This window comes from Musca autumnalis, unplaced genomic scaffold (genome assembly GCF_047663935.1).
Source record: "Musca autumnalis isolate F117 unplaced genomic scaffold, ASM4766393v1 scaffold_4, whole genome shotgun sequence".
NCBI classification, from domain to species: Eukaryota; Metazoa; Arthropoda; class Insecta; order Diptera; family Muscidae; genus Musca; species Musca autumnalis.
In genome coordinates this window covers 213,989,820-214,278,177 of record NW_027411977.1, presented here as the reverse complement: position 1 = coordinate 214,278,177, position 288,358 = coordinate 213,989,820, and the positions used below count along the sequence as shown (strand labels likewise).

At 35.5% G+C, this 288,358-nt stretch overlaps 6 protein-coding genes across 6 annotated transcripts; 3 read left to right on the top strand and 3 right to left on the bottom strand.

The window, feature by feature from the left end:
- Positions 1 to 48,906: 48,906 nt before the first annotated feature.
- On the top strand, positions 48,907 to 49,839 carry LOC141403229 (caspase-3-like). Its single transcript, XM_073985415.1, has one exon. It carries the CDS (start codon positions 48,907 to 48,909, stop codon positions 49,837 to 49,839), a length of 933 nt encoding a protein of 310 aa, XP_073841516.1.
- A 4,657-nt stretch (positions 49,840 to 54,496) lies between these two features.
- On the bottom strand, positions 54,497 to 58,500 carry LOC141400598 (uncharacterized). The gene is made up of 2 exons (XM_073979864.1): positions 58,385 to 58,500; positions 54,497 to 56,513 (listed from the first exon to the last, which is right to left on the bottom strand). Exons 1-2 carry the CDS (start codon positions 58,420 to 58,422, stop codon positions 54,821 to 54,823), a joined length of 1,731 nt encoding a protein of 576 aa, XP_073835965.1. The 5' UTR covers positions 58,423 to 58,500; the 3' UTR covers positions 54,497 to 54,820.
- Positions 58,501 to 68,254: 9,754 nt separating this feature from the next.
- Positions 68,255 to 69,187, top strand: LOC141403228 (caspase-3-like). Its single transcript, XM_073985414.1, has one exon. The coding sequence runs from the start codon at positions 68,255 to 68,257 to the stop codon at positions 69,185 to 69,187; it is 933 nt and encodes a 310-aa protein (XP_073841515.1).
- Positions 69,188 to 108,957: 39,770 nt separating this feature from the next.
- LOC141404401 (uncharacterized) lies at positions 108,958 to 248,421 on the top strand. The gene is made up of 4 exons (XM_073987981.1): positions 108,958 to 109,236; positions 247,644 to 247,755; positions 247,856 to 248,179; positions 248,251 to 248,421. Exons 2-4 carry the CDS (start codon positions 247,672 to 247,674, stop codon positions 248,410 to 248,412), a joined length of 570 nt encoding a protein of 189 aa, XP_073844082.1. The 5' UTR covers positions 108,958 to 109,236; positions 247,644 to 247,671; the 3' UTR covers positions 248,413 to 248,421.
- On the bottom strand, positions 225,991 to 226,688 carry LOC141403227 (uncharacterized). Its single transcript, XM_073985413.1, has 3 exons — positions 226,614 to 226,688; positions 226,221 to 226,544; positions 225,991 to 226,152 (listed from the first exon to the last, which is right to left on the bottom strand). Exons 1-3 carry the CDS (start codon positions 226,686 to 226,688, stop codon positions 225,991 to 225,993), a joined length of 561 nt encoding a protein of 186 aa, XP_073841514.1.
- A 3,327-nt stretch (positions 248,422 to 251,748) lies between the features above and the next one.
- LOC141403226 (uncharacterized) lies at positions 251,749 to 252,459 on the bottom strand. Its single transcript, XM_073985411.1, has 3 exons — positions 252,385 to 252,459; positions 251,983 to 252,312; positions 251,749 to 251,913 (listed from the first exon to the last, which is right to left on the bottom strand). Exons 1-3 carry the CDS (start codon positions 252,457 to 252,459, stop codon positions 251,749 to 251,751), a joined length of 570 nt encoding a protein of 189 aa, XP_073841512.1.
- Between the last annotated feature and the right edge of the window lie 35,899 nt (positions 252,460 to 288,358).

Sequence of the window (288,358 nt, the reverse complement as noted above, 5' to 3'; positions counted from 1 at the left end):
GACTTAGAATTTTACCCTGATCAAGAATATATATACTTTTTAGGGTCTCCGATGAATATTTCGATGTGTTACAAACGGAATGACAAATTTAATTAAACCCTCCATATTATGGTGGAGTATATAATAACATACTTGCGTTGCAACAACAAACACGATAACTTCAAATTGAGTATCCAATTTGACAGAAACTTAGTATTTCGTAAAATTTTTCGAAACATACAAAAAGTTTAAAGAAGGTATATATTGGACAAAACCTGTGGGTATCCACCTCACATTAGTTCAGCTTTGTCTCTTAATTGTAATTTAAGGGCTGTTCGAGGAAAATTTGTTAGTTCAAACTGTGACCAACTAAAGTTGGCACGATAATTATCGCGCCAGCTTATTAGCAGCAAAGCAGAGTTATTCTTGTTTCTTACTTTTAGAAATTCCTCAAGCAAGTAGTAGGATTTTTAAGCCTAGACTACAAGATACGTATTCCTATTCCTAATATTTGCTCTTGGCATAGCAATAACAAAATGTTCCCTTAAACACATTGCGAATATCTTAATCAATAAATATGCCTCGAGAATATCTCATTTTGAAATTAGTTATTTGAACAAAATTCATCTATTCTGATTACCCACATTCCTGTCACTTGAATGTAAATATTATACATATTTGTATTTGTTGTTGCTTCTGTCATCATCGCTGCCATAATTTTGCCGCAGGCAAATTTTAAGATAAACAATTAATGTTTAACTATTTACAAAACAAATAGACAGCGGCCAACAAAATAAGCATAAAAAATAATTGCGATTTGCTGGAATTGAATTGGAATTTCTATTTGTTATTTATTCTTCTAGTAGCGTTTAAAGTGCGTCCGACAGAGATAAAGGCGTTTACTAAGATTTCATTGCGGATTGTCAACGCGACTCAGTGCACCATGGGTTGAAAATACTTTATAGAACAAGAAAACAAATCAATCAATACTCCAAACGCGGGTTTGGAAGATGCTCTATATGTCCTATGAGCAGATCCATAATTTCAAAGGAAATATATACGCAGGGGGGGGGGGGGTTTCCGAATGATTTGTATGATGCATACATTGTTGGAAGTTAATGTAAGTTTGGAAAAAAATATTACGATTTGAAAAGTTTTGGACAAATCTGATACTATATTCTTAAGATTTCGAACTAATCTACAACTTGAACCGGCTCCGTCCACAAATATTCAGAAGTGAGATGGCAGTTCCAGTCCGCATGTAGACCATGAAAATCTGTCCTGATGTGCCTGGGAGAGGCAAGCCTATTCACCACACAGGTGGAGAAAAAAAGATCTAAAGAAGCACTTTCCTTTCAGAAAAGGTTTATAGAAGCACGCTTTCTTTCAGAAAAGGGTTATAGAAGCACCCTTCCTTTCAGAAAAGGGCTATAGAAGCACCCTTCCTTTCAGAAAAGGGTTATAGAAGCACCCTTCCTTTCAGAAAAGGGTTATAGAAGCACCCTTTCCTACAGAAAAGGTCTAAAGAATCACTCTTTCCTTCAGAAAAGGTCTACAGAAGCACCCTTTCAGAAAAGGTTTATGGAAGTACCCTTTCTTTCAGAAAAGGTCTATAGAAACACCCTTTCTTTTATAAAAGGTCTTTCAGGAAAGTTCTATGGACCTTCAAAAAAGGTCCGCAGAAGCACCCTTTCTTCCAGAAATGGTCTATAGAATCACCCTTTCCTTCAGAAAAAGTCCACAGAAGCACTCTTTCTTTCAGAAAAGGTCTATAGAACCACCCTTTCTTTCAGAAGGGGTCTATAGAAGCACGCTTTCCTTAAGAAAAGGTCTTTCCTTTAGAAAAGGTCTACAGAAAAGGTATACAGTAGCACTCTTTCTATCAGAAAAGGCCCACAGAAGCATCCTTTCTTTCAGGAAAGGTCTATAGATGCACCCCTTCTTTCAGGAAAGGTCTATAGAAGCACCCCTTCTTTCAGGAAAGGTCTATAGAAGCACCCCTTCTTTCAGGAAAGGTCTATAGAAGCACCCCTTCTTTCAGGAAAGGTCTATAGAAGCACCCCTTCTTTCAGGAAAGGTCTATAGAAGCACCCCTTCTTTCAGGAAAGGTCTATAGAAGCACCCCTTCTTTCAGGAAAGGTCTATAGAAGCACCCCTTCTTTCAGGAAAGGTCTATAGAAGCACCCCTTCTTTCAGGAAAGGTCTATAGAAGCACCCCTTCTTTCAGGAAAGGTCTATAGAAGCACCCCTTCTTTCAGGAAAGGTCTATAGAAGCACCCCTTCTTTCAGGAAAGGTCTATAGAAGCACCCCTTCTTTCAGGAAAGGTCTATAGAAGCACCCCTTCTTTCAGGAAAGGTCTATAGAAGCACCCCTTCTTTCAGGAAAGGTCTATAGAAGCACACCTTCTTTCAGGAAAGGTCTATAGAAGCACCCCTTCTTTCAGGAAAGGTCTATAGAAGCACCCCTTCTTTCAGGAAAGGTCTATAGAAGCACCCCTTCTTTCAGGAAAGGTCTATAGTAGCACCCTTCTTTCAGGAAAGGTCTATAGAAGCACCCCTTCTTTCAGCAAAGGTCTATAGAAGCACCCCTTCTTTCAGGAAAGGTCTATAGAAGCACCTCTTCTTTCAGGAAAGGTCTATAGAAGCACCCCTTCTTTCAGGAAAGGTCTATAGAAGCACCCCTTCTTTCAGGAAAGGTCTATAGAAGCACCCCTTCTTCCAGGAAAGGTCTATAGAAGCACCCCTTCTTTCAGGAAAGGTCTATAGAAGCACCCCTTCTTTCAGGAAAGGTCTATAGAAGCACCCCTTCTTTCAGAAGGGGTCTATAGAAGCACGCTTTCCTTAAGAAAAGGTCTTTCCTTTAGAAAAGGTCTACAGAAAAGGTATACAGTAGCACTCTTTCTATCAGAAAAGGCCCACAGAAGCACCCCTTCTTTCAGGAAAGGTCTATAGAAGCACCCCTTCTTTCAGGAAAGGTCTATAGAAGCACCCCTTCTTTCAGGAAAGGTCTATAGAAGCACCCCTTCTTTCAGGAAAGGTCTATAGAAGCACCCCTTCTTTCAGGAAAGGTCTATAGAAGCACCCCTTCTTTCAGGAAAGGTCTATAGAAGCACCCCTTCTTTCAGGAAAGGTCTATAGAAGCACCCCTTCTTTCAGGAAAGGTCTATAGAAGCACCCCTTCTTTCAGGAAAGGTCTATAGAAGCACCCCTTCTTTCAGGAAAGGTCTATAGAAGCACCCCTTCTTTCAGGAAAGGTCTATAGAAGCACCCCTTCTTTCAGGAAAGGTCTATAGAAGCACCCCTTCTTTCAGGAAAGGTCTATAGAAGCACCCCTTCTTTCAGGAAAGGTCTATAGAAGCACCCCTTCTTTCAGGAAAGGTCTATAGAAGCACCCCTTCTTTCAGGAAAGGTCTATAGAAGCACCCCTTCTTTCAGGAAAGGTCTATAGAAGCACCCCTTCTTTCAGGAAAGGTCTATAGAAGCACCCCTTCTTTCAGGAAAGGTCTATAGAAGCACCCCTTCTTTCAGGAAAGGTCTATAGAAGCACCCCTTCATTCAGGAAAGGTCTATAGAAGCACCCCTTCTTTCAGGAAAGGTCTATAGAAGCACCCCTTCTTTCAGGAAAGGTCTATAGAAGCACCCCTTCTTTCAGGAAAGGTCTATAGAAGCACCCCTTCTTTCAGGAAAGGTCTATAGAAGCACCACTTCTTTCAGGAAAGGTCTATAGAAGCACCCCTTCTTTGAGGAAAACTCAATAGAAGCACCCCTTCCTTCGGGAAAGGTCAATAGAAGCACCCTTTCTTTCAGGAAAGGTCTATAGAAGCACCCTTTCTTACAGAAAAGGACCAGAGAACCATCCTTTCTTTCAGAAAAGGTCTATAGAAGCACCCTTTCTTTCAGAAAAGGTCTATGGAAGCAGTGCTATGTTCATACAATAAGCTTAATTCCGAATTTCAGGATTCCAGATATATCCGATCACTCAAATCCAAATTTGGTACAATTTAGTACTATTCGTATCCAAAGTACGAATTTCTAAACCTACCTCTATCAACACTCCAACATCAATGTTAATTCCGAAGTTCACGATTCCAAATGTATCCTATCACTGAAATCCAAATTGTACCAAATTGTGTACTATTTAGTACTTTTCCTACCCATAACTACAAATTTCCAAAACTTTATCAATCCTACACTCCAACGAGTCCGAATTCGGGATTCCAGCTATATCCGTTCACCTAAATGCAAACTGTACCAAATTTGGTACCATTTAGTACTTTCGTACCCATGAGTACGGATTTCTACAACTACCTCAACAGTAATCTTAATTCCAAATTTCAGGATTACAGCTGGATTACGATCACCGTAATCCAAATTGTACCAAATTTAGTACCATTTAGTACTTTTTGTTCCCATAGGTCTGAATTTCCAAACCTACCTCTATCCAACACTCCAAAATTAATCTTAATTTCGAATTTCAGGATTCCATATGTATCCGATCACCCAAATCCAAATTGTACCAAATTTGGTACCATTTAGTACTTTTCGTTGCCATAAGTCCGAATTTCCAAAAGTATCCACTCCAAAAATTATGAGCTTAAACAAGTGAAAGCGGCGTTAAGTTCACCCATGCCGAACTTTTTGTACCCTCCACCACCAGTTGTCTTGAAGTAAAATGAAACAAATTAGTTGTCTATCGTTTATGACATTACTAAGCTATTCCGTCACGTTAAGGTTTATTCACAGGATAAGGAGAATATGCTGCTAACTGAAGAATATCAATTTCTTTTAAACGCAGTTTAATTCGAATGAGACTTAAATTTTTTATATCCATTCAAAATCCACGTTACAGTCATTCCAGTTGGTCGATGTGTAGACAAACTTAAAAACGCGGGGTACCTTCATATGGGGTATATACCAAATGATGAACCTGGATTGATGCGTCGAGGTTTTTTAACCAAATGAGAATCCGAAATGCCGAATTACTGATACTTTGAAAGACTTTACACAGGTCGGTATAGTTTACCTTCCAATCTGAGAAGCCGCTGTACAGCAATTACTGTTGGGAGGATCCATTATATGGGGATTATACCAAAATATAGATCTATGTCTTCAATATTTGTGGATAAGTTTTTTAACCACTAGAAACTTTAAATTGCAAATAAGTCTTAATTTGGTCGGAAAATGGAGTATAAGCCCTCCAAGTAGTGAGGTAATAAGTGAGGTACCGTGATATGGAGAAATTGTTTTGACCTCTGGAAATTTGTTGACCTTTGGAAACCTAAAATGTTGAATTACTGCTGTTTTTGTATAAAATAAAAATTGTCAATTTATGTCTGAATAGGTTTGTACTTTGCCGTCGTCGTTCAGTGCCGCACCAAGATAGCAAAAATGTTGAACTTGTTTGAGTGGTCCTGTTACAAAATTTACTTTTATTCAATTTAATTTTAAGTTTTACAATGTTAATTTTGTAAGGTGTTGTTTTTTTTTGTTGTTGTTTGGTTCCTGAGAGGTTGTTTCTTCTTTTTTTTTCCTTGATGGCAAATATCGTCGACAGTGGATGAGGGGCTAGCAGAGAGGGAACAATTCAGTGAATCAGACAGCCGGTAATCGTTGGAGGGCGAAGCGGTAAATTGCAGGGACACTGGTTACGGTGACGTAGGCAAGAATTTTGGTGGAGGGGAGGGAGACGACAAATATAATAACGGCATCTGGAATATTGGGTACGTGACGGCTATCTATGATCTCAGCGATCCACCTCGTTAGAAAATTTTACCAACTTGACAGAGTCACTCACAGCTGCAAAAAGAATTAATTAGTTTTATAATTAATAATTAATAATAATTAATTAATAATTAATTAATACTTTAATTGATTTTATTTCTAAAAGTTACCGCTCCTGTGTTCCGTTTACTTGTGTCGCAAAAATTCAACTCAACTCTTCCATCCAAATATTTTTCGCATTATCCGGCAAAAAGGGGCACACGTGCCCTTGATGAGAATAACAACAGAACAACCACCACTCAGTCTTCGTTCAGAAGTCAAAGAAGAAGGTTCTGTTGTCGGTTGTTTCAATGATTTTTAATTTTAGCAATGCATTAACGCAAGGGTAGGCCTTGTGACTCACAAGAGAGCCCATTTGCTCTAAGTGAGCGTAAATTTGTTATCGCTCACAGCCTGTGTAGATGCTAACACGTTGTGAACAACAACAAATTTTCGCTCATTGAGAGCACAAGGGAGATCCAAAAATTTTCTCTGCCTCACTCTGCATCAGCCAAGATCATGCATATACGTTAACGTGACTGCAACAACAACATATGTACTCTTTATTCTCATTTGTCGTGGTTTGGCAAATGAAAGACTCGCTCAGAGAGACTAATGTGCAAAATATTTTGAGCATCACCGCTCTGCATTAACCAATGGTGGGCAAATTGCGAGAGACTCATGTATTTTTTACACTTCTGTGTATGAGGCCGAGCATTTCTGCCCAACAGTGGCATTAACGCACACGCTGTTTGTGGAGAGAGCGAGAGAGAGTCGTATGCGTGAGACCACAAACAATGCGTTTGTATTAGTGCCGGATACTGATTTTTCGCTTGCCCTTTGTTTTTCCTCTTCATTTTAGTTTCAATTCCTTCACTCCTACTTGTAATTGTGCTCTTAATAATAAAACACTCAGGTAGCAAAACTCTCATTCGTATTTTTTTGGTTTGTACATTAGGGTTATGACTTTTTTTCAACCTCATATTCCTGTATCATATTGGGATGATTTTTTACATAAGATTACATAAAATCTTAATTTTAACGTGATTGAATAAAAAAAACCTCACGCACAAAATCATTTGAAAATTTTTATTTATGCATTTTTGACATTTTCTGGAGTCACTATAAGTAGATATTAAAAAATATATAAATAATAAAGTAAATAATAACTAATATAATTATACTAACATAACAAGGATCATAAAAGATCACAAAAGAAAGTTAAATATTCACATTGTCATTGGAGAGGATGAATATCAGTGGGTGGTTGTCCTTGTTACGACAGGAGTTACGTCTTGCATATTTTTGATCGCGCGCTCACAACACTGATTGCTTCGGGCAATGTTGATTGGAGATTCATCTTTTTTCCAATGAGTACTCAAGCATTTGAGAGGTTTTGGGTTGTCATTCAGAGCTGCAGATAGTTCTGTGAACAATTGACTACTGAACCAATGATCAGCCCATGAATAAGAAATAAATAAACAGATTCTATGCAACCTGCTCCGTGTTTCAGGCATCGGGTATACAAGCAAGTAGAGATAGAATGGCACGAGAGTTCCAGCGTGCATTGCAAATGTTTGGGATCTGCTTAAAATCTACAAAAGGAATCTCACTCTTCTCAGTGAAATGGCGGAAAACACGAGTAAGGTGGAAGAGAAACTTGTCGTCGTCTCTCCAGCCACCTGTTTCCTTAATCAAACTTGTACCATTACTGAAGGCTGTTTTCAATTGAGCATAGTTTTTCATCAAATCCTTCACAAAAAAGTAATCGATGTTTGGTGATGTTGTAGACGCATGGAGTTCATCGTCCATGACAACCCAAATAACTCGATCCAGCACATGGTGCTGGCAACTGATGAACTTGGGTGCGGTGTAACCTTTCGCTTCAAACATTTGCTGCAGTCGAACTACAACGCCTGTTTTTTGCCGCTATTCACGCTTGTTGTATCAGCAACAATCATCACAATTGATCCCCACAGGTTGAACTCCTCTAACATATTCTGGAGACCTTCTGGGATTGTTTTAGCTTTCCCATCTTTCAATTTGAGCGCAGTCTATCTAATTTGTTTAAATTCGTTCTTGAGGACCACTGCCTGATATTCATAGCTCTCAAGGTGTTTGCCGTCAAAATGTATGCTCCACTTATCCAGATAAAGGGTGTTTACCAAGTGGTTCTTCAACCGAGCAGCTTCCTTGCAGACATCCCTGTGAATTCCTGACTGACATGGGGTTGGGATTTCAATGCCTTCAGCGGAAAGCTGCCGGAACATCGTAGCTGCTTTATTGGACGAAATCTTTCCCATAATAATAAGGGTACCTTTCAGGGTTGTTTTATCCTTTTTATACCCTCCACCATATGGAGGGTATAATTAAATTTGTCATTCCGTTTGTAACACATCGAAATATTCGTCGGAGACCCTATAAAGTATATATATTATTGATCAGCATAAAATTCTATGTCGATTTGACCATGTCCGTCTGTCCGTCCGTCCGACCGTCTGTCTGTTGAAATCAAGATACAGCTCGCAATTTTAAAGATAGAGCGTCAAAATTTGGTACAGAAGTTTTTATTACTTGCAGGATGGTTGGTATTGAAAATGGGATATATCGGTCCACGTTTTGATATAGCCACCATACAACGGTACCTCCCGATTTTCGGTATTTTAAGGTTTTAGCTTCATTATCCTACCAAAATGGCTGAAATTTGGTACGTAGTCTTCCTTAGGGGTATAAAACTTTCTCCCAGAATTTTGTCGGTATCGATCCACACCATCATATAGCCCTCATAGAACGGTACCTCCCGATTTTCGATATTTTTAAGGTTTTAGCTTCATTATCCTACCAAAATGGCTGAAATTTGGTACGTAGTCTTCTGTAGGGATATAAAACTTGCTCCCAGAATTTTGTCGGTATCGGTCCACACCTTCATATAGCCCCCATAGAACGGTACCTCCCGATTTTCGGTATTTTTAAGGTTTTAGCTTCATTATCCTACCAAAATGGCTGAAATTTGGTACGAAGTCTACGTTGGTGGTATAAAACTTTCCCCCAGAACTTTGTCGGTATCGGTCCATGCCTTCATATAGCCCCCATAGAACGGTACCTCCCGATTTTCGGTATTTTAAACGTTGTGGCCTCAATATTCCACCGAAATGGCTGAAATTTGGTATTTAGACTTCGTTGGGGGTACTCAAACTTCCCCTTTAAATTTGTCGGTATAGGTCCACACCTTCATATAGCCCCCATGGAAAGATACCTCCCGATTTATCGTATTTTGAAGGTTGTGTCTTCAATATTCCACCAAAATGGCTGAAATTTCGATATAGCCCCCATAGAACGGTACCTACCGATTTTCGTAATACTGAGGATTGTGACGTCAATATCCAACCGAAATGGCTGAAATTCGTTATTTCGTCTTCCAAGAGTTATAAAATATTCCAGAAGAGTATTATCAGTATAGGTCCATGTCTTCCTATATCCCCATAGAAGCGTACTTCTTGATTTTCGGTATTTTTTACGTTTTAGCCACATTCTCTTACCGAAATATAGGCAATTTGGTATTTAGTCTTCTTTGAGCCTAAAAACTTATCGTCGCTATAGATTGACGTTTAGAATGATCGACGCATAGAATGGTGCCTCACATTGTTTTACCGAAATTGCTGAAATTTAGTATTAAGTGTTCTTCATACACCATAGGAAACTAATTATTCCATTTTACTTCAATACAACTTGTGGTGGAGGGTATAACAAGTTCGGCCCGGCCGAACTTAACGCCGTTCTTACTTGTTTTAAATGTCACCAGCACATTTCAGCTTTTTAAGTATATAGAAGAGATACTGTGCGGTTCAGTTGTATGTATGATACGTCAAAATGTGATCCTCAATGTAAAATTTGGAAAATTCAGCCTTTTTGATTGATTATTACGGCTAGAACCCTAAAAATACCGAATATTGGGCGGTACCGATTTATGGGGACAACATCAAAGGGTCGACCTACATTAATCGACAATTTTCGGGGGGAAGCGTACCGCAAGGAAAGATTTAGTGGCATTTCGGCCATTTCGTATTAATTATTTTATTTAAAACCTTCAAAATTCCGAAAATCGGGCGGTACAATTATATGGGGTCGCCATCAAAACGTGAACCCAATTCAAAAAATGTTTGCAAAAATGTTTTTTTAACACTAGGGAATACCGATAGCCAAATTACTGCCAATTTCATTGAAAGATGTGATCATGACCCCCAAAATGCCAGAAATCAGAGGGTACCGTTCTATGGGGACTATACCTAAAGTTGGACCTATGTTGAATTTTTTTTTTTGCTCCTTTTTATTTGTGTTGCTAAACTAGCCTTTACTGAAAATTTCCTATTGATATCTGCACAGAAAGTATTTTTGGCAGCTCTTCCCATACAAGATCGACCACAGTGCTATGTCGCGATTTCAAATAAACGGTGGCCAAATATAAAAGGAGTTGGCGTTGTCAGATGAATTTTGTTATAAATACTTATAGTTCACTGACAATGTCGAGGCTCAATCGGTCCATTCCTTTGGGTACTTCCCACACAAAATTTCGGTAAAGTTCAGTTTAGGGCCTGTTCAAGAATCGCTTTGATTTTTGCATCCATGGTGATCCCGACAGATTTTGTAGAAGCTTCTTATTCATCTGATATGGTTTCCATGTCCACATTTCTTCTTTCAAGAACCTACCATATTTCTTGCCACTTTACGGAATCGAAAGCCATCTCCAGATCTATTAAGCAGCAATGGGTTTCTTTGTTGTATTCAATGGTTTTTCTGTTATGTGTCTCATTGCAAAAATTTAGTCTTGAGTTCCCCAGAAACCACATTGCTCTTCTTCTAGCTGGTATTCGATTTCGGTTCTAAGTCTATTTGTTAAAATTCTGGAGTAGATTTTGGCAGCCACTGATAGAAGGGATATTCCTCTGTGATTCTGGCATAATTGATTATCTACCTGTTTGAATATGGGGTTGATTATGACTATCTGCCAGTCGTTGGGTACTGTCGTCCATGCTGCATTTATTATATCGAATATCATTTCTTCAGCTGTCTGACCCATGAATTTCAGTAGTTCCGGGGCTATTCCATCATGTCCTGTAGCCTTTCCCAGTTTCAGTTTTTGCAATGACTGGCTAAGTTCTTGCCGTGTTATTTGGTTTGCTTGTTTTTTCATCTTCTTGGGGAATTGGTACATGTCCTGTAACCGACGTGCTGTCCCCATTTAGCAACACGTTGAAATATTTTCGACATTCTTTTGGTCTTTTGAGGTTTTTTATGGTTCTATAAAAAGTTTTTGATTCTGATTGTAATTTTCTTTCCAAATCCGAATCATGGGAGGCATTTGGCTCCCATAATTCATAATTTGCCTCAAACTTCCTTTGCTGCTCCATCTATATAGTTTTGAAATTGGTCCACAGTGTGTCAACATTCTCATTTCTATTTGATGATCTAGACCGGTGGTGTTCAATATATTTTATTCATTAGTCTCTCAGAGCGAGTCTTTCCTTTGCTGAACCACGATAGATGAGAATAAAGAGAACATATTTTGTTGTTGCAGTTACGTTAACGTATATGGATGATCTTGGCTGATCTAGACTCACTCTCCTTTCTATTACTTTTCAGTGATATTCTTCTTGGATTTTAATTTTGATATTTTAATTTTAGTTCGCAGAATTCTTTATTGGGTTACCTCTGGACTCTCTATATATAAAATAAAATCATATAATCCATCAAGCGATATCATATTATGGAACGCTACGAATATATTTTTGAAATTAGTCCCGTTTCACATTATATTGGTTTCATTGAAAGTGTACCTCCTTAGATCGAGTTCCATACTAAAGTAATTTTATACATTTTTTGACCCTGTGAAAAGTCATTTTGTTTATATCTGTATTTAATTCTGATTAGGCCAGATACATATAGATATCTGCTGTGGAGAATCTCAATGACAAAATAATCTGTTAACAAATCGAAAAAATTATTTAATGATAATTTTTATACCCTCCACCATAGTACGGAGGGTATATTAAGTTTGTCATTCTGTTTGTAACACATCGAATTAATCATTTGCGACCCTATAAAGTATATATATTCTTGATCAGGATAAAATTCTAAGACGATCTAGCCATGTCCGTCTGTCCGTCTGTTGTAATCACTCTAGCGTCCGCAATAATTGAGATAGAGTGCTGAAATTTTGCACCCGAGGGTCTTTTTTCCATAGGCAGGTCGAGTTCGAAGATGGGCTATATCGGTCCACTTTTTGGTATAGCCCCCATATAACGGTACCCCCGGATTTGAGGTATTTTGACGTTCTTCGCCACATTTGCAGATCGAATTAGCTATAATTTGACACTTAGGGTTCCTAGTGATCAACAAACTTATATCTTAAAGGATATGGGCATAGGTCCATGTTTTGGTATAGTCCCCATATAACGGTACCTCCCGATTTTCGGTATTTTGAGAATTTTAGCCACAATTTTTAACCGAACTATCTGCAATTTGACATTTGAGGTTTTCAGTGGTCATGAAACATCTCCACCAAGCATCGTCAACATAGGTCCATGTTTTGGTATAGTCCCCATATAAAGGTACCTCCCGATTTTCGGTATTTTGAGAATTTTAGCCACAATTTTTAACCGAACTATCTGCAATTTGACATTTAAGGTTTTTAGTGGTCATGAAACATCTCCACGAAACATCGTCAACATAGATCCATGTTTTGGTATAGTCCCCATATAACGGTACCTCCCGATTTTCGGTATTTTGAGAATTTTAGCCACAATTTTTAACCGAACTATCTGCAATTTGACATTTGAGGTTTTTAGTGGTCATGAAACATCTCCACCAAGCATCGTCAACATAGGTCCATGTTTTGGTATAGTCCCCATATAAAGGTACCTCCCGATTTTCGGTATTTTGAGAATTTTAGCCACAATTTTTAACCGAACTATCTGCAATTTGACATTTAAGGTTTTTAGTGGTCATGAAACATCTCCACGAAACATCGTCAACATAGATCCATGTTTTGGTATAGCCTCAATATAACGGTACCTCCCGATTTTCGGTATTTTGAGAATTTTAGCTACAATTTTTAACAGAACTATCTGCAATTTGCCATTTGAGGTTCTCAGTGGTCATGAAATATCTCCACCAAGCATCGTCAACATAGGTCCATGTTTTGGTATAGCCCACATATAACGGTACCTCCCGATTTTCGGTATTTTGAGAATTTTAGCCACAATTTGTAACCGAAATATCTGCAATTTGACATTTGAGGTTCTCAGTGGTCATGAAACATCTCCACCAAACATCGTCAACATAGGTCCATGTTTTGGTATAGCCCCCATATAACGGTACCTCCCAATTTTCGGTATTTTGAGAATTTTAGCTACAGTTTTTAACCGAAATAGCTGCAATTTGACATTTAAGGTTTTTAGTGGTCATGAAACATCTCCACGAAACATCGTCAACATAGGTCCATGTTTTGGTATAGCCCACATATAACGGTACCTCCCGATTTTCGGTATTTTGAGAATTTTAGCCACAATTTGTAACCGAAATATCTGCAATTTGACATTTGAGGTTCTCAGTGGTCATGAAACATCTCCACCAAACATCGTCAACATAGGTCCATGTTTTGGTATAGCCCCCATATAACGGTACCTCCCAATTTTCGGTATTTTGAGAATTTTAGCTACAGTTTTTAACCGAAATAGCTGCAATTTGACATTTGAAGTTCTCAGTGGTCATAAACCATCTCCAACGGAACATCGTCAACATAGGTCCATGTTTTGGTATAGCCCCCACATAACGGTACCTCCCAATTTTCGGTATTTTGAGAATTTTAGCTACAGTTTTTAACCGAAATAGCTGCAATTTGACATTTGAAGTTCTCAGTGGTCATAAATCATCTTAAACGAAACATCGTCAACATAGGTCCATGTTTTGGTATAGCCCCCATATAACGGTACCTCCCGATTTTCGGTATTTTGAGAATTTTAGCTACAATTTTTAACCGAGCTAGCTGTAATTTGCCATTTGAGTTTCTCAGTGGTCATAAAACATCTTCAACGAAACATCGTCAACATAGGTCCATGTTTTGGTATAGCCCCCCCGCATAACGGTATCTCCCGATTTTCGGTATTTTGAGAATTTTAGCTGCAATTTTTAACCGAACTAGCTGTAATGATCGGTATTTTGAGAATTTTAGCTACAATTTTGTCTATTCAAAAATAATGGTCAATATAGGTCCATGTTTTGATATATACCTCCATATAACTGTACCTCCCGATTTTCGGGAATTTTCAGTGGTCACGAAATTTCGTCAACATGGGTCCATTTTTGTTTTGATGAAACTACCCTCAATTTGACTCTTGATGTTCCCTGCACCTATAAAACTTTTCCGCCAAAAAATTTAATGATAGGTTGACTCTTTGATATAGCCCCGTAAGTGGTACCTTTCACCTAGCTGAACACATTTTTTTAGATTAGATCAGATAACACTGTGCAACAAAATGGAGGTGAAAGCCTGGGGCACGGAAAATTCCTCTTGGGGAAGAAAGGCCTTGGTGAGTATATTATGAACCCCGAAGGACAGATCCGCCGTGAGTCGAACTTCGGTGTTATGGCGTGATGAAAGTTTTGTTAGAGACCCTGTGGGCCATCAGGAATTAGCGTTATATCTTTGTTCACTGTTGCTTAAGTGCTCTACAAAAACAACAAACAAAGATATAATGCTAATTCATGATGGCTTACAGGGTCTCTTGCAAACACTTCATCACGCCATAAAGCGGAAGTTCGAATCACGGCGTATCTGTCCTTCGGGGTTTTTAATATACACACACCAAGGGCTTTCATCTCCAAAAGGAATTATCTCTGTCCCAACATTTGTGTTCACAGTGTAATTTAAGCAATAGTGGTAGGCAGTAGGAGTCTAACCATTGTCGAAAAGTTGTTCCACCTAAAATTGTAAAAGGACCCTAATTATTCCATTTTAATTAAGACTATTTTATGGTGGAGGGTATAAAAAGTTCGGCCCGACCGAACTTAACGACTTTTTACTTTTTTTTATAAATTTTCTCATTGGAGTTGAAATGATCGATCGATTTTGCAAGTAACGATCCGAAACTTGCGACCTGTAGCGCGATTTCGAAAAAAATTGAAAAATGGGATGCATTACTGACTATTGCTATATCTTGGGTATTTGGCCACCTACGCCAATCTACTTTGTATCATTGTAAAGGTGGGATATTCTGCTTTCATAGTCAGGCTTTGCTTTTTGGAAGCTCCGCAACCAAAGCTGTGATATTCGTCATTATTATTAAAATCGAGATATCTTCGTTGTTCGAACATCTACGACAACTTACGTTACATCGTTTTAAGCTGATATTTTCTACTTTCCTTGTCAGGTTTTGCTTTTGATATACCTCTTAAAGAAACAGAGATATTGGCTTTGAAAAAATAATGTTGACTTTTTTCCAAATTAGTTTTTTGCCCATTCCGAAACCTGAATATTATCCGACCATCACCAACATCAATCTTCCCTTCCGGGACCCTCATCAACACCCAAAATTTGGTGACGATCCGATCAAAATTGCGACCTGTAGCGTGATTACAAGGTTTAGATGGACAGACGGACGGACACACATAGCCAGATCGACTCAGCTCGTTGCGACAATTATTTTGGTATATATAAGTATGGGTCTACGACCATTATTTCGATGCGTTACAAATATTTTGCCAGAACCAACTTATAATACCCTGCCCACATAAAGGTGTAGGGTATAAAAACTCGATTCCTTCAACGCATTTTTCCTATTTTTTTACATTAATACGATCACAGTTTCCGTTCAAATTATTCAAACCGTGCTAAAACAGTTGATTTTACAGAAATGTGTTCAAAACTTATGATATAGTACAAATGTTCGCGAGTTACAATACCCCATACTTCAAGTTCAACATATGTTAATATTCTACAATAAGGCCCACATGTATATTTATTATATATATTATTTACCCAATGTATATATAATTGTAAATATTTATTATCATAAAATAAATTATAAAAAACTGAAAAAGTCCTGTTTGTATTTTTATACCCTTCATTATAATATAAGGGATATATTGAGTTGATTTTTTTTTTGCCACTTGTAACTCATTGAAATAATCATTTGCGACCCACACATTTTTATCAGGGTCAAATTCTATGTCGAGCTATTAATTTGAATAACTAGTTATCATCTTCATCCAATTCCTTGCTAAAATATTTATTCATAAAATATTTCTGTAGGTTATTCAAGCGGGTCTTCGTTATTGTTCCACATATTTAAAGATCCAAGACCCTCAGAAAATACTTGTAAAAAATTCACCACCCTCAGAAATTTCTTCTAAAAAAATCACAACCCTTAGAAAATATTCTTAAAAAATCAACGACCCTCAGAAAATGTTTTTAAAAAATTCACGACCCTTAGAAAAAATGTTTAAAAAATCCAAGGTCATTAGAAAATACTTTAAAAAATCCACTATTAGAAAATATTCATAAAAATTGAAGAGCTTTAGAAAATATTCTTAAAATATTTTAAAAGAATCCACGTCCTTTCGAAAATATTCTTAAAAAATCTACTGGCCTGAGAAAATATTTTTTAAAAATCCACGACCCTTAGAAAATACTCTTAAAAATCTACGACCCTTAGAATATATTCTTAAAAATCTACGACCGTCAGAAAATGTTTTTAAAAACTCCGCGACTATTAGAAAATATTCTTGAAAGTACACGACCTTTAGAAAATAATCTTAAAATATTTTAAAAAAAATCCACGACCCTTACAAAATATTTTAAAAAAATCCACGACCCCTACAAAATATTTTAAAAAAATCCACGACCCTTACAAAATATTTTAAAAAAATCCACGATCCTTAGAAAATATTTTAAAAAATCCACGACACTTAGAAAATATTTAAAAAAATCCACGATCCTTAGAAAATATTTTAAAAAATCCACGACCCTTAGAAAATATTTTAAAAAAAATCCACGACCCTTAGCAAAAATTTAAAAAAAAAATCACGACCCTTAGAAAATATTTTGAGAAAATCCACGATCCTTAGAAAATGTTTTAAAAAAATCAACGACACTAGAAAATATTTTAAAAAATCCACGATCCTTAGAAAATGTTTTAAAAAAATCCAAGACCCTTAGAAAAAATTTAAAAAAAAATCCACGATCCTTAGAAAATATTTTAAAAAAATCCACGACCCTTAGAAAAAATTAAAAAAAAATCCACGACCCCTGGAAAAAATTTTTTTAAAAAAATCCACGACCCTTAAAAATATTTTAAAAAAATTCACGACCCTTAGAAAATATTTTAAAAAAATCCACGACCCTTAGAAAATATTTTAAAAAAATCCACGACCCTTAGAAAATATATTAATAAAATCCACGACCCTTAGAAAATATTTTAAAAAAATCCACGACCCTTAGAAAATATTTTAAAAAAATCCACGACCCTTAGAAAATATTTTAAAAAAACACCACGACCCTTAGAAAATATATTAATAAAATCCACGACCCTTAGAAAATATTTTAAAAAAATCCACGACCCTTAGAAAATACTTAAAAAAAGATCCAAGAACTTTAGAAAATATATTACAAAAAAAAAACCACGACCCTTAGAATAATTTTAAAAAGTCCACGAACCTTAGAAAATATTTTAAAAAATCCACGAACCGTAGAAAATATTTTAAAAAAAATGCACGACCCTTAGAAAAAATTAAAAAAAAAAACCCACGACCCTTACAAAATATTTAAAAAAATATCCGCGACCCTTAGAAAATGTTTTAAAAAAATCCACGACCCTTAGAAAATATTAAAAAAAATCCACGACCCTTAGAAAATATTTTAAAAAAATCCACGACCCTTAGAAAATATTTAAAAAAATCCACGACCCTTAGAAAATATTTAAAAAAAAATTCACGACCCTTAGAAAATATTTTACAAAAATCCACGACCCTTAGAAAATATTTTACAAAAATCCACGACCCTTAGAAAATATTTTAAACAAATCCACGACCCTTAGAAAATATTTAAAAAAAATCCACGACCCTTAGAAAATATTTAAAAAAAATCCACGACCCTTAGAAAATATTTTAATAAAATCCACGACCCTTAGAAGATATTTTAAAAAAATCAACGACCCTTAGAAAATATTTTAAAAAAATCCACGACCCTTAGAAAATATTTTAAAAAAATCAAAAAAAAAATTCAGAAAATCTTCCTTAAAATACCGTCAGAAAATATTTTAAAAAAATCCACGACCCTTAGAAAATATTTTAAAAAAATCCACGAACCTTAGAAAATATTTTAAAAAAATCCACCACCCTTAGAAAATATTTTTAAAAAAATCCACGACCCTTAGAAAATATTTAAAAAAATCCACGACCCTTAGAAAATATTTTGAAAAAATCCACGACCCTTAGAAAATATTTTAAAAAAATCCACGACCCTTAGAAAATATTTAAAAAAATTCACGACACTAAGAAAATATTTAAAAAAAAATCCACGATCCTTAGAAAATATTTTAAAAGAATCCAGGACCCTAAAAAAATATTTTAAAAAAATCCACGACCCTTAGCAAAAATTTTAAAAAAATCCACGACCCTTAGCAAAAATTTTAAAAAAATCCACGACCCTTAGAAAATATTTTAAAAAACTCCACGACCCTTAGAAAATACTTTAAAAAAATCCACGACCCTTAGAAAATATTTTAAAAAAATCCACGACCTTTAAAAAATATTTTAAAAAAATTCACGACCCTTAAAAAATATTTTAAAAAAATCCACGGCCCTTAGAAAATATTTTAAAAAAATCCACGACCCTTAGAAAATATTTTAAAAAAATCCACGACCCTTAGAAAATATTTTAAAAAATTCAGGACCATTAGAAAATATTTTAAAAAATTCACGACCGTTAGAAAATATTTTAAAAAAATCCACGACCCTTAGAAAATATTTTAAAAAAATCCACGACCCTTAGAAAATATTTTAAAAAAATCCACGACCCTTAGAAAATATATTACAAAAAAACCACAACCCTTCGAAAATATACATAAAATATCTACGACCCTCAATAAATATGTATTTTTAAAAAATCTACGACCTTAGAAAATAGTTTTAAAAAATCCACGACCCTTAGAAAATATTTTAAAAAAATCCACGACCCTTAGAAAACATTTTTAAAAAATCCACCTCTCCTTGAATATATTCTTAAATAATCCCCGACCCTTAGAACATATTTTTAAAGAATCCAAGGCCATTAGAAAATATTTTTAAAAAATCCACGACCCTTAGAAATTTTTTTAAAAAAATCCATGACTCTTAGCAAATATTCACGACCTTGAGAATCTTTTTTTATACCCTCCACCATAGTATGGAGGGTATATTAAGTTTGTCATTCTGTTTGTAACACATCGAACTAATCATTTGCGACCCTATAAAGTATATATATTCTTGATCAGGATAAAATTCTAAGACGATCTAGCCATGTCCGTCTGTCCGTCTGTCTGTCCGTCTGTTGTAATCACTCTAGCGTCCGCAATAATTGAGATAGAGTGCTGAAATTTTGCACCCGAGGGTTTTTTTCCATAGGCAGGTCAAGTTCGAAGATGGGCTATATCGGTACACTTTTTGGTATAGCCCCCATATAACGGTACCTCCGGATTTGAGGTATTTTGACGTTCTTCGCCACATTTGCAGATCGAATTAGCTATAATTTGACACTTAGGGTTCCTAGTGATCAACAAACTTATATCCCAAAGGATATGGGCATAGGTCCATGTTTTGGTATAGTCCCCATATAACGGTATCTCCCGATTTTCGGTATTTTGAGAATTTTAGCCACAATTTTTAACCGAACTATCTGCAATTTGACATTTAATGTTTTTAGTGGTCATGAAACATCTCCACGAAACATCGTCAACATAGATCCATGTTTTGGTATAGCCCCCATATAACGGTACCTCCCGATTTTCGGTATTTTGAGAATTTTAGCTACAATTTTTAACAGAACTAGCTGTAATTTGCCATTTGAGGTTCCCAGTGGTCATGAAATATCTCCACCAAGCATCGTCAACATAGGTCCATGTTTTGGTATAGCCCCCATATATCGGTACCTCCCGATTTTCGGTATTTTGAGAATTTTAGCCACAATTTGTAACCGAAATAGCTGCAATTTGACATTTGAAGTTCTCAGTGGTCATAAATCATCTCCAACGGAACATCGTCAACATAGGTCCATGTTTTGGTATAGCCCCCATATAACGGTACCTCCCAATTTCCGGTATTTTGAGAATTTTAGCTACAGTTTTTAACCGAAATAGCTGTAATTTGACATTTGAAGTTCTCAATGGTCATAAAACATCTTCAACGAAACATCGTCAACATAGGTCCATGTTTTGGTATAGCCCCCCGCATAACGGTATCTCCCGATTTTCGGTATTTTGAGAATTTTAGCTGCAATTTTTAACCGAAATAGCTGTAATTTGACATTTGAAGTTCTCAATGGTCATAAAACATCTTCAACGAAATATCGTCAACATAGGTCCATGTTTTGGTATAGCCCCCATATAACGGTACCTCCCAATTTTCGGTATTTTGAGAATTTTAGCTACAGTTTTTAACCGAAATAGCTGTAATTTGACATTTGAAGTTCTCAATGGTCATAAAACATCTTCAACGAAACATCGTCAACATAGGTCCATGTTTTGGTATAGCCCCCCGCATAACGGTATCTCCCGATTTTCGGTATTTTGAGAATTTTAGCTGCAATTTTTAACCGAAATAGCTGTAATTTGACATTTGAAGTTCTCAATGGTCATAAAACATCTTCAACGAAATATCGTCAACATAGGTCCATGTTTTGGTATAGCCCCCATATAACGGTACCTCCCAATTTTCGGTATTTTGAGAATTTTAGCTACAGTTTTTAACCGAAATAGCTGTAATTTGACATTTGAAGTTCTCAATGGTCATAAAACATCTTCAACGAAACATCGTCAACATAGGTACATGTTTTGGTATAGCCCCCCGCATAACGGTATCTCTATTTTCGGTATTTTGAGAATTTTAGCTACAATTTTGTCTATTCAAAAATAATCGTCAATATAGGTCCATGTTTTGGTATATCCCCCCATATAACTGTACCTCCCGATTTTCGGGAATCTTGAGTGGTCACGAAATTTCTTCACTAAAATTCGTCAACATGGGTCCATTTTTGAGGGTCTACATTGTTTTGATGAAACTACCCTCAATTTGACTCCTGAAGTTCCCTGCAGCTATAAAACTTTTCCGCCAAAAAATTTAAAGATAGGTTGACTCTTTGATATAGCCCTGTAGGTGGTACCTTTCACCTAGGTGAACACATTTTTTAGAGTAGATCAGATAACACTGTGCAACAAAATGGAGGTGAAAGTCTGGGGCACGGAAAATTCCTCTTGGGGAAGAAAGGCCTTGGTGAGTATATTATGAACCCCGAAGGACAGATCCGTCGTGAGTCGAACTTCCGCGTTATGGCGTGATGAAAGTTTTGTTAGAGACCCTGTGGCCCATCAGGAATTAGCGTTATATCTTTTTTTCACTGTTGCTTAAGTGCTCTACAAAAACAACAAACAAAGATATAATGCTAATTCATGATGGCTTACAGGGTCTCTTGCAAACACTTCATCACGCCATAAAGCGGAAGTTCGAATCACGGCGCATCTGCCCTTCGGGGTTTTTAATATACACACACCAAGGGCTTTCATCTCCAAAAGGAATTATCTCTGTCCCAACATTTGTGTTCACAGTGTAATTTAAGCAATAGTGGTAGGCAGTAGGAGTCTAACCATTGTCGAAAAGTTGTTCCACCTAAAATTGTAAAAGGACCCTAATTATTCCATTTTAATTAAGACTATTTTATGGTGGAGGGTATAAAAAGTTCGGCCCGGCCGAACTTAACGACTTTTTACTTGTTAAGTGTTCACGACCCTAAGAAAATTCTTTTAAAAAATCCACAACCCTCAGCAAATAGTTAGAAAATAGTCTTATAATATTCACGACTCTCACAAAATATTCTAAAAAAAGCAATGACCCTTAGCAAATATTCTTAAAATCGAAGACCCTCAGCAAATATTCTTAAAATAACTACGACCCTTTGGAAAAAAAAAACAAAATATTCTCTTACACCAAACCCAGCCAACATTTTTTGCCGAATTCTTTGCGAATTCGGTACAAAAGTTGTATGGACGTGTCTACCGAATTCGGAAAGAATTTTCTAAGAATGTTCTTACAAAATATTAGAGTTTTGCAACGAATTCGGTGCGAATTCGGAAAAAAATTCTGGAAAATTCAGTGGTAAATTTAGATTTTTTTAAGAAGAAATTCGGTCCGAAAACGGAAAAAATTCTGGAAAAATTCGAAAAAAAAAATTCAGTGGAAATTTTTGATTTTCTGATATTGACAAAACACACAACAAATCCCCCACTTAGAGAGCCAATTTCTTTTAATGATTTTCCCTGTTGTTATAATTTTTTTGATTAATATGCACGGTGCTCTTGAATCAAATTTAAATAGAAGGTGGTTACACCTGGGAAGTTCTTGGGGATTCTGAAACTACAATGTTCATAAATGAGAAAAATCAAAAAAACAAAAAAAAAAAATCGCCAGAGCGCTTTTTAAATAAATCGTGATTCAACTTGACTTTTGTAGGGGTTGTTTAGGTTTTCACGATCTTGCTTAGAAACCGCAAGTCCTATCAAAATGAAACTGAAGAAAATGTTGTAGCTATGAAAATTTTCTACTAGATTGATCTTTACGGTATTTTCGTAGGTTTTACCATTTTTGAGATGTTGAAGTTCAAATTGGGACAATGCACTGACTGTATCGCCACCCCTTACAAAACAATGTCATGAAGGGTGCGCCTTAACTGACTTTTAATGAAAACCGCTTACACAGGGGAAGTTTTTGTGAATTCTGAAACAGCAATGTTCATAGATGAGAAAAATCCAGAAACAACAAAAAATCGCTGTAGGGATTTTTAAATAAATCGCGGCCAAAATTCACATTTTTAGGTGTTTTTTTAGGTTTTCACGATTTTGCTTGGAAACCGCAAGTCCAATCAAAATGGAGCTAAAGAAAATGTTGTAGCTGTAAAAATTCTCTTTAGGATTGACGTTTATGATTTGTTCTCATGCTGTACCATTTTTGAGATAAAGAAGCTCAGTTTTCATTTTTAGGTTTTTTTTTGTTGGGGTTTCGCGATTTTTCTTGAATACGGCAAGTCTTATAGGTATGGGACCTGAGAAAATCTTATAGCTGTGAAAATTCTCTACAAGACTGGCTTATGTAATTTTTCCTTGGTTGTACCATTTTTTTAGATACATAAGTTTATGTTGGGAAATTGCAGTCATGACATTGTTTTATAAGGAGACGATACTGAATTGAATTGTCCCAATTTCAACTTCTATATCTCAAAAGTTGTAAAACCTACGAAAATATTATTAAGGCCAATCTTGTAGAGAATTTTGATAGCTACAACATTTTCTTTATTCCTATTTTGATGGGACTTGCGATTTCCAAGTAAAATCGCAAAAATCTAAACAACTCCTAAAAATGTCAACTTGAATCGCGATTTATTTAAAAAGCGCTCCGGCGATTTTTTTTTGTTTTTTGATTTTTCTTATCTATAAACATTGTAGTTTCAGAATCTGCAAAAACTTCCCGGGTGTAAGCACCTTCCATTTAAATTTGATTCAAGAGCACCGTGTATGTTGAAGCTATCAACACTAGCTTGAATTATTATATGTTGCATTTATATTAAAACAATTCAAAAATTGTATATGCGAATTGTATAAACAATCGAAAACAAAACCCTTAGAAAATCGACTAGAAATCAGAACCAATTCGTAACGAGATTCTTAAGGTTCTTCAGAAAATGTGCAGAGATTCTTAAAAAAAAAAGTTTTAGAAAATCGGTACAATTTCTAGAAAAATATTCGAGACAAATCTAAAAAATATTTAGAAAATCTCGGAAAAAATCGGAAATCAGAGCCATCGGAAAAAATTGTTAGCTGGGAAAGTAAGGCAAGCTATACTAATACACACTGCTTAGTTTGTGTTGGTTTCACTGACATCACCACTCTCTCTACCGACTGAGAGAAATTGTGTTTGCAATTTTGGAATTTTTAATATCTTCCAACCGTTCCGTCATTTTGATAAGTCTGTGGTTTTCAAAGAAAACTACTCAAGTCGAAAAATCTAAATTAACAGGAGGGCGAAAACAATTTTGGAGGTTGAATTATTTAGATTTAAATTATTATACCCTCCACCATAGTATGGAGGGTATATTAAGTTTGTCATTCTGTTTGTAACACATCGAACTAATCATTTGCGACCCTATAAAGTATATATATTCTTGATCAGGATAAAATTCTAAGACGATCTAGCCATGTCCGTCTGTCCATCTGTTGTAATCACTCTAGCGTCCGCAATAATTGAGATAGAGTGCTGAAATTTTGCACCCGAGGGTCTTTTTTCCATAGGCAAGTCAAGTTCGAAGACGGGCTATATCGGTCCACTCTTTGGTATAGCCCCCATATAACGGTACCTCCGGATTTGAGGTATTTTGACGTTCTTCGCCACATTTGCCGACCGAATAAGCTATAATTTGACACTTAGAGTTCCTAGTGATCAACAAACTTATATCCCAAAGGATATGGGCATAGGTCCATGTTTTGGTATAGCCCCCATATAACGGTACCTCCCGATTTTCGGTATTTTGAGAATTTTAGCCACAATTTGTAACCGAACTATCTGCAATTTGACATTTGAGTTTCTCAATGGTCATGAAACATCTCCACCAAACATCGTCAAAATAGGTTCATGTTTTGGTATGGCCCTCTTATAACCGTTCCTCCAGATTTTCGGTATTTTGAGAATTTTAGCTACAATTTTTAACCGAACTAGCTGTAATTTGCCATTTGAGGTTCTCAGTGGTCATGAAATATCTCCACCAAACATCGTCAACATAGGTCCATGGTTTGGTATAGCCCCCATATAACGGTACCTCCCGATTTTCGGTATTTTGAGAATTTTAGCCACAATTTGTAACCGAACTATCTGCAATTTGACATTTGAGTTTCTCAATGGTCATGAAACATCTCCACCAAACATCGTCAAAATAGGTTCATGGTTTGGTATGGCCCTCTTATAACCGTTCCTCCAGATTTTCGGTATTTTGAGAATTTTAGCTACAATTTTTAACCGAACTAGCTGTAATTTGCCATTTGAGGTTATCAGTGGTCATGAAATATCTCCACATAACATCGTCAACATAGGTCCATGTTTTAGTATAGCCTCCATATAACGGTACCTCCCGATTTTCGGTATTTTGAGAATTTTAGCCACAATTTGTAACCGAACTATCTGCAATTTGACATTTGAGGTTCTCAATGGTCATGAAACATCTCCACCAAACATCGTCAACATAGGTCCATGTTTTGGTATGGCCCCCATATAACGGTATATCCCGATTTTCAGTATTTTGAGAATTTTAGCTGCAATTTTTAACCGAACTAGTTGTAATGATCGGTATTTTGAGAATTTTAGCTACAATTTTGTCTATTCAAAAATAATTGTCAATATAGGTCCATGTTTTGGTACTAAAAGGGTTAACCTCGTTTAGATCTGTCAACAGGTTTCAACGACTGGCGAATGGCGCCAAAGCCTCCACCTTCCTTCATGTTATGATCGTTGACATTTACTTGTTCTCGTCTCTTCTATCTCTCGATACGAAGTCGCGCTTCCCCGCTATTGTGCAAACCAGGTAATCTGTCTTACCAACCCTTATTTATTATTATTATTAATAAACTCGGCCTTTGCCATTGTTAACTTTTTATACCCTCCACCATAAAATAGTCTTAATTAAAATGGAATAATTAGGGTCCTTTTACAATTTTAGGTGGAACAACTTTTCGACAATGGTTAGACCCCTACTGCCTCCCACTATTGCTTAAATTACACTGTGAACACAAATGTTGGGACAGGGATAATTCCTTTTGGAGATGAAAGCCCTTGGTGTGTGTATATTAAAAACCCCGAAGGACAGATGCGTCGTGATTCGAACTTCCGCGTTATGGCGTGATGAAGTTTTTGCAAGAGACCCTGTTAGCCATCAAGAATTAGCATTATATCTTTGTTTGTTGTTTTTGTAGAGCACTTAAGCAACAATGAACAAAGATATAACGCTAATTCCTAATGGCCCACAGGGTCTCTAACAAAAATTTCATCACGCCATAACGCGGAAGTTCGACTCACGGCGGATCTGTCCTTCGGGGTTCATAATATACTCACCAAGGCCTTTCTTCTCCAAGAGGAATTTTCCGTGCCCCAGACTTTCACCTCCATTTTGTTGCACAGTGTTATCTAATCTAATCTAAAAAATGTGTTCAGCTAGGTGAAAGGTACCACCTACGGGGCTATATCAAAGAGTCAATCGATCTTTAATTTTTTTGGCGGAAAAGTTTTATAGCTGCAGGGAACTTCAAGAGTCAAATTGAGGGTAGTTTCATCAAAACAATGTAGACCCTCAAAAATTGACCCATGTTGACGAATTTTAGTGAAGAAATTTCGTGACCACTGAAAATTCCCGAAAATCGGGAGGTGCAGTTATATAGGGGAATATACCAAAACATGGGCCTATATTGAGGATTATTTTTGAATAGACAAAATTGTAGCTAAAACTCTCAAAATACCGATCGTTACAGCTAGTTCGGTTAAAAATTGCAGCTAAAATTCTCAAAATACCGAAAATCGGGAGATACCGTTATATGGGGGCTATACCAAAACATGGACCTATGTTGACGATGTTTCGTTGGAGATGTTTTATGACCACTGAGAACCTCAAATGTCAAACTGCAGATATTTCGGTTACAAATTGTGGCTAAAATTCTCAAAATACCGAAAATCGGGAGGTACCGTTATATGGGGGCTATACTAAAATATGGACCTATGTTGACGATGTTCCGTTGGAGATGATTTATGACCACTGAGAACTTCAAATGTCAAATTGCAGCTATTTCGGTTAAAAACTGTAGCTAAAATTCTCAAAATACCGGAAATCGGGAGGTATCGTTATATGGGGGCTATACCAAAACATGGACCTATGTTGACGATGTTTCGTGGAGATGTTTCATGACCACTGAGAACCTCAAATGTCAAATTGCAGATAGTTCGGTTAAAAATTGTGGCTAAAATTCTCAAAATACCGAAAATCGGGAGGTACCGTTATATGGGGACTATACCAAAACATGGACTTATGCCCATATCGTTTGGGATATAAGTTTGTTGATCACTAGGAACTCTAAGTGCCAAATTATAGCTAATTCGGTCTGCAAATGTGGCGAAGAACGTCAAAATACCTCAAATCCGGAGGTACCGTTATATGGGGGCTATACCAAAAAGTGGACCGATATAGCCCATCTTCGAACTTGACCTGCCTATGGAAAAAAGACCCTCGGGTGCAAAATTTCAGCACTCTATCTCAATTATTGCGGACGCTAGAGTGATTACAACAGACGGACAGACGGACATGGCTAGATCGTCTTAGAATTTTATCCTGATCAAGAATGTATATACACTAGCGGTCATCTGAATAGGTTTGAATTTTTTTCTTTTTATATGTTAAGGTATCTTCTGATGTGTTTGTATTGCAGATCTATACTACTTACTTTTTGAGAGTCCTATACTATGCCAACATTCCCAAGAAAAAACTTGACGATGTTGCCATATTTTCGGAAAATATCCCAATTATAATAACAAATGTACAAAAAAGTGTCCAATTTTTGCGATCATCAGAATAGGTTTGAATCAAATAAAATTGAAAAATTGTACTACGCATGCAAATATTGCGCAGTTTTTTGGTACAGTTTAGTAAAATGGAACATTCTGATAAATCTTACAATAAAGTTGACCCGCTTTATTAGGAACGTGGGTTCAATTCTCAACCTGGAAAAGTTACCAAGAACTTTCAGATAAAATCAAGAAATATTCCAACAAAAACGTTTTATAAACCTGCTTTAAATGACTTTTTGATTTCTTTAGATCTCTTCTGAGCTTCGAAAATTGTCTGAAAGCAAATACGAAGTGTTGCCATATTATTATCATCGATAAGTTGGAAAGGTCATTGAAAATAGTTGGTATTTTAGTTCAAGTTTCATTTTTTAACTATCCTTGCAGTACAAATTTAAGTATTATCATGCTCACAAATCCACCATAGTTGACCACATGTATCATAAATGTTCGAAAATTGGTCTGGAAGAATGTTTCTTCGGCGACAATAAAGTAGAAAATTGTAAATCAAACTTAAGTCAAAGGGGCATGATATCGCCGACTTTTATAGTGCTGTATAACCTCAGTAGTCCATTCTTTTGGACTTATTCGTGTTTGTTTTATGACTAGTTACAAGAAAAAAGCTTTTTGACCTGACTATATAGGTATTACAGCACTATAAAAGTCGGCGATATCATGCCCCTTTGACTTAAGTTTGATTTACAATTTTCTACTTTATTGTCGCCGAAGAAACATTCTCCAGACCAATTTTCGAACATTTATGATACATGTGGTCAACTATGGTGGATTTGTGAGCATGATAATACTTAAATTTGTACTGCAAGGATAGTTAAAAAATGAAACTTGAACTAAAATACCAACTATTTTCAATGACCTTTCCAATTTATCGATCATAATAATATGGCAACACTTCGTATTTGCTTTCAGACAATTTTCGAAGCTCAGAAGAGATCTAAAGAAATCAAAAAGTCATTTAAAGCAGGTTTATAAAACGTTTTTGTTGGAATATTTCTTGATTTTATCTGAAAGTTCTTGGTAACTGTTCCAGGTTGAGAATTGAACCCACGTTCCTAATAAAGCGGGTCAACTTTGTTGTAAGATTTATCAGAATATTCCATTTTACTAAACTATACCAAAAAACTGCGCAATATTTGCATGCGTAGTACAATTTTTCAATTTTATTTGATTCAAACCTATTCTGATGATCGCAAAAATTGGACACTTTTTTGTACATTTTTTATTATAATTGGGATATTTTCCGAAAATATGGCAACATCGTCAAGTTTTTTCTTGGGAATGTTGGCATAGTATAGGACTCTCAAAAAGTAAGTAGTATAGATCTGCAATACAAACACATCAGAAGATACCTTAACACTTAAAAAGAAAAAAAATCAAACCTATTCAGATGACCGCTAGTGTACTTTATAGGGTCGCAAATGATTAGTTCGATGTGTTACAAACAGAATGACAAACTTAATATACCCTCCATACTATGGTGGAGGGTATAATAAATAATATTCTTAAAAAGAAATAAATATCGAAGAAACAAGTAAAAAAGAATCAGTCGGCTTTGCCGACAGAGATATAGCCTCAGCCTGTGTATATTGAAACTATTTTTTCCCAAAATACGTATGTATTTCGGTGGTTTTAAAACTTTTGGGCGTTTGAACCGACAAAAATGTTGATAAGGATTAAAGATTAAAAGTTTTGCGGAGGATATACTAAAAGGATTGGCTCGACATTGACCGTTATGGAAGTGGATCTCCAGCCAACACATATGGTGCCATAGGGGGTTTTTTACACCCTTCGGGCCGTTTTCTCAAGAAGTATGGACTTGCCCCTAAAAAAACTTTTACCATCGTAATTGAGGCAGCGAATGCAAGTTGCTTCAACAAAAATCAAAGTGATTCGAGAGCAGGTCTTAAAGTGAACTTATCCGAAATATTGTGTGGGAGGTACCGGATGGAGTTGACAAATATAGTCCATATTTGAACCCGATCTATATCTGGTAGATATATTAGGATGTGTAAAGTGTAGACCAATTCGGCCACTTCCTTCAAGAGTTACCGTACGAACAATTTTTCCGAACATTTTTGAACTTTTGTGGGGGAGGTACCTGAAGGAGTGGACCGATATGGCTTATCTTCAAACTTAAACTATGTTTGGACAAAATATTACTAAGACCATATTTTGGACCGAATCGGCAGATCCGTTCAAGAGTTATCTTGCGCTCCAACCACCTCACACGGTGTCATAGGGGTTTTTTGCAACTTTCGTGCTATTTTCTCAGGAAGTACGGACTTGCCCTTGATGAAACTTGTACCGTCGAATAGAGGGCAGTGAATACAAGTTGTTAAAACAAAAATCAAAGCGATTCGAGAGATGGCCCTAAACTGAACTTCTCCGAAATTTTGTATGGCAGGTATCCGACGGAGTGGACCTATTAAGACCATATTGGAACCTCATATTACTATGGTAGAAAGTTTACGCTATACAAAGTATGGACCAAATCGGTCACTCCCTTCAAGAGTAATCGTGCGCACAAGCTTTCCGAACATTTTCGAACTTTGTGGGGCAGGTACCGGAAGGAGTGGACCGATGTAGCTCATCTGCGAACTTATACTAAGTTTGGGCAAAATATTACGAAAGCCAAAATTTGAACCGAGTCGGTTCATCCGTTCGAGAGTTATCGTGCGCTCCAGCCAGCAGGACAGACAGACAGACGGACGGACATTGCTAGATCGACTCCAAGTTGTCTGAAACACATTTCGTCCAAACATACTTGGGGTCTAAAACCATTATTTCGATGAGGCACATTTTCGTCGTATCAAAGTGTATATACATACCCTCCTTAGCCTAAAGACTGAGGGTATAAAAATTGTGTGAAAACAACAATAATCACGTCGTTTATATTCTTTGTTGCCGTTTTACAACCCGTCGCGTACCCCGTCCCCCTCCGTCTGAATACAAATATTGTGTTGCCGACGGCAATTGAAAATAAAGAAAAAATCAAAATAATTGAAGAAAAGTGTATTTTTTTGGCTTTTCTGTTGAAAATAAAATATTGATGTGCGGTGTCATTTTAATGTGCATAAAATTCCCCATCGATTGATGTAATTGAAATTTTAAAATTGTTAAATTTTTTGCAAAATTGCATTTTTAATAATTAAAATATTATTCATAAATCACGCCCAAAAAATACACCCACTTTAATTGCATTGGTTTGTTTGTTTGTTCGTTCGTCCACTAGTGGTCAGTAATAGGTGTACCTACACACAAACGCCATAGAAAGCATACGGCTAATATCGTTGCCTAGTCGGTCAGCCACTTCCCAGCAAACCAAATGTCTGATGTCCGACACGTCTGAACAATTTCGGAAGCAAAGTCGTTCAGATTTCGTTCCGATTTCTAAACGATTTTTCGGAGAGGAAATAGTTCAGATTTTGTACCGATTTCGTTCCGATTTCGGAACGAATGTCGGAAAGAAATTTCCCTTCAGAATTTCCCAAGTCCGAATTTTGTTACGATGTCGGTACGATTGGTTTGCTGGGTTGATACGTATATACATACATAAGTTTGGTATTGTCTGTTGTGTTACAGGTGACCCTCGATATACGCAACGTAACATATTATACAGGCGACCCTCGGAAACGGAACCAACATAAAATATTAAAATTTTTTTAATTTTATTTTCGATTATTATTGAGTGATAATTGGGTGTTAGAAAACGATGCTTTTGAAAAAATTAATAACGCGTACACCCTACGATCGGTCAATACGACTTTTTTTAAATAAAAAAAGTGTTAAAATTGATATTTTCGTGCGGAATTTGCATTTATTTCGCGAACATTTTCGGTCGATTTTTTGAAACTTTTGGAGTTTGTGGATAACTTTTTGATCCTTTTGTTATTTCGTCGTATATCGTGCGAAGTAGAATCAGTTTAATTCTTGGTTTTTGAATACATTATAAGAGCAAATCGTGCTTTAGTCCTTCCCTTCTTGCTTGTTGTAGTACATATTTCGGGAAACTTGTTCAAAATGCCGTTCACCCCAATAGATATGTTCACTAGAACTTCGGATGCGGTCATCCAGTTTAATGCTCGTTTCAATACGATGCGTGATGAGCAGCTTGATATTCATGCGCTACAGTCTCATCTTAGTGCATTAGAAAAACTTTGGACACAAGCACAGGAAAAATTTGAAAGGTGCTGTGATTATATGATGTCGTCAGTAGAGACAACGAAAGAGGTTATCGATGCGGTCGATCAGAAGTACAATTCGTCATTTCAAATTTATGTCGACTGCCAGTCAGCAATTAATAGGAAACTAGGGCAATTTAAGAAATATCGTACCTCCTCCATTAATGGTAGTATTTGTGGTTCGGTTGCTTCGTTGATAGAAACGCCAGGAGAGAATTTAGCTAAGTCGCCTAAAGAAAACCCGCAAGCAACGCACAACGATTTGAGTTCTTCGACTCATGCTTCTCGCGAAAATCATTCGCAGATAGATACTCCGCTTTCCTCTATGGCGAGAAATAATAGTGCCAGTTTTAGGACTATGGATGAAGTTTCTCATTTGGATTGTGTCCACAACCTTGCCCTACCGCCGTGCGATACGGACATTTTTGAAGGCGATTTCCATTCGTGGCCAACCTTTAGGGATTTGTTTACGGCTATATATATTGTTAATGGTCGTCTTACCGACGTAGAAAAACTTTGTCATCTCGTTAGGAAGACTTCTGGTGAAGCTCGCGAGATTGTATCGAGGTTCCCCTTAATTAATCGTAGTTTCGAGCTCGCGTGGAAGGCACTAGTCGAAACTTATGATAATCCCCGGCTTCTGGTTCACAACCAATTGAAAGTTTTGTTCGATATTCCGGTCCTCTATAGTGAGACTAGTTCGGGATTAAAGTCGATCCAACGTGGTATCAATGGATGCCTATCGTCGATGTCCGTGTATGATGTCAATACGGAAAATTGGGATCCGATATTAGTATTTTTGTGTCTCCAGAGATTGCCAAAAATTTCTCTGACTCTTTGGGAGCAGAGTGTTAAAAACAAATCCTCTCTTTCGTCATGGAAAGACTTGGATGCCTTCCTCACTGAGCGAATTCGTACGCTCATGTGCCTTCATGATATGCGTGGTACAGATCAGTCTAAGCGGTCAAATAATAGTAAAGTTCAAGCGAATGATACCAGAGTTTCAGAGCCACCGCGTTCTCCCCGCGCTTCGAAAGGTTCAAATTGTATAATTTGTCAAAATCAGCGTCATAAATTGTATGACTGTCCCCGCTTTAAGAGTCTTAAACCCGCAGATCGGTACAAAGTGATGAAACGTCATCATCTTTGTATTAATTGTCTTAGGAACGATCATGAAGTAAAGAATTGTGATAGCAAACGTCGGTGTTCGAAGTGTAATAAGACCCACCATACTTTGTTGCATCGGGAGGATATTACATCGAATAATTCAACTCGAACTTCCACCGTGACTAGCCATGTCCCCCAAAATTCTAGTACTACTTCTTCGACTGTCTCCCCTAATTCGGAAAATTGCGCACCATCCACGTCCGCTGGTTGCTTGCCCCGACAAGTGTTTCACGCAGCGAAGAACAAAGCTGTACTTTTAGGTACCGCAATGGTGAATATTGTTCATCTAGGTGTTTCATACCCTGCTAGGGCGTTGATAGATCCTGCTTCAGAGTCCTCTTTTATTTCCGAGCGACTCCAAACTCGTTTGAAGCTTCCTGTTCGTTCTGCGAATGCTGTAATTTCAGGAGTTAGTTGTTCACTCTCGGCCGCTGCTAGTAAAGCTTGTCGTATTCAAATTAGCAGTCCCTTCGACCCTTCTCTGGAATTAGAAACCAACGTTTTAGTTTTGCGTACCATTTCAGGAAATCTCCCCTCTTTTACGGTTAATTCTGACTTAAGGTCGCAAATTCCCGATCTTCGCTTGGCAGATGTTAACCTTTTTGAATCTCGTCCTGTCGATTTGCTGTTAGGTGCTGATCTGTATCCCAAAATATTGCTAGATGGTTGTCGTTCCATTTTGTCTGGAGCACTACTGGCTCAAAATACTGTATTTGGCTGGCTTGTTACGGGTCCTGTCCCTGCAGCACAAGTTCGAACTTTTGCCACTACTGTTGAGGTAGCAGAGAAAGACAAAATCAACCAGACCCTTTTGAGATTCTGGGAAATCGAGGAGACACCCAAACGCAAAATATTATCCCCATCGGACCGTTTTTGTGAGGAGAATTACGTCCGAACTACTCGTAGGGACTCAGAGGGTAGGTATATTGTTACGCTGCCGATTAAATCTGAGATTAGCGCTATCGGGTACTTGGGAGAGTCCCGCACGAACGTCCTCAAACAATATTTTCGGAACGAGAATTCTTTAATGAAAAAGCCTGAAATAAAACTAGTTTACGACCAAGTATTATCGGAATATTTGGAACTTGACCACATGAGGCCGGTATCCGCAAATGCTTCAATGGATGTCCATTCGTGTTATCTACCCCATCACCCCGTGATAAACCTTGAAAAACCGACCACGAAACTTAGAGTAGTGTTTAATGCCTCAAATAAAACATCGAATGGGCAGAGTCTTAACGACATATTGCACGTTGGTCCAACGTTACAGCAAGATTTAGTTCTTTTGATCCTCCGTTGGTGTATCTTCAAATTCGTGTTTAACTCGGACATTACTCAAATGTATAGGCAATAACAATTGGTACCATTTCAAATCAGAAGATAACCCCGCGGATTTAGGAAGTCGTGGTTTGTCTCCGGTAGAATTGTCTGCCTTCCCCCTATGGTGGAACGGCCCTAGTTGGCTGGGTAAAACTAAATCGGAATTGTCTATTCGTCCGATTAGTACTGAAATGGAAATGCGCCCGGTTAAATGTCACTTCTCTTTTTTCCGTCGACATTTAAAGAGATTTTGGAAGATTTTTCTTGTTTGCGTAGAGCTCTTCACTTCATTGTATACGCGTTTAGATTCATTCGTCAAACGCATCCCCGGTATCGAAACCATTACTACTATCCTTCTACACGCATTTCTTCGTCAGATATTATTGACGCACGTAATTATTGTGCAATTACGGCTCAAAAATATATTTCGCCAACGATTATAAGAATTTGTTAGACAAGAAGCCGTTAGATAGTAAGAGTTTGTTGGCTTCTCTAAATCCTTTCGTAGATGACAATGGCGTCATGCGAATGAATGGTAGACTGGTATATTCGCCTACACTTGCACCTTCGGAACGTAATCCTATTATTGTCCCCTATAGCAGTGTCTTTTCTCTACGGTTGGTAGAATATATTCACCAAAAATGTGTTCATGGTGATATTCAGTTAATGATGCGTACTTTGAGATTGGAATATTGGATTCCTCGTATGAAAAATTTGGTTCGGTTGGTTGTTCGGCGTTGCAAAGTTTGCCTTTTGTTGAAGAAACGGGCTTGCAATCAACTCTTAATCGGCCTTTTACCAATACTGGCGTGGACTTCGCAGGTCCGTTTGATGTAAAATCTTAAAAGGCCTATGTATGCGTCTTTGTGTCTTTCTCTACAAAGGCAATTCATTTGGAAGCAGTGTCCGATTTGTCGACTGCTAATTTTATGGCTGCGTTACATAGATTTATTGCTCGACGTGGTTGTCCCCATTCCATTTTTTCGGATAATGGAACAAATTTTGTTTGAGCTTCGCGAGAACTTCAAAGGAATTTTAGAGATTTCCTCCGAAAAAGCGCTGACTCCGTCTCCTCGTCTTTATCAGACCAGGGTCTATCGTGGCATTTTGTACCTGCTGGTGCCCCTCATATGGGAGGGTTATGGGAAGCGGGAGTCAAGAGCTTCAAGTTACATTTTCGAAAACAATCTCGAAATTTAAAATTCACGTTTGAGGAATTAGCAACGATATTGGCTAGGATCGAAGCGTGCCTTAATTCGCGTCCTTTATGTCCACTGTCGGACAGTCCAGACGAAATAGTGGCACTAACGCCAGGTCATTTCTTGATTGGTGCCCCCTTGTTAGCCCCGCCTGAACCTCTCATCACAGAGCAACCATTAAGTCTAGTCAATCGGTTTAGGAAAGTTCAGGCCCTTGCCCACCAGTTTAGTTTGAGGTGGAAAGATGAATATGTCAAGCATTTGCATATGAGATATAAGTGGAAATTTCCACAACGAGAAATAGCGATAGACGATCTAGTTGTTGTTCGTCATGATCAGCTTCCGCCCACGTCGTGGAAATTAGGGCGTATCGAAAATGTTTTTCCGGGTTCCGACGGGCACGTTCGAGTCGCGGACGTTCGAACCGAAAACGGCGTTGTAAGGCGGCCCATTACAATTCCGATTTCCGGTATTTTGGAGGTTGTGGCCTCAATATTCCTCCGAAATGGCTGAATTTTAATATTTGGTATTCATTGTATCTTCCCACGCCGTTGTATCTTCCCCGCTTTGGGGATGTAAGTTACCTTTAGCTCTTTCCACAGATCTGGTACGCAGGAAAGAAACAAACAGGCCCTAAAGATCTCCTCCAGAATTTGGTATATCTGCGGTGCGGCAAAATGAAGCATCGCAGGAATTTCTACATCTGAACCAGGTGACTTATAGGGTTTGAATGTACTTACTGCCCACTTTATTTTGTTTCTCCTTACAACCTTACCAATGAGGCTCTCGTCCACTAACTCATGGACTTGGAAGTTGTCACATTCAATGTGAAGGTTACTGGCGTCCGTGCAGCCAGGGAAGTGGGTCTAAGCTAGAAGGTTTAGAGTCTCAAGACCTGAGTCTGTTCACGTGCCGTCCGGATTTTTGACACTACCAATGGATTTGGGGTCCTTCGAGAGTATCTTACGGAATCTGGCAGCGTCGTTTACCCCTTCTACAGACTCACAGAAACAAACCCATGACTTCTTTTCGGCGCGCTTGATTTCACTCTTGTATTTGTTGAAACTCGCTTTATACGATTCCCAGTCACTGTCAAGTTCCGTCGAGTGCGCCCTGTTGTACAGCTTTTTGGTGTTTTTCCGCAGTTCGCCAAGATCCTTGTTCCAGCACACCGGTTGGGATTTCTTCCCGGGATAAGCTAATGGACAGGCATCCTTATGGCAGCGAAGAAGGGTTTCTGTTAGGTTGGAAACCTTACTGTTAAGCTCAGCAACTGTTTCTATCCTTCCGGAGAGTGTCAATTGATGGTTCGTCAGATCAGTGAACCTGCCCCAGTCCGTCCTTCTCGGGTTCCTATAAGGATTTTGGCGGACTCCGTCGAAAGAGATTTCAAAGTATATCCTCATATGATCCGAAAAGGAGCATTTGTTGGATACCCTCCAGTTCTTGACGACAGCATCGTCTAAATTTGACAGGGTTATATCAATGACCTCCTCCCCTAAAATTGAAAATCGACTCACCTCTAGTGTTTGTATCTTTGCTGCCCCAGTGAAAATGGTGGGCGTTGGCGTCACATCCAAGGATTACGTTACAAACGCCCAGGTTCTCCTTTAGCAGCCTGTGTACCCCCTGATTTGGTGGATCAGGGTCCGTGCACCGTGCACATGTCTCCATTACTATAATTATATAGAAAGATTAGATTGAGGTTCTTCCTACCTACCACACAGGTCCTCACCTTGTCCCCTTCGGACGATGCGAAGACCTCTAAGTTGGCATTGTTCAGTCCAGAGACCTTATTTTTGTATATATAAGGTTCCTGGACTAGAACAGATGATGCAGATTAATCTGCAAAATGCGTAGCACCTGCCGCCTACCTACTCCTACTGATTTTCGCGAGGTGGAATCAGTCGGAACCGAACACATCCTGAACCAAAGTTCAGTTTTCCCTCACGAACCTTAAGGTACTTCTCTCCTGAGGAGTCTATCGCCATCTTAACATCCATCCCTTAATTCTCCTTACAAGGGGTTAGACCCATTACAGTCCAGTCCTTAGTAAGGAGACCTGGGTTCTGGAGCTCCAGCATCCTCAGCAGAAGATGCTTATCCACGGGAGGTGGAGGAAGCCATGCTGGGAATACCTTCCTAGATGGAATCTCCGCTATAGACACCGCAGCAATTTTTGCCCCCTCCCAAAGTTCGTCAAAGCCATTAACGAACTTCTTAAGGTACTCTTGCGAGCTCCTGTTGAGACATTAATTAACTTTAACTCCCTTATGAAGGAAGGCACCACCAAACTGGCGGTTACCCTGGTTCGCCTCAGTGGACACAATGGCTAAGCGAAGTCGAGTCTCGAAGAGTTAGATCGGTCGGGTTAGATCGGTCGATGATTGCAACTAGGAGCTCGTCATCGTTTGCCACCGTGGCCGTTTTGGCGTAGGGTTTCCTACGTCCTTGATCACGGGCCTTGGTAGCAGCTTTTCCTTAGGAGGTGTACGCCTTCTCAGTACTGGTGCTACTTCCCTTGGCTTTGCTAGCAAGGACACCAGCATAGGAGTCCGCCGTGTTGGCCGTCTTTGAGATCATCGTCTTCTTTGGCGAAGGCTGTGGGCCTTCTGAAGAGCGAACCCGCTTCACAGTCTTTGACTGCGAGGACTTGTTCGTCTTCTCCGAAGTCGATGGTGTCCCAGTCGATCCACCCGTCGTTACACCCGAGTGGCTTGCGCAGGTCTTAGACACCTTCTGTTCATCCGCTTTACCCTCGTCAGTTGGGGTAGGATCCGGATTTGGGACAGTCACCTTCTCCAGTTGACTACCCTAACGAGAGTCTTTTGGTGTCGGATTATGCCCCTTATCCTATTCCAGTCCTTTCTGGCTCGAGTTCGGCTTCGGAACAGCTTTAGGTTCCACCTTGCTGCCAGAAGCAGCAGGTTTCACCTCCACCTTTTTGCTTGTCACCGCAGTCTCTTTTGAGTCTTTGGCTGAAGCAGGGTTCGGGAGGAAGATTTTGTCCACCAAGAGCTCGCATCTGCGTGCATTTGGATAAGTTCTTTCGAACTTCCTGATGTACTTGAGCTTGCTCTTGATGAACATAATCTGCCTCTTAGTATGCGAGCTCGCGTCCCTTCCCACGAACTTGCGCAGATACGAAGCCGCACATTTATAGTGCCTCGTATCTGAAGCCTCTTTGGCGGAAATTGCGGCTGCGTCGGTGTCCGTCGATGAGGTTTCCTTGGATTCCCCAAAGCAGGCCGGAGACTCAGAGTCAGTGGCAAAATTGTTGGAGTTTCCGTTAATTCCCCCTCGACGGTCATCGACTTAGAGTCAGTGGCTGTTGATGGATCCTCATTTGATTCTCCATCAACATCCATTGACTCCGTGGCAATCTGCCTTCGACGCTTAGTATCGGCTAGTGCCGATACAGGACCAGACTGGTTGCGACTTGTCTGTGGTTGCGAAACTAGGTTCACAACCTCTTCGACCACATCACCGTCAGTGGACATGTCATCGTCAGACCTCCTTGTTGACTCAGCTGGGATCACCGTAATGTCCAGTTCATCGTCAGTGAGGGTGAGATTGTTTAGCATGTCCTCTGGTGGTATGGTCGGAACAAGTCTCTCCAGTTGGTCAAGGAGTTCCCTACTCTGTCTCTCAAGACTGTCTCCAATCACTTTGAGGTGTAGGTCGTCCCCGCCCAAAACTCCAGTCCTGTCAGCCGTGGACTGATTAACACCAATTTTGGCTAAAGCATTGTCCTTTTGAATATCCGGTTCGTCAACAATAATTCGGGTTGCATTTTCTGCACTTGTGGCCATGGTAGAACAAATATAAGGTAAAGTTAATACTACAACAAATACAACTCAACAACAACCACATAGGAATTTGTTTTTGTTTGGAACGTTAGTGTCAAATATAAATGTAAACAAAATAAAGAAATGTCTATAAATTATTAGAATTTAAAAAACTAATAATTTTTCACATTTGATTGAATATTTTGAAAAACATGAATGAACACTCGTTAGATTTTCAGTTTGAATGTTTCCATATCATTCCACTAAATGCACAATATCACGCAGGAAGTAGAATTCTTGCAAAAATGGTTGGGGTCGCTGGTAATTCATTGAAAGAAGAGAAGCTGTTTCAATCTTTTGTTTTTGAAAACAAAAAGCACATATTTATTAGGGCTTTATTATTTTCAAGTTTAACAAAATACCACACATATTAACAAATATTGTACCGCCTCTATAAGTGGTGTTTTAGTGTGCGACATGTCGTTCGGACCTGGAGGAGGTTACATGTCAATGATATGAAGGAGTCTTTATGGGAAATTGTTTTTATTTCAGATGAATAATTTTTTTTCTTCAAAAAATATATATCCCTAATATACATCGAACATAGAAATAAATATATAAAATGTCGTATGGAATTTGACACTAACACTACAGCCCAGTTCAGTCAGCTGGGTATTGCTGCTACCTTTTCTTGTTCTACCATGACTTGTGGCGGTTACGGCTGTAGGTGCCAAGGCATCCACACCTAAGACAGCCGGATCACAATCGCTTGATCTCGACGGCACGTGGCTTGTGATCTCACCAACGCTTACCGCCTGTACTGGGTTATTAACTCCCTGCACCGTAACTTTACTCCTTTTTTGTCTTTTACCCATCTTAGTTGATTTATTTAAGGGAACTACCCCGATCCAATTTTGGTCCACGGGGGGTTTGAAGAAAACAAACCCCCAGGGTCTCTGAGATATGTGGAGACGGAAATACCTTCAGTTTCTCTCGGGCGTTGCTGACCCCGCATAACTCAGAGACCCCTTTCCCATCCGCCACCCGGGAAGACGCGCCCAGTAGAAGATTGGCAACTCCCGTGGGAAACGTTCTTTAACGTTACCTCCCGATTTTCGGTTTTTTCAGGGTTTTATCCACATTTGCTTTTGTTTTTTTGAAGCCACCAAATTTTCGCCCAGTACAGGTCCACGTTTTGATATATTCTCCATAGAACGGTACCTCCCGATGATCGGTATTTTGAAGATTTTACCCACATTTACTCACCGCAATGGCTGAAATTTGGCATTTATTGGTCTATGGAGCTACAAAACTTCCCTCTAAAAAATTGTGTCAGCATAAATCCACGTTTTTGGTATTTTCGAGGTGCAGGGTTAACCTTCTTAATGAGGATTTATTTGACGTATACGCAAACGAATTGACATTTGAAACCCAGTGGGTTTGTTAAATCCGGTTATATATAAACGTACCATTAGCCAAATTTTCTCACCTACATGACAGAAATTTTATATTTTATATAAGAGGTATACCCGCTTTTGGACACTTTTTTTTGATATTTTTGCTATTCCCAACCTTACGCAATGACAGCTCACCTGAGACTCAATTCCCAGCTAACACTTCTTCCCGAGGGCTGAGATATGAGACTTTTTTTGTGTTTTTCTGACATTTGATTAAAAAATTTAACGATTTCTCTACAACTCTTTCCAATTTCGAAAAAAATGCCAATTTCTTTGGATACGTACATACATTTTTCTATCGTATTCGACAGGAAATCGGCAACTCGTGCAGAGATTCTGATCGATTTCGTTAAGAACTCTGAAAAAATGTTAGCTGGGTTGGTTAATTATTATGTATGTACATACATATTTCATTTACGATAGCACTGGGAGCACAAGAGAGACTCAATGCCTGATGATCGCCCTCGAACAAAGATGGTCGTCCATATGCGAAAAAGAATGTATAAAGTTTATACTATAAACCAATGATTCACAAAATAATATGTGTGACTGTAGTACTGGTGCCATCAATCGACGCTAGAGTACTGCTTCGTTCATAGCTTGTATAAACAAACCACATGTCTTCACTCTTTGTTGTTTATCTGCCATGGTTTAACAATGGGAATGTTCGCCACTACCACTAATAATGTACAATAAAAAAGTATAAACAAACCGCACGTATTATCTTTTTATTTTCATTTGTTACCCTGCAAACAATTGAAAGATGGTTGGAACATTTTTTGACCGGATTATTCTTCAGTTTTTCTTCCCTGCGATCTTTTAGCGAGTTTGTATTATTGTTGTTGTTGTTTTGAAGCCAAACCATGCGATTTTTACTTACATTTTTATTTGGTTTTATATAATTTTCATATACACTTTCTACATAACATTGATATAAATGTCACGTATAATATTATGAGTATTGACAAACAATACACAAGTGCGGATTTTGCCAAGTGAAATGAAGAAAGTGAATGGAACCAGTATACAACCACTACAAAATATGGAATAATTAAAAATTATAACAAATCAGAAAAGAAAACAAAATAGGCAAAAATCAAAGACAACAAATGAAAGAAACAAAAAACAAAGAAGAATGAAAAATAAATTTCCTTTAATTTTTTCTTTATATTTTCTTCTTCTTAAGATCGTCCATATGATTCGTCAGCGAATATTGGTCGCGATTCGCATTGCATAAACACTTACTTTAGGTTGGTAATTGGTGGAAGATTTTTAGGCGATATCGCCTGTGACTAATTGATCTTCCAGGAGAATCGCGAATTATTCATACGCGATAGAAAATGTTTGCATGACAGCTACAGTTGAGTAATATGTCATAGGTCTGTTCGATAACTTCGTTGCAAGTTCTTGCAACGACTTCCCAGATCTCTTTTCCTGAAGAAATTTGTTTTAGCACAACATTTTTTAAGTTTGTACAAATTTTTGGGTTATTGAAGAGACCTAATAACAATTACATTGTTATCGCACAGTGGTCCCACTTGTATAGAAATAAGTGCCAAAATAGTTGTGATAGAGCTACCGCATCGAAATTTTAAACATAGGTTAAAAGCAAAAAGGTGGAACAAAATTTAGTGGATGTAGATCTATATTTAGGTATAGCCCCCATAGGTACCGGTCGATTTGTGGTATTTGGACAAATATAGGCAAATTTTCCAACCGATTTGGTAAATATTTTGCATTTTGAGTTCTGAGTGAACAAACTACCTCCTTGCAAGAAATGTTCAATATAGGACTACCTTTAGGTATAGCCCCCCATATAAAGGTACCACCCGATTTTTGGTATTTTTAACTATTTTTACTAAATTTTTTAACCGATTTGGCTGTTATTTTCCAAAATACCTCTTTGCAAAAAATATTCAATATAGGTGCATGCTTAGGTATAGCTCCCACATAAACGTACCTCCCGCTTTTCCGAATTTTGACAATTTTAAAGTCGTGATATAAGGAGAATAACTTGCCGGGTGCCGTATGGGGGCTGCTACAATTTTATTTATCGTTCACTAGAGACTTTCCCCTGTAGTTTAAAAACAAGTAAGAATGGAGTTAAGTTTGGCCGGGCTGAACTTGTTATACCCTCTACCACGAGCTCTATTGAAGTTTTATGGAACAACTAATTTCCTTTCGTTTATGAAGGCGACTATACACCAAATTTCCGATATTTCGTTAAGATAATGTGTGGTTCGATTCCCAGGCCAAGCACTCATTGGTATGATAGAAGTCTCCCTTGTGCCTTCTGAGATGTTTTTGAAACAATTATATTTTGTAATGTGGCAAAAACCTTCAAAATACCGAAAATCAAGAGGTACGATTCTATGGGTGCATATAGGAAGACTTGGAGCTGTACGGAAAATTCTCTTCTGGAACATTTTATAACCTCATGGAGGATTAAATAAAAAATTTCAGTCACTTCGGTGGGATATTGACGTCACACCCTTTAGAATTACAAAAATCGGGAGGTATCGTTCTATGGAGGCTATATGAAGACGTGGACCTATACCTAAAAATTTCAGGTGGAAAGTTTTATAACCTCAGCAAAGACTAAATACCAAATTTCAGGCAATTCGGTGGAATATTGAGTCCACAATCTTCAAATTATCGAAAATCGGGAGGTACCGTCCTCCTATTTGGGCTATATTAAGGCCCCCAACGTAGACTAAGTACAAAATTTCAGCCATTCCGGAGGAATATAGAGGCCACAAACTTCAAAATACTGAAAATCGGGAGGTACCGTCCTATTGGGGATATATTAAGGCGTGGACCTATGCCGAAATATTTAGAGGGGAAAGTTGGATACCCGCAAAGAAGACTTAGTACCTAATTTCAACCATTTCGATGCATTATTGTGGCCACAATCTTCAAAATTTCGAAAATCGGAAGGAACCCTTCTATTTGGGCTATATGATGGCGTGGACCTATACCTACAACATTCAGGTGGAAATTTTTACACTCCCAACGAAGACCACATACCAAATTAAAATTGGGAGGTACAGTTCCATGGCGGCTATATAAAGGCGTGGACCTACACCGACAAATTTCTAAAGGAACGTTTTGTAACCCCAAAAAAGACTAAGTACCAAATTTCAGCCATTTCGGTGGAATATTGAGGCCACAACATTTAAAATGCCGGAAATCGGGAGGTACCGTTGTCTGGGGGGTTATATTAAGGAAAGGGCCTACACCGACAAATTTCAGGGGGAATGTTTTATACCCCCAACGTAGACTGAATACTAAATTTCAGGCATTTCGGTGGAATATTGAGGTCATAACCTTCAGATACCGAAAATCCGGAGACTAAATACCAAATTTCAGCCATTTCGGTGTGATAATGAGGCTAAAACCTTTAAAATACCGAAAATCGGGAGGTACCGTTCGATGGGGGCTATATGAGGGCGTGGACCCAAACCGACAAATTTCTGGGGGAAAGTTTTATACCCCCAACGTAGACTGAATACCAAATTTCAGCCAATTCGGTGGAATATTGAGGCCACAATCTTCAAAATATCGAAAATCGGGAGGTACCGTCCCCCTATTTGGGCTATATTAAGGCCCCCAACGTAGACTAAGTACCAAATTTCAGTCATTTCGGAGGAATATAGAGGCCACAAACTTCAAAATACTGAAAATCGGGAGGTACCGTCCTATTGGGGATATATTAAGGCGTGGACCTATTCCGAAATATTTAGAGGGGAAAGTTGGATACCCGCAAAGAAGACTAATTTCCTAATTTCAGCCATTTTGATGCATTATTGTGGCCACAATCTTCAAAATTTCGAAAATCGGCAGGAACCCTTCTATTTGGGCTATATGATGGCGTGGACCTATACCTACAACATTCAGGTGGAAATTTTTACACTCCCAACGAAGACCACATACCAAATTAAAATTGGGAGGTACAGTTCCATGGCGGCTATATAAAGGCGTGGACCTACACCGACAAATTTCTAAAGGAACGTTTTGTAACCCCAAAAAAGACTAAGTACCAAATTTCAGCCATTTCGGTGGAATATTGAGGCCACAACATTTAAAATGCCGGAAATCGGGAGGTACCGTTGTCTGGGGGGTTATATTAAGGAAAGGGCCTACACCGACAAATTTCAGGGGGAATGTTTTATACCCCCAACGTAGACTGAATACCAAATTTCAGCCATTTCGGTGGAATATTGAGGTCATAACCTTCAGATACCGAAAATCCGGAGACTAAATACCAAATTTCAGCCATTTCGGTGTGATAATGAGGCTAAAACCTTTAAAATACCGAAAATCGGGAGGTACCGTTCGATGGGGGCTATATGAGGGCGTGGACCCAAACCGACAAATTGCTGGGGGAAAGTTTTATAACCCCAAAAAAGACTAAGTACCAAATTTCAGCCATTTCGGTGTGATAATGAGGCTAACACCTTCAAAATACCGAAAGTCGGGTGATACCGTTATATAAGGTCTATGTCAAAACGTGAACCATATAGAGCATTTGCAATACCAAACATCCTAGGAGTAATAGAAAATTCTGTACCAAATTACAAAGCTATGTCTTGAAAATTACAAGCTGAATCCTGATTTCAACAGACGGACATGATTATGTTGACTTAGAATTTTACCCTAATCAAGAATGTATATACTTTATGGGGTCTCCGATGAATATTTCGATGTCCGATGAATATTTCGATGTCCGATGAATATTTCCGAATAACAAATTTAATTATACCCTCCATATTATGGTGGGGGCTATAAAAATATAATGTGTTTAGAGAATATTCATTTCATTGTCAATACAATTTTTTTTCGATTTTTGTAAACGGGCGGAACCAGTGTGCGCTGGACATGGCTATATCCATGTAAAGTATATACGTGGGATCTTAAATAAGTATTTCGAGGAATTGCAAATGGAATAACAAACTTAATATACCCTGCATTATGGGGTGGAGGACGGACATGAATGAAACGTCGCAGTAGTTTTGCTTGCAAGGGTAATTACCTAAGATAAGATTGTACTATAGAGTCTATAGTATAGACGAAGATTCCGTATGTCCACTGCATTTTGCATTTGTTTCTCTCTCTCTCACTTACACAATACGTGCACAAAAAAACAAATGATAAGCTACATATAGTTGTTGTTTTATTTTCACTTATACATGCTTTACTAGCAAAGTGCCCGTCACTTTGTATGTGGAAATGACAACAAAAAATATTTTTTCCAACACCCACAGGCCCTTAGGCATGGATTTTTAAACAATATTTTTTCCAACACCCACAGGCCTTTAGGCGTGGATTTTTAAACAATATATTTTTCAACACCCACAGGCTCTTGGTTGTGGATTTTTAAACAATATTTTTTCCAACACCCACAGGCCCTTAGCCGTGGATTTTTAAACAATATTTTTCCAACACCCACAGGCTCTTAGGAGTGGATTTTTAAACAATATTTTTTCCAACACCCACAGGCCCTTAGGCATGGATTTTTAAACAATATTTTTTTCCAACACCCACAGGCCCTTAGCCGTGGATTTTTAAACAATATTTTTTCCAACACCCGCAGGCCCTTAGCCGTGGATTTTTAAACAATATTTTTTCCAACACCCACAGGCCCTTAGCCGTGGATTTTTAAACAATATTTTTTCCAACACCCACAGCCCCTAAGCATGGATTTTTAAACAATATTTTTTCCAACACCCACAGCCCCTAAGCATGGATTTTTAAACAATATATTTTTTATTACTACACCCAATATCGAATTTATTACAACATACGAAGTTTTCTCCGAGATTTATTTCTTATCTCCATTCAACACACCAACAGTGATTCTAATACTAAAATCCAGAATTTCAATGCCATATTTAAGCAAATACCAGAAGGTTCCAAATGTACTAATTTCCAAAACTACCTCCATATCTTAATACTACACTGGAATAAATAAACCGTTTTCAGCCATTTAAGTCCGATATTGAGGCCACAACCTTAAAATACCGAGAAGTGGAAGGTACCGCTCATGGGGGATATATGAAGGCGTGGACCTATATGGAACATTTTCATATGGAAAGTTTTATATCCCAAATGAAAACTAAATATCAAATTCATCCATTTCTGAAGAATATTGAGACCACAACCTTCAAAATACCGAAAATCGGGAGGTGCCGGCCTATGGGAGATATATGAAGGCATGGACCTATAATACAAAATTTCGGGTGGAAAGTTGTGTACCCCCAACGAAGACTAAATACCAAATTTTAGCCTTTCCGGTGGGATGTTGAGGCCACAACTTTCAAAATACCGAAAATCAGGAGGTGCCGTTCTATTTGGGCTATATGAAGGCATGGACCTATACCGACAAATTTCAGTTGGAAAGTTGTATACTCCCAACGAAGTCTAAATACCAAATTTGAGCCATTTCGATGGGATATTGGGTCCTCATATTTCAGAAAACCAAAAATCGGGAGGTGCTGTTCTATGGGGGCTATATGAAGGCATGGACCTATACCGACAAATTTCAGTTGGAAAGTTTTATACTCCCAACGAAAACTAAACACCAAATTTCCGCAATTTCGGTGGGATATTGAGTTCGCATACTTCAAAATACCGGCTTATGGAGAATATATGAAGGCGTGGACCTAAAACAAAAAATTTCAGATGGAAAGTTTTATATTTCCAATGAAAACTAAATACCAAATTTCAGCCATTTTGGTGGCCACAACCTTCAAAATACGATTTTTCGGAGACACCGATTTATGGGGGGCTCTATGAAGACCTGAACTTATGCGGACAAATTTCAGGTATAAAGTTGTATACCCCCAACGAAAACTTAATTCCAGTTTTCGGCCATTTAGGTCTGATATTGAGGACACAACCTTAAAATACCGAAAAGCGGAAGGTATCGATCTATGGGGGCTACATCTAAACGTGGACCTGTACTGAAAAATTTTTGAGGGAGCTTATATAGTCTCAAAGAAAACTAAAGATAAAATGCCAGCAATTTCGGAGAGATAAGGAGACTAAAACCTTGTAGATACTGAAAATCGGAAGGTACTCCACTGACAAATGTCTCTGGGAAAGTTTAGTGGCCACATAGAGGACTAAATGCCAAATTTCAGTTATGTGGTTAAAATCTTCCAAATACCGAAAATCGGGAGGTACTGTGCCATGAGGGCTATATTAAAACGTAAAGTCTTACCGACCAATTTTTGGGAGAAAATATAATAGCCCCAAAGAAGACTAAATGCATGCCAAATTTCAGCTATTTCGATAAGAGAATAGGGCGAAAACCTTTAAAATACTGAAAATCGGGAGGTACCGATCTATGGGGGCCATATCAAAACGTGGACCTATACAAATTTCTGGGGGAATCTTTTGTGTCCCCAAAGAAGACTTAATACCGAATTTCAGTGAGAAAATCTTGCTAACACCTTAAAAATGCCGAGAATCGGACGTGGACCTGTACTGACAAATTCCTGTGAGAATATTTTGTGGCCCAAAGAAGACTAAATACCAAATTTCAGGCATTTCGCTACAGAATGGATTAATACTATTAATGATTAATAATTAATCACAAGTTGTGTCAGTACGTCATCGTAATCGCTTTAAGAATGTGTTCGTTTATTTATGTAAGCAAGGGGAATTACCGCAATTTTATTAAAACAGATAAAATCTATGGTGGGACAGAAAGTGTATTTTTTTCTGATCTGCAAACCAATTTTTTCGGATGTGTACAAAATCATATGCAGAAATTGAGAAAGATGAAGAAACGGAAGATATATCTTTTTATCTGAAACAATTTGATTATGAGATACAAGAAATTCTTGGTTTACGTCCACGTCTGCATATTCTCACCTGCGTCTCTCACAACATTAGCCCAGCAAAAGAATATGACCCGTTCTACCAAAGAATATTACCACATTTGTCTAATATCTTCGACTATTCGTCTCCTGAGACAATGCAGGAAATTGATGCCAACTTAGGAACGGGCAGGTACCAACGGAATGCCAGCATCGTAATACTAGTGGATACCAAATGCAATTGTAGTCGTCGTTTGCTGGTAAAAGTTCTAAAAAGGATAAATAAAAATCCGCACATACGTTACAAAACGAAAATCATTATGGTTTCCGATGAAAAGGGACGATTGCTTGTAAGAGCCTCAGCAATACTGAAATTTGTTCAACCATTTAAATTTGGAGATAATCCACAGACCCGACGTCGTATTTGTTACAGTATGGATGAAAATACTCTTTTAATGTTTCCCTATAAAATTGGAAACTGGAAAAATTTATATCGTTTTGTAAAACTAATCGCCACAAACCATCAGATATCGATTAATGAACAGTTAATTGAACCTGAGCCATTTATGAATCATTTAATTGGATTTACAACAACAAACGCCGATAGCTATGTTTATAGCATAAATCCAGCATTGGCCATAATCATAAATAATTATTATTTTACAAGTGCCAAGAAAGTGCGGCATGGTAGCGAAGAGGATATGTGTCGAGTGATGAAGGTATTAAAATGTGCTCAGATACCATTTATAATACTACAAGACTGTACACATGGGAAATATTTAGAGATCTTGGAATATATACAACACTGCAATTTCCATCCCATAAAAACCTTTATATTGTTCCTTATGTCTCATGGAAATCAGGGCCATATAATTTACACAAGAGATGGCCAGTTGCATCTATTTGAGAATATTATCAAACCCATTGAGGCAAACGAATCTCTGTCAAAGGTGCAAAAGTTATTTGTGGGTAATTTTTGCCGTGGCCCCATTGATTACGAATATGCTACCTATAGGCAACTGGAAGAAATTAACGAACATTTTCGCAATGTAGATTTGAAGAAAATCAAATCCCCAAACTGCTGCCAACTACTAAGTGAAAATTCCACTTTTATGTTTAGTGTTCCAGATGGTGTACAGTCACCGAGAGATCCACAATCTGGTAGTCCATATATGGAAATATTTTGTCAAATTTTCCCTTCAATAGATCACAACAAAGATTTCCGTGAAGTTTATAATTTTTATTTATTTTAAAAATATTTATTACAATTAAAAAATTATAATAAAAATTATAATAAAAAAGCACTAGCAACTAGGGCTATCGGCCTAAGTTTATAAAAATATTGAACAACATTTAGAGAATATTTATTATTATCAAGATGCCTATAGACGTTCCGATCTGGTAATAGGTAATGCTACAAATGGCCATACTATCTCCCGATTACATATTGAAGCTTCACAAATGATTGATTTGTTTAAAAAGTTAAGACAAGATTTTACGAAACTACTAAAACAAGAGGAAGAGTACGATGATGATGATGATGAAGTTCAAAATCAACCAAAATCTTTATTTTACATATGTGGCAGAATATCGAAAATCCGGGAGAATAATCTACATGAATATTTTTTGAATAAATATTTTAGCAAGGAGTTGGATGGTGGTGACAACGAGTGATTCAAAATAAATTTCGATGTTATTCAAAGGCCAGCTGTGGATATACATATGTCTACTGCTTATAAGGGTTTATTCAACGATGAAATACACATAAAAATAAATATTTTCTTCAATATTTTTCGGATATTCTAAAGTTCAAATTAATATGTATAATATTTTTAAATGTATATTATTTCTAAATAAATATTAAAAAAAAAAACAATTTAGAACGGCGTTAAGTTCGGCCGGGCCGAAATTTTTATATCCTCCACCACGAGTTCCATTGAAGTTTTATGGAACAATTAGTTTCGTTTCGTTTATGAAGACGACTATATATCAAATTTCCAATATTTCGATAAGATAACGTGGCTAAAATCTTCAAAATACCGAAAATCAAAAGGTACGCTTCAACGGGGGATATATAAAGTCGTGGACCTATACATATGATTCTCTTCTGTCACAACCTTCAGAACTGCGAAAATCGGGAGGTACCATTCTATGGACCTATACCGACGGATTTCAGTCGGAAAGGCTTTGCTCCTAATGAAAACTAACTACAAAATTACAGTCATTTTGGTGGAATATTGAGGCCACAATCTTCAAAATTCCGAAAATTGGGAGGTACCGTTCTATGGGAGTTATGTGAAGGCGAGCAACTATAACAACAAATTTTAGGGGAAAAGATGAATTTCAGCCATTTCGGTGCAATATTATGGCCACAACATTCAAAATATTATGATTCGGGAGGTAAAGTTCTATGGGAACTACATGAAGATGTGGACCTATACCGACAAATTTCAGATAAAACGTTTTATGGCCCCCAACGAAGACTAAATACTACATTTCAGCCAATTCGGTGTAATAATGAGGCTAAAACATTCAAGATACCGAATATCGGGAGGTACGCTTCTATGGGGGCTATATCAACACGTAGACCGACAAATCCCATTTGCAATACCGAACATCATATCAGTAATAGAAACTACTATACCAAATTACAATGCTCTATCTTAAAAATTACGAGCTGTATTTTGATTTCAACAGACGGACGGACGGACAGATGGACATGGATATATCGAAACAGAATTTTATTCTGATCAAGAATATATATACTTTAAAGGGTCTCCGATGAATAATTCGTTGTATTCCAAACGAAATTACAAATTTAATTATACCCTACATATTATGGTGGAGGGTAAAAAATTATTTGAATAATTCACGTCCTTGAAAAAAAAGTACTTACTTAAAAAAATTTTTTAAAAAATCCACGTCCTAGAAAAAATTGTTTAAAAAATCCACGTCCTAGAAAAAATTGTTTAAAAAATCCACGTCCTAGAAAAAAATTATTTAAAAAATCCACGTCTTAGAAAAAAAAAATATTAAAAAATCCACGTCCTAGAAAAAAAATTATTAAAAAAATCCACGTCCTAGAAAAAAATTATTTAAAAAATCCACGTCCTAGAAAAAAATTATTTAAAAAATCCACGTCCTAGAAAAAATTATTTAAAGAATCCACGTCCTAGAAAAAAATTATTTAAAAAATCCACGTCCTAGAAAAAAATTATTTAAAAAATCCACGTCCTAGAAAAAAATTATTTAAAAAATTCACGTCCTAGAAAAAATAATTTAAAAACATTCTCTTCCTAGAAACAATTATTTAAAAAATCAACTTCCTAGAAAAAATAATTTAAAAAATCCACGTGCTAGAATTTTTTTAAATCCGCGTCCCAAAAAAATTAGTTAAAAAATTCACGTTCAAAAAAAAAAATATTTTAAAAATCCACGTCTTAGAAAAAAAAATATTTGATAAATCTTCTTCCTAGAAAAAATTAATTAGAAAATTAAAATCAATTATTTAAAAAAATCAACTTCCTAGAAAAAAATTATTTAAAAAATCCACGTCCTAGAAAAAAATTATTTAAAAAATCCACGTCCTAGAAAAAAATTATTTAAAAAATCCACGTCCTAGAAAAAAATTATTTAAAAAATCCACGTCCTATAAAAAAAATTATTTAAAAAATCCACGTCCTATAAAAAAATTATTTAAAAAATCCACGTCCTAGAAAAAAATTATTTAAAAAATCCACGTCCTAGAAAAAAATTATTTAAAAAATCCACGTCCTAGAAAAAAATTATTTAAAAAATCCACGTCCTAGAAAAAAATTATTTAAAAAATCCACGTCCTAGAAAAAAATTATTTAAAAAATCCACGTCCTAGAAAAAATTATTTAAAAAATCCACGTCCTAGAAAAAATTGTTTAAAAAATCCACGTCCTAGAAAAAAATTATTTAAAAAATTCACGTCCTAGAAAAAAATTATTTAAAAAATCCACGTCCTAGAAAAAAATTATTAAAAAAATCCACGTCCTAGAAAAAAATTATTAAAAAAATCCACGTCCTAGAAAAAAGTTATTTAAAAAATCCACGTAGTAAAAAAAAATTATTTAAAAAATCCACGTCCTTGAAAATAATTTAAAAAATCCACGTCCTTAAAAATAATTTAAAAAATCCACGTCCTAGAAAAAAATTATTTAAAAAATCCACGTCCTAGAAAAAAATTATTTAAAAAATCCACGTCCTAGAAAAAAATTATTTAAAAAATCCACGTCCTAGAAAAAAATTATTTAAAAAATCCACGTCCTAGAAAAAAATTATTTAAAAAATCCACGTCCTAGAAAAAAATTATTTAAAAAATCCACGTCCTAGAAAAAAATTATTTAAAAAATCCACGTCCTAGAAAAAAATTATTTAAAAAATCCACGTCCTAGAAAAAAATTATTTAAAAAATCCACGTCCTAGAAAAAAATTATTTAAAAAATCCACGTCCTAGAAAAAAATTATTTAAAAAATCCACGTCCTAGAAAAAAATTATTTAAAAAATCCACGTCCTAGAAAAAAATTATTTAAAAAATCCACGTCCTAGAAAAAAATTATTTAAAAAATCCACGTCCTAGAAAAAAAATTATTTAAAAAAATCCACGTCCTAGAAAAAAATTATTTAAAAAATCCACGTCCTAGAAAAAAATTATTTAAAAAATCCACATCCTAGGAAAAAATTATTTAAAAAATCCACGTCCTAGAAAAAAATTATTTAAAAAATCCACATCCTAGGAAAAATTATTTAAAAAATCCACGTCCTAGAAAAAAATTATTTAAAAAATTCTCTTCCTAGAAAAAATTATTTAAAAAATCAACGTCCTAGAAAAAATTATTTAAAAACTCAACGTCCTAGAAAAAAATATTTAAATAATCCACGTCCTAGAAAAAATAATTTAAAAACATTCTCTTCCTAGAAACAATTATTTAAAAAATCAACGTCCTAGAAAAAATAATTAAAAAAATCCACGTCCTTGAAAAAATAATTTAAAAAATCCACGTGCTAGAATTTTTTTTAAATCCGCGTCCTAAAAAAATTATTTAAAAAATTCACGGTCAAAAAAAAATATTTTAAAAATCCACGTCTTAGAAAAAAAAATATTTGATATATCCTCTTCCTAGAAAAAATTAATTAGAAAATCAAAATCAATTATTTAAAAAAATCAACGTCCTAGAAAAAAATTATTTAAAAAAGCCACGATCCTTAGAAAATGCTCTTAAAAAATCTACGACTCTTAGGAAATATTAAAAAAATCCACGACAATTAGAAAATATTTTTAATAAATCCGTGACCCTAAGAAAATATTTTTAAAAAATCCACGACTCTCAGAAAATATACCTTAAAAATAGAATAGATTCATAAAATATCCAAGACACGCAGAAAGTAATTTTAAAAAATCTTTGACCCTTAGATTTTTTATTTAAAACAATCAAAGAGCCTTAGAAATTTTTCTTGAAAATTCTACGACCTTCAGAAAATATTTAAAAAGACACGTCCGTTAGAAAACATTTTTAAAAAAATCCGCGACCCCTAGAATATATTCTTAAAAAATCCACGCCAATTAGAAAATATTATAAAAAATCTGAGGCCATTAGAAAATATCTTTCAAAAATCCACGACCCATAGATATTTTTAAAAAAATTAATGGCTCTATGCAAATATTTTTAAAAATCGAAGAACCTTAGCAAATATTCTTAAAATGTGTACGACCTATTAGAAAAAATTCTCGATCCTCGCACTCACATTTTCTTTAGTTTTTTTCTTCGTGTTTTGGTTAAATTTGAGAGATCCCATCATGAAAAAGAATATACTTATTGAGACTAAGAGAAAAATCATTTCCTATTTTTTAGTGCATTTATAAATAAAACACTGTAACTAAATATTTTTAATTATTTAATTTTATTGGACATAAATATATAGGGAAATAAAAATTTGTGAAATTTGGGAAAGAGAACAAATTCCGCACGGAATGTTTGTTCTTGATTGGCCTGATTAAAAAATGCACGACGGTTTAATTTGTTTAATATTTACTTGAAAAAGATATATATTTGGTATAATTAACATATTCATTTTAAACTTTAGAATAGAAAAAGATATTGATGTAATACAAGCTCTTAAAAATTGTTATTTTTATGGGTCATTGTTGAATAAGTCCTCAGTATAACCTCAGCTGGCCTTTTAATGCCATCGAATTTTACTTTGAATCACTCGTTATTATCACCATCCAATTCCTTGCTAAAATATTTATTCTTAAAATATTTATGTAGGTTATTATCACGGATCTCCGTTATTGTTCCGCATATATAAAATAAGAATTTGGGTTGATTTTGAACTTCATTGTCGTCATCACCATCGTCCTCTTCCCCTTGTCGTAGCAGTTCCGTAAAATCTTCTCTTAACTTTTTAAACAATTCAATCATTTGTGAAGCTTCAATATGTAATCGGGAGATAGTTTGACAAATCGCAGGATTACCAACTACAATATCGGAACGTTTATACGCTTCCCCATAATAGTAAACATTCTTTAAATTTTGATCAATATTTTTATGAATAGTACGCAAATCTTTGTTGTGATCTATTGAAGGGAAAATTTCACAAAGTTTCTCCATATATGGACTACCCAACTGCGGATCTCTCGGTGACCGTACACCATCTGGAACACTAAACATAAGAGTGAAATTTTCACTTAGTTTTTGGTAGCAGTTTGTGGTTTGCATTTTCTTCAAATCGATATTGCGAAAATGTTCGTTAATTTCTTTCAATTCTCTACCTGTGGCATATTCGTAATCGATGGGGCCACGGCAAAAATTGCCCACAAATAACTTTTGCACATTTGACAGGGATTCGTTTGCTTCTATGGGCGCGATAATATCTTCGAAGAGATGCATATGGCCATCTCTTGTGTAAATTATATTACCCCGATCTCCATGGGACATTAGGAACAACATGAACGTTTTTATGGGATGGAAATTGCAATGTTGTATATATTCCAAGATCCTTAGATATTTCTCACGTGTACAATCTTGCAATATTATAAATGGTATCTGAGCATGTTTCAATACCTTCATCAATCGGCACATATCCTCTTCGCTACCACGCCGCACACTCTTGGCACTTGTAAAATAATAATTATTTATGATTATGGCCAATGCTGGATTTATACTATAAATATAGCTATCTACTTTTGTTGTTGTAACTGAATATGAATGCCTCATAATTGGATAAGGGTCACTTGGGAATAACTGTTCATTAATCGATATCTTATGGTTTCTGGCGATTAGTTTTACAAAACGGTATACATGTTTCCAGGTCCCAAAGTTAAAAGGTCTCATTATAAGTGTATTTGCATCAATACTGTGACAGGAACTACTGTGGTTCGGCCACCTATATTCAATTGAGGATGCAGTAACAATTTTCCATTTTTCTGGGAATCTAATTGTTTTGTGAAGGTCATCTGAAGCTATAATGATTTTCGTTTTGTAACGTATATGAGGATTTTTAGCTATCCTATTTAGAACTTTTGTCTGCAAATTACACCAACATTCGCAATCGGTATATAACAATATTATGATGCTGGCATTCCTGTTGTACCTGCCCGTTTCCAACGTGGCATAAATTTCCTGCGTGGTCTCAGTAGAAGAATAGTCGAAGATTTTAGGCAAATTTGGTAGTAGTTTTTGGTAATAAGGGTCCTTTTTTTTGGTTGGGTAAATGTTGCAAGATTCACAAGTGAGAACATGAAAACGTGGGCGTAAACCAAGTATTTCTTGAATTTCATAGTCAAATTCTTTCAGATAAATAGATATGTCTTCCTGTTTTTCATTCTTAAATAAGAAATCACTTAGGAGCAACATTTCGTTATTCATATAAATACATTTTTCCCAATTCTTCATGCTTCTATAAATTCAAAACAAGTGAGCAAAGGCTATAGTCGGGACGGGGCCGACCATGTGATACCCTACACCACTACCCCTGTGCATAAGCTTTTCACTGGTAAACATTTCTTTTAGGGAATATAAACCGACTACCACCAAAAATAATATGCCTCTTTGTCTCTGGGACCCCATAAGCAACCAAAATTTCGTGACCATCCGATCAAAATTACGACCTGTAGCTTGATTGCAAAAAAATGGAAGAATTGGATGCATTACCGACTATTGTGGTATCTACCTTGTTTGACCACCTTGGCCAACCTGCTTTACACCAATGTAGAGGTAATATTTTCTTCTTCCATTGACAGGCTTTGCCGTTGGAATACCCCTACTAGAAGCCAATATATTCACAAAGAATAAAACTTTGAATTTGTCTCCAAATGAGTTTTTCCCCATTCCGATCCCTAAATATTATCCGGCTATCACCAAAATCAATAGGCTTCTTCCTATGTGGGACCCCCATTAACCCCTAAACTTTCATGACGATCCGATCAAAATTGCGACCTGTGGCGTGATTACAAACAAATCGGAAAATGGGATGCATTACCGACTATTGCGATATCTCTGTTGTTTGAGCAGCTACGACAACCTACTTTACATCGTTGTAAAGGTGATATTTTCTACTTTCCGTGCCAGGTTTTGCTTTTGATATACCTCTTAAAGAAACAGAGATATTGGCTTTGAAATAAAACGTAGAACTTTTCTCCAAATAAGTTTTTGCCCATTCCGACCCTTGAATATTGTCCGACCATCATTAAAATCAGTAGGCTTCTTCCTCTGTGGGACCCCCATTAACCCCTAAACTTTCATGACGATCCGATCAAAATTGCGACCTGTAGCGTGATTACATAAAAATCGGAAAATGGGATGCATTATCGGCTATTGCCATATCTTTGCTATTTGACCACCTACGACAACCTGCTTTACACCGTTGTAAAGGTTATATTTTCTTCTTTCCTTTCCAGGTTTTGCTTTTGATATACCTCTTAGAGAAACAGAGATATTGGCTTTGAAATAAAATGTTGACTTTTCTCCAAATAAGTGTTTGCCCATTCCGACCCCTAAATATTATCCGACCATCACCAAAACCAATATGCTTCTTCATCTGTGAGACCCCCATTAACCCTGAAATTTTCGTGACGATCCGATCAATATTGCGACCTGTAGCGTGATTTCCAAAAAAATGGAAAATGGGATGTATTACCGACTATTGCGATATCTCCGTTATTTGGTTACCTACGCCGACCTAGTATGCATTATTGTAAAGACGGGATCTTCTACATTCATAGTCATGCTTTGCTTTTGGAAATTTTTCAACCAAAGCTGTGATATTTGTCAATATAATTAAAATCGCAAAAATGAAAATTGCGGTTTTATTTGCTACTATTGCGATATCTTCGTTGTTTGATCACCTACGAGCACCTACTTTACATCATTAGAAAGGTGATATTTTCTGCTTTCATTGTCAGGTTTTGCTTTTGGTATACCCCATATAGAAGCTAAGATATTGGTTTTGGAAAAAAACGTTGTCTTTTTACCCACCTCAGTTTTTTGCACTTTCCGACCCCTAAATATTATCCGACCATCACCAAAATCAATAGGCTTCTTCCCCTCCGGGACCCCCATCAACATCCAAAATTTCGTGACGATCCGATCAAAATTGCGGCCTGTAGCGTGATTACAAGGTTTAGATGGACAGACGGACAGACGGACAGACGGACGGACGGACGGACTGACGGACGGACACACATAGCCAGATCGACTCAGCTCGTCGAGACATTCATTTTGATATATATAAGTATGGGTCTACGACCATTATTTCGATGCGTTACAAACTTTTTGGCCAAAACCAACTTATAATACCCTCCCCACATAGTGGTGTAGGGTATAATGATAAAGCAATATGTCCGACTGAAACGAAATATTTCTCAATGCGATGTCGATGAATAACTGATACAACTTGTCATTTATACAACGCCGATATGCATCGTCAAAGCAAATAGCAACGATAGATTTTTCGAAAAAATATTCTCTTAAGCCAGAATAAGGTAGGCTATTCGAATGTACAGTGCGTAATTTGTGTTGTTTTCACTGGCATATGCCACGTGAGTTTTATTTTCTCTCAGCTGCAGTTGAGTAATATGTAGACAGCGGAATCCTATGCAAATGCATATATGGTTAGGATGGTCGAAGAGAAAATCTGATTAGACAGAAACTCGTTTTAGCACAAAATAAAATAAATTAGCCCCAAAAATTGTTGCATATTTTGCATATCGTGCATATTTTTACATACATATTTGCATAAAATGAGCATATGAAAAACCATTTGCAAAAATTTATACAAGTATTTGTGGTCTAAATATCAAACCGAAATGACTGAAATGAGGTATTTCGTCTTCGTTGGGGCTATAAAACTTTCCACCTGAAACTTATCGGTATTGGTTCAACCCTTCATATAGCCCTCACAGAACGAACCTCTCGAATATAAATTTGTTTATTTTATTGCGGCGGTGCTCAAAATATTTTGTGCATTAGTTTCTCTGAGCAAGTCTTTCCTTTGCTAAACGACAGCAGATGAGAATAAAGAGAACATATGTTGTTGTTGCAGCCACGTTAACGTATATGGGTGATCTTGGCTGTTTTATTGACTTGACTGAAGAGAATTTTAAACAGAAAAATTGTACACACAACATTGGTGCTCATAAATGTTGGTGTATTAGTATTTGTAATATACTCTTTCCATTGCTAAACAATTGCATCTCAAAAATAAAGAGAGAATACGTGTGGTTTGTTTACACCAGTGTTCACCAGCAACAACAAATTCTACCGCTGCGTTTGCGTTGGGCACACACACGAGATTATCTGTCCCTCTCTAGATAAACATCGTGTGCGTTCCCAGCTAACAATTTTTTCCGAGGGCTCTGATATCAGATTTTTTCTGAGATTTTCTGAATATTTTTTAGAAATGTGGCCGATTTCTCTAATATTTTCCTAGAATTTTGACCGATTTTCTATAAGTTTATTTTAAGAATCTCTGTACATTTTCTAAAGAATCTTAAGAATCGTCTTTCCGAATTCGTTCCGATTTCTAATGGATTTTCTAAGGGAATTTTTTTTCGGTTGATATCGAAGGACAAAATGACGGGTCATAAAATTCGCATATACAATTTTAAAAAATTTTTAATATAAATGCAACATATAATAATTCAAGCTAGTGTTGATAGCTTCAACATGCTTCTGCACATTGTTCTACTGTTAATCATAAAATGATAACAACAGGCACAATGATTAGAATGTTTGAAATTAGAACCTTCCATAAATAGCACATTAAAAGAAAATTGCCTCTGATTGGGGTTTGTTCTGTACAGTACGACACGTGTTGTGTTAATATTAAAGGCATCAGCGTCAGAATTGATTCCGATTTTTTTTAGAAAATCTGAACTTTTCTTCGAATTTTTCCAGAATTTCTTTCCGAATTCGGACGGATTTTCCTAAGAAAATCTAAATTTTTCATCGAATTTTCCAGAATTTTCTTCCGAATTCGGACCGACTTCTGTCAGAAAATCTAAATTTTTCTCCGAATTTTCCAAGAATTTACTTCCGAATACGGACCGAATTCGTCGCGAAACTCTAATATTTTTTAAGAATTTCCTTAGAAAATTCTTTCCGAATTCGGTGACCACGTCCATACAACTTTCGTACCGAATTCGGTACGAATTCGGCATCAGAATCGGATATTTTTTCAGAAATTCTGTCCGAATTCGAAACGAATTCGGAAAAAATGTTAGCTGGGTTAATTCATTGCTAAAACAAAGAAGATGATCGGTGGTGAGAGCAACGTTAAAACACACCACAATTGAGATTGTGTATGTTCACACAGACACGGCTCGCGAGCCCAGTGGTGATTAACACTGGTTTACACTTTTAAGTATGAGGACGAGCATCGCTGACACACAAACACTTTTGTGTCTATAATTGAAATATTTGTTGCTGTTGTTGTTGTTATAGCACAACATTTTGTAAAAGTTTGTAAAAATTTTTGGGTTATTGAAGAGACCTAATAACAATTACATTGGTATTGCTTCTACATCGCACAGTGGTCCCACTTGTATTGAAAGAAGTGCCAAAATAGTTGTGATAGAGCTACCGCATCGAAATTTTAAACATAGGTTAATAACAAGGCAAGAAGGTAGAAAAAAATTGTAGTTGATGCAGATCTACATTTAGGTATAGCCCCCATATAAAGGTACCGGTCGATTTGTGGTATTTGGACAAATATAGGCAAATTTTCCAACCGATTGGGTAAATATTTTGCATTTTGAGTTCTGAGTGAACAAACTACCTCCTTGCAAGAAATGTTCAGGTATAGCCCCCCATATAAAGGTACAACCCGATTTTCGGTATTTTGAACTATTTTTATAAAATTTTTTTAACCGATTTGGCTGTTATTTTCCAAAATACCTCTTTGCAAAAAATATTCAATATAGGTGCATGCTTAGGTATAGCTCCCACATAAACGTACCTCCCGCTTTTCCGAATTTTGACAATTTTAAAGTCGTGATATAAGGAGAATAACTTGCCGGGTGCCGTATGGGGGCTGCTACAATTTTATTTATCGTTCACTAGAGACTTTCTCCTGTAGTTTAAAAACAAGTAAGAATGGCGTTAAGTTTGGCCGGGCTGAACTTGTTATACCCTCTACCACGAGCTCTATTGAAGTTTTATGGAACAACTAATTTCCTTTCGTTTATGAAGGCGACTATACACCAAATTTCCGATATTTCGGTAAGATAATGTGTGGTTCGATTCCCAGGCCAAGCACTCATTGGTATGATAGAAGTCTCCCTTGTGCCTTCTGAGATGTTTTTGAAACAATTATATTTTGTAATGTGGCAAAAACCTTCAAAATACCGAAAATCAAGAGGTACGATTCTATGGGTGCATATAGGAAGACTTGGAGCTGTACGGATAATTCTCTTCTGGAACATTTTATAACCTCATGGAGGACTAAATAAAAAATTCCAGTCACTTCGGTGGGATATTGACGTCACACTCTTCAGAATTACAAAAATCGGGAGGTATCGTTCTATGGAGGCTATATGAAGACGTGGACCTATACCTAAAAATTTCAGGTGGAAAGTTTTATACCCTCAGCAAAGACTAAATACCAAATTTCAGCCAATTCGGTGGAATATTGAGGCCACAATCTTCAAAATATCGAAAATCGGGAGGTTCCGTCCTCCTATTTGGGCTATATTAAGGCCCCCAACGTAGACTAAGTACCAAATTTCAGCCATTTCGGAGGAATATAGAGGCCACAAACTCCAAAATACTGAAAATCGGGAGGTACCGTTCTATTGTGGATATATTAAGGCGTGGACCTATGCCGAAATATTTAGAGGGGAAAGTTGGATACCCGCAAAGAAGACTAATTTCAGCCATTTTGATGCATTATTGTGGCCACAATCTTCAAAATTTCGAAAATCGGAAGGAACCCTTCTATATGGGCTATATGATGGCGTGGACCTATACCTACAACATTCAGGTGGAAATTTTTACACTCCCAACGAAGACCACATACCAAATTAAAATTGGGAGGTACAGTTCCATGGCGGCTATATAAAGGCGTGGACCTACACCGACAAATTTCTAAAGGAACGTTTTGTAACCCCAAAAAAGACTAAGTACCAAATTTCAGCCATTTCGGTGGAATATTGAGGTCATAACCTTCAGATACCGAAAATCCGGAGACTAAATACCAAATTTCAGCCATTTAGGTGTGATAATGAGGCTAAAACCTTTAAAATACCGAAAATCGGGAGGTACCGTTCGATGGGGGCTATATGAGGGCGTGGACCCAAACCGACAAATTGCTGGGGGAAAGTTTTATAACCCCAAAAAAGACTAAGTACCAAATTTCAGCCATTTCGGTGTGATAATGAGGCTAACACCTTCAAAATACCGAAAGTCGGGTGATACCGTTATATAAGGTCTATGTCAAAACGTGGACCATATAGACCATTTGCAATACCAAACATCCTAGGAGTAATAGAAAATTCTGTATCAAATTACAAAACTATGTCTTAAAAATTGCAAGCTGTATCCTGATTTCAACAGACGGACATGATTATGTTGACTTAGAATTTTACCCTAATCAAGAATATATATACTTTATGGGGTCTCCGATGAATATTTCGATGTCCGATGAATATTTCCGAATAACAAATTTAATTATACCCTCCATATTATGGTGGGGGCTATAAAAATATAATGTGTTTAGAGAATATTCATTTCATTGTCAATACAATTTTTTTTTCGATTTTTGTAAACGGGCGGAACCAGTGTGCGCTGGACATGGCTATATCCATGTAAAGTATATACGTGGGATCTTAAATAAGTATTTCGAGGAATTGCAAATGGAATAACAGACTTAATATACCCTGCATTATGGGGTGGAGGACGGACATGAATGAAACGTCGCAGTAGTTTTGCTTGCAAGGGTAATTACCTAAGATAAGATTGTACTATAGAGTCTATAGTATAGACGAAGATTCCGTATGTCCACTGCATTTCGCATTTGTTTCTCTCTCTCTCTCACTTACACAATAAGTGCACAAAAAACAAATGATAAGCTACATATAGTTGTTGTTTTATTTTCACTTATACATGCTTTACTAGCAAAGTGCCCGTCACTTTGTATGTGGAAATGACAACAAAAAATATTTTTTCCAACACCCACAGGCCCTTAGGCATGGATTTTTAAACAATGTATTTTCCAACACCCACATGCCTTTAGGCGTGGATTTTTAAACAATATTTTTTCCAACACCCACAGGCCCTTAACCGTGGATTTTTAAACAATATTTTTCCAAAACCCACAGGCTCTTAGGAGTGGATTTTTAAACAATATTTTTCCAACACCCACCTTCTCTTAGGCGTGGATTTTCAAACAATGTATTTTCCAACACCAACAGGCCTTTAGGCGTGGATTTTTAAACAATATATTTTTCAACACCCACAGGCTCTTGGTTGTGGATTTTTAAACAATATTTTTTCCAACACCCACAGGCTCTTAGGCGTGGATTTTTAAACAATATTTTTCTAACACCCACCTTCACTTAGGCGTGGATTTTCAAACAATGTATTTTCCAACACCCACAGGCCTTTAAGCTTGGATTTTTAAACAATATATTTTTCAACACCCACAGGCTCTTGGTTGTGGATTTTTAAACAATATATTTTTCAACACCCACAGGCTCTTGGTTGTGGATTTTTAAACAATATTTTTTCCAACACCCACAGCCCCTAAGCATGGATTTTTAAACAATATATTTTTTATTACTACACCCAATATCGAATTTATTACAACATACGAAGTTTTCTCCGAGATTTATTTCTTATCTCCATTCTATACACCAACAGTGATTCTAATACTAAAATCCAGAATTTCAATGCCATATTTAAGCAAATACCAGAAGGTTCCAAATGTACTAATTTCCAAAAATACCTCCATATCTTAATACTACACTCTAATCTCAATTCAAAATTTCAGGATTTCAGCTCTTTCCGTCCATCCAAATCCTAATTGTACCAAATTTAGTACTATTAAGTACTCTTTGTACCTTTAAGTCCGGATTGGTAAAATTAGTTCAATTCTACAACACCTCAACAGCAAACTTAATTCCAAATTGCAGGATTCCAGTGCTATCTGTTCGGTCAAATCCAAAATATACCAAAATTTAGTATAATTTCGTACCCATAAGTACGAATTTCCAAAACTAGCTGACTCCTATACTCCAACAGTAATTTCAATTCCAAATTCTAGGATATTAGGATATTGAGGCCACAAACTTCAAAAGACGGAAAATCGGAAGGTACCGTTCTATGGGGGGTATATTAAGACTGGAACCTATATCTACTAATTTAAGGTGGAAAATATTATACACCCAACGAAAATAAAATACCAAATTTCAAACATTTCTGTGGGATATGAAGGCCGCAAACTACAAAATACCGAAATGCAGGAGATACCGATTTATGGGGGCTCTATGAAGACCTGGACTTATGCGGACAAATGTCAGGTATAAAATTGTATACCCCAAACGAAGACTTTATTCCAGTTTTCAGCCATTTAGGTCCGATATTGAGGCCACAACCTTAAAATACAGAGAAGTGGAAGGTACCGCGTGGACCTATATGGAACATTTTCATATGGAAAGTTTTATATCCCAAATGAAAACTAAATACCAAATTCATCCATTTCTGAAGAATATTGAGGCCACAACCTTCAAAATACCGAAAATCGGAGGTGCCGGCCTATGGGAGATATATGAAAGCATGGACCTATAATACAAAATTTCGGGTGGAAAGTTTTATACCCCGAACGAAGACTAAATACCAAATTTTAGCCTTTCCGGTGGGATGTTGAGGGCACAACTTTCAATATACCAAAAATCGGGAGGTGCCGTTCTATGGGGGCTATATGAAGGCATGGACCTATACCGACAAATTTCAGTTGGAAAGTTGTATACTCCCAACGAAGTCTAAATACCAAATTTGAGCAATTTCGATGGGATATTGAGTCCTCATACTTCAGAAAACCGAAAATCGGAGGTACCGGCCTATGGGTAATATATGAACGCGTGGACCTATAACAAAAAATTTTAGTAGGAAAGTTGTATACTCCCAACGAAAACTAAACACCAAATTTCCGCAATTTCGGTGGGATATTGAGTTCGCATACTTCAAAATACCGGCTTATGGGGAATATATGAAGGCCTGGACCTAAAACAAAAAATTTCAGGTGGAAAGTTTTATATTCCCAATGAAAACTAAATACCAAATTTCAGCCATTTTGGTGGCCACAACCTTCAAAATACGATTTTTCGGAGACACCGATTTATGGGTTGCCCTATGAAGACCTGGACTTATGCGGACAAATTTCAGGTATAAATTTGTATACCCCCAACTAAAACCTAATTACAGTTTTCGGCCATTTAGGTCTGATATTGAGGACACAACCTTAAAATACCGAAAAGCGGAAGGTATTGATCTATGGGGGCTACATAAAAACGTGGACCTGTACTGAACAAATTTTGAGGGAGCTTATATAGTCTCAAAGAAAACTAAAGATAAAATGCCAACAATTTCGGAGAGATAATGAGGCTAAAACCTTGTAGACACTGAAAATCGGAAGGTACTCCACTGACAAATGTCTCTGGGAAAGTTTAGTGGACTAAATGCCAAATTTCAGTTATGTGGTTAAAATCTTCCAAATACCGAAAATCGGGAGGTACTGTGCCATGAGGGCTATATCAAAACGTAAAGCCTTACCGACCAATTTTTGGGAGAAAATATAATAGCCCCAAAGAAGACTAAATGCATGCCAAATTTCAGCTATTTCGATAAGAGAATAGGGCGAAAACCTTTAAAATACTGAAAATCGGGAGGTACCGATCTATGGGGGCCATATCAAAACGTGGACCTATACAAATTTCTGGGGGAATCTTTTGTGTCCCCGAATTTCAGTGAGAAAATCTTGCTAACACCTTAAAAATACCGAGAATCGGACGTGGACCTGTACTGACAAATTCCTGGGAGAACATTTTGTGGCCCAAAGAAGACTAAATACCAAATTTCAGGCATTTCGCTACCGAATGGTCTTTCCGAAAATCAGGAAGTATTGTTCTTTTGGGGCTACATCAAAACGTGGACTTGTACTGACAAATTTCTGTAGTGCGATTCTCTAACACATTTTTTGAGTTAACGACAAATATCGGTAAAATTAAAATGCTTATAAATTCGGTAATTAACGATATTTTTCGCTAAGTTAGCGGCCAAAAGAAAGTAGTCGTAATGTTCTACCGATAGCAACAGTTTTGTAAACTTTTTTTTAACTTTTCATTCATAATATCGCGTTTTAATTTTACCGACATTTGTCGGTAACTCAAAAAATGAGTTAAAGAATCGCGCTCCTGGGCGAAAATTAAAGAAAACTAAATTAAAAAAATATATTTGAAAATTTGCCCTTTAATATTAACTATTAAATTTTTTACTCGTTGGAGTTAAGCTGAAGGATCAAAAAATTTTTGCAAGTGAAAATTGATAATTGTTTCCTCTCCCGGAAATTGTGATTTTTCGACTTGAGTCGTTTTCTTTGAAAACCACAGTCTTATCAAAATAACAGAACAATATAAACGTGTTAAAAATTTCAAACAATAAATACAGCGAATTTCTCTCAGTCGGTAGAGAGAGAGAGAGAAAGTGATCATGTCAGTGAAACCAACACAAACTAAGCAGGGTGCATTAGCTGGCCTTGCTTTGGTGTAAGAGAATATTTTGTTTTTTTTTCGAGAACTCTACGGCTGCTATTTGTTTTGACGATGCATATCGGCGTCGTATTAATCACTGTTGGGCAGAAATGCTCGGCCTCATACACAAAAGAGTAAAAAATACATGACTTTCTCGCAATTTGCCCACCATTGGTATTAATCATAGATGGGCTTTCTTGCACGCCAGCGTTGCTATGTTTTGTTTCTCTTTTTCGTTGTTACAACATAAATAAACATTTACGGGTAATATTGCACATTTTTTTTTAATATAACAGTTTTTTGGACTTGTTAAGATACCATCTGTGTTTAAAAAATATTAAAAAAGCAAACAAATTTTAACAAAAACCCCGTTCTAATTTTCCCTTAAATTCTATTTAAGAGACATTTTGCCCATCTATGGATAATCCATAGATGGGCAAAATTTCTCTTAAATAGAATTTAAGGGAAAATTAGAATGGGGTTTTTGTTATAATTTGTTTGCTTTTTTAATATTTTTTAAACGCAGACGGTATCTTAACAAGTCCAAAAAACTATTACATTAAAAACAAATTTGCAAAATTACCCGTAAATGTTTATTTATGTTGTTACAACGAAAAAGAGAAACAAGCCACAGCAACGCTGGCGTGCGTGAAAGCCCATCTACATATGTATTAATCACAAGTTGTGTCAGTACGTCATCGTAATCCAGAGTGAGGCAGAGAACATTTTTGGGTCTCTCTTGTGCTCTCAATGAGCGTAAATTTGTTGTTGTTCACAACGTGTTAGCATCTACACAGGCTGTGAGCGATAACAAATTTACGCTCACTTAGAGCAAATGGGCTCTCTTGTGAGTCACAATGCCTCCTCCTGTCGTAATCGCTTTAAGAATGTGTTCGTTTATTTATGTAAGCAAGGGGAATTACCGCAATTTCATTAAAACAGATAAAATCTATGGTGGGACAGAAAGTGTATTTTTTTCTGATCTGCAAACCAATTTTTTCGGATGTGTACAAAATCATATGCAGAAATTGAGAAAGATGAAGAAACGGAAGATATATCTTTTTATCTGAAACAATTTGATTATGAGATACAAGAAATTCTTGGTTTACGTCCACGTCTGCATATTCTCACCTGCGTCTCTCACAACATTAGCCCAGCAAAAGAATATGACCCGTTCTACCAAAGAATATTACCACATTTGTCTAATATCTTCGACTATTCGTCTCCTGAGACAATGCAGGAAATTTATGCCAACTTAGGAACGGGCAGGTACCAACGGAATGCCAGCATCGTAATACTAGTGGATACCAAATGCAATTGTAGTCGTCGTTTGCTGGTAAAAGTTCTAAAAAGGATAAATAAAAATCCGCACATACGTTACAAAACGAAAATCATTATGGTTTCCGATGAAAAGGGACGATTGCTTGTAAGAGCCTCAGCAATACTGAAATTTGTTCAACCATTTAAATTTGGAGATAATCCACAGACCCGACGTCGTATTTGTTACAGTATGGATGAAAATACTCTTTTAATGTTTCCCTATAAAATTGGAAACTGGAAAAATTTATATCGTTTTGTAAAACTAATCGCCACAAACCATCAGATATCGATTAATGAACAGTTAATTGAACCTGAGCCATTTATGAATCATTTAATTGGATTTACAACAACAAACGCCGATAGCTATGTTTATAGCATAAATCCAGCATTGGCCATAATCATAAATAATTATTATTTTACAAGTGCCAAGAAAGTGCGGCATGGTAGCGAAGAGGATATGTGTCGAGTGATGAAGGTATTAAAATGTGCTCAGATACCATTTATAATACTACAAGACTGTACACATGGGAAATATTTAGAGATCTTGGAATATATACAACACTGCAATTTCCATCCCATAAAAACCTTTATATTGTTCCTTATGTCTCATGGAAATCAGGGCCATATAATTTACACAAGAGATGGCCAGTTGCATCTATTTGAGAATATTATCAAACCCATTGAGGCAAACGAATCTCTGTCAAAGGTGCAAAAGTTATTTGTGGGTAATTTTTGCCGTGGCCCCATTGATTACGAATATGCTACCTATAGGCAACTGGAAGAAATTAACGAACATTTTCGCAATGTAGATTTGAAGAAAATCAAATCCCCAAACTGCTGCCAACTACTAAGTGAAAATTCCACTTTTATGTTTAGTGTTCCAGATGGTGTACAGTCACCGAGAGATCCACAATCTGGTAGTCCATATATGGAAATATTTTGTCAAATTTTCCCTTCAATAGATCACAACAAAGATTTCCGTGAAGTTTATAATTTTTATTTATTTTAAAAATATTTATTACAATTAAAAAATTATAATAAAAATTATAATAAAAAAGCACTAGCAACTAGGGCTATCGGCCTAAGTTTATAAAAATATTGAACAACATTTAGAGAATATTTATTATTATCAAGATGCCTATAGACGTTCCGATCTGGTAATAGGTAATGCTACAAATGGCCATACTATCTCCCGATTACATATTGAAGCTTCACAAATGATTGATTTGTTTAAAAAGTTAAGACAAGATTTTACGAAACTACTAAAACAAGAGGAAGAGTACGATGATGATGATGATGAAGTTCAAAATCAACCAAAATCTTTATTTTACATATGTGGCAGAATATCGAAAATCCGGGAGAATAATCTACATGAATATTTTTTGAATAAATATTTTAGCAAGGAGTTGGATGGTGGTGACAACGAGTGATTCAAAATAAATTTCGATGTTATTCAAAGGCCAGCTGTGGATATACATATGTCTACTGCTTATAAGGGTTTATTCAACGATGAAATACACATAAAAATAAATATTTTCTTCAATATTTTTCGGATATTCTAAAGTTCAAATTAATATGTATAATATTTTTAAATGTATATTATTTCTAAATAAATATTAAAAAAAAAAACAATTTAGAACGGCGTTAAGTTCGGCCGGGCCGAAATTTTTATATCCTCCACCACGAGTTCCATTGAAGTTTTATGGAACAATTAGTTTCGTTTCGTTTATGAAGACGACTATATATCAAATTTCCAATATTTCGATAAGATAACGTGGCTAAAATCTTCAAAATACCGAAAATCAAAAGGTACGCTTCTATGGGGGATATATAAAGTCGTGGACCTATACATATGATTCTCTTCTGTCACAACCTTCACAACCTTCAGAACTGCGAAAATCGGGAGGTACCATTCTATGGACCTATACCGACGGATTTCAGTCGGAAAGGCTTTGCTCCTAATGAAAACTAACTACAAAATTACAGTCATTTTGGTGGAATATTGAGGCCACAATCTTCAAAATTCCGAAAATTGGGAGGTACCGTTCTATGGGAGTTATGTGAAGGCGAGGACCTATAACAACAAATTTTAGGGGAAAAGATGAATTTCAGCCATTTCGGTGGAATATTATGGCCACAACATTCAAAATATCATGATTCGGGAGGTAAAGTTCTATGGGAACTACATGAAGATGTGGACCTATACCGACAAATTTCAGATAAAACGTTTTATGGCCCCCAACGAAGACTAAATACTACATTTCAGCCATTTCGGTGTAATAATGAGGCTAAAACCTTCAAGATACCGAATATCGGGAGGTACGCTTCTATGGGGGCTATATCAACACGTGGACCGACAAATCCCATTTGCAATACCGAACATCATATCAGTAATAGAAACTACTGTACCGAATTACAATGCTCTATCTTAAAAATTACGAGCTGTATTTTGATTTCAACAGACGGACGGACGGACAGATGGACATGGATATATCGACACAGAATTTTATTCTGATCAAGAATATATATACTTTATAGGGTCTCCGATGAAAAATTCGTTGTATTCCAAACGAAATTACAAATTTAATTATACCCTACATATTATGGTGGAGGGTAAAAAATTATTTGAATAATTCACGTCCTTGAAAAAAAAGTACTTACTTAAAAAAATTTTTTAAAAAATCCACGTCCTAGAAAAAATTGTTTAAAAAATCCACGTCCTAGAAAAAATTGTTTAAAAAATCCACGTCCTAGAAAAAATTGTTTAAAAAATCCACGTCCTAGAAAAAATTGTTTAAAAAATCCACGTCCTAGAAAAAATTGTTTAAAAAATCCACGTCCTAGAAAAAATTGTTTAAAAAATCCACGTCCTAGAAAAAAATTATTTAAAAAATCCACGTTTTAGAAAAAAAAAATATTAAAAAATCCACGTCCTAGAAAAAAAATTATTAAAAAAATTATTTAAAAAATCCACGTCCTAGAAAAAAATTATTTAAAAAATCCACGTCCTAGAAAAAAATTATTTAAAAAATCCACGTCCTAGAAAAAAATTATTTAAAAAATCCACGTGCTAGAAAAAATTATTTAAAGAATCCACGTCCTAGAAAAAAATTATTTAAAAAATCCACGTCCTAGAAAAAAATTATTTAAAAAATCCACGTCCTAGAAAAAAATTATTTAAAAAATTCACGTCCTAGAAAAAATAATTTAAAAACATTCTCTTCCTAGAAACAATTATTTAAAAAATCAACGTCCTAGAAAAAATAATTTAAAAAATCCACGTGCTAGAATTTTTTTAAATCCGCGTCCTAAAAAAATTAGTTAAAAAATTCACGTTCAAAAAAAAAATATTTTAAAAATCCACGTCTTAGAAAAAAAAATATTTGATAAATCTTCTTCCTAGAAAAAATTAATTAGAAAATCAAAATCAATTATTTAAAAAAATCCACGTCCTAGAAAAAAATTATTTAAAAAATCCACGTCCTAGAAAAAAATTATTTAAAAAATCCACGTCCTAGAAAAAAATTATTTAAAAAATCCACGTCCTAGAAAAAAATTATTTAAAAAATCCACGTCCTAGAAAAAAATTATTTAAAAAATCCACGTCCTAGAAAAAAATTATTTAAAAAATCCACGTCCTAGAAAAAAATTATTTAAAAAATCCACGTCCTAGAAAAAAATTATTTAAAAAATCCACGTCCTAGAAAAAAATTATTTAAAAAATCCACGTCCTAGAAAAAAATTATTTAAAAAATTCACGTCCTAGAAAAAAATTATTTAAAAAATCCACGTCCTAGAAAAAAATTATTTAAAAAATCCACGTCCTAGAAAAAAATTATTTAAAAAATCCACGTCCTAGAAAAAAATTATTTAAAAAATCCACGTCCTAGAAAAAAATTATTTAAAAAATCCACGTCCTAGAAAAAAATTATTTAAAAAATCCACGTCCTAGAAAAAAATTATTTAAAAAATCCACGTCCTAGAAAAAAATTATTTAAAAAATCCACGTCCTTAAAAATAATTTAAAAAATCCACGTCCTTAAAAATAATTTAAAAAATCCACGTCCTTAAAAATAATTTAAAAAATCCACGTCCTAGAAAAAAATTATTTAAAAAATTCACGTCGTAGAAAAAAATTATTTAAAAAATCCACGTCCTAGAAAAAAATTATTTAAAAAATCCACGTCCTAGAAAAAAGTTATTAAAAAAACCACGTCCTAGGAAAAAATTATTTAAAAAATCCACGTCCTAGAAAAAAAATTATTTAAAAAATCCACGTCCTAGAAAAAAATTATATAAAAATCCACGTCCTAGAAAAAAATTATTTAAAAAATCCACGTCCTAGAAAAAACTTATTTAAAAAATCCAGGTCCTAGAAAAAAATTATTTAAAAAATCCACGTCCTAGAAAAAAATTATTTAAAAAATCCACGTCCTAGAAAAAAATTATTTAAAAAATCCACGTCCTAGAAAAAAATTATTTAAAAAATCCACGTCCTAGAAAAAAATTATTTAAAAAATCCACGTCCTAGAAAAAAATTATTTAAAAAATCCACGTCCTAGAAAAAAATTATTTAAAAAATCCACGTCCTAGAAAAAAATTATTTAAAAAATCCAGGTCCTAGAAAAAAATTATTTAAAAAATCCAGGTCCTAGAAAAAAATTATTTAAAAAATCCACGTCCTAGAAAAAAATTATTTAAAAAATCCAGGTCCTAGAAAAAAATTATTTAAAAAATCCACGTCCTAGAAAAAAATTATTTAAAAAATCCACGTCCTAGAAAAAAATTATTTAAAAAATCCACGTCCTAGAAAAAAATTATTTAAAAAATTCAGGTCCTAGAAAAAAATTATTTAAAAAATCCAGGTCCTAGAAAAAAATTATTTAAAAAATCCACGTCCTAGAAAAAAATTATTTAAAAAATCCAGGTCCTAGAAAAAAATTATTTAAAAAATCCAGGTCCTAGAAAAAAATTATTTAAAAAATCCAGGTCCTAGAAAAAAATTATTTAAAAAATCCACGTCCTAGAAAAAAGTTATTTAAAAAATCCACGTAGTAGAAAAAAATTATTTAAAAAATCCACGTCCTAGAAAAAAATTATTTAAAAAATCCACGTCCTGGAAAAAAATTATTTAAAAAATCCACGTCCTAGAAAAAAATTATTTAAAAAATCCACGTCCTAGAAAAAAATTATTAAAAAAATCCACGTCCTAGAAAAAAGTTATTTAAAAAATCCACGTCCTAGAAAAAAATTAATTAAAAAATCCACGTCCTAGAAAAAAGTTATTTACAAAATCCACGTCCTAGAAAAAAATTAATTAAAAAATCCACGTCCTAGAAAAAAGTTATTTACAAAATCCACGTCCTAGAAAAAAGTTATTTAAAAAATCCACGTCCTAGAAAAAAGTTATTTAAAAAATCCACGTCCTAGAAAAAAATTAATTAAAAAATCCACGTCCTAGAAAAAAGTTATTTACAAAATCCACGTCCTAGAAAAAAGTTATTTAAAAAATCCACGTCCTAGGAAAAAATTATTTAAAAAATCCACGTCCTAGAAAAAAAATTATTTAAAAAATCCACGTCCTAGAAAAAAATTATATAAAAATCCACGTCCTAGAATAAAATTATTTAAAAAATTCTCTTCCTAGCAAAAATTATTTAAAAAATCAACGTCCTAGAAAAAATTATTTAAATAATCCACGTCCTAGAAAAAATAATTTAAAAACATTCTCTTCCTAGAAACAATTATTTAAAAAATCAACGTCCTAGAAAAAATAATTAAAAATATCCACGTCCTTGAAAAAATAATTTAAAATATCCACGTGCTAGAATTTTTTTTAAATCCGCGTCCTAAAAAAATTATTTAAAAAATTCACGGTCAAAAAAAAATATTTTAAAAATCCACGTCTTAGAAAAAAAAATATGTGAAAAAATTAATTAGAAAATCAAAATCAATTAATTAAAAAAATCAACGTCCTAGAAAAAATTATTTAAAAAAAAAATTATTTAAATTATAAAAAAATACTCTTAAAAAATCTACGACTCTTAGGAAATATTAAAAAAATCCACGACAATTAGAAAATATTTTTAATAAAGCCGTGACCCTAAGAAAATATTTTTAAAAAATCCACGACTCTCAGAAAATATTCCTTAAAAATAGAATAGATTCATAAAATATCCAAGACACGCAGAAAATATTTTTAAAAAATCTTCGACGCTTAGATTTTTTATTTAAAATAATCAACGAGCCCTAGAAAACATTTTTAAAAAAATCCGCGACCCCTAGAATATATTCTTAAAAAATTTACGACAATTAGAAAATATTATAAAAAATCTGAGGCCATTAGAAAATATCTTTCAAAAATCCACGACCCATAGATATTTTTAAAAAAATCAATGGCTCTAAGCAAATATTTTTAAAAATCGAAGAACCCTAGCAAATATTCTTAAAATGTGTACGACCTATTAGAAAAAATTCTCGATCCTCGCACTCACATTTTCTTTAGTTTTTCTCTTCGTGTTTTGGTTAAATTTGAGAGATCCCATCATGAAAAAGAATATACTTATTGAGACAAAGAGAAAACTAATTTCCCATTTTTTAGAGCATTTACAAATAAAACACTGTAACTAAATATTTTTAATTATTTAATTTTATTAGACATAAATATATAGGGAAATAAAAATTTGGGAAATTTGGGAAAGAGAACAAATTCCGCACGGAATGTTTGTTCTTGATTGGCCTGATTAAAAAATGCACGACGATTTAATTTGTTTAATATTTACTTGAAAAAGATATATATTTGGTATAATTAACATATTCATTTTAAACTTTAGAATAGAAAAAAATATTGATGTAATACAAACTCTTAAAAATTGTTATTTTTATGGGTCATTGTTGAATAACCTCAGCTGGCCTTTTATTGCCATCGAATTTTACTTTGAATCACTCGTTATTATTACCATCCAATTCCTTGCTAAAATATTTATTCTTAAAATATTCATGTAGGTTATTATCACGGATCTCCGTTATTGTTCCGCATATATAAAATAAGAATTTGGGTTGATTTTGAACTTCATTGCCGTCATCACCATCGTCCTCTTCCCCTTGTCGTAGCAGTTCCGTAAAATCTTCTCTTAACTTTTTAAACAATTCAACCATTGGTGAAGCTTCAATAGGTAATCGGGAGATAGTTTGACAAATCGCAGGATTACCAACTACAATATCGGAACGTTTAAACGCTTCTCCATAATAGTAAACATTCTTTAAATTTTGATCAATATTTTTATGAATATTACGCAAATCTTTGTTGTGATCTATTGTGGGAAAAATTTCACAAAGTTTCTCCATATATGGACTACCCAACTGCGGATCTCTCGGTGACCGTACACCATCTGGAACACTAAACATAAGAGTGAAATTTTCACTTAGTTTTTGGTAGCAGTTTGTGGTTTGCATTTTCTTCAAATCGATATTGCGAAAATGTTCGTTAATTTCTTTCAATTCTCTACCTGTGGCATATTCGTAATCGATGGGGCCACGGCAAAAATTGCCCACAAATAACTTTTGCACATTTGACAGGGATTCGTTTGCTTCTATGGGCGCGATAATATCTTCGAAGAGATGCATATGGCCATCTCTTGTGTAAATTATATTACCCCGATCTCCATGGGACATTAGGAACAACATGAACGTTTTTATGGGATGGAAATTGCAATGTTGTATATATTCCAAGATCCTTAGATATTTCTCACGTGTACAATCTTGCAATATTATAAATGGTATCTGAGCATGTTTCAATACCTTCATCAATCGGCACATATCCTCTTCGCTACCACGCCGCACACTCTTGGCACTTGTAAAATAATAATTATTTATGATTATGGCCAATGCTGGATTTATACTATAAATATAGCTATCCACTTTTGTTGTTCTAACTGTAAAATAATTCATCATAATTGTATCAGGGTCACTTGGGAATAACTGTTCATTAATCGATATCTTATGGTTTGTGACGATTAGTTTTACAAAATGGTATACATTTCTCCAGTTATCAAATATAATAGAGTTCATTATAAGTGTATTTGCATCAATACTGTGACAGGAACTACTGTCTTCCAGCCACGTATTTTCTGGGAATCCAATCTTTCTTTTGTTTTGGTCATATGAAGCTATAATGATTTTCGTTTTGTAACGTATATGAGGATTTTTAGCTATCCTATTTAGAACTTTTTCCTGCAAATTACCACAACATCGGCATTGGCAATTGGTATCTACTACTATAACGATGCTGGCATTCCTGTTGTACCTGCCCGTTTCCAACGTGGCATAAATTTCCTGCGTGGTCTCAGTAGAAGAATAGTCGAAGATTTTAGGCAAATGTGGTAGTAGTTTTTGGTAATAAGGGTCCTTTTTTTTGGTTGGGTAAATGTTGCAAGATTCACAAGTGAGAACATGAAAACGTGGGCGTAAACCAAGTATTTCTTGAATTTCATAGTCAAATTCTTTCAGATAAATAGATATGTCTTCCTGTTTTTCATTCTTAAATAAGAAATCACTTAGGAGCAACCTATTACCCGTATTAAAACATTTTTGTCTTGACATTTCGTTATTCATATAAATACATTTTTCCCAATTCTTCATGCTTCTATAAATTCAAAATGATAAAGCAATATGTCCGACTGAAACGAAATATTTCTCAAAGCGATGTTGATGAATAACTGATACAACTTGTCATTTATACGACGCCGATATGCATCGTCAAAGCAAATAGCACCGATAGATTTTTCGAAAAAAATATTCTCTTAAGCCAGAATAAGGTAGGCTATTCGAATGTACAGTGCTTAATTTGTGTTGTTTTCACTGGCATATGCCACGTGAGTTTTATTTTCTCTCAGCTGCAGTTGAGTTATATGTAGACAGCGGAATCCTATGCAAATGCATATATGGTTAGGATGGTCGAAGAGAAAATCTGATTAGACAGAAACTCGTTTTAGCACAAAATAAAACGAATTAGGCCCAAAAATTATTGCATATTTTGCATATCGTGAAAATTTTTACATACATATTTGCATAAAATGAGCATATGAAAAACCATTTGCAAAAATTTATACAAGTATTTGTGGTCTAAATATCAAACCGAAATGACTGAAATGAGGTATTTCGTCTTCGTTGGGGCTATAAAACTTTCCACCTGAAACTTATCGGTATTGGTTCAACCCTTCATATCAGGAGGAGGCATTGTGACTCACAAGAGAGCCCATTTGCTCTAAGTGAGCGTAAATTTGTTATCGCTCACAGCCTGTGTAGATGCTAACACGTTGTGAACAACAACAAATTTACGCTCATTGAGAGCACAAGAGAGACCCAAAAATGTTCTCTGCCTCACTCTGCTTCATATAGCCCTCACAGAACGAACCTCTCGAATATAAATTTGTTTATTTTATTGCGGCGGTGCTCAAAATATTTTGTGCATTAGTTTCTCTGAGCAAGTCTTTCCTTTGCTAAACGACAGCAGATGAGAATAAAGAGAACATATGTTGTTGTTGCAGCCACGTTAACGTATATGGGTGATCTTGGCTGTTTTATTGACTTGACTGAAGAGAATTTTAAACAGAAAAATTGTACACACAACATTGGTGCTCATAAATGTTGGTGTATTAGTATTTGTAATATACTCTTTCCATTGCTAAACAATTGCATCTCAAAAATAAAGAGAGAATACGTGTGGTTTGTTTACACCAGTGTTCACCAGCAACAACAAATTCTACCGCTGCGTTTGCGTTGGGCACACACACGAGATTATCTGTCCCTCTCTAGATAAACATCGTGTGCGTTCCCAGCTAACAATTTTTTCCGAGGGCTCTGATATCAGATTTTTTCTGAGATTTTCTGAATATTTTTTTAGAAATGTGGCCGATTTCTCTAATATTTTCCTAGAATTTTGACCGATTTTCTATAAGTTTATTTTAAGAATCTCTGTACATTTTCTAAAGAATCTTAAGAATCGTCTTTCCGAATTCGTTCCGATTTCTAATGGATTTTCTAAGGGAATTTTTTTTCGGTTGATATCGAAGGACAAAATGACGGGTCATAAAATTCGCATATACAATTTTAAAAAATTTTTAATATAAATGCAACATATAATAATTCAAGCTAGTGTTGATAGCTTCAACATGCTTCTGCACATTGTTCTACTGTTAATCATAAAATGATAACAACAGGCACAATGATTAGAATGTTTGAAATTAGAACCTTCCATAAATAGCACATTAAAAGAAAATTGCCTCTGATTGGGGTTTGTTCTGTACAGTACGACACGTGTTGTGTTAATATTAAAGGCATCAGCGTCAGAATTGATTCCGATTTTTTTTAGAAAATCTGAACTTTTCTTCGAATTTTTCCAGAATTTCTTTCCGAATTCGGACGGATTTTCCTAAGAAAATCTAAATTTTTCATCGAATTTTCCAGAATTTTCTTCCGAATTCGGACCGACTTCTGTCAGAAAATCTAAATTTTTCTCCGAATTTTCCAAGAATTTACTTCCGAATACGGACCGAATTCGTCGCGAAACTCTAATATTTTTTAAGAATTTCCTTAGAAAATTCTTTCCGAATTCGGTGACCACGTCCATACAACTTTCGTACCGAATTCGGTACGAATTCGGCATCAGAATCGGATATTTTTTCAGAAATTCTGTCCGAATTCGAAACGAATTCGGAAAAAATGTTAGCTGGGTTAATTCATTGCTAAAACAAAGAAGATGATCGGTGGTGAGAGCAACGTTAAAACACACCACAATTGAGATTGTGTATGTTCACACAGACACGGCTCGCGAGCCCAGTGGTGATTAACACTGGTTTACACTTTTAAGTATGAGGACGAGCATCGCTGACACACAAACACTTTTGTGTCTATAATTGAAATATTTGTTGCTGTTGTTGTTGTTATAGCACAACATTTTGTAAAAGTTTGTAAAAATTTTTGGGTTATTGAAGAGACCTAATAACAATTACATTGGTATTGCTTCTACATCGCACAGTGGTCCCACTTGTATTGAAAGAAGTGCCAAAATAGTTGTGATAGAGCTACCGCATCGAAATTTTAAACATAGGTTAATAACAAGGCAAGAAGGTAGAAAAAAATTGTAGTTGATGCAGATCTACATTTAGGTATAGCCCCCATATAAAGGTACCGGTCGATTTGTGGTATTTGGACAAATATAGGCAAATTTTCCAACCGATTGGGTAAATATTTTGCATTTTGAGTTCTGAGTGAACAAACTACCTCCTTGCAAGAAATGTTCAGGTATAGCCCCCCATATAAAGGTACAACCCGATTTTCGGTATTTTGAACTATTTTTATAAAATTTTTTTAACCGATTTGGCTGTTATTTTCCAAAATACCTCTTTGCAAAAAATATTCAATATAGGTGCATGCTTAGGTATAGCTCCCACATAAACGTACCTCCCGATTTTCGAAATTTTGACAATTTTAAAGTCGTGATATAAGGAGAATAACTTGCCGGGTGCCGGATAGGGGCTGCTACAATTTTATTTATCGTAAACTAGAGACTTTCCCCTGTAGTTTAAAAACAAGTAAGAATGGCGTTAAGTTTGGACGGGCTGAACTTGTTATACCCTCTACCACGAGCTCTATTGAAGTTTTATGGAACAACTAATTTCCTTTCGTTTATGAAGGCGACTATACACCAAATTTCCGATATTTCGTTAAGATAATGTGTGGTTCGATTCCCAGGCCAAGCACTCATTGGTATGATAGAAGTCTCCCTTGTGCCTTCTGAGATGTTTTTGAAACAATTATATTTTGTAATGTGGCAAAAACCTTCAAAATACCGAAAATCAAGAGGTACGATTCTATGGGTGCATATAGGAAGACTTGGAGCTGTACGGATAATTCTCTTCTGGAACATTTTATAACCTCATGGAGGACTAAATAAAAAATTCCAGTCACTTCGGTAGGATATTGACGTCACACTCTTCAGAATTACAAAAATCGGGAGTTATCGTTCTATGGGGGCTATATGAAGACGTGGACCTATACCTAAAAATTTCAGGTGGAAAGTTTTATAACCTCAGCAAAGACTAAATACCAAATTTCAGGCAATTCGGTGGAATATTGAGTCCACAATCTTCAAAATATCGAAAATCGGGAGGTACCGTCCTCCTATTTGGGCTATATTAAGGCCCCCAACGTAGACTAAGTACCAAATTTCAGCCATTTCGGTGGAATATTGAAGCCACAACATTTAAAATGCCGGAAATCGGGAGGTACCGTCCTATTGGGGATATATTAAGGCGTGGACCTATGCCGAAATATTTAGAGGGGAAAGTTGGATACCCGCAAAGAAGACTTAGTACCTAATTTCAGCCATTTCGATGCATTATTGTGGCCACAATCTTCAAAATTTCGAAAATCGGAAGGAACCCTTCTATTTGGGCTATATGATGGCGTGGACCTATACCTACAACATTCAGGTGGAAATTTTTACACTCCCAACGAAGACCACATACCAAATTAAAATTGGGAGGTACAGTTCCATGGCGGCTATATAAAGACGTGGACCTACACCGACAAATTTCTAAAGGAACGTTTTGTAACCCCAAAAAAGACTAAGTACCAAATTTCAGCCATTTCGGTGGAATATTGAGGCCACAACATTTAAAATGCCGGAAATCGGGAGGTACCGTTGTCTGGGGGGTTATATTAAGGAAAGGGCCTACACCGACAAATTTCAGGGGGAATGTTTTATACCCCCAACGTAGACTGAATACCAAATTTCAGCCATTTCGGTGGAATATTGAGGTCATAACCTTCAGATACCGAAAATCCGGAGACTAAATACCAAATTTCAGCCATTTCGGTGTGATAATGAGGCTAAAACCTTTAAAATACCGAAAATCGGGAGGTACCGTTCGATGGGGGCTATATGAGGGCGTGGACCCAAACCGACAAATTTCTGGGGGAAAGTTTTATAACCCCAAAAAAGACTAAGTACCTTCAAAATACCGAAAGTCGGGTGATACCGTTATATAAGGTCTATGTCAAAACGTGGACCATATAGACCATTTGCAATACCAAACATCCTAGTAGTAATAAAAAATTCTGTACTACAAGCTGTATCCTAATTACAAGCTTTATCCTGATTTCAACAGACGGACATGATTATGTTGACTTAGAATTTTACCCTAATCAAGAATATATATACTTTATGGGGTCTCCGATGAATATTTCGATGTCCGATGAATATTTCCGAATAACAAATTTAATTATACCCTCCATATTATGGTGGGGGCTATAAAAATATAATGTGTTTAGAGAATATTCATTTCATTGTCAATACAATTTTTTTTTCGATTTTTGTAAACGGGCGGAACCAGTGTGCGCTGGACATGGCTATATCCATGTAAAGTATATACGTGGGATCTTAAATAAGTATTTCGAGGAATTGCAAATGGAATAACAGACTTAATATACCCTGCATTATGGGGTGGAGGACGGACATGAATGAAACGTCGCAGTAGTTTTGCTTGCAAGGGTAATTACCTAAGATAAGATTGTACTATAGAGTCTATAGTATAGACGAAGATTCCGTATGTCCACTGCATTCGCATTTGTTTCTCTCTCTCTCTCACTTACACAATAAGTGCACAAAAAACAAATGATAAGCTACATATAGTTGTTGTTTTATTTTCACTTATACATGCTTTACTAGCAAAGTGCCCGTCACTTTGTATGTGGAAATGACAACAAAAAATATTTTTTCCAACACCCACAGGCCCTTAGGCATGGATTTTTAAACAATGTATTTTCCAACACCCACAGGCCTTTAGGCGTGGATTTTTAAACAATATTTTTTCCAACACCCACAGGCCCTTAGCCGTGGATTTTTAAACAATATTTTTCCAAAACCCACAGGCTCTTAGGAGTGGATTTTTAAACAATATTTTTCCAACACCTACCTTCTCTTAGGCGTGGATTTTCAAACAATGTATTTTCCAACACCAACAGGCCTTTAGGCGTGGATTTTTAAACAATATATTTTTCAACACCCACAGGCTCTTGGTTGTGGATTTTTAAACAATATTTTTTCCAACACCCACAGGCTCTTAGGCGTGGATTTTTAAACAATATTTTTCTAACACCCACCTTCACTTAGGCGTGGATTTTCAAACAATGTATTTTCCAACACCCACAGGCCTTTAAGCTTGGATTTTTAAACAATATATTTTTCAACACCCACAGGCTCTTGGTTGTGGATTTTTAAACAATATATTTTTCAACACCCACAGGCTCTTGGTTGTGGATTTTTAAACAATATTTTTTCCAACACCCACAGCCCCTAAGCATGGATTTTTAAACAATATATTTTTTATTACTCCACCCAATATCGAATTTATTACAACATACGAAGTTTTCTCCGAGATTTATTTCTTATCTCCATTCTATACACCAACAGTGATTCTAATACTAAAATCCAGAATTTCAATGCCATATTTAAGCAAATACCAGAAGGTTCCAAATGTACTAATTTCCAAAACTACCTCCATATCTTAATACTACACTCTAATCTCAATTCAAAATTTCAGGATTCCAGCTCTTTCCGTCCATCCAAATCCTAATTGTACCAAATTTAGTACTATTAAGTACTCTTTGTACCTTTAAGTCCGGATTGGTAAAATTAGTTCAATTCTACAACACCTCAACAGCAAACTTAATTCCAAATTGCAGGATTCCAGTGCTATCTGTTCGGTCAAATCCAAAATATACCAAAATTTAGTATCATTTCGTACCCATAAGTACGAATTTCCAAAACTAGCTGAATCCTATACTCCAACAGTAATTTCAATTCCAAATTCTAGGATATTAGGATATTGAGGCCACAAACTTCAACTTCCTATGGGGGCTATATTAAGACGGGAACCTATATATACTAATTTAAGGTGGAAAATATTATACACCCAACGAAAACAAAATACCAAATTTCAACCATTTCTGTGGGATATGAAGGCCGCAAACTACAAAATACCGAAATGCATCAGATACCGATCTATGGGGGTTCTATGAAGACCTGGACTTATGCGGACAAATGTCAGGTATAAAATTGTATACCCCCAACGAAGACTTTATTCCAGTTTTCAGCCATTTAGGTCCGATATTGAGGCCACAACCTTAAAATACAGAGAAGTGGAAGGTACCGCGTGGACCTATATGGAACATTTTCATATGGAAAGTTTTATATCCCAAATGAAAACTAAATATCAAATTCATCCATTTCTGAAGAATATTGAGACCACAACCTTCAAAATACCGAAAATCGGAGGTGCCGGCCTATGGGAGATATATGAAAGCATGGACCTATAATACAAAATTTCGGGTGGAAAGTTGTGTACCCCCAACGAAGACTAAATTTTTAAATAATTTAATTTTTAAATTTTAGCCTTTCCGGTGGGATGTTGAGGCCACAACTTTCAAAATACCAAAAATCGGGAGGTGCTGTTCTATGGGGGCTATATGAAGGCATGGACCTATACCGACAAATTTCAGTTGGAAAGTTGTATACTCCCAACGAAGTCTAAATACCAAATTTGAGCCATTTCGATGGGATATTGGGTCCTCATACTTCAGAAAACCAAAAATCGGGAGGTGCTGTTCTATGGGGGCTATATGAAGGCATGGACCTATACTGACAAATTTCAGTTGGAAAGTTGTATACTCCCAACGAAAACTAAACACCAAATTTCCGCAATTTCGGTGGGATATTGAGTTCGCATACTTCAAAATACCGGCTTATGGGGAATATATGAAGGCGTGGAGCTAAAACAAAAAATTTCAGGTGGAAAGTTTTATATTCCCAATGAAAAATAAATACCAAATTTCAGCCATTTTGGTGGCCACAACCTTCAAAATACGATTTTTCGGAGATACCGATTTATGGGGGCTCTATGAAGACCTGGACCTATGTGGACAAATGTCAGGTATAAAATTTTATACCCCCAATGAAGACTTTATTCCAGTTTTCAGCCATTTAGGTCCGATATTGAGGCCACAACCATAAAATACAGAGAAGTGGAAGGTACCGCTCATGGGGGATATATGAAGGCGTGGACCTATATGGAAAATTTTCATATGGAAAGTTTTATATCCCAAATGAAAACTAAATACCAAATTCATCCATTTCTGAAGAATATTGAGGCCACAACCTTCAAAATACCGAAAATCGGAGGTGCCGGCCTATGGGAGATATATGAAAGCATGGACCTATAATACAAAATTTCGGGTGGAAAGTTTTATACCCCGAACGAAGACTAAATACCAAATTTTAGCCTTTCCGGTGGGATGTTGAGGCCACAACTTTCAAAATATCGAAAATCGGGAGGTGCCGTTCTATGGGGCTATATGAAGGCATGGACCTATACCGACAAATTTCAGTTGGAAAGTTGTATACTCCCAACGAAGTCTAAATACCAAATTTGAGCCATTTCGATGCGATATTGAGTCCTCATACTTCAGAAAACCGAAAATCGGAGGTACCGGCCTATGGGTAATATATGAAGGCGTGGACCTATAACAAAAAATTTCAGTAAGAAAGTTTTATACTCCCAACGAAAACTAAACACCAAATTTCCGCAATTTCGGTGGGATATTGAGTTCGCATACTTCAAAATACCGGCTTATGGGGAATATATGAAGGCGTGGAGCTAAAACAAACAAGTAAAAAAGTATCAGTCGGCTTTGCCGACAGAGATATACCCTGAGCCTGTGCAAATTGAAACACTTTTTTTCACAAAAAAAAACTTATGTAATTAGGGGGTTTCAAAATTTTGGTCGTATGAACCGAAAAAAATGTTGATTAGGATTAAAGTTCAAAAATTTTGCGGAGAAGGTACTTAAAGGAATGTACCGATATAGGCCATGGGGGTGCCATAGGGGGTTTTTACACCCTTCGGGCTGTTTTCTCAAGAAGTATTGACTTGCCCCTGAAACAACTTTTACCATCGTAATTGAGGCAGCGAATGTAAGTTGCTTCAACAAAAATCAAAGTGATTCAATAGCAGGTCTTAAAGTAAACTTAAACAAAATTTTGTGTGTACGGGTACGAACCTGATCTATATCTGGTAGATATTATGAGAATGTGTAAAGTATGGACCAACTCGGTCACTCCCATCACGAGTTATCGTGCGCACAATTTTTCCGAATATTTTTGAACTTTTGTGGGGTAGGTACCTGAAGGAGTGGACCGATATAATCCATCTTTGAACTTGAACTAAGTTTGGACAAAATATTACGAAAGCCAAATTTTGGACCGAATCGGCAGATCCGTTCTAGAGTTATCTTGCGCTCCAACCACTACACTCGGTGTCAAAGGGTTTTTTTGTAACTTTCAGGCTATTTTCTCAGAAAGTATGCACTTGCCCCTAATGAAACTTACAGCGTCGTAAAGAGGACAGCGAATACAACTTGCGTAAACAAAAATCCTAAACTGAACTTTTCCGAAATTTTGTGTGGGAGGTACCCGAAGGTGTGGACCGATTGAGTCCATATTGGAACCTCATCTAAGTTTGGTAGAAATTACACGATGTTCAAAGTATGGACCAAATCGGTTATTTCCTACAAGAGTTATCGTGCGCACAAGTTTTGCGACAATTTTTGAACATTTGTGGGGGAGGTACCTGAAGGAGCGGACCTATATGGCCCATCTTCGAACTTAAATCGAATCTGGACAAAATATTTCGATACCCAAATTTTGAACCGAATCGATTGATCCGTGCGAGAGTTATCGTGCGCACCAACCTGCCAGACAGACAGACAGACAGACAGACGGACGGACATTGCTAGATCTACTCAAAATTGTCTGAAACGGATATCGTACAAACATACTTGGGTTCTAAAACCATTATTTCGATGAGGCACATTTCTGGTCGTATCAAAGTGTAAATACCCTCTTTAGCCTAAAGGCTGAGGGTATAAAAATTTCAGGACACAACCTTAAAATACCGAAACGTGGACCTGTACTGAAAAAATTTTGAGGGAGGTTATATGGCCTCAAAGAAAACTAAAGATAAAATGCCAGCAATTTCGGAGAGATAATGAGGCTAAAACCTTGTAGATACTGAAAATCGGAAGGTACTCCACTGACAAATGTCTCTGGGAAAGTTTAGTGGCTACATAGAGGACTAAATGCCAAATTTCCGTTATGTGGTTAAAATCTTCCAAATACCGAAAATCGGGAGGTACTGTGCCATGAAGGCTATATCAAAATGTAAAGCCTTACCGACCAATTTTTGGGAGAAAATATAATAGCCACAAAGAAGACTAAATGCATGCCAAATTTCAGCTATTTCGATAAGAGAATAGGGCGAAAACTTTTAAAATACTGAAAATCGGGAGGTACCGATCTATGGGGGCCATATCAAAACGTGGACCTATACAAATTTCTGGGGGAATCTTTTGTGTCCCCAAAGAAGACTTAATACCGAATTTCAGTGAGAAAATCTTGCTAACACCTTAAAAATGCCGAGAATCGGACGTGGACCTGTACTGACAAATTCCTGGGAGAACATTTTGTGGCCCAAAGAACACTAAATACCAAATTTCAGGCATTTCGCTACCGAATGGTCTTTTCGAAAATCAGGAAGTATTGTTCTTTTGGGGCTACATCAAAACGTGGACTTGTACTGACAAATTTCTGTAGTGCGATTCTCTAACACATTTTTTGAGTTAACGACAAATATCGGTAAAATTAAAATGCTTATAAATTCGGTAATTAACGATATTTTTCGCTAAGTTAGCGGCCAAAAGAAAGTAGTCGTAATGTTCTACCGATAGCAACAGTTTTGTAAACTTTTTTTTTAACTTTTCATTCATAATATCGCGTTTTAATTTTACCGACATTTGTCGGTAACTCAAAAAATGAGTTAAAGAATCGCGCTACTGGGCGAAAATTAAAGAAAACTAAATTAAAAAAATATATTTGAAAATTTGCCTTTTAATATTAACTATTAAATTTTTTACTCGTTGGAGTTAAGCTGAAGGATCAAAAAATTTTTGCAAGTGAAAATTGATAATTGTTTCGCCTCCCGGAAATTGTGATTTTTCGACTTGAGTCGTTTTCTTTGAAAACCACAGTCTTATCAAAATAACAGAACAATATAAACGTGTTAAAAATTTCAAACAATAAATCAATGGTGGGCAAATTGCGAGAGACTCATGTATTTTTTACACTTTTGTGTATGAGGCCGAGCATTTCTGCCCAACAGTGCAATAAATACAGCCAGGGATGCCAGATAAGTTTGGTCGAAAATCGGCACTTTTCGGGTGCCAAAATCGGCAAAATCGGCAAAAAAATTTCGAAATCGGCAAAAAATCGGCAATTTAAAAAGCATTTATTTCAGTTCATATTATCGCTTTATTTAATAAGCATAAGTTAAAAACATAACATTTTAAGTACAATAAATAATTAAAAATTCATAAAACAAGGCAACAATTCAAAATATGTATGAATATAAATGGTTTTACCATATCAGTATCGGCCAATACTAAAGCACCCCCTCAGTACATTTTTTTAAATGATAATTTTTTTAAGAGTACAAAGTAATAAATTTATTTTTTATTTTTCTTTTTACTTGTTTATATCTTTGTTATTGGAAAACACAAAAATAAGGAATTAAAAATTTAATAAACAAAAGTTAAAATTCAAAAAACATTTTAGGTCGCAAATATAAGCGGACAAAACGAAAGCACCCCCCAATTTGAGGTACAACAAAAACTATTGAAATCAATATTTCGTTGCGTATCCTCTATTCTGGATGATACAATCACATCTTTTAGACATAGAGGATACTAAATTATTAATTATTGCAGGCGAAATAATTGATTTTCGGAAAATTTAGCTTAAATCCCCAAAATACTGAAAATTGGAAGTTACCGTTATATGGCAGCTATACCCAAACGTGGACCCAGGTTTTTGGTGTGTATGTTTAGTGACCACTAGGAACCCTAAGTACTAAATTACAGCTAATTTAGTAGGAAAATGTGGCTTAAATATCCAAAATACCGAAGATCGGAAGGTACCGCTATAAGGGGGCTATACCAAAACATTAGCCGATAATGTTCATATTCATCCAAAAGTGATGCTACAGCATCCTCTTGTCAAATATAAAATCGCTTAGGTTTAAAAATTAGCAAAAGAACGATTCACAGAAGAACGCTAGACGCCGACTTATTCAGCCGACGACAAGCAAAAAACCCTTCTGCCTCCATGTTTTACAGTGTCTTTGCAATATTTAGGATGTAACGGTTGCCAATTTGGCCCACGCCTTTTACCATCTGACTACTTTAAATTAATCATGGATTCATCGGAAAACCTAACAGTCCTCGATTTTTTCTACTCCAGTTCAAATGGGTCTTCCAGTCTGGCTCCTTCATTTTTAGTCGATATGAAAGTTTTTTTTTTTGCTAACTGAATAAGCAGGCGTCTGCCGTTCTTCTGTGAATCGTTCTTTTGCTAATTTTTACACCTAAGCTATTTAGTATTTGACCAGAGGATGCTGTAGCATCATTTTTGGATGAATATGAACAATGTCGGCTAATGTTTTGGTGTAGCCCCCTTATAGCAGTACCTTCCGATCTTCGGTATTTTGGATATTTAAGCCACACTTTCCTACTAAATTAGCTGTAATTTGGTACTTAGCGTTCCCAGTGGTCACAAAATATATCCACAAAAAAAGTGGACCTGGGTTCACGACTAAAATATGTTTAATAAATTTGGACAAAATGGGAAATAATGGTTCAGAATTTGCACATCTTAATTCACATACTGTTTTCCAAAACTCTAGCAACTCTAATTTTTTATCTTTAAACAAATTTTGGAAATTCAAAAGTTGAAAGTGCGTGTAATTCTAAGTCCAAGTCTTTTTTTTTCTTTTATGTTTATAAAGCTTTCGTATTCCTTTATAATGTCGAAAAATGAATCTTATGTGCCATTTATTATAAAACATTGATTTATGGAAGCTAGGCACATACATTTGTTTTCAAAATCAAACCGCTTCAAAATCTGATTACAAAGTTCAATGTAAAAGTTTGTGCAGTTTTTAATTATTTCCACTAACTCACTTTTCGACAATTTCGTTTTTTGAACAATTTCCTTGACGTATATACCCAAGTACACGTTTTGGCAATCAAGGAAATTCAAACTGTTTTTATAATCTGTTAAAAAATGTTATCATTATTAATCAAACTACTCTTGACGAAATTACTCATAATCAGTTTAAGTAATCTTTCCATTACAGAATATGTATTTCAGTAGATTCACTTTGAAACATTTTATCTATTTTATCTATATCTATGTATCTATCTCTCTTACTCATTAAGACAATATAGATTTATGTATAGTTGTCTTTGTCATTGTACCAAATCACAATTTTCATAAAAAACGCAAATTTTATGTGCCTTAAGTAAAAATCGGCATTTTAGGGGTAAAAATCGGCAAATCGGCATTTCTATTTTTTTGGACTAAAAATCGGCAAAATGCCGATAAATCGGCAAATCTGGCATCCCTGAATACAGCGAATTTCTCTCAGTCGGTAGAGAGAGAGAGAGAGAAAGTGATCATGTCAGTGAAACCAACACAAACTAAGCAGGGTGCATTAGCTGGCCTTGCTTTGGTGTAAGAGAATATATTTTGTTTTTTTTTTTTCGAGAACTCTACGGCTGCTATTTGTTTTGACGATGCATATCGGCGTCGTATTAATCACTGTTGGACATACACAAAAGAGTAAAAAATACATGACTTTCTCGCAATTTGCCCACCATTGGTATTAATCCAATGGTGAGCAAAACAGAATTTAAGAGAATATAAGAGAATTTAACATTTGTCGTTTTTCATGGTTTTTCTAAATTGTTTTTTAATTGTGAAAACACAATTTTAATCTAAAATCGTGGATGAAATTATTTATTAAATAATAATTACAAAAAATACTTAAACGTCTGAGTTTTGTTGAATTAATAAAAGTGGATGCCCGTGCACAGGGCTGTATTAATCACAAGTTGTGTCAGTACGTCATCGTAATCGCTTTAAGAATGTGTTCGTTTATTTATGTAAGCAAGGGGAATTACCGCAATTTTATTAAAACAGATAAAATCTATGGTGGGACAGAAAGTGTATTTTTTTCTGATCTGCAAACCAATTTTTTCGGATGTGTACAAAATCATATGCAGAAATTGAGAAAGATGAAGAAACGGAAGATATATCTTTTTATCTGAAACAATTTGATTATGAGATACAAGAAATTCTTGGTTTACGTCCACGTCTGCATATTCTCACCTGCGTCTCTCACAACATTAGCCCAGCAAAAGAATATGACCCGTTCTACCAAAGAATATTACCACATTTGTCTAATATCTTCGACTATTCGTCTCCTGAGACAATGCAGGAAATTTATGCCAACTTAGGAACGGGCAGGTACCAACGGAATGCCAGCATCGTAATACTAGTGGATACCAAATGCAATTGTAGTCGTCGTTTGCTGGTAAAAGTTCTAAAAAGGATAAATAAAAATCCGCACATACGTTACAAAACGAAAATCATTATGGTTTCCGATGAAAAGGGACGATTGCTTGTAAGAGCCTCAGCAATACTGAAATTTGTTCAACCATTTAAATTTGGAGATAATCCACAGACCCGACGTCGTATTTGTTACAGTATGGATGAAAATACTCTTTTAATGTTTCCCTATAAAATTGGAAACTGGAAAAATTTATATCGTTTTGTAAAACTAATCGCCACAAACCATCAGATATCGATTAATGAACAGTTAATTGAACCTGAGCCATTTATGAATCATTTAATTGGATTTACAACAACAAACGCCGATAGCTATGTTTATAGCATAAATCCAGCATTGGCCATAATCATAAATAATTATTATTTTACAAGTGCCAAGAAAGTGCGGCATGGTAGCGAAGAGGATATGTGTCGAGTGATGAAGGTATTAAAATGTGCTCAGATACCATTTATAATACTGCAAGACTGTACACGTGAGGAATATTTAAGGATCATGGAATACATAAAACACTACAATTTCCATCCCATAACAACCTTTATATTGTTCCTTATGTCTCATGGAAATCAGGGCCATATAATTTACACAAGAGATGGCCAGTTGCATCTATTTGAGAATATTATCAAACCCATTGAGGCAAACGAATCTCTGTCAAAGGTGCAAAAGTTATTTGTGGGTAATTTTTGCCGTGGCCCCATTGATTACGAATATGCTACCTATAGGCAACTGGAAGAAATTAACGAACATTTTCGCAATGTAGATTTGAAGAAAATCAAATCCCCAAACTGCTGCCAACTACTAAGTGAAAATTCCACTTTTATGTTTAGTGTTCCAGATGGTGTACAGTCACCGAGAGATCCACAATCTGGTAGTCCATATATGGAAATATTTTGTCAAATTTTCCCTTCAATAGATCACAACAAAGATTTCCGTGAAGTTTATAAAAATATTGAACAACATTTAGAGAATACTAGCGGACCCGGCGAACTTCGTCTCGCTATTACGGAATAAAATTTCATACAAAAACTCAATTTTCGATTTTTCCAATTTTCCGACTTTTCCAGAGGGATTTTCCAAAATTTTCTTCCATAAAGACCTTCTCCTCGAAAATGCGAATAACTGACAAAAAAATTTACAGAAATCGGCATAGCCGTTCTCATTTTATGAATTACTATACATTTTTTACACCATTTTTATATATATAGATTTATTATTATCAAGATGCCTATAGACGTTCCGATCTGGTAATAGGTAATGCTACAAATGGTCATACTATCTCCCGATTACATATTGAAGCTTCACAAATGATTGATTTGTTTAAAAAGTTAAGACAAGATTTTACGAAACTACTAAAACAAGAGGAAGAGTACGATGATGATGATGATGAAGTTCAAAATCAACCAAAATCTTTATTTTACATATGTGGCAGAATATCGAAAATCCGGGAGAATAATCTACATGAATATTTTTTGAATAAATATTTTAGCAAGGAGTTGGATGGTGGTGACAACGAGTGATTCAAAATAAATTTCGATGTTATTCAAAGGCCAGCTGTGGATATACATATGTCTACTGCTTATAAGGGTTTATTCAACGATGAAATACACATAAAAATAAATATTTTCTTTAATATTTTTCGGATATTCTAAAGTTCAAATTAATATGTATAATATTTTTAAATGTATATTATTTCTAAATAAATATTAAAAAAAAAAACAATTTAGAACGGCGTTAAGTTCGGCCGGGCCGAAATTTTTATATCCTCCACCACGAGTTCCATTGAAGTTTTATGGAACAATTAGTTTCGTTTCGTTTATGAAGACGACTATATATCAAATTTCCAATATTTCGATAAGATAACGTGGCTAAAATCTTCAAAATACCGAAAATCAAAAGGTACGCTTCTATGGGGGATATATAAAGACGTGGCCCTATACATATGATTCTCTTCTGTCACAACCTTCAGAACTGCGAAAATCGGGAGGTACCATTCTATGGACCTATACCGACGGATTTCAGTCGGAAAGGCTTTGCTCCTAATGAAAACTAACTACAAAATTACAGTCATTTTGGTGGAATATTGAGGCCACAATCTTCAAAATTCCGAAAATTGGGAGGTACCGTTCTATGGGAGTTATGTGAAGGCGAGGACCTATAACAACAAATTTTAGGGGAAAAGATGAATTTCAGCCATTTCGGTGGAATATTATGGCCACAACATTCAAAATATCATGATTCGGGAGGTAAAGTTCTATGGGAACTACATGAAGATGTGGACCTATACCGACAAATTTCAGATAAAACGTTTTATGGCCCCCAACGAAGACTAAATACTACATTTCAGCCAATTCGGTGTAATAATGAGGCTAAAACATTCAAGATACCGAATATCGGGAGGTACGCTTCTATGGGGGCTATATCAACACGTGGACCGACAAATCCCATTTGCAATACCGAACATCATATCAGTAATAGAAACTACTGTACCGAATTACAATGCTCTATCTTAAAAATTACGAGCTGTATTTTGATTTCAACAGACGGACGGACGGACAGATGGACATGGATATATCGACACAGAATTTTATTCTGATCAAGAATATATATACTTTATAGGGTCTCCGATGAAAAATTCGTTGTATTCCAAACGAAATTACAAATTTAATTATACCCTACATATTATGGTGGAGGGTAAAAAATTATTTGAATAATTCACGTCCTTGAAAAAAAAGTACTTACTTAAAAAAATTTTTTAAAAAATCCACGTCCTAGAAAAAATTGTTTAAAAAATCCACGTCCTAGAAAAAATTGTTTAAAAAATCCACGTCCTAGAAAAAATTGTTTAAAAAATCCACGTCCTAGAAAAAATTGTTTAAAAAATCCACGTCCTAGAAAAAATTGTTTAAAAAATCCACGTCCTAGAAAAAAATTATTTAAAAAATCCACGTTTTAGAAAAAAAAAATATTAAAAAATCCACGTCCTAGAAAAAAAATTATTAAAAAAATTATTTAAAAAATCCACGTCCTAGAAAAAAATTATTTAAAAAATCCACGTCCTAGAAAAAAATTATTTAAAAAATCCACGTGCTAGAAAAAAATTATTTAAAAAATCCACGTGCTAGAAAAAATTATTTAAAGAATCCACGTCCTAGAAAAAAATTATTTAAAAAATCCACGTCCTAGAAAAAAATTATTTAAAAAATCCACGTCCTAGAAAAAAATTATTTAAAAAATTCACGTCCTAGAAAAAATAATTTAAAAACATTCTCTTCCTAGAAACAATTATTTAAAAAATCAACGTCCTAGAAAAAATAATTTAAAAAATCCACGTGCTAGAATTTTTTTAAATCCGCGTCCTAAAAAAATTAGTTAAAAAATTCACGTTCAAAAAAAAAATATTTTAAAAATCCACGTCTTAGAAAAAAAAATATTTGATAAATCTTCTTCCTAGAAAAAATTAATTAGAAAATCAAAATCAATTATTTAAAAAAATCCACGTCCTAGAAAAAAATTATTTAAAAAATCCACGTCCTAGAAAAAAATTATTTAAAAAATCCACGTCCTAGAAAAAAATTATTTAAAAAATCCACGTCCTAGAAAAAAATTATTTAAAAAATCCACGTCCTAGAAAAAAATTATTTAAAAAATCCACGTCCTAGAAAAAAATTATTTAAAAAATCCACGTCCTAGAAAAAAATTATTTAAAAAATCCACGTCCTAGAAAAAAATTATTTAAAAAATCCACGTCCTAGAAAAAAATTATTTAAAAAATCCACGTCCTAGAAAAAAATTATTTAAAAAATCCACGTCCTAGAAAAAAATTATTTAAAAAATCCACGTCCTAGAAAAAAATTATTTAAAAAATCCACGTCCTAGAAAAAAATTATTTAAAAAATCCACGTCCTAGAAAAAAATTATTTAAAAAATCCACGTCCTAGAAAAAAATTATTTAAAAAATCCACGTCCTAGAAAAAAATTATTTAAAAAATCCACGTCCTAGAAAAAAATTATTTAAAAAATCCACGTCCTAGAAAAAAATTATTTAAAAAATCCACGTCCTTAAAAATAATTTAAAAAATCCACGTCCTTAAAAATAATTTAAAAAATCCACGTCCTTAAAAATAATTTAAAAAATCCACGTCCTAGAAAAAAATTATTTAAAAAATTCACGTCGTAGAAAAAAATTATTTAAAAAATCCACGTCCTAGAAAAAAATTATTTAAAAAATCCACGTCCTAGAAAAAAGTTATTTAAAAAATCCACGTCCTAGGAAAAAATTATTTAAAAAATCCACGTCCTAGAAAAAAAATTATTTAAAAAATCCACGTCCTAGAAAAAAATTATATAAAAATCCACGTCCTAGAAAAAAATTATTTAAAAAATCCACGTCCTAGAAAAAACTTATTTAAAAAATCCAGGTCCTAGAAAAAAATTATTTAAAAAATCCACGTCCTAGAAAAAAATTATTTAAAAAATCCACGTCCTAGAAAAAAATTATTTAAAAAATCCACGTCCTAGAAAAAAATTATTTAAAAAATCCACGTCCTAGAAAAAAATTATTTAAAAAATCCACGTCCTAGAAAAAAATTATTTAAAAAATCCACGTCCTAGAAAAAAATTATTTAAAAAATCCACGTCCTAGAAAAAAATTATTTAAAAAATCCAGGTCCTAGAAAAAAATTATTTAAAAAATCCAGGTCCTAGAAAAAAATTATTTAAAAAATCCACGTCCTAGAAAAAAATTATTTAAAAAATCCAGGTCCTAGAAAAAAATTATTTAAAAAATCCACGTCCTAGAAAAAAATTATTTAAAAAATCCACGTCCTAGAAAAAAATTATTTAAAAAATCCACGTCCTAGAAAAAAATTATTTAAAAAATTCAGGTCCTAGAAAAAAATTATTTAAAAAATCCAGGTCCTAGAAAAAAATTATTTAAAAAATCCACGTCCTAGAAAAAAATTATTTAAAAAATCCAGGTCCTAGAAAAAAATTATTTAAAAAATCCAGGTCCTAGAAAAAAATTATTTAAAAAATCCAGGTCCTAGAAAAAAATTATTTAAAAAATCCACGTCCTAGAAAAAAGTTATTTAAAAAATCCACGTAGTAGAAAAAAATTATTTAAAAAATCCACGTCCTAGAAAAAAATTATTTAAAAAATCCACGTCCTGGAAAAAAATTATTTAAAAAATCCACGTCCTAGAAAAAAATTATTTAAAAAATCCACGTCCTAGAAAAAAATTATTAAAAAAATCCACGTCCTAGAAAAAAGTTATTTAAAAAATCCACGTCCTAGAAAAAAATTAATTAAAAAATCCACGTCCTAGAAAAAAGTTATTTACAAAATCCACGTCCTAGAAAAAAATTAATTAAAAAATCCACGTCCTAGAAAAAAGTTATTTACAAAATCCACGTCCTAGAAAAAAGTTATTTAAAAAATCCACGTCCTAGAAAAAAGTTATTTAAAAAATCCACGTCCTAGAAAAAAATTAATTAAAAAATCCACGTCCTAGAAAAAAGTTATTTACAAAATCCACGTCCTAGAAAAAAGTTATTTAAAAAATCCACGTCCTAGGAAAAAATTATTTAAAAAATCCACGTCCTAGAAAAAAAATTATTTAAAAAATCCACGTCCTAGAAAAAAATTATATAAAAATCCACGTCCTAGAATAAAATTATTTAAAAAATTCTCTTCCTAGCAAAAATTATTTAAAAAATCAACGTCCTAGAAAAAATTATTTAAATAATCCACGTCCTAGAAAAAATAATTTAAAAACATTCTCTTCCTAGAAACAATTATTTAAAAAATCAACGTCCTAGAAAAAATAATTAAAAATATCCACGTCCTTGAAAAAATAATTTAAAATATCCACGTGCTAGAATTTTTTTTAAATCCGCGTCCTAAAAAAATTATTTAAAAAATTCACGGTCAAAAAAAAATATTTTAAAAATCCACGTCTTAGAAAAAAAAATATGTGAAAAAATTAATTAGAAAATCAAAATCAATTATTTAAAAAAATCAACGTCCTAGAAAAAATTATTTAAAAAAAAAATTATTTAAATTATAAAAAAATACTCTTAAAAAATCTACGACTCTTAGGAAATATTAAAAAAATCCACGACAATTAGAAAATATTTTTAATAAATCCGTGACCCTAAGAAAATATTTTTAAAAAATCCACGACTCTCAGAAAATATTCCTTAAAAATAGAATAGATTCATAAAATATCCAAGACACGCAGAAAATATTTTTAAAAAATCTTCGACGCTTAGATTTTTTATTTAAAATAATCAACGAGCCCTAGAAAACATTTTTAAAAAAATCCGCGACCCCTAGAATATATTCTTAAAAAATTTACGACAATTAGAAAATATTATAAAAAATCTGAGGCCATTAGAAAATATCTTTCAAAAATCCACGACCCATAGATATTTTTAAAAAAATCAATGGCTCTAAGCAAATATTTTTAAAAATCGAAGAACCCTAGCAAATATTCTTAAAATGTGTACGACCTATTAGAAAAAATTCTCGATCCTCGCACTCACATTTTCTTTAGTTTTTCTCTTCGTGTTTTGGTTAAATTTGAGAGATCCCATCATGAAAAAGAATATACTTATTGAGACAAAGAGAAAACTAATTTCCCATTTTTTAGAGCATTTACAAATAAAACACTGTAACTAAATATTTTTAATTATTTAATTTTATTAGACATAAATATATAGGGAAATAAAAATTTGGGAAATTTGGGAAAGAGAACAAATTCCGCACGGAATGTTTGTTCTTGATTGGCCTGATTAAAAAATGCACGACGATTTAATTTGTTTAATATTTACTTGAAAAAGATATATATTTGGTATAATTAACATATTCATTTTAAACTTTAGAATAGAAAAAAATATTGATGTAATACAAACTCTTAAAAATTGTTATTTTTATGGGTCATTGTTGAATAACCTCAGCTGGCCTTTTATTGCCATCGAATTTTACTTTGAATCACTCGTTATTATTACCATCCAATTCCTTGCTAAAATATTTATTCTTAAAATATTCATGTAGGTTATTATCACGGATCTCCGTTATTGTTCCGCATATATAAAATAAGAATTTGGGTTGATTTTGAACTTCATTGCCGTCATCACCATCGTCCTCTTCCCCTTGTCGTAGCAGTTCCGTAAAATCTTCTCTTAACTTTTTAAACAATTCAACCATTGGTGAAGCTTCAATAGGTAATCGGGAGATAGTTTGACAAATCGCAGGATTACCAACTACAATATCGGAACGTTTAAACGCTTCTCCATAATAGTAAACATTCTTTAAATTTTGATCAATATTTTTATGAATATTACGCAAATCTTTGTTGTGATCTATTGTGGGAAAAATTTCACAAAGTTTCTCCATATATGGACTACCCAACTGCGGATCTCTCGGTGACCGTACACCATCTGGAACACTAAACATAAGAGTGAAATTTTCACTTAGTTTTTGGTAGCAGTTTGTGGTTTGCATTTTCTTCAAATCGATATTGCGAAAATGTTCGTTAATTTCTTTCAATTCTCTACCTGTGGCATATTCGTAATCGATGGGGCCACGGCAAAAATTGCCCACAAATAACTTTTGCACATTTGACAGGGATTCGTTTGCTTCTATGGGCGCGATAATATCTTCGAAGAGATGCATATGGCCATCTCTTGTGTAAATTATATTACCCCGATCTCCATGGGACATTAGGAACAACATGAACGTTTTTATGGGATGGAAATTGCAATGTTGTATATATTCCAAGATCCTTAGATATTTCTCACGTGTACAATCTTGCAATATTATAAATGGTATCTGAGCATGTTTCAATACCTTCATCAATCGGCACATATCCTCTTCGCTACCACGCCGCACACTCTTGGCACTTGTAAAATAATAATTATTTATGATTATGGCCAATGCTGGATTTATACTATAAATATAGCTATCCACTTTTGTTGTTCTAACTGTAAAATAATTCATCATAATTGTATCAGGGTCACTTGGGAATAACTGTTCATTAATCGATATCTTATGGTTTGTGACGATTAGTTTTACAAAATGGTATACATTTCTCCAGTTATCAAATATAATAGAGTTCATTATAAGTGTATTTGCATCAATACTGTGACAGGAACTACTGTCTTCCAGCCACGTATTTTCTGGGAATCCAATCTTTCTTTTGTTTTGGTCATATGAAGCTATAATGATTTTCGTTTTGTAACGTATATGAGGATTTTTAGCTATCCTATTTAGAACTTTTTCCTGCAAATTACCACAACATCGGCATTGGCAATTGGTATCTACTACTATAACGATGCTGGCATTCCTGTTGTACCTGCCCGTTTCCAACGTGGCATAAATTTCCTGCGTGGTCTCAGTAGAAGAATAGTCGAAGATTTTAGGCAAATGTGGTAGTAGTTTTTGGTAATAAGGGTCCTTTTTTTTGGTTGGGTAAATGTTGCAAGATTCACAAGTGAGAACATGAAAACGTGGGCGTAAACCAAGTATTTCTTGAATTTCATAGTCAAATTCTTTCAGATAAATAGATATGTCTTCCTGTTTTTCATTCTTAAATAAGAAATCACTTAGGAGCAACCTATTACCCGTATTAAAACATTTTTGTCTTGACATTTCGTTATTCATATAAATACATTTTTCCCAATTCTTCATGCTTCTATAAATTCAAAATGATAAAGCAATATGTCCGACTGAAACGAAATATTTCTCAAAGCGATGTTGATGAATAACTGATACAACTTGTCATTTATACGACGCCGATATGCATCGTCAAAGCAAATAGCACCGATAGATTTTTCGAAAAAAATATTCTCTTAAGCCAGAATAAGGTAGGCTATTCGAATGTACAGTGCTTAATTTGTGTTGTTTTCACTGGCATATGCCACGTGAGTTTTATTTTCTCTCAGCTGCAGTTGAGTTATATGTAGACAGCGGAATCCTATGCAAATGCATATATGGTTAGGATGGTCGAAGAGAAAATCTGATTAGACAGAAACTCGTTTTAGCACAAAATAAAACGAATTAGGCCCAAAAATTATTGCATATTTTGCATATCGTGAAAATTTTTACATACATATTTGCATAAAATGAGCATATGAAAAACCATTTGCAAAAATTTATACAAGTATTTGTGGTCTAAATATCAAACCGAAATGACTGAAATGAGGTATTTCGTCTTCGTTGGGGCTATAAAACTTTCCACCTGAAACTTATCGGTATTGGTTCAACCCTTCATATAGCCCTCACAGAACGAACCTCTCGAATATAAATTTGTTTATTTTATTGCGGCGGTGCTCAAAATATTTTGTGCATTAGTTTCTCTGAGCAAGTCTTTCCTTTGCTAGCAGATGAGAATAAAGAGAACATATGTTGTTGTTGCAGCCACGTTAACGTATATGGGTGATCTTGGCTGTTTTATTGACTTGACTGAAGAGAATTTTAAACAGAAAAATTGTACACACAACATTGGTGCTCATAAATGTTGGTGTATTAGTATTTGTAATATACTCTTTCCATTGCTAAACAATTGCATCTCAAAAATAAAGAGAGAATACGTGTGGTTTGTTTACACTTTTAACTTAAAAGTGTAAACATTGTAGACAGCGGAATCCTATGCAAATGCATATATGGTTAGGATGGTCGAAGAGAAAATCTGATTAGACAGAAACTCGTTTTAGCACAAAATAAAACGAATTAGGCCCAAAAATTATTGCATATTTTGCATATCGTGAAAATTTTTACATACATATTTGCATAAAATGAGCATATGAAAAACCATTTGCAAAAATATATACAAGTATTTGTGGTCTAAATATCAAACCGAAATGACTGAAATGAGGTATTTCGTCTTCGTTGGGGCTATAAAACTTTCCACCTGAAATTTGTCGGCATAGGTCCACGTCTTTTGAAAGTAATGGCCTCCTTGGGGGTATAAAACTTTCCATCTGAAACTTATCGGTATTGTTTCAACCCTTCATATAGCCCTCATAGAACGAACCTCTCGAATATAAATTTGTTAATTTTATTGACTTGTCTGAAGAGAATTTTAAACAGAAAAATTGTACACACAACATTGGTGCTCATAAATGTTGGTGTATTAGTATTTGTAATATACTCTTTCCATTGCTAAACAATTGCATCTCAAAAATAAAGAGAGAATACGTGTGGTTTGTTTACACTTTTAAGCAGAGTGAGGCAGAGAACATTTTTGGGTCTCTCTTGTGCTCTCAATGAGCGTAAATTTGTTGTTGTTCACAACGTGTTAGCATCTACACAGGCTGTGAGCGATAACAAATTTACGCTCACTTAGAGCACATGGGCTCTCTTGTGAGTCACAATGCCTCCTCCTGCTTTTAAGTATGAGGACGAGCATCGCTGACACACAAACACTTTTGTGTCTATAATTGAAATATTTGTTGCTGTTGTTGTTGTTATAGCACAACATTTTGTAAAAGTTTGTACAAATTTTTGGGTTATTGCAGAGACCTAATAACAATTACATTGGTATCGCTTCTACATCGCACAGTGGTCCCACTTGTATTGAAAGAAGCGCCAAAATAGTTGTGATAGAGCTACCGCATCGAAATTTTAAACATAGGTTAATAACAAGGCAAGAAGGTAGAAAAAAATTGTAGTGGATGCAGATCTACATTTAGGTATATCCCCCCATATAAAGGTACCGGTCGATTTGTGGTATTTGGACAAATATAGGCAAATTTTCCAACCGATTTGGTAAATATTTTGCATTTTGAGTTCTGAGTGAACAAACTAACTCCTTGCAAGAAATGTTCAGGTATAGCCCCCCATATAAAGGTACAACCCGATTTTCGGTATTTTGAACTATTTTTATAAAATTTTTTTAACCGATTTGGCTGTTATTTTCCAAAATACCTCTTTGCAAAAAATATTCAATATAGGTGCATGTTTAGGTATAGCTCCCACATAAACGTACCTCCCGATTTTCGGAATTTTGACAATTTTAAAGTCGTGATATAAGGAGAATAACTTGCCGGGTGCCGGAGGCTTTCCCCTGTAGTTTAAAAACAAGTAAGAATGGCGTTAAGTTTGGCCGGGCTGAACTTGTTATACCCTCCACCACGAGCTCTATTGAAGTTTTATGGAACAACTAATTTCCTTTCGTTTATGAAGGCGACTAAACACCAAATTTCCGATATTTCGTTAAGATAATGTGTGGTTCGATTCCCTGGCCAAGCACTCATTGGTATGATAGAAGTCTCCCTTGTGCCTTCTGAGATGTTTTTGAAACAATTATATTTTGTAATGTGGCAAAACCCTTCAAAATACCGAAAATCAAGAGGTACGATTCTATGGGTGCATATAGGAAGACTTGGAGCTGTACGGATAATTCTCTTCTGGAACATTTTATAAACTCATGGAGGACTAAATAAAAAAATTTCAGTCACTTCGGTGGGATATTGACGTCACACTCTTCAGAATTAGAAAAATCGGGAGGTATCGTTCTATGGAGGCTATATGAAGACGTTGACCTATACCTAAAAATTTCAGGTGGAAAGTTTTATACCCTCAGCAAAGACTAAATACCAAATTTCAGCCAATTCGGTGGAATATTGAGGCCACAATCTTCAAAATATCGAAAATCGGGAGGTACCGTCCCCCTATTTGGGCTATATTAAGGCCCCCAACGTAGACTAAGTACCAAATTTCAGTCATTTCGGAGGAATATAGAGGCCACAAACTTCAAAATACTGAAAATCGGGAGGTACCGTCCTATTGGGGATATATTAAGGCGTGGACCTATTCCGAAATATTTAGAGGGGAAAGTTGGATACCCGCAAAGAAGACTTAGTACCTAATTTCAACCATTTCGATGCATTATTGTGGCCACAATCTTCAAAATTTTGAAAATCGGAAGGAACCCTTCTATTTGGGCTATATGATGGCGTGGACCTATACCTACAACATTCAGGTGGAAATTTTTACACTCCCAACGAAGATCACATACCAAATTAAAATTGGGAGGTACAGTTCCATGGCGGCTATGGACCTACACCGACAAATTTCTAAAGGAACGTTTTGTAACCCCAAAAAAGACTAAGTACCAAATTTCAGCCATTTCGGTGGAATATTGAGGCCACATCATTTAAAATGCCGGAAATCGGGAGGTACCGTTGTCTGGGGGGTTATATTAAGGAAAGGGCCTACACCGACAAATTTCAGGGAGAATGTTTTATACCCCCAACGTAGACTGAATACCAAATTTCAGCCATTTCGGTGGAATATTGAGGTCATAACCTTCAGATACCGAAAATCCGGAGACTAAATACCAAATTTCAGCCATTTCGGTGTGATAATTAGGCTAAAACCTAAAAAAATCGGGAGGTACCGTTCGATGGGGGCTATATGAGGGCGTGGACCCAAACCGACAAATTGCTGGGGGAAAGTTTTATAACCCCAAAAAAGACTAAGTACCAAATTTCAGCCATTTCGGTGTGATAATGAGGCTAACACCTTCAAAACACTGAAAGTCGGGTGATACCGTTATATAAGGTCTATGTCAAAACGTGAACCATATAGAGCATTTGCAATACCAAACATCCTAGGAGTAATAGAAAATTCTGTACCAAATTACAAAGCTATGTCTTGAAAATTACAAGCTGAATCCTGAGTTCAACAGACGGACATGATTATGTTGACTTAGAATTTTACCCTAATCAAGAATGTATATACTTTATGGGGTCTCCGATGAATATTTCGATGTCCGATGAATATTTCGATGTCCGATGAATATTTCCGAATAACAAATTTAATTATACCCTCCATATTATGGTGGGAGCTATAAAAATGTAATGTGTTTAGAGAATATTCATTTCATTGTCAATACAAATTTTTTTTTTTCGATTTTTGTAAACGGGCGGAACCAGTGTGCGCTGGACATGGCTATATCCATGTAAAGTATATACGTGGGATCTTAAATAAGTATTTCGAGGAATTGCAAATGGAATAACAGACTTAATATACCCTGCATTATGGGGTGGAGGACGGACATGAATGAAACGTCGCAGTAGTTTTGCTGCATTTTGCATTTGTTTCTCTCTCTCTCTCTCTCACTTACACAATACGTGCACAAAAAACAAATGATAAGCTACATATAGTTGTTGTTTTATTTTCACTTATACATGCTTTACTAGCAAAGTGCCCGTCACTTTGTATGTGGAAATGACAACAAAAAATATTTTTTCCAACACCCACAGGCCCTTAGGCATGGATTTTTAAACAATATTTTTTTCCAACACCCACAGGCCCTTAGCCGTGGATTTTTAAACAATATTTTTTCCAACACCCACAGGCCCTTAGCCGTGGATTTTTAAACAATATATTTTTTATTACTACACCCAATATCGAATTTATTACAACATACGAAGTTTTCTCCGAGATTTATTTCTTATCTCCATTCTATACACCAACAGTGATTCTAATACTAAAATCCAGAATTTCAATGCCATATTTAAGCAAATACCAGAAGGTTCCAAATGTACTAATTTCCAAAACTACCTCCATATCTTAATACTACACTCTAATCTCAATTCAAAATTTCAGGATTTCAGCTCTTTCCGCCATCCAAATTCTAATTGTATCAAATTTAGTACTATTAAGTACTCTTTGTACCTTTAAGTCCGGATTGGCAAAACTAGTTCAATTCTACAACACCTCAACAGCAAACTTAATTCCAAATTGCAGGATTCCAGTGCTATCTGTTCGGTCAAATCCAAAATATACCAAAATTTAGTATCATTTCGTACCCATAAGTACGAATTTCCAAAACTAGCTGAATCCTATACTCCAACAGTAATTTCAATTCCAAATTCTAGGATATTAGGATATTGAGGCCACAAACTTCAAAAGACGGAAAATCGGAAGGTACCGTTCTATGGGGGGTATATTAAGACTGGAACCTATATCTACTAATTTAAGGTGGAAAATATTATACACCCAACGAAAACAAAATACCAAATTTCAAACATTTCTGTGGGATATGAAGGCCGCAAACTACAAAATACCGAAATGCAGGAGATACCGATTTATGGGGGTTCTATGAAGACCTCGACCTATGTGGACAAATGTCAGGTATAAAATTTTATACCCCCAACGAAAACGTAATTCCAGTTTTCGGCCATTTAGGTCTGATATTGAGGACACAACCTTAAAATACCGAGAAGTGGAAGGTACCGCTCATGGGGGATATATGAAGGCGTGGACCTATATGGAAAATTTTCATATGGAAAGTTTTATATCCCAAATGAAAACTAAATATCAAATTCATCCATTTCTGAAGAATATTGAGGCCACAACCTTCAAAATACCGAAAATCGGAGGTGCCGGCCTATGGGAGATATATGAAAGCATGGACCTATAATACAAAATTTCGGGTGGAAAGTTTTATACCCCGAACGAAGACTAAATACCAAATTTTAGCCTTTCCGGTGGGATGTTGAGGCCACAACTTTCAAAATATCGAAAATCGGGAGGTGCCGTTCTATGGGGGCTATATGAAGGCATGGACCTATACCGACAAATTTCAGTTGGAAAGTTGTATACTCCCCACGAAGTCTAAATACCAAATTTGAGCAATTTCGATGGGATATTGAGTCCTCATACTTCAGAAAACCGAAAATCGGAGGTACCGGCCTATGGGTAATATATGAACGCGTGGACCTATAACAAACAAGTGAGCAAAGGCTATAGTCGGGACGGGGCCGACCATGTGATACCCTACACCACTACCCCTGTGCATAAGCTTTTCACTGGTAAACATTTCTTTTAGGGAATATAAACCGACTACCACCAAAAATAATATGCCTCTTTGTCTCTGGGACCCCCATAAGCAACCAAAATTTCGTGACCATCCGATCAAAATTACGACCTGTTGCTTGATTGCAAAAAATGGAAGAATTGGATGCATTACCGACTATTGTGGTATCTCCCTTGTTTGAACACCTTCGCCAACCTGCTTTACACCAATGCAAAGGTAATATTTTCTTCTTCCATTGACAGGTTTTGCCGTTGGAATATCACTACTAGAAGCCAATATATTCACAAGGAATAAAACTTTGAATTTGCCTCCAAATGAGTTTTTCCCCATTCCGACCCCTAAATATTATCCGCCTATCACCAAAATCAATAGGCTTCTTCCTATGGGGGACCCGCATCAACTCCCAAAAAATTCGTGACGATCCGATTAAAATTGCGACCTGTAGCGTGATTACAAACAAATCGGAAAATGGGATACATTACCGACTATTGCGATATCTCTGTTGTTTGAGCAGCTACGACAACCTACTTTACATCGTTGTAAAGGTGATATTTTCTACTTTCCTTGCCAGGTTTTGCTTTTGATATACCTCTTAAAGAAACAGAGATATTGGCTTTGAAATAAAATGTTGACTTTTCTCCAAATAAGTGTTTGTCCATTCCGACCCCTAAATATTATCCGACCATCACCAAAATCAATATGCTTCTTCATCTGTGAGACCCCCATTAACCCTGAAATTTTCGTGACGATCCGATCAATATTGCGACCTGTAGCGTGATTTCCAAAAAAATAGAGAAATGGGATGTATTACCGACTATTGCGATATCTCCGTTATTTGGTTACCTACGCCGACCTAGTTTGCATCATTGTAAAGACGGGATCTTCTACTTTCATACTCAGGCTTTGCTTTTGGAAAATTTTCAAACAAAGCTGTGATATTTGTCAATATAATTAAAATCGCAAAAATGAAAATTTCGGTTTTATTTGCTACTATTGTGATATCTTCGTTGTTTGATCACCTACGAGCACCTACTTTACATCATTAGAAAGGTGATATTTTCTGCTTTCATTGTCAGGTTTTGCTTTGGGTATGCCCCATATAGAAGCTGAGATATTGGCTTTGGAAAAAAGCGTTGTCTTTTTATCCACCTAAGTTTTTTGCCCTTTCCGACCCCTAAATATTATCCGACCATCACCAAAATCAATACGCTTCTTCCCCTCCGGGACCCCCATCATCATCCAAAATTTCGTGACGATCCGATCAAAATTGCGGCCTGTAGCGTGATTACAAGGTTTAGATGGACAGATGGACAGACGGACAGACGGACGGACGGACGGACTGACGGACGGACACACATAGCCAGATCGACTCAGCTCGTCGAGACATTCATTTTGATATATATAAGTATGGGTCTACGACCATTATTTCGATGCGTTACAAACTTTTTGGCCAAAACCAACTTATAATACCCTCCCCACATAGTGGTGTAGGGTATAAAAATTTTAGTAGGAAAGTTGTATACTCCCAACGAAAACTAAACACCAAATTTCCGCAATTTCGGTGGGATATTGAGTTCGCATACTTCAAAATACCGGCTTATGGAGAATATATGAAGGCGTGGACCTAAAACAAAAAATTTCAGATGGAAAGTTTTATATTTCCAATGAAAACTAAATACCAAATTTCAGCCATTTTGGTGGCCACAACCTTCAAAATACGATTTTTCGGAGACACCGATTTATGGGGGGCTCTATGAAGACCTGAACTTATGCGGACAAATTTCAGGTATAAAGTTGTATACCCCCAACGAAAACTTAATTCCAGTTTTCGGCCATTTAGGTCTGATATTGAGGACACAACCTTAAAATACCGAAAAGCGGAAGGTATCGATCTATGGGGGCTACATCTAAACGTGGACCTGTACTGAAAAATTTTTGAGGGAGCTTATATAGTCTCAAAGAAAACTAAAGATAAAATGCCAGCAATTTCGGAGAGATAAGGAGACTAAAACCTTGTAGATACTGAAAATCGGAAGGTACTCCACTGACAAATGTCTCTGGGAAAGTTTAGTGGCCACATGCCAAATTTCATAGAGGACTAAATGCCAAATTTCAGTTATGTGGTTAAAATCTTTCAAATACCGAAAATCGGGAGGTACTGTGTCATGAGGGCTATATCAAAACGTAAAGCCTTACCGACCAATTTTTGGGAGAAAATATAATAGCCCCAAAGAAGACTAAATGCATGCCAAATTTCAGCTATTTCGATAAGAGAATAGGGCGAAAACCTTTAAAATACTGAAAATCGGGAGGTACCGATCTATGGGGGCCATATCAAAACGTGGACCTATACAAATTTCTGGGGGAATCTTTTGTGTCCCCGAATTTCAGTGAGAAAATCTTGCTAACACCTTAAAAATACCGAGAATCGGACGTGGACCTGTACTGACAAATTCCTGGGAGAACATTTTGTGGCCCAAAGAAGACTAAATACCAAATTTCAGGCATTTCGCTACAGAATGGTCTTTCCGAAAATCAGGAAGTATTGTTCTATTGGGGCTACACCAAAACGTTGACTTGTACTGACAAATTTCTGTAGTGCGATTCTCAAACACATTTTTAAGTTAACGACAAATATCGGTAAAATTAAAATGCTTATAAATTCGGTAATTAACGATATTTTTAGCGATAAGTTAGCGGCCAAAAGAAAGTAGTCGTAAAGTTCTAAAGATAGCAATAGTGTTGTCAACTTTTTTTTAACTTTTCATTCATAATATTTTACCGACATTTGTCGGTAACTCAAAAAATGAGTTAAAGAATCGCGCTACTGAGCGAAAATTAAAGAAAACTAAATTAAAAAAAATATATTTGAAAATTTGCCTTTTAATATTAACTATTAAATTTTTTACTCGTTGGAGGTGAGCTGAAGGATCAAAAAATTTTTGCAAGTGAAAATTGATAATTGTTTCCCCTCCCGGAAATTGTGATTTTTCGACTTGAGTCGTTTTCTTTGAAAACCACAGTCTTATCAAAATAACAGAACAATATAAACGTGTTTAAAATTTCAAACAATAAATACAGCGAATTTCTCTCAGTCGGTAGAGAGAGAGAGAGAGAAAGTGATCATGTCAGTGAAACCAACACAAACTAAGCAGGGTGCATTAGCTGGCCTTGCTTTGGTGTAAGAGAATATTTTGTTTTTTTTTTCGAGAACTCTACGGCTGCTATTTGTTTTGACGATGCATATCGGCGTCGTATTAATCACTGTTGGGCAGAAACGCTCGGCCTCATACACAAAAGAGTAAAAAATACATGACTTTCTCGCAATTTGCCCACCATTGGTATTAATCCAATGGTGAGCAAAACAGAATTTAAGAGAATATAAGAGAATTTAACATTTGTCGTTTTTCATGGTTTTTCTAAATTGTTTTTTAATTGTGAAAACACAATTTTAATCTAAAATCGTGGATGAAATTATTTATTAAATAATAATTACAAAAAATACTTAAACGTCTGAGTTTTGTTGAATTAATAAAAGTAAGAGTATTTTACAGCAGCCACCAGTGGATGCCCGTGCACAGGGCTGTATTAATCACAAGTTGTGTCAGTACGTCATCGTAATCGCTTTAAGAATGTGTTCGTTTATTTATGTAAGCAAGGGGAATTACCGCAATTTTATTAAAACAGATAAAATCTATGGTGGGACAGAAAGTGTATTTTTTTCTGATCTGCAAAGCAATTTTTTCGGATGTGTACAAAATCATATGCAGAAATTGAGAAAGATGAAGAAACGGAAGATATATCTATTTATCTGAAACAATTTGATTATGAGATACAAGAAATTCTTGGTTTACGTCCACGTCTGCATATTCTCACCTGCGTCTCTCACAACATTAGCCCAGCAAAAGAATATGACCCGTTCTACCAAAGAATATTACCACATTTGTCTAATATCTTCGACTATTCGTCTCCTGAGACAATGCAGGAAATTTATGCCAACTTTGGAACGGGCAGGTACCAACGGAATGCCAGCATCGTAATACTAGTGGATACCAAATGAGTAGAGGGGTAATGGGGCTTCTGGACCAGTAATTTGATACCTTTTTACCTCCTGTCTGTGTGTGTGTGTGTGTGTGTGAGAGAGAGAGTGTGTGTGTGTGTGTGTGAGAGAGAGAGAGATTGAGAGAGAGGGAGAGAGAGAGAGAGAGAGAGAGTGTGTGTGTGTGTGAGAGAGAGAGAGAGAGAGAGAGTATTTGGAGAGCGAGGGTTAAATTTAACTGCACAGTGGGTCAAAACAACAAAAAATTACAAGAAATATGATAGGCTAAGCCACCTATATGAACGGATGAGGGGGAGAGAGCTCGAGAATTTGAGAGACCCACATTTTTTCGATAATATAATCAAGAATACATACATACATACGTAAGCGTTTAAATATAAGCGAGGCAAAATATGAAACAATGTTGCATAATGTACCTCCTGTTTGTGTGAAGCAAAATATGAAACAATGTTGCTTATTTTACCTCCTGTATATATGATGAAGAGAGCGAGACCAAAATTTGAGGAGAGAACCGCATTTAATCAGATCCAAACCGAGAAGTTGATAGAGAACCACACTTAACCTGTATATATGTGGGAGAGACCCACATTTTTTCGATAATATAATCAAGAATACATACATACATATGTAAGCGTTTAAATATAAGCGAGGCAAAATATGAAACAATGTTGCATATTTTACCTCCTGTATATGTGTGGGAGGGAGCCAGACCGAGAAGTTGAGAGAGAACCACATTTAACCTGTATATGTGTGGGAAGGAGCCAGACCGAGAAGTTGAGAGAGAACCACATTTGATCGCTAATGTAAACAAAATACATTTCAATATATGTCTGTCCGTAAGCATGCCGAATCATGATCGTAATCAAAGTGGATTTTTCCGTCCGTCCGCCAGTCTCTCTGTGAGCATGTTCAATCATGTTCATAACTTAACATATGTATGCCCAATTAATTTCACAATATTGTGAAATTCATGTTTTAGCATACTACAGTTTTCGTATAAAAAGCAAATAATCTTAAATAAGATTCAATGTATACCCAATTAATTTCACAAGTTTGTGAAATTATTGATGATGGTCAGGTTCGTTCGTCTTTTGAATTTCATAATGCTATGAGTTGAGATGAATGTCAGAGTTTCTCATATTGCAACAAAAACCCAAGAGTAAACATTAAGTGGCCATGAAATGATTCGTACAAATTCTGTCTATTGTTTTACTCCATGTTAGCGTACTGGTGATCGATACATTGACCAAAAATTTGATTTTTTGTCAACGAGCATTTAGGCAATTTGTTTATATTTAATATAAACAAATCGTTAATAGAAGAAGAGAAAGAATATTTCTTTGCTCATATGAGATCTTGCCCTTTTTTGTTATTACACAGCTTGAGTATAATATGCATGTGGCGTTAGTGTTGACCATACTATGGTGGGAGAGGGGGATTCAAATGTGAGGTGGGGTATGGTTGAGGAGCATCTTGATGCTGGAATACATTCAATACTTTGATTCTTCTAAATACTTGTATATTGAAGGGATTTGATGAGTACGCCACCAGTACTTAATACGTCACAGATTTTTAACGGAGATTAAATGCACTGCACAGTGGGTCAAAACAACAAAAATAATATCCAAAATGTTAGGCTGAACCAAATTTAGAGTAAGTCTAAATGAAATCATTGTATGAGTGAGAGTATGGTATTATTGTCATCAAAAAACACACATACATATAAGCGTTTAAATATAGGCAAGACAAAATATGAAACAAAGTTGGATTTTTTATCTCCAGTATGTGTGGGAAGCAAAATATGAAACAATGTTGCATATTTAGCCTCCTATATATGTGAGAGAGGGAGCGATAGACAGAGAATTGGGAAAGTCAATGTATATGTAAGCGTTTAAATATAAGCGAGGCAAAATATGAAACAATGTTGCATATTTTACCTCTTGTATGTGTGAAGCAAAATATGAAACAATGTTGCATATTTTACCTCCTGTATGTGTGGGAACAAAATATGAAACAATGTTGCATATTTTTACCTCCCGTATATGTGAAAGAGGGAGATGAAATAGATAGAGAATTGGGAAAAAACCCCAACATTTTGCAATATAATCAAAGAAAAAAAAACCAAGTCAAAGCGTTTAAGGCTTGGGAATTTCGTACTCGTAACATAATTTAATTTGAGTTTAAATAAATAGGAATGAGAGAGTCTCAGTTATTGTATGACTTCAACCAGGAGTAAATATCAATGGTCACCATTTGTTATGCTCTCTATACTCAATGTTAGCGGGTTGGAGATCGATACATGGACCCAATAATTAGATTTTTTATTTTAAATTTTGCCTGTTAGAGCGAAGATCATTTTTAATGATTTCTATTAATTTTCTCGTTTAGAGTTAAGCTTGACCAGTTTTAATGACTTTTATTAATTTTCTCGTTTAGAGTTAAGCTTGATGATCGGATTTTTGTCAACAAGAACGTAGACAATTTGGTTACATTTAATCAAATGTAAACAAAAGTGGTTGTATTTAGGATTGAGGAAAAATAAACTACATATAACTTCATCAATAAATGGCTAGCAACACATGGAACATTTTCTACCAGAAGAGGTTCACTTGACAAAGATCAAAAATATGTCCACAATATAAAAACAATGTACTGCATTCGTTGATATAGCAAATTTTGCATAAATTTGCATCTGATATTTAATAGAAAGTTTTCTTAATGTCTATTTATCCAGCAGATGTTGTGGTATATCAGATGTGATGGAAGCTGGAATTATTGTTTACTCCAAAAATATCATAAGCAAGAAGAATACTTTCCAACATACCGACAATTATTGTATGCCTCGTCAATAATGTGTAATTAGGTGACCAACGATGATGTTCATGTAAGGTCTATCTTCATGTTCCTAAAAACCAATTTCCACCTCATACCAGAACGGACCAATTCATTGATATCTAAAAATCCAATGGCTAATTTTCAAACGTTTGTAAGCGTTCATCTTCACGATGGAATCTATTATCCATGACATAGGATGGTTTTTTGTTTTTGTAATTTCCAATAAACCGCTGACAGAAATATACTCCATTTCATCAAAATACAAAGGGATCACTGATGTGAATAGGGTTAAGGGGCTTTGACGCAGAGTTTCATGCCAAAAAGACTGGACAAATGATTATGCTTGATGTCTGCGCTTAACAAAGTTATTGAATAATCTTCTGTTTAACAGCATGTTTATTCGTGGTCATGATTAAACATGCCATCTATCCAAATAATTCCCAAAGATTGTGAATTTCATATTTATATTGCTTGACATTACATTTTTCATATTATCACAATTTGGAATAAGAAATAAGGTAGCTCAAGTTCGAAAAAATCTCTATCCAGTCTTCCTGAATTCATAGATTCAGGTTTCGTTCACATTGGATTCAGGTTGTGTTCAGGTTAGGTTGGGTTCAGATTGGGTTGGGTTCAGGTTGGGTTGGGATCAGGCTGGGTTGGGTTCAGGTTGGGTTGGATTCAGGTGGGGTTGGGTTCATATTTGGTTTGGATTTTACCTTACTGATGGTCCGGGAAATATTTCTCATGATTGTCACAGTTTCAAAGTCCTTATTATAAATATATATCAATGACTAATACGCATTAAAAAATAAATAAAAACAACAATATTACGATGGAGATAGATTGCATTTATTTCGTAATCGCAATGTACAAATTTGATTAATATATAATATCTGCCTCTCGTAGTTCTTCAATTATAGAATCCATCTCATTTGTATGGTCATATTTTCTACTTTGATTTGATTCCACCAACAGCTTTAGTCGTTCAACAAGAACATTGGGATCGTTCCAATATTCATATTGAGGTTTTTCGGGATTTACTCTCATTAGGCCTTTACCAGTGTGAGTACCATCGACTATCTTCTTTATTATATTAGTGTATTTATATCCTTTGTTAGATTTTACTCGTTCATTATGGTTGTAGTTTACTTTATGTGCATTTGAATCCAGTAAAATTTTCTTATATATCTCCAACTCTGATTCATCGTAGTTTTTGGGCTTTTGATGAAAGAGGAGTTCAAATAAGCCTGGTGTGAGTGCCCAATTCTGGTTTCCTACCATAATTTTTTCATTATTTATTTCTAAAGGTTTATCTCCAAATTTCCATTCCCCATTAACATTTTTATGTGGACCGTATACAGTATCCAGATTATTATTGATTTTCAATTGAAGAAGATTGTTTTCATAATCATAGTCATCATGATCAGAATAAAAAGATTCTTCTCCACCCTCGTCGTTACTTGAGTCATCTTGATTATTATCTTCTTCGTACTCATCATCACTTGGAGTGGTTTCTTCTTTAACATCTTCCTTATATCTCTTGATACTGGAAAACGATGATTTCCCATACTTGGGTATATTTTCTGTTTTAGGAATCATGTATTTGGATGCATTTTTACTTGTTGTTTTAACTAATTTGTTTAATTCATCTGTTATAGGTTTGAAGGTATTTTCCAATTGGGTTGTTCTTGCTTGTTCTCCCCTTTTAATGTTTTGAAATTTTCTTTTCAAAACATTGCGGGATTGAACCAGCCGTTTTAACATTTCTTCTTCCATTGTTAGAGTTATACTGTTAAATTTGAGTTATTGATACAATATATATAGAACCCCATCCTAACCCAACCTAACCTGAACCCAACCCCACCTGAACCCAACCTAACCTGAACCCAACCCCACCTGAACCCAACCCAACCTGAACCCATCCTAACCCAACCTAACCTGAACCCAACCTGAACCTAACCCAACCCAACCTAACCTGAACCCAACCCAACCTGAACTCAACCCAACCCAACCTGAACCCCACCTAACCTGAACCCCACCTAACCTGAACCCAACCCAACCTGAACCCAACCCAACCTGAACCCAACCTAACCTTAACCCAACCTGAACCTTACCTGAACCCAATGTGAACGAAACCTGAATCTATGAATTCAGGAAGACTGGATAGAGATTTTTTCGAACTTGAGCTACCTTATTTCTTATTCCAAATTGTGATAATATGAAAAATGTAATGTCAAGCAATATAAATATGAAATTCACAATCTTTGGGAATTATTTGGATAGATGGCATGTTTAATCATGACCACGAATAAACATGCTGTTAAACAGAAGATTATTCAATAACTTTGTTAAGCGCAGACATCAAGCATAATCATTTGTCCAGTCTTTTTGGCATGCAACTCTGCGTCAAAGCCCCTTAACCCTATTCACATCAGTGATCCCTTTGTATTTTGATGAAATGGAGTATATTTCTGTCAGCGGTTTATTGGAAATTACAAAAACAAAAAACCATCCTATGTCATGGATAATAGATTCCATCGTGAAGATGAACGCTTACAAACGTTTGAAAATTAGCCATTGGATTTTTAGATATCAATGAATTGGTCCGTTCTGGTATGAGGTGGAAATTGGTTTTTAGGAACATGAAGATAGACCTTACATGAACATCATCGTTGGTCACCTAATTACACATTATTGACGAGGCATACAATAATTGTCCGTATGTTGGAAAGTATTCTTCTTGCTTATGATATTTTTGGAGTAAACAATAATTCCAGCTTCCATCACATCTGATATACCACAACATCTGCTGGATAAATAGACATTAAGAAAACTTTCTATTAAATATCAGATGCAAATTTATGCAAAATTTGCTATATCAACGAATGCAGTACATTGTTTTTATATTGTGGACATATTTTTGATCTTTGTCAAGTGAACCTCTTCTGGTAGAAAATGTTCCATGTGTTGCTAGCCATTTATTGATGAAGTTATATGTAGTTTATTTTTCCTCAATCCTAAATACAACCACTTTTGTTTACATTTGATTAAATGTAACCAAATTGCCTACGTTCTTGTTGACAAAAATCCGATCATCAAGCTTAACTCTAAACGAGAAAATTAATAAAAGTCATTAAAACTGGTCAAGCTTAACTCTAAACGAGAAAATTAATAGAAATCATTAAAAATGATCTTCGCTCTAACAGGCAAAATTTAAAATAAAAAATCTAATTATTGGGTCCATGTATCGATCTCCAACCCGCTAACATTGAGTATAGAGAGCATAACAAATGGTGACCATTGATATTTACTCCTGGTTGAAGTCATACAATAACTGAGACTCTCTCATTCCTATTTATTTAAACTCAAATTAAATTATGTTACGAGTACGAAATTCCCAAGCCTTAAACGCTTTGACTTGGTTTTTTTTTCTTTGATTATATTGCAAAATGTTGGGGTTTTTTCCCAATTCTCTATCTATTTCATCTCCCTCTTTCACATATACGGGAGGTAAAAATATGCAACATTGTTTCATATTTTGTTCCCACACATACAGGAGGTAAAATATGCAACATTGTTTCATATTTTGCTTCACACATACAAGAGGTAAAATATGCAACATTGTTTCATATTTTGCCTCGCTTATATTTAAACGCTTACATATACATTGACTTTCCCAATTCTCTGTCTATCGCTCCCTCTCTCACATATATAGGAGGCTAAATATGCAACATTGTTTCATATTTTGCTTCCCACACATACTGGAGATAAAAAATCCAACTTTGTTTCATATTTTGTCTTGCCTATATTTAAACGCTTATATGTATGTGTGTTTTTTGATGACAATAATACCATACTCTCACTCATACAATGATTTCATTTAGACTTACTCTAAATTTGGTTCAGCCTAACATTTTGGATATTATTTTTGTTGTTTTGACCCACTGTGCAGTGCATTTAATCTCCGTTAAAAATCTGTGACGTATTAAGTACTGGTGGCGTACTCATCAAATCCCTTCAATATACAAGTATTTAGAAGAATCAAAGTATTGAATGTATTCCAGCATCAAGATGCTCCTCAACCATACCCCACCTCACATTTGAATCCCCCTCTCCCACCATAGTATGGTCAACACTAACGCCACATGCATATTATACTCAAGCTGTGTAATAACAAAAAAGGGCAAGATCTCATATGAGCAAAGAAATATTCTTTCTCTTCTTCTATTAACGATTTGTTTATATTAAATATAAACAAATTGCCTAAATGCTCGTTGACAAAAAATCAAATTTTTGGTCAATGTATCGATCACCAGTACGCTAACATGGAGTAAAACAATAGACAGAATTTGTACGAATCATTTCATGGCCACTTAATGTTTACTCTTGGGTTTTTGTTGCAATATGAGAAACTCTGACATTCATCTCAACTCATAGCATTATGAAATTCAAAAGACGAACGAACCTGACCATCATCAATAATTTCACAAACTTGTGAAATTAATTGGGTATACATTGAATCTTATTTAAGATTATTTGCTTTTTATACGAAAACTGTAGTATGCTAAAACATGAATTTCACAATATTGTGAAATTAATTGGGCATACATATGTTAAGTTATGAACATGATTGAACATGCTCACAGAGAGACTGGCGGACGGACGGAAAAATCCACTTTGATTACGATCATGATTCGGCATGCTTACGGACAGACATATATTGAAATGTATTTTGTTTACATTAGCGATCAAATGTGGTTCTCTCTCAACTTCTCGGTCTGGCTCCTTCCCACACATATACAGGTTAAATGTGGTTCTCTCTCAACTTCTCGGTCTGGCTCCCTCCCACACATATACAGGAGGTAAAATATGCAACATTGTTTCATATTTTGCCTCGCTTATATTTAAACGCTTACATATGTATGTATGTATTCTTGATTATATTATCGAAAAAATGTGGGTCTCTCCCACATATATACAGGTTAAGTGTGGTTCTCTATCAACTTCTCGGTTTGGATCTGATTAAATGCGGTTCTCTCCTCAAATTTTGGTCTCGCTCTCTTCATCATATATACAGGAGGTAAAATAAGCAACATTGTTTCATATTTTGCTTCACACAAACAGGAGGTACATTATGCAACATTGTTTCATATTTTGCCTCGCTTATATTTAAACGCTTACGTATGTATGTATGTATGTATTCTTGATTATATTATCGAAAAAATGTGGGTCTCTCAAATTCTCGAGCTCTCTCCCCCTCATCCGTTCATATAGGTGGCTTAGCCTATCATATTTCTTGTAATTTTTTGTTGTTTTGACCCACTGTGCAGTTAAATTTAACCCTCGCTCTCCAAATACTCTCTTACTCTCTCTCTCTCACACACACACACACACACACTCTCTCTCTCTCTCTCCCTCTCTCTCAATCTCTCTCTCTCACACACACACACACACTCTCTCTCTCACACACACACACACACACACACAGACAGGAGGTAAAAAGGTATCAAATTACTGGTCCAGAAGCCCCATTACCCCTCTACTCAAATGCAATTGTAGTCGTCGTTTGCTGGTAAAAGTTCTAAAAAGGATAAATAAAAATCCGCACATACGTTACAAAACGAAAATCATTATGGTTTCCGATGAAAAGGGACAATTGCTTGTAAGAGCCTCAGCAATACTGAAATTTGTTCAACCATTTAAATTTGGAGATAATCCACAGACCCGACGTCGTATTTGTTACATTATGGATGAAAATACTCTTTTAATGTTTCCCTATAAAATTGGAAACTGGAAAAATTTATATCGTTTTGTAAAACTAATCGCCACAAACCATCAGATATCGATTAATGAACAGTTAATTGAACCTGAGCCATTTATGAATCATTGAATTGGATTTACAACAACAAATGCCGATAGCTATGTTTATAGCATAAATCCAGCATTGGCCATAATCATAAATAATTATTATTTTACAAGTGCCAAGAAAGTGCGGCATGGTAGCGAAGAGGATATGTGTCGAGTGATGAAGGTATTAAAATGTGCTCAGATACCATTTATAATACTGCAAGACTGTACACGTGAGGAATATTTAAGGATCATGGAATACATAAAACACTGCAATTTCCATCCCATAAAAACCTTTATATTGTTCCTTATGTCTCATGGAAATCAGGGCCATATAATTTACACAAGAGATGGCCAGTTGCATCTATTTGAGAATATTATCAAACCCATTGAGGCAAACGAATCTCTGTCAAAGGTGCAAAAGTTATTTGTGGGTAATTGTTGCCGTGGCCCCATTGATTACGAATATGCTACCTATAGGCAACTGGAAGAAATTAACGAACATTTTCGCAATGTAGATTTGAAGAAAATCAAATCCACAAACTGCTGGCAACTACTAAGTGAAAATTCCACTCTTATGTTTAGTGTTCCAGATGGCGTACGATCACCGAGAGATCCGCAGTCTGGTAGTCCATATATGGAAATCTTTTGTGAACATTTCCCTTCGATAGATAACAACAAAGATTTCCGTGAAGTTTATAAAAATATTGAACAACATTTAGAGAATATTTACTATTATCAAGATGCCTATAGACGTTCCGATCTGGTAATGGGTAATCCCACAAATGGTCATACTATCTCCCGATTGCATATTGAAGCTTCACAAATGATTGATTTGTTTAAAAAGTTAAGACAAGATTTTACGAAACTACTAAAACAAGAGGAAGAGTACGATGATGATGATGAAGTTCAAAATCAACCAAAATCTTTATTTTACATATGTGGCAGAATATCGAAAATCCGGGAGAATAATCTACATGAATATTTTTTGAATAAATATTTTAGCAAGGAGTTGGATGGTGGTGACAACGAGTGATTCAAAATAAATTTCGATGTTATTCAAAGGCCAGCTGTGGATATACATATGTCTACTGCTTATAAGGGTTTATTCAACGATGAAATACACATAAAAATAAATATTTTCTTCAATATTTTTCGGATATTCTAAAGTTCAAATTAATATGTATAATATTTTTAAATGTATATTATTTCTAAATAAATATTTAAAACAAAACAAAAAAACAATTTAGAACGGCGTTAAGTTCGGCCGGGCCGAAATTTTTATATCCTCCACCACGAGTTCCATTGAAGTTTTATGGAACAATTAGTTTCGTTTGGTTTATGAAGACGACTATATATCAAATTTCCAATATTTCGATAAGATAACGTGGCTAAAATCTTCAAAATACCGAAAATCAAAAGGTACGCTTCAATGGGGGATATATAAAGACGTGGACCTATACATATGATTCTCTTCTGGAATATTTTATAACACCATGAAATATTGAAGTCACAACCTTCAGAACTGCGAAAATCGGGAGGTACCGTTCTATGGACCTATACCGACGGATTTCAGTCGGAAAGGTTTTGCTCCTAATGAAAACTAACTACAAAATTTCAGCCATTTTGGTGGAATATTGAGGCCACAATCTTCAAAATTCCGAAAATTGGGAGGTACCGTTCTATGGGAGTTATGTGAAGGCGAGGACCTATAACAACAAATTTTAGGGGAAAAGATGAATTTCAGCCATTTCGGTGGAATATTATGGCCACAACATTCAAAATATCATGATTCGGAAGGTAAAGTTCTATGGGAACTACATGAAGATGTGGACCTATACCGACAAATTTCAGATAAAACGTTGTATGGCCCCCAACGAAGACTAAAAATACTACATTTCAGCCACTTCGGTGTGATAATGAGGCTTAAACCTTCAAGATACCGAATATCGGGAGGTACGCTTCTATGGGGGCTATATCAACACGTGGACCGAGAAATCCCATTTGCAATACCGAACATCATATCAGTAATAGAAACTACTCTACCAAATTACAATGCTCTATCTTAAAAATTACGAGCTGTATTTTGATTTCAACAGACGGACGGACGGACAGATGGACATGGATATATCGACACAGAATTTTATTCTGATCAAGAATATATATACTTTATAGGGTCTCCGATGAATAATTCGTTGTATTCCAAACGAAATTACAAATTTATTTATACCCTACATATTATGGTGGAGGGTAAAAAATTATTTGAATAATTCACGTCTTTGAAAAAAAAGTACTTAATAACTCCACGTCCTTGAGATAAATTATGGATTTTTACATGCCTTGAATTTTTTTTTAAATCCACTTCCTTTAACAGAGTAATTTAAAAAATCCACGTCCTTAAAAATTATTTAAAAAATCCACATCCTTAAAAATTATTTAAAAAATCCACATCCTTAAAAATAATTTAAAAAATCCACGTCCTTAAAAATAATTTAAAAAATCCACGTCCTAGAAAATTTTATTATAAAATCACGTCCTAAAAAAAGCTATATAAAAAGCCACGTCCTAGAAAAAAATTATTTAAAAAATCCACGTCCAAGAAAAAATTATTTAAATAAATCCAAGTCCTTAAAAAATTAATAAAAAAAAAATTCACGCCTTTAAAAAAATAATTTAAATAATCCACATCCTAGAAAAAAAAAATTATTTAATAAATTCTCTTCCTAGAAAAAATAATTTAAAAAATCCACGTCCTAGAAACAATTATCTAAAAATCCTCTTCCTAGACAAAATTATTTAAAAAATCCACGTCCTAGAATTTTTTTTTTTAAAATCCACGTCCCAGATTTTTTTTTTAAATCCACGTCCTAGAAAAAAATTATTAAAAAAATCCACGTCCCAGAATTTTTTTTTTGTAAAACACAACCCAGAATTTTTTTTTTAAAATCCACGTCCTAGAAAAAAATTATTTAAAAAATCCACGTCCTAGAAAAAAATTATTTAAAAAATCCACGTCCTAGAAAAAAATTATTTAAAAAATCCACGTCCTAGAAAAAAATTATTTAAAAAATCCACGTCCTAGAAAAAAATTATTTAAAAAATCCACGTCCTAGAAAAAATTATTTAAAAAATCCACGTCCTAGAAAAAAATTATTTAAAAAATCCACGTCCTAGAAAAAAATTATTTAAAAAATCCACGTCCTAGAAAAAAATTATTTAAAAAATCCACGTCCTAGAAAAAAATTATTTCAAAAATCCACGTCCTAGAAAAAAATTATTTAAAAAAAATCCATGTCCTAGAAAAAAATTATTTAAAAAATCCACGTCCTAGAAAAAAATTATTTAAAAAATCCACGTCCTAGAAAAAAATTATTAAAAAAAATCCACGTCCTAAAAAAAATTATTTAAAAAAAATCCACGTCCTAGAAAAAAAATATTTAAAAAAATCCACGTCCCAGAATTTTTTTTAAAAAATCCACGTCCCAGATTTTTTTTTATAAATCCACGTCCTAGAAAAAAATTATTAAAAAAACCCACGCCTAGAAAAAAAGTATTTAAAAAATCCACGTCCCAGAATTTTTTTTTTTAAAATCCACGTCCTAGAAAAAAATTATTTAAAAAATCCACGTCCTAGAAAAAAATTATTTAAAAAATCCACGTCCTAGAAAAAAATTATTTAAAAAATCCACGTCCTAGAAAAAAATTATTTAAAAAATCCACGTCCTAGAAAAAAATTATTTAAAAAATCCACGTCCTAGAAAAAATTATTTAAAAAATCCACGTCCTAGAAAAAAATTATTTAAAAAATCCACGTCCTAGAAAAAAATTATTTAAAAAATCCACGTCCTAGAAAAAAATTATTTAAAAAATCCACGTCCTAGAAAAAAATTATTTAAAAAAAATCCATGTCCTAGAAAAAAATTATTTAAAAAATCCACGTCCTAGAAAAAAATTATTTAAAAAATCCACGTCCTAGAAAAAAATTATTAAAAAAAATCCACGTCCTAAAAAAATTATTTAAAAAAAATCCACGTCCTAGAAAAAAAATATTTAAAAAAATCCACGTCCCAGAATTTTTTTTAAAAAATCCACGTCCCAGATTTTTTTTTATAAATCCACGTCCTAGAAAAAAATTATTAAAAAAACCCACGCCTAGAAAAAAAGTATTTAAAAAATCCACGTCCCAGAATTTTTTTTTTAAAAATCCACGTCCCAGAATTTTTTTTTAAAAATCCACGTCCTAGAAAAAAATTATTAAAAAAACCCACGCCTAGAAAAAAATTATTTAAAAAATCCACGTCCTAGAAAAAAATTATATAAAAAATCCCCGTCCTAGAAAAAAAATCAATTAAAAAATCCACGTCCTAGAAAAAAATTATTTAAAAAATCCACGTCCTAGAAAAAAATTATTTAAAAAATCCCCGTCCTAGAAAAAAATTATTTAAAAAATCCACGTCCTAGAAAAAAATTATTTAAAAAATCCACGTCCTAGAAAAAAATTATTTAAAAAATCCCCGTCCTAGAAAAAAATTGCTTAAAAAATCCACGTCCTATAAAATTTCTTTTTTAAAAAATCCACGTCCTAGAAAAAAATTATTTAAAAAATCCACGTCCTAGAAAAAAATTATTTAAAAAATCCAGGTCCTAGAAAAAAATTATTTAAAAAATCCAGGTCCTAGAAAAAAATTATTTTAAAAATCCACGTCCTAGAAAAAAATTATTTAAAAAATCCAAGTCCTAGAAAAAATTTATTTAAAAAATCCACGTCCTAGAAAAAAATTATTTTAAAAATCCACGTCCTAGAAAAAAATTATTTAAAAGATCCACGTCCTAGAAAAAAAATTATATAAAAAATCCACGTCCTAGAAAAAAAATTATTTAAAAATCCGCGTCCTAGAAAAAAATTATTTAAAAAATCCACGTCCTAAAAAAAATTATATAAAAAATCCACGTCCTAGAAAAAAATTATTTAAAAGATCCACGTCCTATAAAAAAAATTATATAAAAAATCCACGTCCTAGAAAAAAAATTATTTAAAAATCCACGTCCTAGAAAAAAATTATTTAAAAAATCCACGTCCTAGAAAAAAATTATTTAAAAAATCCACGTCCTAGAAAAAAAATTATTTAAAAAATCCACGTCCTAGAAAAAAATTATTTAAAAAATCCCCGTCCTAGAAAAAAATTATTTAAAAAATCCACGTCCTAGAAAAAAATTATTTAAAAAATCCACGTCCTAGAAAAAAATTATTTAAAAAATCCCCGTCCTAGAAAAAAATTTTTTAAAAAATCCACGTCCTATAAAAAAAAAATTTTAAAAAATCCACGTCCTAGAAAAAAATTATTTAAAAAATCCACGTCCTAGAAAAAAATTATTTAAAAAATCCAGGTCTTAGAAAAAAATTATTTTAAAAATCCACGTCCTAGAAAAAAATTATTTAAAAAATCCACGTCCTAGAAAAAATTTATCTAAAAAATCCACGTCCTAGAAAAAAATTATTTAAAAAATCCACGTCCTAGAAAAAAATTATTTAAAAAATCCACGTCCTAGAAAAAAATTATTTAAAAAATCCACGTCCTAGAAAAAAATTATTTAAAAAATCCACGTCCTAGAAAAAAATTATTTAAAAAATCCACGTCCTAGAAAAAAAATTATTTAAAAAATCCACGTCCTAGAAAAAAAATTATATACAAAATCCACGTCCTAGAAAAAAATTATTTAAAAAATCCACGTCCTAGAAAAAAATTATTTAAAAAATCCACGTCCTAGAAAAAAATTATTTAAAAAATCCACGTCCTAGAAAAAAATTATTTAAAAAATCCACGTCCTAGAAAAAAATTATTTAAAAAATCCACGTCCTAGAAAAAAATTATTTAAAAAATCCCCGTCCTAGAAAAAAATTATTTAAAAAATCCACGTCCTAGAAAAAAATTATTTAAAAAATCCACGTCATAGAAAAAAATTATTTAAAAAATCCACGTCCTAGAAAAAAATTATTTAAAAAACCCACGTCTTAGAAAAAAAATTATTTAAAAAATCCACGTCCTAGAAAAAAATTATTTAAAAAATCCACGTCCTAGAAAAGAATTATTTAAAAAATCCACGTCCTAGAAAAAATTTATCTAAAAAATCCACGTCCTAGAAAAAAATTATTTAAAAAATCCACGCCCTAGAAAAAAATTATTTAAAAAATCCACGTCCTAGAAAAAAATTATTTAAAAAATCCCCGTCCTAGAAAAAAATTATTTAAATAATCCACGTCCTAGAAAAAAATTATTTAAAAAATCCCCGTCCTAGAAAAAAAATTATTTAAAAAATCCACGTCCTAGAAAATAATTATCTAAAAAATCCACGTCCTAGAAAAAAATTATTTACGTGCTAGAAAAAAATTATTTAAAAAATCCACGTCTTTGAAAAAAATTATTTAAAAAAGCCACGTCTTTGAAAAAAATTATTTCAAAAAGCCACGTCCTAGAAAAAAATTATTTAAAAAATCCACGTCCTAGAAAAAAATTATCTAAAAAATCCACGTCCTAGAAAAAAAGTTATTTAAAAAATCCACGTCCTAGAAAAAAATTATTTAAAAAATCTACGTCCTAGAAAAAAATTATTTAAAAAATCCACGTCCTAGAAAAAAATTGTTTAAAAAATCCAAGTCCTAGAAAAAAATTATTTAAAAAATCCACGTCCTAGAAAAAAATTATTTAAAAAATCCACGTCCTAGAAAAAAATATTTAAAAAATCCACTTCCTAGAAAAAAATTATTTAAAAAATCCACGTCCTAGAAAAAAATTATTTAAAAAATCCACGTCCTAGAAAAGAATTATTTAAAAAAATCCACGTCCTAGAAAAATTTTTTAAAAAAATCAACGTCCTAGAAAAAAATTATTTAAAAAATCCACGTCCTAGAAAAAAATTATTTAAAAAATCCACGTCCTAGAAAAAAATTATTTAAAAAATCCATGTCCTAGAAAAAAATTATTTAAAAAATCCACGTCCTAGAAAAAAATTATTTAAAAAATCCGCGTCCCAAAAAAAAATTATTTAAAAAATCCACGTCCTAGAAAAAAATTATTTAAAAAATCCACGTCCTAGAAAAAAATTATTTAAAAAATCCACGTCCTAGAAAAAATTTATTTAAAAAATCCACGTCCTAGAAAAAAATTATTTAAAAAATCCACGTCCTAGAAAAAAATTATTTAAAAAATCCACTTCCTAGAAAAAAATTATTTAAAAAATCCACGTCCTAGAAAAAAATTATTTAAAAAATCCCCGTCCTAGAAAAAAATTATTTAAAAAATCCACGTCCTAGAAAAAAATATTTAAAAAATCCACGTCCTAGAAAAAAATATTTAAAAAATCCACGTCCTAGAAAAAAATTATTTAAAAAATCCACGTCCTAGAAAAAAAATTATTTAAAAAATGCACGTCTTAGAAAAAAAATTATTTAAAAAATCCACGTCCTAGAAAAGAATTATTTAAAAAATCCACGTCCTAGAAAAAAATTATTTAAACAATCCACGTCCTAGAAAAAAATTATTTAAAAAATCCACGTCCTAGAAAAAAATTATTTAAAAATGGCTGAAATTTGGTATTGCGTTGTTTGTAAAAACATTTCTGTAGAGAATTGTAGATATAGGTCTACAGTTTGATATAGCCACCATATAACCGTTCCTCCCGATTTTCGGATTTTAAAAGATTTTATCCTCTTTATTCCATTGAAGAGGCCATAGATTTTTGGAGCTGGTCAAGGTTTTAATATAGCCCTCGTTGAACGTTACCTTTTGATTTTCGGAATTTTTAAGATCTTGGACACATTATCCAACCTAAACATCTGAAATTTGCTACGAAGTCTTCGTTCATTTAATCAATCTCAATAAAAAGTGTGTTCCCCACCTCCACCTTCTACCCTATTAAATAATACTCAAAATGTTGAATTGCTATCATTGCTTACAAATATGGTAATATTAAGAATATTGTTATCCAAAATATAAACGAAATCTGTGGTTTATTATTATTTACTTTTTCTTTGGCGAGGGCAGACAACAGATCCGAGCATATAAAAAACAACAAAACAAAAAAAAACATTGTTCCACAACATCCCATACGGGACAAGGGAGACTTCTCTCATATCAATGAGTGCACCCCGATTCATATTCGCTCAATGATATGGGACCTACTGTTTATCGCCGAGTCCGAACGGCGTGTCTAAGACACCACATGTAGGGAAGTTTTTCATGGCTGAAATACTCAGAGAATGTCGCCAACATTACTGAGGGGTATTTTGCCACCGTTGAAAAATGTTTGATGTTGCTTGGCCGAGGAATCAAACCCCCGACCTTCTGCGTGCAAGGCGGGCGTGCATACCATTGCACCACGGTGGCATATAAAAAACTCCCTCACTAAAAAAATGGCAAATTGAAAAACTCCCACTTCCAAACAAAAACTGAAAATAATAACGAAGAAGATCAAAGGGAAATATTGCAACACGATTCAAGTATCCTTTTGCAATTGTCACACACACACACTCTCAAACACATACACAGCGAGTCAAAAACTTGTCTTGTGACACTTTTGCTGTTCAAGTTATATTGAAAAGGTTGGCAAAGTGAATGCATTCAAGCATAAATCACAGCACCTGAGTATCTTGTTTGATGTTGAATTCTCCGAAGAAGCAGAAGAAGTCAGTCAGTCGTCAGCCGGCTTTTATTCATCCAGCTATCCATCCATTCATCCAATAGAAAATGTCTTGCCATGACTGAACTTTAAACCAAATGAAATGAACCCTATAACATTTTGTGGTTCGAAATCAATGAATAGCAGATAAATGACACAACCGAGTGAATCAACAGTAAGAAGGATACAACAACAACAAAATAAGACACAATTGTACCAAAAATGTCTCTTGGCTTTTGTCAGAGTAATGGTGCCGAGGTGTTGACAAAAATTGACAAGATGTTCTTTTTCAGCTTTGTGTGGGGGTGACATTGAAGTACCAACTTAAAACGGCTTCTTTTGGGATATCTACTCTCCTCTTGGGTTTCCTTGAGGATTATAAACGAAAATTTGCTTATTCGTTTTTTTTTTGTACCGATTGGTGGACTCATCTCAATCGTATCGTTGGCCTTGTTGTATTTACAAAATCTTTTCCCAATTTCGTAAGCAAAAAATGCACTCAACCATTTGACAAAACGATAAACACATTTTCCCTTGTAATCATTTTGACATTTATGCATATAAAAGATGTCAATTTGGTGTGGCGTCTTGTGTGGGGGTCGAGGTTGTTGTTGTTGCTTTTTTGTTTGTTTGGCATTTATATTTGGAAGACCATTTCGAATTTGGATATTAAATATTTTAAATTGTATAGAAGGAAGGAAATTGTATTAGGGGAAGGATACCCAGGGATTAAAAGGAGAAATAAATCTCCGTAAAGAAGAAGCACACTTTCTTTCAGATAGTGCCTATAGAAACACCTTTTTTCAGAAAGGGTCTATAGAAGCACCCTTTCTTTCAGAAAAGGTCTATAGAAGCACCCTCTATTTAGAAAGCATCTATAGAAGTATCCTTTCTTTCAGAAAGGATCTATAGAAGCACCGTTTTTTTCGAAATGTCTATAGAAACATCCTTTTTTGAGAAGGGTCTATGGAAGCACCCATTATTTTAGAAAGGGTCTGTAGAAGCATTATTTCTCTCAGAAGAAGTCTATAGAAGCTCCCTTTCTTTTAGAAAGGGTCCACAGAAGCACCCCTTCTTTCAAAAAGCTTCTATAGAAGCAACCTTTCTTTCAAAAAAGGGTCTGTAGAAGCACCCTTTCTGTCAGAAATGGCCTACAGAAGCACCCTTTCTTTCAAAAAAGGGTCTGTAGAAGCACCCTTTCTTTCAAAAAAGGGTCTGTAGAAGCACCCTTTCTTTCAAAAAAGGGTCTGTAGAAGCACCCTTTCTTTCAAAAAAGGGTCTGTAGAAGCACCCTTTCTTTCAAAAAAGGGTCTGTAGAAGCACCCTTTCTTTCAAAAAAGGGTCTGTAGAAGCACCCTTTCTTTCAAAAAAGGGTCTGTAGAAGCACCCTTTCTGTCATAAATGGCCTACAGAAGCACCCTTTCTGTCATAAATGGCCTACAGAAGCACCCTTTCTTTCAAACAGGGACTATAGAAGCACCCTTTCTATCAGAAAGGGTCTATAGAAGCACCCTTTCATTCAGAAGAGACCAATAGAAACACCTTTTCCTTCAGAAGAGGTCTATAGAAACACCTTTTCCTTCAGAAGAGGTCTATAGAAGCACCCTTTCTTTTAGAAAGTGTATATAGAAACACCCTTTCCTTAAGAAAGTGTATATAGAAACACCCTTTCTTTCAGAATGGGCCTATAGAAGCACCCTTTCTTTCAGAATGGGTCTAGAGAAGCACTCTTTCTTTCAGAAAGGGTCTATAGAAGCACCCTTTCATTCAGAAAGGGTCTCTACAAACATCCATTCTTTCAGAAAGGATCTATGGAAGCATCCTTTCTTTCAGAAAGGGTATATAAGAGAACACCTTCTTTCAGAAAGGTTCTATAAGAGCACCCCTTCTTTCTGAAAAGGTCTAGAAGGCACCCCTTCTTTCTGAAAAGGTCTATAAGGCACCCCTTCTTTCTGAAAAGGTCTATAAGGCACCCCTTCTTTCAGAAAGATCTATAAGAGCACCACTTCTTTCAGAAAGGTTCTATTAGAGCACCCACTTTTTCAGTAAGGGTCTAAAAGAGCATCCCTTCTTTCAGAAAGGGTCTAAAAGAGCATCCCTTCTTTCAGAAAGGGTCTATAAGAGCACCACTTCTTTCACAAAGGGTCTAAAAGAGCACCCACTTTTTTCAGTAAGGGTCTATAAGAGCATCCCTTCTTTCAGAAAGGGTCTATAGAATCACCCTTTCTTTTAGAAAGGGTCTATAGAATCACCCTTTCTTTTAGAAAGGGTCTATAGAAGCACCCTGTCTTTCAGAAAGGGTCTATAGAAACACCCTTTTTTGAGAAAAGGTCTATGGAAGCAAACATTCCTTCAGAGAGTGTCTATATAAACACCCTTTCTTTCAGAAAGGGTTTATAGAAGCACCCTTTCTTTCAGAAAGGGTCTATAGAAGCACCCTTTCTCTCAGAAAGGGTCTATAGATGCATCCTTTCTTTCAGAAAGGGTCTATAGAAGGGTCCTTTCATTCAGAAAGGGTCTATAAGAGCACCCCTTCTTTCAGAAGGGGTCTATAAGAGCACCCCTTCTTTCAGAAAGGGTCTATAGAAGTGCCTATTCTTTCAGAAAAGGTCTATAGAAACACCTTTTCTTTCAGAAAAGGTCTAAAGAAGCAAACTTTCTTTCAGGTAGTCTCTATAGAAACACCCCTTCTTTCAGAAATGGTCTATAGATGCATCCTTTCTTTCAGAAAGCGTCTATAGAAGCGTCGTTTCATTCAGAAAGGTCTATAGAAGCGTCTTTTCATCCAAAAAGGGTCTATAAGAGCACCCCTTCTTTCAGAAAGGGTCTATAAGATCACCTCTTCTTTCAGAAAGGGTCTATAAGACCACCCCTTTTTTCAGTAAGGGTCTATAAGAGCATCCCTTCTTTCAGAAAGGGTCTATAGAATCACCCTCTCTTTTAGAAAGGGTCTATAGAATCACCCTTTCTTTTAGAAAGGGTCTATAGAATCACCCTCTCTTTTAGAAAGGGTCTATAGAATCACCCTTTCTTTTAGAAAGGGTCTATAGAAGCACCCTTTCTTTCGGAAAGGGTCTATAGAAGCACCCTTTCTCTCAGAAAGGGTCTATAGATGCATCCTTTCTTTCAGAAAGGGTCTATAGAAGGGTCCTTTCATTCAGAAAGGGTCTATAAGAGCACCCCTTCTTTCAGAAGGGGTCTATAAGAGCACCCCTTCTTTCAGAAAGGGTCTATAGAAGTGCCTATTCTTTCAGAAAAGGTCTATAGAAACACCCTTTCTTTCAGAAAAGGTCTAAAGAAGCAAACTTTCTTTCAGGTAGTCTCTATAGAAACACCCTTTCTTTCAGAAATGGTCTATAGATGCATCCTTTCTTTCAGAAAGCGTCTATAGAAGCGTCGTTTCATTCAGAAAGGTCTATAGAAGCGTCTTTTCATCCAAAAAGGGTCTATAAGAGCACCCCTTCTTTCAGAAAGGGTCTATAAGATCACCTCTTCTTTCAGAAAGGGTCTATAAGACCACCCCTTCTTTCAGAAAGGGTCTATAAGAGCACCCCTTCTTTCAGAAAGGGTCTATAAGATCACCTCTTCTTTCAGAAAGGGTCTATAAGACCACCCCTTCTTTCAGAAAGGGTCTATAGAAGCACTCTTGCTTTCAGAAAGGGTCTATAGAAGCACCCTTGCTTTCAGAAAGGGTCTATAAAAGCACGTTTTCTTACAGATAGTTTCGATAGAAGCACCCCTATTATTTCAGGAAGGGTCTATAAAAGCACCTTTTCTTTCAGAAAGGGACTATAAAAGCACCTTTTTCAGAAAGGACTATAAAAGCACCCTTTCTTTAAAAGCGTCCATAGAAGCATCTTTTCTTTCAGAAGGTTCTATAGAACCACCACTATTATTTCAGAAAGAGTCAACAGAAGTACCCTTTCTTTCAGAAAGAGTCTACTGAAGCACCATTTCTTTAAGAAAATGTCTGCAGAAGCACCCTTTCTTTCAGAAAGTGTCTTAGAAGCACCCTTTCTTTCAAAAAAGGTCTATAGAAACATCCTTTCTTTCAGAAATTGTCTGTAGAAACACCCCCCCTTTCAGAAAGGGTTTTTAAAAGCACTTTTTGTTTCAGAAATTGCCTATATAAGCACCATTTCTTTCAGGAAGCTTTTTTAGTATATGTATAGAAAATCTCTACCGATGTCTTCGTTTCCATAGAAGACCACTACGGAATGAATTTTTAAAACATGTAGGAGGTTTGTACCAACAAGCTTCTATTAAACTTTTAAATCTTTCCTCTGCTAAAAAATATTTGTATTAAGAACTTTTGGGAAAACAGTTTTTAAGATTCTGTTAAAATATTTTATAAATAAAAGTATTTAAATTCTTATCTTGGGTTAAGAGAAGACGCGTTATTCAATAATGAAAAATGTGGCGAATAATTGCTGGCGTTAGTTATACGTTCTGTAGGACACGTTTAAACAATTACATAATAATATTTTTTTTCCATAATATGCCCCAACAAAATTTATTTGAAGTTGTTCTATGTGAAATAGTCATTGCATAGTTTTTCCACCAGATTGGAATGAATGGAGGGGATTTGAAGTCCTTGCCGAAAGCTGAACTGTTAAACAATAGAGGAAGTAAACACAATAGCAATTGAATTTAATGTATACTTTTTATAATTATTGTTAATATAATAAAATTCTTAATATTCTTTTTTACACAAATAATATAATATTATTTATTATAATATAATATTATTTACTCTGGATTGTTATTGCATATTTAAACTGATTAAAAACACATTCCTAAGAATGTATCCTAAATTCAATCCAAAGCACTCGATCAAAAGATGTGCCGTGGATCGAAAATGGAGTGCATCCTAGACGTTTGCAGTGGAACCAAAATGGACTGCATCCTCGCTGCACCATGCCCTTGTAAAAATCATGATTTCCTTCACATAAAAATATGTAGTCCAAAATCACTTACACTCATGATTTATCCACTTCTTTGGCTACAAACATTTTGCTGTGTCCCTTCATTTTTCCTTGGTCTTAGTATTCAAATTTCAGTTGTGAAACAAAGCATTCTTCCCTTTAATCTGACCAACGAAGCCATCAAAATAAAAGTGAGCAACATGCGTAAAGCATGTTTCTTTATAATCCTAAGCAGCGTCATCATCATCATGTCATCTTGACAAATCCCTCAGATCTGTTAAATAAATTGTTGTCAATTTTTATTTAGCATTTATTGAAATGTATTTATTTTAATGAGAGAGACAGACTGTGTGGGTTTGTCATCCTTCAGTGATTTTGAAGAAGAGAATAATTTTAAATCTAAAAAATAATGATGGTTTAAATTATAAAGAAATACAGTTTGGGAAAATATGCTGGTTTAGAAGGGACGTTTAAAACCTAAGCAATTATGGCTAGAAAGAATCACTGTGCTGACTAACAAGAAATAAAGGACAATAGATTGTCCTTAAAATAGTATCTTAATTTTATTTACAATCGATATTTTCTCTCTTCGGATTACATTTTGGGGATCAAAGCAAAAACATATTGAACCAATAATCATCTTCATCAGTGTAAAGGAGGAAGGAAAATAATGATTGATTCTAGCAATTTCATCAAATCTCCTTAGTTTGCCCCTTTTATTCTTCATCCTCTGCTGAATAAATTCCTTTTATTGCCTCTCATATTTGTTTCACAATGAAGGAACAAATTAAAAAAGCATTCCAAATATTTCGGGAATTCTAGCACCTGTTCAAACACCATTGACGGTTTTTTCTTGCTTTGCTCAAAACTATGCCCGCATACATTTTTTAACAGCTTCTCGTTTTTTTGGCACTCTTTGTCTGGAATTTCTTTTGATGAGGCTACCAATAAAATGTGAAAAAACTCGTCAAAAAATCGAATTAAGTTCAATTACTTTTCCCCAGCTTTGTTTTTACTTCAATTGAATGTTGCTGGCCTTCTTTGAAGCGTGGGTTTTTCTGTAGCCCAAAAATTGGAAATCCTATTAAAAGAAATAAAAAATTCTGTTATGTGTTCAGGATTGCTATTACTTACTGTTTGGGTTTGTTATTCGTACCGATTTCAATCCCTGAGTGTTACTTTTACCACCTCTTTAATTTTCTTTTTTTTTTTGTCGACAAGTTTTATTTTTTCGGTAAGAGGTATTACTTTCTGTTACCGGTAAATGCGAAGCATGTGTGAAAACATTTTTGTGATTCATTAAAAATTAACACATCTGAAAGGTGTGTTTATTTCCTTTGAGAGTATAGGTAGCATGGAATTGTAAGGGATATTTGATTATGGGCCATTTCACACAATATCATTGGATCATATAGCGTATAAGTATTGTCATCATTCATACGCATATATAACCATAACGGAAATGAGGCACTCGGTGTTTTCTACCATAGCGTAAATGGCCCCAGTATAGTCTATTGTAGAGTAGATGGCCCTTGGGATCGTCTACTGTAGAGTAAATGGACCTACGTCACCACCTACTGTACAGTAGATGGGCCTTAGGGTCGTCTATTTCATAGTAGATAGCTCCTGGGGTCGTCTACTGTACTGTAGATGGCGTTCTTATATCTACTGTAGAGTAGATGGCCCTTGGGGTCGCCTACTATAGAGTAGAGGGCCCTTGGGGTCGTTAACTATAGAGTAGATGACCCTTGAGGTCGTCTACTACAGAGTAGATGGCCCTTGGGGTCGTCTACTACAGAGTAGATGGCCCTTGGGGTCGTCTACTATAAAGAAGATGGCACTTGGGGTCGTCTACTATGAAGTAGATGGCACTTGAGGTCGTCTACTATAGAGTAGATGGTCCTTGGAGTCGTCTACTGTAGATTAGATGTCGCCTGGGATCGTATGTTGTAAAATAGATGGCCCTTGGGGTCGTCTATTGTAGAGTAGATGGCCCTTGTGGTCGTCTACTGTAGAGTATATGGCCCTTGGTGTCGTCTACTGTAGAGTAGATGGCCCATGGTGTCGTCTACTGTACAGTAGATGGTCCTTGAGGTCATCTACTGTAGGGTAGATGGCCCTTCGGGTCGTCTAATTTAAAGTAGATGCCCCTTGGGGTCGTCAACTGTAGAGTAGATAGCTCTTGGGGTCTTCTAATGTAGAGTAGATGGCTCTTGGTGTCGTCTAATATAAAGTAGATGGCGTTTGGCGTCGTCTACTGTAGAGTATATGGCCCTTGGTGTCGTCTACTGTTGAGAGGATTGCCCTTGGTGTCGTCTACTGTAGGGTAGATGGTCCTTGGGGTCGTCGACTGTAGAGTAGATGGTCCTTGGGGTCGTCTACTGTAGAGTAGATGGCCCATGGTGTCGTCTACTGTCCAGTAGATGGCCCTTGAGGTCATCTACTGTAGGGTAGATGGCCCTTCGGGTCGTCTACTGTAGGGTAGATGGCCCTTCGGGTCGTCTAATTTAAAGTAGATTCCCTTGGCGTCTTCTACTAAAGAGTAGATGTCCTTTGGGGTCTTCTACTAAAGGGTAGATGACTTTTGGAGTCTTCTAGTGATGAGTAGATGGCCTTTGGGGTCTTCTACTGAAGAGTAGATTTCCTTGGGGTCGTCTACTGTAGAGCAAATGGAGCTTGGGGTCGTCTACTCTAGAAAATATGGACCTTGGTGTCGTCCACTGTAAAGTAGATCACTTTTGGGGTCGTCTACTGCAGAGTAGATTGCCTTTCTAAAAGAAAGGGTGCTTCTATAGAGCCTTTCTAAAAGAAAGGGTGCTTCTATAGAGCCTTTCTAAAAGAAAGGGTGCTTCTATAGAGCCTTTCTAAAAGAAAGGGTGCTTCTATAGAGCCTTTCTAAAAGAAACGGTGCTTCTATAGAGCCTTTCTAAAAGAAAGGGTGCTTCTATAGAGCCTTTCTAAAAGAAAGGGTGCTTCTATAGAGCCTTTCTAAAAGAAAGGGTGCTTCTATAGAGCCTTTCTAAACGAAAGGGTGCTTCTATAGAGCCTTTCTTTTTTTTTTTTTTTTTGTTTTTTTTTTTTTTTTTTTTTTTTTTTTTTTCAATTTCTTTATTGATGTGTATAAAAAAGTTACAAATTATTATGTCCCGCGAAGCTTTGGGCTTGTCTGCGGGATTAATTTCAATGTAAGTGTGTACATACTTTATACTATACAGTTATACAATTCAGTTCAGTTGTAATTATATTATTTTCAATATATAATTATTTAAATAAGAGAAAAATCAATACATTATTGTGAATTTATGAAATGTGTTTTGTACAATTTTTTTCTTTTCAATTTATTTCTTATATTTAGCAACTCCAGTGGTAGTTCATTCAGTGTTTTTGGTAAGCTCACTGCCAGGGCTCGTCTTCCATACTCATTTCTAAATTTAGGAATATAGTATCTTCTTTCGGCTCGTCTTCTTGTATTTTGGACATGATGGATGTGTTGTAGTAAATCGGTGTCTTCAGAAAATTCGTTTAGTATTGTGATTTTGTAAAGACTTGTGATGTTTAAAATGTGTAGGTTCCTATAGTGTGTGTTATGTTCTGATTGATTTTCTTGCGGTATTGCTGATACTTCGTTATTGAGAGTGGTTGTTATTAGATTTGAAGGTTGATTACTTCCGGTTACGGCTTGGTACAAATCTCTTTTACGTAACAATTTGTGTAGAGTTTTTACCACACTGTTTTGTGCAGTTTGCAGTATTCTGAGATTTGCAGCGTTCCCCCAAGCAGTTATACCATGTCTCAAATACGACTCAGCAAGCGAAAAATAAGCTTGCCTTACAACATAGTATGGGGCACAATTGCTCAAATGATAGATTGCAAATGAAGACTTTCGTAATTTCTTCCTAACACTTTCAATCTGAGGTTTCCATGTAAAATGACTATCAAGAAGAACGCCAAGATATTTATATTGCCCTACAACTTCAATTTTTGTTGTGCATGTTTCCATGTCTTCGTTGGAATTGGGATTTGTATGTAGACATTCGTAATTATGAAATGTTGTAGTTAGTTCTCTTTGAGGAAAGTGTTTGGGTCTAAAATACATTAGTTTCGTTTTATTCGCGTTGATGACTAAGCCATTGTCATGGCACCATTTAGTCACTAAGTTCATCTCAGTTTGCATTCTTAATTCGGCCATTTGTAAGGATTTGTCAGCTACTATTAGCGTGGTATCATCGGCATATGTAAATGTTGTGCTATCGTTCAAGTATTTCACCATGTCATTGGCATAAATAATGAACAGTATGGGACCAAGTTTGGAGCCCTGTGGAACTCCATACTCAGACTTGTATGCTCTACTTGTATGGTCACCTACCCTTACTTTGAAACTACGGCAGCTTAGGTAGTTCTCGAACCATTTTAAACTGTGTCCTCGTATTCCATTCTTTTCCAGAATATCCAGTAATTTTTTATGTGACAACGTATCAAAAGCCTTGCTGAAGTCAATAAACATCGCAATGCAGTGTTTTTGTTCGCTAAGGTTTTGGTTTATTACATTAGCAAACTGTCCCAGTAGTTGATTAATGTTTTTCCCTTTTTGGAAGCCATATTGATTTTTGTTGATGATTTTATATTTTGTTATGAAGGTGTTTAATCTACGTGTAATGATTTCTTCTAATACCTTTTCTATAATTGGCAATATAGATATAGGTCTGTAATTTTCATATGCTGACTTGATGCCATTTTTGTATATGGGACGTATTATAGAAATTTTCAACAAATCTGGGATAATACCTTCTGTCATACTCCTGTTTATGAGATCCGTGAGAATTGGTGTAATATGTTCTATATTGTTTTTGAGGTCGATTGCTCTTATACAATCAACTCCAGCACTTTTCCTTGTGTTTATGTTTTTAATGATGTTTTCAACTTCCTCGACAGTAGTCTCCTCAAGGTACATTGTGTTTGGAAGGTTTGTTTGTATAGCTGGCAGAGTTTTCCTCTCACACATATGTACAATACTTTCAACGTTTCTTTTGAATTGTTGGGCAAAGTTTTCAGTGATATCTGATGTGTTCTGGTTCGCGAAGTTGGTTTTGATGGATTCGTCGATATTTGCGGTTTTTTTACCTATGATTTGGTTTATGGTTTTCCACGTCTGCCGCATATCGCTTCTATTATTCACGAATTCTCTGTAATAATAACGGTTTTTGGCAAATTGTATTCTTTTATTAAGTTGATTGTTGAATGTTTTGTATATTTTTTCGTTGACTGAGTTTCTGTTTTTGCGATATGTTTTATATAGGATATCTCTGATGTTGCAGCTGTCTATCAGTTCGTTTGTTAGCCAGGGTAATCCATTTCTGTTTTTAGTTTTTGTTTTTCTGTACTCAGAGCATTTTTCATAAATTTCGCTAAATGTTTTATATATCTTGTTGAAGAGGTCACTTGCATCAACACTTATTCCGTTAAAATTTCCCCAATCTATGTTTTTTATAAGATTGTTTACTTTATTATTGTTGATTCTTATCTTAGTATCATGACATGTCGTTCTAGATACGTTATCCGTTTCGATACATCCGAATATAGTATAATGATCCGAAATTGTTGTAGCGATTATAGCGGATTTAGAAATGTATTTCACGTTATGCCGGACAAACATATGATCTATACATGTTCTACTTTCTCTTCGTTCATCTTCTCTGGTTTCCCCAGTAATAAGACAATGTAGTCCAATAGACGCACACATATCCAAATAGTTTTTGGCAGATGAGTTATCAACGCTTATGTCGAGATTCATATCACCGATGAGAATAATGCCGTATTTTTTATTGATTTCATTGAGCGACTGATCAAGTTCCTTTATAAAGCTGTTCACATTTAGATTAGGTGGTCGATAGCATGATAGCAATGTGATAACCTCATCTTTATTAATAAGTAATTCAACCTTTATAGATTCGAAGAAGTTTGTATTTGAGCTTACAGTTTTGAAGTTTATATTCTCATGTATATACATGGCTATTCCTCCACCTCTTCCTTCACGATTCCAGAAGACGGAGTTGTAGCCGTTTATTTTATAAAATTGTGTTTCATCGTCATTTATGTTTGTTTCAGTGAGGACTATAATTTTAATTTTATTAATTATGTTTTTAATTCTTGTTAAAAATTCTGTAAAATTTTTTCTTATGGATCTGATATTCATGCATAATATTGAAATTCTTTGATTTATATAATTTTCATCAATTTCATCAAAGTTATTAAAAATTGTATTTTTAAGATTCATATTGATATTTCAAATTTTCAATCAGTATTTTCATAAAAAATCGCACTTTAACTTTTTCATAAAAAAGTTAAGGAAAAAAATAGGCTTTGTGGGTGTTTACTTGCTTTTATTTGAAAATTTTCGTATTAGAATTCGAAAGACAAAGTTGATATAAAAATTGTTTATTGGGATCCTGTTATTAGTTCGATATCAGTAGCGTTATTGATAATTATCTGATGAGAGGTTTCATTTTTTCTAGCATAAATATGACCATTTCTGACCCATACAAATTTCCAGCCGTTTTCTTTGGCCTTTGTTTTGGCCAGCCATAACAATCTCCTATAATTCGGAGTTAGTTCATCATTTACATAGATGTACCTATTTGTGGGTATGGTACTGTCACTTAAAACGTTTTCATCAACCCTATGCCTCTTTAATTTAGCCATGATCTCCTTCTAAAAGAAAGGGTGCTTCTATAGAGCCTTTCTAAAAGAAAGGGTGCTTCTATAGAGCCTTTCTAAAAGAAAGGGTGCTTCTATAGAGCCTTTCTAAAAGAAAGGGTGCTTCTATAGAGCCTTTCTAAAAGAAAGGGTGCTTCTATAGAGCCTTTCTAAAAGAAAGGGTGCTTCTATAGAGCCTTTCTAAAAGAAAGGGTGCTTCTATAGAGCCTTTCTAAAAGAAAGGGTGCTTCTATAGAGCCTTTCTAAAAGAAAGGGTGCTTCTATAGAGCCTTTCTAAAAGAAAGGGTGCTTCTATAGAGCCTTTCTAAAAGAAAGGGTGCTTCTATAGAGCCTTTCTAAAAGAAAGGGTGCTTCTATAGAGCCTTTCTAAAAGAAAGGGTGCTTCTATAGAGCCTTTCTAAAAGAAAGGGTGCTTCTATAGAGCCTTTCTAAAAGAAAGGGTGCTTCTATAGAGCCTTTCTAAAAGAAAGGGTGCTTCTTTAGAGCCTTTCTAAAAGAAAGGGTGCTTCTATAGAGCCTTTCTAAAAGAAAGGGTGCTTCTATAGAGCCTTTCTAAAAGAATGGGTGCTTCTATAGAGCCTTTCTAAAAGAAAGGGTGCTTCTATAGAGCCTTTCTAAAAGAAAGGGTGCTTCTATAGAGCCTTTCTAAAAGAAAGGGTGCTTCTATAGAGCCTTTCTAAAAGAAAGGGTGCTTCTATAGAGCCTTTCTAAAAGAAAGGGTGCTTCTATAGAGCCTTTCTAAAAGAAAGGGTGCTTCTATAGAGCCTTTCTAAAAGAAAGGGTGCTTCTAGAGAGCCTTTCTAAAAGAAAGGGTGCTTCTATAGAGCCTTTCTAAAAGAAAGGGTGCTTCTATAGAGCCTTTCTAAAAGAAAGGGTGCTTCTATAGAGCCTTTCTAAAAGAAAGGCTGCTTCTATAGAGCCTTTCTAAAAGAAAGGGTGCTTCTATAGAGCCTTTCTAAAAGAAAGGGTGCTTCTATAGAGCCTTTCTAAAAGAAAGGGTGCTTCTATAGAACCTTTCTAAAAGAAAGGGTGCTTCTATAGAGCCTTTCTAAAAGAAAGGGTGCTTCTATAGAGCCTTTCTAAAAGAAAGGGTGCTTCTATAGAGCCTTTCTAAAAGAAAGGGTGCTTCTATAGAGCCTTTCTAAAAGAAAGGGTGCTTCTATAGAACCTTTCTAAAAGAAAGGGTGCTTCTATAGAGCCTTTCTAAAAGAAAGGGTGCTTCTATAGAGCCTTTCTAAAAGAAAGGGTGCTTCTATAGAGCCTTTCTAAAAGAAGAAAGGGTGCTTCTATAGTCCCTTTCTGAAAGAAAGGGTGCTTCTATAGTCCCTTTCTGAAAGAAAGGGTGCTTCTATAGTCCCTTTCTAAAAGAAGAAAGGGTGCTTCTATAGTCCCTTTCTAAAAGAAGAAAGGGTGCTTCTATAGTCCCTTTCTGCAAGAAAGGGTGCTTCTATAGTCCCTTTCTGCAAGAAAGGGTGCTTCTATAGTCCCTTTCTGCAAGAAAGGGTGCTTCTATAGTTCCTTTCTGCATGAAAGGGTGCTTCTATAGTCCCTTTCTGCAAGAAAGGGTGCTTCTATAGTCCCTTTCTGCAAGAAAGGGTGCTTCTATAGTCCCTTTCTGCAAGAAAGGGTGCTTCTATAGTCCCTTTCTGCAAGAAAGGGTGCTTCTATAGTCCCTTTCTGCAAGAAAGGGTGCTTCTATAGTCCCTTTCTGCAAGAAAGGGTGCTTCTATAGTCCCTTTCTGCAAGAAAGGGTGCTTCTATAGTCCCTTTCTGCAAGAAAGGGTGCTTCTATAGTCCCTTTCTGCAAGAAAGGGTGCTTCTATAGTCCCTTTCTGCAAGAAAGGGTGCTTCTATAGTCCCCTTCTGCAAGAAAGGGTGCTTCTATAGTCCCTTTCTGCAAGAAAGGATGCTTCTATAGTCCCCTTCTGCAAGAAAGGGTGCTTCTTTAGTCCCTTCTGCAAGAAAGGGTGCTTCTATAGTCCCTTTCTGCAAGAAAGGGTGCTTCTATAGTCCCTTTCTGCAAGAAAGGGTGCTTCTATAGTCCCTTTCTGCAAGAAAGGGTGCTTCTATAGTCCCTTTCTGCAAGAAAGGGTGCTTCTATAGTCCCTTTCTGCAAGAAAGGGTGCTTCTATAGTCCCTTTCTGCAAGAAAGGGTGCTTCTATAGTCCCTTTCTGCAAGAAAGGGTGCTTCTATAGTCCCTTTCTGCAAGAAAGGGTGCTTCTATAGTCCCTTTCTGCAAGAAAGGGTGCTTCTATAGTCCCTTTCTGCAAGAAAGGGTGCTTCTATAGTCCCTTTCTGCAAGAAAGGGTGCTTCTATAGTCCCTTTCTGCAAGAAAGGGTGCTTCTATAGTCCCTTTCTGCAAGAAAGGGTGCTTCTATAGTCCCTTTCTGCAAGAAAGGGTGCTTCTATAGTCCCTTTCTGCAAGAAAGGGTGCTTCTATAGTCCCTTTCTGCAAGAAAGGGTGCTTCTATAGTCCCTTTCTGCAAGAAAGGTTTTTCCCGTTGTGTTCCTTATGTTCCTAAATGTCCCATATGTAATTCCTCCTTATTACAACTTTCATTATACGAATTAGTGTTAAACTCTCTGTTCAATGTGACACTTCTTTACAGTTAAACCATAGGAAAAATCCGTAAGGAAACAAAGTGTTTCTAAAGAATTTAATTGTCACTCAAGAATTTAATTACATTTAAAAAGGCAGGTGAGAGGCGAATTATTGCCAAATTTTAAGAGAGATGGAATAATTTTCCTAACTTGACATAAAACATAAGTGTAAACAATTAATTTATACAATGCTAATATTTACAACACAAACAATAAAAATGTCATCTCAATGAATGACCGCTTGTTCATTGAAGCGTATACATTGTGATGTTAATCATACGCCATGACCGAAATTATCTTTAAAAGGTTAGTAAATGTTTCACAAATGTTTCTTCTTTTCTTAAAAATTACTTCACTTTCAATTCATTCCAAATTAAATCCCAATTTTTCGATATCCAATACTCCAAAAATTAAACAAGAAATTGACCTCTTATGACCGAATGGTGCACATTTTTCGAGCACATCCAGATGCCATATTGCAGTATAAACATGCGACCCTAGTTCATTTAGAATTTCAAACATTTTTACAGTGCAAACATACACACACACCCAATATATTGAATTGTTGTATCGGCAGCAACGGCATCAGCAATATACTTGAGAGTTCAACATTTGCTTGTATTAATAAACTCTCAACTGTGCACTTTAACCTTTCACATATGCGGATCGAGTGCATGTTTCTGCTAAGAGCAAAAAAATCCATTTACAATACAATTTTCGGTTATCGTATAAATTTGTAGATATTAGTTAGAAGTACACAGCATCATACGGAAGGAATGTATGTTCAAACTTGCACAACGCCATTTGCAGTGTGATTAGTTTCTGCAGTTGTGAACATTTGTTGAACTACATAATTGAATTATAGAAAAAGTGGGATGTTAATACGTATGTATATACAGATATGTTATTACTAAAATAAATAACCAAAACCTTGTTACTGCGAACGATGTAAGCAAGGGTCTATAAACGTGGATTTTTTAAAGAATATTTTTCCCATCGACCATCAGACCAATAAACGTGGATTTTTTAAAAAAAAATTTCCACCGACCATCAGACCAACAAACATAGATTTTTTAAAAAAATTTTTTCCACCGACCATCAGACCAATAAACGTGGATTTTTTGAAAAATATTTTTCCGCCGACTATCAGATCAAGAAAGTGGATTTTTTAAAGAATATTTCCCCACCTACCATCATACCAATAAACGTGGATTTTTTAAAGAATATTTTTCCACCGACCATCAGACCAATAAACGTGGATTTTTTAAAGAATATTTTTCCACCGACCATCAGACCAATAAACGTGGATTTTTTAAAGAATATTTTTCCACCGACCATCAGACCAAAAAATGTGGATATTTTAAAGAATATTTTTCCACCGACCATCACACCAATAAACGTGGTTTTTTTAAAGAATATTTTTCCACCGACCATCAGACCAATAAACATAGATTTTTTAAGAATTTTTTTTCCACCGACCATCAGACCAATAAACGTGGATTTTTTGAAAAATATTTTTCCGCCGACTATCAGATCAAGAAAGTGGATTTTTTAAAGAATATTTTTCCACCGACCATCAGACCAATAAACTTGGATTTTTTAAAGAATATTTTTCCACCGACCATCAGACCAATAAACGTGGATTTTTTGAAAAATATTTTTCCGCCGACTATCAGATCAAGAAAGTGGATTTTTTAAAGAATATTTTTCCACCGACCATCAGACCAATAAACGTGGATTTTTTAAAGAATATTTTTCTACCGACCATCACACCAATAAACGTGGATTTTTTAAAGAATATTTTTCCACCGACCATCACACCAATAAACGTGGATTTTTTAAAGAATATTTTTCTACCGACCATCACACCAATAAACGTGGATTTTTTAAAGAATATTTTTCTACCGACCATCACACCAATAAACGTGGATTTTTTAAAGAATATTTTTCTACCGACCATCAGACCAACAATGTCCAGTTTTTATAGCACAACTACCTCAACATAACTTAATTGTTAAGGATCGACAGAAAAAGAAATCAGAAAATAAAACTGAAAAACTCCTCTTACCCAAAAAAAAAAAAAACAAGAAAAATTTAACAACCCAAAAAAGTATGCATTGAATTCATAAGCAAACTTGTGTACCTCAAAGGTATGCTTCAGTTTTTTTTTTGCTGGAACAAGTTAGTAATGCAATGGCAATTACTTCTCAGATTTCTCTATTTCATAGTTGTTTTACGGCACAAGTGTTAGCATGCATCTATTGAAAGTACATTTTTTACCCTAAAAACTTCAATTTTGATAGCATATTTTTAGACGTTGTTTAATTTCATACTTCAATGCATATTTTGCAAAATCGGTGTGTGAGATGAAGACATCATGTAGCATTCTGCTTGGCTGCCTACTTGCCTTCTCTGAGAGAAGGCTGATGTTAGATAAAAATGAAAAATCATGCCCCCCCCCCTTTTACTTTGTTGTTGTAGCTTTTGTGTTATAAAAACTACTTACGTATGAATTTTTCTGTTCTTAGATATGGCTACATAATCATAACTTACACATCATTTTTGGTCGCCTATGAGCTGGTAGCTTTTCTGTAGCTACTCCTTCCCTCACTCGCTCAATACTGAAGTGCTGGGTATGTTTCCTTAATGAACTTTCATATCTATTTTTGGTTCGTCTTTAGTGCTGTTGCTTTCTTTTCATATTTCATTCCGAAGTTCAGTTTTTTTCTTCTACATCTTGGCTTTTCCATTGAAAATGAAGAAAAATTTAGTTGGCATTTTGCCCAAGTAAGCAGAAAAACTTAGTGATGTGTCTACATGCATGTGAAAAAAGAACGTGGCAGTTTTTTTTTTGCTACAGCCTCTTTAGCGTGATGATTTTTTCTCGTCGTCGTTTTCTTCTACTTCTTACAAAAGCCAATCATATTAATTCTTGCAACTAAGTTGAGGCAAAAAAATGGCGTAGCTATTTTTTCCGCTTGTATTGCCCTTTCGCATACGTGTATGGTTTTTGCAATGATGACCACTTGTGAATGACTTTAGATGGCGTTTTTCTGCTTGTTTGTGTAGTTATTGTTATTGTAGTTGTTGTTGTACAATATAATTTACGTTATGTCTAGGTAAGCCTGCAATTTTTCCCCTTCGTAATCATATTTAATTTAATATGTCTTAGAGGACACAAGAATAAAATGAATTTATCAAACTTCCTAAAAGTATGCTTTAGAAAATTTATGAAAGGCCATATATTTTTTGTGTGCAGAGAGAAGAGACCATTAACAAAAAAGGTCTTAATTAAAACCAAATTTACATAAAAAAAATTACAAAACGTATGAGAGAATTGCTAAAATAGCCAATTGGTATTTTTGTAGTATCATTTTGGTTATGGACCTAAATGTCCTATGAACATGAGTTTGCTTATGAATTCAATGCATACTTTTTTGGGTTGTTCATTTTTGCAAAAATATTCTTTAAAAATTCCACGTTTATTGGTCTGATGGTCGGTGGAAAAATATTCTTTAAAAAATCCACGTTTATTGGTCTGATGGTCGGTGGAAAAATATTCTTTTAAAAATCCACGTTAATTAGTCTGATGGTCGGTGAAAAAATATTCTTAAAAAAATCCACGTTTATTGGTAGACATCGGATTTTTGCGTGTTTTTTATTTCTTATCCGATTGGACTCAAATTTTGGATCTAGGCGTTTTAAGGGTCAGTTTTTCGATATTTAGGGTCATATCAAAAATATGCAAAAAATATGCAAAAATATGCAAAATATATGCAAAAAATATGCAAAAAATATGCCAAAAAATATGCAAAATATGCAAAAAATATGCAAAATGTGCAAAAAATATGCAAAAAATATGCAAAAAATATGCAAAATGTGCAAAAAATATGCAAAATATGCAAAAAATATGCAAAATATGCAAAAAATATGCAGAATATGCAAAAAATATGCAAATATGCAACCAGTTTTTGGGCGAAAATCGTCATAAAAGTCGTAAAATTTACAATTAAAGTTGGAAAAAATCATCAAAACAACTTTAAACTGTCCTAAATTAAGACTGTTGGCCATTTAACGTCGATTTTTTCAGCAGATTATTATGTTATTGATACCCTTACTACAGTGTGGTGTAGGGTATATGATATTGTAATACTAATTTTCATTGTTAAACTATGCAAAAATATAAAATTTGATGAAATATCAATAATTTTATGTAAATTCAATATTTTCTTTGTCTTAATTTGTAGCTTTAGGCTGGTTTTAACTCAAAGGGAAGAAATCGATGTCGGATTTTTTTAAGGCGGGGGGTGCCGCCTAAACTGTTTACTTAGATTAGATTTTAAAAAGATTTAAGATTAAGATTGCCAATTGAGCACCATTGTAATAAGTTAACACGTGCTACTGAAAATCTCGTCTCTCTCGGCGACCCATATCTGCGGAACGGTTAAGGCTATTTGCCCATATTATGCATTAACTTAAAGGCAATTCTGTTCATTTTATGTTCAAAAACAAAATGCGTAAGTATTACTGAATTCGACATAGAAAGCCAGTGTCCTGATTAACCTGACTACGTACGCCTTAGGGCGAAAATTGAGCCTATCTGGGTACAGCCGACTACTTAGTACAGCCGACTACTTGGTTGTAATCTGTGGTGAGCTCGAGTCGAAGTTAATGTGACTTTTTTTATGAAGATACCACAGATGATTTATCATTTTGTTATTTCCTTTTTCTGTCTATGTTTTCGTATCTCAATAGATTTTCAACGAGGTCTACATCTTCTTTTGATGCTAAACGCATTGTAGAATTTGAAGAACCATCTGTCCCGAAAATAATCAAGCGCGGCTTCAACAAGAACTCCTAACCATGAAATTGTCATTGCTGCTGGACCCTTTTATAGTGTCCTATAGGAACGTTAGTCGTATCATTTTATCCACAGTAGAAGCTCTCGGAGAGGACCCCAACAAATATAAGATCTTTAAAAGCTTTATCCGTTTATTCCGGAGAATAAACCGTGAAAAATACTAGCAACAACAATGAAGGGTTGCGATACCCCAAAACAAGGCTATTTGCTTGCACTGGCATGGAAAACTATTACCAGGTATTCCCAAAACAGTGCAGAAAGAACGGGTTGCTGTTCTGTTATCATCTGGTATGGGGTAAAGAACAACTCCTGGGCGTTCCTGAAACTGACAGTAGCTCAGGGGAGAAACAAGACTTAGAAGAGTACGAATGCCTAGAATAATGGGATCTTACCAGCTTGAGCAGATGTTAGGTCGAGAGTTTCTGTACCTGCGTACAGACTTATTAGAAGTATTGTTGAGAGGGATTTTTGACTGCAAGTTTGGCAGCACATCCGGACATCAACCAAACATATTCACGCCATTTCTATAAGAATACTTTGCGATTGACAAATCCAAGTTCGATGTAGAAGAGAATGTTTTAAAACTACTTCCCAGCTAACTTCCCAAGAACAAGAGGTCGTAGAAGCACTTTGTGTTTTCATCTTTCGAGCCTGGTTTAATGCGCCCAGAAAGTTTTTTATTTTGTTTATTTATTTTGTATTAAACGACAACAACTGAGTGTTATAAATGAGAGTGTGAGTTATTGATTTTACTAAACGTATATTGAACAAGATAATGTTTATATAAATTTAATATAGGATGCATTGGGTAAACATAATCAATAGGTTGAAAAGGATTAGAGACAATAGATTGAGTTTAATACAAAAAATAGTGAAAACGAAATTCAGAAATATTTTTTAGGTCCAAAATAAGACCTAAATCGCATTGAATATTTATTGAAATACGAAACAAATATCAGATAAAACAAATAACAAAATGATAAATCATCTGTGGTATCTTAGTCCTGAACTTGTTGTCTTAACAAAGCAAGCAGAAGAAAATGGAAAAAACCAAACTAACAAAAGAACAACTGCCGAAATTCCCAGAAAGAGTCTACCAGACGTAATTACAGGGGATACTTACTTGTTGTTCAAGAGATTAAGCATTTAAGCATCCGAATTTCTTGAAAAAGATCCTGCAACTTGACCACAGAACATCAATTACCAGGAAGGGTAAAGGATGGTAAACAACTTGTGAACGACATAGCAGAGCAAAGAGTCGAGTTCATCACCAAATAGTCATCTTTACCCAGATGGCTCCAAAATCACATTATGTCAGTCCCTTAAATAAATTTAAATATGAACAAAATGTAAAAGACATTTGTTTTCATTCCCAAAAATTGATAATATGAGAAGAAATAAAAAATAATAAAAAATTAAGTTACAATGTTTTATTTATAAAAGCACATACAACTAGAAAATAATTCTCTCAAATAAAACGCTTGCCGTTTAATATTGCCACAATTTTTAATTCAAATGTAAGCGTTTTATTTGAGAGATTTCATCATTAATAACACTGTGCAACATTTTTGAGCCAATCGCGTGCAAACAACTTCTGTCCAGAATTTTATGAAAGTAGAGGACCAATAGGCAAAAACCATATTTGGGTTTTGTTTTCTTAGATCGGGTTCGGTTTTTATGGCCTCATCTAAACATGCTTAAAGATCGACTTTTTAAAACAAATCGGGGCTCTATCTCTGAAACCAATACGAATCTTGTTTTGACATCAGCAGCAAACTTGTAGATAAGAGCAAGAAGAAAATATTTGGAGGAATAGTGAACTCGAAAAACTGCATTTATTGCCTCAAATTATATAATATATATAAAAATTCTATAATTTGTGTATATATCGCAGCGTATCTCCCAAAATGTTAAATTTTTCTTAATGTTACCTTTTGGGAAAATACTCTCTGGAATGTAATACACAACTCTTCAGAACATTATATTGTTGTAAAATGCCTCTATCGCTTTGTTTATAGCAAATTTTTCAACTACAATTTGGTAAATATTTCAATAATTCATTGAAATCCCCAACATGAGAATAAACAGCCTGTGTGAACATTGTTTGAAATACGTTTTGTAAAAGGTATGTTATGAAATACCCCTTAAACAACGTGAAATAACAATTTTTAGAGTTTCAGAATATTCTGAAGAATTGATGGTCACATTATTTGGAAAATTTTTGGAATGGTTACTTGTTTCCACTTCCAACAGTTTAGTTGTTACTGACCAGAATTTCAGAAATTATGTAAACTTTTCTATATTTTAACGAGTTTGATGCGCTAGATGCAGCTTTTCCAAGTTCAAATGTTTGACACATAAGTTCTACTACTTTAGGGCTACAATATTGCTGACGACTGCAAAGCTAAATTCTTATTAGTTTCGGAGATAAAGGTCCGATCACTGGAAAAAAGGCTCATTTTAGGTCGGTTTAGATGAGGCCATAAAATCTAAACCCGATCTAAGAAAACAAAACCCAATTAAGGTTTTTGTAGTCTCAATATGTACTTTCAGAAAATGCCCATTAGAAGTTGTTTGCATTTCCAGTGTTGCACAGTGTAATTATTTTCTAGTTTTAAGTGCATTTATAAATAAAACACTGTAACATATTTTTTAACTATTTTTTTATTTTTAACTTTTCAGCATTTAATTATGCCCATAACATAATTATGCCCAATTTAGGCCGAAAATGTAGATAAAAACTTTAAAATACCTGAAATCGTGTTGTACCGTTATATAGGGGCTATACCAAAACCTTGACCTGAGTCCAAAATTTTTGGTGAGGAAGTTTCTGTACCTTTGGAAACCCCAAATGCCAACTTATAGCCAATTCGGCCTAAAAATTAAAACAAAATCCTTAAAATACTTTAAATCGGGTGGTACCGCTATATGGGGGCTCTAAGAAAAAATGGGTCCATATTGGTTTTGGTTTCATATTCATGTATTGTCGTCCAAGTCTGAAAAGTGTGCAACGTTTTAGTTCGATTGGTCAACTACAACTGTGTGGAAAATAAGTTACTAGATTTGAACTAAACAGACACCAAAACAAGTTAAATAAAACACTGTAATAACGGTTTTTTTCACAATAGACTCCATTTTCAACCTAAGGCGTTTTCAGGACATTAGCTTTATTATCTTGAATTCAGTACTACTTACGTATTTTGTTTTTTTCGGCAAGAATTATTAAGAATGGTGTGGCATTTAATTTAATGCATAACACGGGCAAATAACTTTAACCGTTTTATAGATGTGGGTCGCTGAAGTCGTCATCAAGCCAAAAAAACGAGATTTTCATAACTACGAGGCCCCAGTGGCATGTGTTAACATATTCCAATGGTGCTCAAACTTTAACAATCTTAAAATCTAACCGAACTAAACACTTTAGGGGAGTGCGGTATAAAAAATCAGACATCGATGTTTCCCCTTTGAGTTAAAACCAGACTAATGCAACAAATTAAGACAAAGAAAATATTTAAATTTACATAAAATATTTGACAAATTAAAAAACTTTATATTTTTTAATAGGTTAATAATAACAAAAATGGTATTACAATATACATATAACCATATTTTTAAATCCACACTGTGGTAAGGGGTCTCAATACCATAATATTCTGCTAAAAAAGCGACGTTAAACGGCCACTATTCTTAATTTAGGACACTTTGAAGTTGCTTTGATGATTTTTTCAACTTTAATTGTCAATTTTACGACTTTTATGACGATTTTCGGCCAAAAACTGTGTGCATATTTTGCATATTTTTTGCATATTATGCATATTTTGCATATTTTTTTGCATATTTTGCATATTTTTTGCATATTTTGCATATTTTTTGCATATTTTGCATATTTTTTTGCATATTTTGCATATTTTTTGCATATTTTTTGCATATTTTGTGCATATGCAAAATATGCAAATATGCAAAATAAATACAAAATATGACCCTGCCATTGAATTTTGATTTCTTTGAAACGAATTTTGGTCCAATCAGAATCTTCGTATCTTTATTATTAAAAAATATGCAAATATGCAAAATCCGATGTCTATTTATTGGTCTAATGGTCGACGGGAAAAATATTCTTTAAAAAATCCATGTTTATTGGTCCGACGGTCGGTGGAAAACTATTCTTTAAAAAAAAACTGATGATCTGTAGAAAATTTTTCTTTAAAAAATCCACGTTTATTGGTATGATGGTCGGTGGAAAAATATTCTTTAAAAAATCCACGTTTATTGGTCTGATGGTCGGTGGAAAAATATTCGTTAAAAAATCCACGTTTATTGGTCTGATGGTCGGTTGAAAAATATTCTTTTAAAAATCCACGTTAATTAGTCTGATGGTCGGTGGAAAAATATTCGTTAAAAAATCCACGTTTATTGGTCTGATGGTCGGTTGAAAAATATTCTTTTAAAAATACACGTTAATTAGTCTGATGGTCGGTGGAAAAATATTCTTTAAAAAATCCACGTTTATTGGTCTGATGGTCGGTGGAAAAATATTCGTTAAAAAATCCACGTTTATTGGTCTGATGGTCGGTTGAAAAATATTCTTTTAAAAATCCACGTTAATTAGTCTGATGGTCGGTGGAAAAATATTCTTTAAAAAATCCACGTTTATTGGTCTGATGGTCGGTTGAAAAATATTCTTTTAAAAATCCACGTTTTTTTGTCTGAAGGTCGTGGAAAAATATTCTTTAAAAAATCCACGTTTATTGATCTGATGGTCGGTGGAAAAATATTCTTTTAAAAATCCACGTTTATTGGTCTGATGGTCGGTGGAAAAATATTCTTTAAAAATCCACGTTTATTGGTCTGATGGTCGGTTGAAAAATATTCTTTTAAAAATCCACGTTAATTAGTCTGATGGTCGGTGGAAAAATATTCTTTAAAAAATCCACGTTTATTGGTCTGATGGTCGGTTGAAAAATATGCAAAATAAATACAAAATATGACCCTGCCATTGAATTTTGATTTCTTTGAAACGAATTTTGGTCCAATCAGAATCTTCGTATCTTTATTATTAAAAAATATGCAAATATGCAAAATCCGATGTCTATTTATTGGTCTAATGGTCGATGGGAAAAATATTCTTTAAAAAATCCATGTTTATTGGTCCGACGGTCGGTGGAAAACTATTCTTTAAAAAAAAACTGATGATCTGTAGAAAATTTTTCTTTAAAAAATCCACGTTTATTGGTATGATGGTCGGTGGAAAAATATTCTTTAAAAAATCCACGTTTATTGGTCTGATGGTCGGTGGAAAAATATTCGTTAAAAAATCCACGTTTATTGGTCTGATGGTCGGTTGAAAAATATTCTTTTAAAAATCCACGTTAATTAGTCTGATGGTCGGTGGAAAAATATTCTTTAAAAAATCCACGTTTATTGGTCTGATGGTCGGTGGAAAAATATTCGTTAAAAAATCCACGTTTATTGGTCTGATGGTCGGTTGAAAAATATTCTTTTAAAAATCCACGTTAATTAGTCTGATGGTCGGTGGAAAAATATTCGTTAAAAAATCCACGTTTATTGGTCTGATGGTCGGTTGAAAAATATTCTTTTAAAAATCCACGTTAATTAGTCTGATGGTCGGTGGAAAAATATTCTTTAAAAAATCCACGTTTATTGGTCTGATGGTCGGTGGAAAAATATTCGTTAAAAAATCCACGTTTATTGGTCTGATGGTCGGTTGAAAAATATTCTTTTAAAAATCCACGTTAATTAGTCTGATGGTCGGTGGAAAAATATTCTTTAAAAAATCCACGTTTATTGGTCTGATGGTCGGTTGAAAAATATTCTTTTAAAAATCCACGTTTTTTTGTCTGAAGGTCGTGGAAAAATATTCTTTAAAAAATCCACGTTTATTGATCTGATGGTCGGTGGAAAAATATTCTTTTAAAAATCCACGTTTATTGGTCTGATGGTCGGTGGAAAAATATTCTTTAAAAATCCACGTTTATTGGTCTGATGGTCGGTTGAAAAATATTCTTTTAAAAATCCACGTTAATTAGTCTGATGGTCGGTGGAAAAATATTCTTTAAAAAATCCACGTTTATTGGTCTGATGGTCGGTTGAAAAATATTCTTTTAAAAATCCACGTTTTTTTGTCTGAAGGTCGTGGAAAAATATTCTTTAAAAAATCCACGTTTATTGATCTGATGGTCGGTGGAAAAATATTCTTTTAAAAATCCACGTTTATTGGTCTGATGGTCGGTGGAAAAATATTCTTTAAGAAATCCACGTTTTTTTGTCTGATGGTCGGTGGAAAAATACTCTTTAAAAAATCCACGTTTATTGGTCTGATGGTCGGTGGAAAACATTTTTAAAAAAATCCACGTTAGTTAGTCTGATGGTCGGTGGAAAAGTATTTTTCGCAAAATTCACGTTTATTGATCTGATGGTCGGTGGAAAAATATTCTTTAAAAAATCCACGTTTATTGGTCTGATGGTCGGTGGAAAAATATTCTTTAAGAAATCCACGTTTATTGGTCTGATGGTCGGTTGAAAAATATTCTTTAAAAAATCCACATTTATTGGTCTGATGGTCGGTTGAAAAATATTCGTTAAAAAATCCACGTTTTTTTGTCTGATGGTCGGTGGAAAAATATTCGTTAAAAAATCCACGTTTATTGGTCTGATGGTCGGTTGAAAAATATTCTTTTAAAAATCCACGTTAATTAGTCTGATGGTCGGTGGAAAAATATTCTTTAAAAAATCCACGTTTATTGGTCTAATGGTCGGTTGAAAAATATTCTTTTAAAAATCCACGTTAATTAGTCTGATGGTCGGTGGAAAAATATTCTTTAAAAAATCCACGTTTATTGGTCTAATGGTCGGTTGAAAAATATTCTTTTAAAAATCCACGTTAATTAGTCTGATGGTCGGTGGAAAAATATTCTTTAAAAAATCCACGTTTATTGGTCTAATGGTCGGTTGAAAAATATTCTTTTAAAAATCCACGTTAATTAGTCTGATGGTCGGTTGAAAAATATTCTTTTAAAAATCCACGTTTTTTTGTCTGAAGGCCGTGGAAAAATATTCTTTAAGAAATCCACGTTCTTTTGTCTGAAGGTCGGTGGAAAAATATTCTTTAAAAAATCCACGTTTATTGATCTGATGGTCGGTGGAAAAATATTCTTTAAAAAATCTACGTTTATTGATCTGATGGTCGGTGGAAAAATATTCTTTAAAAAATCCACGTTTATTGATATGATGGTCGGTGGAAAAATATTCTTTAAGAAATCCACGTTTTTTTGTCTGATGGTCGGTGGAAAAATATTCTTTAAAAAATCCACGTTTATTGGTCTGATGGTCGGTGGAAAAATATTCTTTAATTAATTAGTCTGATGGTCGGTGGAAAAATATTCTTTAAAAAATCCACGTTTATTGGTCTGATGGTCGGTTGAAAAATATTCTTTTAAAAATCCACCTTAATTAGTCTGATGGTCGGTGGAAAAATATTCTTTAAAAAATCTACGTTTATTGGTCTGATAGTCGGTTGAAAAATATTCTTTTAAAAATCCACGTTAATTAGTCTGATGGTCGGTGGAAAAATATTCTTTAAAAAATCCACGTTTATTGGTCTGATGGTCGGTGGAAAAATATTCTTTGAAAAATCCACGTTTATTGGAAAAAATTTAAAAAAAAATTTAAAAAAAATGCACGTTAATTAGTCTGATGGTCGGTGGAAAAATATTCTTTAAAAAATCCACGTTTATTGGTCTGATGGTCGGTTGAAAATATTCTTTTAAAAATCCACGTTAATTAGTCTGATAGTCGGTGGAAAAATATTCTTTAAAAAATCCACGTTTATTGGTCTGATGGTCGGTTGAAAAATATTCTTTTAAAAATCCACGTTAATTAGTCTGATGGTCGGTGGAAAAATATTCTTTAAAAAATCCACGTTTATTGGTCTGATGGTCGGTTGAAAAATATTCTTTTAAAAATCCACGTTAATTAGTCTGATGGTCGGTGAAAAAATATTCTTAAAAAAATCCACGTTTATTGGTCTGATGGTCGGTGGAAAAATATTCTTTTAAAAATCCACGTTAATTAGTCTGATGGTCGGTGAAAAAATATTCTTAAAAAAATCCACGTTTATTGGTCTGATGGTCGGTGGAAAAATATTCTTTAAAAAATCCACGTTTATTGGTCTGATGGTCGGTGGAAAAATATTCTTTAAAAATCCACGTTTATTGGTCTGATGGTCGGTTGAAAAATATTCTTTTAAAAATCCACGTTAATTAGTCTGATGGTCGGTGGAAAAATATTCGTTAAAAAATCCACGTTTATTGGTCTGATGGTCGTTTGAAAAATATTCTTTTAAAAATCCACGTTAATTAGTCTGATGGTCGGTGGAAAAATATTCTTTAAAAAATCCACGTTTATTGGTCTGATGGTCGGTTGAAAAATATTCTTTTAAAAATCCACGTTTTTTTGTCTGAAGGTCGTGGAAAAATATTCTTTAAAAAATCCACGTTTATTGATCTGATGGTCGGTGGAAAAATATTCTTTTAAAAATCCACGTTTATTGGTCTGATGGTCGGTGGAAAAATATTCTTTAAAAATCCACGTTTATTGGTCTGATGGTCGGTTGAAAAATATTCTTTTAAAAATCCACGTTAATTAGTCTGATGGTCGGTGGAAAAATATTCTTTAAAAAATCCACGTTTATTGGTCTGATGGTCGGTTGAAAAATATTCTTTTAAAAATCCACGTTAATTAGTCTGATGGTCGGTGGAAAAATATTCTTTAAAAGATACACGTTTATTGGTCTGATGGTCGGTTGAAAAATATTCTTTTAAAAATCCACGTTTGTTTGTCTGAAGGTCGGTGGAAAAATATTCTTTAAAAAATCCACGTTTATTGGTCTGATGGTCGGTGGAAAAATATTCTTTAAGAAATCCACGTTTATTGGTCTGATGGTCGGTTGAAAAATATTCTTTAAAAAATCCACGTTTATTGGTCTGATGGTCGGTTGAAAAATATTCTTTTAAAAATCCACGTTAATTAGTCTGATGGTCGGTGGAAAAATATTCTTTAAAAAATCCACGTTTATTGGTCTGATGGTCGGTTGAAAAATATTCTTTTAAAAATCCACGTTAATTAGTCTGATGGTCGGTGAAAAAATATTCTTAAAAAAATCCACGTTTATTGGTCTGATGGTCGGTGGAAAAATATTCTTTTAAAAATCCACGTTAATTAGTCTGATGGTCGGTGAAAAAATATTCTTAAAAAAATCCACGTTTATTGGTCTGATGGTCGGTGGAAAAATATTCTTTAAAAAATCCACGTTTATTGGTCTGATGGTCGGTGGAAAAAAATTTTAAAAAAATTCACGTTTATTGGTCTGATGGTCGGTGGAAAAATATTCTTTAAAAAATCCACGTTTATTGGTCTGATGGTCGGTGAAAAATATTCTTTGAAAAATCCACGTTTATTGGTCTGATGGTAGGTTCAAAAATATTCTTTAAAAAATCAACTTTTATTGGTCTGATGAGGTTCAAATATATTCTTTAAAAAATCCACATACACAATTTCCTATGACCATGTGTATCAAAAACGTGACCGCGAAAAGCTTCTTTTGCCAACTTGGGACCTATACGGAATTTTAGTGCATTTCTTGTAATGCCAAACTTTAGCTATCCGCCCAAAATTCTGCTGACTGGACTACAAATTATTCCACTGACAGACCCAAAGGTTTACAAAAAAAACACTAAATTGTTCTAAGAATATCACTGGCAGAGTTTTTGATACATGCTGGTCATGATAGAGAGAAACATGGGGAATAAAATCATAGCGTTGTAACAAAGACCGCCAAGACTTTCTGAAATGTTAGTGGGAGTTTCGGGGACATTTGTTATCTGTTATGAGGGAGGTGTCTGTTGAAGTTGCCCGATAGACTTTTTTCAAATATAATTTAAGTTTAAGAGAAATATGACTATGTGAGTCACTACCTTGGATAGTTTTCTTTTAAGCTTTTAAGTCATTTTAACAGGAATCATGGACCACTTTCGGCAAAAAAATTCAAAACTATCCTCGAAGAGCACTTTAGCGGCACATCATTGAAAATTGGAATTTTTGTGAAAGAGGTATACGAAGGTCGTTTCTGCTATAGACCTCATAAGAAGTGAGTATAAAAAGAATTTTGCAAGAAGTTTTTCAATTTGCAAAAGTATGTTACCGTCATTTTAGTTGGTGCCAGCTGGGTTTTTAGAGCTTTTGGAACATTATCCTAGAAAGTATGAAATTGACCCCGAAACAATTGAACCTTCGTTATAGGGGATTTGAGAACAAGCTGAGTTCGTAATAGAACATTCGAGGACCAAAAAAAAAATAAATAAATAAAAAGTCCGAGACATATATGTGCATTGATTTTGTGTTTAAGATACCCGAATTGGTGCACCGATATAGACCATACTCGGAAATAATCAATTTTTAGAAGAATTCTTTCCAAATCGATATCACGATTTGGGAGTTATAGTGTGCAACATTTTAACGGAAAATAGGTTCTATCTTCAAACAACTCGTCTTCTTCTATATATTGAAAGCCCCGTATGAGGTCTTCTTCTATACAGAGGAGCTCAGATGAGTATATTTCTTTATAGGAAGGTACATATGAATTCATTTTTTTCTTTATACATGAGGTCATCCTCCATACAGAACAGCTCATATGAGGTCTTATTGTACATAAAAAGGTTTATTTTTTTATATTGAAGGGCTTGTATTAGGTTTTCTTTTATATAGTATGGCTCATAAGATGCCTTCTTTTATATAAAAGTATTTGTCTATATAGAAGAGCTCAAATGAGGCCCTGTTTCTATATAGAAGGGCTTCGTATTTTATATAAAAAGACACATATGAGGTATTCTTTGATATAAGTCTTCTTTTATATAGAATAGCTCAAATGAGGTCTTCTACTAAAAAGAAGAGCTCACATGAAGTCTTCTTCTATATAAAAGAGGTACAATGAGGCATTTTTCTATATAGAAAAGCTAATACGAGGTCTTATTTTGTATAAAGGGCTTATATAAAGTATTTTTTATACAGATGGACTTATATGAGGTCTTATTTTAAATAAAATTGCTCATATATGCCCTTATACAGAAGAAGAGCTCAAATGAAGTCTTTTGCTATACAGAAGGGCTTATACGAGATTTTCTTTTAATATAGAAAAACGCATATGAGGTCTTCTTCCATATAGAAGAGCTCATATGAGGTCTTTTTCCATATAGAAGAGCTCATATGAGGTCTTCTTCATATAGAAGAGCTCATATGAGGTCTTCTTCCATATAGAAGAGCTCATATGAGGTCTTCTTCCATATAGAGGAGCTCATATGAGGTTTTCTTCTATATAGAAGAGCTCATATGAGGTCGTCTTCCATATAGAAGAGCTCATATGAGGTCTTCTCCCATATAGAAGAGCTCATATGAGGTCGTCTTCCATATAGAAGAGCTCATATGAGGTCTTCTTCCATATAGAAGAGCTCATATGAGGTCTTCTTCCATATAGTAGAGCTCATATGAGGTGTTCTTCCATATAGAAGAGCTCATATGAAGTGTTCTTCCATATAGAAGAGCTCATATGAGGTCCTCTTCCATATAGAAGAGCTCATATGAAGTCTTCTTCCATATAGAAGAGCTCATATGAGGTCATCGTCCATATAGAAGAGCTCATATGAGGTCTTCTTTCATATAGAAGAGTTTATATGAGGGCTTCTTCCGTATAGAAGAGCTTTTATGAGATCTTCTTCCATATAGAAGATCTCATATGAGGCGATCTTCCGTATAGAAGAGCTCATATGAGTCCTTCTTCCATATAGAAGAGCTCATATGAGGTCTTCTTCCATATAGAAGAGCTCATATGAGGTCTTTTTCTGTATAGAAGAGCCCATATGAGGTATTCTTTCATATAGAAGAGCTCATATGAGGTCTTCTTCCATATAGAAGAGCTCATATGAGGTCTTTTTCTGTATAGAAGAGGTCATATGAGGTGTTCTTCCATATAGAAGAGCTCATATGAGGTCCTCTTCCATATAGAAGAGCTCATATGAAGTCTTCTTCCGTATAGAAGAGCTCATATGAGGTATTCTTTCATATAGAAGAGCTTATATGAGGCCTTCTTCAGTATAGAAGAGCTTATATGAGGTCTTCTTTCGTAAAGAAGAGCTTTTATGAGGTCTTCTTCCATATAGAAGAGCTCATATGAGGCCTTCTTTCGTATATAAGAGCTCATATATAAGAGCTCATTCCATATAGAAGAGCTCATATGAGGCCTTCTTCCGTATAGAAGAGCTCATATAAGTCCTTCTTCCATATAGAAGAGCTAATATGAGACCTTTTTCCATATAGAAGAGCTCATATGAGGTCTTCTTCCATATAGAAGAGCTCATATGAGGCCTTCTTCCGTATGGAAGAGCTAATATGAGGTCTTCTTCCATATAGAAGAGCTCATAAGAGGCCTTCTTCCGTATAGAAGAGCTCATATGAGGCCTTCTTCCGTATAGAAGAGCTCATATGAGGCCTTCTTCCATATAGAAGAGCTCATATGAGGTCTTCTTCCATATAGAAGAGCTCATATGAGGTCTTTTTCTGTATAGAAGAGCCCATATGAGGCCTTCTTCCGTATAGAAGAGCTCATATGAGGTATTCTTTCATATAGAAGAGCTTATATGAGGCCTTCTTCAGTATAGAAGAGCTTATATGAGGTCTTCTTTCGTAAAGAAGAGCTTTTATGAGGTCTTCTTCCATATAGAAGAGCTCATATGAGGCCTTCTTTCGTATATAAGAGCTCATATATAAGAGCTCACTCCATATAGAAGAATTCATATGAGGCCTTCTTCCGTATAGAAGAGCTCATATAAGTCCTTCTTCCATATAGAAGAGCTAATATGAGACCTTTTTCCATATAGAAGAGCTCATATGAGGCCTTCTTCCGTATAGGAGAGCTAATATGAGGTATTCTTCCATATAGAAGAGCTCATATGAGGCCTTCTTCCGTATAGAAGAGCTCATATGAGGCCTTCTTCCGTATAGAAGAGCTCATATGAGGCCTTCTTCCGTATAGAAGAGCTCATATGATGCCTTCTTCCGTATAGAAGAGCTCATATGATGCCTTCTTCCGTATAGAAGAGCTCATATGAGGCCTTCTTTCGTATATAAGAGCTCATATATAAGAGCTCATTCCATATAGAAGAGCTCATATGAGGCCTTCTTCCATATAGAAGAGCTCATATGAAACCATCTTCAGTATAGAAGAGCTTATTTGAGGTCTTCATCTATATAGAAGAGCTCATATGAGGAATTTTTCTATATAGAATGTCTCATATGAAGTCTCCTTCTTCATCGAAGATATCACATACGCCCTCTTTTATTTAGTAAATATCATATAAGATATGGAGAGTTCATATAAGGTCTTCCATTATATAGAAGAGCTCTTATGGCGTCATATTTTATATAGGGGAGCACGTGTGACTTTTCTATATAAAATGACGTCTTCTTCTTCACTGATGGAGTGAAATGAGATTTCCTTCTATGTAGAAGAAGTTAATTGATTTCTTATTCTATACAGAAGAGTTCGTATGAGGAATTCTGCAAAATATAAAACTCTTCCTCATATGAGGTATTTTTCTATATAGAAGAGTTCATATGAGGTCTTCTTCTATATAGAAGAGCTCATATGAGTTCTTCTCCTATACAGAAGAGTTCATATGAGGCGTTCTTCTGTATAGAAGAGCTCATATGAGGCCTTCTTCCATATAGAAGAGCTTATTTGAGGTCTTCTTTCGTATAGAAGAGCTTTTATGAGGTCTTCTTCCATATAGAAGAGCTCATATGAGGCCTTCTTCGTATAGAAGAGCTCATATAAGACCTTCTTCCATATAGAAGAGCTAATATGAGACCTTCTTCCGTATAGAAGAGCTCATATGAGTCCTTCTTCCATATAGAAGAGCTCATATGAGGTCTTCTTCCATATAGAAAAGCTCATATGAGGTCTTCTTCCGTATAGAAGAGCTCATATGACGCCTTCTTCCGCATAGAAGAGCTCATATGAGGCCTTCTTCCGTATAGAAGAGCTCATATGAGACCTTCTTCCATATAGAAGAGCTCATATGAGGCGTTCTTCCGTATAGAATAGCTTATATGAGACATTCTTCCTTATAGAAGAGCTCATATGAGTCCTTCTTCCATATAGAAGAGCTCATATGAGGTCTTCTTCCATATAGAAGAGCTCATATGAGGTCTTTTTCTGTATAGAAGAGCCCATAGGAGGCCTTCTTCCGTATAGAAGAGCTCATATGAGGCCTTCTTCCATATAGAAGAGCTCATATGAGGCGTTCTTCCGTATAGAATAGCTCATGTGAGACCTTCTTCCGTATAGAAGAGCTCATATGAGGTTGTCTTCCATATAGAAGAGGGCATATGAGGTATTCTCCCATATAGAAGAGCTCATATGAGGTCGTCTTCCATATAGAAGAGCTCATATGAGGACTCCTTCCATACTGCAGAGCTCATATGAAGTCTTCTTCCATACAGTAGAGCTCATATGAGGTCTTCTTCCATATAGAAGAGCTCATATGAGGCCTTCTTCCATATAGAAGAGCTCATATGATACCTTCTTCTGTATAGAAGAGCTCATATGAGGTCTTCTTCCATATAGAAGACCTCATATGAGGCCTTCTTCTGTATAGAAGAGCTCATATGAGGTCTTCTTCCGTATAGAAGAGCTCATATAAGGTCTTCTTCCGTATAGAAGAGCTCATATGAGGTCTTCTTCCGTATAGAAGAGCTCATATGAGGTCTTCTTCCGTATAGAAGAGCTCATATGAGGTCTTCTTCCGTATAGAAGAGCTCATATGAGGTCTTCTTTCATATAGAAGAGCTTATATGAGGCCTTCTTTCGTATAGAAGTGCTTTTATGAGGTCTTCTTCCATATAGAAGAGCTCATATGAGGCCTTGTTCCGCATAGAAGAGCTCATATGAGGCCTTCTTCCGTATAGAAGAGCTCATATGAGGCCTTCTTCCATATAGAAGAGCTCATATGAGGCGTTCTTCCGTATAGAATAGCTCATATGGGACCTTCTTCCGTATAGAAGAGCTCATATGAGTCTCATATAAGTCCTTCTTCCATATAGAAGAGCTCATATGAGGCTTTCTTCCGTATAGAAGAGCTCATATAAGACCTTCTTCCATATAGAAGAGCTAATATGAGACCTTCTTCCGTAAAGAAGATCTCATATGAGTCCTTCTTCCATATAGAAGAGCTCATATGAGGCCTTCTTCCATATAGAAGAGCTCATATGAGGCCTTCTTCCGTATAGAAGAGCTCATATGAGGTCTACTTCCATATAGAAGAGCTCATATGAAGTCTTCTTCTATATAGAAGAGCTCATATGAGGCCATCTTCAGTATAGAAGAGCTCATTTGAGGTCTTCATCTATATAGAAGAGCTCATATGAGGAATTTTTCTGTATAGAATGTCTCATATGAAGTCTCCTTCTTCATCGAAGATATCACATACGACCTCTTTTATTTAGAAAATATCATATTAGATATGGAGAGTTCATATTAGGTCTTCCATTATATAGAAGAGCTCTTATGGCGTCATATTCTATATAGGGGAGCACGTGTGACTTTTCTATATAAAATGACTTCTTCCACACTGATAGAGTTAAATGAGACTTCCTTCTATGTAGAAGAAGTTAATTGGTTTCTTATTCTATACCGAAGAGTTCGTATGAGGAATTCTGCAAAATATAAAACTCTTCCTCATATGAGGTATTTTTCTATATAGAAGAGTTCATATGAGGTCTTCTTTTGTATAGAAGAGCTCATATGAGGACTTCTTCTGTATAGAAAAGCTCATGTGAGGTCTTCTTCTATATAGAAGAGCTCATATGAAGTCTTTTTCTATATAGAAGGGTACATATTAGGCCTTCTTCTATATAGAAGAGCTCATATGAGGTCTTTTTCGATATAGAAGAACTCATAAGGGGTCTTCCTCTTTATAGAAGAGCTCATATGAGGTCTTCTTCGATATAGAAGAGCTCATATGGAGTCTTCTTCTGTATAGAAGAGCTCATATGAGGTCTTCTTCTATATAGAAGAGCTCATATGAGGTCTCTTCTATATAGATGAGCTCATATGGGGTCTTCTTCTATATAGATGAGCTCATATGAGGTCTTCTTCTGTATAGAAGAGGCCCTCTTCTATATAGAAGAGTTCATATGAGGTCTTCTTCTATATAGAAGAGGCCCTCTTCTATATAGAAGAGTTCATATGAGGTCTTTTTCGATATAGAAGAACTCATAAGGGGTCTTCTTCTTTATAGATGAGCTCAAATGAGATATTTTTCTATACAGAAGAGCTCATATGAGGTCTTCGTCTCTGCTGTGTAGAATTGCTCATAAGAGGTTTCTTCTATATAGAAGCACTCATATGAGGTCTTCTTCTATATCGAAGATATCACATACGTCCTCTTTTACTTAGAAAATATCATATTAGATCCTCTTATATGGGATCTACTGTATAAAAAAGTTCATAGGAGTTCTTGTTCGGCGTAGAAGATCTCATTTAAGATCTTTGTCTATAGTTATTTCGATAGATTTTGCTCTCAAAAACCCTTTATCCGAACCCATTATCCTTATTTACATAGATAAGATGATTTTGTAATTGAACATGACACGTTGTTTGTCTAACGAAAAACCACCCCCCGACCCCACCCCCTTTTGGATTCAGTAATTTATGTTGTAAACTCTATTGCGTGCAAAGTAATTATTTGTAGTAAATTTTCGCATAGCAGCAACAGTGGAATTTTGATTGCAGATAAAGAGAAATTTAACCCGACAGCGGTGATATATGTAGGTTGCCTAAAATACGGCTTGTTGTTTCTCCATCCCACCAAACAAGCGGTTGGTTGGTTGTCTTCTTTAACAATTAATTTAGGCGCTAAATTAATGTCAAACAAGTGAGTGAAAAATTCAAAGCATACCATGCGGCGCGTAACAAGCATTGTTGGCGCTCATCTTCTTTCTTATCACAGTGGCGGTCTGTGTGTATGTTTTACACTGTGGCTGTAATGAACAAAGAAGTTGTTGGAAATGTTGCCCTTGTTGTTGCTGTTATTGTTCTCGTTATGTTTGTTACTTGCCGGTTGATATTGTTGCCAGCAGACGCGAGTCGTGAACATTAAATGAAAGTGTCGCTGTGATAAATTGTCATCATTTTAACAATGAACAACATTATTTTTATTTTCTCCCAGCAAGTTAAGGTTTTGTAACATGTCATGTTAAGTCTGAGCGTGATAAAAACGATGGTTATGGTGTAATGCATTTTCAGATGGGGGCGACGACAATATTTAGAAAACGAAGTTGTCAGGAAGTAAAGGATGTTTATCATTTGGGGTTTAATGAAGTTGACGAAGATGAAGGCCTTCTTCCAAATAGAAGAGTTCATATGAAGTTTTCTTATATAAATGAGAGCCCAGATGAGGTATACCATTATATAGAAGAGTTCATCTATATAGAAGAGCTCAGATGATGTCTTCTTTTACACAGAAGAGCTCATGTGAGGTCTTCTTTTATATAAAAGAGTTCGTATTGGGTCTTCTTCCATATAGAAACTATCATATAAAATCTTGTTCTACTTAGAGGAGTTCATATGAGGAATTCTTCCATATAGAAGATCTCATAGGAGGCCAGCTTCCACTAGAAGAGCTGGTATAAGGTCTTCATCTGCACAGAAGAGCTCACATGAGGATTTTATTCTATATATAGAAAAGCTCATATGAGGTTTTAATTTATACAGAAGAGATTATATGACGTATTATTCTATAAAGAAAAGTTCATATGAGGTTTTAATCTATATAGAAGAGCTCATATAAGGTCTTCTTCTATATATAGAAGAACTCATATGAGGTCTTCTTCTTTATATAGAAGAGCTCATATGAGGTCTTCTTCTATATATAGAGGTCTTCTTCTGTATAGAAGAGCTCATATAAGGGTTTCTTCTGTATAGAAGAGCTCATATAAGGGCTTCTTCTATATAAAGAAGAGCTCAAATGAGGTCTTCTTCTATATAGAAGAACTTATATGAGGTCTTTTTCTATATATAGAAGAGCTCATATGAGGTCTTCTTCTGTATATAGAAGAGCTCTATATAGAAGTGTTCATATAGAAGAAGACCTCATATGAACTCTTCTTCTATATAGAAGAGCCTTCTTCTATATAAAAGAGCTACTTTGACGTCTACTTCTATATAGAAGAGCCCATATGAGGCCCCTTCTATATAGAAGAGCTCATATGAGGTCTTCTTCTATGTAAAAGAGCTCATATGAGGTCTTCTTCTATATATAGAAGAGCTCATATGAGGCCTTCTTCTATGTAAAAGAGCTACTTTGACGTCTACTTCTATACAGAAGAGCCCATATGAGGCCCCTTCTATATAGAAGAGCTCATATGAGGTCTTCTTCTATGTAAAAGAGCTCATATGAGGTCTTCTTCTATAAAGAAGAGCTCATATGAGTTCTTCTTCTATATATAGAAGAGCTCATATGAGGTCTTCTTCTATATATAAAAGAGCTTATATGAGGCCTTCTTCTATATAAAAGAGCTACTTTGACGTCTACTTCTATATAGAAGAGCCCATATGAGGCCCCTTCTATATAGAAGAGCTCATATGAGGTCTTCTTCTACATAGAAGAGCTCATACGAGGTCTTATTCTATATAAAAGAGCTGATATGAGGTCTTCTTCCATTTAGAACAGCTCATATGAGGCCTTCTTCTATATAGGAGAGCCAATATGAGGTCCCCTTCTATATAGAAGAGCTAATATGGGGTCTTCTTCTATATAGAAGAGCTCATATGAGGTCTTCTTCTATATAGAAGAGCTCATATGAGGTCTCCTTCTATGTAGAACAGCTCATATGAGGTCTCCTTCTATACAGAAGAGCTCATATGAGGTCTTCTTCTACATAGAAGAGCTCATATGAGGTCTTCTTCTATATAGAAGAGCTCATATGAGGTCTTCTTCTATATAGAAGAGCACATATGAGGTCTTCTTCTACATAGAAGAGCTCATATGAGGTCTTCTTCTATATAGAAGAGCTCATATGAGGTCTTCTTCTATATAGAAGAGCCAATATGAGGCCCCCTTCTATATAGAAGAGCTCATATGAGGTCTTCTTCTACATAGAAGAGCTCATACGAGGTCTTATTCTATATAAAAGAGCTGATATGAGGTCTTCTTCCATTTAGAACAGCTCATATGAGGCCTTCTTCTATATAGGAGAGCCAATATGAGGTCCCCTTCTATATAGAAGAGCTAATATGGGGTCTTCTTCTATATAGAAGAGCTCATATGAGGTCTTCTTCTATATAGAAGAGCTCATATGAGGTCTTCTTCTATATAGAAGAGCTCATATGAGGTCTCCTTCTATGCAGAACAGCTCATATGAGGTCTCCTTCTATACAGAAGAGCTCATATGAGGTCTTCTTCTACATAGAAGAGCTCATATGAGGTCTTCTTCTATATAGAAGAGCTCATATGAGGTCTTCTTTTATATAGAAGAGCACATATGAGGTCTTCTTCTATATAGAAGAGCTATATGAGGTCTTCTTCTATATAGAAGAGCTCATATGAGGTCTTTTTCTATATAGAAGAGCTCATATGAGGACTTTTTCTATATAAAAGAGCTCATATGAGGTCTTCTTCTATATAGAAGAGCTCATATGAGGTCTTCTTCTATATAGAAGAGCTCATATGAGGTCTTCTTCTATATAGAAGAGCTCATATGAGGTCTTGTTCTATATAGAAGAGCTCATATGAGGTCTTGTTCTATATAGAAGAGCTCATGTGAGGTCTTGTTCTATATAGAAGAGCTCATATCAGGTCTTGTTCATATGAAGTCTTCTTCTATATAAAAAACTCATATGAGGTCTTGTTCTATATAGAAGAGCTCACATGAGGTCTTGTTCAATATAGAAGAGCTCATATGAGGTTTTTTTCTATATAGAAGAACTCATATGAAGTCTTCTTCTATATAAACAAGTAAGAAAAGTCTATAGTCGGACGGAGCCGACCATGGGATACCCTATACCACTATCCCTGGACAATCGCTCTCCACGGAGCTTCTTTTCAATGATTGTGAAAATGTAATTATCAAATATCAGAGATGTAATGTATAATACTTATGACCAAAACCAAAAAGTTATCTAGCATGACAAAGACATTTTTGTAGCAGGAAAAAATATAGTTCACACAAACTAAAATGTTATGAAACCCACTTATGTAGTACTATTACTTCCGTTGTTTAACCGCTACGTAAGGGAAATTTTTACCAATTTCACACAAAAGTTTCAGTCCATTTAACCCGCTAAGTATTATCTGATCTTCACGTTGGTTTGTACGCTTCTTCATCATAAACTCAAACTTTGTTTAAAATTTTGCGGGTTATTATTTTGACCTACAGAGCCGCTACAAAATTGGTTAAAATTTTCTTTTTGGTCCATTCATCCCCTTAACATTTTCACGATCATCACCAAAAACTAATCATTTCTATTCTGGCCCGAACACAACCTCCATAAAAAATTCGTTACAAACGGTCCGTAATTGCGGCCTTAAGCTTGTTTAAAAATTTTAATGGACGGACACACATCGCTAAATCGCTTTATCTCGTCGAGATATGAATTTTGGCATACCAAATAAGGGTCTAGGACGAATATTTCGTGGTGCTACATAAACTTTTGGAGAGACAATATGTAGCATGTGTTCTCTACACAGAACCCATTATATATTAGGCAGTAGGCCCGTTATCTAGCAAACACTTTATTGCAATTTACATCAGAGGAAAGGTCAGTAGTTTTTTTCCATATGTAGGCTACTTTGCGAAATATATATGTCCTCAAGGAATTAAAATATCGACCAAAAAAAATTTTATATTTTTCATACAAAAGTAATGGTCCATTTCACCCGCTAAAGAATATCAGATCATCATTCAAAATGGTAGGCATCTTTTTCGACCTATACTCTTACCCGGTGAAAAATTTCGTGACTATTGATGTATAATTGCGACTTCTAGCGAGTTTATTATTACACTACAAACAAATAACAGAATATATTATGCTGTAACTCTGTTATCTGATCATGCACACCAACATAATTGGCATCAATTGAAAGGTCAAACGTTCCACTTTCAAGTATATCTCACTTGTCCGGAATGTCACTTCCAGGAATTAAGATATAAGCTGTATATTAAAAATTTTCACAATTTTCACACAAAAGTTTTGGTCCATTTAACCCTTTAAATATTATCCGATCGCCATCTCAACTTGCAAGCTTCTCCTTTGTGATATACTCTTACCTTATTTAAAATTACGCGTTGATCGGACTAATATTGAGACCTACAGAGCCGCTAGAAAATTGGATAAATATTATGTTTTTGGTCCATTTCACCCCTTAAATATTTCACGATCATCACCAATAAGAATAGGGATCTATTCTGATCTGAACCCGACCTCCATACAAAATTTCGTGACGATCGGTCCATAATTGCGGCCTGGAGCGTGTTTACAATTTATAATGGACAGACGGACGGACGGACAGACACACATCTCAAAATCGCTTTATCTCGTCGAGATATGAAGATTGGTATACCACATTGGGGGTCTCCGACGAATATTTCGCGGTGTTACATGAATTTTTACCAAAACAAACTTATAATACCCTTTTCCACATTGTGGTATAGGGTATAAAAATCCCATATGAGGTCTTCTTCTATATAGAAGAGCTTATATGAGGTCTTCTTCTCACATGAGGTTTTTTCTATATAGAAGAGCTCGTAAGAGGTCCTTTTCTATATAGAAGAGCTCATATGAGGTCTTGCTCTATATAGAAGAGCTTATATGAGGTTTTCTTCTACATAGAAGAGCTCATATGAAGTCTTCTTCTATATAAAAAAACTCATATGAGGTCTTCTTCTATATAGAAGAGCTCATATGAAGTCTTCTTCTATATAGAAGAGCTCATATGAGGTCTTCTTCTATATAGAAGAGCTCACATGAGGTCTTTTTCTATATAGAAGAGCTCATATGAGGTCTTTTTCTATATAGAAGAGCTCATATGAGGTCTTCTTCTATATAGAAGAGCTCATATAAAGTATTCTTCTATATAGAAGAGCTCATATAAAGTATTCTTCTATATAGAAGAGCTCATATGAGGTCTTCTTCTATATAGAAGAGCTCATATAAGGTCTTCTTCTATATAGAAGAGCTCATATGAGGTCTTTTTCTATATAGAAGAGCCCATATGAGGTCTTCTTCTATATAGAAGAGCACATATGAGGTCTTCTTCTATATAGAAGAGCTATATGAGGTCTTCTTCTATATAGAAGAGCTATATGAGGTCGTTTTGTATATAGAAGAGCTCATATGAGGTCTTCTTCTATATAGAAGAGCTCATATGAGGTCTTCTTCTATATAGAAGATCTCATATGAGGTCTTCTTCTATATAGAAGAGCTCATATGAGGTCTTCTTCTATATAGAAGAGCTCATATGAGGTCTTTTTCTATATAGAAGAGCTCATATGAGGTCTTTTTCTATATAGAAGAGCTCATATGAGGTATTGTTCTATATAGAAGAGCTATATGAGGTATTTTCTATATAGAAGAGCTCATATGAGGTCTTTTTCTATATAGAAGAACTCATATGAGATCTTGTTCTATATGGAAGAGCTATATGAGGTGTTTTCTATATAGAAGAGCTCCTATGAGGTCTTTTTCTATATAGAAAAACTCATATGAGGTTTTGTTCTATATAGAAGAGCTCATATAATGTTTTGTTCTATATAGAAGGGCTCATATGAGGACTTCTTCTATATAGAAGAGCTCATATAAGGTCTTCTTCTAAATACAAGAGCTCAAATGAGGGCTTCTTCTGCATAGAAGAGCTCATATGAGGTCTTCTTTTATATAGAAAAGCTCATATAAGGTCTTCTTATATATATAGAAGAGCTCATATTAGGTCTTCTTCTATATAAAGAAGAGTTATATAAGGTATTTTTCTATATAGAAGGGCTCTATATAGAAGAGCTCATATGAGGTCTTCTTCTATATAGAAGAGCTCATACGAGGTCTTGTTCTATATAGAAGAGCTCATATGAGGTCTTTTTCTATATAGAAGAGCTCATATGAGGTCTTCTTCTATATAGAAGAGCTCATATAAAGTATTCTTCTATATAGAAGAGCTCATATAAAGTATTCTTCTATATAGAAGAGCTCATATAAAGTATTCTTCTATATAGAAGAGCTCATATGAGGTCTTCTTCTATATAGAAGAGCTCATATAAGGTCTTCTTCTATATAGAAGAGCTCATATGAGGTCTTTTTCTATATAGAAGAGCCCATATGAGGTCTTCTTCTATATAGAAGAGCACATATGAGGTCTTCTTCTATATAGAAGAGCTATATGAGGTCTTCTTCTATATAGAAGAGCTATATGAGGTCGTTTTGTATATAGAAGAGCTCATATGAGGTCTTCTTCTATATAGAAGAGCTCATATGAGGTCTTCTTCTATATAGAAGATCGCATATGAGGTCTTCTTCTATATAGAAGAGCTCATATGAGGTCTTCTTCTATATAGAAGAGCTCATATGAGGTCTTTTTCTATATAGAAGAGCTCATGTGAGGTCTTTTTCTATATAGAAGAGCTCATATGAGGTATTGTTCTATATAGAAGAGCTATATGAGGTATTTTCTATATAGAAGAGCTCATATGAGGTCTTTTTCTATATAGAAGAACTCATATGAGATCTTGTTCTATATGGAAGAGCTATATGAGGTGTTTTCTATATAGAAGAGCTCCTATGAGGTCTTTTTCTATATAGAAAAACTCATATGAGGTTTTGTTCTATATAGAAGAGCTCATATAATGTTTTGTTCTATATAGAAGGGCTCATATGAGGACTTCTTCTATATAGAAGAGCTCATATAAGGTCTTCTTCTAAATACAAGAGCTCAAATGAGGGCTTCTTCTGCATAGAAGAGCTCATATGAGGTCTTCTTTTATATAGAAAAGCTCATATAAGGTCTTCTTATATATATAGAAGAGCTCATATTAGGTCTTCTTCTATATAAAGAAGAGTTATATAAGGTATTTTTCTATATAGAAGGGCTCTATATAGAAGAGCTCATATGAGGTCTTCTTCTATATAGAAGAGCTCATACGAGGTCTTGTTCTATATAGAAGAGCTTATAAGACCTCATATAAGCTACATAGAAGAGGACATATGAGGTCTTCTTCTATATAGAAGAGCTCATATGAGGTCTTCTTCTGTATAGAAGAGCTCATATGAGGTCTTCTTCTATATAGAACAGCTCATTTGAGGTTGTCTTCCATATAGAAGAGCTAAGTCGTCTTCCATATAGAAAAGCCTATATGAGGCCGTCTTCCATATGAAAGAGCTCATATGAGGTATAAAAGAGCCCAGATGAGGTCTTCTTCTATATAGAAGAGCCTATATGAAGTATTCTTCTATATAGAAGAGCTCATATGAAGTCCAATATGAGCTCTTCTATATTGAAATAGCCATATTAGCTCTTCGGTATAGGATGATACGTTACAGAGCTCTTCTACACAGAAGAAAATATCTTCTATAGAGTATAAGACATCATATGAGCTATTCTATATGAAAGAGCACAACATAGGAACACTTATGTGTAAAAGAACACGCAATATGAGCTCTTATATAGAAGTAGGCCTCATATGAGCTCTTCGGAATAGTAAATTTCTTCATATGAGCTCGTCTGTGTAGAATAATACCTAATATGAGCTCATTGCATTGGGGAAGGCCTCATATGAGTTCTTCTGCATGGAAGAAAACCTCTTTTATATTGAAGATGTACTTATATGAGTTCTGCTATATGAAAGAACTCTTGCTCTTCTATATAGAAGTGGGCCTTATATGAGTTCTTCGGTATAGAAAAGATCCTCATATGAGCTTTTCTGTATAGAAGAAGACTTCATATGTGCTCTTCTAAATAGAATAAAAATTTTCTATGGAGAATAAGACCTCGCTTGATCTCTTTTGTATAGAAGAAGAGCTCCCAATATGAGCTCCTCTGTATAGATGTAGGTCTCATATGTTCTCTTCTGTATAGAAAATACTTCACATGAGATATTCCTGTATAGGAGAAAACCTAAAACGAGCTCTTCTACATATAACAAGTCCTATAGAAAAGGAGTTCTCACATGATCTCTTTTGTATGGAAGAAGACCTCATATGACCTTTTCTATCTTTTCTGTAAAAGAAGTCCTCTAGTACCCGCTTCCATATACAAGAAGACCTTATATAATGTGTTCTATATAAAAGAAGAAGACATCATATAAGCTCTTCCATATAAAATAACTCATTTGAAAGTTTTTTCTGGAGAAGAATACATCATATGGTGTTTTTTAAATGATTTCATAAATTCCTCTCAAAAATTCCTTTTCATACCCACAACATGCATTTAATGCTGTCCTCCGAAAACTTGTGCATTTACTTGAATCAGCATTTAACGCTTAATATTCCTAATATGTTACCATAATGAGTGACATCTACATGTTAAACAGCTACACCGCATAGCTGATGGTGCTACTGCTGCTGTTGCAATTGCCTGCGTACAAAATGACCAGAATGCCACAGGACGGTAGAAGCAGCAGCAGCAGCATCTTTAATGATAATTTCACTAAAATTAACCCAACCATAACCCCAGAGGTCATTTGACGAAACAAATTGCTCAAAGTGTACGAACTCGAACAAAAGGCATAAATTTTCAACACCACAACCACCAAAGAAGAAAATCGGAAAGAAGGTATGCACTAGAAATGCCTGTCAACTAGGCAGGCGAAAAGCAGTTGGATGGCAAAAGTCAAAAGTGAACAACTGACCATAACTGCTAATGCATGCAAAACGCACAAGATTTGTGATGATGTGGCAATGGTCGTACATATGTGTGTGCGTGTGTGTGAATAATGGTGCTGAGGGTGGCAAATTATCATTGAATACATTTGTACACCTTGACAGTTTGGGGGCATGTTGGGGTAGATGTGTGTGTGTTCCCAAACCACACTTTACCTAGGCCACTTTCAAATTAGAATACCTCTGTCACCCGCCATAAAGCCTTTTGTTAGACATTGTTGCCAAGATGATGAGAGAGCAAAAGTTTGGAGAGAATGACGACAACACGGCCATTTGGGAACCCAAAAGTGTGAGATATTTCTAATGATGCCTTAAATTGAATCTAATCATCATTAACAATTATGTCTTAAAGCTCCATGGGGGTTGCGATTGCTGATGGTCAGCAACAACTGAAGTTAACGAACACACAAGACACGTGCCACCAACCCACTTGTACTCACCTAACATCAAGGGATTTAAGGCCTTACAAACCTGTGAGTGGTCAAGGTATGCGGTGTTTTTTCTTATAGGAATGTGTGCGTGTGTGCAGTTTGCCAACGAGTGGCTAGCTAAAGATAATAATTGTCCTTTTGATTTGCTTTTGTTGAAGTTTTTGAGGCCTTACTTCGGTTGGAGGGGGAAAGGAAACACTCTTCGTTTTTCCTTTTTAACAGGTTTATTGGTCATAAAGTCAAATTATATGCAAATAATTAAGGACTGAGGGGAAAACACACACGTATCATACATTTGTCTGTCTCAGTATTTTATAAAATTACTGACAATTTTAAGTCTATTGTCAAGATGTGTGTGTGTATGTGCATCAGGAAAGCCAGGAAACTAAAAAGCAGTTGGCCACAGCATACGTGTGTTGTGCTGGGTAGACGAACAAAACGTCATAAAACGAGGGTGGTGTAGGATTCAAAGGTAAGCAATCCACGTTACCAGGTCATCCAAATTTTTTTTAAAAAATCCATGTTAGCAGGTCAAACAAATTTTTTGGAAAAATTCACGTTGGCAGGTCAAAAAATTTTTTTTGAAAAATTCACGTTGGCAGGCCAAACAAATTTTTTTTAAAAAATCCATGTTAGCAGGCCAAACAAATTTTTTGGAAAAATTCACGTTGGCAGGTCAAAAAAATTTTTTTGAAAAATTCACGTTGGCAGGCCAAACAAATTTTTTTAAAAAATCCACGTTGGCAGGTCAACCAAAATTTTTTAAAAAATCCACGTTGGCAGGTCAACCAAAATTTTTTAAAAAAATCCACGTTGGCAGGTCAACCAAATTTTGTTAAAAAATCCACGTTGGCAGGTCAACCAAATTTTTTTTAAACAAGTAAAAAGTCGTTAAGTTCGGCCGGGCCGAACTTTTTATACCCTCCACCATAAAATAGTCCTAATTATTGGTTTGTGTCGTGAGTCGAACTTCCCCGTTGTGGCGTGATGAAGTTTTTGCAAGAGACCCTGTAAGCCATCATTAATTAGCATTATATCTTTGTTTGTTGTTTTGTAGAGCACTTAAGGAACAGTAAACAAAGATATAACGCTAATTCCTGATGGCCCACAGGGTTTCTAACAAAAATTTCATGACGCCATAACGTGGAAGTTCGACTCACGGCGGATCTGTCCTTCGGGGTTCATAATATACTCACCAAGGCCTTTCTTCCCCAAGAGGAATTTTCCGCGCATCAGACTTTCACCTCCATTTTGTTGCACAGTGTTATCTAATCTAAAAAATGTGTTCAGCTAGGTGAAAGGTACCACTTACGGGGCTATATGAAAGAGTCAACCTATCTTTAAATTTTTTGGCGGAAAAGTTTCATAGCTGCAGGGAGCTTCAAGAGTCAAATTGAGGTTAGTTTAATCAAAACAATGTAGACCCTCAAAATTGGACCCATGTTGACGAATTTTAGTGAAGAAATTTCGTGACCACTGAAAATTCCCGAAAATCGGTAGGTACAGTTATATGGGAGGATATACCAAAACATGGACCTATATTGACGATTATTTTTGAATAAACAAAATTGTAGCTAAAATTCTCAAAATACCGATCATTACAGCTAGTTCGGTTAAAAATTGCAGCCAAAATTCTCAAAATACCGAAAATCGGGAGGTACCGTTATATGGGAGCTATACCAAAACATGGACCTATGTTGACGATGTTAGGTGGAGATGTTTCATGACTACTGAGAACCTCAAATGGCAAATTACAGCTAGTTCGGTTAAAAATTGTAGCTAAAATTATCAAAATACCGAAAATCGGGAGGTACCGTTATATGGGGGCTATACCAAAACATGGACCCATGTTGACGATGTTTGGTGGAGATATTTCATGACCACTGAGAACCCCAAATGGCAAATTGCAGCTAGTTCGCTTAAAAATTTTAGCTAAAATTCTCAAAATACCGAAAATCGGGAGGTACCGATATATGGGGACTATACCAAAACATGGACCTATGTCCATATCCTTTGGGATATAAGTTTGCTGATCACTAGGAACTCAAAGTGGCAAATTATAGCTAATTCGGTCTGCAAATGTGGCGAAGAACGTCAAAATACCTAAAATCCGGAGGTACCGTTGTATTGAGGGTATACCAAGGAGTGGACCGATATAGCATATCTTCGAACTTGACCTGCCTAAAAAAGAGTGCAAAATTTCAGCACTCTATCTCACTTATTGCGGACGCTAGAGTGATTACAACGGAACGACAGACGGACGGACAGACGGACATGGCTAGATCGTTTTAGAATTTTATCCTGATCAAGAATATATATACTTTATAGGGTCGCAAATGATTAGTTCGATGTGTTACAAACGGAATGACAAACTTAATATACCCTCCATACTATGGTGGAGGGTATAAAAATCCACGTCGGCAGGTCAACCAAAATTTTTTAAAAAATCCAAGTTGACAGGTCAACCAAAATTTTTTAAAAAATCCAAGTTGGCAGGTCAACCAAAATTTTGTAAAAAATCCACGTTGGAAGGTTTCCAAAAATTCTTTTAAACATCCACGTTGACATGTCAACCAAAATTCTTTAAAAATCCACATCGACAGGTCTCGCAAAATTCTTTAAAAAATCCACCTTGGCAGGCAAAATTCTTTAAAAATCCACGTTGGCAGATCTCCCAAAATTCTGGACTCAAATGCCACCTATCGTTGAGCCCATCTATCCAACGATAGATGGCCCTTGAGCCCATCTATCCAACGATAGATGGCCTTTGAGCCCATCTTGAAATAAATAATAAATTGAAATAAATAAATAACAACATAAAAATATCAATCCAACGATAGATGGCCTTTGAGCCCATCTATCCAAAGATAGATGGCCTTTGAGCCCATCTATCCAAAGATAGATGGCCTTTGAGCCCATCTATCCAAAGATAGATGGCCTTTGAGCCCATTTATCTAAAGATAGATGGCCTTTGAGCCCATCTATCCAAAGATAGATGGCCTTTGAGCCCATCTATCCAAAGATAGACGGCCTTTGAGCCCATCTATCCAACGATAGATGGCCATTGAGCCCATCTATCCAACGATAGATGGCCATTGAGCCCATCTATCCAACGATAGATGGCCATTGAGCCCATCTATCCAACGATAGATGGCCATTGAGCCCATCTATCCAACGATAGATGGCCATTGAGCCCATCTATCCAACGATAGATGGCCATTGAGCCCATCTATCCAACGATAGATGGCCATTGAGCCCATCTATCCAACGATAGATGGCCATTGAGCCCATCTATCCAACGAAAGATGGCCTTTGAGCCCATCTATCCAACGATAGATGGCCTTTGAGTCCATCTATTCAACGATATATGGCCTTTGACTTTATCTATCCAAGAATAAAGAATGTTCTTTATGGTATCAAAAGATTTTATGTGTGGATTTTTAAAGAATTTTTCAGGTATCAACAGATCTTTAAGGGTGGATTTTAAAAGATATATTTTGAAGTATCAACAGATTTTTAAGCGTGGATTTTTAAAATGTGTCTTTTCAGGTATCAGCAGACCTTTAGTCGTAGATTTTTAGAAAATATTTTTTTCAGGTATCAAAAGACCTTTAAGCGTGGATTTTTAGAGAATATCTTTAAAGGTATCAAAAGACCTTTATACGTAGATTTTTAGATTTAGAATTTCAGTTATCAAAATACCTTTAAGCGTGAATTTTTGGAGTATATCTTTTCAGACAATCTATCGAACGATACATGGCATTTGAGCCCATATATCCACTAGATAAAATTTACCATATTTTACTAAACTCCCTCCTTATATTCCTTTCTCCTTGCAGTGCTGAAATATTTCCCTTAAGTCCCATCACGTATTTGTCGCCAATACATTTTCATAGAGTTCTTTGTAATCTTTGGACAAATTGTCTGCATAATGAAGTCGCCACCTAACGAAAATAAAAAATCAATGACAACAACAAGTTGCACTGCTCAATTTTCACTTACCCCTTTTTCTCCCCCTTTCTTACCACCAGGATATCCTCACAAAGTCTACATTTAGCCGTTCATTTATGAGATGCACGTGAGTATCTCCAGCCAGCAGGCAGGCATAGATGGCAGTGCGTATAACCGGTCGGTCATAGACCCCCCTCACATTTGATCAGTGAGCCACTGTGTGGTTGTGTGAGAAAGAGAGAACGTCATGTGCCGTATACAGACCGTGTCTGCTTATAATGCATTTATCGAGTTCAGAGGTGGCTAATAAATTTGAATATTAATTGTCATAGTCACACACATACATGCAGAGACATGCCATAAGTCTGTGGTTTGTTGAACACAGCTAACCAAGTGTCGCCTACAATCTGGCTGGGCTGGATGGTCACGCATGCCTTGCATATGGAGTTTTTTCCTTGCTTCAATTGCATTACTGTGCATTTCTTGTCTCTGGAGATTGGCTCGTTATTATTATCTCATGATTTTTTCCTCTCGTTATCAACCCCCTTTTTCCTGTTTCCTTATTGCAAATTACCCGTGAGCGTTCGCCGCCACAATGTCTGGCATGCGTTTTTAACCTTCATCTGGAGATTGTGGTTTATTGATGATGAAAATAACATGACATTCTTGGAATCCTTTAAATTAAAAATAATGGAATGGACAACATTTAAGGATAATCGTTATACGATAACAGAGATATTATTAAGCCACATAAAAACGCCAACAATAAGGATGGATAATGAGAAAGCAAAGGAAATTATGGTTGGACAAGATATGGCATTAATTCATTAGCTGAACAGGCAGGACATATTAATGAGAGCATATGTTTCAGTTGTAAATATAAAAATTTCACGCGGAAGACCACATCATATGGCCCCAAATTGACTACCGCACTTATACCATTATTTTCCGCTTAATTATTATTTCAACATTTGCTGTTTTTATATTCGGGCAATTATAAAATCAAAAGTTTGCAATTGATTGGCAATTGTGTGCAATTTTTTTGCTTTACGTTTTCTGCTGAGCATTGCACTAATTTCTCAATCACTACCAGTAGCCGCAGCATCAGCACCACAACAACCATCGACAGCAAGCGACAATAACAATGTAATCAGTCAAGCGGTCAAAATGTACAGGAAGCCTGGATACCACATCAGCAATAGTCGATTGATACACAATCAAATGATTGGATATTTAGTAGTTAGGGATGGGAGGTCAGGAATCACGTGATAAATATGTAAGATAAAGAAGAAGGCCCTCCGGCAACATCTACATTACTGTGGGTGCTGGAAAAATATTCTTTAAAAATCCACGCTTAAAGGCTTTTTGGTGGCCGAAAAAATATTCTTTAAAAATCCACGCTTAAAGGCTTTTTGGTGGCCGAAAAAATATTCTTTAAAAATCCACGCTTAAAGGCTTTTTGGTGGCCGAAAAAATATTCTTTAAAAATCCACGCTTAAAGGCTTTTTGGTGGCCGAAAAAATATTCTTTAAAAATCCACGCTTAAAGGCTTTTTGGTGGCCGAAAAAATATTCTTTAAAAATCCACGCTTAAAGGCTTTTTGGTGGCCGAAAAAATATTCTTTAAAAATCCACGCTTAAAGGCTTTTTGGTGGCCGAAAAATATTTTTTAAAAATCCACGCTTAAAGGCTTTTTGGTGGCCGAAAAAATATTCTTTAAAAATCCACGCTTAAAGGCTTTTTGGTGGCCGAAAAAATATTCTTTAAAAATCCACGCTTAAAGGCTTTTTGGTGGCCGAAAAAATATTCTTTAAAAATCCACGCTTAAAGGCTTTTTGGTGGCCGAAAAAAATATTCTTTAAAAATCCACGCTTAAAGGCTTTTTGGTGGCCGAAAAAATATTCTTTAAAAATCCACGCTTAAAGGCTTTTTGGTGGCCGAAAAAATATTCATTAAAAATCCACGCTTAAAGGCTTTTTGGTGGCCGAAAAAATATTCTTTAAAAATCCACGCTTAAAGGCTTTTTGGTCGCCGAAAAAATATTCTTTTAAAAATCCACGCTTAAAGGCTTTTTGGTCGCCGAAAAAATATTCTTTTAAAAATCCACGCTTAAAGGCTTTTTGGTCGCCGAAAAAATATTCTTTTAAAAATCCACGCTTAAAGGCTTTTTGGTCGCCGAAAAAATATTCTTTTAAAAATCCACGCTTAAAGGCTTTTTGGTCGCCGAAAAAATATTCTTTTAAAAATCCACGCTTAAAGGCTTTTTGGTCGCCGAAAAAATATTCTTTTAAAAATCCACGCTTAAAGGCTTTTTGGTCGCCGAAAAATATTCTTTTAAAAATCCACGCTTAAAGGCTTTTTGGTCGCCGAAAAAATATTCTTTTAAAAATCCACGTTTAAAGGCTTTTTGGTGGCCGAAAAAATATTCTTTTAAAAATCCACGCTTAAAGGCTTTTTGGTGGCCGAAAAAATATTCTTTTAAAAATTCACGCTTAAAGGCTTTTTGGTGGCCGAAAAAATATTTTTTAAAAATCCACGCCTAAAGGCTTTTTTGTTGAGCGAAAAAATATTCTTTAAAAATTTACGCCTAAAGGCTTTTTGATGGCCGAAATATATTCTCTAAAAATCCACACCTTAAGGAAATAATTTTCATTGCGAGTCCTGAAGAACCAAAAACTTTGAGTAGCCACACCATTTTCAGCCATTGCTAAATGATGTTGTAATATAGCCATTAAATTTGATGTTACCAAAGTGGAAGACCAATATGGTAACGGTTGTCGTTTGTAAGTGTGTGTTTGCATCTCCTCTACCACCAGCTGCCGGCATCAATTTGATGCAAATGACCAGGCAAGCATAACATTGGAAGCTTCATCCGCAACGTAATCGTTTTGGATGATGGTGGTCATAAAATGCCAACACAACACTTTCTTTCGATGGCATAAAACGAGCCATTCGGTGTTTTAATTTTATCTGTAAATGGATGTAAAAGTGTGTGTGTGTTAGACTTGGTGCAACGCACATGTCGGATATGGTTGGTCATGTTGCATGTCAATCGAGTTAGGGGAGGGGTGGATAACTCTTTTCGTTGTTTTTGGGAATTGTAGGATAATGGGGTAGGACTAACTTTAATCGTGAATGTTAAAGAATATTTTTCTCGGAGCTGTGAACCTTTAAGCGTGGATTTTTAAAGAATATTTTTTCACTTGCCAAAAAGCCTTTATGCGTGGATTTTTAAAGAATATTTTTTCACTTACCAAAAACCTTTAAGCGTGGATTTTTAAAGAATATTTTTTCACTTGCCAAAAAGCCTTTATGCGTGGATTTTTAAAGAATATTTTTTCACTTACCAAAAACCTTTAAGCGTGGATTTTTAAAGAATATTTTTTTAAAGAATTTTTTTTTTCGGGCACCAAAAAGCCTTTAGGCGTGGATTTTTAAAGAATATTTTTTCGGGCACCAAAAAGCCTTTAGGCGTGGATTTTTAAAGAATATTTTTTCGGGCACCAAAAAGCCTTTAGGCGTGGATTTTTAAAGAATATTTTTTCGGGCACCAAAAAGCCTTTAGGCGTGGATTTTTAAAGAATATTTTTTTGGGCACCAAAAAGCCTTTAGGCGTGGATTTTTAAACAATATTTTTTCGGGCACCAAAAAGCCTTTAGGCGTGGATTTTTAAAACAATATTTTTTCGGGCACCAAAAAGCCTTTAGGCGTGGATTTTTAAACAATATTTTTTCGGGCACCAAAAAGCCTTTAGGCGTGGATTTTTAAACAATATTTTTTCGGGCACCAAAAAGCCTTTAGGCGTGGATTTTTAAACAATATTTTTTCGGGCACCAAAAAGCCTTTAGGCGTGGATTTTTAAACAATATTTTTTCGGGCACCAAAAAGCCTTTAGGCGTGGATTTTTAAACAATATTTTCTCGGGCACCAAAAAGCCTTTAGGCGTGGATTTTTAAACAATATTTTTTCGGGCACCAAAAAGCCTTTAGGCGTGGATTTTTAAACAATATTTTTTCGGGCACCAAAAAGCCTTTAGGCGTGGATTTTTAAACAATATTTTTTCGGGCACCAAAAAGCCTTTAGGCGTGGATTTTTAAACAATATTTTTTCGGGCACCAAAAAGCCTTTAGGCGTGGATTTTTAAACAATATTTTTTCGGGCACCAAAAAGCCTTTAGGCGTGGATTTTTAAACAATATTTTTTCGGGCACCAAAAAGCCTTTAGGCATGGATTTTTAAACAATATTTTTTCGGGCACCAAAAAGCCTTTAGGCGTGGATTTTTAAACAATATTTTTTCGGGCACCAAAAAGCCTTTAGGCGTGGATTTTTAAACAATATTTTTTCGGGCACCAAAAAGCCTTTAGGCGTGGATTTTTAAACAATATTTTTTCGGGCACCAAAAAGCCTTTAGGCGTGGATTTTTAAACAATATTTTTTCGGGCACCAAAAAGCCTTTAGGCGTGGATTTTTAAACAATATTTTTTCGGGCACCAAAAAGCCTTTAGGCGTGGATTTTTAAACAATATTTTTTCGGGCACCAAAAAGCCTTTAGGCGTGGATTTTTAAACAATATTTTTTCGGGCACCAAAAAGCCTTTAGGCGTGGATTTTTAAACAATATTTTTTCGGGCACCAAAAAGCCTTTAGGCGTGGATTTTTAAACAATATTTTTTCGGGCACCAAAAAGCCTTTAGGCGTGGATTTTTAAACAATATTTTTTCGGGCACCAAAAAGCCTTTAGGCGTGGATTTTTAAACAATATTTTTTCGGGCACCAAAAAGCCTTTAGGCGTGGATTTTTAAACAATATTTTTTCGGGCACCAAAAAGCCTTTAGGCGTGGATTTTTAAACAATATTTTTTCGGGCACCAAAAAGCCTTTAGGCGTGGATTTTTAAACAATATTTTTTCGGGCACCAAAAAGCCTTTAGGCGTGGATTTTTAAACAATATTTTTTCGGGCACCAAAAAGCCTTTAGGCGTGGATTTTTAAACAATATTTTTTCGGGCACCAAAAAGCCTTTAGGCGTGGATTTTTAAACAATATTTTTTCGGGCACCAAAAAGCCTTTAGGCGTGGATTTTTAAACAATATTTTTTCGGGCACCAAAAAGCCTTTAGGCGTGGATTTTTAAACAATATTTTTTCGGGCACCAAAAAGCCTTTAGGCGTGGATTTTTAAACAATATTTTTTCGGGCACCAAAAAGCCTTTAGGCGTGGATTTTTAAACAATATTTTTTCGGGCACCAAAAAGCCTTTAGGCGTGGATTTTTAAACAATATTTTTTCGGGCACCAAAAAGCCTTTAGGCGTGGATTTTTAAACAATATTTTTTCGGGCACCAAAAAGCCTTTAGGCGTGGATTTTTAAACAATATTTTTTCGGGCACCAAAAAGCCTTTAGGCGTGGATTTTTAAACAATATTTTTTCGGGCACCAAAAAGCCTTTAGGCGTGGATTTTTAAACAATATTTTTTCGGGCACCAAAAAGCCTTTAGGCGTGGATTTTTAAACAATATTTTTTCGGGCACCAAAAAGCCTTTAGGCGTGGATTTTTAAACAATATTTTTTCGGGCACCAAAAAGCCTTTAGGCGTGGATTTTTAAACAATATTTTTTCGGGCACCAAAAAGCCTTTAGGCGTGGATTTTTAAACAATATTTTTTCGGGCACCAAAAAGCCTTTAGGCGTGGATTTTTAAACAATATTTTTTCGGGCACCAAAAAGCCTTTAGGCGTGGATTTTTAAACAATATTTTTTCGGGCACCAAAAAGCCTTTAGGCGTGGATTTTTAAACAATATTTTTTCGGGCACCAAAAAGCCTTTAGGCGTGGATTTTTAAACAATATTTTTTCGGGCACCAAAAAGCCTTTAGGCGTGGATTTTTAAACAATATTTTTTCGGGCACCAAAAAGCCTTTAGGCGTGGATTTTTAAACAATATTTTTTCGGGCACCAAAAAGCCTTTAGGCGTGGATTTTTAAACAATATTTTTTCGGGCACCAAAAAGCCTTTAGGCGTGGATTTTTAAACAATATTTTTTCGGGCACCAAAAAGCCTTTAGGCGTGGATTTTTAAACAATATTTTTTCGGGCACCAAAAAGCCTTTAGGCGTGGATTTTTAAACAATATTTTTTCGGGCACCAAAAAGCCTTTAGGCGTGGATTTTTAAACAATATTTTTTCGGGCACCAAAAAGCCTTTAGGCGTGGATTTTTAAACAATATTTTTTCGGGCACCAAAAAGCCTTTAGGCGTGGATTTTTAAACAATATTTTTTCGGGCACCAAAAAGCCTTTAGGCGTGGATTTTTAAACAATATTTTTTCGGGCACCAAAAAGCCTTTAGGCGTGGATTTTTAAACAATATTTTTTCGGGCACCAAAAAGCCTTTAGGCGTGGATTTTTAAACAATATTTTTTCGGGCACCAAAAAGCCTTTAGGCGTGGATTTTTAAACAATATTTTTTCGGGCACCAAAAAGCCTTTAGGCGTGGATTTTTAAACAATATTTTTTCGGGCACCAAAAAGCCTTTAGGCGTGGATTTTTAAACAATATTTTTTCGGGCACCAAAAAGCCTTTAGGCGTGGATTTTTAAACAATATTTTTTCGGGCACCAAAAAGCCTTTAGGCGTGGATTTTTAAACAATATTTTTTCGGGCACCAAAAAGCCTTTAGGCGTGGATTTTTAAACAATATTTTTTCGGGCACCAAAAAGCCTTTAGGCGTGGATTTTTAAACAATATTTTTTCGGGCACCAAAAAGCCTTTAGGCGTGGATTTTTAAACAATATTTTTTCGGGCACCAAAAAGCCTTTAGGCGTGGATTTTTAAACAATATTTTTTCGGGCACCAAAAAGCCTTTAGGCGTGGATTTTTAAACAATATTTTTTCGGGCACCAAAAAGCCTTTAGGCGTGGATTTTTAAACAATATTTTTTCGGGCACCAAAAAGCCTTTAGGCGTGGATTTTTAAACAATATTTTTTCGGGCACCAAAAAGCCTTTAGGCGTGGATTTTTAAACAATATTTTTTCGGGCACCAAAAAGCCTTTAGGCGTGGATTTTTAAACAATATTTTTTCGGGCACCAAAAAGCCTTTAGGCGTGGATTTTTAAACAATATTTTTTCGGGCACCAAAAAGCCTTTAGGCGTGGATTTTTAAACAATATTTTTTCGGGCACCAAAAAGCCTTTAGGCGTGGATTTTTAAACAATATTTTTTCGGGCACCAAAAAGCCTTTAGGCGTGGATTTTTAAACAATATTTTTTCGGGCACCAAAAAGCCTTTAGGCGTGGATTTTTAAACAATATTTTTTCGGGCACCAAAAAGCCTTTAGGCGTGGATTTTTAAACAATATTTTTTCGGGCACCAAAAAGCCTTTAGGCGTGGATTTTTAAACAATATTTTTTCGGGCACCAAAAAGCCTTTAGGCGTGGATTTTTAAACAATATTTTTTCGGGCACCAAAAAGCCTTTAGGCGTGGATTTTTAAACAATATTTTTTCGGGCACCAAAAAGCCTTTAGGCGTGGATTTTTAAACAATATTTTTTCGGGCACCAAAAAGCCTTTAGGCGTGGATTTTTAAACAATATTTTTTCGGGCACCAAAAAGCCTTTAGGCGTGGATTTTTAAACAATATTTTTTCGGGCACCAAAAAGCCTTTAGGCGTGGATTTTTAAACAATATTTTTTCGGGCACCAAAAAGCCTTTAGGCGTGGATTTTTAAACAATATTTTTTCGGGCACCAAAAAGCCTTTAGGCGTGGATTTTTAAACAATATTTTTTCGGGCACCAAAAAGCCTTTAGGCGTGGATTTTTAAACAATATTTTTTCGGGCACCAAAAAGCCTTTAGGCGTGGATTCTTAAACAATATTTTTTCGGGCACCAAAAAGCCTTTAGGCGTGGATTTTTAAACAATATTTTTTCGGGCACCAAAAAGCCTTTAGGCGTGGATTTTTAAACAATATTTTTTCGGGCACCAAAAAGCCTTTAGGCGTGGATTTTTAAACAATATTTTTTCGGGCACCAAAAAGCCTTTAGGCGTGGATTTTTAAACAATATTTTTTCGGGCACCAAAAAGCCTTTAGGCGTGGATTTTTAAACAATATTTTTTCGGGCACCAAAAAGCCTTTAGGCGTGGATTTTAAACAATATTTTTTCGGGCACCAAAAAGCCTTTAGGCGTGGATTTTTAAACAATATTTTTTCGGGCACCAAAAAGCCTTTAGGCGTGGATTTTTAAACAATATTTTTTCGGGCACCAAAAAAGCCTTTAGGCGTGGATTTTTAAACAATATTTTTTTCGGGCACCAAAAAGCCTTTAGGCGTGGATTTTTAAACAATATTTTTTCGGGCACCAAAAAAGCCTTTAGGCGTGGATTTTTAAACAATATTTTTTCGGGCACCAAAAAGCCTTTAGGCGTGGATTTTTAAACAATATTTTTTCGGGCACCAAAAAGCCTTTAGGCGTGGATTTTTAAACAATATTTTTTCGGGCACCAAAAAGCCTTTAGGCGTGGATTTTTAAACAATATTTTTTCGGGCACCAAAAAGCCTTTAGGCGTGGATTTTTAAACAATATTTTTTCGGGCACCAAAAAGCCTTTAGGCGTGGATTTTTAAACAATATTTTTTCGGGCACCAAAAAGCCTTTAGGCGTGGATTTTTAAACAATATTTTTTCGGGCACCAAAAAGCCTTTAGGCGTGGATTTTTAAACAATATTTTTTCGGGCACCAAAAAGCCTTTAGGCGTGGATTTTTAAACAATATTTTTTCGGGCACCAAAAAGCCTTTAGGCGTGGATTTTTAAACAATATTTTTTCGGGCACCAAAAAGCCTTTAGGCGTGGATTTTTAAACAATATTTTTCGGGCACCAAAAAGCCTTTAGGCGTGGATTTTTAAAACAATATTTTTTCGGGCACCAAAAGCCTTTAGGCGTGGATTTTTAAACAATATTTTTTCGGGCACCAAAAAGCCTTTAGGCGTGGATTTTTAAACAATATTTTTTCGGGCACCAAAAAGCCTTTAGGCGTGGATTTTTAAACAATATTTTTTCGGGCACCAAAAAGCCTTTAGGCGTGGATTTTTAAACAATATTTTTTCGGGCACCAAAAGCCTTTAGGCGTGGATTTTTAAAGAATATTTTTTTCGGGCACCAAAAAGCCTTTAGGCGTGGATTTTTAAAGAATATTTTTTTCGGGCACCAAAAGCCTTTAGGCGTGGATTTTTAATTATTTTAAGGCGGGATTTTTATTTCTGTTTTTTTTAGAGCGCCCATTACACCCTATTGCCTTCCCATGTGTGTTTGTGGCCCCTCTACATGTGATTGCAATTATTGGAAACACTTCAGTTTTGGTTTTGTGCCTTGTAATAGGAAGTGAATTTTGGCACTTTGTGGCAAACGTATTTTGGGGATACTTGTTTTCCTATGCTCCTGGAAACACATGGAAAAAAAGTCGTGTATCCGTTACATGAAGGTAACATGGCCATACCATTTCCGTATTCTATGTCCTTTGCTCACCGAATATTTTTTTCTGGAAACGACCTCGTTTGGATAGTTTTAATCCTGTTTACATACATTGTTATGTATTGCTTTATTTTTAGAAACAACTTCATGTTGTTGTTGTTGGTTGGATTTCGTTATTGTTGTTTTTCCTTTAAGCGAAATTTTCATTTCATGTCTATAGAAATCGGACAAGCATTTGATATATTTTTAACAGCAGTTTTGGGGCAAACTTTGCATGGCACATTGAGGCGTAAAATTAAACGTGGCAAGCCGGTTTGTTTTGCGGGTCCTAGGGGGGGGGAGGGGGACGAGCAGCAACAGGACATACATACATATGTGTGCAAAGTGAATATGAATAACTTGAATTAAATCTCTTACTTTCGTCCTTTGCGGATTAATAACCCCAAATCTACCACTAATTTTTTAATGTCTTTTCTTAAAGATCCCAGCATAAATCCATACCCAAACTCCTTGAACTTTGGGCAATTTTTCACTGTCGCTTCGCACGACTGAAACTTATGAAGCTTCGAACAAATCCTTTAACTACTAATTACGTTTTAAAAACTTTCGCCGAAGAACATGAAGTTCATTAATATTTATAGGATATTTCAGGGTAATGAAATGAACCTACAACAAAAAAAAAAGGAAACCGAAGATGAACAAAAAACTAAAGGAAATGCATTTTTAACAATTATTGGAGAGAAATGAAATGAAACGAAGCAAGAAAAACGAAAAAACGGCGAACACCAAGATACCAAACTGCACTAGACCAGAACAAAAGGACTCAAATTAATTTATCACCCACTACAAGGATTCAGTACAATGGCAGAGACTTTTTTCAGCACAGGGAGGAAGCACACTTTTTTTTTTTGGCCGAAGTTATAATACATTATAACGTAAGGAAATATACAGGATCCATACACGAAAAACGTGGACCTTTAAGCGTGGATTTTTAAACAATATTTTTTCCAACACCAACCGACCCTTAGGCGTGGATTTTTAAGATATTTCCCATCACCCAGAGGCCCTTAGGCGTGGATTTTTAAGGAATATATTTCCCATCACCCAGAGGCCCTTAGGCGTGGATTTTTAAGGAATATATTTCCCATCACCCAGAGGCCCTTAGGCGTGGATTTTTAAGGAATATATTTCCCATCACCCAGAGGCCCTTAGGCGTGGATTTTTAAGGAATATATTTCCCATCACCCAGAGGCCCTTAGGCGTGGATTTTTAAGGAATATATTTCCCATCACCCAGAGGCCCTTAGGCGTGGATTTTTAAGGAATATATTTCCCATCACCCAGAGGCCCTTAGGCGTGGATTTTTAAGGAATATATTTCCCATCACCCAGAGGCCCTTAGGCGTGGATTTTTAAGGAATATATTTCCCATCACCCAGAGGCCCTTAGGCGTGGATTTTTAAGGAATATATTTCCCATCACCCAGAGGCCCTTAGGCGTGGATTTTTAAGGAATATATTTCCCATCACCCAGAGGCCCTTAGGCGTGGATTTTTAAGGAATATATTTCCCATCACCCAGAGGCCCTTAGGCGTGGATTTTTAAGGAATATATTTCCCATCACCCAGAGGCCCTTAGGCGTGGATTTTTAAGGAATATATTTCCCATCACCCAGAGGCCCTTAGGCGTGGATTTTTAAGGAATATATTTCCCATCACCCAGAGGCCCTTAGGCGTGGATTTTTAAGGAATATATTTCCCATCACCCAGAGGCCCTTAGGCGTGGATTTTTAAGGAATATATTTCCCATCACCCAGAGGCCCTTAGGCGTGGATTTTTAAGGAATATATTTCCCATCACCCAGAGGCCCTTAGGCGTGGATTTTTAAGGAATATATTTCCCATCACCCAGAGGCCCTTAGGCGTGGATTTTTAAGGAATATATTTCCCATCACCCAGAGGCCCTTAGGCGTGGATTTTTAAGGAATATATTTCCCATCACCCAGAGGCCCTTAGGCGTGGATTTTTAAGGAATATATTTCCCATCACCCAGAGGCCCTTAGGCGTGGATTTTTAAGGAATATATTTCCCATCACCCAGAGGCCCTTAGGCGTGGATTTTTAAGGAATATATTTCCCATCACCCAGAGGCCCTTAGGCGTGGATTTTTAAGGAATATATTTCCCATCACCCAGAGGCCCTTAGGCGTGGATTTTTAAGGAATATATTTCCCATCACCCAGAGGCCCTTAGGCGTGGATTTTTAAGGAATATATTTCCCATCACCCAGAGGCCCTTAGGCGTGGATTTTTAAGGAATATATTTCCCATCACCCAGAGGCCCTTAGGCGTGGATTTTTAAGGAATATATTTCCCATCACCCAGAGGCCCTTAGGCGTGGATTTTTAAGGAATATATTTCCCATCACCCAGAGGCCCTTAGGCGTGGATTTTTAAGGAATATATTTCCCATCACCCAGAGGCCCTTAGGCGTGGATTTTTAAGGAATATTTTTCCATTTACCCAGAGGCCCTTAGGCGTGGATTTTTAAGGAATATTTTTTCATTTACCCAGAGGCCCTTAGGCGTGGATTTTTAAGGAATATTTTTTCATTTACCCAGAGGCCCTTAGGCGTGGATTTTTAAGGAATATTTTTTCATTTACCCAGAGGCCCTTAGGCGTGGATTTTTAAGGAATATTTTTTCATTTACCCAGAGGCCCTTAGGCGTGGATTTTTAAGGAATATTTTTTCATTTACCCAGAGGCCCTTAGGCGTGGATTTTTAAGGAATATTTTTTCATTTACCCAGAGGCCCTTAGGCGTGGATTTTTAAGGAATATTTTTTCATTTACCCAGAGGCCCTTAGGCGTGGATTTTTAAGGAATATTTTTTCATTTACCCAGAGGCCCTTAGGCGTGGATTTTTAAGGAATATTTTTTCATTTACCCAGAGGCCCTTAGGCGTGGATTTTTAAGGAATATTTTTTCATTTACCCAGAGGCCCTTAGGCGTGGATTTTTAAGGAATATTTTTTCATTTACCCAGAGGCCCTTAGGCGTGGATTTTTAAGGAATATTTTTTCATTTACCCAGAGGCCCTTAGGCGTGGATTTTTAAGGAATATTTTTTCATTTACCCAGAGGCCCTTAGGCGTGGATTTTTAAGGAATATTTTTTCATTTACCCAGAGGCCCTTAGGCGTGGATTTTTAAGGAATATTTTTTCATTTACCCAGAGGCCCTTAGGCGTGGATTTTTAAGGAATATTTTTTCATTTACCCAGAGGCCCTTAGGCGTGGATTTTTAAGGAATATTTTTTCATTTACCCAGAGGCCCTTAGGCGTGGATTTTTAAGGAATATTTTTTCATTTACCCAGAGGCCCTTAGGCGTGGATTTTTAAGGAATATTTTTTCATTTACCCAGAGGCCCTTAGGCGTGGATTTTTAAGGAATATTTTTTCATTTACCCAGAGGCCCTTAGGCGTGGATTTTTAAGGAATATTTTTTCATTTACCCAGAGGCCCTTAGGCGTGGATTTTTAAGGAATATTTTTTCATTTACCCAGAGGCCCTTAGGCGTGGATTTTTAAGGAATATTTTTTCATTTACCCAGAGGCCCTTAGGCGTGGATTTTTAAGGAATATTTTTTCATTTACCCAGAGGCCCTTAGGCGTGGATTTTTAAGGAATATTTTTTCATTTACCCAGAGGCCCTTAGGCGTGGATTTTTAAGGAATATTTTTTCATTTATACCCAGAGGCCCTTAGGCGTGGATTTTTAAGGAATATTTTTTCATTTACCCAGAGGCCCTTAGGCGTGGATTTTTAAGGAATATTTTTTCATTTACCCAGAGGCCCTTAGGCGTGGATTTTAAGGAATATTTTTTCATTTACCCAGAGGCCCTTAGGCGTGGATTTTTAAGGAATATTTTTTCATTTACCCAGAGGCCCTTAGGCGTGGATTTTTAAGGAATATTTTTTCATTTACCCAGAGGCCCTTAGGCGTGGATTTTTAAGGAATATTTTTTCATTTACCCAGAGGCCCTAGGCGTGGATTTTTAAGGAATATTTTTTCATTTACCCAGAGGCCCTTAGGCGTGGATTTTTAAGGAATATTTTTTCATTTACCCAGAGGCCCTTAGGCGTGGATTTTTAAGGAATATTTTTTCATTTACCCAGAGGCCCTTAGGCGTGGATTTTTAAGGAATATTTTTTCATGTACCCAGAGGCCCCTTAGGCGTGATTTTTAAGGAATATTTTTTCATTTACCCAGAGGCCCTTAGGCGTGGATTTTTAAGGAATATTTTTTCATTTACCCAGAGGCCCTTGGCGTGGATTTTTAAGGAATATTTTTTCATTTACCCAGAGGCCCTTAGGCGTGGATTTTTAAGGAATATTTTTTCATTTACCCAGAGGCCCTTAGGCGTGGATTTTTAAGGAATATTTTTTCATTTACCCAGAGGCCCTTAGGCGTGGATTTTTAAGGAATATTTTTTCATTTACCCAGAGGCCCTTAGGCGTGGATTTTTAAGGAATATTTTTTCATTTACCCAGAGGCCTTAGGCGTGGATTTTTTAAGGAATATTTTCATTTACCCAGAGGCCCTTAGGCGTGGATTTTTAAGGAATATTTTTTCATTTAACCCAGAGCCCTTAGGCGTGGATTTTTAAGGAATATTTTTTCATTTACCCAGAGGCCCTTAGGCGTGGATTTTTAAGGAATATTTTTTTCATTTACCCAGAGGCCCTTAGGCGTGGATTTTTAAGGAATAATTTTTTCATTTACCCAGAGGCCCTTAGGCGTGGATTTTTAAGGAATATTTTTTTCATTTACCCAGAGGCCCTTAGGCGTGGATTTTTAAGGAATATTTTTTCATTTACCCAGAGGCCCTTAGGCGTGGATTTTTTAAGGAATATTTTTTCATTTACCCAGAGGCCCTTAGGCGTGGATTTTTAAGGAATATTTTTTCATTTACCCAGAGGCCCTTAGGCGTGGATTTTTAAGGAATATTTTTTCATTTACCCAGAGGCCCTTAGGCGTGGATTTTTAAGGAATATTTTTTCAATTTATCAGAGGCCCTTAGGCGTGGATTTTTAAGGAATATTTTTTCATTTACCCAGAGGCCCTTAGGCGTGGATTTTTAAGGAATATTTTTTCATTTACCCCAGAAGCCCTTAGCGTGGATTTTTAAGGAATATTTTTCATTTACCCAGAGGCCCTTAGGCGTGGATTTTTAAGGAATATTTTTTCATTTACCCAGAGGCCCTTAGGCGTGGATTTTTAAGGAATATTTTTTCATTTACCCAGAGGCCCTTAGGCGTGGATTTTTAAGGAATATTTTTCATTTACCCAGAGGCCCTTAGGCGTGGATTTTTAAGGAATATTTTTTCATTTACCCAGAGGCCCTTAGGCGTGGATTTTTAAGGAATATTTTTTCATTTACCCAGAGGCCCTTAGGCGTGGATTTTTAAGGAATATTTTTTCATTTACCCAGAGGCCCTTAGGCGTGGATTTTTAAGGAATATTTTTCATTTACCCAGAGGCCCTTAGGCGTGGATTTTTAAGGAATATTTTTTCATTTACCCAGAGGCCCTTAGGCGTGGATTTTTAAGGAATATTTTTTCATTTACCCAGAGGCCCTTAGGCGTGGATTTTTAAGGAATATTTTTTCATTTACCCAGAGGCCCTTAGGCGTGGATTTTTAAGGAATATTTTTTCATTTACCCAGAGGCCCTTAGGCGTGGATTTTTAAGGAATATTTTTTCATTTACCCAGAGGCCCTTAGGCGTGGATTTTTAAGGAATATTTTTTCATTTACCCAGAGGCCCTTAGGCGTGGATTTTTAAGGAATATTTTTCATTTACCCAGAGGCCCTTAGGCGTGGATTTTTAAGGAATATTTTTTCATTTACCCAGAGGCCCTTAGGCGTGGATTTTTAAGGAATATTTTTTCATTTACCCAGAGGCCCTTAGGCGTGGATTTTTAAGGAATATTTTTTCATTTACCCAGAGGCCCTTAGGCGTGGATTTTTAAGGAATATTTTTTCATTTACCCAGAGGCCCTTAGGCGTGGATTTTTAAGGAATATTTTTTCATTTACCCAGAGGCCCTTAGGCGTGGATTTTTAAGGAATATTTTTTCATTTACCCAGAGGCCTTAGGCGTGGATTTTAAGGATATTTTTTTCATTTACCCAGAGGCCCTTAGGCGTGGATTTTTAAGGAATATTTTTTCATTTACCCAGAGGCCCTTAGGCGTGGATTTTAAGGAATATTTTTTCATTTACCCAGAGGCCCTTAGGCGTGGATTTTTAAGGAATATTTTTTCATTTACCCAGAGGCCCTTAGGCGTGGATTTTTAAGGAATATTTTTTCATTTACCCAGAGGCCCTTAGGCGTGGATTTTTAAGGAATATTTTTTCATTTACCCAGAGGCCCTTAGGCGTGGATTTTTAAGGAATATTTTTTCATTTACCCAGAGGCCCTTAGGCGTGGATTTTTAAGGAATATTTTTTCATTTACCCAGAGGCCCTTAGGCGTGGATTTTTAAGGAATATTTTTTCATTTACCCAGAGGCCCTTAGGCGTGGATTTTTAAGGAATATTTTTTCATTTACCCAGAGGCCCTTAGGCGTGGATTTTTAAGGAAATATTTTTTTCATTTACCCAGAGGCCCTTAGGCGTGGATTTTTAAGGAATATTTTTTCATTTACCCAGAGGCCCTTAGGCGTGGATTTTTTAAGGAATATTTTTTCATTTACCCAGAGGCCCTTAGGCGTGGATTTTTAAGGAATATTTTTTCATTTACCCAGAGGCCCTTAGGCGTGGATTTTTAAGGAATATTTTTTCATTTACCCAGAGGCCCTTAGGCGTGGATTTTTAAGGAATATTTTTTCATTTACCCAGAGGCCCTTAGGCGTGGATTTTTAAGGAATATTTTTTTCATTTACCCAGAGGCCCTTAGGCGTGGATTTTTAAGGAATATTTTTTCATTTACCCAGAGGCCCTTAGGCGTGGATTTTTAAGGAATATTTTTTCATTTACCCAGAGGCCCTTAGGCGTGGATTTTTAAGGAATATTTTTTCATTTACCCAGAGGCCCTTAGGCGTGGATTTTTAAGGAATATTTTTTCATTTACCCAGAGGCCCTTAGGCGTGGATTTTTAAGGAATATTTTTTCATTTACCCAGAGGCCCTTAGGCGTGGATTTTTAAGGAATATTTTTTCATTTACCCAGAGGCCCTTAGGCGTGGATTTTAAGGAATATTTTTTCATTTACCCAGAGGCCCTTAGGCGTGGATTTTTAAGGAATATTTTTTCATTTACCCAGAGCCCTTAGGCGTGGATTTTTAAGGAATATTTTTTCATTTACCCAGAGGCCCTTAGGCGTGGATTTTTAAGGAATATTTTTCCTTTACCCAGAGGCCCCTTAGGCGTGGATTTTTAAGGAATATTTTTTCATTTACCCAGAGGCCCTTAGGCGTGGATTTTTAAGGAATATTTTTTCATTTACCCAGAGGCCCTTAGGCGTGGATTTTTAAGGAATATTTTTTCATTTACCCAGAGGCCCTTAGGCGTGGATTTTTAAGGAATATTTTTTCATTTACCCAGAGGCCCTTAGGCGTGGATTTTTAAGGAATATTTTTTCATTTACCCAGAGGCCCTTAGGCGCGGATTTTTAAGGAATATTTTTTCATTTACCCAGAGGCCCTTAGGCGTGGATTTTTAAGGAAATATTTTTTCATTTACCCAGAGGCCCTTAGGCGTGGATTTTTAAGGAATATTTTTTCATTTTACCCAGAGGCCCTTAGGCGTGGATTTTTAAGGAATATTTTTTCATTAACCCAGAGGCCCTTAGGCGTGGATTTTTAAGGAATATTTTTTCATTTACCCAGAGGCCCTTAGGCGTGGATTTTTAAGGAATATTTTTTCATTTACCCAGAGGCCCTTAGGCGTGGATTTTTAAGGAATATTTTTTCATTTACCCAGAGGCCCTTAGGCGTGGATTTTTAAGGAATATTTTTTCATTTACCCAGAGGCCCCTAGGCCTGGATTTTTAAGGAATGTTGTTTTAGTAGCTTTTACAAATTGTATGAAAAACTTAGCATATCCTCTATGTCATTGAAGAGATTGAAAGAAAAAATCACTAAAACAATTGAAAAAGGAATAGGATGTAACTGGCTGTTGTCGGCTGCTGGACAGACAATTGTGCCACGGATGCTGTGAAAAATCATCATGGCAAAGTAAATGGAAAAAGAATGGCCAGCAAAACAAAGCGGAAATAAAGGAAACACTGCCACAGTAGGTTTCATCAAAGATCAAAATGTTTAGAACAACTTTTGCCAGCAACCACTCATCCCTTCCTCGGCCACAAAATCCTTTTTGGCCCATGTAAAATCAACGCCTGATTGATTTCATTTAATGTACAATTTTCCAATTATTGTCCCTCACACCTCCTCCCAAGTGAAAGACAATGGCTAAAAAAGCCATGGACATGAAATTCACGAATTTCCTTGAAAATCAGCAATAAACGTTAACAAAAGATAACTAAAAGAAGAACAAGGAGTAAATGGAGGAGAAAAAAAAAAACATTCGCCAAATCCAACCACATTTATTTTAACATAATGAGTTTTGTGGTAAATGGCAAGTAAGTTTTTTTTCTTTTGTTTGACCATTTATTGTTGTAGTTGGTGTTGCTGCCGCTATAATTGCGGCTTAGTCAATGGCGAAAAGAATAGAAATGAATTGAGCCTAATTGCGGAAGTTATACGCTAGAGAATTAGTTTTATATATTAACTTTTTATATCCTTTTTTTGAACTGAGCCTCAATCGTGTCCATTACTCAACGTCGTCCTTTTGTTTAATTTTTTTCTGGGTTGTTCGGTAGTTTTAAGGAAATGTCGGTTTAATTTCGATTTGCAAAAAAATAAAAATATCGAAAACAAAAGCTAATGAGGTAATGACAAATGTGCTGTAAAGAGAGGTAGCCTACATGTGGGATAGATTCCTAAAAACAAGGATGGTTCCTAAAAACAAACCAAATGTCATTACTTTAAAAATGTTTTTTATTTCACTCATAAAATTTGTTAGGGATGTTTTTAGAAAGACCAGTCTAGTGGAAATATCCTCTTCCTTGAAACGTAGCTCCTACCTCTGTCATTACAACCTGAGCTTAGGCATTGTATCTATTTTATATTGCATTATAAACTTTTAGTTATTAAGAGTACTTCCTCTTCCTCAGACCGCCATGTATTTGAGTAAAAAAAGCAATGGAATATAAAGAAACTCCAAACAAGGCAATTAGTGTCTTGAGATGTTAAAATTCCCAGTTAGTGTAAATCACGATTAATGTACATTACAATGGTTAAATGAACATTTCGAACAATACAAATTATCTTTACAGCTGTGTGTTCCAAGTTTTTCAACTCTTCGTCTAATTTATGTTAATATGTACCTTTAAATGTCTTAGCTTGAAAACAAGAAGAAAGGAAATTCGAGTGGAATTGTGAGGTTTTTTAGGTAGACCAATAAACGTGGAGTTTTAAGAATATTTCTCCAACAACTCATAGACCAATAAACATGAGGTTTTAAAGAAAACCGAACGTGGATTATTTAAAATTTTTTTTTTCGAACTTGATTTTTTAAGAATATTTTTCCAATATGGATTTTTTAAAGAATAATTTTTTCGAACGTGAATTTTTTAAAAATAATTTTTCGAACATGGACTTTTAAGAGATTTTATTTAAATTGTTATTTAAAACTATATTTTAATAAAAGTATTTTTTAAAAAATATTTTTCAAAAAAACGTGTATTTCACCGTGTGCCTTAACAAATTTTAAATGGAAGGTGCTTACACCTTTGAAGTTTTTGCAGATTCTGAAACTACAAGGATCATAGATGAGAAATATCAAGAAACAAAAAAATCGCCGGAGGGGTTTTCAAATAAATCGCGATTTAAGTTCACATTTTTAGGGGTTCTTTAGGTTTTCACGATTTTGCTTCGAAACCGCGTGTCCTATGTAAATGGGCCTAAAGAAAATGTTGTAGCTGTGAAAATTCTCCACTAGATTGTTCTTTATGACATTTTCGTAGGTTTTACCGTTTTTGAGATATAGAAGTTCAAATTGAGACAATGCACTGACTGTATCGCCTCCTTATAATACAATATCATGCTCAGTGCACCTTAACTAACTTTTGATGAAAACCGCTTACACACGAGAAGATTTCGCGGATTCTGAAACAGCAATGTTCATAGATAAGAAAAATTTAAAAAACCAAAAAAAAAAAATCGCCGGAGGGATTTTTAATTAAATTGCGATCAAAATTCACAATTTGCTTGGAAATCGCATCGTATCGAAATGGGCCTAAAGAAAATGTTGTAGCTGTGAACATTTTCTACAAGACTGACTTTTAGGTTTTTTTCGTAGGTTTCACCATTTTTGAGATATAGAGGTTCAGTTCAAATTTTTTGGTTTTTATCTTAAGTCTTCAAGATTTTGCTTGGAAACCGCAAGTCGTATCGAAATGGGTCTAAAGAAATGTTGTAGCTGTGAACATTCTCTACAAGACTGGATGATTTGTTTTTTCCTAGGTTGTACCACTTCAAGATATATAAGTTTAATTTGGGAAATTGCAGTAATGACATTGTTTTATAAGGAGGCGATACAGTCAGTGCAGTGTCTCAATTTGAACTTCTATAGCTCAAAAACGGTAAAACCTACGAAAATATCATAAAGAACTATCTTGTGGAGAATTTTCACAGCTACAAAATTTTCTTTAGGCCCATTTACATAGAACTCGCGGGTTTCCAAGCAAAATCGTGAAAACCTACGGAACCCCTAAAAATGTAAATTTAAATCGCAATTTATTTGAAAATCCCTCCGGCGATTTTTTTTGTTTCTTGATATTTCTCATCTATGAGCATTGTAGTTTCAGAATCTGCAAAAACTTCCCAGGTGTAAGCACCTTCCATTTAAAATTATTTAAGGCGCACCATGATTTCTAAATAATATTTTTTTCAAATTTATTATTTTAGTGAATATATTTCCATAAAAGTATTTCTTAATTAATATTTTTCAATAAACCCGGATCTTTAAAGAATATTTTTGAATAAACCCGGATCTTTAAATAATATTTTTGAATAAACGCGAGTCCTTAAAGAATGTCTTTGCAAACCTGGGGTTTTAAAAAAAAAATATTATGTGAATAATCGTGCATTTTTAGAAAAATGTTTTCAATAATCGTGAATTTTTTAAAACTCTTTCTTCAATAACAGCGAATTTTTGAAACTATTTTTTTTTAAATTATGGATTTTTTAAGAAATATTTTATTTTGAATATTTGTGAATTTTTGGATTGTTTAAGGAATATTTTTTTTAATAATAGCGGATTTTTTACGGAATATTTTTTTAATAATTGTGGATTTTTTAAACTTAAATAAATGCGGAACGTGAAAATAAAAACAAGTAAAAAGTCGTTAAGTTCGGCCGGGCCGAACTTTTTGCAAGAGACCCTGTAAGCCATCATGAATTACCATTATATCTTTGTTTGTTGTTTTTGTAGAGCACTTAAGCAACAGTGAACAAAGATATAACGCTAATTCCTGATGGCCCACAGGGTCTTTAACAAAAATTTCATCACGCCATAACGCTGAAGTTCGACTCACGCCGGATCTGTCCTTCGGGGTTCATAATATACTCACCAAGGCCTTTCTTCCCCAAGAGGAATTTTCCGTGCCCCAGATTTTCACCTCCATTTTGTTGCACAGTGTTATCTAATCTAATCTAAAAAAAAATGTGTTCAGATAGGTGAAAGGTACCACCTACGGGGTTATATCAAAGAGTCAACCTATCTTTAAATTTTTTGGCCTAAAAGTTTTATAGCTGCAGGGAACTTCGAGAGTCAAGTTGAGGGTAGTTTTATCAAAACAATGTAGACCCTCAAAAATGGACCCATGTTGACGAATTTCAGTGAAGAAATTTCGTCACCACTGAAAATTCCCGAAAATCGGGAGGTACAGTTATATGGGGGATATACCAAAACATGGACCTATATTGACGATTATTTTTGAACAGACAAAATTGTAGCTAAAATTCTCAAAATACCGCTCATTACAGCTAGTTCGGTTAAAAATTGCAGCTAAAATTCTCAAAATACCGAAAATCGTGAGATACCGTTATATGGGGGTTATAACAAAACATGGACCTATGTTGACGATGTTTCGTTGGAGATGTTTTATGACCACTGAGAACTTCAAATGTCAAATTACAGCTATTTTGGTTTAAAACTGTAGCTAAAATTCTAAAAATACCGAAAATCGGGAGGTACCGTTATATGGTGGCTACACCAAAACATGGACCTATGTTCACGATGTTTGGCGGAGATGTTTCATGACCACTGAGAACCTCGAATGGCAAATTATAGCTAGTTCGGTTAAAAATTGCAGCTAAAATTCTCAAAATACTGAAAATTGGGAGGTACCGTTATATGGGGGCTATACCAAAACATGGACCTATGTTGACGATGTTCCGTTGGAGATGATTTATGACCACTGAGAACTTCAAATGTCAAATTGCAGCTATTTCGGTTAAAAACTGTAGCTAAAATTCTCAAAATACCGAAAATTGGGAGGTACCGTTATATGGGGGCTATACCAAAACATGGACCTATGTTGACGACATTTCGTGGAGATGTTTCATGACCACTGAGAACCTCAAATGTCAAATTGCAGATAGTTCGGTTAAAAATTGTCGCTAAAATTCTCAAAATACCGAAAATCGGGAGGTACCGTTATATGGGGACTATACCAAAACATGGATCTATGCCCATATCCTTTGGGATATAAGTTTGTTGATCACTAGGAACCCTATGTGCCAAATTATAGCTAATTCGGTCTGCAAATGTGGCGAAGAACGAAAAAATACCTCAAATCCGGAGGTACCGTTATATGGGGGCTATACCAAAAAGTGGACCGATATAGCCCATCTTCGAGCTTGACCTGCCTATGGAAAAAATACCCTCGGGTGCAAATTTGCAGCACTCTATCTCAATTATTGCGGACGCTAGAGTGATTACAACAGACGGACAGACGGACATGGCTAGATCGTCTTAGAATTTTATCCTGATCAAGAATATATATACTTTATAGGGTCGCAAATGATTAGTTCGATGTGTTACAAACAAAATAACAAACTTAATATACCCTCCATACTATGGTGGAGGGTATAAAAACTATTTAATATTAAAACTATTTTCTCAATAATCGTGGATTTTTTAGCGAATGTTTTAACGAATATCATTATCGTGGATTTTTTTAAAAATATATTTTCGATAGTCGTGGATTTTCGTGGAGAATATCTCCTTCAATAGTCGTGGTTTTAAAGCATATTTTTTCAATAATCGCGGGTTTTAATGAATATTTTTTCAATAATTGCGGATTCTTTAAAAACATTTTTCAATAATTTTTTAAGAAATGTGTTTTCCTTGTTTTTTTTCGAACTTGATTTTTTAAAGATTTTTTTTCGAATGTAGACTTTTTTAAACAATTTTTGTTTTGAACTTAAAATTTTTTACAGTGTTTTATTTAACTTGCTTTGGTGTCCGTTTAGTTCAAATCTGCCCAGCAGACCAAAATCGGAAGAAACATCAGAATTCGGACCGAATTCGGTCCGAAAGTCGGATGAAACGTCCGAGTTCGGATCCGAATTCGGTCCGAACTCTGACCGAAAGTCATATGGCGTGGTTGACGTGTTCTCTGACCGAAATTCGGATGAAAATCGGATGTTTTAGCCGACTTTCGGACCGAATTCGGTCCGAACTCTGATGAACTATCGTATAAATTTCTGATTTATTTACCGACTTTCGAACAGTATTTCGGAAGTAAAATCTTATGAAATTCGAAAGTGTTTGCCGACTTTCGGACCGAATTTGGTCCGAAGTCAGATGAACTATCGTATGAACTTCTGACTTATTTACCAGCATTCGACCAGAATTTGTTTTTATTATTAAAAGATGATGGTGGAGAACAAACTGTGGAGAACAACAAATTCGTCAGCACGATGTTGATACACATAAAAGTGTTAAGAAACTTAACTTTGGCCATATACAAATATAAAACATATGACTTTCCACGGAATAGTGTTGAAGTTTGACGAAGAAAATCTTTACTTTCATTAACTTCATAAAAATAAAGAAATATGTATGCAAGCCATCACTATGAATAACATTTAAACACTATCATGCATCAACACGCATAACAAAAATAAACCAAATTTGTTCTCCGATACAGAAATTAAAACCCGAGCACTAAATTTTTCGTTCGTACTGCATCAACGTCGGCACATCAACAATTACACATTTACAATGTGCGAGCGAAACATGTACAATTCTTTTCTCTCTGCTTATTTACACTAAATTTTCCCAAAGCAGCACGGGAAAAATTTCGTCAGACTAGTCGGACAGAGTTCGGATCGAAGTCGGTCAGACGCGTCGGAAAAAACTTCCGACTTTGAGCAGACGCGTCGGACGTCCGACATTGTGTTTGCTGGGTGGTAACTCATTTCTAACACAGTTGCAGTTGACCAATCGAACTGAAACTTTGCACACTTTTCAGATTTGGATGACAATACATGAATATGAAACCAAATCCAATATGGGTCCATTTTTTCCTATAGCCCCCATATAGCGGTACACCCGATTTAGTTCAAATCTATTAACTCATTATTAACGCAGTTGCATTGACCAATCGAACTAAACTTTGCACACTTTTCAGATTTGGATGACAATACATGAATATTGGCCCATTTTTATCTACAGCCCACATAAAGCAATACCACCCGATTTCAGGTATTTTGAGGATTTTATCTTCATTGTTGCCCGAATTAGCTGTTATTTGGCATTTGGGATTTCCAATGATACAGTCATTTCCCCACCAAAAATTGTGAACATAGGTCCAGGTTTTGGTACAGCCACCCGATTTCAAGTATTATGAGAATTTTATTTTCATGTTTAGGCCGAATTGGCTGTAACTTGGCATTTGGAGTCCCCAATGGTACAGAAACTTCTCCACCAAAATTTTTTGACGTAGGTCCAGGTTTTTGTATAGCCACCATATAGTGGTACCACCCGATTTCAAGTGTTTTAAGGATTTTATCTTCATTTTTAGCCAGAATTGGCTGTAACTTGGCATTTGGAGTCCCCAGAAACTTCCTCACCAAAAATTATGGACATAAGTCCAGGTTTTGGTATAGCCTTTATATAACGGTACTACACCATTTCAGGCATTTTAAAGTTTTCATTCATTCATTCGGACTAAATTGACTATAATTTTGTTCTCAGTGGTCAACAAATTTTATTTACTAAAAAGTTAAAAATAAAATATAATTTTGACAAAATGAAGTTTCAGTGTTTTATTTAGAAATGCACTTAAAACTAGGAAATAATTTGTCGCTTAGCCTCAATAAATATATGTTTTCTCATGATGGAATCTCGCAAATAAAACGCTTGCCGTTTAATTTTGCCACCATTTGTAATTTAAATGCAAGCCTTTTATTTGAGAGATTCCATCATGAGAAAAAATATATTTATTGAGGCTAAGCGACAAATGATTTCCTAGTTTTAAATGCATTTCTGAATAAAACACTGAAACTTATTTTTTTGTTCAATTATATTTTATTGTAAATATATTTCCATAAAAGTTTTTTTTAATGAATATTTTTTCAATAAACCCAGATCTTTAAAGAATATTTTTTCAAAGGTTTTTTTAAAAAAAAATATTATTTGAATAATCGTGAATTTATTAGAAAAATCTTTTCAATAACCGTGAATTTTTTAAAACTCTTTCTTCAATAACCGTGAATTTTTTAAACTATTTTTTAAAAAATTATGAATTTTTAAAAAATATGTATTTTATTTTGAATATTTGTGATTTTTTTGATTGTTTAAGGAATATTTTTTCAATAATCGAGGATTTGTTACGGAATATTTGCATACCCTACACCACTATGTGGGAAGGGTATTATAAGTTGGTTTTGGCCAAAAAGTTTGTAACGCATCGAAATGATAGTCGTAGACCCATACTTATATATCAAAATGAATGTCTCGACGAGCTGAGTCGATCTGGCTATGTGTGTCCGTCGGTCCGTCCGTCCGTCTGTCCATCTAAACCTTGTAATCACGCTACAGGTCGCAATTTTGATCGGATCGTCACTAAATTTTGGGTGTTGATGAGGGTCCCGGAAAGAAAGAAGCTTATTGATTTTGGTGATGGTCGGATAATATTCAGGGGTCGGAATGGGCAAAAGACTTATTGGGAGAAAAAGTTAACGTTTTATTTGTCATGTCCCCACACCTATAATGGGTATATCAAAAGCAAAACCTGCTAATGAAAGTAGCAAATATCGCCTTTACAACGATGTATAGTAGGTTGTCATAGGTGGTCAAACAACGAAGATATCGCAATAGTCGCTAATACAACCCAACTTTTCATTTTTGCGATTTTAATTATAATGACGATTATCACAGCTTTGGTTGGGGACTTTCCAAAAGCAAAGCCTGTCTATGAAAGTAGAATATCCCACCTTTACAATGGTGCAAAGTAGGTTGACATAGGTGGTCAAACAAGAGAGATATATCAGTAGTCGGTAATACATCCCATTTTTCAATTTTTTTTTTTGAAATCGCGCTACAGGTCGCAATTTTGATCGGATCGTCACTGTGGGGTCCCACAGAGGAAAAATCCTATTGATTTTGATGATGCTCGGATAATATTCAGGGGTCGGAATGGGCAAAAACTTATTTGGAGAAAAGGTCGACGTTTTATTTCAAAGCCAATATCTCTGTCTTTTTTAAGAGGTATATCAAAAGCAAAACCTGGCAAGGAAAGTAGAAAATATTACCTTTACAACAGTGCAAAGTTGACTGTCGTAGGTGGTCAAACAGCAGAGATATCACAAAGGTCGGTAATACATCCCATTTTCCGATATTTTTGTAATCACGCTACAGGTCGCAATTTTGATCGGATCGTCACGAAGTTAATGGGGCCAGCTCAGAGGAAGAAGCCTATTAAGTTTTGTGATAGTCGGATAATATTCAGGAGTCGGAACAAGCAAAAAGCTTATGTGGAGAAAAGTCAACCTTTTTTCTTATGCGAATATCTCCGCTTCTGGTTGGAGTATTCCAAAAGGAAGCCCGTCAATGGAAAAAGAAAATATCTCCTTTATATTGATGTAAAGTAAGTTGGCGTAAGTGGGCAAACAACCGAGATATCGCAAAAGTCAGTAATATATCCAATGTTTCCAATTTTTGTAATCACGCTTGTAACGATCAAAGGTCGTAGCCTCGTTTTTTATTACAGAAGTGTACGATATATTTCTTATTTACATTAAATAAATCGACTTATGTACATAATTTAAATTTAATTGGTGCCCTAGTTGTAAAGAAAGTAATCACCCGAAAAAAACCAACTATCGGTAACCCTGGCGGCCAATAGTTAAACTAAACAAAACTATCAGCTGGGCGAACACAACAACGAACACAAACAACATCATTATACGATCAGCTGCGTTAGATGTGTGGTGTGATGACCAGACCACCAACGGGTATAAAAGGAGGTCGCAAACGTACAATCGAGGCAGTCGTCTGTTGATGGCTGGTGTGCTAAGTGGGGTTTACAACGTTCCCTTGGCAAATTGTAGATGTAGTTTATTAGTAGTTCTGTGGAGTTGAGTGGGGTTTATAACGTTGCCCTCGGCTAAACAGAAAATAGTAGTGTTGTTGTTTGGAGTCAAGTGGGGGATTACAGTGCCCTTGGCCCCAGACATATTTGTGAACGTGTGAGTGTGTGTTTAGAGTCAGGAGGGGGATTGCCGTGCCAGGCTTCAGACATATTTGTGGAACGTGTGTGTGCGTTTAGAGTGAGGTGGGGGATTGCCGTGCCTCTGGCTTTAGACATATTTGTTGAACGTGTGTGTTTAGAGCCGTGCCCCTGGCTTTAGACATCTGTGTGTGTTTGTTCGAAGTCAAGTGGGGGATTGCCGTGCCCTTGGCTTCAGACATATTTGTGGAACGTGTGTGTGCGTTTAGAGTCAGGTGGGGGATTGCCGTGCCCCTGGCTTTAGACCTATTTGTGTAGTGTGTGTGTTTGCAGTCAAGTGGGGGATTGCCGTGCCCTTGGCTTCCGACGTATATACAACTGTAGTTCCGTGTCAACGTTCTTTGGCTTCTGCTGTGCCAAAAAGGTTACCAACAATTCTACTGTCAGTATTCATCGGGACGCTGCCGTGCCAAAGCCGCTGCCAACTATTCTGCCGTTAACATTGATCGGACCGCTACCGTGCCAATGCTGCTGCCAACTGTTCATCATCATAATAATGCTCAATACAGTGTTGTGTAAAGTGTATTTTTTAATAATAAATAAAGGATTGTTTATAACGTTTTAAAGAAAAATAAACTGTGTGCCTTCCCTCTCTCTAATGCCCTATAACAAATGACGACCCTGGCCCCGCTGAACCTACCCCAGCTTCAAAGTAAATAATACGTCGTCACACGCTACAGGTTGGAATTTTGATCTGATAGTCACGAAATTTTTGGGGTTGATGGGGGCCCCACAAAGGAAGAAGACTATGGATTTTGGTGTAGCCGGATAATATTTAGGGGTCGGAATGGGGAAAAACTCATGTTGAGACAAATTCAAAGTTTAATTATTTGTGAATATATCGGATTCTAGTAGCGGTATTCCAACGGCAAGAAGAATATATTACATTTACACTGGTGAAAAGTAGGTTGGCGAAGGTGGTCAAACAAGGGAGATACCACAATAGTCGGTAATGCACCATATTCTTAAATTTTTTACAATCTCGCTACAGGTCGCAATTTTAATCGGATAGTCACGAAATTTTGGTTGCTTATGGGGGTCCCAGAGAGAAAGAGGCATATTGTGTTTGGTGGTAGTCAGATTATATTCCCTAAAAGAAATGTTTACCAGTGAAAAGCTTATGCACAGGAGTAGTGGTGTAAGGTATCACATGGTCGGCCCCGTCCCGACTATAGGCATTGCTCACTTGTTTTCAAATATTTTTTCAATAAACTCCGATTTTTTTAAAATATTTTTTCAATAATCTCGAATTTGTTTAAGAATTTTTTCAATAATATCGAATTTTTTAAAATATTGTTTTAATAACACTGTGCAGCACTGGAAATGCAAACAACTTTATATGGGCATTTTCTGAAAGTAAATATTGAGACTACAAAAACCTTAAATGGGTTTTGTGTTCTTAGATCGGGTTTAGATTTTATGGCCTCATCTAAACCGACCTAAAATTAGCCTTTTTTCCAGTGATCGGACCTTTATCTCCGAAACTAATAAGAATTCTGCTTTGCAGTCTTCGGCAATATTGTAGCCATAAGGTAGTAGAACGTATTTGTCAAACAGATGAACTAGGAAAAGCTGCATCTAGCGCATCAAATTCGTTAAAATATAAAAAAGTTTACATAATTTCTGAAATTCCGGTCAGTAGCAACTAATCTGTTGGGAGTTGAACTAAGTAATCATTCTAAAAATATTCCAAATAATGTGACGATCAATTCTTCAGAACATTCTGAAACTCTACAAGTAAAAAGTCGTTAAGTTCGGCCGGGCCGAACTTTTTATACCCTCCACCATAAAATAGTCTTAATTAAAATGGAATAATTAGGGTCCTTTTACAATTTTAGGTGGAACAACTTTTCGACAATGGATAGATTCCTACTGCCTCCCACTATGGCTTAAATTACACTGTGAACACAAATGTTGGGGCAGAGATAATTCCTTTTGGAGATGAAAGCCTTTGGGGTGTGTATATTAAAAACCCCGAAGGACAGATGCGCCGTGAGTCGAACTTCCGCGTTATGGCGTGATTAAGTTTTTGCAAGAGACCTTGTAAGCCATCATGAATTAGCATTATATTTTTGTTTGTTGTTTTTGTAGAGCACTTAAGCAACAGTGAACAAAGATATAACGCTAATTCCTGATGGTCCACAGGGTCTCTAACAAAAATTTCATCACGCCATAAGGCGGAAGTTCGACTCACGGCGGATCTGTCCTTCTGGTTTCACAATAAAATTCCTCTTGGGGAAGAAAGGCCTTGGATTTTTCCCAAGAGGAATTTTCCGTGCCCCAGACTTTCACCTCCATTTTGTTGCACAGTGTTATCTAATCTAATCTAAAAAAATGTGTTCAGCTCGGTGAAAGGTACCACCTACGAGGCTATATCAAAGAGTCAACCTATCTTTAAATTTGTTGACGGAAAAGTTTTATAGCTGCAGGGAACTTCAAGAGTCAAATTAAGGGTAGTTTCATCAAAACAATGTAGACCCTCAAAAATGGACCCATGTTGACGAATTTTAGTGAAGAAATTTCGTGACCACTGAAAATTCCCGAAAATCAGGAGGTACAGTTATATGGGGGGATATACCAAAACATGGACCTACATATATTGACGATTATTTTTGAATAGACAAAATTGTAGCTGAAATTCTCAAAATACCGATCATTACAAAAAAAATTGCAGCTAAAATTCTCAAAATACCGAAAATCGGGAGATACCGTTATATGGGGGCTATACCAAAACATGGACCTATGTTGACGATGTTTCGTTGGAGATGTTTTATGACCACTGAGAACTTCAAATGTCAAATTACAGCTATTTCGGTTAAAAACTGTAGCTAAAATTCTCAAAATACGGAAATTGGGAGGTACCGTTATATGGGGGCTATACCAAAACATGGACCTATGTTGACGATGTTTGGTGGAGATGTTTCATGACCACTGAGAACCTCAAATGTCAAATTGCAGATATTTCGGTTACAAATTGTGGCTAAAATTCTCAAAATACCGAAAATCGGGAGGTACCGTTATATGGGGGCTATACCAAAACATGGACCTATGTTGACGATGCTTGGTGAAGATATTTCATGACCACTGAGAACCTCAAATGGCAAATTACAGCTAGTTCGGTTAAAAATTGTAGCTAAAATTCTCAAAATACCGAAAATCGGGAGGTACCGTTATATGGGGGCTATACCAAAACATGGACCTATGTTGACGATGTTTCGTGGAGATGTTTCATAAGCACTGAGAACTTCAAATGTCAAATTACAGCTAGTTCGGTTAGAAATTGTAACTAAAATGCTCAAAATACCGAAAATCGGAAGATACGGTTATAAGGGGGCCATACCAAAACATGGACCTATGTTGACGATGTTTCGTTGGAGATGTTTTATGTCCACTGAGAACTTCAAATGTCAAATTACAGCTATTTCGGTTAAAACTGTAGCTAAAATTCTCAAAATACCGAAAATTGGGAGGTACCGTTATATGGGGGCTATACCAAAACATGAACCTATGTTGACGATGTTTGTTGGAGATGTTTCATGACCACTGAGAACCTCAAATGTCAAATTACAGCTATTTCGGTTAAAACTGTAGCTAAAATTCTCAAAATACCGAAAATTGGGAGGTACCGTTATATGGGGGCTATACCAAAACATGAACCTATGTTGACGATGTTTGTTGGAGATGTTTCATGACCACTGAGAACCTCAAATGTCAAATTGCAGATAGTTCGGTTACAAATTGTGGCTAAAATTCTCAAAATACCGAAAATCGGGAGGTACCGTTATATGGGGACTATACCAAAACATGGACCTATGCCCATATCCTTTGGGATATAAGTTTGTAGATCACTAAGAACCCTAAGTGCCAAATTATAGCTAATTCGGTCTGGGAATGTGGCGAAGAACGTCAAAATACCTCAAATCCGCAGGTACCGTTATATGGGGGCTATACCAAATAGTGGACCGATATAGCCCATCTTCGAACTTGACCTGCCTATGGAAAAAAGACCCTCGGGTGCAAAATTTCAGCACTCTTTCTCAATTATTGCGGACGCTAGAGTGATTACAACAGACGAACAGACAGACGGACAGACGGACATGGCTAGATCGTCTTAGAATTTTATCCTGATCAAGAATATACGTACTTTATAGGGTCGCAAATGATTACTTCGATGTGCGAATGTTCACACAGACTGTTTATTCTCATGATGGGGATTTTAATGAGTTTTTGAAATATTTACCAAATTGTTGTTGAAAATTTTGCTATAAACAAGGCGATTGAGGCATTTTACAACGATGCAATGTTCTGAAGAGTTGTGCATTACATTCCAGAGAATATTTTCTCAACGGTAACTTTAAGAAAAATGTAACAGTTTGGGAGATACGCTGAGAAATATACACAAATTATAGAATTTTTAGAAATATTATAAAATTTGAGACAATAAGTGCAGTTTTTCGAGTTCACTAGTCCTCCAAATATTTTCTTCTTGCTCTTATCTACAAGTTTGCTGCAGATGTCAAAACAAGATTCGTACTTGTTTCAGAGATACAGCCCCAATTTGTTTTAAAAATTCGATATTTAACCATGTTTAGATGAGGCCATAAAAACCGAACCCGATCTAAGAAAACAAAACCCAAATATGGTTTTTCCTATTGGTTCTCTACTTTCATAAAATTCTGGACAGAAGTTGTTTGCACGCGATTGGCTCCAAAATGTTGCACAGTGTAATAGTAAATTTTGTAAAACTATATTTTCAATAATCGCCGATTTTTTTAAAAAGTATTTTTGGTCGCATCGCAATGTTGTGTTAACTACTAACAATGTGTCCAATATGTCTTAATTGATCCTAAAATTGTTATAACTAACCTCAAAATCATAAATAAACTGTCAAAATTTTCCAATTTTCTCATTTAAGCTGAAAAAAACGGCAACATAAGTTGTGTATGCTAGCTAACTTCAACTCTTTACAAAAATGACAGAAATTGAGAACGACAACAAAAAATGGCAAAAAGTAAATTGTCACTTTTATCAAAGTGCAATCCTTTAACTGGAAATCTTCCCTCCCTCCCACACCATTCACTTATAAAATATTTAGAAATGACACCCGGACTCAATTTAGAAGCCAACAAGAAAAAAAAAACAAACACACTACGTTTCCAAGTTCCCCAGAAGGCAAGCAAACAGCCAACCACACCATAGAAGGACGTTTTCGACAAAATATATTGCCCTTACATTGCAAAAATTTTTCTAAAGTGCTATAAATTCATCATGTGTGCAATGTTGCATTACCGAAAAACTGAATAGCCGGCAAAAATGCAGCCAATGCCATGTGACAAAAAAAAAGAAAAAAATTCTCTTCTGGCCAAGCTGTTGCAGGCCTCAGTGGTTGGTTACATTATATTTCATATCATTCATTCATGCAACTCACCCACGCTGCCAAAGTCCCTGAGGACAAGCCTAGGGAGCCAAAAATAACACCAACCAACCAATAAGAATGAGTTACATGGCCAAAAAAATAAAGAGGAAGAAAAAACCATATGGAGAATATTTGCCATCCAAGAAATGTTGTTTTGCTTTTTTGTTGTCTTATTTTGGCTTGACGTTTGTTGTTTGTTGCAATCAACTTTGAAACATTTTTTTGCTGGTGTCCTGTTTTGGTTGTAAACATTTATGATAAAAATTCCAATAAATTTATATTGTGTTATGTTTGTAAAGAGTGAAAGAGGGGGAGGTGGTGTAATAAGTGGGAGAATGAAAGAGTTCAGAGGTTTGGTGCACTTTGATACAGTCAATAATCCACGATTACTGAAAAAATATTTTTAAAAAATCTTCTTTAAAGATCAAATTTTATTAAAATAATATTTAAAAAAAAATTCACGGTTATTGAAAAAAATATTTTTAAAAAATCTACGGTTATTGAAAAGTATTATTTAAAAATTTTAAGAAAATATTCTTAAAAAATCCACGATTTTTGCAAAAATATTATTTAAAAGTTTAAACAAAAATATTCTTAAAAAAAAACAACGATTATTGAAAAATATTTTTTAAAAAATTCACGATTATTACAAAAAAAAACATTATTTAACATAAAAAAAAAACAAACCGCGATTATTGAAAAAATATTCTTTAAAAAACCACTATTATGGAAAAAATATTATTTAAAAAATTCACTATTATTGCAAAAACATTCTTTAAAAAGTTCACGATTATTGAAAAATATTCTCTAAGAAATCCACGATTAGTGAAAAAATATTCTTTAAAAAAATCCATAATTATTAAAAAATATTTTAACAAAAAATTCACGGTTTTTAAAAAAATATTCTAAACATTATCCACAATTGTAAAAAAAGATTTTTGAAAAAATATTCTTTAAATAATCGAAGATTTTTGAAAAAATTTTATTTAAAAATCCAAGATTTTTGAAAAATTATCTTTAAAAAATCCAATATTTTTGAGAAAAAAAAAATATTTAAAAAATCCAAGATTTTTGAAAAAAATGTTATTTAAAAAATCCAAGATTTTTGAAAAAAATATCTTTAAAAAATCCAAGATTTTTCAAAGAAATACCTTTAAAAAATCTAATATTTTTGAAAAAAAATTTATTTAAAAATCCAATATTTTTGAAAAATTTTCTTTAAAAAATCCAATATTTTTGAAAAAATATCTTTAAAAAATCCGTTATTTTTGAAAACATATTCTTTAAAAAATCCCTAATATTTCAAAAAATATTCTTAAAAAATCCACGATTATTAAAAAAATATTCTTAAAAAAATGCACGATTATTAAAAAAAATATTCTTTTAAAAATTCACGATTATTGAAAAAATATTTTTAAAAAATCCACGATTTTTAAAACAATTTTCTATAAAAAATAAGCGATAAAATAAAATTCATTTTTTAAAAAATGTATGATTTAAAAAAAAGATCTTTAAAAAATCTACAATTCTAATAAAATACTCATTAAATAATTATTACGATTATTAAAAAATATTCTTCTAAAAGATCCACGTTTTTTGAAATACTATTCGTTAAAAAAAATCCAAGATTTTTGAAAATATGTTCTTTAAAAATTCACGATTATTGAAAAAATATTCCTAAAAAATCCACGATTTTTGAAATAATATTCTTTCAAAAATCTGAGATTTTTGAAAATATATGCTTTAAAAAATACACGATTATTGAAAAAATTATTTTTTATAAAATTCGACGATTATTACAAAAAAACATATTTTAAAAAAATCAACGATTATTGAAAAAATATATTATTAAAATCTACGATTATTGAAAAAATATTTTTAAAAAAACTGACGATTATTAAAAAAAAATATTTTTTAAAAAATCGACGAATATTGAAAAAATAATTTTTAAAAAATCGACGAATATTGAAAAAATAATTTTTAAAAAATCGACGATTATTGAAAGTACATTTAAAAAACTATTGTAAAAATATTTGGATAAAAAATACACGATTATTGAAAAATAATTTTTAAAATATCCACGAATATTCAAAAAATATTCTTTAAAAAATCGACGATTATTAACAAATATTCTTTAAAAAATCTACTATTACTGAAAAAATTCACGATTTTTGAAAAAAATATTTATTAAACAATTCCCAATTTTTAAAAACTCTCATTAAAAAGTCCGCGATTTTCAAAAAAATATTCATTAAAAGTCTAAGATTTTTCCAAAAATATTCATTAAAAAATCCGAGATTGTGGAAAAAATCCACGATTTTTAAAACAATATTCTCTAAAAAATCTACGATTTCAAAAAAAGTAAATTGAAAAATATTTTTTTAAAAAAAATCGACGATTATTGAAAAAATATATGTTAAAAAATCGACGATTATTGAAAAAATATATGTTAAAAAATCGACGATTATTGAAAAAATATTTTTTTAAAAAATCGACGATTATTGAAAAAATATTTTTTTAAAAAATCGACGATTATTGAAAAAATATTTTTTTAAAAAATCGACGATTATTGAAAAAATATTTTTTTAAAAAATCGACGATTATGAAAAAATATTCTTTAAAAAAATCCACGATTATGAGAAAATATTCTTTAAAAAAATCCACGATTATGAAAAAATATTCTTTAAAAAAATCCACGATTATGAAAAAATATTATTTAAAAAAATCCACGATTATGAAAAAATATTATTTAAAAAAATCCACGATTATGAAAAAATATTCTTTAAAAAATCCACGATTATGAAAAAATATTCTTTAAAAAAATCCACGATTAAAATCGACGATTATTGAAAAAATATATGTTAAAAAATCGACGATTATTGAAAAAATATTTTTTTAAAAAATCGACGATTATTGAAAAAATATTTTTTTAAAAAATCGACGATTATTGAAAAAATATTTTTTTAAAAAATCGACGATTATGAAAAAACATTCTTTAAAAAAATCCACGATTATGAGAAAATATTCTTTAAAAAAATCCACGATTATGAAAAAATATTCTTTAAAAAAATCCACGATTATGAAAAAATATTATTTAAAAAAATCCACGATTATGAAAAAATATTATTTAAAAAAATCCACGATTATGAAAAAATATTCTTTAAAAAATCCACGATTATGAAAAAATATTCTTTAAAAAAATCCACGATTATGAAAAAATATTCTTTAAAAAAATCCACGATTATGAAAAAATATTCTTTAAAAAAAATCCACGATTATGAAAAAATATTCTTTAAAAAATCCACGATTATGAAAAAAATATTGTTTAAAAAAATCCACGGTTATGAAAAAATATTCTTTAAAAAATTCACGATTATTGAAAAAATATTCTTTAAAAAATCCACGATTATTGAAAAAATATTCTTTAAAAAAATCCACGATTATTGAAAAAATATTCTTTAAAAAATCCACGATTATTGAAAAAATATTCTTTAAAAAATTCACGATTATTGAAAAAATATTCTTTAAAAAATCCACGATTATTGAAAAAATATTCTTTAAAAAATCCACGATTATTGAAAAAATATTCTTTAAAAAAATCCACGATTATTGAAAAAATATTCTTTAAAAAATCCACGATTATTGGAAACATATTCTTTAAAAAATCCACTATTATTGAAAAAATATTCTTTAAAAAATCCACGATTATTGAAAAAATATTCTTTAAATAATTCACGATTATTGAAAAAATATTCTTTAAAAAATCCACGATTATTGAAAAAATATTCTTTAAAAAATCCACGATTATTGAAAAAATATTCTTTAAAAAATCCACGATTATTGAAGAAATATTCTTTAAAAAATCCACGATTATTGAAAAAATGTTCTTTAAAAAATCCACGATTATTGAAAAAATATTCTTTAAAAAATCAACGATTATTAAAAAAATATTCTTTTAAAAAATCCACGATTATTGAAAAAATATTTTTTAAAAATCCACGATTATTGAAAATATATTTTTTAAAAAATCCACGATTATTGAAAAATATTTTTTAAAGAATCCACGATTATTGAAAAAATATTTTTTAAAAAATCCACGATTATTGAAGAAATATTTTTTAAAAAATCCACGATTATTGAAAAAATATTTTTTAAAAAATCCACGAAAAAAAAATTTTTTAAAAATCCACGATTATTGAAAAAATATTTTTTAAAAAATCCACGATTATTGAAAAAATATTTTTTAAAAAATCCACGATTATTGAAAAAATATTTTTAAAAAAATCCACGATTATTGAAAAAATATTTTTAAAAAAACCACGATTATTGAAAAAATATTTTTTAAAAAATCCACGATTATTGAAAAAATATTTTTTTAAAAAATCCACGATTATTGAAAAAAAAATTTTTTAAAAAATCCACGATTATTGAAAAAATATTTTTTAAAAAATCCACGATTATTGAAAAAATATTTTTTAAAAAATCCACGATTATTGAAAAAATATTTTTTAAAAAATCCACGATTATTGAAAAAATATTTTTTAAAAAAATCCACGATTATTGAAAAAATATTTTTTAAAACATCCACGATTATTGAAAAAATATTTTTTAAAAAATGATTATTGAAAAAATATTTTTTAAAAAATGATTATTGAAAAAATATTTTTTAAAAAAACCACGACTATTGAAAAAATATTTTTTAAAAAATCCACGAATATTGAAAAAATATTTGTTAAAAAATCCACGATTATTGAAAAAATATTTTTTAAAAAATCCACGATTATTGAAAAAATATTTTTTTAAAAAATCCACGATTATTGAAAAAATATTTTTTAAAAAAATCCACGATTATGAAAAAATATTCTTTAAAAAAATCCACTATTAAAAAAATATTCTTTAAAAAAATCCACGATTATTAAAAGAATATATTTAAAAAATGCTCGATTTTTAAAACAATATTCTATAAAAATCTATGATTTAAAAAATATATTATTTAAATAATTATGTATTGTGATTATTGAAAAAAATATTGTTTAAAAAAATCCACGATTATTAAAAAAAACTTTTATAAAAAAAAAATCCACGATTATTAAAAAAAACTTTTATAAAAAAAAAATCCACGATTTTTGAAAAAAATATTTATTTAAAAATCCACGATTTTTGAAAAAATATATTTTAAAAAATGCACGATTTTTGAAAAAATATTCTTTGAAAAATCCACGATTATTGAAAAATATTCTTTAAAAAAATCCACAATTATTAAAAAATTTAAAATTTTGGAAAAAATATTTTTGCAAGGCACGTTGTGGTTTCTTCTGTAAAAGGTCATTATCAATTGAGTCCTAATAGCATTTCATTCATCACTATCCCTATCCATTCCCATTTTTAACAACCAACCTTTCCATTGTTCTGTGCAACAGCCGTGAAAACATTTTGTATCTTAACAATTCTAATGGCATCATGGCTCTAATTGTAATGAATTTCCCCATCTAACGAAAACTAACTGTTCAGCAACAAATAAGAAGACATTGAATGACACCACACCACGTCGTCGTCATTGTGTTGTTGTCGCTTAGCTTGGCACTTGTGGCGGCCGTCATTTACACCGATACGTAATTGTACGCATTTTGCCATATTATTACGAGAGATTTGTACAATTTGAACATCTATTTCCGCATGAGAGAAAACACACACTTGTCCGTCCGTCCACACATCCGCCATAGCTAGCTGAGATACAAAACATCCGAGTTACAAGCGAGTGCGATATAATAGATTTTTTGGATTCCAAAAAGGATGTGGAAGAAGAAAAAAAAACAACTACATTGTAATCATCACAGTTGGAACATATTTGGTAAATGTTATTTTCTTTCATTTAGACGAACGCACACACACACATGTACTCATGTCCTCCTGTCATTTCGATTTATTCATTCGTTTATCCACCAATTCCATTGAAAATGTTGTCGTCTCGTTAGTTTCAAGTTGATGTAATTTTCGCAAGCTTACCTGGCTTGAGATAATTTAAGTTTATTCACTGCGACAAGGGATGCCGTGTACTGTTTAGAAGAGGATAGGCATTTTCTGGTTGGGTGGATGATTTGACGGAGCAATGAACGTGAATTAACAAATGAATTTTTAAAAAATATTTTCTGAGGCACCATTCGAACCAAAATACGTGGATTCTTAAAAGAATATTTTCTAAGGCACCATTCGAACCAAACTACTTGGATTTTTTAAATAATATTTTTAAGACAGCATCCGAACCAATAAACGTGGAATTCTTAAAGATAATTTTCTGAGGCATCATCTGAACCAATAAACGTGGAATTTTTAAAGATTATTTTCTGAGGCACCATCCGAACCAGTAAACGTGGAATTTTTAAAGATTATTTTCTGAGGCACCACCTGAGCAACAATGAACGTGGATTTTTAAAGAATATTTTCTGAGGTACCATTCGAGCAACAATAAACTTGGATTTTTAAAGATTATTTTCTGAGGCACCATTCGAGCAACAATAAAAGTGGATTTTTACAGAATATTTTCTGAGGCACCATCCGAACAACAATAAACGTGGATTTTTAAACAATAGTTTTCCAATGAACCTCAGACCAAGAAACGTGGTCCATAGAGGACCTCTTCAAAAATCTCCTATTCCCTGAAGCACCTCTTCCGAGGTCCTCTACTACATACATGAACTGATTAGAGTGCTACTGTTCCATAGATGAACATATTAGAGGGCTTCCATTCATTTTTATATATGACCTCCTCATAAATCTGTTATTTCACACAGAGGCCTTTGGAGGCCTTCATCAGATGCCCATGAGGACCTGATATTCCATAAGAGAATATCCATAGAGGATCCGTTCAAAGGTCTTCTTTTCGATAGAGGCCCACATATATGCCCTTATATTCCATAGAGCATCCCTTCAAAGCTCTTTTTTTCCATAGTCTTCTTAGACCTCTTCAGATAAGTTCCATTCCATAGATTACCTCTTCAGAAGTCTTCAATTGCATAAAATACCTCTTCAGAAAGTCTTATATTGCATAGGTAACCTTTTCTGATGTCTTCTGTTCCAAAACAGACCTTTTCGTATGTCCTCTATTTCAAAGAGGACCTCTTTAAAGATGTTAAATTTCAAATTTTACCTCTTCAAAAGACTATGAATGCATAAAGGACCTTCTATTCTACATAATACTATTCAGAGATCTTTTATTCCATAGAGAATATCCTCAGATGTCCATAGAGGACCTCATCATAGGTCTTCTATACCACAGAGGACCTCTTCAGAGGTATTCTATTCCATAGAGAACCGCTTCAGAAGTCAGTTTTTCTATGGAGGACCTCTTCAGAGAACTTCTATCGAAGTCTTCTATTGCATATATAACCTTTTCTTAGGTCTTCGGTTCCAAAAAAGACCTCTTTAAATGTCCTCTATTGCAGAAAAGACCTCTTCTATTCCATATATTACCTCTCCAGTAGCCTACGGTTGCATAGGGGACCTAAATATCCTCTTCAGAGGTATTCTATTCCATAGAGCACTTCTTCAGAGGTCTTCTGTTCTATAGGGGTACTCTTCAGAAGCCTTGTTTTGCATAAAATACCTCTTTAAAGATCTTCTATTGCATAAATGACCTCTTCAGAGGTTTTCTCTTCCATAGCGGACTTCTTCAGAAGTCCTTTAATTCATAGAGGACTTATTCAGATGTCTTCTATACCACAAATGCCCAAGGGTCTCCTACATCGCAAAGAACCTCTTTAGAGGTCTTCTATTTATTTAGGAAAATTTAAGAAAATTTTTATTTCCCAGAGGACCTCTTCAGAGGTCTTTTATTTCATAATGGACCTCTTCAGTGGTCTTCTATTCCATAGTGGACCTTTTCAGATGTCTTCTATACCATAAACGACACCTTCAGAGGTCTTCTATTCTATAAAGGACCTCTTTAGGGGTCTCTCTATTTCAAAGAGGTGTAACGTGACAAAATGATCACGTACATATTAGGAACAATATTATGGCCCACCACCTAACAACGCAATGCCATCCATACTGTTAAAACCCATACCTATACAACGGGGGCGGTGCGTTACAATGCATTTTGATTAATCACCAACATGAGAACAACGGAGTAATTCTCAATTGCTTTGTGCGACCGTCCATTTAAGTATTTCAGTTTGTGGTGGGACTGAGACGCTTGCTACTGCAGGGAGCCAGCCATACGGGCTTAAGTACAGTTGTGTGTTCATGGTCCGCCAACTGACACTGGAGTGTAGAAATGTTGAGAAGTATTTTCGAGAGCTACCCCTTTGCGCGGTGGCTAATACATCCACTCCACCTTCGGGTGTTGTTCCACTCCACCTTTGGGTGTTGTTCCAATCCACCTTCGGGTGTTGTTCCACTCCACCTTCGGGTGTAGTTCCACTCCACCTTCGGGTGTTGTTCCACTCTACCTTCGGGTGTTGTTCCTCTCCACCTTCGGGTGTTGTTCCACTCCACCTTCGGGTGTTGTTCCACTCCACCTTCGGGTGTTGTTCCACTCCACCTTCGGGTGTTGTTCCACTCCACCTCCGGGTGTTGTTCCACTACACCTTCGGGTGTTGTTCCACTACACCTTCGGGGGTTGTTCCACTCCACCTTCGGGTGTTGTTGCAATCCACCTTCGGGTGTTGTTCCACCCCACCTACGGGTGTTGTTCCACTCCACCTCCGGGTGTTGTTCCACTCAACCTCCGGGTGTTGTTCCACTCCACCTTCGGGTGTTGTTCCACTCCACCTTCGGGTGTTGTTCCACTCCACCTTCGGGTGTTGTTCCACTCCACCTCCGGGTGTTGTTCCACTCCACCTTCGGGTGTTGCTCCACTCAACCTCCGGGTGTTGTTCCACTCCACCTTCGGGTGTTGCTCCACTCAACCTCCGGGTGTTGTTCCACTCCACCTTCGGGGGTTGTTCTACTAGTCATACTCATAGTATATTGTAGAGGTTAATTTAGAACTAACACTAACTAACCGCGTCCCAAACAACCGAACCGAACCACAGAGTGGCCGAACCCCTACAACACGAGTGGTGAGGGGCCGAGCAACCATACGAACACCGAGTGGCCGAACAGCTACAACACGAATCACCGAGTGACCGAATACCGAACGCGGAACCAACGAGTGGCCGAACACATACAAACCCCTAATACCGAATCACCGAGTGGCTGAACAAGAAATCCGGGTGACCGTACATCTACTACACGATTCACCGAATGGCCGAACCCTGAACACCGAATCACCGAGTGGCCGAACACATACGAACTCCGAGTGCCCGAACATCTACAACACTAATCACCGAGTGGCCGAACCCTGAACACCGAATCACCGAGTGTCCGAACCTCTAGAACACGAATCACCCAGTGACCGAACACCAAATCACCGAGTGGGCGACCACATACGAACCCCGAGTGGCCGAACATCTACAACACGAATCACCGAGTTCCCGATTATCTTCAAATCGCCTACAACCGAACAGCGAATCACCGAGTTTCCGATTATCTGCAGATCGCCTACTACCGAATGGCGAATCACCGAGTTCCCGATTATCTTCAAATCACTCACTGAATCCAAGTTGTCTATCCCCCTGCCAATTATCCTTCTTATCGTATTTAAACATCAGTTGAATATAAATTAGTTTTACATCAATAAATATCCGATTTAACCCACAGGAAAGGGAGATTACTCGTCTTTTTATTCCGTAAGGTTTAGTGGGCCCTTATGACGACCCTTTACACGACTAAGTCTACCCAGCCTACGACAAAACCACGTTACAGAGGGCCGTATCAGTGGTCTTCTAAAGGTCTCTTCAGATGTGTACCATTCCCTAGAAGACTACTTCAGAGGTCTTCTAGTTCATAGAGGACCACATCAGGGGTCTTCTATTCCATATAGGACATGCCTAGAGATCTTCAATACCACAGAGGACTTCGTCAGATAACTTCCATAGAAGACTTCTTCAGATGTCTTCTTTTTCGCAGTGATCCCCTTTAGAGGTCTTCTATTCAAATGAACAACATTTCGGATATTTTCTATTTCACAGAGAATCTCATCTGAAGTCTTCTTTTCAACGGAACAACATTTCGGAGATCTTCCATTTTACAAAGGACCTCTTCAGAGGTTTTCTATTCCACAGAAGATCTATTCTATTCCACAGAGGACCTCTTCAGAGGTCTTCAATACCATTACCAGAAAACCATTTCGTAGGTCCTTTATTCTATGGAGGACTTCTTTAGAAGTCTTCTTTTTAAAAGAAAACCCCTTCACAGGTTGTCTATTCGGTTATCTATTCTTCAGTGCTCCTCAGGTCAGAAGTCTGCTATTCCACAGATGACCTCTTTAGAACTTGTATATTCCATGGAGGACCTCTTCAGAGGTCTTTCATCCACAGAGGACTTCGTCAGACATCTTCTATTCCATAAAGGACCTATATTCTTCTATTCAAAATTCTTCCTTTCCTTTTTTCCTTTAAAAGACCTCTCTAGATATCTTCTGTTCCATAGAGGACCTATTTGGAGGTCTTCTATTCCATATAGGACCCCTTCGGAAGTCTTCTATTCCATAGAGGACCTTTTCTAGACCTTTTCTTTTCTATGAAGGACCTCTACTGTTCTACAGTTGACCTCTTCAGATGTATACAATTCTATAGAGGACTGCTTCAGAAGTGTTTCACCGCATAGAGAACCTTATACTAAGGAGACTTTTGAGATTTGTTATATTCTAAATGTCTGTTCAACCCACTACGCAATAGAGTACCCCTTTAAGGTCAATCTTTTTTATATAGGCTTTTTGCAGAAGTCCACTTTGGCGGACCTCCTTAAATGTCCTATAATGTCCTGAAACATCTCCAGAGGCTTTTATTACATAGGAAACCTTTTCGTGGATATCGCTTTTATAGAGGACCACTTCAGATCACTTTATGATGCCTCAATTTGTCCCATCAACTGGACTCTTTGCTGTGTTATATCCTCTTTGGCTGCTCTCTGTAAGGACGAAGTTCTTGAACTTATGCCGTTCTTCCTTTCCCCTACAAACAGGTGAGAGGGGTTGTGCTTGCGATCAGATTTGTCGATCTCTCTTGCTAGAAAGCACTTTTGCATGGGAATTGGAGGGACTGTCCAACTGGCGATCCATCACCCAGTTAGCAGTTGGATGTGGTCGTGTCGTTCTGATTAGAAAGGATGTTTTGCTTTTATCTGGGGTAGGGCATACTTCTCTATACATTATAGGTCATCCTTTTCACAAAACACATCTTTAGATACCTTAATATCTGAAGAGGACTTATATTACATGAATGACCCATTCGGATGGCTTCCATTCTATAGAAAATATGCCTTCAGATATCTTAGTGTACCTAGAATACCTTTTCAGAAAACTGTGGTCTGATATACTAAAAAGGACCCTTGCAAGTACCTTTGAGCCTATAGGGAACCCATTTATATGTTACTCACTTCTTAGAGGACCCAATTTTGTTTCGTAGAGGGTGGGCATCCTTTAAGCTCTTCTATACTAATAACTGCATAAAGGAACTCATCATTGGACTTCTAAGCGAAATATGGATTCTTGAGAAGTATTCTATTCTAGGGAGGGTCTGTTCAGTAGTCTTGTATTTCATATAAGGTCTTCTCATCAATAAATTATTTTTATCGAAGGTCTTTAGAGCAAAAGCCTTGTCTTTTTGGAAGACTTCTTCGGTGACCTTTAAAATAGAAAACCTTGCATAGCTCCTCTTTGCAGTCGCCTATTACCATTACCTTTCCTTTGCAAACAAAAGCAAATCTCCAAAGTACCTTTCATGAGCATTAAATTGCAGTGTAATTTTAACAATCTTTATTAAATTGAATCCTGCGACACATTTGCACCACGTAGTTTCGATGTCTTTACAACAAACGTGGCAGCAGCAACAACAACATCATTCTCAACGTCATTACAACGAGAACTTGCTGTGTGAAAATTGGTGAACATTGAAGTTAGAATTCCAAACATACTTGTTGCATTAGTCCCAGCACAGAAGAAAAGTTTTTCCTCTCCAAATAGGGGGAAAGACTACTTTTGAATGTTTTTGAGGTGTGAGCGAAAATCTTAGAAATGTTGTTAGTGTTTATAGAAAACGTGACAATGCTTACCTTCGATGAGAATTGTTTTAAGGGTGTTTTTGTTGCTGTTGTTTCACTGTAACATATTGAACCCCTTGAAGAAACTTTGTCCATAGCAATAGAAGCAACAGCATCATTACTTTTAATTTCCCGCAGTCTTTCAGAACAAGTATGAGTAACTTCTTAGACCAAGGTGTGAAGAATATTTATTTTTGATTATTGTAATATTGGTTATTTAATGGACGCTAGGTCTTTGCAATTATATAGAAAAGCCAGCTGTGACAATTAGGTTTTGAATTATTTTATAGCAATAACAATAATGATGAGCAACACGCCACTTCAAGACAAAACACAGATGAGAAAGGCTATATTCTGTAAAACAAGAGGACAACGAAATTTTGTATAGACCACCTACGGAGGTCTTCTATTCTATAGAAGCCTCCTATACGGAGGTCTTCTATTCTATAGAAGCCTCCTATACGGAGGTCTTCTATTCTATAGAAGCCTCCTATACGGAGGTCTTCTATTCTATAGAAGCCTCCTACGGAGGTCTTCTATTCTATAGAAGCCTCCTACGGAGGTCTTCTATTCTATAGAAGCCTCCTACGGAGGTCTTCTATTCTATAGAAGCCTCCTACGGAGGTCTTCTATTCTATAGAAGCCTCCTACGGAGGTCTTCTATTCTATAGAAGCCTCCTACGGAGGTCTTCTATTCTATAGAAGTCTCCTACGGAGGTCTTCTATTCTATAGAAGCCTCCTACGGAGGTCTTCTATTCTATAGAAGCCTCCTACGGAGGTCTTCTATTCTATAGAAGCCTCAAACGGAGGTCTTCTATTCTATAGAAGCCTCAAACGGAGGTCTTCTATTCTATAGAAGCCTCCTACGGAGGTCTTCTATTCTATAGAAGCCTCAAACGGAGGTCTTCTATTCTATAGAAGCCTCCTACGGAGGTCTTCTATTCTATAGAAGCCTCCTACGGAGGTCTTCTATTCTATAGAAGCCTCCTACGGAGGTCTTCTATTCTATAGAAGCCTCCTACGGAGGTCTTCTATTCTATAGAAGCCTCCTACGGAGGTCTTCTATTCAATAGAAGCCTCCTACGGAGGTCTTCTATTCAATAGAAGCATCCTACGGAGGTCTTCTATTCTATAGAAGCCTCCTACGGAGGTCTTCTATTCTATAGAAGCCTCCTACGGAGGTCTTCTATTCAATAGAAGCATCCTACGGAGGTCTTATATTCTATAGAAGCCTCCTACGGAGGTCTTCTATTCTATAGAAGCCTCCTACGGAGGTCTTCTATTCAATAGAAGCATCCTACGGAGGTCTTCTATTCTATAGAAGCCTCCTACGGAGGTCTTCTATTCTATAGAAGCCTCCTACGGAGGTCTTCTATTCTATAGAAGCCTCCTACGGAGGTGTTCTATTCTATAGAAGCCTCCTACGGAGCTCTTCTATTCTATACAAGCCTACTACGGAGCTCTTCTATTCGATAGAAGCCTCCTACGGAGCTTTTCTATTCGATTGAAGCCTCCTACGGAGCTCTTCTATTCGATAGAAGCCTCCTACGGAGCTCTTCTATTCGATAGAAGCCTCCTACGGAGCTCTTCTATTCGATAGAAGCCTCCTACGGAGCTCTTCTATTCGATAGAAGCCTCCTACGGAGCTCTTCTATTCGATAGAAGCCTCCTACGGAGCTCTTCTATTCGATAGAAGCCTCCTACGGAGCTCTTCTATTCGATTGAAGCCTCCTACGGAGCTCTTCTATTCGATAGAAGCCTCCTACGGAGCTCTTCTATTCGATAGAAGCCTCCTACGGAGCTCTTCTATTCTATAGAAGCCTCCTACGGAGCTCTTCTATTCTATAGAAGCCTCCTACGGAGCTCTTCTATTCTATAGAAGCCTCCTACGGAGCTCTTCTATTCTATAGAAGCCTCCTACGGAGCTCTTCTATTCTATAGAAGCCTCCTACGGAGCTCTTCTATTCTATAGAAGCCTCCTATGGAGGTCTTCTCTTCTATAGAAGCTTCCTACGGAGGTCTTCTCTTCTATAGAAGCTTCCTACGGGGGTCTTCTATTCTATAGAAGCCTCCTATGGAGGTCTTCTCTTCTATAGAAGCCTCCTATACGGAGGTCTTCTATTCTATAGAAGCCTCCTATACGGAGGTCTTCTATTCTATAGAAGCCTCCTATACGGAGGTCTTCTATTCTATAGAAGCCTCCTACGGAGGTCTTATATTCTATAGAATCTTCCTACGGAGGTCTTCTATTCTATAGAAGCCTCCTATACGGAGGTCTTCTATTCTATAGAAGCCTCCTATACTGAGGTCTTCTATTCTATAGAAAAGCCTCCTTTACGGAGGTCTTCTATTCTATAGAAGCCTCCTATACGAAGGTCTTCTATTCTATAGAAGCCTCCTATACGGAGGTCTTCTATTCTATAGAAGCCTCCTATACGGAGGTCTTCTATTCTATAGAAGCCTCCTATACGGAGGTCTTCTATTCTATAGAAGCCTCCTATACGGAGGTCTTCTATTCTATAGAAGCCTCCTATACGGAGGTCTTCTATTCTATAGAAGCCTCCTATACGGAGGTCTTCTATTCTATAGAAGCCTCCTATACGGAGGTCTTCTATTCTATAGAAGCCTCCTATACGGAGGTCTTCTATTCTATAGAAGCCTCCTATACGGAGGTCTTCTATTCTATAGAAGCCTCCTATACGGAGGTCTTCTATTCTATAGAAGCCTCCTATACGGAGGTCTTCTATTCTATAGAAGCCTCCTATACGGAGGTCTTCTATTCTATAGAAGCCTCCTATACGGAGGTCTTCTATTCTATAGAAGCCTCCTATACGGAGGTCTTCTATTCTATAGAAGCCTCCTACGGAGCTCTTCTATTCGATAGAAGCCTCCTACGGAGCTCTTCTATTCGATAGAAGCCTCCTACGGAGCTCTTCTATTCGATAGAAGCCTCCTACGGAGCTCTTCTATTCGATTGAAGCCTCCTACGGAGCTCTTCTATTCGATTGAAGCCTCCTACGGAGCTCTTCTATTCGATAGAAGCCTCCTACGGAGCTCTTCTATTCGATAGAAGCCTCCTACGGAGCTCTTCTATTTTATAGAAGCCTCCTACGGAGCTCTTCTATTCTATAGAAGCCTCCTACGGAGCTCTTCTATTCTATAGAAGCCTCCTACGGAGCTCTTCTATTCTATAGAAGCCTCCTACGGAGCTCTTCTATTCTATAGAAGCCTCCTATGGAGGTCTTCTCTTCTATAGAAGCTTCCTACGGAGGTCTTCTCTTCTATAGAAGCTTCCTACGGGGGTCTTCTATTCTATAGAAGCCTCCTATGGAGGTCTTCTCTTCTATAGAAGCCTCCTATGGAGGTCTTCTCTTCTATAGAAGCCTCCTACGGAGTTCTTCTATTCTATAGAAGCCTCCTACGGAGGTCTTATATTCTATAGAATCTTCCTACGGAGGTCTTCTATTCTATAGAAGCCTCCTATACGGAGGTCTTCTATCCTATAGAAGCCTCCTATACTGAGGTCTTCTATTCTATAGAAAAGCATCCTATACGGAGGTCTTCTATTCTATAGAAGCCTCCTATACTGAGGTCTTCTATTCTATAGAAAAGCCTCCTTTACGGAGGTCTTCTATTCTATAGAAGCCTCCTATACGGAGGTCTTCTATTCTATAGAAGCCTCCTATACGGAGGTCTTCTATTCTATAGAAGCCTCCTATACGGAGGTCTTCTATTCTATAGAAGCCTCCTATACGGAGGTCTTCTATTCTATAGAAGCCTCCTATACGGAGGTCTTCTATTCTATAGAAGCCTCCTATACGGAGGTCTTCTATTCTATAGAAGCCTCCTATACGGAGGTCTTCTATTCTATAGAAGCCTCCTATACGGAGGTCTTCTATTCTATAGAAGCCTCCTATACGGAGGTCTTCTATTCTATAGAAGCCTCCTATACGGAGGTCTTCTATTCTATAGAAGCCTCCTATACGGAGGTCTTCTATTCTATAGAAGCCTCCTATACGGAGGTCTTCTATTCTATAGAAGCCTCCTATACGGAGGTCTTCTATTCTATAGAAGCCTCCTATACGGAGGTCTTCTATTCTATAGAAGCCTCCTATACGGAGGTCTTCTATTCTATAGAAGCCTCCTATACGGAGGTCTTCTATTCTATAGAAGCCTCCTATACGGAGGTCTTCTATTCTATAGAAGCCTCCTATACGGAGGTCTTCTATTCTATAGAAGCCTCCTATACGGAGGTCTTCTATTCTATAGAAGCCTCCTATACGGAGGTCTTCTATTCTATAGAAGCCTCCTATACGGAGGTCTTCTATTCTATAGAAGCCTCCTATAGGGAGGTCTTCTATTCTATAGAAGCCTCCTATACGGAGGTCTTCTATTCTATAGAAGCCTCCTATACGGAGGTCTTCTATTCTATAGAAGCCTCCTATACGGAGGTCTTCTATTCTATAGAAGCCTCCTATACGGAGGTCTTCTATTCTATAGAAGCCTCCTATACGGAGGTCTTCTATTCTATAGAAGCCTCCTGCGGAGGTCTTCTGTTCTATTGTTGTTGTTTTCACTGCTCTAAAATTTAAAATTAAAACCTGTAAATTAAATTTTCGATTTCAGATTTCATTGGAACTTTATTTCGATTTTATTATTATATCAATTGTAGAATTCATTAGCATGTCCTTCTTTGCATCCAGTTTACGATACATAAGAACAGATATTCGATAGAGACCTTTGGCAATAAACGGCGGTAAACTATTTTTGTCCAATTTGAAATCTCGCCATAAATAGTGACCCTGAAAAAAAAATATACTTCGTCAAATTCTGCAATAGAAATGAAACTTAAGAATTCCCAAAAACTCACCTCACTTACAGGACATTCCCGTGGCAGGGTGCCATATTTCAAAATATTATTTAACCAAATATTTAACAAATAATAACCCGGTGCTTTGGTCTGCTGTAGCAATTCACAAAAATTAACATCAAAACCCATAACTCTATTCCACGACGCATCTTTAGTCACCTTCATGTCAATTCTCAGCATATTCCATACCGGCTCCTTTACTTGTTTCACAACCACAAGATCAAAATTCAACGTTGAATTTTGTTTTCCAATATAGAGGGTGTAATTGGAAATAAATTCTCGGTGATAGTCAACATCGGTGGTTAAAAATAGGACATATTTTTTCTGGATCAGTAATCATATTAGAAAATCAGAATTTTTGGATAACTTGAAAAAAAATATAGTAGGACCTACCTTCTGTTGTAAGGATGGTGGAATTTGTACAAAGCAAATTAGTAGCCAACCAATGATGACCTTGTAGACTACCATTTTTTATGTGTGCATGTACTTGAGGTGGCTTGCGAATAATATTTTTTATTTTTTCGTGTTAGATGTTTGTCAATTGTGGGTAATTAGAAAACAATTTCAAAACCTTTGTTTTCGTAGTTGGATTTTATTGTTTATAAATGAGTAAATAATAGTAATATCATTTGTTTGTGGTTGTTTTGTGTACTTTTTTCTCTAATTAAGATCTAAATAATGCTGCTGATTTGAACAAAATCCAAATTATTAGACAATTATATCCAAGAATTACAATTTGTGATATCAAGTAACGGTTCGAATTGACTTTAGCGAAATATATTTTAGACTTACTCTTGCCGGGAGAACTCCATGCGGGGACTTGTAACTACTAGTTGCCATATTCAAACTCAAAATTGAGAAATTGTGGCCGAACCAAAGGCTAACCAAGTAGCGGTTTTCCACAAAATCCTCTCATATGTCTGTTTTCTATAGTGGGCCTGAGAAATATGCTATTCTTGCGACTACGTGTTTCATTTTCCAGCTGAACTATACTCATTGTGGGCTAGGGTCTTAAAAAGAATTTATTTTTGTTTTGTTAGAGAGAGAGAAACCGGTTTTATAACCTCCACCATAATATGGAGGGTATAACAGAATTTGTCATTCCGTTTGTAACAAATCAAAATATTCGACGAAGACCCTGCATACATATTCTTGATCAGTATACAATTCTCAGTCGATATAACCATGACCGTTTGTCCATTTGTTGAAATCAAATGGGCTATATCGGGAAGGCTTTTATTTAGCCCCAAGAGAACGGTACCTCACGATTTTAGGTATTTCGAAGGTTGTGGCCCCAATGTCCTACTGAAATAGCTGAAATTTAGTATTTAGTCTTCGTTGGTGGTACTAAAATTTCCGCCAGAAATTTGTCTGTAAAGGTCTACGTTTTCATTAAGCCCCCATAGAAGGGTACCTTTCGGTTTTCGGTATTTTGAAGGCTGTGGCCTCAATATTCCAACGAAATGGTTGAAACTTGTCAAGTCGTCTTGGTTGGGGATATAAAACTTCCCAACTTTCGGTATAGGCCCACGTCGTTATATAGCCTCCACAGAACGGTACCTTCCGATTTCAGTAGTTCGAACTTGTAGTTGTTTGGTACTTAGTCTTCGTTGGTGGTATAAAACTTTCCACCAGAAATCTGTCGATAAAGGTACATGTTTTCATTTAGCCCTATAGAAGGTTATCTTCCGATTTTCGGCATTTTGAAGGTTGTGACCTGAAAATTTCACCGAAACGAGGCATTTGGCCTCTTTTGGAGCTACAAAAATTTTCCATCACAAATTAGTCAGTACAAGTTCACGTTTTGAGAGAGGACCAACAGAAGTGTACCCCCAATTTGCGGTATTTTAAAGGTTTTACCCCTCATTATCACACCGTTCGGTACTTTGAAGTTTTGGCCTCAATATCCTACCAAAATGGTTGAAATTCGGTATTTAGTCTTCGTTGAAGGTATACAATTTTCATCCAGAAGATGTCTATAGAAGCCTACTACGGAGGTCTTCTATTCTATAGAAGCCTACTACGGAGGTCTTCTATTCTATAGAAGCCTGCTACGGAGGTCTTCTATTCTATAGAAGCCTCCTACGGTGATCTTCTATTCAATGGAAGCCTCCTACGGGGGTGTTCCATTCTATAAAAGCCTCCTATAGAGGTCTTCTATTCTATATAAGCCTCCTACGGAGGTCTTCTATTCTATAGAAGCCTGCTACGGAGGTCTTCTATTCTATAGAAGCCTGCTACGGAGGTCTTCTATTCTATAGAAGCCTGCTGCGGAGGTCTTCTATTCTACGGATATCTTCTATTCTATAGAAGCCTCTTATGAATGTCTTCTTTTCTGTAGAGCCTCCTACGGAGGTCTTCTATTCTATAGAAGCCTCCTACGGATGTCTTCTATTCTATAGAAGCCTCCTACGGAGGTCTTCTATTCTATAGAAGCCTCCTACGGAGGTCTTCTATTCTATAGAAGCCTCCTACGGAGGTCTTCTATTCTATAGAAGCCTCCTACGTAGGTCTTCTATTCTATAGAAGCCTCCTACGTAGGTCTTCTATTCTATAGAAGCTTCCCACGGAGGTCTTCTATTCTATAGAAGCCTCCTATGGATGCCTTCTATTCTATAGAAGCCTCCTATGAATGTCTTCTTTTCTGTAGAGCCTCCTACGGAGGTCTTCTATTCTATAGAAGCCTCCTACGGAGGTCTTCTATTCTATAGAAGCCTCCTACGGAGGTCTTCTATTCTATAGAAGCCTCCTACGGAGGTCTTCTATTCTATAGAAGCCTCCTACGTAGGTCTTCTATTCTATAGAAGCCTCCTACGTAGGTCTTCTATTCTATAGAAGCTTCCCACGGAGGTCTTCTATTCTATAGAAGCCTCCTATGGATGCCTTCTATTCTATAGAAGCCTCCTATGAATGTCTTCTTTTCTGTAGAGCCTCCTACGGAGGTCTTCTATTCTATAGAAGCCTCCTACGGAGGTCTTCTATTCTATAGAAGCCTCCTACGGAGGTCTTCTATTCTATAGAAGCCTCCTACGGAGGTCTTCTATTCTATAGAAGCCTCCTACGGAGGTCTTCTATTCTATAGAAGCCTCCTACGGATGTCTTCTATTCTATAGAAGCCTGCTACGGAGGTCTTCTATTCTATAGAAGCCTGCTACGGAGGTCTTCTCTTCTATAGAAGCCTGCTACGGAGGTCTTCTATTCTATAGAAGCCTCCTACGGAGGTCTTCTATTCTATAGAAGCCTCCTACGGAGGTCATCTATTCTATAGAAGCCTCCTACGGAGGTCTTCTATTCTATAGAAGCCTCCTACGGAGGTCATCTATTCTATAGAAGCCTCCTACGGAGGTCTTCTATTCTATAGAAGCCTCCTACGGAGGTCTTCTATACTATAGAAGCCTCCTACGGAGGTGTTCTATTCTATAGATGCATCCTACGGAGGTGTTCTATTCTATAGAAGCCTCCTACGGAGGTCTTCTATTCTATAGAAGCCTCCTACGGAGGTCTTCTATTCTATAGAAGCCTCCTACGGAGGTCTTCTATTCTATAGAAGCCTCCTACGGAGGTCTTCTATTCTATAGAAACCTCCTACGGAGGTCTTCTATTCTATAGATGCATCCTACGGAGGTGTTCTATTCTATAGATGTATCCTACGGAGGTGTTCTATTCTATAGAAGCCTCCTTCGGAGGTCTTCTATTCTATAGAAGCCTCCTACGGAGGTCTTCTATTCTATAGAAGCCTCCTACGGAGGTCTTCTATTCTATAGATGCATCCTACGGAGGTGTTCTATTCTATAGATGTATCCTACGGAGGTGTTCTATTCTATAGAAGCCTCCTACGGAGGTCTTCTATTCTATAGAAGCCTCCTACGGAGGTCTTCTATTCTATAGAAGCCTCCTACGGAGGTCTTCTATTCTATAGAAGCCTCCTACGGAGGTCTTCTATTTTGTAGAAACCTCCTACGGAGGTCTTCTATTCTATAGAAACCTCCTACGGAGGTCTTCTATTCTACAGAAACCTCCTACGGAGGTCTTCTATTCTATAGAAACCTCCTACGGAGGTCTTCTATTCTATAGAAACCTCCTACGGAGGTCTTCTATTCTATAGAAACCTCCTACGGAGGTCTTCTATTCTATAGAAACCTCCTACGGAGGTCTTCTATTCTATAGAAACCTCCTACGGAGGTCTTCTATTCTATAGAAACCTCCTACGGAGGTCTTCTATTCTATAGATGCATCCTACGGAGGTGTTCTATTCTATACATGTATCCTACGGAGGTCTTCTATTCTATAGAAGCCTCCTACGGAGGTCTTCTATTCTATAGAAGCCTCCTTCGGAGGTCTTCTATTCTATAGAAGGCTCCTACGGAGGTCTTCTATTCTATAGAAGCCCCCTACGGAGGTCTTCTATTCTATAGAAGGCTCCTACGGAGGTCTACTATTCTATAGAAGCCTCCTACGGAGGTCTTCTATTCTATAGAAACCTCCTACGGAGGTCTTCTATTCTATAGAAACCTCCTACGGAGGTCTTCTATTCTATAGAAACCTCCTACGGAGGTCTTCTATTCTATAGAAACCTCCTACGGAGGTCTTCTATTCTATAGAAACCTCCTACGGAGGTCTTCTATTCTATAGAAACCTCCTACGGAGGTCTTCTAATCTATAGAAACCTCCTACGCAGGTCGTCTATTCTATAGAAACCTCCTACGGAGGTCTTCTATTCTATAGAAACCTCCTACGGAGGTCTTCTATTCTATAGAAGCCTCCTACGGAGGTCTTCTATTCTATAGAAGCCTCCTACGGAGGTCTTCTATTCTATAGACGCCTCCTACGGAGGTCTTCTATTCTATAGAAGCCTCCTACGGAGGTCTTCTATTCTATAGAAGCCTCCTACGGAGGTCTTCTATTCTATAGAAGCCTCCTACGGAGGTCTTCTATTCTATAGAAGCCTCCTACGGAGGTCTTCTATTCTATAGAAGCCTCCTACGGAGGTCTTCTATTCTATAGAAGGCTCCTACGGAGGTCTTCTATTCTATAGAAGGCTCCTACGGAGGTCTTCTATTCTATAGAAGGCTCCTACGGAGGTCTTCTATTCTATAGAAGCCTCCTACGGAGGTCTTCTATTCTATAGAAGCCTCCTACGGAGGTCTTCTATTCTATAGAAGCCTCCTACGGAGGTCTTCTATTCTATAGAAGCCTCCTACGGAGGTCTTCTAATCTATAGAAACCTCCTACGCAGGTCGTCTATTCTATAGAAACCTCCTACGGAGGTCTTCTATTCTATAGAAACCTCCTACGGAGGTCTTCTATTCTATAGAAGCCTCCTACGGAGGTCTTCTATTCTATAGAAGCCTCCTACGGAGGTCTTCTATTCTATAGAAGCCTCCTACGGAGGTCTTCTATTCTATAGAAGCCTCCTACGGAGGTCTTCTATTCTATAGAAGCCTCCTACGGAGGTCTTCTATTCTATAGAAGCCTCCTACGGAGGTCTTCTATTCTATAGAAGGCTCCTACGGAGGTCTTCTATTCTATAGAAGGCTCCTACGGAGGTCTTCTATTCTATAGAAGCCTCCTACGGAGGTCTTCTATTCTATAGAAGCCTCCTACCGAGGCCTTCTATTCTATAGAAGCCTCCTACGGAGGTCTTCTATTCTGTAGATGCCTCCTACGAAGGTCTTCTATTCTATAGAAGCCTGCTATGGAGGTCTTCTATTCAATAGAAGCCTCCTACGGAGGTCTTCTATTCTGTAGAAGCCTCCTACGGAGGTGTTCTATTCTATAGATGCATCCTACTGAGGTGTTCTATTCTATAGAAGCCTCCTACGGAGGTCTTCTATTCTATAGAAGCCTCCTATTGAGGTCTTCTATTCTATAGAAGCCACCTACGGAGGTCTTCTATTCTATAGAAGCCTCCTACTGAGGTCTTCTATTCTATAGAAGCCTCCTACGGAGGTCTTCTATTCTATAGAAGCCTCCTACCTAGGTCTTCTATTCTATAGAAGCCTACTACCGAGGTCCTCTATTCTATAGAAGCCTCCTACCGAGGTCTTCTATTCTATAGAAGCCTCCTACCGAGGTGTTCTATTCTATAGAAGCCTCCTACGGAGGTCTTCTATTCTATAGAAGCCTCCTACGGAGGTCTTCTATTTTGTAGAAACCTCCTACGGAGGTCTTCTATTCTATAGAAACCTCCTACGGAGGTCTTCTATTCTACAGAAACCTCCTACGGAGGTCTTCTATTCTATAGAAACCTCCTATGAATGTCTTCTTTTCTGTAGAGCCTCCTACGGAGGTCTTCTATTCTATAGAAGCCTCCTACGGAGGTCTTCTATTCTATAGAAACCTCCTACGGAGGTCTTCTATTCTATAGAAACCTCCTACGGAGGTCTTCTATTCTATAGAAACCTCCTACGGAGGTCTTCTATTCTATAGATGCATCCTACGGAGGTGTTCTATTCTATACATGTATCCTACGGAGGTCTTCTATTCTATAGAAGCCTCCTTCGGAGGTCTTCTATTCTATAGAAGCCTCCTACGGAGGTCTTCTATTCTATATAAGGCTCCTACGGAGGTCTTCTATTCTATAGAAGCCTCCTTCGGAGGTCTTCTATTCTATAGAAGGCTCCTACGGAGGTCTTCTATTCTATAGAAGCCCCCTACGGAGGTCTTCTATTCTATAGAAGGCTCCTACGGAGGTCTTCTATTCTATAGAAGCCTCCTACGGAGGTCTTCTATTCTATAGAAACCTCCTACGGAGGTCTTCTATTCTATAGAAACCTCCTACGGAGGTCTTCTATTCTATAGAAACCTCCTACGGAGGTCTTCTATTCTATAGAAACCTCCTACGGAGGTCTTCTATTCTATAGAAACCTCCTACGGAGGTCTTCTATTCTATAGAAACCTCCTACGGAGGTCTTCTAATCTATAGAAACCTCCTACGCAGGTCGTCTATTCTATAGAAACCTCCTACGGAGGTCTTCTATTCTATAGAAACCTCCTACGGAGGTCTTCTATTCTATAGAAGCCTCCTACGGAGGTCTTCTATTCTATAGAAGCCTCCTACGGAGGTCTTCTATTCTATAGAAGCCTCCTACGGAGGTCTTCTATTCTATAGAGGCCTCCTACGGAGGTCTTCTATTCTATAGAAGCCTCCTACGGAGGTCTTCTATTCTATAGAAGGCTCCTACGGAGGTCTTCTATTCTATAGAAGGCTCCTACGGAGGTCTTCTATTCTATAGAAGCCCCCTACGGAGGTCTTCTATTCCATAGAAGCCTCCGACGCACAATGGTTCAGGAATCGATTTTCCTGGCCAAAAATCAAAATTTTGTTTTGTTAAAGATATTTAATTTCTATATGGATTCGATAGTAAACATATTGAAACTAAGGAAACCAAAAAATTAGGCCCAAATATTGGAAGGTGTGGGCGTGGCGTGTCCCTAAAGAGGAGCATTTTCCGCATTTTTGGGAAATACGTAATTTTTGCAAATTTCTGGAGAAAGACGAAGCTATTTCTCTGAAACTATAACAGCTGTTGTGTTAATTTTTTTGTAAGGTAGGTAGGGTTTTGGCCTTTAAAAATCGTTTTAGTAAATTACCGTAGCGTTTACACAGCATGATCTATTTTATTTTTCCTCGGGTACTAAATTTTATGAAATTCCAAATTTAGTGGACTAGAACTTTTGTGAAACAACATGGAACAAAGTTCTGTTTTCACAGAAAGATACCCGAAAGTCTTCTCTTCCAGCCCATATATACATGGGTAAAAATGTGAAATTACATGGGTAAAAATATGTATTTTTCTATACTGTTTCCATATGAATTACAGTTTTTAACACAAATTACAACTTTTTTGAGTATATGAGTTTTACGAGTTATATAAGTTTTATTAAAACCCAAGGAGATTTTTTTTTAATTTTTGAAAAAATTTAAATTTTTTTGTAAATTTTTTTTTACAAATTTTTGAAAAAAAAAATTTTCGAAATTTTTTCGAATTTTTTTTTAGTTTTTTTGGTAATTATTTTGAGGATATAATTAAAAGGAGGATATAAAAACCACAAAAACACTCATATTTTGATGAAAAATATTTAAAAAAATTCAAAAGTTTAACTTTGACCTTGAATTTCTCTGCAACTACCAGACCGAACTTGACCGCTAATAATTCGTCTGAAAGCTGATTGTGTTATCTGTCTAACAACAATAGAATTATGAATATATCTCTATCCGTTCAAAAGTTAAAGAATTTTGACCAGGAAAAAACGATTCTGAACCACTGTGCGACGGAAGTCTTCTATTCCATAGAAGCCTCCTACGGGGGTCTTCTATTCTATAGAAGCCTCCTACTGAGGTGTTCTATTCTATAGAAGCCTCCTACCGAGGTCTTCTATTCTATAGAAGCCTCCTACCGAGGTCTTCTATTCTATAGAAGCCTCCTACCGAGGTCTTCTATTCTATAGAAGCCTGCTACGTAGGTCTTCTATTCTATTGAAGCCTCCTACCGAGGTCTTCTATTCTAAAAAAGCCTCCTACCGAGGCCTTCTATTCTATAGAAGCCTCCTACGGAGGTCTTCTATTCTGTAGAAGCCTCCTACGAAGGTCTTCTATTCTATAGAAGCCTGCTATGGAGGTCTTCTATTCAATAGAAGCCTCCTACGGAGGTCTTCTATTCTGTAGAAGCCTCCTACGGAGGTGTTCTATTCTATAGATGCATCCTACTGAGGTGTTCTATTCTATAGAAGCCTCCTACGGAGGTCTTCTATTCTATAGAAGCCTCCTATTGAGGTCTTCTATTCTATAGAAGCCACCTACGGAGGTCTTCTATTCTATAGAAGCCTCCTACTGAGGTCTTCTATTCTATAGAAGCCTCCTACGGAGGTCTTCTATTCTATAGAAGCCTCCTACCTAGGTCTTCTATTCTATAGAAGCCTACTACCGAGGTCCTCTATTCTATAGAAGCCTCCTACCGAGGTCTTCTATTCTATAGAAGCCTCCTACCGAGGTGTTCTATTCTATAGAAGCCTCCTACGGAGGTCTTCTATTCTATAGAAGCCTCCTACGGAGGTCTTCTATTTTGTAGAAACCTCCTACGGAGGTCTTCTATTCTATAGAAACCTCCTACGGAGGTCTTCTATTCTACAGAAACCTCCTACGGAGGTCTTCTATTCTATAGAAACCTCCTACGGAGGTCTTCTATTCTATAGAAACCTCCTACGGAGGTCTTCTATTCTATAGAAACCTCCTACGGAGGTCTTCTATTCTATAGAAACCTCCTACGGAGGTCTTCTATTCTATAGAAACCTCCTACGGAGGTCTTCTATTCTATAGATGCATCCTACGGAGGTGTTCTATTCTATACATGTATCCTACGGAGGTCTTCTATTCTATAGAAGCCTCCTTCGGAGGTCTTCTATTCTATAGAAGCCTCCTACGGAGGTCTTCTATTCTATATAAGGCTCCTACGGAGGTCTTCTATTCTATAGAAGCCTCCTTCGGAGGTCTTCTATTCTATAGAAGGCTCCTACGGAGGTCTTCTATTCTATAGAAGCCCCCTACGGAGGTCTTCTATTCTATAGAAGGCTCCTACGGAGGTCTTCTATTCTATAGAAGCCTCCTACGGAGGTCTTCTATTCTATAGAAACCTCCTACGGAGGTCTTCTATTCTATAGAAACCTCCTACGGAGGTCTTCTATTCTATAGAAACCTCCTACGGAGGTCTTCTATTCTATAGAAACCTCCTACGGAGGTCTTCTATTCTATAGAAACCTCCTACGGAGGTCTTCTATTCTATAGAAACCTCCTACGGAGGTCTTCTAATCTATAGAAACCTCCTACGCAGGTCGTCTATTCTATAGAAACCTCCTACGGAGGTCTTCTATTCTATAGAAACCTCCTACGGAGGTCTTCTATTCTATAGAAGCCTCCTACGGAGGTCTTCTATTCTATAGAAGCCTCCTACGGAGGTCTTCTATTCTATAGAAGCCTCCTACGGAGGTCTTCTATTCTATAGAGGCCTCCTACGGAGGTCTTCTATTCTATAGAAGCCTCCTACGGAGGTCTTCTATTCTATAGAAGGCTCCTACGGAGGTCTTCTATTCTATAGAAGGCTCCTACGGAGGTCTTCTATTCTATAGAAGCCCCCTACGGAGGTCTTCTATTCCATAGAAGCCTCCGACGCACAATGGTTCAGGAATCGATTTTCCTGGCCAAAAATCAAAATTTTGTTTTGTTAAAGATATTTAATTTCTATATGGATTCGATAGTAAACATATTGAAACTAAGGAAACCAAAAAATTAGGCCCAAATATTGGAAGGTGTGGGCGTGGCGTGTCCCTAAAGAGGAGCATTTTCCGCATTTTTGGGAAATACGTAATTTTTGCAAATTTCTGGAGAAAGACGAAGCTATTTCTCTGAAACTATAACAGCTGTTGTGTTAATTTTTTTGTAAGGTAGGTAGGGTTTTGGCCTTTAAAAATCGTTTTAGTAAATTACCGTAGCGTTTACACAGCATGATCTATTTTATTTTTCCTCGGGTACTAAATTTTATGAAATTCCAAATTTAGTGGACTAGAACTTTTGTGAAACAACATGGAACAAAGTTCTGTTTTCACAGAAAGATACCCGAAAGTCTTCTCTTCCAGCCCATATATACATGGGTAAAAATGTGAAATTACATGGGTAAAAATATGTATTTTTCTATACTGTTTCCATATGAATTACAGTTTTTAACACAAATTACAACTTTTTTGAGTATATGAGTTTTACGAGTTATATAAGTTTTATTAAAACCCAAGGAGATTTTTTTTTAATTTTTGAAAAAATTTAAATTTTTTTGTAAATTTTTTTTTACAAATTTTTGAAAAAAAAATTTTCGAAATTTTTTCGAATTTTTTTTAAGTTTTTTTGGTAATTATTTTGTTTATTTGTTGGTGTTTGACCATCTTTACTACAAAGGAGGATATAAAAACCACAAAAACACTCATATTTTGATGAAAAATATTTAAAAAAATTCAAAAGTTTAACTTTGACCTTGAATTTCTCTGCAACTACCAGACCGAACTTGACCGCTTATAATTCGTCTGAAAGCTGATTGTGTTATCTGTCTAACAACAATAGAATTATGAATATATCTCTATCCGTTCAAAAGTTAAAGAATTTTGACCAGGAAAAAACGATTCTGAACCACTGTGCGACGGAAGTCTTCTATTCCATAGAAGCCTCCTACGGGGGTCTTCTATTCTATAGAAGCCTCCTACCGAGGTCTTCTATTCTATAGAAGCCTCCTACCGAGGTCTTCTATTCTATAGAAGCCTCCTACCGAGGTCTTCTATTCTATAGAAGCCTGCTACGTAGGTCTTCTATTCTATTGAAGCCTCCTACCGAGGTCTTCTATTCTTCTATTACGCTGTAGCCTTCGTTGTGAACGGTCGTCAACATACTTACGCGCATCAATTTTTTTTTTCTCGTTGCACATAGATACCTAATTAAAATTGTGTTAACAAACACCAAATCAAGAATTTCGCAAACAAACCAAATATCAATTAAGTGGAACAATTTTATTAGAATATTAACAATAAATAATGTCTGAAATAGAAGTTCCAACTACTAATATTTGTTCGCAATGTGCACTACAAATAAAATCAGCGTCCTCCCATGTACGTTGTTATCATTGCAATCGGCAATTTCATTTTAGCCCATGCTGCTCTCTTTCAGAGAGCTCTTACAAGAGCATGGGCTATCCAAAAAAATCTGCATGGAAATGTCATGTATGTAATACGTTCTCGAAATCTCAAAACAAAGAGACCGAGACTATTGCAAATGACCAGCGAGAGCCAACATCAAAACAACAAAGAAATAATGATGATGATGAGGACAACGCAAGTAAACGTTTCAAAAACACAGAAGCAGCAACAACATCACAGGCAAACAAAGAAACATCAACACAACATAAAGACATTGCTGAAATAAAGGCAGGAATGGTTGACTTGCAAAACTTTATGAAGCAACTAGCAACAAGCATCGATACAAAAATAACAAACTTCACTACTGAAATCAAAGAACACGTTGAAACAAAAATAACAACATTCAGCAATGAAATAAAAGAGCATATTGCTGACATAAATAAAAATGTGGAGACAATAACCACACAGATAAATGAGTTAAAGGTGAGAGACCAAGAGAAAACACAACAAATAAACGAACTAACAACAAGAATTGATATTTTGGAGCAAAAAGCAATCGGCAAAAATGTGGAAATCGGTAATATACCCGAAGAGAATGAGAATGTGAGTGATATGCTAAACAAAATGAGTGAGAGCATAGGCATAGAGATAAAAGATACCGATATAGAAAGAGCCTACAAACTGAAGAAAAAGAATAAAATAATTGTTGAGTTCTCTTCACTTCAAAAGAAGAGAGAAATCATGAACAAAATAAAAAGGCACAGAGTCGAAATAAAACAATCAAGTGGGGCAAATACTTTTATCTACGTTAACGACGAACTTACACCACAATACAAAAGACTGTTATGGATGGCAAAAACCAAATGCAAGGAATGTGGATGGAGATACGTATGGGTGAAAAATGGCAACATATACGCCCGTAAAAATGAAAATTCCTCGTTCACAGTAATACGCAATTCCTCGGATTTAGAAAATATCACAAGCTCTAATAATGAAATTAACCAAAACAAAACAAATTAATCCAAATTACCACCTGTGAAATAAATAGTAAACAAAAAGGTTATTTTATAACATTCGAAGCAAAAAGCAAACAATCACTTAATAATAAATTAAAATAAACTTTTTCTCTCAAAACTCTTTACAACTTGAAAAATAAAAATAACTGAATTATAAAAGAGACAACTGAACTCTAACTCCTTTTTATAAAAATATTTCTTAAATTATTATTACAAATAATGAGCTATACGGAAGAAATAATAAACAATTTCGATGAAATTAAACTACCTCATTTGTGTTTTTCTTTGTGCATGGTATATCTAAATATAAGATCATTACGGAAAAACTTTCTCACATTTTTAACAAACATATCCAATATAATCGACAAATTACACCTAATAGTATTATGTGAAACAAACATAACAGAGGATGAAAATTCGTTTTATGCAATTGAGGGCTTCAATTCACTGTTTTTAAACAGAGAAGGCAGGGGAGGAGGAATTGCCCTATACTTGAGAGATTCATTGCAATACCAAAATATTAATACATATGTGGTTTCTGCAGAAGTGTTAAGAGTCGAAATGAGATTGGCAAATGATACAGCTGTGACAGTTCTTTCACTTTATCGTCCTCCAAGCAAAAATATTTCCGTCTTTGTAAACGAACTTGAACAAGTCTTATGTAATATTAATAACAAAAACAAAATTGTCTTGCTCGGTGATATCAACATAGATATATCAAAAACTAACACAACATCAGCCAAATACCTAAGCATACTGTCGTCAAATGGGTTGAGATCAATGGTAAACACAGCCACGAGAGAAGACGAAAACTGTGGCTCCAAAACATGCATTGATCATCTTTTTGTAAGATGGGACAAAAAGTTAATACAAGCACATTCAGCTGTAGTTACTACTAACATTTCTGATCATCATGCGGTTTTCGGAAGTATAAACGAGGCAAAAAATGAAACGCGAGAAAATTTACAGAATATTACAAAAATTAAAATTATTAATCGAAAAGTAAATGAACAAATCTATAACACTAACTGGCAGGATATTATCAATGTTTCCAAAAACACCAGTGAGCTGTATAATAACATATATAATACGTTCAACAAAATTTACGACAACTCAAAAACTGAACAAATCATATACAAAAAACGCAAACCATATCCATGGCTAACCGAGGATTTGTTAAATGCATGCCAAATTAGAGACAAACTTTACAAAAAATGGTCACAGAATAAGTCAAATACTGTAAATGAAACAATATACAAAAAATTTAATAACAAATTAAACAAACTGATAATAAATGCCAAAAACAACCACATGTTCAACCAATTCATTAAGAACCGAAATAATATAAGGGGAACATGGAAAATAATAAATCAGATAACTGGAAAAAAGACAAATAATATAGATGAACATATCAAGCTTAGCTTTACCGGTAAAACAGCGATGGAAATATCGGAAAATTTTGCGATGCATTTTAATCAAAATGTCATTAACATAGTCCACCCATGTAACATAACCACGCTTGAACCTCATGTCCAAAGAATATTACCCAACTCCATGTTTCTTGAGTATGCCACCGAACTTGAAATCAACACAATACTAAAAACGTTAAATACAAGAAAAAGTCCCGGTATTGACAACATTCGGGCTATTGATTTAAAAAGCAATGCTGACATTTTAACGCCAATTGTAACCAATTTGGTTAACTCCAGTATCAGTGAATCTTTTATACCACAAATATTAAAAGAATCAACAGTTAGGCCTATATATAAAAGCGGAAACAAAGCCGATTACGGGAATTACCGCCCTATTTCGCTCTTACCCATATTAGAGAAAGTTTTGGAGGAGATCATAGTAAGAAGGCTAAATAGTTTCTTAATAAAATATCAAATAATAAATAGGAACCAATACGGATTCCAGAAAAACAAAAATATCAACCAACTTCTTGGCCACTTTACCAACCATATAAACCAAAACTTGAACCAACAATATAATTGCCTAGCTCTATTCATTGATTTTAGCAAAGCGTTCGACACGCTAGCTCAAGAAAAGATAATCAATGCATTGGAAGATAGTGGAATCAGAGGACAGTGTTTAAAATGGTTTAAGAATTACCTCACCTATAGAAACTTCTGTGTAAAAATCGATGAAACTATAAGCAGCAAAAGTCAGTCACAATATGGAGTACCGCAGGGGTCAAAACTAGGCCCTATTCTATATTTGATATATACAAATGAGATGACTCGAATATTGAAGAAAAGTACATCTTTCACGTACGCTGATGATACAGCCATTATTGTATGCCATAAAGATATTAAGCTTGCTGCAAAAACAATGCAGGATGAATTTAACTTAATAACAAAATGGTGTCATGATAGCGGCTTGATAATCAACCCATCAAAAACAAAAATTATGCACATCAGATCAAGACATGTCGCAAAATGTAATATAGGGATTATTTTTCACAACAATGACTGTCTTCATACCAACTATAACCGAACAAATCAAACAACAGATGAAATATGTAACACACGATTGGAATTGGTGGAAGAATACAAATACTTGGGAGTACACCTGGATCAGCATTTCAAATGGAAAGCACACACACAACAGCTACAAAAGAAGTTAAGAAAATCGGCATTCGCCATTTACCACTTAGGAAACTGCGCTCCATACCATGTCGTAAAACAGGCGTATTACTCTTTAGTTGAGTCACAACTGCGGCATGGTATAACTGCCTGGGGTAACGCGAGATGCTGCCGTACATTACAGTATACCCAAGAGAAAATTGTTAAATCTATACATAAAAAATTTGAACACTTCAACAATTATGGTACAAGTACCAATAACATAACCCAAATATTAAAAAATCACAAAATTTTAAATATTAAACAGCTGTTTGCAATAACTATTGCAAGTGAATTTTGTAACGATCCAAATCTAGCCAAACGAATAGGACATCAACATAATACCAGAAGGAGAAAAGAAGGACGCTACGAAGTACCCAAATTCGCAAATGAATATGGTAAATTCTCATTGGCAGTAGCAGTACCAACCATCCTCAACGATATACCAAAAGACATTTTAGATATACGAAATAAAACACAAAAAATTAAAAAGATTAAAAAATTATTTTTAAATAGTTAAAAATGAATTTTATAATAATTTGAAGTCTACAGCAAAATTGTAAATATAACATGAGAAAACTTAGATAGACATCCTACAGACAAGCCTCATACGGGCTTCGTGGGATTAGCTACATAAGAATATCAATGTAATCTTTAAAAATAATCAATAAAGAATGAAATTTGAAAAAAAGCCTCCTACCGAGGCCTTCTATTCTATAGAAGCCTCCTACGGAGGTCTTCTATTCTGTAGAAGCCTCCTACGAAGGTCTTCTATTCTATAGAAGCCTGCTATGGAGGTCTTCTATTCAATAGAAGCCTCCTATGGAGGTCTTCTATTCTGTAGAAGCCTCCTACGGAGGTGTTCTATTCTATAGAAGCCTCCTACGGAGGTCTTCTATTCTATAGAAGCCTCCTATTGAGGTCTTCTATTCTATAGAAGCCACCTACGGAGGTCTTCTATTCTATAGAAGCCTCCTACTGAGGTCTTCTATTCTATAGAAGCCTCCTACGGAGGTCTTCTATTCTATAGAAGCCTCCTACCGAGGTCTTCTATTCTATAGAAGCCTACTACCGAGGTCCTCTATTCTATAGAAGCCTCCTACCGAGGTCTTCTATTCTATAGAAGCCTCCTACCGAGGTGTTCTATTCTATAGAAGCCTCCTACGGAGGTCTTCTATTTTATAGAAGCCTCCTACCGAGGTCTTCTATTCTATAGAAGCCTACTACCGAGGTCTTCTATTCTATAGAAGCCTCCTATTGAGGTCTTCTATTCTATAGAAGCCTCCTACCGAGGTCTTCTATTCCATAGAAGCCTCCTACGGAAGTCTTATATTCCATAGAAGCCTCCTACGGAGGTCTTCTATTCTATAGAAGCCTCCTACCGAGGTCTTCTATTCTATAGAAGCCTACTACCGAGGTCTTCTATTCCATAGAAGCCTCCTACGGAGGTGTTCTATTCTATAGATGCATCCTACGGAGGTCTTCTATTCCATAGAAGCCTCCTACGGAGGTCTTCTATTCTATAGAAGCCTCCTACGGAGGTCTTCTATTCTATAGAAGCCTCCTACCGAGTTCTTCTATTCTATAGAAGCCTACTACCGAGGTCTTCTATTCTATAGAAGCCTCCTACCGAGGTCTTCTAATCTATAGAAGCCTCCTACCGAGGTCTTCTATTCTATAGAAGCCCCCTACCGAGGTCTTCTATTCCATAGAAGCCTCCTACGGAAGTCTTCTATTCCATAGAAGCCTCCTACGGAAGTCTTCTATTCCATAGAAGCCTCCTACGGAAGTCTTCTATTCCATAGAAGCCTCCTACGGAGGTCTTCTATTCTATAGAAGCCTCCTACCGAGGTCTTCTATTCTATAAAAGCCTACTACCGAGGTCTTCTATTCTATAGAAGCCTCCTACCGAGGTCTTCTATTCTATAGAAGCCTCCTACGGAGGTCTTCTATTCTATAGAAGCCTGCTACGGAGGTCTTCTATTCTATAGAAGCCTGCTACGGAGGTCTTTTATTCTATAGAAGCCTCCTACGGAGGTCTTCTATTCTATAGAAGCCTCCTACGGAGGTCTTCTATTCTATAGAAGCCTCCTACGGAGGTCTTCTATTCTATAGAAGCCTCCTACGGAGGTCTTCTATTCTATAGAAGCCTCCTACGGAGGTCTTCTATTCTATAGAAGCCTGCTACGGAGGTCTTCTATTCTATAGAAGCCTGCTACGGAGGTCTTCTATTCTATAGAAGCCTCCTACGGGGGTCTTCTATTCTATAGAAGCCTGCTACGGAGGTCTTCTATTCTATAGAAGCCTCCTACGGAGGTCTTCTATTCTATAGAAGCCTCCTACGGAGGTCTTCTATTCTATAGAAGCCTGCTACGGAGGTCTTCTATTCTATAGAAGCCTGCTACGGAGGTCTTCTATTCTATAGAAGCCTCCTACGGGGGTCTTCTATTCTATAGAAGCCTCCTACGGAGGTCTTCTATTCTATAGAAGCCTCCTACGGAGGTCTTCTATTCTATAGAAGCCTCCTACGGAGGTCTTCTATTCTATAGAAGCCTCCTACGGAGGTCTTCTATTCTATAGAAGCCTCCTACGGAGGTCTTCTATTCTATAGAAGCCCCCTACGTAGGTCTTCTATTCTATAGAAGCCTCCTACCAGGGACGTACGCAGGGGGGGGGGGGCACTGGGGGCCCGGGCCCCCCCCGAAATTGTTTGGTCGACTAAATTTTTTTGAGCTACTTTAACAAATTATTACGTTTTTTTCTCTAAAATAAATTTTATTTTTGGAATTTTGAAAAGAAAACAGATTGCTCTGAAGGTTATGTACTAAAAATGTACTTTATGAACAAGTTGTCTAAGAAATATTTAAAAATTTTTTGTTTGAAAACTCTTTTTGAGAAAAACTTCCAGTAAAATCTGAATTACTTCAATATCTCATGTAATTTCATAATCAAATAATAAAGGCTCGAGGAATTCTGTAATGAATATAAAGGTCTTGAGGATTTAAACTCATTCTGTATTCAAAAAATGACGAGTTTAGTATTGTGCGGATTGGAAGTGCATGAAAAGTGCATGTTTACTGGACAAAATGTTCGATATATCAAGTGTTTTCCGTGGAGTATATCTCTAAAACCAATTAGAAAATTGTTTTACTACCTTAATTTTTTATTATTTATTTAATGGAGAAAAATTTATTATTGTGCGTCATAAAGTGCTTATATCTGCTATAAGTAGCAAAGTTGTAGCTGAAAACAACCGTAAACGAAATTAATTCTCAAACATTGGTTAAATGGTATTAAAATCTGCTGTAATTTCGGCCTTTAGGCTAACGATAAAAATGTACCTCATCGAAATAATAGCCTTTGACTATATTTCGACAAAAGCCGTTTCAAACAATTTGGCGTCGATTTAGCCCGGTTCCTTCGTCAGTCTGACTCGAGCGCATGAGAAATCTCAAGCGGATCAACCGAACTTTAAGTCATATCGGTCCACCTCTTTTTTTCCCACAAGACTACAAAATGTTTCACTAAAACTCTCGAAGGTCCAAATCGATTTCTTCGGGACATAGATTAGGTTTGGATATGGATTATATCGGTTCACTCCCACACTAAATTTCAATATCTGATTTCACCGAAACTTTGAACATCCTAAAATTACTTCCGGACGTACATATGTATATCAAGTACCAAGAGGGTCTATATGCGACAACATCTTCGGATACCTCCCTAACAAAAGTTCAACATAAGTACAATATAAGGGCTGTTCGAGAATCCATTGGACATTTTGACCAATGCTACTGCTTGCTGTCTTGTTATATTCTATTTTTCGTGGATAAGTCCATGCGTCCTGACATAACGGTTTAAAAGCTCTAAATCTTACCATGACCAACTAAAATGACGGCTTGACACCATAACTATCAAAAGGAATGACTTCCAAAATTAGTTCCACTTCCAAAATGGACCATTATTTCAGGTATCTTCTCCACAAAAGTGCAAAACTTTTAGGCTCTTATTGAAGTCAATTTTATGAGCTCAACATAAGCATTTATTCGCAACGATCACAATCGTGAAGTTTTATACGCAAATGTTTCGATATTTTTGTCGGAAAGTTTATACGTCCAAAAAAGGCCATTAAATTCTGAAACTCCCTGACTACACAATTTTTAGGACAAAGATTTGGTTATGAAGCCCGTATTCGATCTGTCTACAGATTAGAGTCTCGACTCACACAGGCTGAGGTTATATCTATGTCGGCAAACCCGACTGATACTTTTTATCTTGTTTTCGAGAAAACAAACTTTTTTATAAGTTTGCCTCCGCTGTGCCGACAGAATTCATAGTCCTTGGAAAGTTTTAAATGTCATCGAGTTCATAAACATCTAATCGTACAATTAAGATAGAAATAAGGCGGAACAACAACCATTGGGATATCAGTTGATGGAGTTTTTCGACTTAACCTATTTTGTCAGGACTTAGCTAAAATTTTGCCGAGATCCAATGTGGATTTCGTAGTCTCAAACAGTATAGCGAGTAGAATTCGGAGTCTATGAGTCGTAGTTGGTATCGCCCGACTCCTGATAAAAATATTTTCTGTTTTTTTTTTTTAAATGTCTGTTCCAGACCTGCAAGTATCTACACATTTTTACTATTAAAATGTGTAGATTCTTGCAGTACTGGAACATACCATAAATGTAATTTTCTGATTTTTTTAGTCGTCTTGCATGGACTCTATCACTTCTGGTAAAATAGTAAAGTTTTGGTGTTTTTATGACAAAAAAAGAATATTATTTTCTTACAATAGTTTGGTAAAAGTCCAATCTGCACTCGCGGATTCGACTTACTCTTTTTTTGGAGTTATTTATTTCAACTAATTGTTGGTATACAAATAATATTAATAGGGTTCTTAGATAGATCTTCTTATCAGAGTCAGTCCTCGCGGTAAAATGTGTTCAATTGATAACTTAATAAGTCAAAAATAAGACAAAACTTTTTAATGGGACTTAAGTTAATGTGTTATATATGGATATGTACTTTAAAGTAGAAGATATACTGAAAATCTTTGAAATAGAATCAAAAATGCCAAATATGAGCTACTGTGGTTAAAAATTCTGAGATACATTAAAACGTAAACCTACATGGGTAATAGGGAGGAGAATTTGGTTAAACACAGCAAAATTCTAGGCGGAATTTTTGTAAGGGGACTATACGAACGTGTTCTGATATGGTTCATTTCAATTCTAAACACCCAAATTTATATCTAAAATATTGTAAACTCTATCTCTATTGAAATTATATACTTTGTGTCAATATTTCATATAAAATCAACTAAAAACCCTTTGAAATAGGTTCATGCAATGCTACACAAAATTTTTTAATTTCATAATTTTTGGTCAAGGTGGGCCCCCCCCGAAATGAAATCCTGCGTACGTCCCTGCTTCCTACGGAGGTCTTCTATTCTATAGAAGCCTCCTACGGAGGTCTTCTCTTCTATAGAAGCCTCCTATGGAGGTTTTCTATTCTATAGAAGCCTCCTACGGAGATCTTCTTCTCTATAGAAGCCTCCTACGGAGGTCTTCTATTCTATAGAAGCCCCCTACGGAGGTCTTCTATTCTATAGAAGCCTCATACGGAGGTTTTCTATTCTATAGAAGCCTCCAACGGAGGTGCTCTATTCTATAGAAGCCTCCTACGGAGGTCTTCTATTCTATAGAATAGAAGCCTCCTACGTATAATAAGCGTTAACCGTGGTACTGGACAAACTAGTGGAACTTAAAAACTCGTTCTACTTTCGGTTGATTTGAACAGTTTTTGTTTTTTTATTCTGCGCAAAAGGCTTTTTTAAGGAAGGCTTTTAATGTGTAAAATATATTTGATAAATTTGGCCACATGAATGAATGACTTCATCACAATTCGACCTTCTTCAAATATTTATTTACAGCAATCATTGCCACATGTAAAAGTAGATTATAAAATTATAGAATCATAATATATAATGATTTTCACAAAAAAAAAAAACAATTTCATAATAGTTTTTTAATTGATTTATAATCAGCCTTTTCACCTGCAATAAAACTAGATATTTAAATTGTAACACAATTTTATTTTTATTTCAGTAATGAAGCTAAAGAAAGAAGACTAAAAATGAACAACCCTCTGTCATCAGTTATAATAGTTTCAATTTTACTATTACAACAATTAAATTCAAATGGTGCAGTCAAAATCAAGGTATGTGTATAAAATTATGTTTATTCAGTTTCAATTATAGGAACATTACATTTACACACCTCTCTCCCCCTCTCAATCACTCTCTTTCTCCCTTTCTTAGTCCAAAATAGCCCTCTTTGAGAATGCCACCAAATATCGCAATCCCGACTATTTCAGCCGTTATGTAATTAAATTTTCTGAAGATCGCCAAAGTATGGATGTTGAAGCTGTGCTAATTCGCAACATTACCGAACCGATATGGAATCGTTTTAGTGTTGAATACAAAATGAAAAAAGACACAAACTATCGACTAATGTTCAACTATGAAACAAATGTTTGTGAATTTTTGGGTAAAACGACTAAGGAGTCGACAAACATTTTTGCCATTTGGATACAAAATATTTTGAAATATAGTAATCTACCGAATTCGTGTCCAATATTAGCGGTATGTATTGGGGTGGAAATGTAATTATCAATGGCGGAATTTGTATTAAAATTTTTTTCATTTTTTTCCAGAAAATCTATAGTTGGAAAAATTTTCGCATTGAACGGAACAGCATTCCGCCAGTACTTATGAATGGTTATTATAGGGCAAATATAACGAATTTTTTGAAAACTTATCATGGAAAATTGGTTATCAATAATTCTACCATGGTGGCACTTATTAAGATGAAGTAAGGCAAAAGTATTTCAGATTTTTCAAATATTTGAATCAATTCATTGTACTTGGGTCATTTGAAAATTTAATAAAAAGCTAAAATAAATTTCAGTATCAAATAATCCAATATTGTATAGGAAGTAAAAATATTTGAAAAATATTCTTTAAAAAAATTCAGGATTGAAAAATATTCTTTAAAAAATCCACGATTGAAAAACATTCTTTAAAAATCCACGATTGAAAAATATTCTTTAAAAAAATTCACGGTTGAAAAATATTCTTTAAAAAATCCACAATTGAAAATTATTCTTTAAAAAATCCACGATTGAAAAATATTGATTAAAAAATCCACGATTAAAAAATATTCTTAAAAAAATCCACAATTGAAAAATATTCTTTAAAGAATTCACGATTGAAAAATATTCTTTAAAAAAGCCACGGTTGAATAATATTATTTAACAAAATCCACGATTGAAAAATATTCTTTAAAATATTGAAAAATAAAAAATATCCACGATTGAAAATTATTCTTTAAAATATTGAAAAATATTCTTTAAAAAATCCACGATTGAAAAATATCCACGTTTGGAGGTCTGTTGGTGGTTGAAAAATATTCTTTAAAAAATCCACGATTGAAAAATATCCACGTTTGGAGGTCTGTTGGTGGTTGAAAAATATTCTTTAAAAAATCCACGATTGAAAAATATCCACGTTTGGAGGTCTGTTGGTGGTTGAAAAATATTCTTTAAAAAATCCACGATTGAAAAATATCCACGTTTGGAGGTCTGTTGGTGGTTGAAAAATATTCTTTAAAAAATCCACGATTGAAAAATATCCACGTTTGGAGGTCTGTTGGTGGTTGAAAAATATTCTTTAAAAAATCAACGTTTTGAGGTCTGTTGGTGGTTGAAAAATATTCTTTAAAAATCCACGTTTTGAGGTCTGTTGGTGGTTGAAAAATATTCTTTAAAAAATCCACGTTTTGAGGTCTGTTGGTGGTTGAAAAATATTCATTAAAAAATCCACGTTTTGAGGTCTGTTGGTGGTTGAAAAATATTCTTTAAAAAATCCACGTTTTGAGGTATGTTGGTGGTTGAAAAATATTCTTTAAAAAATCCACGTTTTGAGGTCTGTTGGTGGTTGAAAAATATTCTTAAAAAATCCACGTTTTGAGGTCTGTTGGTGGTTGAAAAATATTCTTTAAAAAATCCACGTTTTGAGGCCTGTTGGTGGTTGAAAAATATTCTTTAAAAAATCCACGTTTTGAGGCCTGTTGGTGGTTGAAAAATATTCTTTAAAAAATCCACGTTTTGAGGCCTGTTGGTGGTTGAAAAATATTCTTTAAAAAATCCACGTTTTGAGGCCTGTTGGTGGTTGAAAAATATTCTTTAAAAAATCCACGTTTTGAGGTCTGTTGGTGGTTAAAAAATATCCTTGAAAAAATTTACGTTTTGAGGTCTGTTGGTGGTTGAAAAATATTCTTTAAAAAATCCACGTTTGGAGGTCTGTTGGTGGTTGAAAAATATTCTTTAAAAAATCCACGTTTTGAGGTCTGTTAGTGGTTGAATAATATTCTTTAAAAAATCCACGTTTGGAGGTCTGTTGGTGATTGAAAATTTTTCTTTAAAAATCCACTATTGGAGGTCTGTTGGTGGTTGAAAATTTTTCTTTAAAAATCCACTATTGGAGGTCTGTTGGTGGTTGAAAAACATTCTTTAAAAAATCCACTATTGGAGGTCTGTTGGTGGTTGAAAATTTTTCTTTAAAAATCCACTATTGGAGGTCTGTTGGTGGTTGAAAAACATTCTTTAAAAAATCCACGTTTTGAGTTCTGTTGGTGGTTGAAAAACATTCTTTAAAAAATCCACGTTTTGAGTTCTGTTGGTGGTTGAAAAACATTCTTTAAAAAATCCACGTTTTGAGGCCTGTTGGTGGTTGAAAAATATTCTTTAAAAAATCCACGTTTTGAGGTCTGTTGGTGGTTGAAAAATATTCTTTAAAAAAATCCACGTTTTAAGGTCTGTTGGTGGTTGAAAAATATTCTTTAAAAAATCCACGTTTTGAGGTCTGTTGGTGGTTGAAAAATATTCTTTAAAAAAACCACGTTTTGAGGTGTGTTGGTGGTTAAAAAATATCCTTGAAAAAATTTACGTTTTGAGGTCTGTTGGTGGTTGAAAAATATTCTTTAAAAAATCCACGTTTGGAGGTCTGTTGGTGGTTGAAAAATATTCTTTAAAAAATCCACGTTTTGAGGTCTGTTAGTGGTTGAATAATATTCTTTAAAAAATCCACGTTTGGAGGTCTGTTGGTGATTGAAAATTTTTCTTTAAAAATCCACTATTGGAGGTCTGTTGGTGGTTGAAAATTTTTCTTTAAAAATCCACTATTGGAGGTCTGTGGGTGGTTGAAAAACATTCTTTAAAAAATCCACTATTGGAGGTCTGTTGGTGGTTGGAAATTTTTCTTTAAAAATCCACTATTGGAGGTCTGTTGGTGGTTGAAAAACATTCTTTAAAAAATCCACGTTTTGAGTTCTGTTGGTGGTTGAAAAACATTCTTTAAAAAATCCACGTTTTGAGTTCTGTTGGTGGTTGAAAAACATTCTTTAAAAAATCCACGTTTTGAGTTCTGTTGGTGGTTGAAAAACATTCTTTAAAAAATCCACGTTTTGAGTTCTGTTGGTGGTTGAAAAACATTCTTTAAAAAATCCACGTTTTGAGTTCTGTTGGTGGTTGAAAAATATTCTTTAAAAAATCCACGTTTTGAGGTCTGTTGGTGGTTGAAATATATTCTTTAAAAAATCCACGTTTTGAGGTCTGTTTGTGGTTGAAAAATATTCTTTAAAAAATCCACGTTTTGAGGTCTGTTGGTGGTTGAAAAATATACTTTAAAAAATCCACGTTTGGAGATCTGTTGTTGGTTACAAAATATTCTTTAGAAAATCAACTTTTGGAGGTCTGTTGGCGGTTGAACATATTCTTAAAAAAATTCACGTTGTGAGGTCTGTTGTTGGTTGAAAAATTTTGTTTAAAAAATCCACGTTTTAAGGTCTGTTAGTGGTTTAAAAATATTGTTTAAAAACTCCACGTTTTGAGGTTTGTTGGTGGTTGAAAACTATTATCGCCATATTTTCAAATGCAAACAAATATTAAATTTTACAAATTCTTCCACCACATACAAAATTTATTCAATTACTTTATAAATTATTCAAATTAGCATTGTTCCATTTTCTTTCAGAATATACAAGCTTTGCAATTTTTCCTAGTTTTCTTTATAAAATTTAAATTTTTTCTGTTGTTTCTATATACGATAGGTTTGAGAGGTTTTACAAGTCTCTGTGTCCGGGAACACAAACATTATTTCATTTTAATATTTACAATTAACGAACAAAAACTGATTTCCGTAATTTGCGTTTCCGGCATTTTCAAAAAGTTTGTAACATTTACACGATACAGACCATTGACAGCAAACGGAGGTATGCTATTCTTTTCAACCTTGAAATTACGCCAACTGTATGAGCCCTAAAAATAAATTTTAGAAAACAAAATTCCATTCAAAATAAATCGAAATTACAAAACTTATTTGCTTACCTCCAGTACTGGACACGATTTGGGTAGATTACTATATTTCAAGGCATTTTGAACCCATGTCATGATGATATTATTTTCCACGGCACTGCGGCCACTGACACCAATAAAATCACAAACATTTGTTTCATAACCGAATATCTTCTTGTATTGATTCTCTTTTTTGAGTTTCATTTCAACGCTCAGTTTATTCCACACCGGTTCGGTGATATTTTTTATCAGCAAAATTTCAACATCGAAGCCATGCTTCTCCTCCGATAACAATAATTCGAATTTATTCAAATATTCGGGGTTACAAGTTGTTGACACCTCTTCAAATAATAAAACGCGGGACTGAAAATTAAGTAAATTATAATGAATTTGGAAAAGTGAAAATGAAGGTATAAGGACTAAGTTTGTTCTCACCTTTTGCTTTGCTGCCAAATTGTAGTTGAATTGCATTAAAACTATAAAAAGAAGTTGAACGGTAATACGCCCCATTTTGATGTTCTTCCGGTGAAAATGTTAATGTACCTAAGTGACATAAGCTTTTGTTAGTTTTTTTATTACATTAACATTGCTTTTTTTGGTAATGGTAGAAATTATATAATGAGAGCAATTGTAATGTAATTTTATATTTTGGTGCTAGTAATAATGAGATGAGATTAGTGGCACACTTCCTAATCACTTAAAAACTACATTTGTAGATACATATTATTAGTTGATGAAGCAGCTACTACACCTTTATTCGAAAAAGGGTCTTTAGAAGCAACCTTTCTTTGAGAAATGGCCTATAGAAGCACCCTTTCTTTAAGAAACGGCCTATAGAAGCACCCTTTCTTTGAGAAAGGGTCTATAGAAGCACGCTTTCTTTGAGAAAGGGTCTATAGAAGCACCCTTTCTTCGAGAAAGGGTCTATAGAAACACCCTTTCTTTGATAAAGGGTCTATAGAAGCACCCTTTCTTTGAGAAAGGGTCTATAGAAGCACCCTTTCGTTGAGAAAGGGTCTATAGAAGCACCCTTTCTTTGAGAAAGGGTCTATAGAAGCACCCTTTCTTTGAAAAAGGGTCTATAGAAGCACCCTTTCTTTGAGAAAGGGTCTATAGAAGCACCCTTTCTTTGAGAAAGGGTCTATAGAAGCACCCTTTCGTTGAGAAAGGGTCTATAGAAGCACCCTTTCTTTGAGAAAGGGTCTATAGAAGCACCCTTTCTTTGAAAAAGGGTCTATAGAGTACCCTTTCTTTGAGAAAGGGTCTAAAGAACCACCCTTTCTTTGAGAAAGGGTCTAAAGAAACACCCTTTTTTTGAGAAAGGGTCTATAGAAGCACCCTTTTTTTGAGAAAGGGTCTATAGAAGCACCCTTTCTTTAAGAAAGGGTCTATAGAAGCACCCTTTCTTTGAGAAACCGTCTATAGAAGCACCCTTTCTTTGAGAAACCGTCTATAGAAGCACCCTTTCTTTGAGAAAGCGTCTATAGAAGCACCCTTTTTTTGAGAAAGGGTCTATAGAAGCACCCTTTCCTTGAGAAAGGGTCTATAGAAGCACCGTTTCTTTGAGAAAGGGTCTATAGAAGCACCCTTTCTTTAAGAAAGGGTCTATAGAAGCACCCTTTCTTTGAAAAAGCGTCTATAGAAGCACCCTTTCTTTGAGAAAGCGTCTATAGAAGCACCCTTTCTTTGAGAAAGCGTCTATAGAAGCACCCTTTCTTTAAAAAAGGGTCTACAGAAGCACCTTTTATTTGAAAAAGGGTCTATAGAAGCACTCTTTCTTTGAGAAAGGGTCTATAGAAGCACCCTTTCTTTGAGAAAGGGTCTATAGAAGCACCCTTTCTGTGAGAAAGGGTCTATAGAAGCACCCTTTCTTTGAGAAAGGGTCTATAGAAGCACCCTTTCTTTGAGAAAGGGTCTATAGAAGCACCCTTTCTTTGAGAAAGGGACTATAGAAGCACCCTTTCTTTGAGAAAGCGTCTATAGAAGCAACCTTTTTTTAGAAAGGGTCTATAGAAGCACCCTTTTTTTAGAAAGGGTCTATAGAAGCACCCTTTTTTTAGAAAGGGACTATAGGAGCACCCTTTTTTTTAGAAAGGGTCTATAGAAGCACCCTTTCCTTGAGAACGGGTCTATAGAAGCACCCTTTCCTTGAGAAAGGGTCTATAGAAGCACCCTTTTTTTAGAAAGGGTCTATAGAAGCACCCTTTTTTTAGAAAGGGTCTATAGGAGCACCCTTTTTTTTAGAAAGGGTCTATAGAAGCACCCTTTTTTTATAAAGGGTCTATAGAAGCACCCTTTCTTTGAGAAAGGGTCTATAGAAGCACCCTTTCTTTGAGAAAGGGTCTATAGAAGCACCCTTTCTTCGAGAAAGGGTCTATAGAAGCACCCTTTCTTTGAGAAAGGGTCTATAGAAGCACCCTTTCTTTGAGAAAGGGTCTATAGAAGCACCCTTTCTTTGAGAAAGGGTCTATAGAAGCACCCTTTCTTTGAGAAAGGGTCTATAGAAGCACCCTTTCTTTGAGAAAGGGTCTATAGAAGCACCCTTTCTTTGAGAAAGCGTCTATAGAAGCAACCTTTTTTTAGAAAGGGTCTATAGAAGCACCCTTTCTTTAAGAAAGGGTCTATAGAAGCACCCTTTCTTTGAGAAAGCGTCTATAGAAGCACCCTTTCTTTAAGAAAGGGTCTATAGAAGCACCCTTTCTTTGAGAAAAGGTCTCTGGAAGTACTCTTTCCTTGAGAATCGGTCTATATAAGCACCGTTTCTTTGAGAAAGGGTCTATAGGAGCACCGTTTCTTTAAGAAATGGTCTATAGAAGCACCCTTTCTTTAAGAAATGGTCTATAGAAGCACCCTTTCTTTGAGAAAGGGTCTACAGAAGCACCTTTTCTTTGAGAAACGGTCCATAGAAACACAATTTCTTTGAGAAAATGTCTAAAGAAGCACCCTTTCTTTGAGAAAGGGTTTATAGAAGCACCCTTTCTTTGAGAAAGGGTCTAAAGAAGCACCCTTTCTTTGAGAAAGGGTTTATGGAAGCACCCTTTCTTTGAGAAAGGGCCTATAAAAGCACCCTTTCTTTTGAGAAAGGGCCTATAAAAGCACCCTGTTTTTGAGAAAGGGCCTATAAAAGCACCCTTTCTTTGAGAAAGGGCCTATAAAAGCACCCTTTCTTTGAGAAAGGGTCTAAAGAAACACCCTTTCTTTGAGAAGGGTCTATAGAAGCACACTTTCTTTGGAAAAGGATCTATAGAAGCACCCTTTCTTTGAGAAAGGGTCTATAGAAGTACCGTTTCTTTGGGAAAGGGTCTATAGAAGCACCCTTTCTTTGAGAAAGGGTCTATAGAAGCACAGTTTCTTTGAGAAAGGGTCTGCAGAAGCACTCTTTCGTTGAGAGAGGATCTATAAAAGCACCCTTTCTTTGAGAAAGAGTCTATAAAAGCACACTTTCTTTAAAAAGGATCTATAGAAGCACCCTTTCTTTGAGAGAGGGTCTAAAGAAGCACAATTTCTTTGAGAAAGGGTCTAAAGAAACACACTTTCTTTGAGAAAGGGTCTAAAGAAACACCCTTTCTTTAAGAAAGGGTCTATAGAAGCACCCTTTCTTTGAGAAAGGGTCTAAAGAAGCACCCTTTCTATGAGAAAGGGTCTAAAGAAGCACCCTTTCTTTGAGAAAGGGTCTATAGAAGCACCCCTTCTTTGAGAAAGGGTCTAAAGAAGGACCCTTTCTTTGAGAAAGGTTCTATAGAAGCACCCTTTCTTTGAGAAATGGTCTAAAGAAGCAACCTTTCTTTGCGAAAGGGTCTAAAGAAGTACCCTTTCTTTGAAAAAAGGGTCTATAGAAGCACCCTTTCTTTGAGAAAGGGCCTTTAAAAGTCCCCTTTCCTTGAGACAGGGTCTAAAGAAACACCCTTTCTTTAAGAAAGGGTCTATAGAAGCACCATTTCTTTGAGAAAGGGTCTATAGAAGCACTCTTTCTTTGAGAGAGGAAGCACCCTTTCTTTGAGAAAGGGTCTATAGAAGCACCCTTTCTTTGAGAAAGGGTCTATAGAAGCACCCTTTCTTTGAGAAAGGGTCTATAGAAGCACCCTTTCTTTGAGAAAGGGTCTATAGAAGCACTCTTTCGTTGAGAGAGGATCTATAAAAGCACCCTTTCTTTGAGAAAGGGTCTAAAGAAACACCCTTTCTTTAAGAAACGGTCTATAGAAGCACCCTTTCTTTGAGAAAGGGTCTAAAGAAGCACCCTTTCTATGAGAAAGGGTCTAAAGAAGCACCCTTTCTTTGAGAAAGGGTCTATAGAAGCACCCCTTCTTTGAGAAAGGGTCTAAAGAAGGACCCTTTCTTTGAGAAATGGTCTAAAGAAGCAACCTTTCTTTGCGAAAGGGTCTAAAGAAGTACCCTTTCTTTGAAAAAAGGGTCTATAGAAGCACCCTTTCTTTGAGAAAGGGCCTTTAAAAGTCCCCTTTTCCTTGAGAAAGGGTCTAAAGAAACACCCTTTCTTTAAGAAAGGGTCTATAGAAGCACCATTTCTTTGAGAAAGGGTCTATAGAAGCACTCTTTCTTTGAGAGAGGAAGCACCCTTTCTTTGAGAAAGGGTCTATAGAAGCACCCTTTCTTTGAGAAAGGGTCTATAGAAGCACTCTTTCGTTGAGAGAGGATCTATAAAAGCACCCTTTCTTTGAGAAAGAGTCTATAAAAGCACACTTTCTTTAAAAAGGATCTATAGAAGCACCCTTTCTTTGAGAGAGGGTCTAAAGAAGCACAATTTCTTTGAGAAAGGGTCTAAAGAAACACACTTTCTTTGAGAAAGGGTCTAAAGAAACACCCTTTCTTTAAGAAAGGGTCTATAGAAGCACCCTTTCTTTGAGAAAGGGTCTAAAGAAGCACCCTTTCTATGAGAAAGGGTCTAAAGAAGCACCCTTTCTTTGAGAAAGGGTCTATAGAAGCACCCCTTCTTTGAGAAAGGGTCTAAAGAAGGACCCTTTCTTTGAGAAAGGTTCTATAGAAGCACCCTTTCTTTGAGAAATGGTCTAAAGAAGCAACGTTTCTTTGCGAAAGGGTCTAAAGAAGTACCCTTTCTTTGAAAAAAGGGTCTATAGAAGCACCCTTTCTTTGAGAAAGGGCCTTTAAAAGTCCCCTTTCCTTGAGAAAGGGTCTAAAGAAACACCCTTTCTTTGAGAAAGGGTCTATAGAAGCACACTTTCTTTGAAAAAGGATCTATAGATGCACCCTTTCTTTGAGAAAGGGTCTATAGAAGCACCGTTTCTTTGAGAAAGGGTCTATAGAAGCACCCTTTCTTTGAGAAAGGGTATATAGAAGCACCCTAAAGAAGCACCGTTACTTTGCGAAAGGGTCTATAGAAGCACCCTAAAGAAGCACCGTTATTTTGCGAAAGGGTCTAAAGAAGCACCCTTTCTTTGAGAAAGGGTATATAGAAGCACCCTTTCTTTGAGAAAGGGTCTATAGAAGCACCCTTTCTTTGAGTGAGGGTCTATAGAAGCACCATTTCTTTGAGTGAGGGTCTATAGAAGCACCCTTTCTGTGAGAAAGATTCTACAAAAGCACCCTTTCTTTGAAAAAGGGTCTATAGAAGCACCCTTTCTTTGAGAAAGGGTCTAAAGAAACACACTTTCTTTGAGAAAGGGTCTAAAGAAACGCCCTTTCTTTGAGAAAGGGTCTATAGAAGCACCCTTCTTTGAGAAGGGGTCTATAGAAGCACAGTTTCTTTGAAAAAGGGGTCTATAGAAGCACCCTATCTATGAAAAAAGGGTCTATAGAAGCACCCTTTCTATGAAAAAGGGGTCTATAGAAGCACCCTTTCTATGAAAAATGGGTCTCTAGAAGCACCCTTTATGTGAGAAACTGTATATAGAAGCACCCTTTCTTTAAGAAAGGGTCTATAGAAGCACCCTTTGTTTGAGAAATAATCTATAGAAGCACCCTTTCTTTGAGAAAGGGTCTATAGAAGCACTCTTTCTTTGAGAAAGTGTCTATAGAAGCACCCTTTCTTTGAGAAAGGTTTTATAGAAGCACCATTTTTTTGAGAAAAGGCCTATAGAAATAGTAACTTCTCCAATGACAAACAAGCGCAAGTTATACCTGGGTGTATTTTTTGAAACGGGAAGTGTCTTAACATGTATATATGAATGTATGTATTGTTAGCTTTGAAATCAGCACTTGTTGATGTTATCTCGACCAACCTTCTTAGCTAATTTCAATCCACACCCTGTCATTTGTAGCCCATTAACTTAATTGCATTTCTTAAAGTCATATTGTTGTATTGTTTTCCTCCCATGTTGTCCTTCTTTTTCATAATGAACCACAGTATTGAAGAAAAAACATTCACCTCCTGCTTACCATTAACACTTCTTTGCCGCCTTTTCAAATATATAATTTCAAAATCATTACCATTGCACACAATGCAATCAATGATGCTCTCGAAATAAATAAACGTTTTGTTGCCGTTGTTCTTCAATTTTTTTTTTTTTTTTTGTTGTCACTTCAAAATGACAATGAAAAACAATGGCTGGGATAATAAAACGAGAAAAACTTTCAAATTCCTGTAACAACATTATAGACTAAGGAGTTTTTTTTGTATTGATGAAGCAATACAATTGAAATCAATGTGTTGCAACGTATGAAGTTATTGAAGTTGAAAATTTGTAGTGAAACAAAGTTCAATGTGATCACTATATGTAGGAGAATAGTTAAAGGTTTGTTATCGCAAAGATTATTCCATAAACCTTATAGTTTTTTTTTTTTATTTTTTTCAAGCTCCTTTGGGCCTTTAAGGGTCCATTTTTAAGAATATTTTTTCAAGCACCTAAGAACCTTTAAGCGTTGCTGGAGTTCCATAAGAAGTCTTTATTGGTTTTTGTAGTCCCTTCATATTTATCCGTTTTTCCTATTCCATTAAAACCTACTACGTATTCTTCCTCCTCCATACCATTTTCCCGTTTATCTCATTGAATCCATATTGAAACAAATGTTAATACAACAATTTTCTCTCTGTCTCTGTGTACTTTAGGAAATTGCCATCATTATCTGTATCTTTATTTTGTTAATGTAACCTTTTAACAATTGATGGTGGTGGCGAATGGCTTGTCATAGGATTCAATGAATCGATTGTGTGGAAATAGTGGTTAAAACCATAGAGTGATTGAATAAAATATATGGTTGAAAAAATATTCTTTAAAAATCCACGTTTGTTGGTCTATGGGTCGTTGAATGAGTATTCTTAAAAATCCACGTTTACTGTTGTGATGGTCCTTGGAAAACATATTTTTAAAAAATCCAAGCTTATTGCTGTGATAGTCCTTGACAAAAATCTCTAAAAGTCCACGTTTTTTGGTCTATGGGTCGTTGAAAAAATACTCTTTAAAAATCCACGTTTATTCTTGTGATGGTCCTTGAAAAAAAATTTCTTAAAAATTCATGTTTATTGTTGTGATGGTCCTTGAAAAATATTCTTTAAAAATCCACGTTTATTGGTCTATGGGTCGTTGAAAAAATATTATTTAAAAATCCAATTTTATTGGTCTATGGGTCGTTGAAAAAATATTATTTAAAAATCCACGTTTATTGGTCTATGGGTCGTTGAAAAAATATTATTTAAAAATCCAATTTTATTGGTCTATTGGTCGTTTAAAAAAATATACTTTAAAAACCCACGTTTATTGATCTATGGGTCGTTTATTGGTCTATTAGTCATTGCAAAAATTATCTTTAAAAATCCACGTTTATTGATCTATGGGTCGTTTATTGGTCTATTAGTCATTGCAAAAATTATCTTTAAAAATCCACGTTTATTGATCTGTGGGTTGTAGAAAAGATGTTCTTTAAAAATCCACGTTTAGTGGTCTATGGGTTGTAGAAAAGATGTTCTTTAAAAATCCACGTTTATTGGTCTATGGGTTGTAGAAAAGATGTTCTTTAAAAATCCACGTTTATTGGTCTATGGGTTGTAGAAAAGATGTTCTTTAAAAATCCACGTTTATTGGTCTATGGGTTGTAGAAAAGATGTTCTTTAAAAATCCACGTTTATTGGTCTATGGGTTGTAGAAAAGATGTTCTTTAAAAATCCACGTTTATTGGTCTATGGGTTGTAGAAAAAATGTTCTTTAAAAATCCACGTTTATTGGTCTATGGGTTGTAGAAAAAATGTTCTTTAAAAATCCACGTTTATTGGTCTATGGGTTGTAGAAAAAATGTTCTTTAAAAATCCACGTTTATTGGTCTATGGGTTGTAGAAAAAATATTCTTTAAAAATCCACGTTTATTGGTCTATGGGTAGGTGAAAAAATATTCTTTAAAAATCCACGTTTATTGGTCTATGGGTAGGTGAAAAAATATTCTTTAAAAATCCACGTTTATTGGTCTATGGGTTGTAGAAAAAATGTTCTTTAAAAATCCACGTTTATTGGTCTATGGGTTGTAGAAAAAATATTCTTTAAAAATCCACGTTTATTGGTCTATGGGTAGGTGAAAAAATATTCTTTAAAAATCCACGTTTATTGGTCTATGGGTAGGTGAAAAAATATTCTTTAAAAATCCACGTTTATTGGTCTATGGGTAAGTGAAAAAATATTCGTTAAAAATCCTCGTTTATTGGTCTATGGGTAAGTGAAAAAATATTCGTTAAAAATCCTCGTTTATTGGTCTGTGGATAGGTGAAAAAATATTCGTTAAAAATCCACGTTTATTGGTCTATGGGTAGGTGAAAAAATATTCGTTAAAAATCCACGTTTATTGGTCTATGGGTAGGTGAAAAAATATTCTTTAAAAATCCACGTTTATTGGTCTATGGGTAGGTGAAAAAATATTCTTTAAAAATCCACGTTTATTGGTCTATGGGTAGGTGAAAAACTAGTCTTTAAAAATCCACGTTTGTTGGTCTATGGGTCGTTGAACAACTATTCTTCAAAAATCCACTTTTATTGGTCTAGGGGTCGTTGAAAAAATATTCTTTAAAAATCCACGTTTATTGGTCTATGGGTTGTAGAAAAAATGTTCTTTAAAAATCCACGTTTATTGGTCTATGGGTTGTAGAAAAAATGTTCTTTAAAAATCCACGTTTATTGGTCTATGGGTTGTAGAAAAAATGTTCTTTAAAAATCCACGTTTATTGGTCTATGGGTTGTAGAAAAAATCGACACCTCCAAATAATAGTATGCTAAGTCTAAAAAGTGAGTTTTGCAGGACAAGCTCTAAAAGTTTGGAAATTTTTTTGAACTTCAGTACTATGCTAAGTAAATATTTGTTTATAACTTCTGTTCGGATTGACCGATCATTACCAAAATTAGACAGAATTTAAGTTAAAGGACGTTCGACACCTCCAAATAATAGTTTGCTAATTCTGAAAAGCGAGTTTTGCAGGACAAGCTCTAAAAGTTTGGAAATTTCTTTGACCTTCAGTACTATGCTAAGTAAATATTTGTTTATAACTCCTGTTCGGATTGTCCGATCATTACCAAAATTTGACAAAATTTTAGTTAAAGGACGTTAAATATAAAAATGTAAAGAACTTGAAAACATGCTAAGTCGACTTAGCATACTATTGTTTGGAGGCGTCGAAATGTTCTTTAAAAATCCACGTTTATTGGCCTATGGATAGGTAAAAAAAAATTCTTTAAAAATCCACGTTTATTGGTCTATGGGTCGTTGAAAAAATATTCTTTAAAAATCCACGTTTATTGGTCTATGGGTTGTAGAAAAAATGTTCTTTAAAAATCCACGTTTATTGGTCTATGGGTTGTAGAAAAAATGTTCTTTAAAAATCCACGTTTATTGGTCTATGGGTTGTAGAAAAAATATTCTTTAAAAATCCACGTTTATTGGTCTATGGGTTGTAGAAAAAATGTTCTTTAAAAATCCACGTTTATTGGTCTATGGGTTGTAGAAAAAATGTTCTTTAAAAATCCACGTTTATTGGTCTATGGGTTGTAGAAAAAATGTTCTTTAAAAATCCACGTTTATTGGTCTATGGGTTGTAGAAAAAATATTCTTTAAAAATCCACGTTTATTGGTCTATGGGTCGTCGAAAAAATATTCTTCAAAAATCCACTTTTATTGGTCTAGGGGTCGTTGAAAAAATGTTCTTTAAAAATCCACGTTTATTGGTCTATGGGTTGTAGAAAAAATGTTCTTTAAAAATCCACGCTTATTGGTCTATGGGTCATCGAAAAAATATTCTTCAAAAATCCACTTTTATTGGTCTAGGGGTCCTTGAAAATATATTCTTTAAAAATCCACTTTTATTGGTCTAGGGGTCCTTGAAAATATATTCTTTAAAAATCCAAGTTTATTGTTGTATGGGTCCTTGAAAAAATATTCTTTAAAAATCCACGTTTATTGTTGTATGGGTCCTTGAAAAAATATTCTTTAAAAATCCACGTTTATTGTTGTATGGGTCATTGAAAAAATATTCTTTAAAAATCCACGTTTATTGTTAAATGGGTCCTTGAAAAAATATTATTTAAAAATCGACGTTTATTGTTATACGGGTCCTTGAAAAAATATTCTTTAAATATCCACGTTTATTGTTAAATGGGTCCTTGAAAAAATATTATTTAAAAATCGACGTTTATTGTTATACGGGTCCTTGAAAATATATTCTTTAAAAATCCACGTTTATTGTTGTATGTGTTCTTGAAAATATATTCTTTAAAAATCCACGTTTATTGTTGTATGGGTCCTTGAAAATATATTCTTTAAAAATCCACGTTTATTGCTGTAAGGGTCCCTAAAAAAATATTCTTTAAAAATCCACGTTTATTGTTGTATGGGCCCTTGAAAAAATATTCTTTAAAAATCCACGTTTATTGCTATGATGGTGGTTGAAAAAAATGATCTTTAAAAATCCACGTCTATTGCTGTGATGGTGTTTGAAAAAAAAATATTCCTTCAAAATCCAAGTTTATTGTTGTTGTTGTTGGTGTTTGAAAAAAAATATTCCTTCAAAATCCAAGTTTATTGTTGTTGTTGGTGTTTGAAAAAAATATTCCTTCAAAATCCATGTTTATTGTTGTTATGGGGATTGAAAAAATATTCTTTAAAAATCCACGTTTATTGTTGTGAAGATGGCTGAAAAAATATTCTTTAAAAATCCACGTTTATTGCTGTGATGGTGGTTGAAAAAAAAATATTCTTTAAAAATCCACGTTTATTGCTGTGATGGTGGTTGAAAAAAAATATTCTTTAAAAATCCAAGATTTTTTCTGTGATGGTGTTTGAAAAAAATATTCTGAAAAAAAACCAGGCTTATGGAAGTGTTGCTGCTTGAAAAAAATTTATTTAAAAATCCACCCTTATCGGCCTGATAGTCTGGAAAAAGAACTTTCAAATATTCCCCACATTTTCCTAGCACCCTTTTGTGAATGTTCTTACCACTTGAAATTCCTTCATAAATCTTTGTGGAGATTTTTCTTGGAAATTCCAAACACGATTCAATGCTGGTAAAACACAAAATACTTCCTCTCAAAGTAACAACAGAGACAAGAAACAAAACAAGAAGAAAAACGGCGGTGATTAAAGAAATGATACTATCCAACGTGGACGAACCTACCTATCTTCAATGATGTCTCCTCTAGATTATCAATGTCAAGCCGTTGCACACACAGAAATGTATTACCATCAGACCAATGCCACCACCACCAGACTAGAGATGAATTCAATATCAAGTTGGGATATAACAACAATATTATCGATAATATTGACACTTCCTGCAATCAAATTGCAACATTATAGCGAGACAGACATACACCGAGTCACTACAAACAACTCTAGAGGCGGCAAAGGCAACATTAACAGCCAACAGCTCAGGATCCTCATCATTATACTTAACGCATAACAAAACTTCAACGACTTGCACAAATATTTTCTGCCAGCTGAAGTGCGTTTTTTTCCGTAAGGAAGGATTGGATGGCTGGCATTCTGTCACAGCCACCAAAGCAGTCAGCCTGGAACCCTGTAGATGAAAGTTTTCCTGTTGCTGCCATCACAGTCATTCGTTCGTTCGATTCTGATGATTGCAATTTTATGAGACTGAAGGATAAAATTTACTATAATATCCGTTTATAGTTTTTCAATGGCAATGACTGTCATCTCATAAAATATCCCAGTGACAGAGAGCTATGCAGACCTACGCCAGATACACACGCACGCACATATTGGAGAGACGGACAAATCAGACGACTCAATGGATGCACAAAGTGTTTATCGTTTATGTGTTAGGAAGCAACATAGGGTTCTGCCACATCTTATTCGCAGTCTATGCTTGGTGTTGGTGTTTGTTGAGATGCTATAAAAGAGATTTTTATTCTTCATCCTGTTTCTTTCTTATGGAGCAGACAAAATTGTTAGCAAAAAGTGTGAGAAAAATTCAATTTACACGATGATTACACGTGCTTCCTCCTCGTCCAACTGCTGGCGGTGACAGAAATGTCTTTTTTTGCTTTCGGTTAAATTGCAGCATAATTTCTGTTGCATGCAGCATTTTAATTGTAAGGATTCAGGAAGCTTTAAGTTTTCCAGCGGAAGTATTACAGGGATAATCTGGCTGAAAGAGATACAAGAAAACTTAAATTGTATATCAATAAGCCGTGTAATATACGAAGATTTTTAAATAATATTTGTCCACCAAAAACATTCCGCTAAGCGTGGAATTTTAAAGAATATTTTTTCCAGCAGCAACACTCCCCTAAGCGTGGATTTTTAAAGAATATTTTTTCCAGCAGCAACACTCCCCTAAGCGTGGATTTTTAAAGAATATTTTTTCCAGCAGCAACACTCCCCTAAGCGTGGATTTTTAAAGAATATTTTTTCCAGCAGCAACACTCCCCTAAGCGTGGATTTTTAAAGAATATTTTTTCAGCAGCAACACTCCACTAAGCGTGGATTTTTAAAGAATATTTTTTCCAGCAGCAGCACTCCACTAAGCGTGGATTTTTAAAGAATATTTTTTCCAGCAGCAACACTCCACTAAGCGTGGATTTTTAAAGAATATTTTTTCCAGCAGCAACACTCCACTAAGCGTGGATTTTTAAAGAATATTTTTTCCAGCAGCAACACTCCACTAAGCGTGGATTTTTAAAGAATATTTTTTCCAGCAGCAACACTCCACTAAGCGTGGATTTTTAAAGAATATTTTTTCCAGCAGCAACACTCCACTAAGCGTGGATTTTTAAAGAATATTTTTTCCAGCAGCAACACTCCACTAAGCGTGGATTTTTAAAGAATATTTTTCCAGCAGCAACACTCCACTAAGCGTGGATTTTTAAAGAATATTTTTTCCAGCAGCAACACTCCACTAAGCGTGGATTTTTAAAGAATATTTTTTCCAGCAGCAACACTCCACTAAGCGTGGATTTTTAAAGAATATTTTTTCCAGCAGCAACACTCCACTAAGCGTGGATTTTTAAAGAATATTTTTTCCAGCAGCAACACTCCACTAAGCGTGGATTTTTAAAGAATATTTTTTCCAGCAGCAACACTCCACTAAGCGTGGATTTTTAAAGAATATTTTTTCCAGCAGCAACACTCCACTAAGCGTGGATTTTTAAAGAATATTTTTTCCAGCAGCAACACTCCACTAAGCGTGGATTTTTAAAGAATATTTTTTCCAGCAGCAACACTCCACTAAGCGTGGATTTTTAAAGAATATTTTTTCCAGCAGCAACACTCCACTAAGCGTGGATTTTTAAAGAATATTTTTTCCAGCAGCAACACTCCACTAAGCGTGGATTTTTAAAGAATATTTTTTCCAGCAGCAACACTCCACTAAGCGTGGATTTTTAAAGAATATTTTTTCCAGCAGCAACACTCCACTAAGCGTGGATTTTTAAAGAATATTTTTTCCAGCAGCAACACTCCACTAAGCGTGGATTTTTAAAGAATATTTTTTCCAGCAGCAACACTCCACTAAGCGTGGATTTTTAAAGAATATTTTTTCCAGCAGCAACACTCCACTAAGCGTGGATTTTTAAAGAATATTTTTTCCAGCAGCAACACTCCACTAAGCGTGGATTTTTAAAGAATATTTTTTCCAGCAGCAACACTCCACTAAGCGTGGATTTTTAAAGAATATTTTTTCCAGCAGCAACACTCCACTAAGCGTGGATTTTTAAAGAATATTTTTTCCAGCAGCAACACTCCACTAAGCGTGGATTTTTAAAGAATATTTTTTCCAGCAGCAACACTCCACTAAGCGTGGATTTTTAAAGAATATTTTTTCCAGCAGCAACACTCCACTAAGCGTGGATTTTTAAAGAATATTTTTTCCAGCAGCAACACTCCACTAAGCGTGGATTTTTAAAGAATATTTTTCCAACAGCAACACTCCACTAAGCGTGGATTTTTAAAGAATATTTTTTCCAGCAGCAACACTCCACTAAGCGTGGATTTTTAAAGAATATTTTTTCCAGCAGCAACACTCCACTAAGCGTGGATTTTTAAAGAATATTTTTTCCAGCAGCAACACTCCACTAAGCGTGGATTTTTAAAGAATATTTTTTCCAGCAGCAACACTCCACTAAGCGTGGATTTTTAAAGAATATTTTTTCCAGCAGCAACACTCCACTAAGCGTGGATTTTTAAAGAATATTTTTTCCAGCAGCAACACTCCACTAAGCGTGGATTTTTAGCAGCAACACTCCACTAAGCGTGGATTTTTAAAGAATATTTTTTCCAGCAGCAACACTCCACTAAGCGTGGATTTTTAAAGAATATTTTTTCCAGCAGCAACACTCCACTAAGCGTGGATTTTTAAAGAATATTTTTTCCAGCAGCAACACTCCACTAAGCGTGGATTTTTAGCAGCAACACTCCACTAAGCGTGGATTTTTAAAGAATATTTTTTCCAGCAGCAACACTCCACTAAGCGTGGATTTTTAAAGAATATTTTTTCCAGCAGCAACACTCCACTAAGCGTGGATTTTTAAAGAATATTTTTTTCCAGCAGCAACACTACCCTAAGCGTGGATTTTTAAAGAATATTTTTTTCAAGCAGCAACATTCCCCTTAGCGTGGATTTTTAAAGAATATTTTTTTCAAGCAGCAACACTGCCCTAAGCGTGGATTTTTAAAGAATATTTTTTTCAAGCAGCAACACTGCCCTAAGCGTGGATTTTTAAAGAATATTTTTTTCAAGCAGCAACACTGCCCTAAGCGTGGATTTTTAAAGAATATTTTTTTCAAGCAGCAACACTGCCCTAAGCGTGGATTTTTAAAGAATATTTTTTTCAAGCAGCAACACTGCCCTAAGCGTGGATTTTTAAAGAATATTTTTTTCAAGCAGCAACATTCCCCTAAGCGTGGATTTTTAAAGAATATTTTTTCCAGCAGCAACGCTCCCCTAAGCGTGGATTTTTAAAGAATATTTTTTTCAAGCAGCAATTTTCCCCTAAGCGTGGATTTTTAAAGAATATTTTTTTCAAGCAGCAATTTTTCCCTAAGCGTGGATTTTTAAAGAATATTTTTTTCAAAGCAGCAACACTGCCCTAAGCGTTGATTTTTAAAGAATATTTTTTTCAAGCAGCAACACTGCCCTAAGCATGGATTTTTAAAGAATATTTTTATTTTCAAGCAGCAACACTGCCCTAATCGTGGATTTTTAAAGAATATTTTTTTCAAGCAGCAACACTACCCTAAGCGTGGATTTTTAAAGAATATTTTTTTCAAGCAGCAACACTACCCTAAGCGTGGATTTTTAAAGAATATTTTTTTCCAGCAGCAACACTCCACTAAGCGTGGATTTTTAAAGAATATTTTTTCCAGCAGCAACACTCCACTAAGCGTGGATTTTTAAAGAATATTTTTTCCAGCAGCAACACTCCACTAAGCGTGGATTTTTAAAGAATATTTTTTCCAGCAGCAACACTCCACTAAGCGTGGATTTTTAAAGAATATTTTTTCCAGCAGCAACACTCCACTAAGCGTGGATTTTTAAAGAATATTTTTTCCAGCAGCAACACTCCACTAAGCGTGGATTTTTAAAGAATATTTTTTCCAGCAGCAACACTCCACTAAGCGTGGATTTTTAAAGAATATTTTTTTCCAGCAGCAACACTACCCTAAGCGTGGATTTTTAAAGAATATTTTTTTCAAGCAGCAACATTCCCCTTAGCGTGGATTTTTAAAGAATATTTTTTTCAAGCAGCAACACTGCCCTAAGCGTGGATTTTTAAAGAATATTTTTTTCAAGCAGCAACACTGCCCTAAGCGTGGATTTTTAAAGAATATTTTTTTCAAGCAGCAACACTGCCCTAAGCGTGGATTTTTAAAGAATATTTTTTTCAAGCAGCAACACTGCCCTAAGCGTGGATTTTTAAAGAATATTTTTTTCAAGCAGCAACACTGCCCTAAGCGTGGATTTTTAAAGAATATTTTTTTCAAGCAGCAACATTCCCCTAAGCGTGGATTTTTAAAGAATATTTTTTCCAGCAGCAACGCTCCCCTAAGCGTGGATTTTTAAAGAATATTTTTTTCAAGCAGCAATTTTCCCCTAAGCGTGGATTTTTAAAGAATATTTTTTTCAAGCAGCAATTTTTCCCTAAGCGTGGATTTTTAAAGAATATTTTTTTCAAAGCAGCAACACTGCCCTAAGCGTTGATTTTTAAAGAATATTTTTTTCAAGCAGCAACACTGCCCTAAGCATGGATTTTTAAAGAATATTTTTATTTTCAAGCAGCAACACTGCCCTAATCGTGGATTTTTAAAGAATATTTTTTTCAAGCAGCAACACTACCCTAAGCGTGGATTTTTAAAGAATATTTTTTTCAAGCAGCAACACTACCCTAAGCGTGGATTTTTAAAGAATATTTTTTTCCAGCAGCAACACTCCACTAAGCGTGGATTTTTAAAGAATATTTTTTCCAGCAGCAACACTCCACTAAGCGTGGATTTTTAAAGAATATTTTTTCCAGCAGCAACACTCCACTAAGCGTGGATTTTTAAAGAATATTTTTTCCAGCAGCAACACTCCACTAAGCGTGGATTTTTAAAGAATATTTTTTCCAGCAGCAACACTCCACTAAGCGTGGATTTTTAAAGAATATTTTTTCCAGCAGCAACACTCCACTAAGCGTGGATTTTTAAAGAATATTTTTTCCAGCAGCAACACTCCACTAAGCGTGGATTTTTAAAGAATATTTTTTCCAGCAGCAACACTCCACTAAGCGTGGATTTTTAAAGAATATTTTTTCCAGCAGCAACACTCCACTAAGCGTGGATTTTTAAAGAATATTTTTTCCAGCAGCAACACTCCACTAAGCGTGGATTTTTAAAGAATATTTTTTCCAGCAGCAACACTCCACTAAGCGTGGATTTTTAAAGAATATTTTTTCCAGCAGCAACACTCCACTAAGCGTGGATTTTTAAAGAATATTTTTTCCAGCAGCAACACTCCACTAAGCGTGGATTTTTAAAGAATATTTTTTCCAGCAGCAACACTCCACTAAGCGTGGATTTTTAAAGAATATTTTTTCCAGCAGCAACACTCCACTAAGCGTGGATTTTTAAAGAATATTTTTTCCAGCAGCAACACTCCACTAAGCGTGGATTTTTAAAGAATATTTTTTCCAGCAGCAACACTCCACTAAGCGTGGATTTTTAAAGAATATTTTTTCCAGCAGCAACACTCCACTAAGCGTGGATTTTTAAAGAATATTTTTTCCAGCAGCAACACTCCACTAAGCGTGGATTTTTAAAGAATATTTTTTCCAGCAGCAACACTCCACTAAGCGTGGATTTTTAAAGAATATTTTTTCCAGCAGCAACACTCCACTAAGCGTGGATTTTTAAAGAATATTTTTTCCAGCAGCAACACTCCACTAAGCGTGGATTTTTAAAGAATATTTTTTCCAGCAGCAACACTCCACTAAGCGTGGATTTTTAAAGAATATTTTTTCCAGCAGCAACACTCCACTAAGCGTGGATTTTTAAAGAATATTTTTTCCAGCAGCAACACTCCACTAAGCGTGGATTTTTAAAGAATATTTTTTCCAGCAGCAACACTCCACTAAGCGTGGATTTTTAAAGAATATTTTTTCCAGCAGCAACACTCCACTAAGCGTGGATTTTTAAAGAATATTTTTTCCAGCAGCAACACTCCACTAAGCGTGGATTTTTAAAGAATATTTTTTCCAGCAGCAACACTCCACTAAGCGTGGATTTTTAAAGAATATTTTTTCCAGCAGCAACACTCCACTAAGCGTGGATTTTTAAAGAATATTTTTTCCAGCAGCAACACTCCACTAAGCGTGGATTTTTAAAGAATATTTTTTCCAGCAGCAACACTCCACTAAGCGTGGAATTTTAAAGAATATTATTTCCAGCAGCAACACTCCACTAAGCGTGGATTTTTAAAGAATATTTTTTCCAGCAGCAACACTCCACTAAGCGTGGATTTTTAAAGAATATTTTTTCCAGCAGCAACACTCCACTAAGCGTGGATTTTTAAAGAATATTTTTTCCAGCAGCAACACTCCACTAAGCGTGGATTTTTAAAGAATATTTTTTCCAGCAGCAACACTCCACTAAGCGTGGATTTTTAAAGAATATTTTTTCCAGCAGCAACACTCCACTAAGCGTGGATTTTTAAAGAATATTTTTTCCAGCAGCAACACTCCACTAAGCGTGGATTTTTAAAGAATATTTTTTCCAGCAGCAACACTCCACTAAGCGTGGATTTTTAAAGAATATTTTTTCCAGCAGCAACACTCCACTAAGCGTGGATTTTTGAAGAATATTTTCCCAATAAGCTTGGGGTTTTAAAGGATATTTTTCCAAACATCTACTGAGCTATAACATCGGAATTTTAAATTTTACATTTATTAAAAAATCTTTTCTCAATTTTCTAGTCTCAATAATCCTCCAATCAATAATCACGCATACAACCAATAAATCTTCTGATAAGCTTTTGCATCTATCGAACTTTTTTCCAGCAATAAATTACAACAACTGTCTTTGGAAAATTTGCAATTAAGAGATCAGAAGTTAGAGATAATTTGATGGCAGCTAAAAAAGGAACTATGAAAACAATGGCGAAAAAACTACAAATCACATCACAAGGATTATCTCATCGTTTTTATATCAGTTTGAGCTTAAGCGTACTTCGTGCCATTGTAAAGTGTGACAGCCACAGCAATTAGCATTTAAGGATGCAAAGGAGAAATGACAAAAAAAATTAAAAAAAAATTGCGGCACACCATCCATGACGCAAACAAAACGAAACAAAACTTTAATAACTTAATACCATAACGAGTGAGGCAGATCGGTTTGTTGCCATTGTTTCGCATAAACTTTGCAGCAAAATGTCATAATTTTGCGTAAAACAACTGTCGCACCACGACAAGAAAGGATTCAGCAGAAAGTCCAACAAAAATACGAACTGCTGCAAGTGGTCAAGAAAAGAGTGAGAGAGAAAATCATGGGTGTATTCCGGAACGGGAAAATAGATGATGAGCAAGCCTTTTGCCTTTTTAGGACACTATAAGGAACAGCTTTTCTGCGGCGTCTCTGGGCATGAAGGCTTGTTTCCAGTTATTTTCTTTCTTTCGCGTAATATTTTATAATGAATTTGTGTCTTAAAGTTTTATGCCATAACATTATGATGGTCGCCGAATTTTATGTGGCACATAATTATAAGAGAAAGAGATACGGCTGGGAAGGTTGGTTGCTATAATTATCCTGAAGGCTTTAGACTCTAACATAATTTCCTAAATGTTTGTTAACTTTGCTTTCTTTCCACTCTTCTCTAGCAACATCGGAAATGTTGTATTACTGGTGTGATTAGGACATACTTTATTGCTGTGCCAGCGAAAGTCTTACTACGCTTAAGCGCCCGACTTAAATGTTAGCTCAAATAAACTTCTAGCTAAAGGCGTGGTGGTGTTATTTACATCATTTAATAATGTACCGGACTTTGCATGTTTTTTAAGTGCTAACGTCCTCAATCCCGAAGACCCTACGTCTACATTGTTTTGAATTTTTTATACCCTCTACCATAGTATGGAGGGTATATTATGTTTCTTTCCCGTTTGTAACGTATTGAAATTATATATATTCCTGATCAGAGTACAATACTAAGTTGATGTGTTCATGTCCGTCCGACCATACTTCTGTAGTAATCACTCTAGCATCTACAACAATTGAAAAAGGACGCTAAAATTTTGGGAATATATGTATTTTGTTTGCAGGCAGGTCAAGTTCGATGATGGGCTATATCGGTCCACGTTTTGGTAGAGTCCCCATATAACGGTACCGTCCGATTAAAGGAATAGTCACTATTTTAGACCGAATTAGCTATATTTTGATATTGAGGATGTCAAAAAAACTTATATTTTAAAAATTATGAATATAGGTCCATGTTTTGGTATAGCCACCATATAACGGTACCTCAGGATTTTCGGTATTATGAGGAGTTTAGCTACAATTTTTATCCGAACTAGCCGTAATTTGTCATTTGAGGTTCTCAGTGGTCACGAAACTTCTTCACTAAAAATCATCAACATAGGTCCATGCTTTAGTATAGCCCCCATATAACGGTACCTCCTTATATTCGGTATTTTGACGAATTTAGCTACAATTATTAACCGGACTAGCTGTAATTTAACATTTGTGGTTCTCAGTGGTCACGAAACTTCTTCACTAAAAATCATCAACATAGGTCCATGCTTTGGTATAGCCCCCATATAACGGTACCTCCCTATTTTCGGTATTTTGACGAATTTAGCTACAACTATTAAACGGGCTAGCTGTAATTAAACATTTGAGGTTCTTAGTGGTCAAGAATCGTCTTCACCAAAAATCGTCAACATAGGTCCATGCTTTGGTATAGCCCCCCCTATAACGATACCTCCCGATTTTCGGTATTATGAGGATTTTACCCAACAAAAACCACCTACTAACCCATTATTTATACAAGGTCATGTCGCGCGAAATAAGTAGTTATTTTTTTGGTCCATAAATAGGTAGTTAAATGAGTAGTCACCACTTTTAGTAGCTATTTAGCTACTTATTTAAGTAATCAAGACGTGGACCTATACCAACAAGTCTCAGCTGGAAAATTTTATTCTCACAACGAAGAATTAATACAAAATTTCAGCCATTCCAATGGGGTTTGAGGCCACAACCTTCAAATTACCGAAAATCATAAGGTACCGTTCTTCGTGCGCTTCAGCCAGTCGGCCAGCCAGACAACACGGACATGACTAAATAAACTCCAAAGTAGATGCAATCCCACGGTTGCGGGTTCATCGATACCGGATTGACCCGGAACCACACAACACCCGTGTTTCGGCCAGCGACTACTACCTCAGTATGCAGATGTAGGAAAAGCCATCTTCGGTGAATTTTGTATTGAAAAAGTCATCTCCGGTGAATTTTTTTATAGGAAAAGTCATCTCCGTGAACTTTTGTATAGGAAAAGTCATCTTTGGTGAACTTTTATATTGGAAAAGTCATCTCCGGTGAAATAAGTATTGGAAAAGTCATCTTTGGTGAACTTTTGTATGGGAAAAGTCATCTCCGGTGAACTCTTGTATAGGAAAAGTTATCTCTGGTGAACTTTTGTATTGGAAAAGTCATCTCCGGTGAACTTTTGTATAGGAAAAGTTATCTCCGGTGAACTTTTGTATAGGAAAAGTCATCTCCGGTGAAATTTGTATTGGAAAAGTCATCTCCGGTGAACTTTTGTATGGGAAAAGTCGTCTTTGGTGAACTTTTAAATTGGATTAAAAGTTATCTCCGGTGAAATTTGTAATGGAAAAGTCATCTCCGGTGAACTTTTGTATGGGAAAAGTCATCTCCGGTGAACTTTTGTATAGGAAAAGTTATCTCCGGTGAACTTTTATATTGGAAAAGTCATCTCCGGTGAACTTTTGTATTGGAAAAGTCATCTCCGGTGAACTTTTGTATAGGAAAAGTCATCTCCGGTGAACTTTTGTATTGGAAAAGTCATCTCCGGTGAACTTTTGTGTTGGAAAAGTCATCTCCGGTGAACTTTTGTATCGGAAAAGTCATCTCCGGTGAACTTTTGTATGGGAAAAGTCATCTCCGGTGAACTTTTGTATAGGAACATTTATCTCCGGTGAACTTTTGTATTGGAAAAGTCATCTCCGGTGAACTTTTGTATTGGAAAAGTCATCTCCGGTGAACTTTTGTATGGGAAATGTCATCTCCGGTGAACTTTTGTATAGGAAAAGTTATCTCCGGTGAACTTTTGTATTGGAAAAGTCATCTCCGGTGAACTTTTGTATTGGAAAAGTCATCTCCGGTGAACTTTTGTATGCGAAAAGTAATCTCCGGTGAACTTTTGTATATGAAAAGTCATCACCGGTGAACATTTGTATAGGAAAAGTCATCTCCGGTGAACTTCTGTATAAGAAAAGTCATCCTTGGTGAACTTTTATATTGGAAAAGTCATCTCCGGTGAAATTTGTATTGGAAAAGTCATCTCCGGTGAACTTTTGTATAGGAAAAGTTATCTCCGGTGAACTTTTGTATTAGAAAAGTCGTCGTGTATTGGAAAAGTCATCTCTGGTGAACTTTTGTATAGGAAAAGTCATCACCGTTGAACATTTGTATAGGGAAAGTCATCTCCGGTGAACTTTTGTATAGGAAAAGTTATCTCCGGTGAACTTTTATATTGGAAAAGTTATCTCCGGTGAACTTTTGTATTGGAAAAGTCATCTCCGGTGAAATTTGTATTGGAAAAGTCATCTCCGGCAAACTTTTGTATGGGAAAAGTCATCTCCGGTGAACTTTTGTATAAGAAAAGTTATCTCCGGTGAACTTTTGTATTGGAAAAGTCATCTCCGGTGAATTTTTGTATTGGAAAAGTCATCTCCGGTGAACTTTTGTATAGGAAAAGTTATCTCCGGTGAACTTTTGTATTGGAAAAGTCATCTCCGGTGAACTTTTGTATAGGAAAAGTTATCTCCGGTGAACTTTTGTATTGGAAAAGTCATCTCCGGTGAACTTTTGTATGGGAAAAGTCATCTCCGGTGAAATTTTGTATAGGAAAAGTCATCACCGGCGAACATTTGTATAGGAAAAGTCATCTCCGGTGAACTTTTGTATAGGAAAAGTCATCTTTGGTGAACTTTTGTATTGGAAAAGTCATCTCCGGTGAACTTTTGTATTGGAAAAGTCATCTCCGGTGAACTTTTGTATTGGAATCGTCATCTCCGGTGAACTTTTGTATGGGAAAAGTCTGTGAACTTTTGTATTGGAAAATTTATCTCCGGTGAACTTTTTTATAGGAAAAGTTATCTCCGGTGAACTTTTATATTGGAAAAGTTATCTCCGGTAAACTTTTGTATGGGAAAAGTCATCTCCGGTGAACTTTTGTATAAGAAAAGTTATCTCCGGTGAACTTTTGTATTGGAAAAGTCATCTCCGGTGAACTTTTGTATTGGAAAAGTCATCTCCAGTGAACTTTTGTATAGGAAATGTTATCTCCGGAGAACTTTTGTATTGGAAAAGTCATCTCCGGTGAACTTTTGTATAGGAAAAGTTATCTCCGGTGAACTTTTGTATAGGAAAAGTCATCTTTGGTGAACTTTTGTATTGGAAAAGTCGTCTCCGGTGAACATTTGTATAGGAAAAGTCATCTACGGTGAACTTTTGTATAGGAAAAATCATCTTTGGTGAACTTTTGTATGGGAAAAGTCATCTCCGGTGAACTTTTGTATAGGAAAAGTTATCTCCGGTGAACTTTGGTATTGGAAAAGTCATCTCCGGTGAACTTTTGTATTGGAAAAGTCATCTCCGGTGAAATTTTGTATGGGAAAAGTCATCTCCGGTGAACTTTTGTATAGGAAAAGTCATCACCGGTGAACTTTTGTATAGGAAAAGTCATCGAACATTTGTATAGGAAAAGTCATCTCCGGTGAACTTCTGTATAGGAAAAGTCATCCTTGTGGACTTTTATATTGGAAGAGTCATCTCCGGTGAACTTTTGTATTGGAAAAGTCATCTCCGGTGAACTTTTGTATTAGAAAAGTCATCTCCCATGAGCTTTTGTATTGGAAAAGTCATCTCGGGTGAACTTTTGTATAGGAAAAGTTATCTCCGGTGAACTTTTGTATTAGAAAAGTCATCTGCGGTGAACTTTTGTATTGGAAAAGTCATCTCTGGTGAACTTTTGTGTATGAAAAGTTATCTCCTGTGAACTTTTGTATAGGAAAAGTCATCTCCGGTCATCTTTTGTATAGGATTCTTTTGTACCGTACCGAGATGGAGTAAAACCCAGGACCAATATGGATGTGCTCAGTTTGTCCCATCCGCATCCAACACACTCAACCTTCGGTGAGATGCATTAGCTGACGGAAGTGGGTGCATCTCAGGGACTATGTTGCTGCAAGCTGCGTGAACGTTTTCTACGGTTAATGAGGACGCCCCTACCAAAATTAGCGAAGAGTATCACAGTTCGCCAGACATAACCATCGTGTCACCTGGTCTGACAAATGACGTCACCTGGCAACCCTATATTTCTATTTGATCAGACCATCTCCCCACAATTGTCTCCATTAGCAGACCGCCCGATTTCATCACCTCTGATCGCCGCACCTTCGGATAAAACTTTCCGAGACATCATTACAGCTGCATCCGCTCACCATATGCCTGCTGGGCTAATACCCGGGAGCTGGCACTGTAAGTTAACAGGTTGGTCGGCAATCATAAGCGGAATAAGAGGTTAAATCATCTGAAGAGTTGCAACATTGGATACGGTAAAAGTGGATTGTGGGCAACGGTTAAGTCTCGTTCGAATAATGAAAAGAAGGAAGGTGGGACCTCAGTCACGTCAAAATAAGCTATCTTATTGTAGAGCACCCTGGGAGTGACAGGTCGAAGAATACTACGTCGCATTAGCAAAGGTGAATCGTACAGACCTTATTTGCTTTTGTCGACTGTAGCAAAGACCGTTGAGGCGTTGATCCTCCCCAGCGTTAGATATAGCTATCCAGTTGTACCGCAAGCTGCACAGTACGAGCGCTGTATGCCATCCCCTCGTATATCAGTCGAGGATTCAACCAGAGCACGCCGTAAGGTAGAACAGCGACTCGAAAACAAAAACCTTTGAGACTGCCTACCACCCGGCCAAGTTTGAAACTTTGGATAATCAATTATATGTACACGCCGTCTCAGTCTAAGCCGGTAGAGTGCAACAGGGAGTTCCCCAATGAGGGATATCTCCGGAACTGTTTAACATCTATCCGTCCATTATTCCAACGACACCCCCCAGGACGGCATTGACATCGTAACGTATGTTGGTGATCTTGGCGTCTTTTCCCATTTTTTCACGCGAGGAATATGTAAATACCCACCACAAAAACTACGACCACATGTACGGCAGAAGTGAGTAATGTGTTAAATGTCATGGTAGTTTGCAACAGAATTCTGATCACCAACTATCTCAAGATTCTAGGGAGCACATTCGACAGCCCTTTCACGTCGTTGGCGCATGCCGAAGCTATCACTGAAAAGTTAAGATGTAGTAACAAGGCCCCCAAGTGCCTAGCCGGCAGCACTTGGTGTGCAGATAAAGAAACCTTGTTTACCACATGTATCGCAATATATATGTGGCCCGTGAATATAAGTGACAGGCGATGAAATAATATTCAAACCTGTCAAAATGCCGCCATGAGAACTGCAACAGGGTGCCACCTCATGTCTTCAGTGGACAACATACATGAGGAATGACTCCAAATTGACATCCAGTTCCAAGATCACAAAATTTTAACACGTTAACACTTTAATCAAGACACCTTCTCAAATCGTATTGACATTTTAGTAACGGGTAGACCTGGTAATTGTTTAATTTATTTGCTAGGTAAAGCCAATCAATACTTTCTAAGATATGGGCCCTGAAAACTACACTCCTGCTTTTACCTCTCTTACTAAAGTTTATAGTTGTCTTTGTGGTCTCTGGTAATAATAGGCCGAATGTCCCCAAACCCGACCATTTGGTATTCGTGCAATATGAAAAAGATTGTTTTTTTTTTTTGTAGACTATCTTGATGGGCCTACCTCACAAACGCCTAAAATGATGCTCTAAATTTCCAGAACTACTTTCGGCACCCATGACAATATTATTTACTTGAGGAATAAACGATTTATAATATCGGTCATACAGATTTTACAACGAAATTTAACATTTTGTCCTTTAATATTCAGTTTGTCTTCAAGTTTTCTTTGTCACGTTATACTGTATCTAAAAAGTCAGGCTGAATATTCTCCGGTGTTCCTTGTTCCTTTTGTGCTTGTTGCCTTAGATTTATAATTAAGATTTGGTTTACACCAATTGTTGAATGAATTTATGATTTGTGTGCTTCATATCTGCTTCAAGAAAAAAAGTAAGGACGACACCTTCAAGCATTCCGCATTGCTGCAACAAATGTTATAAATTACGTGGGTGTTGTGAAGCGCTAAAAGGTCCATCCTCAGTGGAGTGAAGAAAATGGAAATAATTAACTAAAGAGATTTAAGTTGTAAGTAAACCAAAAGAAGATATGAAAGATGTGAATTAAATAGCACCTTAACTCCCCCACCACTATACCGAAGGAAATCGCAGAAATTCATTTTACCTGGCCAAAAAGTGTTATTCCAATATACTTGAACAAATTTTGATATTGCATTTGACCATCAACTAAGAAATCGAGGAGTCGTCTAAACTGTGCTGTCTTTGTGGCATGAACTACGAAAAGTTCTCTCCCAAAAACAGTTAGTAGTCACATTAGCCGAATAACCCCACATACTAATGGTAAGTGAAAACTAACGATTATTAAAAAACAAATTATTTTACTCAGAGCGAATAGCCGGGAGAAAAACCTACCGAGCGAAGACACAGAGGGAGACGAACCCATCAGCGCCTCCCAAGAAAACCGTCTACTGGACGACCAATGATTGAGGTCATCCAGATCAACCTCCATCGGAGCGAAACGGCAACTCATGCGCTGATGGAGAAAATGAACAAAGGTAATATACATATAGGTCTAATCCAGGAACCTTGGACAGTGAAGAACAAGGTCTCTGGATTGAACCATATAAATTATCAACTTTTCTACGCTAGTACAGGTACCCGCCCGAGGATCTGTATTATAGTCCATAACAATTTATGCTTTCTTTTCTCTCCAGAGTTGTCATCGTCGGACGCCACGGTATTGAAGCTAGGGAATGGTAATATATACCTAGCGTCTATATACCTACCGTTCGACTCCCCGACATTACCACCTACGTCGGAATTGCAGCAGCTGGTGAGGAAAATCAAGCAAACAGGTAACGAAGTACTAGTAGGTAGCGATGCTAACTCACACGACATTTCGTGGGGTAGTACTAACACTAACAAAAGGGGTCATGCCCTTCTAGATTATTTGAATACTAACGACCTAATAACTTTTAACGTAGGAAATAAACCTACTTTTGTTAACAGAATTAGGGAGGAAGTACTAGATATAACAATATGTTCAGAAAAACTAATAAACGAGGTACATGACTGGAGGGTCTCAGATGATCACTCCTTCTCTGACCACAGGTATATTAGGTTCAAAATATCAAGGCCACCGCCAAACCCGATAACATTCCGTAACAAATCCAAAACAAAGTGGACCAAGTTCGGAATTAAATTAAGGTACAGACTAGGGCAAGGAGAAGATGAGGAATGCCTAAGTAAAGAGGACATTGACAGTAAAGTCAACAAAGTAGCCGAAGCCCTGGTAAAGTCTTTCGAGGATAGTTGTCCCCTACGAGAAAGGAAGTCTGTCTACGAAAAACCCTGGATGACAGGGGAAATTCGTAACAAAGGCAAAGAGGTCCGCAGACTTTAAAATAGGGCAAAACGAAAAAAATTAGCTGTATTCTGGGACAACTACAAATCAAAACTAAAAGAATACAACAAACTGACAAGGAACGCCAAACGCAACTCCTGGAAACTTTTCTGCGAACAGGTAGATAGCGTAAACGACGTATCAAAATTAAAAAGTTTCTATCCAAAACCCATGCACAAGCCGAGCTAATGGTTGATGAAATGGGAAGGAAGATGGAAACAAGCGAGGAAACCTTAGGCCTTCTGATGAGAACACACTTTTCTTCAAGCACTGCGGCCCAAACAGTGCTTTTGACGGAAAATGTCCACACATCAGATGAAGTACCAAAAATAGACAGCTCTATGGTTAAGCAAGCCATAATGAGCTTCTCACCAAACAAAGCAGCAGGACCTGACCAGATCTTCCCGGCCTTACTTCAAAGGTAAGTGGACTACATTTCGTCCAAGCTGGTCAATATTTTCAACGCGTGCTTAAAATTTGCGTATACTCCTATAGCCTGGCAGGAGCCACGGGTGGTTTTTATACCCAAACCAGGTAAGGCAAGTTACGCAGTACCAAAATCTTATCGCCCGATAAGTTTAACATCTTTTTTACTCAAGACAATGGAACGGACAGTCGATACCATGATCAAGAGCAAAATCCCCAACGACATGTTGAAATATAAACAACATGCATACGTGAAAGGTAGATCAGTGGTAACCGCATTACATGAGGTAGTACGCCACATAGAGAGGACCTTCGAAATGAAGATGTACACGCTCGCAGTTTGCGTCGACATAGAAGGTGCTTTCAACAACGAAGGTGCTGATCCACTCCTTAGACGTATTTCGTGTAGACAGAACGCTGAGGAACTGGATACACGACATTCTAAGGAACAGATGGATAAGCTGCGCGCTACATGACGTAACAAGAAGAGACAAATTAGGGCAGGGAACGCCACAGGGGGGATTTTATCGCCGCTTCTGTGGGTCACTACCATAAATAGTCTACTAAGGACCTTAACCATGGAAGGATTTGAACCAGTCTGTTATGCAGACGACGTTATAATACTTCTAAGGGGAAAGAATCCAAATCTACTTTGCAGGAGAGCCGAAGAGGCTCTAAATATAGCTTACAACTGGGCTAGACCAAGAGGTCTTAATGTTAACCCGGAAAAAACAGAGTTATGTCTTTTCACTAGGAAAACGAAATTGGGCTCCGTAGAGGAACCAGTTTTCCTGAATAAGACATTAACTATATCTCCAACAGTTAAATATCTGGGGGTAATCCTAGATAGGAAACTCAAATGGAAAGACCATATTCAGGAAAGGTCTGCCAAAGCACACAGATGTTGGTCAACTTGTAGAAGGGCTATAGGCTCAAAATGGGGTTTTAATCCTAGAATGATACACTGGCTATACAGAAGCGTAATAAGACCGATTCTTACTTTCGCATCTGTTGAATGGTGGACAGCTATGGACAAAAAGTACAATGTGGAAACATTGCAAAAAGACCAAAGAATGTGTTGCCTAGGCATTAGCGGGGCGATGAGGACTACACCAACTAGGGCTTTAGAGACAATTATATTTGTCCACCCGATAGAAATACAGGTAAGGTATGAAGCAGCCATCGCGGCTATAAGACTGAAAGCGATGAGCGAGTGGATCGAAAGAGACCACCAAACATACCACCAATGCATATTACGGTTCACAACGGGTGAATCTATAAATCAAATAGTATCGGACCGGATACCAGAATCAAGTGAAGTAGCTCTGTGTGAAGTTCTAATACTGGACAGAGATATGTGGATCGATGGAACCCTTGCACAGATTCTCGGTGGAAGCTGCGGGTTTACGGACGGGGCTGTGTTAGGGGGGAGAACGGGACTGGGTCTTTATTTCGTAGACACGGAAACGAGGATCTCCCTTCGTCTGCCGGATCATAACACGATCCTCCAGGCCGAAATCCGAGCGATCACAGAATGTCTGAACTGGTTTAAAACAAATACAAGGCCACTTACGGATAGTAAAGCAGCAATTAGAGCTGTAACAAGTAAGGCAACAATATCGAAAACTGTCTTAGAGTGTAAAAATGCAATTAACGACTATTCCCATTATGGCTCGGTAAACATTATATGGGTACCAGGACACATAGGGATTACGGGAAACGAAGTAGCAAACTCCTTAGCAAAACAAGCCAGTGAGCTACCTACAGTAAGTCTAGACAATGCCAAACCTTTAAAGGCGGCGCGTATAGAACTAAAAGCTTGGGCAAAGAATGCTCATGTATCCCTATGGAATAACCAGGAAAAGGGAAAAACTACAAAAATCCTATGGGGAAACCCAGACCAGGACAAAACAAGTGACCTCCTAGCGATGAGTAAAAAGGATATCAGTAGACTGATCGGTGTCCTCACAGGGCATCTAGGACTACAAGCGCATCTGCACAGGATAGGCTGTGCAGAGAATAGTGAATGCAGGGCATGTGGAGAGGACAACGAAACGTTGGAACACTATCCCTGCCACTGCCAGGCTTTCACAAACTTGAGAACTCAACTAATGGGAAACGACATAATTACAGGACTCGACCATATCAAGGACATCGGGTTCAAAAACTTGAGGGACTACGTCAATGGGACGGAACTCCTAAACTAACAACAACTTCCAGGACACATAAAATTAGAGCGCACAACATGCCTCTTCTGGCTTCAGTGTATGCCCTTTCTTCTTAAGGACATGTGGTGATCTTGAATCACCCCTCTTTTTAACATAACCTAACCTACTCAGAGCGAATTAATAGGTAACGGTGACACAGACTCCTTGTATCTACCATAGGTCTCTTAGGCAGCTTTCTAGAAGACTTGTCCTATCTTCAGAAGGACACCTTATAAAGTCTTTTATTAAAAAAAGAACCGTTATATATTAGCGAAAGACCTATTTAAACGATTTTCTATTAGTTAAATCCCCTTTTGACGGTCGCCTTTTTATGGAAAAGCCTTTTAAAGGTCTTCGATATTTAGAATAACCCTTTCATTAGGTCTTCAGTTTAAAAAAGACTCTTTTAAGAGGACCTCTTCTATCTACAGGGGACTCCTTTTTGAGTTTTTTAAAGTGTTTTATATAACATGCTTTTGTGTCTGTTTAGTTCAAATCTAGCAACTCAACTGTGTGGAAACAGTTGCAGTTGACCAATCAAACTAAAACTTTGCACACTTTTCAGATTTGGATGACAATGCATGAATATGAAACCAATGCATTAAAAACTAGAAAATATTTTTTCATGACGGAATCACTCAAAAAAAAAAAAAAACGCTTGTATTTAAATTAAAAATAGTGACAATATTACAAACGTTTTATTTGAGAGATTCCATCATGAAAAATTTTTTCTAGCTTTTAATGCATTCATAAATAAAACACTGTAACTTAATTGCTCTGTTCCAGAACCTGCAAGAAGCTACTATTTTTTACTCCGATAACAATTTTTCCTTTATGTTATCGGAAAAAATAGTAAAAATTAGCAGATTCTTGCAGTACTGGAACAGACCAAATTTTTCTAATTAATTTTATTATTTGTGGAAAACACTGTTAGGATGCCTTCTATTTACATATTAATTTATCAGTGTGTTTTCTTTCTATAGATGACGCCTTTAGTAAGTCTTCTTTTTCTAGAAGAGTCTCTTTATCTACACACAGAGAAAACAAAATTATTGAACCAACAATATCCGAAGAGCAAAATATGTATTGTAAAGATATTGTTAGATTCTGTACGTAGTATTGCGAGTCCAACAATAGTTTTTGTCAACAGTACAATATTATTCTCTTTTCGTCGACTATTTTATTATCTTCTCTCGGTACTCGATGCCGTGGTGAAAAAACAATTTGGTCAGTTTTGTTTGTATGTCATTTGTTGTTGTTTTTTTGTATGTACACCGTGAGATTCTTATTGTTATTTGTTTCTTCTTTCTCATTCTTCTTTGGGTTTTGATGGTTGAGTTATACCGCCACAATCTGAGAAGTGTTTTTGAGAGGAAACTAATTTGTATTTTTTTTTCATATTTGTTATGGTTTTTCGTTCCTTATGTTGTAGTGGGTATTTTGATGAGCGCAATGGAGAAGTTCTGTTTGTCTTTGTTGCCAGTTAAAGCAGCAAAACTTGACCATGTGTTGTGCTCATCAATACTCGTACGCGACATTTATGCCAAAGTAATGTGGAAAGTGTAGATGAGAATTATATATAATCAAATAAAAAATTTCAGTAACAGGTTTTCTAGACTGGCAATAGTATTTGTAAAAATCCTACACGCAGTAAAATATATGTTAGAAATAGGTTTGGAACCAAACAAATATTTGTTTGGGACTAATTGCAAACAAATATATGTTTGGATCCAAACATAATTTGTTTGTTTTCAAACAAATATATGTTTGCAACAGTTTGTAATATATCTCAATTTCATTTGTTTTGGTACCAACATAGTTTTTATGTTAGAACATATTTATATGGGTGAAGAGAGGATTTTTGCCAAAGAGAGTAACAACAGGGCTCTCGCGGCTGCTGAATGCTGTTTTATAACAGGTATCGGCACCAATATAAACGCATTGTTTGCGGCCTCACGCATACGACTCTCTCTCTCGATCTCTCCACAAACAGCGTGTGCGTTAATGCATTGCTAAAATTAACAAGTAAAAAGTGTTTAAGTTCGGCCGGGCCGAACTTTTTATACTCTCCACCATAAAATAGTCTTAGTTAAAATGGAATAATTAGGGTCCTTTCACAATTTTAGTTGGAACAACTTTTCGACATTGCATAGACTCCGACTGCCTCCCAATATTGCTTAAATTACACTGTGAACACAAATGATGGGGCAGAGATAAAAACCCCGAAGGACAGATGCGCCGTGAGCCGAACTTCCGCGTTATGGCGTGATGAAGTTTTTGCAAGAGACCCTGTAAGCCATCATGAATTAGCATTATATCTTTGTTTGTTGTTTTTGTAGAGCACTTAAGCAACAGTGAAAAAAGATATAACGCTAATTCCTGATGGCCCACACGGTCTCTAACAAAAATTTCATCACGCCATAACGCGGAAGTTCGACTCACGGCGCATGTGTCCTTCGGGGTTTATAATATACTCACCAAGGCCTTTCTTCCCCAAGAGGAATTTTCAGTGCCCCAGACTTTCACCTCAATTTTGTTGCACAGTGTTATCTAATCTAATCCAAAAAAAATCGGTTCAGCTAGGTGAAAGGTACCACTTACGGGGCTATATCAAAGAGTCAACCGATCTTTAAATTTTTTGGCGGAAAAGTTTTATAGCTGCCGGGAACTTCAAGAGTCAAATTGAGGGTAGTTTCATCAAAACAATGTAGACCCTCAAAAATGGACCCATGTTGACGAATTTTAGTGAAGAAGTTTCGTGACCACTGAAAATTCCCGAAAATCGGGAGGTACAGTTATATGGGGGGATATACCAAAACATGGACCTATGTATATTGACGATTATTTTTGAATCGACAAAATTGTAGGTAAAATTCTCAAAATACCGATCATTACAGCTGGTTCTGTTAAAAATTGCAGCTAAAATTCTTAAAATACCGAAAATCGGGAGATACCGTTATATGGGGGCTGTACCAAAAAATGGACCTATATTGACGATGTTTCGTTGGAGATGTTTTATTACCACTGAGAACTTCAAATGTCAAATTACAGCTATTTCGGTTAAAAATTGCAGCTAAAATTCTCAAAATACCGAAAATCGGGAGGTACCGTTATATGGGGGCTATACCAAAACATGGACCTATGTTGACGATGTTTCGTGGAGAAGTTTCATGACCACTGAGTACCTCAAATGTCAGATTATAGCTAGTTCGGTTAAAAATTGTAACTAAAATGCTCAAAATACCGAAAATCGGGAGGTACGGTTATAAGGGGGCCATACCAAAACATGGACCTATGTTGACGATGTTTGGTAGAGATGTTTCATGACCACTGAGAACCTCAAATGTCTATTTGCAGATAGTTCGGTCACAAATTGTGGCTATAATTCTCAAAATACCGAAAATCGGGAGGTACCGTTATATGGGGGCTATACCAAAACATGGACCTATGTTAACGATGTTTAGTGGAGAGATTTCATGACCACTGAGAACCTCAAATGTCAAATTGCAAATAGTTCGGGTTAAAATTGTGGCTAATATTCTCAAAATACCGAAAATCGGGAGGTGCCGTTATATGGGGACTATACCAAAACATGGACCTATGCCCATATCCTTTATGATATAAGTTTGTTGATCACTAGGAACCCTAAGTGCCAAATTATACCTAGTTCGGTCTGCAAATGTGGCGAATAACGTCAAAATACCTCCAATCCGGAGGTACCGTTATATGGGGGCTATACCAAAGAGTGGACCGATATAGCCCATCTTCGAAGTTGACCTGCCTATGGAGAAAAGACCCTCGGGTGCAAAATTTCAGCACTCTATCTCAATTATTGCGGACGCTAGAGTGATTACAACAGACGGACAGACGGACATGGCTAGATCGTCTTAGAATTGTATCCTGATCAAGAATATATATACTTTATAGAGTCGCAAATGATTAGTTCGATGTGTTACAAACGGAATGACAAACTTAATATACCCTCCATACTATGGTGGAGGGTATAAAAAGATTAGAGATAATTATCTCAAAAATTGGAAATGCATTCGGAGTCGGAGTCGAGTTTTTTTACGACTCCGACTCCAGCAAAATTTGCTAAACTCCGACTCCAAAGCCCTGCCACCCACACAAATGTTCAACATTTTTTGTGGTTAAGGATCTGTTCGAGGATCCTTTGGACATTTTTACAGAAGGTTTTCCTAGGTGCCCTGTTTACAGCGATATTAGGTTTTTCGTAGGCTAGTGTGATACCCAACTCTATCTATCGATATCACCGCAAATTTTTGAGCTTTAATCCTATCCATGCTTTTGTCGGTTCATGCGCCCAAAATTTTCAAAACCCCCCTAAATACATAAGATTTTTTTTGGAAAAAAAGTATTTTAATCCACACAGGCTGAGGGTATATCTCTGTAGACAAAGCAGACTGATACTCTTTTACTTGTTGTTTCGTATGTTCGTAGCAAAAGTTGGTATTTTTAAATTTGCAATTACAATGCTTGAACAAAACAAATAAATCGTTGGAACAAAAATAGACATTATTTTATATATTTTTTCTTTGCGTGTACGAAAAACCTCTTCACGAAACGCTTTTAAAGATCCAATTGTCTTACAAAGTCCGATAAGCTTTACAGGAGTTGCACCCAATTCAGATATGGCTGGGAATACCTTTAAACGTAAAGGACTGTCGATGCCTGTATTATAGTTGATAATAAGATTATAGTTATAGTTCGCCAGGATTTTCTGTAAGGTGATTATCGGCTCAAAGATGCATTTGCCAGTTCTAAAACCGCATTGATATTGTTCAATTATTCCAATAGACTATTTATTAGTTCATGGAATATGCCGAATAGGAACTTTGAGGCGAGAGAAACGTATGCCCCTAAAATTGTAGGTTTCCGACGTGCCATAGGATGCCAATTTTTCAAGTATCAATTTTGCAAGGTTGTGAAAATTAGTTTCTCACATGATTCTCCTCTTTTACAGCTCGTGTAGCTTATTTGGCTTACTACCTTATTCTGGATGGGTGGTATATATTCAACACCATCTTCTGGAATTGGTATATCGGTCGCCTTTTCTACTTCTGGATAAAAACTGGAAAAAAAGAACCTGAAAAGTTACATGGACGTTTTTCTTAATTTCTGTCACTATCGCAAACAAATTGTCTGACATCCGTGAACTTACCCCAGGAAGCATGGATCTGCCCACAAACCAGCACGAAAGCGAATGTTTTGAACTTTTATGAGCAGGTACTCGAAGTATTTTTTCGATATCGACCTTCTTGGAACGTGACGTATGTTTGAAGAAATATTAGTATGTGCAAATGTTGGACCGATGTTTGACACTCCTTGCTACAGTTAACATCCAAACCAGCCTTTTTATTGGTCACCATAGATCATTTATCAAGAAGCATGGGCTTGCTCACGAAAAACACAATATCGCTGTAAAAAGGTTCACAACGACAATTTTGAACATTTGTTCGAACTTGGATTAAGTTTGATAGAAATATTACGATGTGCAAATGTTGAACCAATGACATTCACTTCTTTCTTTCACGCTACCATAAAGTTCAATATAAACTCATGATGCGGTAGTGGGATTTTTCACAGGGCTTATAGTTTTGTTTCAAATTTCCATCATTCCTTTGGATTTTGTTAAGACATATCCTCTTAACTGCTTATTAATAGAACGTTCACTACATATTTCCTTATTTTTATTTTCTTTTTCGCTTGACTTACCACCATTTCTAGGGGTTTTCTTTTTTTCCTGTGCAAAAAAATCCCATTCATTTATCATCATTTTTTCTCTTAGCATCTTCTTTTTATGACTGGCTACTATATTTGCCGCATAATTTTTTTCATAATTTTTTAATTACTTTCCAAGGAAGTTGGTCCTTTTGTTTAAGACGCTACGCAGTTTTTTCGTACTTCATTAGGTATTTATCCGACTCTCGAAGTTAG

Excerpts from the sequence above, each read along its gene's own strand:
- LOC141403228 (XM_073985414.1), top strand. The coding sequence starts at position 68,255 with ATGGTTTCCGATGAAAAGGGACGATTGCTTGTAAGAGCCTCAGCAATA.
- LOC141404401 (XM_073987981.1), top strand. The coding sequence starts at position 247,672 with ATGAACAACCCTCTGTCATCAGTTATAATAGTTTCAATTTTACTATTA. Across the intron at positions 247,756-247,855 it reads ATGGTGCAGTCAAAATCAAG|TCCAAAATAGCCCTCTTTGA; the intron begins GTATGTGTATAA and ends TCCCTTTCTTAG. Across the intron at positions 248,180-248,250 it reads ATTCGTGTCCAATATTAGCG|AAAATCTATAGTTGGAAAAA; the intron begins GTATGTATTGGG and ends ATTTTTTTCCAG.
- LOC141403229 (XM_073985415.1), top strand. The coding sequence starts at position 48,907 with ATGGTTTCCGATGAAAAGGGACGATTGCTTGTAAGAGCCTCAGCAATA.
- LOC141400598 (XM_073979864.1), bottom strand. The coding sequence starts at position 58,422 with ATGTGGGGAGGGTATTATAAGTTGGTTTTGGCCAAAAA. Across the intron at positions 56,514-58,384 it reads AAGTTGGTTTTGGCCAAAAA|AAGCATGAAGAATTGGGAAA; the intron begins GTTTGTAACGCA and ends TTGAATTTATAG.
- LOC141403227 (XM_073985413.1), bottom strand. The coding sequence starts at position 226,688 with ATGGTAGTCTACAAGGTCATCATTGGTTGGCTACTAATTTGCTTTGTA. Across the intron at positions 226,545-226,613 it reads CACCATCCTTACAACAGAAG|AAAAAATATGTCCTATTTTT; the intron begins GTAGGTCCTACT and ends TTACTGATCCAG. Across the intron at positions 226,153-226,220 it reads GGGAATGTCCTGTAAGTGAG|GGTCACTATTTATGGCGAGA; the intron begins GTGAGTTTTTGG and ends TTTTTTTTTCAG.
- LOC141403226 (XM_073985411.1), bottom strand. The coding sequence starts at position 252,459 with ATGGGGCGTATTACCGTTCAACTTCTTTTTATAGTTTTAATGCAATTC. Across the intron at positions 252,313-252,384 it reads ATTTGGCAGCAAAGCAAAAG|TCCCGCGTTTTATTATTTGA; the intron begins GTGAGAACAAAC and ends CTTAATTTTCAG. Across the intron at positions 251,914-251,982 it reads AATCGTGTCCAGTACTGGAG|GGCTCATACAGTTGGCGTAA; the intron begins GTAAGCAAATAA and ends ATTTATTTTTAG.